This window comes from Anabrus simplex, chromosome 4, assembly GCF_040414725.1.
Source record: "Anabrus simplex isolate iqAnaSimp1 chromosome 4, ASM4041472v1, whole genome shotgun sequence".
Lineage (NCBI taxonomy): Eukaryota > Metazoa > Arthropoda > Insecta > Orthoptera > Tettigoniidae > Anabrus > Anabrus simplex.
In genome coordinates this window covers 97951271-98239628 of record NC_090268.1, presented here as the reverse complement: position 1 = coordinate 98239628, position 288358 = coordinate 97951271, and the positions used below count along the sequence as shown (strand labels likewise).

The window sequence follows — 288358 nt, the reverse complement described above, 5'->3', positions numbered from 1 at the left end:
TTACTGTTTGGATGGTTCGCTTACTGTTATTAACAAAATTATTATAATGATCGCGTTAGGTCACTGCTTGTAATGAAATTGGTGATAGTGATTGGTTAGGTCCTATTCGCCTGGGAGCACTGTATGCGACGATAATCACGTTCATCACCGCAGTATCGATCGATCGATTTGATCTTCTTTGCCACTAACAGACTTACTACTACTAAGCGTACGGTGAGGGTGTTTATGGGTAATATTTACTTCTGTATGGGATAGCTTACTTATTATTGAATTTGTCTCTCCTTGTCTGCTGATTGGCTAGATTTTGTGACATATGCGGTTAATTTTGGTGGTTTGATTTGCCAACAATCGTTATCCTATGGGACTATGAGTTGCAGCATGTTAATTTCGATGTGATATTTTTCCATATTTTTGGGGTGCTTGTAAAAGTAGTGGTGGTGGTGGTGGTGGTGGTGGTGGTGGTGGTGGTGGTGGTGGTGGTGGTGGTGGTGGTGGTAGTGGTGGTGATTGTTTTAAGAGGAAGTACAACTAGGCAACCATTCTATATATAACACTAATCAGAGGGAAAAAATGGAAGGGATCCAACACTTCGAAAAATGAAGATATCGGCCAAAGGAAGACAAGGGCCACTAAGGACGTGAAAATGAAAGACTCCCTGACTCTTCCAAACCTAATAGCGTCGGGGTAGAAAAAGAACAAGAGTTGACCAAGAAAGGTCGGATAGGATAGTTGAAATTGAGGAGCATGGTACAATTAAGTGGAAGCAATGCCAGGAATCAGCTACGGCCCCTGTGGTCGCCAACCCACGCTCCCAAGTCGAGAGCCACTGGGGCCCCTGTTAGTCGCCTCTTACGACAGGTAGGGGACAACGTGGGTGTTACTCTAACGCCCCCACCCACAGGGGGAGAGGGGGAGTATAAAAGAAACAGAATGGTAGAAGTTATAGGAATAAATTCCAGACTTCGGTGGGAGCCATGCTTGTTTCGTACGTCTAGTACATCTACGTAAGCAGATGGATCAAAGAGGAAGATGATAATGTGTAAAACTGCTAGAGATTCTGGATATATACTAAAATCTATGTTATTGGTAAAACATACTTTTTAGTGTCGATAACTAGTGGAAACTGGATTAGGAACACCAAATAACAGCTTCTAGTATTTTTAATGTTAATTGGCTACTGATAATACTATTAGATAAATATAGTATTGCTTTTTACCTTGCTTTTTACGCGAGAGACTTTAATGCTAATGTTATCTGTTAAAAGTGAGATTTCCTAATGGCTTTATGATGGCTTTGCGAGAGTTAAATAGCATCATGGAATATAAATTTGCATATGGCAGAAACCTACCAAGAGAAAGCAAGAAGTGGACGAATTTGCACACAAATGCACAGTCAATCTAATAAACTATTGCTTAATTATCACTAAATCATCCATTTCGAGTAAAACTGGATATAACTGTAAGCTACATTTGTGAGCAGAAAACTTGATGTAGAGAAAGTGTCCAGTTAGATACAACCCTGCTACCACCTCCAAGATACATGAGGACTATTTTTTGTTGCATTGATTCTAACAAAATATGGCTTTCGCATATAATAGTTTCAGTTGCCTATTATGAGTGTGGAACAGTGGAAATTAAAAGATAATAATAACAGAAGGAGAAGAACGCGAGAGCCGAGTGATATCTTTGTGGGATTTTCACCAAGCTAACGTAGCTACAATCCTAGCCAATGCACGTGGAACTTGTGAAATTAAAGCCATGTCCTCGTGGTTCGAATTCCACGTAAAAGAGGATCATGATATCTACAGTCCAGTGCTCCCGGATGCGAGCTCACAGCTGCGCGCTCCTAACCTCACGGCCAACTCGCCCGGTTTGCTTGATTGCAAGGGGATGTTAATTGATATAAGTTATCACTCTTTTATTATTGAAGTATCTTTCGTTTGGCAAAAATGCAAAATGGTATCTCGCTATTTTAGTTGGATATGTGGTTTTCTTCCATGCCCCCATTTTTAACATATTGTAACAATGATTCATACTTGAACTTGTCTGTGATGTGTACCAATATAATGATTATTAAATTGAAGTTATTAGTAGTAATATTTCGAGGATTTAGTACCTGCTGTGTAGTGCTCTTATAAACACATAGAGCATATTTTTGTCAAGTCGAACTTGAAGTGTGTCTTAACACTGTGCGAGTGTCAATCAAGATACCGGTTACTCTCTTATCTGGACGAGTTCATGATGGAATAGCCGCTTTCACGTAAATCGCGCCCACGACTACCTGGTCCCCATGAGACATGGCTCGTTTTCACCCTTATCAGTGACCGCTGGACTTTCAACCCGATAAGTAACCATTGGAATTCCCAATGCATTGTAATTCCCTTCTAGTTAAGCCTTCCATCTTTTATTTACCACCTTTAGTACTGTTCTAACTATCCTAGTGTTCAGTTCGGGCGCTTTGTGTCTTCACGCTGTCATTTGTTAGATATGGAAGTTACAACGACCAGCCACGGTAAAGCATATGCTCTTTTTGAAGGATCAATGTGGAGCTCCGGATGACGCTCGTTTGGAAATGTGCTAGTCCCTGAATCAGACGAAAAGGAGAGCCCGAGAGGAAGATACTTTGATTTCTAAAATATATTCTGAAGATTTAGGTAGCCTGCATAATCGAGGGTATGATTTTGTCATGGAAATGCCAGGACAGCAAATAGTGAAGAGGCTGTTATACAACTAACGGGCTAAACTACAAGGAAATCAAAATGAACTACACTCATCTCAAGAAGTTGAGCTTCAAGAAGAAATATTAAATATGAAGAACGGTAGCAGTTTTCTTTTAAACGATGTTGAGATATTAAGTTACAGTAGCAATGATTTAACAACAATATATTTTATACCATAAACCTATATGTAGACACACTCATAATCATACTGCAGAATATTGCGTCTGTACTAGAGAATAATTGACTTTAACGTGAAGGATTATTACAGAGATGTGGAATGATGCATTTGGAACAGAGATACTAATACAAACAGTGAATCCAACTTAACTAATGGCTTCATACTGAACTAATATGTAGTGAACAGATATAAGTTTGATATCACTTTCGACAAGGCAATTAGGTTTTCTCCACTTCCTCGTGAAATAACTTTGATCTTTCAAGTATTTAATGATGAAGTATAGTACCGCAACCGGTTAAAAATATATCTGTTTTAAACGTTCATACACGGGAAACATTGATTTTGCAGTTTAGAGTGACATCAATCCGTCGCAACAGCTTCGGCAAGACAGGAGAACAACGAGGGCTGACAGCGAGAAAGAGCTCTTTGCTATAACATCCTAGTCTGTGCTACGTGACTTCATCAGCCGTTACGACTGAGTTATATGTCGCGACTCTGAACACAATTAATGCCAGCATCAATACAGATGGCGCAATGGTAATTGAAATGACGTATCCAGGAACTCCAGGATGTCGTTCCTCTCTTTAAGAGCGTAATTAATGTACGATATTGGATTTCCGAAATATGTAGCTTGTAAAACACTTTCATGGACTTGAAAGACTTCAGTGTCTCTAAAATTAATATTCATTAGTATCATTGGTGATGATGTAAGGTGATGTTGATGGTGTAGGCACACTCAAAAACATAGCCTTGTATTTGTAAAACAAATATAACGGAATAACATAATAAATAATTATGTACAATTTGGCCTATTACTTCAAGTGGTTGGGGGTGGGGGAGGGTGTAGGATTCATCCACGGACCCCCCCCCCACCCACTGTCGTGAGAGGTAACTAAAAGGGGGACCAGGGACTCTCAACTTGGGATCGTGAATTGGCGCTCACGTTTCCTTCAGATGAGTCCGGCATTACTTCCAATTCCTATGTCCGGCTCCATGGCTAAATGGTTAGCGTGTTGGCCACTGATCACAGGGGCCCCTGGTTCGATTCACGGCAGAGTCGGAAATTTTAACCACCATTGGTTAATTTCTCCGGCACGGGGGCTGGGTGTATGTGTCGTCTTAACCATCATTTCGTCCTCATCATGACGCGCAGGTCGCCTACAGGAGTCAAATCGAAAGACCTGCACCTGGCGAGTAGAACATGTACTCGTACACTCGCGGCACTAAAAGCCATACGCTATTTCATTTATTTTTATTTCCAAATCCTATCCGACCTCCCTTGGCTAGCTTCTGTTTTCTTCTGACCCCGACGGTATTAGGTGTGCGAGGCCTGGGTAATCTTTCATTTTCACGCCCTTCATGGCCCTTCCCTTTTTTGCCGAAAACTTAATTCTTCGAAGTGTCGGACCTCCTCCAATTTCCTTCTGATTAGTGTTGATAGAGAAAGGTTGCCTATTTGTATTTACTCTTAAAACAATAATTACCACTACCGCCACTCTTCCATGTTCTTTATTATTTGTGTTTAAAGAGGAAGGTTTTAAAGTTGTAGTTGTTCTTAAAGTGGTGGTGGTTATTTTTTTAAGAGGAAGTACAACTAGGCAACCATACTCTATTAACACTAATCAGAGAGAAAAAATGGAAGGAATCTGACATTTCAAAAAAATGACGATATCGGCCTCTTATGACAGGCAGGGGATACCGTGGGTGTTATTCTACCTACCCACTCACAGGAGGATTAAAGAGAGAATATTTGTTTTCTTGGTGCTGCATTTGATAGCTTAACTGGAAGGAACAAAATAACGAATATATTAGTTATATTATGTCATTGTAGATTTTCGCGACATAATGTAATTGTGCATTATAATGAATCGGTGTACATTTGCAGCTTTTTATTGTAGCTTGAGGACACGGAACACAACTACATCTTTCATTTATCGCCTTCACAATTCAATTACACAATATATACAAACTTTCTGTACAAGAACGTACATGTAAGTTCAGTTTAATTACATTCGACCTCCTCTAAAGCTTTCTGTTGAGGGTCAAAGATCAATTCAGAATAATTTAGTAGAATGCAGGGAACATAATTATTTGTCTTATAATGTCACTGTGTGTTTTCAATTACATTTACATAAAACAAACAAATCCCATGGTACTACAACCCTTGAAGGGCCTTGGCCTACCAACTGACCGCTGCTCAGCCCGAAGGCCTGCAGATTACAAGGTGTCGGGTGGTGAGCACGACGAATCCTCTCGGCAGTTATTCTTGGTTTTCTAGACCGGTTACATTTGCATACATTATTATTTTATTGTCTGCAGACGGATTAATGAAGTAAATGTCCAGTGCGAGAAACTTAGAAGTGTGTACACCAAACTGCACAAAAATTGGTTGTCTCAGAAGATTACCTTCTTTCAAAATCCCCTTGTATGAAATAGGATGAACAATATATTGTGCAGGTGGTGGGATTCCAAGTATCATCTCTTCGACCACCGGCTATCCACAGTTTACAAATATCCTCGCCTTTCGAGAACGTATAAAATTAAATATTTCTTTGCCGGCGAGTTCTAACGTGGACATACGTTTCTCGACAACGGATACGTGGAATGAAAAATGTCAAGACGCTTTTAGCGTTTGGTTTCAATGCGTATATCATCGAGAGTATTTAACTTACGAGTATATTTAATGTCTCAATTGATAGATGAAAGAGGAGGCTTCGTGTTGCAAAAAGAAATGAAAATCTGAAACTTACTTATCATGAAATAGCGCTTCAATGCGATGTCACACACATACTCTGTTACAAGATGGTGCTATGTTGACTCGCATATTCAATTGAAGGTTGATTTTCTCAAACATCAGTTTAATTTGAATGTCGTGCCGAGCAAATTTCCGACCATTTATGTTTTATTCAGTTTTACAGTACCGACTATGATAAGGGTGGTATTTCAGAGTCGGAAGGACACTAAATGTGAAGGCCTACAATACTGAAAGCTCATAACATTGATCAACAATAACATTACATTGACCATTGCTGGTTGTGATGTTCTTTGTCTCTTATGTTGCCGCTCAACTCGGATGGGACTTATGCTGCGTACCGAGTATAACAGCCTGACTGAATATTTACGGAAAATAGCTGGGGAGTTAGAAAACTTTCTTCTCCAGCATGCCATTCCTCTGGTTCATACATTTTCTGATGCTGCCGGTACTCTGACGCGCTGTTTTGAATGAGCAGTGTAAACACTTAAGGCAGAGGCTCACTTAGTAGTAGTAGTAGTAGTAGTAGTAGTAGTAGTAGTAGTAGTAGTAGTAGTATGACCTGGTCTAGAATTACAATTTAGGCCTATTCTAAATTACAGCACCACAATTCACTAAATAACTTGAAATTCAACCATGAAAAGAGCCGTTTCTTAAGAAAAGCTTCTTCCTCATCACTTTTATTGAATTCTACATTAATTTTATTCCAAATTAGCAGTGAAGAGGGGTTTCTCCTCCGGCTTGGAGGAAAAATTTGCCTCCAAGTCAGATATATTTTTCCGCCACCTTTGTAATGAACTGAGATTTTCAGACACATCGGGTACTCCTTTATTGATTTTACTTTTACTCGTAATATTATCCCCTAACTATTAAATTATGTCTCTTATTTCTCATATCACAGACCCATTCTACACCGAGTTATTACCCGCATTCGAAGTGTACCACGTACTATTGAATAACATTTTGTCGTTATCAGGACAAAACCTGCTAGTTGATAATATTTTTTGGAGATATACTGACCCGCAGCACATACCTTATGAATAGCGAGAATGCCTTGACAATATTCACACAATATTGCACCTTAGATGACAGATCCTTACCGGCCAAAGTTCTAAGCTAAATTATTTGACATAGGAGGTTTTGTCCTGGCAGCGACGGTTTATTATCCACTCACATTCTCCATTTTTTTCAATATTGAGTTCTGTGTGAAGGCATGTTCTCTACCTTAATGGGCATCATTTGCAATGAAACATCTGTAGCGAAACTAACATTTCACTTGTATAAAATCATTCTGAAATTAAGAATTAGTTGCTAAACTCGCATTATCCACTTCCCAGCACGAAGCAAAAGTCACACTCTCCGGTTACATCAATCATGTTGCTACACTTGTTTCCGAGTGCATTGTGGGTATCGCATGTTTACACTAGATTACAGGTTATGTCATATTATTAAGTGAAGGCTTCAGCAGTACATCAGTTGTTGATTTAAGAAAAATAGTTCCCCAAAATAAGGGTTATAAATGGAAGAAAGTGTGAAATCATGTTGTCCGGAGGAAGGAGGTCGGTAGAGAAGCAGAGATCAATCTAACTGGAAAACAAACAAGGCTAAACAAATGAGGTGAGTTGGATGTGCACTTTCTTGCTCTAGAGATGGAGTATTAAGAGAAGGTTTCACTATTCCAAGTTTTTGTATTTACATGTTTTGAATTTGTTTTCTTCCAGATATTCTTCAAAGAGGTTACTAAAGTTTCCGGAATGAAATCACAGTGAGGGAGCCTTCTTATGTCGTATAGTTGGAGCTCAAGACCTTCGCAGGTGTCATGAGTGATTCTATTTTCATTAGGACAAATTATGCATTAATGTTTAATAAACTGTATTTTTATCATTATTCTCCTCTAAGTGTCCGTTTTTCTTTTATTTATTTGCTTCTGTTCACTGTTTGAATCCAATTTCTTAGCTTCATATAGCCTACTAAACATAAGAATGTTTGTACCAAAACTTACATTATCCACAGCCTTGTGATGCATAACTCTCATTATCCAAAAACGTGGAGCAAAACTCACATTCTCCAAACTTAAAATGTAATTTGTCGTCTTCACGTTTACTTTCCACAAGAAAAGATGCTCTCCGGCATTTATTATCACATTCAAGATGTAAATAAAAAAGTATATATCAAGATTCGTCCAGGTGTGCAATGTGAGTTTTGCTTCTACACCCCTCATTTGTGCTAAACGTGATGTCACACACATATACTGTCACAAGATGGTGCTATGTTGACTCGCACGTTCAATTGAAGGTTGATTTTCTCAAACATCAGTTTAATTTGAATGTCGTGCCGAGCACACTGGGCAATTCATTTATTGATTTTACTTTTACTCGTAATATTATTCCCTAACTATTAAATTATGTTTCTTATTTCTCATATCACAGACCCATTCTACACCGAGTTACTACCCGCATTCCAATTGTACCACGTACTATTGAATAACATTTTGTCGTTATCGGGACAAAACCTACTAGGTGATAATATTTTTGGAGATATACTGACCCGCAGCACACACATTATGAATAGCGAGAATGCCTTGACAATATTCACACAATATTGCACCTTAGATGACAGATCCTTACCGACCAAAGTTCTAAGCTAAATTATTTGACATAGGAGGTTTTGTCCCGGCAGCGACGGTTTATTATCCACATATTTGTCTTTTATTTCTGATAAGTAAGTCTACGAAACCCACGAAACCCTGCGGCAAGTTACAATAGTGATAGCCTACCGCTGTGCGTTTGGGAGTTCGAAAACACTATCTCCCGCATCAAACGGGTAGCTACATGACTCAAACCGCGCAGCCACTTGTTCGGTAAAGTCATGTTTTGGTGGAATGATGAAGTCAAGATAGTTTGTAAACGTAAAAGGGGGTTCGAATCCCACCTTGGGCAGCCCTGAAGAATGTTTTCTGTGTTTCCCACTTTCACACCAGGCAAATGATGGGGATGTTCCTTAATTAAGGCTACGGCCGCTTTCTTCCAGCTCCTACGCCTTACCTATCCCATTGTGGCCATAAGATCTGCGTCGGTGCGACGTAAAGAAAAAAACGTAAAAAGAAGGCGAACCAAAATGGTTTCAAACAAGAATTAATTAGAGTGGATACGGAAATTTGCACAGAGGAAAGAAGTAGATCAAAGCATGAATTGCGGAGTCCAAAGTGTAATCATGGGAAAATGTTGGAAATAACCTGAAAGGTCTAGGTTAGGCACTGTGGAAACCTCCCTGGATTGAAAAAAAGAATCTTAGAAAGGAAAGCGAATAGCATTTTGGGTAAATCAGGTAAACACATTATAGATCGTAGGATATCGTTGGACACATGAAAGAAATATTTTTGAAAATGTTCTAAATAAGAAATAAAATCTTTTAGTACGACTCACGAACAGCAGCGATCATTGGCAGGACAACAATGATGTTGGTGAAATTACGCTCGAGTAAGTCGAGAGGATGGTAAATAAATTAGAGTGCCGTAAAGCACAAATATCAATCTGGAATTAGACCTGAAATTGTAAAATCGTTTATTCAGAAGGCTAGGATGAAATGGCTTAATGGAATAATAGGACTGGCATGGAAATTGAATATTGTACCTCCTGACTGGACGAATGCAGTAAGAAATGCATCTATCTCTAAGCACGGAAACAAGCGGGATTGCAACAGCTAACGAGATATTTCTTTGATCAATGTGCCAGGCAAGGTATTTACGGGCATTTTAGAAGAGCTCGAGTTTACACTGGATGAAAATATACATTTTCAAACCACAGAGTATCTGTCAGGACTACATTTTCAGTATGCATCACCTACAGTAAAGTGGGTTCGAACCCACTGTCGTCAGCCCTGAAGATGGTTTTCCGTTGTTTCCAATTTTCACACTAGACAAATGCTGGAGGCTGTGTCTTAATTAAGGCCTCGGTCACTTCCTTCCCGCTCCTAGCCCTTTCCTATCCCATCGTCCTTGTCAGTGCGACATAAATTAAATTTTAAATTTAAAAAAGCGCTCATTCAGCAATTTAACTATGCTTTCATTTAAGACATTTCAGCATCTTTTAAACATATTAGGCTTATAAAATTTGTTAAATCATAGCAGTGTACAGTACGCGCATACCTACGTGACTGTCTGCCATAGTACATCCAATTCATTCTTCAACGGCTGTATTTTTTCACGCCACAACACAATCTCTTATTCATTAAAGTGATATTTTGAGGGGGGGAAATAGATTATATCATTAAACTATAATATCAATGCCCGGCTGTTATTTTACACTTACAAAAATGTATAACTGCTTACTGAAATGAAGAAAGCCACCAAACTGTCTAAAAACGGCATCCGCTATTTTAAGCAACAAGTAATACGAAAACTTGCATTTTGCCCGCGTGTAGAGTGGGTTGGAGGCAATGTGGACGATCATGACCATGGGAATCTGGAAATGACATTTTTCACCGGGTTGGACAGTTAACCCGATGACCTGATAACCTGAGGGTGGTTAAGGTGGTTGGGTGGTGGTTGGTGGTGATTAGTGTTTTATGAACCATCCTCTATTAAGACTAATCAGAGGTGTTGTTGACGCGATCTGAGACTGATACATGTTCCTTGGATTGTTATTCATTTTAATTTCATCTTGTTATTCTTATGTTGTTATGTGAAAATAAACACAGCTCTGCACAAAACATTTGTTGGTCCTCGAAAGGGCGGATTTTTCCGGAATTTGGTTAGAACTTGGAGTTCGGAGATCATTTTTCTTTTCGTTATGTGGATAGTGCTGTTTGATTTAGATTGTAAGCATCAAGATTTGCGAGTGCTTATTGTTAAACCACTAATTCTTTCATTATGCGTGTGTGCAATGTTTCTTCTAGAGACTGAATCATTGTGTGACGTCAGCCTGTGATACAATCATTGATCTCAATATCTATCAATAGGGTTCTCTGGATACAATCAACGACCTCTAGTGCGGATTGGACCCAGTAGCCAAAGAGTACTACAGAACTATAAGAGAAAACGTTTGAACGAGCCTACGCAGAGCCATCTACGTCGAACATCCGGAGCAGTTGTATTAGCACTAAATACCTACGTGAGTTAATCTGGTTTATTCCTTGTTTTTCAGTACTTTTTCTTTTCTACAATGGAAGAAGCTCAGAAGAGAGCTCTTATCAAAAGACGAGCTACCATCACTAGAATAGCTACATTTGTTAATAATTTATCTATGGGCTCTATACTTAACGATATAAAAGTAAGACAGAAACACTTGCAGACTAGTATAGAGGAATACAACGAGATTCAGGGCACAATTAGAAGTTAATGACCCCAATGAACCTCATGATGTAGATCGAGATGGATTTGAAGAATTCTATTTCGAGTTGCAGTCAAAGATGGAAACATTATTAGAGGTTAAACCGTTTTCATCTATTAGTGAAAGTAGTGACATAAGCCATAACAATAATAGTGATCTGATATTTGCCTGCCATTTCTCTTCCTAAATTTAATGGGCAAATGTCAGAGTTCATGCATTTTCATGATACGTTTAAAAGTTTAGTAATTGATAACGATGCTCTGACAGATATTCAGAGGTACCACTATTCACTGTCGTGCTTATCAGATAAACCACATAAGTTGATAGAGAATTTGCCAGTTACACAGAATAATTATAAATTAGCATGGGAATTGATCTGTAACCGATACAACAATCCTAGGTTGATTCTGGATATGCATGTTAGACAGTTGTCATCGTTACCCTCTGCCAAGGGTGATCATCCTAAGGAGCTGAGGGCATTAATAAACCAAACGTGCAGTAATTTAAGTGCCATTGAAGTAATGAAGATTCAAACCCCTTTACATGAAATTATAATGTCGCATTACATTTTAGAACGAATCAGTGTTAGTCTCAGAAAACAATGGGAGGTAAAAACCTCAGGCCAACCGTATCCTAGGTTGAAAGAACTAATATCAGTCAAACATGAGAGCTAATCAGTACTAATAAACTAATAAAAGAAAGACAATCCCAAGGAACCAGATACACCAGTAGTAAGAAGGAAAGTGTAGGGCAAGCCTTTGTGACCACATCATCAACGTGTGACCTTTGTCAAGCTCCTCATGTCTTATTCCAGTGCTTAAAATTTAGGGATATGGGCATTAATGATAAATTAGGGTATGTAAAACGGCATAAGTTTTGTTACAATTGATTGAAGAGTGGTCATCAAACCAGCCACTGGTCCTGTCGAAAGTACAAACTGTGTAACAAAAAGCATCATCCACAAGGATACCGGTAACATTTCCCAACATCAATAATATTGTTCTTTAAAGGCGAATTACCACACCTGTGAAGTGTTGCTATCAACTGCAGTCATTAGGTTTACTGACAGCCAAGGTCGCACTCATGACTGTCGCACTCTCCTGGATAGTGCCACACAGATAAACTTCATGTCACCGAGCTCGATAGCTGCAGTCGCTTAAGTGCGGCCAGTATCCAGTAATCGGGAGATAGTGGGTTCGAACCCCACTGTTGGCAGCCCTGAAGATGGTTTTCAGTGGTTCCTCAGGCAAATGCTGGGGCCGTACCTTAATTAAGGCCACGGCCGCTTCCTTCCCATTCCTAGGCCTTTACCATCCCATCGTCGCCATAAGACATATCTGTGTCGGTGCGACATAAAACAAATAGCAAAAAAAAATCATGTCGAAAAAGCTTGCTGATAGATTAGGATTAGCTCTCAGTCCACTCTACTATTCAAGGAATTAGCAACTCCAGAGCTATAAAGTCATCACACATTTGCCAAATTCACATTTCATTTAGGATGCATGATTACAGCCGCCATATTGTTGTTCACCTTTGCCTACAATAACTGGACAGCTTCCTTCTTCTCACATCGACTGTACAGATTGGCATTTACCCTCTGATATTAGCTTGGCAGATCCAAGATTCAACGAACCAGGAGAAATTGACTTAATGCTAGGAGCGAGTGTATTTCTTGAAGTTTTGCGTCCAGACCAGTTCACCCAAGAAGGACATCCTACCATCCAGAATACAGTATTTGGTTGGGTGCTGGCAGGTTGCATACCTGCTACAAACGTGAGTCAGAAAAAGTCTGCTATCATAAGATGTGTAGCAGCACATGACTCTCTTCATACTAAGGTGGAACGGTTTTGGCAGCAAGAGGAGTTTCAAGGTCCTCCACTCCCTCAGGAGGGGAAACTTTGTGAAGAACAGTTTATGAAACACACAACTCGAGACGAAACGGAAGATATACGGTGAAATTGCCTTTTCGAACCCAGCCAGAGCAACTTGGAGATTCCCTCAACAATGCCATGCATTGTTTCAAAATTATGAAAAGTAGACTAAAGCCCCAATCATCCATGAGTATATCCTATGTTGAGTTCATGGATGAATATGCTGCATTAGGTCACATGGAACAGTTTGAAGAAATTTGACCGAGTTAATCAGCGTACTACATGCCACATCACGCTGTTATCAACAAAGATAGTACCACCACAAAACTTCGTGTGGTATTCAGTGCGTCAGCTAAATCTACTAATTCCCTGTCATTAAATGGCATTCTGATGGTGGGCCCAACAGTACAAGAAGACCTATTTTCCAATATTTTAACATTCAGAATGCATTGATATGCTCTCACTGCAGACATTGAAAAATGTACAGAGGAATAAAAGTGCATCCAGAAGATTTAGATCTGCAAAAAATAATTTGGAGAAGCTCATATCAATAACCTATCAAAATCTGTAAATTGAACACCGTTACATACGGCAGTGCATTAGCTCCTTTTCTGGCAACCAGGTGTCTTGTGCATCTGGCTCATGACGAGCAAGAAGTATATCCTCGGACTGCAGAAATCCTGAACAGGGTCTTTTACGGGAACGACCTACTTACGGGAGCGGTCACAATTTAAAACGCAGTTGAGCTGCAAAAGGAGTTGGTGAGATTGCTTCACAGCGGGGGTTTCACACTTAGAGAATGGCATGCCAACCACCCCAAGATCATTGAAACCATTCCTAAGGAATTTCAAGAAACTAGACTTCCATGGAGTCTTGACAGTAAAGAAGAACCCATAAAAATCCTTGGTTTGTTATGGCACCCATCGACTGATCGAATCCAATTTGTCTCCTCTAAGCATACACAGAAAACAACAACTTGGACAAAACAGAAAATACTGGCCAGTGTAGCCGCAATATATGACCCACTTGGCAAAATAGGTCCTGTCATAGTAAGATGCAAAATGATTCTTCAACATTTGTGGGAATTACAAGTAAATTGGGATGAAACATAATGTGATGAGCTCCAAGAACAGTGGCAGCAAATACACTTTCATCTCTTGATATTATACATATTCCTCGTTATGTTCTCGGAAGCACAGTAGTAATAGCACCCGTACAGAGCTTCGTGGACTGTCAGATGCTTCAGAGCAAGCCTATGGTGCTTGCATTTACTTGCGATGTGTACACACCAAAAGAAACGCAATTGTTTCATTGTTAACTGAAAAATCTCGAGTAGCACCATTGAGAAAAGTATCCGTGCCACGTCTTGAGCTGTGTGGTGCCTTACTCCTAGCTAGGCTAATGAAGAAAGTGAGGACTGGTATCAGAGACAGAGCAGAACGTGAATTCTATTGGACTGGTTCTAATATAGTGTAAGCTTGAATAGCTGGACCACCTAACTCATGGAAGACATATGTGAGAAATCGTGTTTCTGAAATATAAGAGCTGTCTGATACAAAGAATTGGAGACATGTTCCTACTCAAGATAACCCTGCCGACATAATTTCAAGAGTTGTTGATCCTCAAAATTTGAAGGTAACGCGGCTGTGGTGGGCTGGACCTTCATGGCTTAAGGAACCTCAAACCACTTGGCCAGAATTACAAGAAAATGAAGCGAAGGAAGTACCAGAAATAAAACATGCTAGTATCAGTCTACTTCCGTGCATATGCCATGGGAACACCTTGTGAATTATTTCTCCTTATGGTCAAGGTTATTGTGAAACTTGGCATATGTTCTAAGATATATACAATCTCAAATGCAGTGATACGAGACAACGTCTGACTGGAAGTCTGACAACCAAAGAGCTAAATAAATCTATGAACGTCATTGTCCATAATGTTCAGCTAAGTACTTATCATAAAGAAATCAAAACGCTGAAACAAGGTCGGTCAGTTCCCGTTGATAGCAAGTTAAAATCTCTGCATCTTTTCCTGGATGCCAATTATGTGTTCAGGGTGGGCGGTAGGTTAGTTAGAGAACTCATCAGCGCCGTATGATCAAAAACATCCACTGATAATGCCTCCAAAGCACCATGTAATAAAACTGTTGATGATAACAAAGGTTATTACATGGCAGCCCTCAACTGCTTCTTGCATCTCTAAGACAAAGCTTTTGGATACCAAACTGGCGATCTGTCATCCGAAAAATGACAAATGTCTTCGTTGTTTCAGACTGAAGGCTACTACAACAGAATAGCTCATGGGTCAGTTGCCTCCTGCAAGAGCTGAACCAAGTAAGCCATTTTTTAATTGTGGTATAGACTATGGTGGACCATTGTACATCAGACAAGGCACGGAGCCCAGCAAGGTGAAGATAAAATGTTATATTGCCTGATTTGTATGCTTGGCTATTAAAGCGATTCAGGTGGTGGTGGTGATTATTGTTTTAAGAGGAAGTACAACTGGGCAACCATCCTCTATATAACACTAATCAGAGGGAAAAAATTGAAGGGATCCGACACTTCGAAAAATGAAGATATCGGCCAAAGGAAGACAAGGGCCACGAAGGGCGTGAAAATGAAAGACTCCCTAGCCCTCGCAAACCTAATAGCGTCGGGGTCAGAAAAGAACAAGAGTTGACCAAGTGAGGTCGGATAGGATAGATGAAAGTGAGGAGCCTGGCACAAGTAAGTGAAAGCAATGTCAGGACTCAGCTGAGGGCCCCGTGTTCGCCAACCCACGCTCCAAAGTTCAGAGCACCTGGGCCCCTTTTAGTCGCCTCTTACGACAGGCAGGGGATACCGTGGGTGTTATTCTACCGCCCCCACCCACAAGTGGTGAGTAGTGGGGAACACAGTTCTGACATTTGAAGAATTGTACATACTCCTCACACAGATTGAAGCTTGCCTCAATTCCAGACCCCTGACTCCTTTACCTAACAGCACTGATGAATTCTTCTTAACACCTGACCACTTCTCAGTAGGTGAACCTCTTATTTCCATGCCGGAGCGAGATTTGCTTCCAGGTCCAATGTCACGTTTGTCAGGATGGGAACTCATTCATCGATGCAGACAACAGGTGTGGAAAAGATGGTCTAGCGACTATCTGTCCCAACTTCAGCAACGCAGTAAATGGTCTACAAGACAAACCAGTGTACAAGCTGGTACATTGGTAATCGTGAAGAAGGACAATTTACCCCCCTCTTGTGTGGCAGACTGGGGTAACTGAGGCGGTTCATCTTGGGGCTGATAGGCAAGTCCGTGTCGTACATTGCGCACTCCAAAGGGCGTGTACAAACGCCCTATTACAAAACTCTGTGTGTGTGTCTTCAAGTAAAATTTGTTCAATAACATTTAAAATATTGTTCTTTTAACTTTTCAAATATCCTGAACCATTTTATTACATTTGTATGTTCCTTCGTTGTTATTTATTTGAAGTTTTATTGATTCTGGTTACGTAATTTGTTCCTCAAATTAGGTGGGCAGTAAATGGTCTACAAGACAACCCAGTCTACAATCTGGTACATTGGTAATCGTGAAGAAGGACATTTTACCCCCTCTTGTGTGGCAAACTGGGGTAATTGAGGCGGTTGGTGACGCGATCCGAGACTGAAACATTTTTTTGGACTGTTATTTACTTTAATTGCATCTTATTATTCTCATGTTTTATGTGAAAATAGAAGCGGCTCTGCACAAAACAAGAGGGAAAAAGTGGTAGGGATCCGATACTTCGAAAAATGAATATATCGGATAAAGAAAGACAAGGGCCACGAAGGGTGGTGGTGGTGGTGGTGGTAGTAGTGATTATTATTTGAAGGGGAAGTACAACTAGGCACCCATCCTCAATATAACACTAATCGAGAAAATAATGGGAGGGATCAGACACTTCGACAAAAAAGGTATCGGCGAAAGGAAGACAAGGGCCACGAAGGGAGTGAAAATGAAAGACTCTCTAAGCCTCGAGTGTTCTAATACCGTAAGGGTCGGAATAGAACAAGAGTTGACCAAGGGAGGCCGGATAGCATAGATGAAATCCGTTTGATATAAACATACTAAACTGACTAATACACCCCCAACCAAACTAATAGCAACCCAAACGTAATTATACCTTAATCCCAAAGAAACCATTATTGAATAAACACGTAACAATCCATATCCTCCCAACTTTAATAATACACCTGCCAAAATTATGGATCCAGATACTGGAGCTTCCACATGTGCTTTTGGTAATCATAAATGAACAAGAAATATCGGAATTTTTACTAAAAAGGCCAAGATTAAAACCAAGTAAAACATAACATTAAACAAACTTACATTTCTCAACAAGTTTAAATCCAAATTACCATAAATTCCATACACATTAAACAACCCGACTAATAAAGGTAAAGAAGCCAATAAAGTATAAAACAACAAATATGCCCCGGCTTGCAACCGCTCAGGTTGATATCCTCAACCTAAAATCAAAAACAAAGTAGGAATTAGTCTACTTTCAAAAAACAAATAAAAAAAATATGCTTATTCTTCTAAAGGTACAGTATAATATCAATAATAAAAACAAAACATTAATTTGAAATAATTGATTATAAAATTTAACTCGATAAACCGTCTCTCTCGCTGTAATTATTAATGCACAAATTCAAAATCTTAATAAAATAAGTCCATAAGATAAAATATCTCCCCCAAAACAATAGCTTAAATTACCAAAATCGCCTGATAAGATGCAACCCATAAAAAATATAAAAGTTATAAAATATATCAAAGACTGAACCACCCATCAATAATCAACTAAAAAACATAGGGGATTAAAAATACAATCATAAATATAAACTTTAACATTGTAAAACTCTAAATGTTTGAAAAAAATCATTATCATGAGTTCGAATTATAAAAACCAACACAGATAATCCTAAAGCCCCTTCACAAAGAGAAAATGTTAAAAAACTATACTAAAATACAATTCATAATCAAAAAAATTAAATATAAATAAAGCAACCCAAATAAACTCAACACAATAAATTCCAAGCTCAACAATATAGACAATAAATACTTACGTTTGGAACAAAAAGTTCACACTCCTATTAAAAATACTAGAATCAAGACAACTCAACTTATATTTATTACCATTGTTTTAGTAGTTTAATAAAAACACTGGTCTTGTAAACCAATATTAAGATTTTTCTTCTAAAACTCAGAGGAAAGAAAAATTCTTTTCACTAATCCCCAAAATTAATATTTTACACTTAAACTACCCTCTGAATCTTAAATTTAAGAATTCTTGTCTTCAATCTTCTTAATAGTATAATTTTTATACAAGTTAATCATCCTCTTGCTATAACCCTTATTATTATTGTACAAACATGCATTATCTCTATAACTGTCGGATTAATATCCTCCTCCTTTTGATTTTCCTACATCCTATTCTTGATTTTCCTAGGAGGTATATTAGTTCTCTTTATCTACATCACCAGTTTAGCCTCTAATTAACTATTTTATACTTCTACAAAAACCTTTGTCATTACTTTATTATTAATAACTCTAATTTTAATAATTTCGTCGATAAGAGATCCATATTTTACCAACATACTTACCAAAAATATGGACCTTACATCAATTGATCTAATATATAATTCTTTAAATACAGAGGCCACTCCCCATTTAATTAAACTCTATAATAAACCCAACCATCTTATTACCTTAATATTGGTAAACTACTTATTCCTCACCTTAATCGTAATTGTAAAAATTACATACATCTTTCAAGGTCCTTTGCGACAAAAATTTTAATGGCCAAACCTATACGAGTATCACACCCCCTTTTTAAAATTGCTAATAATGCCTTAGTAGATCTGCCTGCCCCCTCCAATATTTCCGCTTGGTGAAACTTTGAATCACTCCTCGGCCTTTGTTTAATAATCCAAATTGCCACAGGTCTTTTCTTAGCTATACACTATACTGCTAATGTAGACCTAGCTTTCTCTAGTGTAGCTCACATCTGTCGTGATGTCTACTACGGTTGACTCTTACGCACTTTACATGCCAATGGTGCTTCTTTCTTCTTCATTTGCCTTTACCTTCATGTAGGTCGTGGTGTATACTACGCTTCATATAACTATATGCACACTTGATCTACAGGTGTCGTAATCTTGTTTTTAGTTATAGGAACAGCTTTTATAGGATATGTTCTCCCTTGAGGTCAAATATCTTTTTGAGGAGCAACTGTAAGTACAAATCTTTTGTCAGCTGTTCCTTATTTAGGTATTGATTTAGTTCAATGAGTTTGAGGAGGCACAATTAAGTGAAAGCAATGCCAGGACTCAGCTAAGGGCCCCGTGACGCCAACCCACGCCCCTTTTAATAACCTCTTACGACAAGCAGAGAATACCGTGGATGTTATTCTACCGCCCCCATCTACAGGGGGTAGGCCACGAAGGGCTGGAAAATGAAAAACTCCCTAGCTCTCGGAACCTAATAGCGTCGGGGCGGAAAAAACAAGAGATGACCAAGGGAGGTCGATAGGATAGGTGAAAGTGAGGAGCGTGGCATAAGTAAGTCAAAGCAATGTCGGAACTCAGGTAAGGGACCCATGGTCGCTAACCTACGCTCCCAAGTTAAGAGCACCTGGAGCCCCTTATAGTCGCCTCTTAAGACAGGCAGGGGATACCGTGGATTTTATTCTACCGCCCCGATTAAGAGGGTGTCCATTGTAGTTTATTTGAAGGGAAAATTTCCTCTTTAATTCCATGCTTAATCACTTTATCGTTCAAGGAATAAATTGTGTTTCCGACCGTTGACCTTGTATTTTTATCAGCCGGGTTAGGAAATCCAAAATAGTAGCCAGATGAAAATGAGCGAGGTCTTCAAACAGGTGAGTTAAGGCAAGGTGTTGGTAAGTCAATAACGTGGTAGAGACCTTCCTTCGTGTTAACTGCCACTTCCTTTGAAATGGACCAGGAAATTAATATCACCTTTGGGTCAGCTGACCGTCACGAGTTTAGTTTCTCCCGGTGGGGATCCTCAAATTTATGACCAGATCGATGACGGCGCCCGGAGCGTCTTTATTCAGCAATAACACATATTCACTAGCGATGAATAATGCTAGTGGGATAATAACATTCAGCCTAGATAGTCCAAGATATTAGAACTGGCAACGAACGATCGAGGTTTCTCTATAACGCTGAATCAACAGTGTTACTTCAAAGTGTTATTATGGCACTTAACAAATTAATTAGTTGATAAAAATAGCGTATTATTCATATTCTTCTCCTCCTATTAACTATGATTCCTCCAAGAATGGTGATAATGTCGCTTTGTTGACACCACTGTGGGCGAAGATGTAGACTGCATCAGCGATACCTCCTGCCTGTCGTAAGAGGCGATTAAAAGGGGCTGTCAAATTGTGAACGTAGATTGGCGCCCACTGGTCCCCTAGCTGAGTCTGGCATTACTTCAGATTACTTGTGCCAATCTCTCACTGGCATCTCTGTTATCCGACCTCCATTGCTCAACTTTTATTCTCTTCAACCTCAATGGTTTACGAGGCCATCATTTTCACGGCCCTCAAGATCCTTTCTTTTCTTTTGCAATACCTTGCCCGCGTGCGATCACGACCGTCGGCTGGTTAATCCAACGACCGGTTAACCTAAGGTCGGTTAAGAAGGTGTCCATTGTACATTATTTGCAGAGAAAATTTCCTCTTTAATTCCACGCTTCTTCACTTTTCTTGTTAATAAAATAAACAATGTTTTGAACCGATGGTATTTTATTGTTATCAGCTGGTATAAGAAGATGCTCTTCTTTTTTCTCTTCTAATTGCCATTAAGACAGACTGGTAATCTGCCTCTACTTCCTATTAAAACAATAACTACCACCACCTTCTTCTTCCTGGCCTTTTTCCCGATTTACTGGGGTGCCACTTGATGTAGATTTCTCCTAGTTTTACGGCCAGATGCCCTTCCTCACACCAATCCTATATGGAAGGATTTACTATCGCTTATAGTTTGCGGTGGTTGGTAGTGTGAAGTGTTGTGTTTAGATGAAGAAAATTGTATTAAAATGATCGCAAACCACAAACACCCTATCCCCAAGTCAGGGGATTGGACCACACGCAGTTAAAATCACCGGCCCGGCTGGGAAACAAACCCGGAGCCCTCCGAACCGAAGACCACTACGCTGACCATTCAGTCAAGGAGCTGGAATCACTATCACCACCACTACCACCAATTCCAAGTGGCATTATTATCGAGATATATAGCTATCTTAATGATATTACCTGAAGGTTGTATTGGTGGTGGTGGTGGTGGTGGTGGTGGTGGTGGTGGTGAGTATTTTAAGAGGAAGTACAACTAGGCAACCATCCTCTATAAAACCCTAATTAGGGAGACAAATGGAAGAGATCCGACACTTCGATAAACGAAGATATCGGCCAAAGAAAGGCAAGGGCCATGAGGGGCGTGAAAATGTAAGACTCCCTAGGCCTCGACTGCTCTAATATCGTCGGGGTCGGAAAAGAACAAGAGTTGACCAAGGAGGGGTCGGATAGGATAGATGAAAATGAGGAGCCTGGCATAAGTAAGTGAAAACAATGCCAGGACTCAGCTATACCCCGTGGTCGCCAAACCCTTCCTCCCCCCCCCCCCCCAGTTTAGTGCCCTTGGGGCCCCATTTAGTCGCCTCTTACGACAGGGGGTAATGATGTCAGTCCCAATACTCGAGAGATGTTTGTATCCTTCCTCTCGCACCTTCAGTTATTGTTGCGGATAATCTCGTGGTTTGCTCTTTAAAGTGAGACTCTTAACCAGCATTGTATCATTGACACAAAAATCATTCACACATATCGTGCCAACGTGACCCTATATTCAATTATCATAAGGTTTTAAGATTTTTTATTCAGGACACTTAACTCTTATGTCCGTGGATCTACATAAATTATCACTAGCACTTGTTTCAGACAAAGCTATCCAACAGGTACCTGCTAGACATGTTATCAGTTCTACGAAGTCTAAAAGGTGGTGGATCGAGCTCGATAGCTGCAGTCGCCTAAGTGCGGCCAGTGGGTGGTGGGTGGTGGTTTTAAGAGGAAGTACAACTAGGCAACCATCCTCTATATAACACTAATCAGAGGAGGAAAATGGAAGGGATCCGACACTTCGAAAAATGAAGATATCGGCCGAAGGAAGACAAGGGCCACGAAGGACGTGAAAATGAAGGACACCCTAGCCCTCGCAAACCTAATAGCGTCGGGGTCGGAAAAGAACAAGAGTTAACCAAGGGAGGTTGGATAGGATAGACGAAAGTGAGGAGCCTGGCACAAGTAAGTGAAAGCAATACCAGGACTGAGCTAAGGGCCCCCTGGTCACCAACCAACGGTCCCAACTTCGAAGCCCCTTTTAGTCACCTCTTACGACAGGCAGGGGTTACCGTGGGTGTTATTCTACCGCCCCCACCCAAGGGGGGATTAAGTGCGGCCAGTATCCAGTATTCGGGAGATAGTAGGTTCGAACCCCACTGTCGGTAGCCGTGAAGATGGTTTTCCGTGGCTTCCTATTTTCAAACCAGGCATATGCTGGGGCTGTACCTTAATTAAGGCCACGGCCACTTCCTTCCCACTCCTAGCCCCTTCCGGTCCCATCGTCGCCACAAGACCTATTTGTGTCGGTGTGACGTAAAGCAACTAGAGAAGAAAAGGTGGTTGTGTCTTTAGACACGGCTTTTCGTTATGTTCAAAGGTTCAATAAGGAATCACTTATTTTTTATTACTTTCCTAACGGTAAAATCAGGGATGGTATTGGTGGTTATTTGCATGTCTTTGCTGAGAGCAGGGCCTCGCAGGGTGCAATATGGTTTGAGCAGACAATTTATCTTCTCTAGCTCTTCTTTTCCTTTTTCTTTGCAATTATACCAGTAATATCTGGAACAAGGGATCGGCTGACAGCAATTCTGAGAGCGTTCTTCAAATTACGATCAGAAATACTCGCACGGCAACCTAGTTTTCGTAAACTCAAAACAGGAAAACAAAACCTTTGACATATGCATGTGGAACCAAACATAGAAATAAGCTGATTCTCGAAGCAGCTTAGGAAAATTTTCCTTCGACAAATTTTCGTAGAATTCGAGCAAAGCCTTTGTATTGAAAAATAGTTTTTGATGATCACGTAATTATTGTCCCACAGATTACGCATTTGGCTTTATCGTCACGAATGAGAAAAAAAACGAAAGTTCCCAGTTCGATTGAAATAGACTTTCAGAAGTGTTTGTTTCCTTCGAAACAGGTTGCTCCATGATTATATTGTTGACTTCCGCTTATCTATTTCACTCATAAACAAGCCGTCTACCACCAAACGCTACGTCGCCCTCAGCGCACTACACCATCCGAGTCACGCCGAGTTGAGTCGAGTCGGACCGATGCACAGTGCACGGAGCCCTTGTGCCTCGGTTTGCACGCATGAGATTTTGGGAGTTCTTGAGAGGCCCTGGCTTAGAGCATAAGAGAGCTTTAGCCAGCCGAGCCGGATGGTTCTTTCTGCTGAATAAATCAGCATAAGCTGGGCGGGGTACAATATTGTTGAGAGATATAGGAAAATCGTCCTTAGAAAACACCAGTGAAAGTTGTGGCACCTGCACTTCCCTTCTCTCTCGTAATACGATTCTTGTCACTCACACTATCCTTTTTCATTCTCACACTAATTTCCTCCCTTCAAACCTGCCTGGGACCATTGGAACAAAAGCAGAGTTCGCCTCTGTTTTGTTAACGCTTAAAAGAAGTTAGGAAGGATTTGTAAATGCATTTCTAAGAAAATTGTTCTCGTTAGTGCATATAAATTTATTTTTCTGTGGTGCAAATATTTGTTCACTCAAGAAAACTGGTGTTATTGCGAATAACTTTTACATATGTTTGTTACATCAACAACCTAAAACACTAATCATGGAGAAAAATGGAAGGGGCCGACACTTCGAAAAATGAAGGTATCAGCCAAAGAAAGACAAGGGACAGGAAGTGAGTGAAAATGAAAAACTCCCTACTCTTCGAGAACCCAATACTGTCGGGGTCGGATAAGAACAAGAGTTGACCAAGGGAGGTCGGATATGATTGGCGAAAGTGAGGTGGTGGTCGTAGTGGTGGTGTTGGTGGTGATTATTGTTTTAAGACGAACTATCCTCCATATAACGTTAGTCAGAGAGAAAAATGGAAGTGATCCGACACTTCGAAAAATGAAGATATCGGCCAAAGAAATACGAGGGCCACGAAGGACGTGAAAATGAAAGACTCTCTAGGCTTTGGGAACCTAATACCGTCGGGGTCGGAAAAGAACAAGAGTTGAAGAAAGGAGGTCGGATAGTATAGATGAAAGTGAGGAGCCTGGCACAAGCAAGTGGAAACAATGCCAGGACTCAGTTAAGGGCTCCGTGATCACCAGCCAACTCGCCCAAGTTGAGAGCCTCTGGGGCCCTTTGTAGTCGCCTCTTACGACAGGCAACGGATACGGTGGTTGTTATTCTACCGCACCCATCCACAGGGGGTATTCTCTGATAAGGTTCCCCAGGAAGCTTTTCAAGCCTTCGATTAGAAAAAAAAGTGATATCAAGCTTTCAAAAGGCTACTTCCGCTTCTCAATATTTCTCAGGACCGATCTTGTAAAGGTAAATCGTATTGTCGAATATTCAAAATTGAAATTTATTTTCGTTAGCTACACCAGAGACTTCCTCCTTTCCAGTTTAAGTGAGAGTGTGTTTTATCATTATGGTCGGATTTTATATTTATTTTTTCTCAAAACGAGGCAATATCAATAGGACAATATACTGATGTTATAAATGTTTAAAATTAAATATGTGAACCTCATCGCCAAACTTCACGAGGCGCTAACGGTTGTCTTCCTTATCAATTCACATTATACGAGTAATTATGGTGATTGATACATCTTCTAGATAATTATCCCTTTTGGTAGGATGCATCTACAGTATTCTCTGCTTGTCAATGAGGGATGAATCCCAGGATATCTCAAGTTGCGAGCATGGATTGGTGACCACGGGGCCCCTAGCAAATTCTCGCATTGCTTCCGCTTGTGTCAGTTCCCTGGCATTAATCTTCCCGACAACCTCCCTTTTTTTGTCTACTGTCATTCTCTTCCGACCCCAAACAGTATAAAGCAGACCCTACACGGTCAGTAATACTGATCAGTAATACTGAGTCAATAATACTGACAGTACGCATCAATATTGTAGCGACCTTACACGATCATTATTACTGTCAATATTTTGGTCAGTACCAGTGCACTAGCTTACCATTGCGGTATTCTCACTTTACAAATAAAGTCAATAACCGTCACTACGGAATGAGATTTATAACAGGCAATTGTGGTATTCTATCAAAATGGATCGTAAAAGACGGGCATTTTGTAGTTATCATATTAGTACTGCACGAAACGCAGTTTAAACGTAAACGATGGGTTAAAGATTGGCTTAGGAAAAGAGAAGAGTATTCTCATATGAAGTGTTGAGGGAAACACAATATACCGAAGCAGAAGATTATCAGAACTATCTCCGAATGCGTGAGGGTACTTTTGCGAAATTACTACGAATGGTAGAGCGTTTTGTAATAAGGTAAAATACAAACATGCGGTGCTGTTTATCGGTGGCAGAGAGATTAGCGGTGACAGTGAGGTATCTTGCAACTGGTATAAATGTTGAAGATTTAAAGTTTTCCTCTATAATGTCACCAGTTTCCATCAGTACAGCAGTTGTGGAAACGTTGTAAAGTATTGTGTTACGTTTATTCTGACAGCGTTTCATATAGCTCGATAAACTTTTGCAATAGGCCTACTTGACGGTTCCACAAGCACCTGTACTTGGCCTTGCTGAGAAACGCATTTGTCGTCCACCGCTGCTCCGTTGATACTGACAGAAATAATGACAAGCGCACTCACACGGTCAGTATAACTGTCAGTATCCCCACCACTCTACAGTACTGACGCTCGCAGATCAGGAAATCCGGATCTGCTTCAGTACTGGCCTTCATTCCATCATTCCAGTCCACACGCGATCAGTATTACTGCCAGTATTTTTCGGTACTGACAGTTTTATTGACCGTGTAGGGTCTGCTTTAGGGTTGTGCTGGGGCTAGGGGGTGGTGGTGGTGGTGTTTATTGTTTTAAGAGGAAGTACAACTAGGCAACCATCCTCTATATAACACTAATCAGAGGTAAAAATGGAAGGGATCCGACCTTTCGAAAAATGAAGGTATCGGCGAAAGGAAGACAAGGGCCACGAAGGGCGTGAAAATGAAAGACTCCCTAGCCCTCGGAAACTTAACAGCGTCGGGGTCGGAAAATAGCAAGAATTGACCAAGGGAGGTCGGATAGAATAGATGAAAGTGAGGAGCTCGGTAAAAGTAAGTGGAAGCAATGCCAGGACTCAGCTAAGTGCCCCGTGGTCGTCGGCCCACGCTCCAAAATTCAGAGCCCCTGGGCCCCTTTTAGTCGCCTCTTACGACAAGCAGGGGATACCGTGGGTCTTTGATATTCACTCCCTTTGTGATCCTTCCCTTTCTCTCACTTTTTGGAATGTCGAAATTACTCCATTCTTTTACTTGGTGTTAAGAGGAGATGGTTGCCTAGTTTTACTTCTCCTTAAAATAATAATCACCACCACAAAATCTTGGCGATGTTTTACGAATATTAATTATTTCCCATTATATTGGTTTCTATACGAGGCACATCCGGAAGCTTATTAATTCCGAACTGCATTTTAAAGGGGAGATTTTTCTTTCCTGTTACATGCAATAATGTATTCCTCTTGCCGCTGTTGTGAAGATGATATAAGGTGCATGTTCGCTGCGAAGCAAGTAAACAATCCAGCCTCCCAGACACCTGTAGTAACACAATGCCATTAAAGTCAACTTCCCGACTACAAATTCTGGAACTTAGGAAGAGGAAACATCTCTCTGCCTGCAGCCTGTCTCCAGGGTCCCCACAACCTGTCCGCCGCAATAATTCTCCCTCGCTGACACACCCACCATGCCAAAATATTTTAACCAAGATCTTGTATTGTACGCCACAGTTAATATCCTTCTGCAGATGGCGACATTTAAAGGCATGTACAGGCATTTACATCCCTATAAACATTTCTAGTTACAAAATACGCACTGTGCTACATGTAACGTAAGACAATCAAGCAAAACATAAAATCTTGCATGGAGCTGTGTAACCAATGTATGCTGAGAGCAGCATTTTCAAAAGAGTCACTAGTGAAATTCTCCCTCCACTAATATATTTATTCTTTGAAGTAATTCTTTTTGATTAGAAAGGGAAATTACAGTAATTTTTATTTTAAAAGAAACCATACATTTTTAAACAGAGGAATAATGGCTTTTGTCCAAATATAAAGAAGCATTCTTGAAATTTTAATGTGAAGTTACATGCCGCAAGGTCTACAATTTAACATACAAGCTAACTTAAAATTCCAAACTCTATTCACATTGATCGGTATTCAAATAACTGACACCTTGATAATAAGCCAGTGGCTAAGTCAGTGCGTTATTGCACTCATTCCAGCGATGGAGTTCGATTTCCGAACCTCTAAGAGGTACAGCTGTAACTGTATCCTTCTGAGTTTCGACGCGAGGACAAGATGTATCTCTTAGCTAATTCTAAAGGAAGTTGCTGTCGTCAAGTATTTGCATTGCGTTGAAATAGAAAACCATGGAAAAGCATACTGAGAGCGCTCAACGCAGGAATTTGAGACTATTTGTCTTGTTAATCTACATACAGTAACTACCGTGACTAGAACTTAAAGCATTACTTTTGTTACTTTTGTATTGTATTTAAATGATTATTAGAAATAATTTACCGGACGAGTTGGCCGTGCGCGTAGAGGCGCGTGGCTGTGAGCTTGCATCCGGGAGATAGTAGGTTCGAATCCCACTATCGGCTGCCCTGAAGATGGTTTTCCGTGGTTTCCCATTTTCACACCAGGCAAATGCTGGGGCTGTACCTTAATTAAGGCCACGGCCGCTTCCTTCCAACTCCTAGGCCTTTCCTATCCCATCGTCGCCATAAGACCTATCTGTGTCGGTGCGACGTAAAGACCCTAGCAAAAAAAAAAAAAAAAACAAGAGAAATAATGAAGAGCCCCCGTGGCTCAGATGGCAGCGCGCCGGCCTCTCACCACTGAATTCCGTGGTTCAAATCCCGGGCACTCCATGTGGGATTTGTGCCGGACAAAACGGAGGTGGGATAGGATTTTCTTCGGGTTCTCCGGTTTTCCCTGTCACCTTTCATTCCAGCAACACTCTCCAGTATCATTTCTATTCATCTGTCAGTCATGAATCTTTGTCCCAGATGAGTGCGACAGGTTTCGGCAGCAGGCACAATTCCTATCCTCGCCGCTAGATGGGACTTCATTCATTCCATTCCTAACCCAGTCGAATGACTGGAAACAGGCTGGGGATTTTCATTAGAAATAATTAACATAATATTATTTTCAAAGAAAGATATTGATATACTATCGTATCGTATTGAGTGTCTGTAAAATTGGAGCTCAGTTAAAACAATGTTTGATACCAGGTATGTAGAACGCAAGTTATACCTTTGGCGACTAATCGATTTCAAGCATAAGAAAGACAGTCTTTTGTTCTATGTTGTTATGTAGTTTCCTTGCATATAGTTTTGAAGATGGTGTTGAATTGTATGAATAAATTGTGTTAAAGTAAATTATTTGTTATTGTGAAGAATATTTGGCGACCGTGACAGGACAACAGGCAATTTCAACATCAATATAAATGAGAAGAACGATGACCGAACGACGAGTATTACGCGGGGTGTTTACTCGCGAAGTGAATAAGCTTGAAGAACTACTGAATCTTGCCGATTGTAACCACATAGAAATTCGTAGCAGGTATGCTTCACTTGTGGAAAGATACGAGAAGTTAAAACGTATTGATGATGAAGTCTACAATGAACTGCTGCAAAGAGAAAATCTAGAAGACATTGTGCTTGAAACAGAGATCGACAATTGGAGTGAGTACGAACTGAAATTTTTTAAGGTTAGAGAGAAGGTACAGGCCTTACAAGTTGCAGATCAAGATGTTTCGGAAGTCAATAGTAACTGTTCACGTTCTTCCAAACAGAGATTATTAAGACTACCAAAACTAGAGCTCAAAAGGTTTGGTGGGAATGTGAAAGGTTGGATTGGGTTTTGGGCGCAATTTACTAAAATACATGAAGATGGCAGCCTTAAAGATGAAGACAACTTTGTTTATTTGTAGTGTATTTGTTTATTTGTAGTGTATTTAAATGATTATTATAAATAACGAAGAGCCCCCATGGCTCACCTGCTCAGAAACTTGTAGAAAATTTTCCTCCTTCCAAGGAAAACTATAAAAAGGCTATAGATTTGTTGAAGTCTAGGTATGGGAAGGATGAGTTACTTATTGAATACTATGTTAGGGAACTTTTATCCTTGGTGTTAAAGAAAGACAGCTTAAGATCCATAGCACAACTGTATGACAGTCTGGAAGGACAGTTAAGGGCGCTTGACTCATTAGGAGTGACAAAGGAGAAATACGCAGCAGTGTTATTTCCCCTTGTGGAGAGTGCCTTACCAGAGGTTATGTTTAAAACCTGGGACAGGTACCGTGTATCGAAAGAAACGTCTACCAAGGAACCTGACTGTTGCTTGACAGAACTGTTAGCCTTCTTAAAGACTGAGGTTGAAGGGGATGAACGACTTAAGCTAAGGCAAGGTTCTTTTGAAGCTAATAAGAGGGTATATCGTGTTAAGCAAGATGATAAAATCACGATTAAGAAGAAGGAAATGCCTTCAGCAGCTGCTTTAGTTTCAGTAGAGGATGTTTCCGTTAGTAAGGGAAGTAAGAACAACAAAGAACTAGCATGTGTTTTTTGTAACAGAACCACACATCCCTCCCAAGACTGTGCTGTAGCTATCGATTGTTCTCTAGAAGAACGCCAAGGGACGTTAAAGAAAATGGGAGCTTGTTTTAGGTGTCTACGACAGGGACATGCCAGTGCTAAATGTAAGATGTTCGTGAAGTGCCCGTTTTGCAGAGGGAAACATTACGCTTTGATGTGTGCGAAGACAGCCTCAGATGAACCTAAAGATGATTCAGTTTCAAATACAGTTAGCATGATAGCAGGTAGTAACGAAAGACAAGTGACCTATCTGCAGACTTTAGTTGCTAAGGTAGTTGTTGGTGGGTCCACTCACAGAGTGAGAGTTCTTTGCGACAGTGGATCGCAGAAAAGCTACATCAGGAAGTCTTGTGCTAAGAAATTAGAGTTGAAACAAACCGGAAAGGTAACCCTAAGTCAAGAATTATTTGGAGGTAGGAAAACAGCACATGTCAGCTTCGAGTCCTATCCTGTTGGGTATGAACGAGGAAAGGAGATGTGAGGCTACTGTGTTAGGTTCTGATTGTATTTGTGGTAGTGCTCCCCTAGTTGACGCTGACTTGTTTAATTTACTGAAGGATAAGGGAGTTGAACTTACTGATGTTGGACAGTGTGATGATAACAATGCTAGTGAAATACAGGTATTGTTAGGAGCTGATGTCTGGGCTCAGATAATCACGCCAGACTTTGTGCACGTATACAAGAATCTGGTGGCTGTGAGAACTTGTTTGGGGTGGACACTTATAGGCCCTTCTGAGACCACCTCACCAACTGCCTCGTCTTACACTTTACTTACATTGACTCAATCAACAAGACTAGCGGATTTGTGGGAAATTGAAGCTATGGGTATAAAAGATCCTGGCGAGCAGATCAAAAAGGAAGAGAGGGAACAACAGGTCAAGATGTTCTTCGATAAGACTGTGAAGAGAGAAGAAGCATCTGGACGCTACATTGTTAAACTGCCTTGGATTGACGGTTGTGCTTCTCTGGAATCAAATCGTGAAGTTACTGAGAAACGATTGTTGAACACTTCAAGAAAGTTACGAGGAATGCAGAAATTTCAGGATTATGATGAAGTGCTTCAAGAATGGGAAAGTAAGGGGATCATTGAAGGCGTTGCAAATGAGGTTTCGGATGGACCTAAGCATTATCTGCCTCACCGAGCTGTGCTGAAAGACAGTGGTACTACAAAGATTAGGCTAGTGTTTGATGCTTCCAACAAGGACAGGAATGGTAATTCTTTAAATAAGTGCCTCGAACCTGGACCAAACCTCATTGACCTTGTTCCATCCGTACTCACCAATTTCCGATCCTACCCTATAGGTCTAATTGCTGATATAGAGAAGGCCTTCCTGCAGATTATAATTGATCCTGAAGATAAGAGATATGCTTCGTTTTCTTTGGTGCGATAAGGGGAAGGTCGCCACTTTTAGACATTGTAGGGTGGTTTTTGGGGTCTGTTCCAGTCCCTTTTTATTGGTTTCAGCACTGAACCACCTTCTGGATGGTGCCCCAACTCATTTGAAGGAAGTAGCTAATAAATTAAAACATGCATTTTATGTGGGCAACTGTCTTACTGGAGTTGGTTCAAAAGAAGAGATTGGGCCATTTATTTTAAAGGCACAAGAGTTGATGTCCTCTGCAGGTTTCAGTTTGAGGGGATGGGTGAATTCCTCAGATTGTAATGTTGACACAACTGAAAATGTCTTAGGACTTCGATGGTATTGTGACGTAGATGAACTTGGATGCAACTTCCACCCAACTACAGGTTTGGTAACCCGAAGAGTGGTACTCTCCAGTGTGCAGAAAATATTTGATTCGGTTGGATTTTCGGCCCCAGTAACCCTTATTCCCAAACTCATTCTACAGAAGACGTGGCAAAAGAAGATAGGATGGGATGAGGTTTTACCAGAAGATATTTGTGAAGAATTCCATCAATGGAACCAGCAGTTACAATATCTACATAACTGCCGGATACCTAGAAGGATTTTCCTGCATGACAACAGCTCTTTGCATGTATTTGTTGACGCCAGCAAACGGGCGATTGGTTGTTGTATATTTCTGAGGACAGAAGATGAAGATGAAATCAAACTGAGCCTTCTGATGGCTAAATCGAGAGTGGCACCTCTCAAGGAACTAACACTACCTCGTCTCAAACTGATGGGTGCGCTCCTTGGAGTTAAGATGTCTCGGTTGAGCCTGCGATGCCTACATAGGTATAGTATACACACAGTGTTTTGATCCGATTCAACAGTAGTCTTATCCTGGATAGAAAACAAAGGACATTGGTCTGTGTTTGTAGAGAATCGGGTAAAGGAGATTCACGAGTACAGTAAGGCTGATTCATGGAGGCACGTTCCGGGCGGTCTCAACCCAGCAGACCTGCTGTCTAGAGGATGTTCACCTGCACAACTTTGGAGATCCCGATGGTGGGAGGGCCCCTCTTGGCTTAAAAGTAAAGAGGAAGAATGGGTCCCTAACCGTCCTGAACCAGTATGGGAGGAAGTCAACAGGGAAAGAAGAAAAACAGTTGTAACTGCGAAGATCACTGTTGTGAGAACGATCTTACTGCAACTAAGCTCACGATTCTCTGGATACACTAAAATCGTTAAAACTATTGCTTGGATTTTGAGATTCAGGCAGTGTAATCATAGGGATCATGTATCTAAAGAAATTGGTAGTGAAGAATTTCTCTATGCTGAGAATAAGCTTTTCTTCCTTATCCAGAGTGAAACTCTTTATGAAGAAGAAAGAAAGGAGCAATTGAAGAATCTGCAGGTGTTCACAGATAACGAAGGAATTCTTCGCATGAAATCTAGAGTTGTTGATTCTGACGACACTCCAGAATATACCTATCCAATTGTACTTCCATCAAGACATGTAATGGTTGAAAGGATGATTGAACAGTTTCATTATTTTCATAATCATGCTGGGACACATACGCTACTTGTTTTGTTGCGCCAAAGGTTTTGGATACTTAGAGGAAGAAGAATGGTGGCAGCAGTTGTTCGGAGATGTGTAATCTGTCGTCGTACCGCTGCTAAAGCCTTGGAAGTACCTTTCCCTCCATTACCAGAGGATCGAATTAAAGCATCGAGTACTTTCCAGATCACTGGTACAGACCTAGCAGGCCCTGTATTTCTACGAGGTGCAGAAAAGGGATGGATTGTTATTTTCACTTGTGCGGTTTATCGGGCTGTGCATCTAGAGTTGATCACTTAGTACAGTAGCTTATGTCCAAGCTCTACGCAGATTTTTGGCAAGAAGAGGAAGAGTGAATACCGTTTATTCTAACAATGGGACGAATTTCACAGGACTGCGTAAGGTGCTGGAACAATTGGACTGGACTGAAATAGAGAAGACATGTGGTCTTCTGAAAATTACCTGGAAGCTGAACCCTCCCACGGCAGCCTGGTGGGGAGGATTCTGGGAAAGACTAATTCGGATTTTAAAGGATTTGCTACGACGTAATTTGGGCAAGGCTTGTCTAAATTATAAAGAAATGTGCACTCTTTTGTGCGATTGTGAAAATTTGATGAACAACCGACCTCTAACTTATGTTTCTGAAGAAGATGAACTGAAGCCACTACGCCCTTCCATGTTCCTACAGAATCTACAAGGTAATGATGTAACCGACTTGGACCAAGTTCAATCTTGCAGTTTGAATGACAGATGGCGTTTTCTACAAGCTGTTCGAGAGAGCCTTAGAAAGCGCTTCAAAAAAGAATACTTGGGATTTCTTCAATCACGGAGCCAAAAGCAACGGGTATCCCTCCAAGTTGGAGACATCGTGTTGGTGGAGAGCAACGACAAGAAGCGAATCAACTGGTCCTTAGGAAGAGTGGTGGAGCTGTTACCTGGAAGAGACAATGTGACTCGTCTGGGCAGGATTAAGACAGCAACTGGTGTCTTGCTTCGTCCAGTACAAAGACTTTATCCTCTAGAGATAAACTGTCTTGAGAAGAAAGATTTTACCAATGCTTCACAATACCGAACAGGAGAAACAGTAAACAACGAAGATGTTGTCAGTAGTGACTCCAGGAGTGAAAACAGGAGTGAATTCAAGACTCGCTGTGGTAGAGCTGTTCGACCACTCAAGAAACTAGACTTATAGTGGTTCACATCTATGAGTGAAGTGTGTGAAGTGTAAGAGTATAATTTTCAGTTGTCGATGTGTTGCAAAACTGCTTTTGCAAGGTGGGAGAATATGGAGAACGCAAGTTATACCTTTGGCGACTAATCGATTTCAAGCATAAGAAAGACAGTCTTTTGTTCTATGTTGTTATGTAGTTTCCTTGCATATAGTTTTGAAGATGGTGTTGAATTGTATGAATAAATTGTGTTAAAGTAAATTATTTGTTATTGTGAAGAATACGAGGCATATTTTCTGAAATACAACTTCAGTTTTTATTTTCAGTTGAAATGTTGAGATAATTCTTAGTTAACGTTTCAAGAGAATACTCCATATAAAAATAATTATGATTAAAGCAACTAGGATTCACTTCGATATAATGGCAATCAATGTCTGCTTGCCACAACTAGGGACATTATCTCGGTTAAATTATCGTTGAATCTAAACTTTCTTATTATACATATTATGAACAAATCTATTTAATCTTGTATGTCATCTTATTAAACTGGAAATGTGAGATGGTGTGATAATTATTGTTTTAAGAGGAAGTTCAACTAGGCAACCATCCTCTATTGCCACTAATCAATTGTAAAAAATGGAAGGGATCCGAATCCGATCCGAATCTTCGAAAAATCATTGGGAAGGGATCCGAATCTTCGAAAAATGATTGTGTCGGCGAAAGAAAGACAAGGGCCACGAAGGGCTAAAGTGAAGGATTCCATAGGCCATCATACGTAAGACCGTCGGGGTAGGAAAAGAACATGAATTGACCAAGGAAGGTCGCATAGGAGGACTAAGTTGAATCAGCTGAGGGCTCCGTAATCACCAACCCACGCTCCCAAATCAACAGCTCCTTTTTGTGGCCTCTTACGACAAGCAGAAGATACCCTGTGTGTTATTATATCGCCCCAACCACAGCGGGTTATTTTATGGTAAAGCCAGGTTAGAAATTATCAGTCACACTTACGAAGTTATAACATAAGCTTTTCAGTCTGTCGGACACGAATATAAACCTCAGAACACTATAAAATGCTCGTAAAATTTAAAATTAAAGTTCATTTTCTACAATGTTACGAATTTGTACATATAAGACAGCTATTATGGCTTCTCAGAACCTATTACGATTATGTTCGGGTCGTTGGCCGAATGGACAACGTTGGGGCCTTCGGCTCAGAGTTCGGTTCCCGACCGGGCGGGGGATATTATCCGTGTTTGGTTAATTCCTCTAGCTCGGGGACTGGCTATTTTGTGATCGTCTTAATACACATCTTCAGTTACATAAAACAACTTCACACTACAAACCACCACAGAAACAAGTAAAGCGAGCAAGTGGCTGCGCGGTTTGGGTCACGGAGCTTGAATTCGGGACATAGTGGGTTCAAACCCCACTGTCGGTAGCCCTGAAGATGGTTTTTCGTGATCTCCCGTTTTCACACCAGGCGAATACTGGGGTTGTACCTTAATTACGGCCACAGACACTTCCTTCCCACTCTTAGACCTTTCCTGCCACAACGTCGCCGTAGGACCTATCTGTTTGGGTGCGACGTAAATCAGATTGTAAAGAAAAGTAATAGTGAATCAATCCCTTCAAGTAGAATTGGCGTCAGGAAAGGCATCCGACCAAAAATCTGGGCTTAATCCACATTTTGCCGACCCCAGATATTTGCAACAAAGGCCAGGAACAGAAGAAAAATAATACCAATCCGTTTCTATTATGTATATCTTTCAAAATATTCTAAAGTGTTAAAACTGAGTCTAACATTATGGCTAGAAAAATTTACACTCCAGTAATAATTTAAAAGGTTGAATCCTAGTAATGCCTGTACTAGTGTGTGTCATTTCAACTTTCTGGGTCTCGAACAATTGCAAGTGTTGTCGAACTTCCAGCCATTCTCAGAGACTAGTGTTGACACACTTGGGAATGCCATACTCTGGATGAGCGCCGAAGGAAACAGTGTAACCCCCAGATCTGTGGTGGAGGGTCACTGTGTCATAGGAGTTTATCAGCTCTGTGTTTGGAATTCTTGGGAGTAAGTCAAGAGGAAGCGGTGAGGAAAATGGCATATGTGATGCAATCATCGAAGTAATTTCAAGTCCGAGTGATTTTGACTGGTGATCTGGGAAAATCAATGCACCAATGTATTGAAAATAACTTCGTTTGGTAGGAATATCATAAAACACAAAATCAAACTCTTCGACGAAAACATGTTTATTTGTTCTGCATGTTTTCTCATTCCAACTCCAGACAATCACGAGATGATACGATGCTGAAGACTACTGCCATTTTCCTCGCAATCCTAACGACTTTCCGGGTTGATAAGGCACTTGCCTTCTCACTCAAGTTCCCCTATAAATGGGGGAAGATATTAGATGCGCGGCATTTATCTGTCGTTAGAGGAGCCGAAAACAGATAACCCCAGGGACTATTAACTTTGGAACGTGGGTTGGTAAACACGAGGTTCCTAGCTGAGTTAGGTATTGCTTACATTTGCTTGTACAAAGTTCTTTTCTTTCATTTGCCGCGTTAGTTAACTCAGACGGAAAAGCGTTGGCCTTCTGATTCCAGGCTGTTCGATCTTAGCTCATACCGGTGGTACTTGAAGGTGCTGAAATACGTCAGATTCGTGTCGGTAGATTTACTGGCACGTTAAAGAAATCCGGCGGAACAAAATTCCGGCATATCAGCGCTTCCGAAAACCGCAAAAATAATTAGTGGGACGTAAAATTATTTATTATTATTATTATTATTATTATTATTATTATTATTATTATTATTATTATTATTATTATTATTATTATACCAGGGGTACACCTTCCCCGGATAGCTACACTGCGCGTCTTCTCTAAGGCTATATATGTAAACAAACTTGAACTTGTGACTTCAAGAAACTTTGGTCTTCAACTGTTAGATGTCTCTACCATCGGTTTTTTGCTCCCTCTAGCGGGCTAAACTCTAATAATTTCATAAATAAATGATTATTTTTGATGTTTTTAAACCTGGTTCTGAGGATTTTTTTCTTTTTTTAATGCACAGAAGTTGTCAACAATTCAGCTGGTTCCTCCTCCATTGTAATCAACCTATCAAAAGATTGGAAATATTTTCTCTAGCCAATTAAAATCAGGATGTATAGGAATCCAGCCTATCAATAAAGATTTCTGGAATCTTCCCCCTTATGGTACTATAAATGCAGGTCACTTTAGGGCCGTACTGTCTGAATTGCCCCAGTACTTGGGAGTGCGTCGTATCTGAAGGGAGGCAGGGGTGAGCCCGGCGTGAGGCAGATCCAGCGGCACAAGGTAATGGCAGAATTTACTTAGAGATTTGATAGCCCATGCGGACAGTTTAAGGGGAATATTTCAATCCCTTTTTTTAAAAAAACTGCTGGCTTAAATGTAGAATTTCGGCCAGTCTGTGGACTCTGTTCTATTCCCTACTGGGAAATATGTAACGTAAGGGACGTGGTGGTGGTGGTGGTGGTGGTGGTGGTGGTGGTGGGGGTGGTGATTATTAAGAGGAAGTACAACTAGGCAACCATCCTCTATATAACACTAATCAAAGGGAAAAATGGAAGGGATCCGACACTTCGAAAAATGAAGATATCGGTCAAAGAAAGACAAGAGCCACGAAGGGCGTGAAAATGAAAGACTCCCTAGCCCTCGCATACCTAATAGCGTCGGGGTCGGAAAAGAACAAGAGTTGACCAAGTGAGGCCAGACAGGATAAATGAAAGTGAGGAGCCTGGCACAAGTAAGTGGGAGGAATGCCAAGACTCAGTTGAGGGCCCCGTGTTCGCCAATCCACGCTCCAAATTCTAGAGCCCCTGGGGCCTCTTTAGTCGCCCCTTACGATAGGCAGGGGATACCGTGGGTGTTATTCTACCGCCCCCACCCACAGGGGGAAAAACGTAAGGGAACGACGATTGTTGACCCTCTACAGTATCCCATTCAACCTTGCATGGGGTGACTAAAGTTCTCTAACCTCTGAATTTCGTAAATCCTTTTGGCATTAATGTTGCTCATTTAGTCACCCCGGTGCAGTACAGGATTAACCTCTGTATCATTGGGCCATAAGCTCATTTAGGATTGTAACTATTTCTTGAAGGAGTACAAGAGCTTCGCCTCCTTGCCTTTTGTTTATGGCCGGTCATGTGCAACCTTTTCTTTTACCATTAACGCCACGTAGTATGGGCTAGTATGCCCCAGTATATTAATTTCTGGGTGTAAAATTTCCCTTGTGAGAACAGTTTTGTGCAATGGATAAGCCCACTTTGATCCAGCTGCGCATGAATACTTGAATGTGAGGTGTAAATTTAATGCGCAAATGAAACTGATTGCCTCTGCGAGGCTAGACTATGATATAGTTGGAGCGCAGACTCTTACAAAGTGTACCTTCCTGGATCATTTCTTGCTCTTATAAAATATTGTACCTGGCAAGAGCAATTTGGCTCTTTTCTCTGTAAATTAACAATTTGTAATTCTTTCAAGTGTTGTGCCTGAAGTTCGAACTTCTAAGTCCCCTATATTGTTAGGGCAGACGAGCTGATTAATATGGTTGCTGTTCATTCAGAGTTTCCATTTCTCTAATTTTAAACTAGAAAAAAAGGAAATAAATAAAATTTCAAAGTGTGTTGTGTTATGTTCTGCTCTAGTTAATTCCTTGTCTAGCCATTCAACCTACACACTTATTATTATTATTATTATTATTATTATTATTATTATTATTATTATTATTATTATTATTATTATTATTATTATTATTATTACGTATTATTACCTTTCAGCCGGCCCCGTGGTGTAGGGGTAGCATGCTTGCCTCTTACCCGGAGGCCCCGGGTTCGATTCGCGGCCAGGTCAGGGATTTTTACCTGGATCTGAGGGCTGGTTCGAGGTCCACTCAGCCTACGTGATTAGAATTGAGGAGCTATCTGACGGTGAGATAGTACCCCGGTCTAGAAAGCCAAGATTAACGGCCGAGAGGATTCGTCGTGCTGACCACACGACACCTCGTAATCTGCAGGCCTTCGGGCTGAGCAGCGGTCGCTTGGCAGGCCAAGGCCCTTCAAGGGCTATAGTGTCATGGGGTTTGGTTTGGTTTGTTTTTATTATTACCTTTCGTATCCGGCCTCCTTTGGTCAATTCTCTTTCCCCGGTCCCGATAACATTGTTTGCGACGCCTACGGATTCTTTCATTTTCACGTCCTTCGTTGCCCTTTTCTTTCCCTTGTCGATACCTTCATTTTTCGAATTGTCGGATGATCTAATTCTTCTTCTTCTTCTTAAAGAAGTACTACACTACGGCCATCGTATTTTCGGTGTAGTCGACTGACTTTTATGAGTTCTAAAATGTGTGAGATTCATGTCAATAGATTTACTGGAACACTGAAGATTCACTTTCGAGGTTTTAATTTCAGAGTTCTGGCGTCTCTGAATAGCTAATACTCGTAGTTGGTAATCCATTATTACATTATTATTATTATTATTATTATTATTATTATTATTATTATTATTATTATTATTATTATTATTATTTCTAAAAATACGTGAACGTAGCGAGAATGATTCCTGGTACAAGCAAGTGAGTACAATGGCGGGAAGATAGTCAGAATTGGGAGATAAAGGCTAAATTAGGAATAAACTCGATGCATGAACCCATACATATAGCCTCAATCGGCTTTGATAGTGCGGCCATATCAGACAAATGGAGGAGGATAGTTCACCTAAGAGGTTAATGGACTCAGTCATGGAGGGTAAGAGAAGTAGAGGGAGACCAAGCCGGTGAAGGTTAGACCTTGATTTTAATGATAAAGGATGTGGAAATAAACAGGGCCACAGAGCTAGTTACGTATTACAGATTTGGAGGCGCGTTGTTAATTCACAGAGACTTGCAGACTGGAATGAGTAACAGCCTGCGTGTATAATGAAGATTTATGTTTTATTACTTCTATCTTCTTCTAACTCCATTTTAAACAAACACACATTTGATCACAGTAATACGATTTATCAGATTGTTCCTCCACTAACAAGTGCACATGTCTTATGACGCAATATCGTTAACAACAACAACAACAACAGTTGGTGGCGTCTCTGAGGCTAATACTAAATACACTTTAAGTCATCTCTTTCGTGACTGTATTATGCTCTACGATGGGACTGAGACATACCATCTTTTCGATATCCACATCCTTGAATCCACCCAAAATTAATAAAACGTATCACAATAAATCATTATAGTCTGCATGGGAAGTGTTTTGGCATCGAGAATCTACTCAGAATTTTGACCAACCAATCGGTTGATATCCGTTATTCATAATCCTACCCGTTTAGTGTGTTAAATATCACTTCTTCCTGGTCAAAATATTTTTACTTCATAAAATCGATTGCAACGAAAACAGCTCTGCATATGAAAAGATTATATAATGACAAACTAAATCAGTGTGTGGCAATATATTCACAAACACAAAAATCTTGAAATCTCACGTAGAAGTGTGAAACGTACAGTATATACAGTATCTATTTTTGCAGAAGTTTTCAGTACAAGATAAAGAAACCCAAATCCTGATTAGTGGGGATATAATCGTAAGAGGTGACTGAAGGAAGTTACTTACACGAACATTGTCGTGGTGGGGTTGTGGCCACGGGGCCCTTAGTTACGTCTGGCATCCCTTCCACTTACTTCTGCCAGGCTTCTCACTTTCCCCGACGGTATTAAATTTGCAAAACCTGAGAATTCTTATATTTCCACGCATTTTGTGATCCTTTCCTTTCTTTTCCCTGTGACTTTGTTCTTCAAAGGATTGGATCTCTTCTTTTCCTTCTTATGAAAAGCGTGGAAAAGGAATAGTTGCCTTACTCTATTCCCTCTTAATGGAATAATCATCACCACCATAAAATAACCTAGCATAAGTTACAATGTTTAATTTCCTGAAGTAATTTAGTAATGTATCAGTATTCAAGCCTCCGTAGGCTTTTTTCAATAGTGTAAATTACATCCAATGAGCCGGCTTTAACACTGGAGTGAAACGCCGGTTATTTTACGATTGAAAACTAGGCTTTTTCAATTGTGAAATAGCCAGCGTCTTGAATATTGAGTAGGTATTCAAAATTAATATGATATTCTCAGTTGGTTAAATTATTTTTTTCCCTCCTATACACTTAATTTTTAATAATTTTTGATAAAAATACATTCCGACTAAGGATCGGGATTCGTTGTCACAAGTTAAATTTTGTATTTGTTTCAACCCTATAGTGCATATGATCGGAAAATGAAGAATGTAAAACCCAAATAAAAGTAATACCTTAAACAAACCAGAGCTTTTGCAATTGAAGCCATGACTTCCATAAGCACGCAAGTCCAGTTGAGAATATTTTGAAAAAATCAATAAAACTTAATTACTCTTGCAAATAACAAATTCGTAAGATTTTTTCCCACAGTAAAACTTTGCCTAATCACAAATTTCGCTGTATTATAAAATCTGAATTGTCACAGGAATCTTGCTTACAATGAATTACTGAATATGCTGGACTTGTATTGTTATGGAACTCGTTAATCTAGAACACATACTTCAGTCATTACATTCCAAGAGGGAAGAATATGCTAATTTACGGTTCAAGAATGTTCGAAGGTATAAAAATAATACCTTATATGCATATTTATATTCAATACTTGATTATTATAATTACACAAATTACTCAACCCATTACTTCACTCAGAATCCCACACTTCCTTTCCTGAATGGTGGTGGTGGTGATTACTGTTTTAAGAGGAAGTACAACTAGGCAACCATCCTCTATATAACACTAATCAGAGAGAAAAAATAGAAGGGATCCGACACTTCGAAAAATGAAGGTACCGGCCAAAGAAAGACAAGGGCCACGAAGGGCGTGAAAATGAAAGAAGCCCTAGGCCTCCATACGTAATACCGTTGGGGTCAGAAACGAACAAGAGTTGACCAAGCGAGGTCCGATAGGATAGATGAAAGTGAGGAGCCTGGCGCCAAGTAAGTGGAAGCAATATCAGGACTCAGCTAAGGGCCCCGTGGTCACAATCCACACTCCAAAGTACAGAGCCAGGGGGAGAGGTGATACTCCCACGTGGCGCGTCCCAGGTGGCGGATAGGGGGTCCTAACCGGCTTGCCGGCGGACTTGAAGGAAATAAAATACCTCTCGCGGACCAAACACACACCCCTTGTGGGTGGGGGAGGCAGACGAATAATACACCCACGGTATCCCCTGCCTGTCGTTACTGAATAGTTTTGTGGATCGTAGCACTCAAGCGGGGTTCAGTGTGGGTTTCCAGTACCCGTGCGTCGTACCCATGTGAGCAACACCACGGTTCTGGGCGTTGCCTGTGAGTTGTACCACTATATGAGCGACACCGTGGGTCTGCGTTGCCAGTGATTAGTACCCACTATGTGAGGAACACCACGGGACTGCCGGCGCCCGTGATTAGTACACCTAGGTAAGGAACCTTATCGGTTTGCGTTGGCTATGAGTGGCGCCATTGTGTGAGAAACACCATAGGTATGCGTTACCTTTACGACGTACAATACTTGCGAGTAGTACCTTAATGTTTGGAACACCGTGAGTTTACGCCACCTTTGATTAGTACTGCAGCTTTGAGAAATACCATGGTTTCTCCTTTACTAACGATAAATGCCATTATGCGGGATCGTTGACGTAGATATTGACCCATTCACACAAGCATCATCGATTCAGGATTGGGCTTTGGAAGTAGTCCCTTGGTCAGTAATATTGTTTCTGGGAATGTTAGGCATTGCGTGCCTTATCCACTGATTGTTTTAAATTCATATTGATCAATTCATTCCTCATCATCACGTTTTGAATTCGGGTCAGTGGATGAATTTTGTACTTTTAAATTGTAATTCCATTTCGTCTCATTTCGTACCATAGGGGCCAATGACCTAGATGTTAGGCCCCTCTAAACAACAAGCATCATCATCATCAAAGTACAGAGCCCCTGGGGCCCCTTTTAGCCGCCCATTATGACAGGCAGGCGATACCGTGGGTGTTATTCTACCGCCCCCACCCACAGGGAGCTTCCTTTCCTGAATTATCTGCCCATTTGTTGAGTACAATTAGCGACTGTGATCAAATTTTCCTTGATCAGTAAGATAACTGAAGTATTAATACTGTTTTTTTCTGTGCATGCATCAATAAATATCTAAAGTTGCCTTACATTTGGATTAGTAGTGTTGACGAAGTGGTGTAAAAAAAAAAGAAATGACTTCTCTGGGACATTTTTTCCTAACCAGCTCAATGTAAGTATACATAAAACTCTGCCCATTCGAAAATCTGTGGATGCCAAAATTTTAAAGCCAGAGTTGTCTGGCATAAAACATTTCTGTTATTGGAATGTGGGTATAGGGGATATTTTACATATAATCTAATACCAGTTACACTTATGTGCTGTTTTGATTGTCAACCATGCCAAGATTAGTACTGCCTGCATTATTTCCAGAACAACACAGGTGAGATACTGAAAGACCTAATATTGCTGAAAACTTGTGCTGCTTTGAATGTCATCTGATAAGAGCCCAATTCGACGATTACGGTGGTATATATAACTCACATAGTGCCAAACAGTAAATTTGTGCTGTTATTGAGGTGGTGGAGATTATTGTTTTAATAGGAAGTACAACTAGGCAACCATCCTCTACAAACACTAATATGAGATAAAAAATTGAAAAAAATGAAAAATGAATATATCGGACAAAGAAAGACAAGGGCCACGAAGGGTGTGAAAATGAAAGACTCCCTAGCCCTCGGAAACCTAATAGCGTCGGGGTCGAAAAAGAACAAAGGTTGACCAAGAGAGGCCGGATAGGATGGATGAAAGTGAGGAGCCTGGCGCAAGTAAGTGGAAGCAATGCCAGGACTCAGCTGAGGGTCCTGTGGTCGCCAATCCATGCTCACAAGTCGAGAGCACCTGGGTCCCCCTGTAGTCGCCTCTTACGACAAGCAGGGGATACCGTGGGTGTTATTCTACCGCCCTCACCCACAGGGGGATGCTGTTATGGAACTAATGGCTTCACTTATGCGATGTAATATTCAGGTTAATTTTTACTATGCTTTTTTTTTTCTCAGAAGATATTTTAAAGAAAGACGGCTGCATTTTCTTGCGAAAACACACTGGTGCTGTGGCGCACTTATGAAGATATACTGAATGCTAGGCCTACTCGACCGCTCTCTTCATACAACATTAAGCGTGTTTTCTATATTTTCTGAAACTTAACATGCACCTCACAGTTGTTGATTCGTGTGATTTATGCTCAGTGAGTTCCAATGCCTCGTCCGAGCAGTCGCCTATATCTGTGATCAACGTTGCGCGCAGTGCTTTCTCGACGACCAAGTATGTTCCGACACAAATTATTCTTGTTATCGAGCCAAACTCCGGACTGTGCTCAACACGAAGTTAGTAACAAGGACCACACTGTATATTGAGAACCGCAGCGGGACAATGAATCACACTTCAGCACTAGTTGCTCTTCTAACTTCTCCAAATCGAGTGTTATCAAGTCCCAACGTTCCATAATAGCATTTCAGTATTCTGCACCAAAGAGAAACCAGCACATTCCTAATCCCATTCGTTGCAAATAATATAGGAAAATCTACACTTCGTCTTCGTATTCATTCCTGCAAGTGGAGTGACACGAGCATATTATTATTATTACTATTATTATTATTATTATTATTATTATTATTATTATTCCCGCGGTGTAGGGGTAGCGTGCCAGCTTCTTACCCGGAGGCCCCGGGTTCGATTACCGGCCAGGTCAGGGATTTTTATTTTTACCTGGGTCTGAGGGCCGGTTCGAGGTCCACTCAGCCTACGTGATTACACTTGAAGAGCCATCTGAGGTGAGATAGCGGCCCCGGTCTAGGAAGCCAAGAATAACGGCCGAGAGGATTCGTCGTGATGACCACACGACACCTCATAGTCTGCAGGCCTACGGGCTGAGCAGCGGTCGCTTGGTAGGCCATGGCCCTTCTGGGCTGTTGCGCCATGGGGTTTGGTTTTTGGTTTTATAATCATAATAATTATATTATATTATATTATATTATATTATATTATATTATATTATATTATATTATATTATATTATATTATATTATATTTGGTTACTATGTTCATCGATTCAGAATTAATCGTCCTGATGGCTACGTGTGTGTTTGCGGATCCTCACAAACGGTGGATCACCTACTGTTTGAATGTACTGCATTTGAAAGAAGAAGGCATGACTTGAACTCTCAATTGAATTATTGCAACACTGCATTATCAAAACCCCTGTATCATTTGTTTAAGCAGCCGTGCTGTTACAAATATTTTATTAACTTCATCCACTTCATTTTCCGTCAATTAGATACATGAATTCTTTTTCATTGTAAAACTGAATATGCATTTTAACTACAATCCTAGTATAGGCCTACTATGTAAAATAGGGTTCGCCGGGCTGAGTGGCTCAGACGGTTGAGGCGCTGGCCTTCTGACCCCAACTTGGCAGGTTCGATCCTGGCTCAGTCCGGTGGTATTTGAAGGTGTTCAAATACGTCAGCCTCGTGTCGATAGATCTACTGGCACGTAAAAGAACTCCTGCGGGACTAAATTCCGGCACCCCGGAGTCTCCGAAAAACGTAAAAGAGTAGTTAGTGGGACGTAAAACAAATAATATTATTTATTATTATTATTAAAATAGGGTTCCAAACTGCTTTGGATATTCAATAATAATAATAATAATATATTATATTATTGCTTTTATATATAAAATCCTTTGTCTGGAGTGTACTATTTTACGGTTGTGAGAGCTGGACGATTGGAAGAAAGGAAAGAGATTCATTGGAAGCAACTGAAATGTGGATTTGGAGGAAAATGACGAGGACCTGCTGGACGGAGAAAAAAGACGTATCAAGATGTTCTAAAGGAAATGAATGAACAATGGAGACTGATAGAGGATATGGAAAGAAGCAAGATAAAACTTGTGGATCATATCCTGAGACATATAAACTTCCTAGTAAATGTTTTGAAGGAAAAATACTAGGAAAAAAAGGAAGAGAAAGACCAAGGAAGACATACTTCGAGGGTGTGAAAAACTTGATGGACCAATCACCCTCTATATAACACTAATCACAGAAAAAGTGGAAGAGATTCGACACTTCGAAAAAGGTATCGGCCAAAAGAAGACAAAGGCCGCGAAGAGCGTGCAAATGAAAGACTCCCTAGGCCCTGAATGCTCTAATAACGTCAGAGTCGGAAAAGAACAAGAGTTGACCAAGGGATGTCGGATAGGATAGATGAAATTGAGGAGCCTGGCAAAAGTATGTGGAAGCAATACCAGGACTCAGCTAAGGGCCCCGTGGTCGCCAACCAACGTTCCCAACTTAAGAGCCCCAGCGGCACCTGTAGTCGCCCTTTTGTCACAGGCAGAGCATACCGTGGGTGTTATTCTACATACTGGTACAGGACTGTCACATTTACAAAAGTATATACACCAATCGACTGTGCTGGTATTCGATCCCCCAACTTATTAGAAAGGTTGAGTACTGAATCTTCTGTGCAACTCAGCTGGTGATTGGTGGTGGTGGTGGTGGTGATTATTCTTTAAGAGAAAGTACAACTAGGCAACCATCCTCTATATAACACTAATCAGAGAGAAAAAATGGAAGGGGTCCGACACTTCGAAAAATGAAGATATCGGCCAAAGGAAGACAAGGGCCACGAAGGGCGTGAAAATGAAAGACTCCCTAGCCCTCGCAAACCTAATAGCGTCGGGGTCAGAAAAAAACAAGAGTTGACCAAGGGAGGTCGGATAGGGTAGGTGAAAGTGAGGAGCCTGGCAAAAGTATGTGGAAGCAATGCCAGGACTCAGCTGAGGGCCCCGTGGTCACCAACCCACGCTCAAAAGTTCAGAGCCCCTGAGGCCCAACTCAGCTGGCCCTCACAATCTGTGAGTGGGGGCATAGGCTATATCGACAATAACTTCTGCCTGTCGTAAGAGGAAGGCAAATACAAGTTCCGAAATTTGTCTTGTTCTGAAGTCGAAAGCAACGGAAGAAGATTTGCTGGATTACATAGACTGGAATTTCATCCCAGTACATATGTACTGCCGTTCCAGTTCCTCAAACCAGTTTATAATAACGGAGAATCGAATCTAGGCCAGCCAGCGAGAATAAATAGTAGCCCACCAATCAGGTAGTAGACGTTAGCGTTAACTATTCGAATATTCGGTAGGAGAGGAATTAATGGTCTGAACTTGAAGAACATGAGTTTGCTAGGATGGAATGGGGATAAGAGGTGGTGGTGTTTATTGTTTTAAGAGGAAGTAAAACTAGGCAACCATCCTCTATATAACACTAATCGGAGAGAAAAGATGGAAAGGACCCGACAGTTCGAAAAATGAAGGTATCAGCCAAAAAAGACAAGGGCCACAAAGAGCGTGAAAATAAAAATCTCCCTAGCCCTCGGAAACCTAATAGCGTCGGGGTTGGAAAAGAACAATAGTTGGCCAAGGGAGATCGGATAGGATAGATGAAATGAGGAGCTTGACACAAGTAAGTGGAAGCAATGCCAGGACTCAGCTAAGGGCCCCGTGGTCGCTAACACACGCTCCAAATTTCAGAGCCCATGGGGCCCCTTTTAGTCGCCTCTTATGACAGGTAGGGGATACCGTGGGTGTTATTCTACTGTCCCCATCCGTAGGGGGAACGGGGATAAGAAATGAGGAAAAAATGTAATCAGGAAAGTCTATAAAAACCTCAACAGTTCGGATGAGAAAAGGCTTTGGCTTCTTGTTCCTATTGCAGTGCATGGGTTACCGTATAGGTCTAAAAAGGCAGTTCAAATGCGCTTGAATGAAGGAGCTGAGAAACAGAAGAGTGAAACCTCTAACAGAACAGTCGCTGAAAGTTAACCAGGCCCTAATCGAATCACTTTACATTAACATTCCTACTCTTCTCAGTTCGCGCTGCTACATGTTGAACCAACATTGTTATGCTAGCCCAGAACCGACCGGGCCAGATCAGCGCGATGTTGTTCTACTAATGCTGGCGGTGGTTGTGGTGATGGTGATTATTGTTTTAAGAGAAAGTACAACTAGGCAACCATTCTCTATTAACACTATTCATATTAAAAATGGAAGGGATCCTGCGCTTCAAAATATGAAGGTATCGGCCAAAGAAAGACAGGGGCCACGAAGGGCGTGAAAATGAAAGACTCCCTAGGCCTCGAGTACTCTAATACCCTCGGGGTAGGAAAAGGACAAGAATTGACCAAGGGAGGTCTGATAGGATAAATTAAAGTGAGGAGTCTAGCACAATTAAGTGGAAACAATTCCAGGACTCAATTAGGGCCCCGTGGTCTCGTACTCACGCTCCCAATTGGAGAAAACATGGGACCTCTTTTAGTCGCCTCTCATTTAGGAAAAGGTTAGGAAAGCAACAGATAGGGAATCTGCCACCTAGGCGACTGCCCTAAATGCAGATCAGTATTGATTGATTTTGATTGATTTGATTGACGACAAGCAGGGGATATCGTGGATGGTGGGTGTTATTCTATCACCCCCATTTAAGAGGAAGGAGGTGGTGGTGGTTATTATTGTTTTAACAGGAAGTATAACAAAGCAACCATCCTGTACATAACACTGATTAGAGAAAAATGGAAGATATCCGACACTTCGAAAAATGAAGATATCGGCCAAAGAAAGACAAGGGCCAAGAAGGGCGTGAAAATGAAAGACTCTCTAGGTCTGGAGTGCTCTAATACCGTCGGGGTCGGAAAATAACAAGAGTAGACCAAGGGAGGTCGGATAGGAGAGGTAAAAGTGAGGAGCCTGGTACATGTAAGTGGAAGCAATGTTAGGACTCAGCTCAGGACCCCGCGGTCGCCAACCCACGCTGCCAAATTAAGAGCTCCTTGGGGCCTCTTTTCTTTGCCTCTTACGATAGGTATGGGATACCGTGTGTGTTATTCTACCACCCCCATCCACAGGGGCATAGAACCCATGACCCTATGGATGAACCTTTACCACCTTGGCTAGACAATCTTCATATTATGTAAATACCAGTAATTAAATAAAGTATTACTATCGATGGATTCCTATACGAAAAAAGACGATGCTACAAACACTGGAAGGACAGAGGTACGATTCTTCGCCAAGAAGATTCGGAAATGTATAAGAGTTCCGGAAATGGATCGGCATATAGCCTTGCGGTTTACTTAGTCTACAACAAAAATTAGTACACATTCTGAGGGCGCATAATTAACGAATCTCATCACACGTAGTGCTGGGGATATGAAGTTAAAGTCTGTACTTTCTCCTTTAGGACCCTTCTACAGCATTAGAAATTCCTAAATTCCGTCAGAATTTTCATCGTGAAGTTCCACATGTTTGTGGGATCGGCATTGCACCCAGGCTCATTTTAGGACTTAGCTGTGTATTTATAATTGCATGCAGTACCTGCTGCCACCTGCTGATCCCAGTTAAAATTCCACCCGAAGTTGTTCGGATTCGAACCATGGAAACTAATGGCTTAGCTGCTGCGACTCTCAAAACCTGCAGGGGCTGGGCGTATGTGTCGTCTTCATCATCATTTCATCCGCATCATGAAACGAAAATGAAACACGAAGTTTGTTAAATAATGTCGGTTCCATGGCTAAATGGTTAGCGTGCTGGCCTATGGTCACAGGGATACCGGGTTCGATTCCCGGAAGGGTCGGGAATTTAAACCATCATTGGTTGATTCTGCTGGCATGGGGGCTGGGTGCATGTGTCGTCTTCATCGTCATTTCATACTCATCATAACGCGCAGGTCGCCTTTTTGACATTCATCCACACAATTCTTCTATTTCGTTATATCCATTTTATGTTATGTAAGTGCTTTCTATGTATTCATGTAGTAATTCTTCCAGTTCTCTTATTACCCTATCATCCTCGGCCACAGGGTTCCACGCTGAGGATGGAATTCTTTTCGTTTGCTGATGCTAGGCTTCGCACTTCTGTTCTTCTCTCTTTCGTTGATCAAATCATTTTATCGAACCTCTTCCTTTTTTCTATTCGGATTAGAGTTATGAGCGGACGGTTCGCCTTAAAACAATAATCACCACATCCACCCTTTATTAACATAAATTTATTTAGACTTCCAGCCCGGTGCACTGAGAATTTTTTTAAATATTCTTTATCAGACTTAATTGTAGACCAGAATCACCCAAATATATAAAACTAAAGAGTAAAGATAAGACTACAAACGGAAATTCTAAGCTTGGAGTTAAATAAACAGGGAAGTGATCGCACGTTAGCTGTCGAATGCTCCCATTTACAGTAGACGTTGGTTATGAATTTGGCTTAATTGTATGAAGTATCAAAATGTCCTTTCTTGTATTATGCTGTTTGCCTGGCCTCTGTAATTTCCTTTCACTTTAAAATTTTTCATGTAATTTATTCGCATTGCACAACTGTAGGTATATTAACAGCGCTTCAAACTTACAAGATATAACCTTTTATTTTTTCGCTTATACTGAGCCATAAAGAATTCTTAAATGAACTACATTACGGCAAGCATTTTAATTTCACCACTTGTAAACGCTTTCGTCGTTATTCTCATATTATCCTCTTTCACCTCGTTACACCATGCGAGTCTAATAGAAGCTCCCTTTCTCTTTAACCCTCACTTAACCCCACTTTCTGCCCTTTGAGAAGAGAATGTGCACTACGAAGTAACGGTAATGCATGAAAAAGTTATTTTTAATATCACAAGCTGACCAGGAAAGAACCGAATAATAATAATAATAATAATAATAATAATAATAATAATAATAATAATAATAATAATAATAATACCGGAACATAGAAAATATAACAGATACAATGCGGAAGAGGCGAGTGATATTTTTTGGACATTTATACGAAATGGATGACAACAGGTTAACGAAACAGATCTTCAAATATCTTTGGAACAAGAAGTCAACAAGAACCTGGATTCACGAAGTCAAGAAAGATTTGTTAAGAAACAACATAAGGGAAAAAGAAGCAAAGAAGCAACAGAGAGAAAGGAAAGGATTCCAAGGTCGCGAGGGAAAGAAAACAGGCTCAAAATGGTCTGAGGAGAGGAAAAGGAGGCATAGTGAGCAGATGAAAGAGTGTTGGAGGAGGAAGAAGGAACAACAAACGATGAAGCGTTGAAATTGTCTCGTGGTTCCTAGAAGACCCTAACGGAGGAAGACAGAATAATAATAATGAAAAATGAAATGGCGTTTGGTTTTTAGTACCAGGAGTGACCGAGGACAAGTTCGGCTCGCCAGATGCAGGTCTTTTGATTTGACTCCCATAGGCGAACTGCGCGTCTTGATGAGGATGGAATGATGATGAAGAAGACACTTACACCCAGCCCCCGTGCCAGTGAAGTTAACCAATTGAGGTTAAAATTCCCGACACTGCCAAGAATGGAACCCGGCGTGGTGGTGGTGATTATTGTTTTAAGAGGAAGTACAACTAGGAAACCATCCTCTATATAACACTAATAAGAGGGAAAAAATGGAAGGGATCCGACAATTCGAAAAATGAAAACATCGGCCAAAGGAAGAAAAACGACACGAAGGGCGTGAAAATGAAAGACTCCCTAGCCCTCGCAAACCTAATAGCGTCGGGGTCGGAAAAGAACAAGAGTTGACCAAGAGAGGTCGGATAGGATATATGAAAGTGAGGAGCCTAGCATAATAATTGGAAGCAATGCCAGGACTCAACTAAGGGCCCCGTGGTCGCCAATCCACGCTCCAAAGTTCGGATGGTGGTGGTGATTATTGTTTTAAGAAGAAGTACAACTAGGCAACCATCCTGTATATAACACTAATAAGAGGGAAAAAAATTGAAGGGATCCGACACTTCGAAAAATTAAAATATCGGCCAAAGGAAGACAAGGGATACGAAGGGCGTGAAAATGAAAGACTCCCTAGCCCTCGCAAACCTAATAGCGTCGGGGTAGGAGAAGAAGAAGAAGAGTTGGCCAAGAGAGGTCGGATAGGATATATGAAAGTGAGGAGCCTAGCACAAGCAAGTGGAAGCAATGTCAGGACTCAGCTAAGGGCCCCGTGGTCGCCAACCCACGCTCCAAAGTTCAGAGCCCCTGGGGCCCCTTTTAGTCGCCTCTTACGACAGGCAGGGGATACCGTGGGTGTTATTCTACTGCCCCCACCCACAGGAGGCCACGCTCGAAAGTTCAGAGCCCCTGGGGCCCCTTTTAGTCGCCTCTTACGACAGGCAGGGGATATCGTTGGTGTTATTCTACCGCCCCAGCCACAGGGGAAAGCTCCAGGGGCCCCTTTTAGTCGCCCCTTACGACAGGTAGGGGATACCGTGGGTGTTAATCTACCGCCCCGCCCACAGAGGGCCATGTTGATGAGGTGCACGCTTTTAGAAGTGGTGGTGTAATATTTAGGGCTGGGATTATGCATGGCCGTCGTACACCTTTGCTTCCAATTCGAGGGGCGTTAACTCCCCAGTGGTATACCGATGAAATTCTTCGACTATTTGTACAATCCTTTGGGGATTAATATGGTGATGAATTCACCTTCATCGACGACAATGCTCGCCCTCATCAACGTGCATCAGTGAGGAACTTCACGAGAGAAGCCGGTATTAACCATATGAATTGAACAGCTAATTCACCAGACATAAACTGCATTGAGAACGCATGGGACAGTTTGAAAACAGCTGTTTTTAATCGTCTACAACCTCCACAGACACTTCCGAACAGATGGAATGAGAACTCTGCTGCAAGATGACGTCAGTGTGTTGGTCGCGAGCATGACATAGCGCGTCAGAGACTTGAAGAAAGGCAGGAACAACCTTCACAAAAAAAAAAAAAAAAAAAAAAAAAAATACAAACTGTAACATTTTCATTATTGCTGTTTATTTGCGTTAGATAGGGGCTACCTGGCCGAGGCGGTAAAGGCGTGCTCGGTTCGCCCGGAAGGACGTGGGTTCGAATCCCCCTCAGGAAGTCGTAAAATTTAAGAAACGAGATTTCCACTTTCGGAAGTGCATATGGCCCTGAGGTTCACTCAGACTACACCAAAAATGAGTACCAGGTTAATTCCTGGGGGCAAAGGCGGCCGGGCGTAGAGCTAACCACTCTACCCCATCACGTGCCGCGGTTAACAGTGGTGGAAGCCTTTATCTTCCACTCCTCCAAGGTCCTGCATGGCCTGTACGGAGGTGTCTTTGTCTTTTATTTGCGTTAGATATCGTTAGAAACATTCGAGTTTGTAAAAGTTTACACTTCCAGGTTGTGTATCTCCGTGAAACAAATAAAAAAATATTATGTACCGGTAACTTTATTATGTCATTGCATCCTTGACATTCCAAACATTTTTTTTCTCGGTGTGTAGTTTATGAAGAGCTTTATTGGATATGAAACCTGGACACTTTACCGCCGTGATATAAACGGGAACGCTTCCATCAGCAGAAACTTACGTCCATCATGAACATCAAGTGGGATGACTACATAAGCAAAGTGGCAGTTCTTGACAAGGCGCATACGAACAGCATAGAAGCCTGGATCATCACTCATCGGCTTAGACGGGTTGGTCACATCCAGCGTATGATAGCAGACTGCCTAAACAACTTCTCTACGGTGAGACTGGTCATGGCCAAAGGCCTCAAGGGGCTCCTTTGAAATGTTATAAATAGAGCCCTGCGCGGATACACAAAATAATATCCGCATCCGCTCCACATCCGCACTTTATCCGCAGCCGCAAAATGGTTATCCGCTGATAATTTAAATAGTTAACTACATTATATTATACCCAAAGTATTGAAACGAATAGATCTCATAACATAATACAATAGGCCTGACACCCGGCACCAGAACCCCTACAGTCGCAGGTTTATGAGGTGGTGGTGGTGGTGATTATTGTTTTAAGAGGAAGTACAACTAGGCAATCATCCTCTATATAACACTAATCAGAGGGAAAAATGTAAGGGATCCGACACTTCGAAAAATGAAGATATCGGTCAAAGGAAGACAAGGGCCACGAAGGGCGTGAAAATGAAAGACTCCCTAGCCCTCGCAAACCTAATAGCGTCGGGGTCGGAAAAGAACAAGAGTTGACCAAGGTAGGTCGGATAGGATAGATGAAAGTGAGGAGAGTGGCACAAGTAAGTGGAAGCAATGCCAGCACTCAGCTGAGGGCCCCGTGGTCGCCAACCCACACTCCAAAGTTCAGAGCCCCTGGGGCAGGTTTATGAGGGATTTTCTCTTGCGACAATTACCGACGCATTGACCTTTGTTCCTTCCGTCCGTTAATTGCGGGCAGGAGCCAGTTAGACTTAGGTCAGATTACGGCTTTATGGTTTCAAGGCTCTTTATATATCACTATTCTCCCATACTAATGTCAAGCGTCACCTAACCACAAGCAAAAACAAGAGTATACCTGAGTAAAAATCAATAAACGTCATTATTTAGAAATTATCAGCAAAATTATCCGCACTGCCATACAGTTTTTATCCGCCAAGACACTAACTTCGCGGATATCTGCGGATAAATCCGCGGATATCCTCATCCGTGCAGGGCTCTAGTTTTAAGGACCAGCTTAAGAAGACTATGAATAGCACCAACATAAATGCTAACCCCTGAGCAACAACTGCACCAAACTGTGTTCTTTGGCGCAAAGCTACTGCAGAAGGATTGAGCAGGCAAGGAATTGAAGCCCATGAAAAGCGGAAAAACTACGTCAGATCCAACCGCGTCCTCCACCCACCTTTAGATGTGACCCTTGTGGCCGCATGTTTCATGCAATAATTGGCTTGATCAGTCATCAGCGACCTCTCCCCAGAACCATCAGTACCGGGCGAGTTGGCCGTGCGCGTAGAGGCGCGCGGCTGTGAGCTTGCATCCGGGAGATAGTAGGTTCGAATCCCACTATCGGCAGCCCTGAAGATGGTTTTCCGTGGTTTCCCATTTTCACACCAGGCAAATGCTGGGGCTGTACCTTAATTAAGGCCACGGGCGCTTCCTTCCAACTCCTAGGCCTTTCCTATCCCATCGTCGCCATAAGACCTATCTGTGTCGGTGCGACGTAAAGCCCCTAGCAAAAAAAAAAAAAAAAAGAACCATCAGTCTTTAAGAAGAATTGCACGAGAAAAACGTATTCTCGGTAACGAGTAGCGGCCGACGACGACGACGACCATTGTTTTAAAACAATAGCTTTAGAAATATAAATAATTCTGATCGCGTGTCTCTTCTTTTGCTATTGAAATGTTTTGTATAACTAACAACGCGTACCTTGTAAACCAGTACTCTAAATGTGACTCTCTCGGCAGAGGTAACAGTTGTAAACTGAGGCATTTCTGTGAAAAGAAAGAAAGAAAGAAAGAATGAACAGTTCAGTTTCACGATACGAAATGTGACAGGACAAGAAAGCCTATAATCCGAGTTATGATGACAAATGTTCCACGCTTGACCAGAGTAAATGCCCATCTTTCATGGAGAAACTCTCGGGTCTCGAAAGGATTTTACCAGCTACGACGTACTTAATAACGAACTTAATAACACACTGCATTTTTCAGATAAGAACATCCGAACAAAGTAATATTCCGATTGAGAAGACGAGAATGGTGGTGGTGATTATTGTTTTAAGAGGAAGTACAACTAGGCAACCATCTTCTATATAACACTAATCAGAGAGAAAAAATGAAAGGAATCCGACACTAAGAGAAATGAAGGTATCGGCCAAAGGAAGACAAGGGTCACGAAAGGCGTGAAAATTAAAGACACCCTAGGCCTCGAGTGCTCTAATACCTTCGGGGTAGGAAGAGAACAAGAGTTAGGTCAGATAGGTTAGAAGTGAGGAGCCTAGCACCAAGAGCCCCTGGGCCACCTTTTAGTCGCCTCTTACGCCAGGCAGGGGTTACCGTGGGTGTTATTCTACCGACCCCACCCACAGGGGGGATCAATAACACACACAAGGTGAAACCATAGAAATAACTACCAGGAAGAAGTCAAATAATAATGGGTCAGGGATAGTAGCAAATATGTAGACCTAAGAGGTCACTTTATTGTCAAGATCGGAGCCGCAGCAACATACGATATTTGCTGACATGAGAATGTAAGGAGATAATAAGCATTATAGACTGTGGCATTTAACTTAGTATGACACTAGCTCCTATTTTGAAGATTTATCCTGCCTTTGGATTGTTTGTTTCATTAATATACAAAAAATGCTTTCTTTTAATATTATTATCTTGCGGTTAATAAATAGCGTATCAGTTATTATCAGTACTAAGTGGCTTGCATTTATATCATCATTCCCTCTGTTTCATGGTAAGTTTTATTTCTACCTGACAGTTTAGTTCTTTTCTTCTTTTTGTAATAATATAAACATATTCAATTATGTACATCTTCATAAGTTCAATTGTGCTACATGCATTCTGTGATAAGCTGATTTCCTGTCATTAAAGCTGAAACTGCTGAGGACAGCGATCCTGCTAACAATGTCCCTCGCATTTTCCTGATTTTTTAAATTCAACATATGAGTCCACATGTATTATGTTTATTGACTTTGACTGGTTTGTATTGTCTTGCTTACCAATAATGGTTGTTTATCAGGTCATCTGTGATGGTGCTGGTGCAGTGATCATTTCCAGCGAAGAGGCTTGTAAGCAACATGGACTAACCGTTGCCCAGGCTTGTGGGGTACAGCGTAGTGGGTGTAGCGCCCAGTATCATGGGTATTGGACCATCACCTGCCATTAAGAGATTGCTTCAGATCTCTGGGAAACAGCTTGCAGATATTGATCTAGTCGAGGTGAGTTTACAATCTTATAAGTATTTTGAAAACAACTCAGAGCGATAGAAAAAAGGAAGTCTTGTTCACCATGTATGTTGTCTGATCATCAGCCCAGAGGCTGGTTGGATCCTCCAAAGGCACCCCTAAAGGTTATGTGGTTATAGGGAAAACGCAAAAGCAAATGGCGGCGCCAGTATGAGGCGTGCGAGGCAAGATGAGGAATGAAGTCGTTTGCAGTTGTGTTCAACCACATTGATGAATTAAAAATAAAAGTTCATATTCTTACAGCATGTCAGTATTGTTTAGTAGGCCTATATGTTTAAAATATACATCTAAACTTACAGCTTTTTCCTTGTTCAACTATCATCATTATCCACTGCAGCAGACCTGGTGTGAAAATTAAACAAGCCCCTTTTAGTCACCTCTTATGACAGGCAGGGGATACCATGGGTGTTATTCTACCACTCCCGCCCACAGGGGGAGTACATGAGCAGCCTCATCATGGACTGACGAAGCCGATCGAAGGTACCTGCGTCCTGTCGGTGGTGGTGGTGGTGATTATTGTTTTAAGAGGAAGTACAACTAGGCAACAATCCTCTATATAACAATAATCAACCTACGCTCCTAAGTTCAGAGCCCCTCGGCCCCTTTTAGTCGCCTTTTACGACATTCAGGGGATATCGTGAGTATTATTCTACCGCCCCACCCACAGGGGGATGGTTCCTATCGAACAGCCGGTGTTATTGATATCGTTAACCAGAGTAGCGTACACCTCGCTTTTTGTTGTCCCACAGATAAAATTCCAATGGATTAAGGTCAGGAGACCGTGCAAACCAACGCATTGGACCCCAGCCCTGTCTTCCATCGTGAGAAGGTGGTGCCCAAAAATCGTAGTACGTACAACCTGAAGTGCGCTTGAGCGTCATCATAAATAAACCGCATGGCGCGGCGAACTCTACAGGCACATGTTTCAATAGTACAGGCAGCACGTCCCTCGAGGTCAGATTCGCTGGTCCATTCAGTCGTCGGGTAGCATGTGTGGACCGATCGGTTCATCATGGATAAAACCCCGCCACATATTGCGTCCAATGCGCTGTTGGTGGTTAGTGACAACCCTATCATGAGGATTTTCAATGCCCGCATGCGTGTATTATGCAAGTTTTTGACGCCATCTTTTCCAAATGTGACCACGTTGGTGAACAAACTGGACAACGGACGACAAAAACATCAGTACAGGAGTGGCCTTGTGCCTGTACCTCAGTACTAACGCACTGCAGGACATGTTCATTGGGACATTTTTTGTTGTTTTGATCCCATGAATAAATCCGGACGTTTGTTACAAATGTTTAGATACATCCTGAAGATAACTAAAATAACATTGGAAGAGGTGATGGTGATGGCTATTTTTAAGGAGCCAAACATCGAGGTCATCGGTCTTGTTCCTAAGAGACCGAGAAGGAAAGCTAAGTGGGAATATAAATGACAGTGGTGAGGGGGAAGTTTCGCAGAAGTATAATTTGTAGTGCAGTAGTACAGAACTCATATAGGTATCCTAAAATTGCACCAAAAATGACAGCAAGTTTAGCCACTATCAGTGCCGAGATTGTAACTTTTGTCTTCAGAGGAATTTCAGTTATATGGTTACCAACGCAGGCCAGTTTTACACGAGTTGATATCGTGATCAAACCCACGGGATTTCCATTTTTACAGGAATCCGAAAGGGAGGGATGTGACTTTTCATTTCAGAAATACCGCATACATTGGCGGGACTACCCAGTTACCATTTTCAACTATTAATAGCGTTGTGTATGTAATTTGGATAAAAACATCAAATTTTCATCTCTTCTATGTAAGATGGAAATCTCCAGCTACGGTATATTACTCAAGTTGAGCTCAAATAGGGTTTGAAACTTAAGGAGACTTCCCCAATTTTAATAAGTAGCTAGAAGGAGAGAGAGAGAGAGAGAGAAGCAAAACGGAAGTTAAGTAGTGAGTAGCGTCGTTAATCCATTACTGAGTAGCTCATAGGGGGCCTAAGAAATGGCGCGGGTTCGAGAAGCTTCCGATAGCCTGGCATTAATCCACGTGATTAACTGGACCGTGATGTAGCTCTCTGATATTCATGAGACGATGTCTCCATTATTCAAACCGCTCCACAAGGGCTGTTCTCGCCGTCAACCCGATAACACCGGATACACTTAACACCCCGGTGCTTTTCGCAGCACACAACGTTACTGCCGCCCTCCTATAAATTCATTACGCTGATTCTAATTGTCAAGTAGAATAGATTCCAACGGTGTTCTGTTGCAGCAGCTCACTCATGCTGGATTATCTGAGCGGGAAATCGTTTTTCGTAATGCATATTGCAATAAGGAGAATTTCGATAAAGTCATACATTACGATCGAAATGTTACTTCCTTTACTTTAAAGCATGTTTGTAGCTTTACATCACCGCTGATATCGTGATCATAGCTACAGGATCTCCAATATTTCAAACAACAGGGATGTAACTTTTCGTTTCGAAAATACCACATGCACTGACAGGAATTCAAACCCCGCTCGGCTTGATGACCAAACCAGTCAATTATCACGCCCTCCTTCTTTTATGTTATTCGTAAGAATCGTCCAGTATTTCACCTATTACTGAATATTATTCAGTCACACAATCATTAGGGACGTAATTAATGCAGTAGCCAAGTTACTAGCTTCCTATCCAGACAGCTGGGGTTCGAACCTTAGTGGGTGGAATTTTCACCTGAAGTTGCGTGGTATCAGGAAGAGGTGGTGGTGGTGGCCACGAAGGGCGCGAAAATGAAAGACGCACTAAGCCTCGAGCGCCCTAATACCGTCGGGGTCGGAAAAGAACAAGAGTTGACCAAGAGAGGTCGGACAGGATAGATGAAAGTGAGGAGCCTGTCACTAGTAAGCTGAGGGCCCCGTAGTCGCCAACCCACGCTCCAAAGCTCAGAGACCCTGGGGCCCTTATTAGTCGCCTCTTACGACAGGCAGGGGATACCATGGGTGTTATTCTATCACCCCCACCCACAGGGGGAAGGTGTGGTGGTGGTGGTGGTGGTGGTGGTGGTGGTGGTGGTGGTGGTGGTGGTGGTGGTGGTGAAAGTGATTATTTTAAGTGGATGTGCAACTAGGCAACCATCGTCTATATAAAACACTAATCAGAGAGAAAAAATTGAAGGGATCTGACACTTCGAAGAATGAAGGTACTGCCAAAAAAGGAGAAGGGCCACGAAGAGCATTTTTGTCACAGCACAAACATACCGCAGACGTTTTGTCACACATTACATCAATGTCGCACGGACCTAATGTCACGAAATCCAAATTGTCACCGAACTCTACGTCATACCAGTACGTAACGCAGACTTCTTAATGAATCTCACATGAACGCAATAAAATTACGATTTTCCTGGTTATTACGTGTTGATTACTGATGAATGGTGGTGGTTGTGATTATTGTTTTAAGAGGAAACACAACGGGGCAACCATACTCTATATAACACTACTCAGAGAGAAAAAATTGAAGGGGTTCAACACTTCGAAAAATGAAGGTATCGGCCAAAGAAAGACAAGGGCCACGAAGGGCGTGAAAATGAAAGACTTCCTAGGCCTCCATACGTAATATCGTCGGCGTCGCGAAAGAACAAGAGTTGACCAAGGGAGGTCGGATAGGATAGTTGAAAGTGAGAAGCCTGGCACAAGTAAGTGGAAGGAATGCCAGGACTCAGCTAAGGGCCCCATGGTCGCCAACCCACTCTCCAAAGTACAGAGCCCTTGGGGCCCTTTCAATCGCCTATTACAATATGCAGGGGGATACCGTGGGTGTTATCTACCACCTACAGGGAGGATTATTGATGAATCCATGGTAATCAGTAACATTTTCGAGCAAGTGAAATTTACAAGTATAATAAACGCAGAAATGGACCATCATACTAAATTTATTACAAATGGCAGGGGAGGGAAGAAACTGACTTATAAAGGTTGTACGTATTTGAAACACAGACCAATGAAAAAGGGAATAAGATGAAGGTGTGTATTTAGGGAGACCTGTGGTGTCATGATTGTTACTGCAGTGATGTAATGGAACACAAGTGTTATCTGAAGAAGAAAATACAAATGCTCCTGACTGGGACTCTTGTAAAGCCTCCGAAGAAGAAATTAAAAATTCACCTGAGAGATCTAGGGAACCACCTTCTGCCATAGTACAAAACGCATTGCCTTCTACGTCAAGTAAAACTAACGTGAAACTTCCAAAAAATCAAACGCTGCGGAGGACTGTTACATGCATAAGAACCGAAAATTTACCTCCCGAACCAACATCACTAGACGGTTTAGAAGATATGCCTCAAAAATTTAAATAAACTACAGGTGGAGAACGATGGCTACTTCACCTGGACACAGCTCAGACCGTAACTTACGAATAATCAAGGCAGAGAAATATTGGATATATGACGGTTCGTTCAGAGTAGATCCCAAAATTACTGCACAGCTATATAGTATCCATTGCCGAGTGCACGATGTCTTCTTACTTGTAGTATTTGCCCTCACACAGAGACGCAATAAAGTAACGTACGATGAAATTTTTCGTGTCCTGAAATACAACGTTTCTGAAAAATATAATGAAGACCTTCAACCAGATTATGTCTCTACTGATAACGAAGTTGTATGCATGGCAGCTGTTAGAGAAGTATTACCAAATTGTAATATCGCTGGGTGTTTCCTTCATATTGCACAAAGTCTCTGGAGAAGGATACAAAAGGAAGGATTAGTGGGCCTGAAGCATTTGAAATCCTGAAAGCTGAAGTTGATGACGATCTACAGGTGATCTGTGATTACCTAGAAGTAAATTATGTTTTAGGAAGACGGCATGGCAGAGGAAGAAGAGCACCTCTGTTCCCTCCCGCAACATAGAATTGCTTCGAGAGAGTACTCTCCAGTTTACGTCGAAAAAATAGTACGTGTGAGGCGTGGCACAACCGCATAAATGAAATTATCGGTCAGGATCATCCATCAATTTATAAACTCTTGCATCACTTACAGATTGGGAATGCAGAGATATCTCGGGATATTGAAAGACTGAAAACCGGCCATTCGCCCAGGAAGAAGAAGGTGATTTACGTAGATTTCGATTGACGAGTTGAAAGAGTTATTGGAAGGCACCAGGAATACGAGGCCGAAGGCAGACTTCTACAATAACTGAGAACCCTTGGACATCATTTTGCTGGGTTTTTTTAAATTTCTAAAATAATCTTTCGAATTTAATCCATCTTTTAAAATAAGACTGAATAAACTGAAAATGTTCATGTGACGGAAATAATAATGACATTCTAGCAGAATGACATTACATAGTTGTGACATTAAAGCTTCTGTGACGAAATGTCCGTGTGACTAGGATGTGACGAAAAATCCGTGGTATATTTTTGTTGTGACGAAATGTACGGATATGAAATGAAAGACTCCAATGCCCTAATACCGTCGGGGTCGGAACAGAACACGAGTTGACCAAGAAAGGTCGAAGCCGATAGATGGAAGTGAGGAGCCTGGCACAAGTAAGTAGAAGCAATGCCAGGACTGAGCTAAGGGCCCCGTAGTCGCAACCCACGCTCCAAAGTTCAGAGCCTCTGGGGCCCCTATTAGTCGCCTCTTACGACAGGGACATAGCCAGGGGATATCGTGGTAGTTATTCAAACACCCCCACCCACAGGGTGTGCAATAAGGAGAATTTCCACAAAACCATATATTTACATATTATTTCCTTTACTTTAAAGCAGGGCCTCTCAAACGCCCACACTCTCACGCGTGCAGAGCGAGGTGCATAGGCTCTGTGCACTGTGCATCGGTACGCTTCGCCTCAACTCGGCTTGACTCGGATGGTGTAGTGTGCTGAGAGCGACGAAGCGTTTGGTGGTAGACGACGTGTTTATCAGTGAAATAGATAAGCGCACGACAACAACATAATAATGGAGCAACCTGTTTCGAAGAAAGCAAAGACTTCCAAAAGTCCATTTCAATCGAACTGGGAACTTTCGTATTTTTTTTTTGTTTGTTTGTCGTGACGATAACGCCAAATGCTTAATCTGTGGGACGATAATTACGTGCGTAAGAAAATCGTCTATTGAAAGACACTACAACAGACTACATTCGGAAAATTATTGTGAAATCATAGGAGACGTCAGAGAGAAAGAATTAAGGAGGTTGAAACAGCTTGAAGAAGAGCATTCTATATCCACAAATGAGGTTTGTTCCAGTACTGTAGCATTTTCATTTTGTTTACGGATTCTGCATTTTTTAAAATTATGTTTACATTCCTCTCAAACATGTATGTGTATTTCTAATTCACTTTTTAAATTTTTTTAATAACACTGGTAACCTTGTCCCATACAACTGTGCGTCTCCGCTCACCACACGTAAACATTTCGCAGTGGGGGAGAAACAGCAGTGAAGGTGAGGAACGCGGAGACAGGCCGAACGGGGAGACAGGTGTAGGGAGAGAGGAGTGGGGGGTCTGCACTCTGGTCAACCAAGCGAAGTCGTCTTTTGCACCGTGCACAGTGCATGCACCACGCGCATGCACCCTGAGAGGCCCTGCTTTAAAGCATGTCTGTAGTTTTACATGACGATTGATACCACGATCATATCCACGGAATCTCCAATTTTTCACGGGATGTAAACAACAGGGATGTAACGTTTCGTTTCGAATATAACACTGGGAAGAATCAGTTGCACATGCACATTCATAGCAAATTGAAATTATAATATGATTAATCGCAAACGTAATACCGTCGGGGTTGAAAATAAAGGGGGTGGTGGTGATTATTGTTTTAGAGGAAGTACAACTAGGCAGCCATTCACTCTAATAGTAATCAGAGAGAAAAAATGGAAGGGATCCGACACTTCTAAAAATGAAGGTATCGGTCAAAGTAAGGCAAAGGCCACGTAGGGCGTGAAAAAGAAAGATTCCCTAAGCGTTATGTGCTCCAATACCTTCGGGGTCGGAAAAGAGCAAGAGTTGACCAAGGGAGGTCGGATCGGATAGGATAGATGAAATTGAGGAGTCTGGCACAAGTGGAAACAATGCCAGGACTCATCTAAAGTCCCCGTGGTCGCCAACCCACGTTCCGAATTTGAGAGCCCCTGGGGTACCTTTTAGTCACCTCTTACGACAGGCAGGGGATACTGTGTATGTTATTCTACTGCCCCAACCCAGAGGGGGTTAATTTCATTACAGACGTCCAAAGTGTCGTGACGAAGTTAAACATCAGCGAAGAGGTTCTCTATGACGTTCGTGACAAGTAACCGAAGCGAACACGCATTCGGCAAGCGTTGAACCGAATAAATCATAAGAATCTCTTCTGCATGATAAGCAGGGGTCAAAAAGAAAGGCGGTGGTGGTGATTTTTGTTTTAAGAGGAAGTACAATGAGGTAATCATCCTGAGCCACGTTAAGGCATTTCCAACCGGAACAAAGTCTTTCCAATCTTTTGCAGTATCGTTACTTTGGTTTGGCATGTACTATCATACCCCAAAAGTGATGGTGTAACCGATGCATGTTGTTTAAAGGGCCTTTCATTTAGGTAATTGGCCCCTAATGGTACGAGTTGAAGCGAAATGCAATAATAATTAAAATCTTAAAATGTATCCGTGGTGGTGATAATTACTGCTTCAAGAGGAAGTACAACTAGGCAACCATCCTCTATATAACACTACTCAGAGAGAGAAAATGAAAGGGGTCCGACGCTTCGAAAAATGAAAATGTCGGCCTAAGTAAGACAACGGCCACGAAGGGTGTGAAAATGAAAGACTCCCTAGGTCTCGAATGCTCTCATACCGTCGGGGTGGAAAAAGAACACGAGTTGAGCAAGCGAGGTCGGATAGAACAGATGAAAGTTAGGAGCCTGGTAGAAGTAGAAGCAGTGCCAGGACTGATGTAAGGATCCCGTGGTCACCAACCCACGCTCCGAATCTGAGAGCCCCCGGAGCCTCTTTTAGTCTCTTCTTACGACAGGCAGTAGATGCCATGTGTGTTATACTGTCGTCCCACCCACAGTGAGATCCTAAGTTAAGAGCTCCTGGCCCCCCATTTTGGTCACCTCTGGGGTACCCTGTATGTATTCCACCACCCTCACCTACAGGGGTGGGGGTGGGTGGAGTTTGACTATCGTTTTAAGATGAAGTACAACTGGACAACTAAGCTCTATTAACTGTAATCAGATGGGAAACAGGAAGGGTGGTGATGGTGGTGGTGGTGCTTGTGTGATGGTGGAGATTATTGCTTTAGGAGGAAGTACAGCCTTCTTCTATGAACTCTAGTCAGAAGGGGAAAAATAAGAGTGGTGGTGGTGGTGGTGGTGGTGGTGGTGGTGGTGGTGGAAGTGGTGGTACTGATATTTTTAAGAGGAAGTGTGACTGGGCAAACGTCCTTTATTAACACTTACCAGAAGGAAAGAAGGAAGAGGTTTGACCCTTCGAAGAATGAAGATATCAGCAAATGAAAGGTAAGGCTCACCAGGCATGAAAATAAAAGGCACTTTAGGCCTTGAAAAACCGAGCTCGATAGCTGCAGTCGCTTAAGTGCGGCCAGTATCCAGTATTCGGGAGATAGTAGGTTCGAACCCCACTGTCGGCAGCCCTGAAAGTGGTTTTCCGTGGTTTCCCATTTTCACACCAGGCAAATGCTGAGGCTGTACCTTAATTAAGGCCACGGCCGCTTCCTTACCAGTCCTAGCCCTTTCCTGTCCCATCGTCGCCATAAGACCTATCTGTGAAGGTGCGACGTAAAACAACTAGCAAAAAAAGGCCTTGAAAACCTAACACTGTCGGGGTCGGAGGATAACATGAGTTGACCTAAGGAGATCACATAGGAAAGGTAAAATGTGACGAGCCTATCGAATGTAAGTGGAAGGAATGCCAACGCCAGCTAGACGACCCAGGGTCGCCCACACACGTCCTAGTATAAAAGCCTCTGGATCCCTTTTAGTCACCTTTTACTACAGGAAGACTCTACCGTGGGTGTATTCTACCACTTACACCCACAGGGTGTAGAGTCCCTTGGGAGCGGATTACCTAGTTTCTAGGTAATAAATCCAACCCACGATCGACCAGTATTCTAACCACAGTAGTCCAAGTGGACAGTCAGCAGCTAAGCTTTTGTTAATCACGCTGTTTTGACTGCACCAGTCACTAATTGGCTATATTATTATTATTATTATTATTATTATTATTATTATTATTATTATTATTATTATTATTATTATTATTCATGAGCCAGTAATAAACAGTTTGACGTTGCGTCTATCAAGAATTGTACATTATTTAGTCGTATGTAGAATTTCGTCAGTTTTCCAGATACGCGAAACTAATCTGTGTAATAACCATTGCAATTGAGAGAAATCCTAGTACTGTTTCATTGTATATATTCCGTGGGACAGAGAGAAGATATCATAATTACCCAGGGACCCTTGACCGACGCAACACATCCTAGAGCATCTCCAGTAAGCTTTGCGCGTGCGAGGAAAGTTAATGGGTACACACTTAGGGGAATTAAGTCCCAACCAATTCACACGCCACCACCTGGAAATTGTATCTTATCTTGTCTTCTCTAGAGAATGTAATACAGTACTTACCTTTAGAGCTCAACTATTTAAAAGGCTCCGTGCCTGTAGTATAAAGAAATGAACTTCAAGGGCTCGTAATATCGTTACTAGAATCAAAGGAAGGCCAGCCTGCAAATAATGGACAAATTTAAACATAAAATACATTTATTTTACTTGCAGTGCACATCTGGCGTAAGTCGGCTGTCCAAATTCTAGCAGAGAGCGTTTCACAATAAGATTTCATTGGTGCAGAATAGTAAATAGCAAGAGGTAGCCTAAATATGGCCACACGTTAATTACTTAGATAACCAGTCAACCGTAAAGTAAATAATGACATGATAGGGGCAGTTAGGGGTAGATAAACAGTCAACATCGAACGCTCGATTTAGGAGAGGCAATTCTCAATGCATATACGTATTACGCATTGCACTCCTGGGAATGGATAGCAAATACGATGTGCGTAATCTGAATCAAACTAAAAATTTTGATAACAATTCGAATTGTTGTATTCTCTATGCTATATAAACATTTTTTTTAAATGTTGATTATTACGATTAATTTGATTATATACTATTTAAAGAAACCTTGCGAACTGATAATTACTTAAGAAGTGGTTTCACACAGTAACACTTTATCATTCCAACCATCGATAATTTAGAAAAATAACAACGAACCAAAAGAATGATAGTTTACTGTCTTACTTACCATCTTCAACATGACAGATACACGTTCTTGTTTATTCCGTTGCTTACGGGTAAATTATGAGGTCCTTGATAAGTTCATTTACGAGTAATATCTCATCACTAAGGTTAAGGTAATAAGTAACGGGCCCTTTAATAAGAGGGAGTTATTGATGGAATCATTCAACTACTTGTATTCCCAAAATTTCTTATAAGTTTAGTTTTCCTTATTGCCCCAATTCATCTAATAAAAGATCAGGGACTCGAGTTAACTATCTGATAAGGAGTGGTGGTGTTGGTGGTAGTGATTATTGTTTTAAGAGGAAGTACAACTAGGCAACCATCCTCTATATAACACTAATCAGAGAGAAAAAATGGAAGTTGGTGGTGGTGGTGGTGGTGGTGGTGGTGGTGGTGGTGGTGGTGGTGGTGGTGGTGATTATTGTTTTAAGAGGAAGTACAACTAGGCAACCATCCTCAATATAACGCTAATCAGAGGGGAAAAAATGGAAGGGGTCCGACACTTCGAAAAATGAAGGTATCGGCCAAAGGAAGACAAGGGCCACGGAGGGCATGAAAATGAAAGACCCCCTAGGCCTCCTTACGTAATACCGTCGGGGTCTGAAAAGAACAAGAGTTGACCAAGTGAGGCCGGATAGGATAGATTAAAGTGAGGATCCTGGCACAAGTAAGTGGAAGCAATGCCAGGACTCAGCTAAGGGCACCGTGGTCGCCAATCCACGCTCCAAAGTTCAGAACCCCTGGGCCCCTTTTAGTCGCCTCTTACGACAGGCAGGGGATACCGTGGGTGTTATTCTACCGCCCCCACCCACAGGGGGGTTTCACCGAACAGTATTAGTTTTTGTTTCATACAAGCAACTCTATTATCGAGTGGAATGTCTACACGTGTATAAATTAATAAGTTATTAAATTTACTTTTCTGCATCTTTGGCGTGTTTACAAACAGTAGCGGTGAATACGGGGTGGGGCGAGCAGGGACAGTGGCACCTCCCCCAACTTTTTGGAGTAAATATTACATTTTTTCCACTTTAGCCAGCTGGAACTAGCAATTATTTTAAAAAAAAGCTATTTGTACAAGCCTTATTGTCTTATCTGCTAATTCTTCGCTTTATTTTTTAATTATTAACATAATTATTGGCGGAAATACGCACAAAATGCCGTTCGTCGCGGCTAGCCGATTTGTATTGCGCTGCGGCAAGTAGTGGAGACTTTGCATGTGCTGTGAGGAAGGGTAGTAGGGGTACATATTTTTTTGACAAGGTCGTGCACACTGAGTTATAATTCACCCGCTTGCCGCGCGCATCCGTCAGTCTGACAGTCTCGTTTAGTGTATGTTAGTTTCTTAGTGTGTATTCAAATACCGTACTAAATTATTTTAATTGCATAATCATGCCGTACTTCTATTTAATTGTACCGGGCGAGCTGGCCGTGTGGTTAGGGGCGCGCAAAATGTGAGCTTGCACGCGGGAATCCTACTGTCGGCAGGCCTGAAGATGGTTTTCCGTGGTTTCCCATTTTCACACCAGACAAATGCTAGGGCTGTACCTTAAATAAGGCCACGGCCTCTTCCTTTCCACGCGTAGCCCTTTCCTGTCTCATCGTCGCCATAAACCGTATCTGTGTCGGTGCGACGTAAAGCCAATTCTTCTTCTTCTTAGTCTGCTTACCCTTCAGGGTTGATTTTTCCTCGGAGTCAGCGAGGGATCCCACCTCTACTGCCTCAAGGTCAGTGTCCTGGAGGGTGAGACATTGGGTCGGTATACAACTGAGGTGGATGACCATTACCTCGCCCAGGCGGCCTCACCTGCTATGATGAACAGGGACCTTGGTAGGGGAATGGGAAGTTTGGAAGGGTTAGACAACTAAGAGGGAAGGAAGCGGCCGTGGCCTGAATTTAGGGACCATCCCGACGTTTGCCTGGATGAGAAGTGGGAAACCACAGAAAACCACTTCGAGGAGGGCTGAAGTAGCAATCGAACCCACCTCTACCCAGTCGACCTCCCGAGGCTGAGTAGACTCGGTTCCAGCCCTCGTACCACTTTTCAAAACATCGTGGCAGAGCCGGGAATCGAACCCGGGCCTCCGGAGGTGGCAGCTAATCACACTAACCACTACACCACAGAGGTGGACGTAAAGCCAATTGTAAAATACATTCAATTGTATTTGTAATTTCAACGGGAGATAATACCTACGCTCCTTTCACTGGGCTAGAGTATTTTATTTTGTGTTATGTTATTTATTAAGTAAATCTATTTAACCTACCCCGTGGTTTGTTTGTGAGACCTGGTGAAAATTTTATTATAAAGCATTTAATCGCAATCTCAAAAAAGTATTATTGCAAATAAACCACGGGGCAGGTTAATTACATTTACATAACACAAACGAAAGAATTTAGTCCGGTGAAAGTAAAGTTGAAATTACGATTAAATATTTTTTTTATAATTGACTTTACGTCGCCGTGACACAGATACGACTTATGGCAACGACGAAACAGGAAAAGGCTACGCGTGGAAAGGAAGAGGAAATCCATCTTCCGAGCTGTCGACAGTGGGATTCGAAACCACTATCTCCCGGGTGCAACCTCACATTTGCGCGCTCCTAACCCACGGCCAGCTCGCCCGGTACAATTAAATAGAAGTACGGCATGATTATGCAATTAAAAATCATTTTATTTTTTATTTATTTATTTATTTCAAAAGAGGCACCTGAGCCAAGACTCATAATGGTGCAGTACAATTAATTACATTTGGCAACAAATGGAGACTTGAGAACATCAGCTTCTAGGACAAAAATATAATATACTGTACAATGAATAATAATAATAATAATAATAATAATAATAATAATAGTAATATTAATTACATTTGGCAACAAAGATGAGATTTGAGAACATCAGCTTCTAGGACAAAAATATACTATACTGTACAATGAATAATAATAATAATAATAATAATAATAATAATAATAATAATAATAATAATAATAATAATAATAATAATAATAAGGTATCATAGTGATATAAATCAAATATGAACAGCAGTGATATAGTATACTAAATCAGTACTCTATAGGCTTGGCATTTTTTCTTTTAGAAAATTAACAAGCTTGGTTTTAAAGATGGGTAATTTAGCGGCTTCTCGAATATGCTCAGGAAGGCTATTGAAAAACTTTACAGAGAAATGCCGTAAAGAATTAGTGCCATACTTAGTAGACTTCAGTATTTGAATACACACTAAGAAACTAATTGGCACTAAAAGAGTGCGCCAGACTGATGGATGCGAGCGGCAAGCGGGTGTCTACGACTTTGTCAAGAAAATAAATACCCCTACTACCCTTCCCCACAGCACATGCAAAGTCTCCACTACTTGCCGTAGCGCTATACAAATCGTTTAGTCGCGACGAACGGCATTTTGTGCGTATTTCCGCCAATAATTATGTTAATAATTAAAAAATAAAGGAAAGAATTAGCAGATAAGACAACAAGGCTTGTACAAATAGCTTTGTTTTAATAATTCCTAGTTCCAGCTTGCTAAAGTGGAAAAAATGTAATATTTACTCCAAAAAAGTTGGGGGAGGGTGCCACTGTCGCTCCTTGCCCCATCCCCTAATCACCGCTACTGTTTGTAAACGCGCCAAAGATGCAGAAAAGGAAATTTAATAACTTAATAAGTTATAAACGTGTAGAAATTCCACTCTATAATAGAGTTGCTTGTATGAAACAAAAATTAATACTGTTCGGTGAAATACGTGCGTAGAAGGCATTGGCCTACTTCTGTTTGGAGCTTCAGCTGCATTCTGACCAGGTTGTCCAGATTAAAATAATGTCTGTGTATTTGTCGCTACTGAACACACTATCCATTGCCGATATGCTGACAGCAAATATAGTGCGGCTGTACCATACACCAGCCTAGAAACATGCGGTGGAAAACGATGTTTGCTATTGTAAGGGGTGCATTAGACCTGTAGCGCTGAGTAACATGCTGCGAGCGACAGGCTGGTTTTTAGCTCTTCATATTCTGACGTAACCTACCTGCTGGCAGTAGTGCGCCTGTGAAAATCAGTTGGTAGATATCCCATTCATCATTTGTGCATGCGGGACATTTGTAAGTAGAATGTACGGCGTTCTTGAGCCACCTGGTATAAGAAGGACTGAAGAAAGGTTGGAAAACTCGAGAATGGGTATGGATGTATCACAAGAATGACTTAGCATCAGGGCTGCAATAGTAAAAACCTTAGAAGAAGAAGTAAGTAAAGTCGGAAGGAAAAGAAATAAAAGGAATGTATAACGAAGGAGGTGTTAGATGAAATAGATGAACGCAGAAAATGGAGAAATGACTCCACAGATGAAGGAAAAATACAATACAGAAAACTAAACAATGTGCTGAGACGGAAAACTTGATAAGGCCAGGGAAGAATGGATGAAAAACCAATGTGAAGACATAGAACAGTTGGAATAGGAGGGAAAAATAGAAAGGATGTATCGAACAGCAAAGGGCTTGATGAGGAGAAATAAAAGGAAGATAAGCAAGCAAAGAATAATGAACAAACAAGGAAAGATGACATGAAGTTTAGAAGAAAGTAATGAGGTGTGGACGGAATATGTAAAAGATCTATATGATCGTGGAACAATGATACTGGAGAATGAGCAGGATTGTGAGGAAGAATCTAGAGGACCAAGGATAGAAAAACGGGAGGTGGAGAAGGCAATCCAGGACTTAAAGGAAAGGAAAGCGATGGGCTGTGACCAGATACCATCTGAAGCATTAAAGGCTTTAGGGAATGAAGGAATAGTTAGACTGACCAATTTGATGAACACAATATACGACACAGGCATTTGGCCAGAAGATCTTCTTACGACCATTATGGTTCCCTTACCGAAGAAATATAATGCTAAACAATGTAAAGGCTATAGGACAGTTAGTTTTATATGTCATGTTACTAAGGCAGTGACCAAGATAGTGCTGAGAAGAATAGAAAAGGAAATAGAGGAGAATATGAGAGATGACCAGTTTGGTTTTAGAAAGGGAAGAGGTGGTGGTGGTGATTATTGTTTTAAGAGGAAGTACAACTAGGTAACCATCCTCTATATAACACTAATCAGAGAGAAAAATGGAAGGGATCCGACACTTCGAAAAATGAAGGTATCGGCCAAAGAAAGAGAAGGGCCACGAAGGGCGTGAAAATCAAAGACTCCCTAGCCCTCGCAAACCTAATAGCGTCGGGGTCGGAAAAGAACAAGAGTTGACCAAGAGAGGTCGGATAGGATAGATGAAAGTGAGGAGCCTGGCACAAGTAAGTGGAAGCAATGCCAGGACTCAGCTTAGGGCCTCGTGGTCGCCAACCCACTCTCCACCAAAGTTCAGAGCCCCTGAGGCCTTAGAAAGGGAAGAGGAGCCAGAGATGCAATTGGATGCCTAATTTATGATTGCAGAAAGGATGTTAGAAGTGAATAGGGAAATGTATATAAGTTTCATTGATTGGGGAAAAAGCGTTTGACAGAGTGAACTGGTGTATTCTGATGTGAGGATTCTGAAATATATTGGTGTAGACTGGAAAGACAGAAGGGTGATAAAGAGCTGTATAAGAAGCAGAAAGTGATGGTTAGAGCAGACGAATATGAAAGAGAAGAAGTGGGTATCAGAAGAGGAGTGAGACAGGAATGTTGCATGTCACCTTCAATATATACAGAGCAATTCGAAATGGTGGACCCGATTTCATAAATTTATTCTGTGAAATTAATAAACATATCGTAATGTGAGATATGTGCTAAGAAGTGTAAACTCTCAAAGTTTGTTTCAGTCATATCACAAATGTTCTATGTGAGCACCTCACGTAACACGACATACATCAAGCTGATAGTCTATCTCCTGCCAAACTTTGTGTAGTGTGTCACGGCCTATATCTGCGATGGCTCCTGTGATGCGGGCACGAAGGTCATCCAATGTTAGTTGAAGAGGTGGTACGTAAACATGATCTTTTACGAAACCCCACAAGAAGAAATCACATGGGGTTAAGTCGGGGGAACTCGCTGGCCAACGAATGAGAGTTCGATCCTTCTGAGATGCACGACTTATCCAGCGTTGTGGCAATGTCTCATTGAGATGGCTCCGAACGTTGCCATGGTAATGCGGAGGGGCACCATCCAGTAGAAGGATGAAATCTGCACTATCCTCTTCGAGCTGTGGCAGGAGCCATTGTTGCAGCATATCAAGAAAAAACATTTCCTGTCACATTAGGTTCAATGAAGAAAAAGGGTCCATAAACCTTCTCAGCTTCCTGTCACATTAGGTTCAATGAAGAAAAAGGGTCCATAAACCTTCTCAGCGGAAATGGCACAAAACACCTTCACCTTGGGAGAATCGCGTTGGTGTTCCACAACTTGATGGGGATTAGAAGTTCCCCAGATCCTTACGTTGTGTCTATTCACAGTCCCCAGATCCTTACGTTGTGTCTATTCACAGTCCCGGAAAGGTGAAAAGTCGCTTCATCACTGAAAATTACCCTTTCGGAGAACCCATCCTCTTCCATTAATGCGAGAGAAAATCAACACAGAAGGACGCTCAAGCAGCATAATCAGTGTCTTTTAAGGCCTGCACCAGTTGCAAGCGGTAGGATTTCATTCGTAAACGTTTCCGCTGATTGCACCAAACAGTTGCCTGTGGAAGTTCAAGTTGTCTGGCTGCCCGGTAGCTGGACTTCTGCGGACTCCGCACGAAACTGGCACGAACACGTTCCACTGTCTCTTCCCCGGTCAAGGACGCCCAGTCGACTTTCGCTTACAGCCCGTGTCTCTGAATTTTGCATACCACGCACGAATGGCTTTTCCAGTAGGTGGGTCTCTTCCATACCTGGTATGGAAATGCCGTTGAACACTAATCACAGACTTGTTTACATGGTAATCAAGCACACAGAACGACTTGTGCTCTCCAGCCGCAGCCATTTTCTTTACCCGCTTCCTGCATGCTCTTAACGGCTGAAAATAAAACCACGTGGGATGAAATCTAAACTCAACTAAACTTTGAGAGTTTGCCAGTGGAGTATAGGCTACTGAGGGCTACCAAGGCTATCAGTGAAGCCCAAACCTCAAATGTGAACGATGGAAATCTAAAGCACACTGTAATGTAAGCATCTGACACATTGTTCCATTTACAAACCTTGAAAGCAGTGAGGAAAAAAAAAACGCCGCACGTATTTCTGAGAACAAGGCTTCGGAGACTGATATTGCAGCCCAGACTCTCGTCCTTCCCCTCGACTCAGGTGGTGGTGGTGGTGATTAATGTTTTAAGAGGAAGTACAACTAGGCAACCATCCTCTATATAACACTAATTAGAGGGGAAAAAAGGAAGGGATCCGACACTTCAAAAAATGAAGATATCGGCCAAAGAAAGACAAGGGCCACGAAGGGCGTGAAAATGAAAGACTCCCTAGCCCCTCGACTCAACGCACGCGGCTTGCTGCTGTATATCTGTTCGGAGCGGGGACCGGGGAGGATACGTGTGCTAGGCTTCGGTCCGTCAGACACTGCTAACTATCAACCATGTGTTACTCATCGTATATCCTTCCTCACCTCATACTTCTGACTTAATTATATAGATAAGAGTGCTGGTATTTCAGCCCCGTTTACTTCTACTTCCTTGTTACAGGAGTAATATAATCTTATTTTTATAGGCAGATCTGCTAAAATGAGATGCAGTCTTTCAGGTTTAGTGCTCTCTTTTGTTGGTTGGAATCGAACCCTTGATCACTGGTCGGACACCACCACTGATCTCCTGAGGAAGCCAATTAACCAGTGAACGATGGGTACGACCGCTGTAAAAAATAATAATAATAAATAATAATAATAATAATAATAATAATAATAATAATAATAATAATAATAATAATAATGGTGCATAGCATCTGTATAGGCTTGGTGGTGACCTAATGAGGATAAAATGAACGGCGAAGACGTCATAAACACCCAGTCCCCAAGCCAGGAGAATTAATAGTATGAGGGATTGATTCTGAAAACTGAACCGGGGCCATCGGACCAAAGGCAAGCATTTAGCCATAAAGCCGGATTTCAATTTGCTGAACCTTACGCTACCATCTCCACTGATCAGGGGTTGAGCATTGGCAGTAGCAGAGGCCAGGGCAGTAGGTTGTGAAGCAACCTTGACAGCACATCAGGCTTCTCAGTTGGCTATTGGCTGCAGCTCAAAACGCTTAAGGCTCGACGTTCGCTAAACCAACTATCGAAAAGGGGTAATCTAAGTCTAGTGGTAGACCACGTCTTGATCCTAGCATACGCCACTGGAGTTTACCTTTCTTTGCGCACATCTCACGGTGTGATATGTTCATTAATTTCATAGAATACAATTATGAAATCGGGTCCATCGTTTTGAATTGCCCTGTATATGCCGAAAAACTCCTACAGCCAGCCCTGGAAAAAACGAGAGGCATTGTAGTGGGAAGAAAACCAATAAACACCACAAAATACGCAGATGGTGTGGCGGTATTAGCGGAATCAGAAAAAGGTCTCCAGGTCGTTGGAAAATATTGAGAGAGTGGGCAAAGAGTTCAGAATGAAGATAAACATAAGATAAAAGGTTATGGGAATAGGAACGGAGGAGATTGCTGTTAATATAACACTAGAGGGAAAGAAATTGGAACAAGTAGGCCTAAAGTCATTCAGATATTTGCGAAGTATATTGACATGGCATGGAAGCTCAACAGAAGAATAAGAAGCAGAATATCTATGGTAAAAGAAGTTTTTGGAAATGTGAGAGGGCTTTTGACATCTAAGCAATCCCAATTGATTTAATAAAGAGGTTCGCACAGTGTTTCTTGTGGAGTGTAGTGCCATATGGAGCTGAAACATGGACATTAAGAAAGAATGAAACGAAGTATTTGGGAAAGTTTGAAATATGGTTGTGGAGAAGAATGGAAAAAAGTGGACAGATAAAGTGCAAAGAAAATTAGGAGAGAAGAGACACCTGATGAAAACGACAAGGACCGGGCGAGATGGCCGTGCGGTTAGGAGCGCGCAGCAGTGAGCTCACATCCGGGAGATAGTGGGTTTGAACCCCACTGTCGGCAGCCCTGAAGATGGTTTTCCGTGGTTTCCCATTTTCACACCAGGCAAATGCTGGGGGTGTACCTTAATTAAGGGCAAGGCCGCTTCCTTCTCATTCCTAGGCCTTTCCTAACCCATCGTCGCCATAAGACCTATCTGTGTCAGTGCGACGTAAAGCAAATAGCAAAAAAAAAAAAAAAAAAAAAAAAACCGGTAAGGTAGAGGAAAATATCCTGGTTGGGTCATATACTACGTAGAAATTGTCTTCAACAGAGGGTGATGCAGGGAAAAATACATGGAAGGAAACGAAGAGGAAGAATAAGTTTTGGAATGTTAACAGATGTCAAACAAGGGAGAAGCTATGAACAACTGAAGCAAGATGCTCAGGACAGAATCATGGAGGCTGTCCAGTTGATACCTGTCTCAAGACAGATTCACAAAAGAAGAAAAAGACAAGTAGGCATGTGCAGATGATGGTGATTATTGTTTTACGAGGAAGTAAAACTAGGCAACCATCCTCTATATAACACTAATCAGAGAGAGAGAGAGAGAGAGACAATGGAAGGGATCGACACTTCGAAAAGTGAAGGTATTGGTCAAAGACACACAAGGGCCACGAAGGGCATGAAAATGAAGACTTCCTAGGCCTCGGGTGCTCTATTACCGTCGGGGTCGGAAAAGAACAGGTGGTGGTAGTGGTGAGTACTGTTTTATGAGGAAGTACAACTAGGCAGCCATCCTCTATATAACACTAATCAGAGAGAAAATATAGAAGAGATCCGACACTTCGAAATATAAAGATATCGGCCAAAGCGACACAAGGTCCACGAAGGGCGTGAAAATGAAAGAATTCCTAGGCCTCGGAAACCTAATACCGTCGGGGTCGGAAAAGAACAAGAGATGACCAAGGGAGGTCTAATAGAATAGATAAAAGTGAGGAGCCTCCCATAAGTGGAAGTAACACCAGGACTCAGCTCAGTGTCCCGTGGTCGCCAACCCATGCTCTCAAGTTGAGAGCCCCTAGAGCTTCTATAAGTCGCATCTTACGACAGGCAGGGGAAACCGGGGGTGTTATTCTACCGCCCCCACACACAGGGGCATTTTAAGAGGAAGTACAACTAGGCAACCATTCTGTACATAAAACTAATCAGAGAGAAAAATAGAAGGGATCCGAGTGTTGGTCCCCCTGTGGGTGGAGGCGATGGATAACACCGACCCCGACAGTATTCGAGCACTCGAGGCCTAGGGAGTCTTTCATTTTACACGCACTTCGTGGCCCTTGCATTCCTTTGCCGATATCTTCATTTTTCGAAGTGTTATATTCCCTCCATTTTTCCCTCTCACTCCGAGTGGTGGTGGTGATCATTGTTTTAAGAGGAAGTACAATTAGGCAACCATTCCCTATATAATACTAAAAAGAGGAAAAATGGTAGTGATTCGACACTTCGAAAAATGAAGGCATCGGCCAAAGTAAGACAAGGGCCACGAAGGGCTTGAAAATGAAAGACTCCCTAGGCCTTGAATGCTCTAATACTGTCGGGGTCGGAAAAAACAAGAGTTGACCAAGGTAGGTCAGATAGGATAGATGAAAATGAGGAGCACAAATAAATGGAAGCAATACCAGGACTCAGCTGAAGACCCCGTGGTCGCCAACCACGCTCCGAAGCCCAGAGCCCTTGGGGCCCCTTTTAGTTGCCTGTTACGACAGGCAGTGGATACCGTGGATGTTATTCTACCACCCCCACTCACCGGGGGAGGAAGACAAGGGCCACGGAGCGTGAAAATGAGACTCCCTAGCCCTCGAAAACCTAATAGCGTCGGTTATTCTACCACCCCCACCCACAGGGGGAAAGTGGATGCAATGCCAGGGTTGTGGTGGTGGTGATTATTGTTTTAAGAGAAAATACACCTAGGTTACCATCCTCTCTATACGAAGTAACACTCATTAGAGAGAGAAAATGGAACGGATCCGACACTTCGGTAAATGAAGGTATCGGACAAAGAAATGCAAGGAGCACATAGGGCATGAAAATGAAAGATTCCCTAGGTCTCGGAAACCTGATACCGCGGGGGCCGGAAAAGAACTAGAGTTGACCAATGGAGGTGGTAATGGTGGTGGTGGTGATAATTGTTTTAAGAGGATTTACAACTAGGCTACCATCCCCTATATAACACTAATCAGAGAAAAAATGGCAGGGATCCGACACTTTAAAAATTAAGCTACCGGCCAAAGAAAGACAAGGGCCACGAAGGGCGTGAAAATGAAAGCAGTGGTGGTGGTGATTATTGTTTTAAAAGGAAGTACAACCTAGCAAACATCCTCTATATAACACTAAACAGAGAGTGGGAGGGATCCGACGCTACGAAAAATGAAGGTATCAGCCAAAGAAAGGCATGGGCCACAGAGGGCGTGAAAAGGAAAAACTCCCTAGGTCTCAAGTGCTCTAATACCGTCGGGGTCGGAAAATAACAAGAGTTGACCAAGAGAGGTCGAATAGTATAGATGAAAGTGAGGAGCCTGGCACGATTAAGTGGAAGCAATGCCAGGACCCAGCTAAGGGCCGATTGTCGCCAACCCACGTTCCAAAGTTCTGAGCCTTTGGCGTCCCTTTTAGTCGCCTCTTATGACAGGCAGGGAATACCGTGTGTGTTATTCTACCACCTCCACCTACAGGGGGAGAGACCAAGGGAGGTCGGGTAGGATAGATGGAAGAAGGAGCCTTGTCCAGGTCTCAAACGAGACTCCTGTAGACAGACTATGGATGCCGCAGAAACAGTTATCAATTATGTGTGCAATCATTAGACAATAGAAGTTGCATAGTTACACTATAGAAGTTACATTAATGAGTTTGATTACTATTCAAAAGATTATATGATTAAATCCCAGAGGTAAATAGGTTAGCATTCAAACATTCGTGATTAGTGTTTTAACGAGAAGAACATTTAGATAACCGTAGGCCCTACCCTCTTAACACTAATCAGAAGAGAAAACTGGAGAGGTCCGATACTTCGAAAATAACGGTACCGTATCGGTAAAATAAAGAGAACGGCCGAGAAGGGCTTGAAAATGAAATATTTACGTTCCACAAGTACCGAAGGCTGCCATAATTCACCCACTCGACTTACCTACAGCAAGTAGGGCAATATACGCCGCATGCACTTTACTCTCGTCAAATTATAATTAGTTTGGTACCTTATTGCAAACGTTATTTTCCCTCATTAGAAGATAACGTTTATGGATTAAGCGTACCTCTCGTAAAAAGTGCATTTTCACATTGTGGCTAGGCTACCTCAACAGTTCAAAAAGCCGGGAAAACAAGGTCCATGGAATACTAAACAGTATCGCGAGGAAAGAACTCATATTTACAATGAAGACAATTTATATAATACAGAATCCGAGGTTTTTGGTTTGTACACTCCTTGAACTAGTTGACCGGAAGTTGTGCTTTTTGCGCTATGTGTCTTGCAAGCTAGTAAAGAAACCTTGGTACAGTTAACCTATGACATTATGTTAAGAATTTGATTAATTGGTTATTTGTTATATGTATAGTAGTAAATGATGCTTTTGTTGTATGACCGTATTAGGAGAATACTGTCTTTTTCTCCTTTTTATAATCACCCTCTCGTTTAAATCCGAAGACATCCTTTCTTCTTGTTCCTTAAAATAGCAAACTATGTTTTACAATCTGAGGAAAATACTTCACTTTACAAAGAAACTTTCAGTAAACTTGCTACAGATTTAACAGCTCTGTGTAGTATACCGTATAACTACAGAAGTAAGCTTTCGTGCATTGTAAGTTCTTTACGAATATAGCCTGCTTTTTCTTGGTTGTAACTAGCCAAGGGGTTCACAAATGAAAAAATGCGGATGATGACAAAGATGGCTTGATGTCTAGTAAGCCTATTTTTTTTTAACTGTTTCAATAGTTGAACTTTCCTTGACCACATGCAAATTCTTAACACTAGTGTTAGGAACCTAGGCCTACTCAGTATAGGTATAAGCAGTTGATCACATAATAAACATTCACAGCTTCTGTAAAAAGGAACACTATATTACGGAAAATAAAATTTCACACATTACAGTCAGTCATACTTGTGTTTTCAAAGGTGGCCATGACAACAAACAAACACTCATAGAGTAAACATGCCATACTCCCACCTTTTGTTACCAATCAAAACACAGTGTTTATAAACAGAGGCGAGAAGGCGAGAAGGTATTTTAACTCTTCTTCCACTCCTGGTGAAGTTGCAGCTGCCGAGACTTACTGTCTCAGCAACCGTATCACTGGGTAAGGCCATCTCCTCACTCCCACCTTCAACCTCCAATGGATAAAGGTGCCTCGTAGGATGGATGAGATCTCCTGAGGATGTCTTCACCCGAACTACCCTGATTACTTTGTCTTTACCTGTAAATATAGCTGTCACTCTCCCCAGCGGCCAGTCGATTCTTCTCTTGTCGTCACTGCCAATGATGATCTCAGTTCCTACCTTCCACTGCCGATCAGGCACCTTGCACGATGAACAGAGCAGAAGGCTATCCAGATATTCGAGTCGGAATCTTCTCCTCAGTTCATACCTCAGCTGTTGAAGGTCCTGAAACCATCTTGAGAGACTGACCTGGTCTAGTTTGTCTAAATCTGGAATACCAACCACGGGAATGTCCTGAAGAAACATTGACAGAGTTAGAGGTACCAGTTCATCACAACTTTCTGATATGTAGGTGAGAGGTCTGGAGTTAATTACGGATTCACAATCAGCAATTACAGTCATCAGTTCCTCATATGTCAAGATAGCCTTGCCTAAAACACACCTTAATAGTTTCTTGACCATTTGCACAATGTAATCCCAGAATCCACCCCACCAAAGAGCTGAAGGCGGACTAAACTTCCACTTGATTCTAGTAACCGATGTTTCCTCACCTATTTCTTTCCAATCAATGTTGCCAAACAATTTGTTAGCCCCAGCAAAGTTTGTCCCATTTTCACTATAAATCACACGATGCCTGCCTTGTCGGGCTATGAAACGTCTAAAAGCTAGTAAAATCCCTGTAGTCGACAAAGTCACTACTAGTTCAAAATGGACTGCTCTAACAACAGCACATGTAAAAGTTACAATCCAAGCCTTGTCTTTGGATTTTAGAAATAGTGGTCCAGCAAGATCCACTCCTACCACTTTCAAATATACCTGCATTTCTCACACGATCTTCTGGAAGGGCTGGCGTTCCAGGAACTGATTTTTTTATTTTGAATCTTCTACATTGTGTACGTTTCATGATGACTTTGCGAATTGTTCTTGTTCCCTTGGGTATCCAGTAGTACTCCCACAGTATGGTGAGTATAATCTGAACACCAACATGAGAAGCTCTCAAATGATGTCCTCTGATTATCACCTTAGTCAGAGGGTGATTTGATGGCAATAAAACAGGTGTATACAAATTGTATTCATCCTTTCTGTTGGTAATTTTTGTCTTAACCCTGACGAGGCACAGCTGGTCTTTGAAAAGGCACAATGTTTATTGGTTCTCCCTTTCAGTAAATTTATCTTCTTGAACAATTTTCAAACTGGCGTAGCAGGGGGAGAGGTGATACTTCCACATGGCGGATAGGGGGGTCCTAACCAGCCTGCCGGCGGACTTGAGGGAAATAAAATAGCTCTTCCGGACCAAACACAACCCCCTGTGTTGTACCACCACAAGACAAAAAGGGACATGGTAAGGAATGAAAGAATAAGGGAGGAAGGTGGTGTGTACCCATCCCTGAATGAAAAATTGACAAGGGCCCGTTTGAAATGGTTTGGCCATGTCAAACGAATGGATGATAGAAGGACAGCAAAACAATGGCTACACACAGTTGTGGCCGGAAAACGACCGGTAGGAAGAGATGGCTGGACCAAGTGAAAGAGGACATAGGAACAAGAGGAGTCAGCTGGGATGTCGTCTTGAGAGAAGAGTGGTACATGGACAGACAGAAGTGGAGGGAGCTTGTGAACCACACCCACGCAACTGGAGTCGAAAACTGATGATGATGATGATGATGACCATGGTTATACTTTCCTAGCGATAAGTACCATTATGAGGGGCAGATGACTTGGATTTCAGACCCCTTTAGACTACAAGCATCATCGATTCAGTATTGTGCTTTAGAAGCAGTCCCTTGGTCAGTAATACTATTGTTTTACGTCAGTTTCTGTGAATGTGAGGCACTGCGGGTCTTATCCACTGATTGTTTTAAATTAATATCCATCCATTCATTCTTCGTCCTCACATTTTGAATTCTGATAAGTGGAGGATTTTGGACTTTTAATTTGTCATTACATTTCATCTCATTTTGTACCATTAGGGGCCTATGACCGAGGCCCCTTTAAACAATGAGCATCATCATTATCATCATCAACAATTTTCAACAGTCGTCTCTCCACCATTGAAATTTCCAGACAATCCAATTCAGAAGCAACATTCTGCTCTATGTCCTTTCTCGCATTGTTGATGAACTGCAGCATCCAGGCCACCATTCTGACGATTCTTGAATACTGGGAAAAGAATCTCAAATACCACTGCTTTTCCTGGGAGACAAGCATAGTAGTGGTTACAAGGCCTATTCTTCTTTCTTCATCGACCTCCTCTTCATTAATTTCTGCAATGCGCGATGGCCAACTGTTCTCTTCCAACTTTAACCAAGCGGGTCCCTCCCACCAACGAGAAGAAATCAGTTGCGAAGCAGAGCAACCTCTTGAAGGTGGGTCTGCTATGTTTTCTGTGCCTGGTAGGTGAAACCAACACTTAGGTTTAGATAATAATATAATTTCCTTCACTCTGTTAGTGATGAACACACTCCAAGCTTGCTCTCGTGTTATCCAACATAGCACAGAAGATTTTTTTTTTTGCTATTGGCTTTATGTCGCATCGATCAGATAGTTTTTAATACTAAATCGATCAGATAGGTCTTACGGTGACAATGGGACAGGAAAGGGCTAGGCCTGGGAAGGAAGTGGCCATGGCGTTAATTAAGGTACAGCCCCAGCATTTGCCTGGTGTGAAAATGGGAAAACCATCTTCAGGCCTGCCGACAGTGGAGTTCAAACCCACTATCTTCCGAATACTAGCACAGAAGAGGAGTCACTCCAATAGTACTTCGGGATGTCTGTCAGATTCAAACTTTTTTCACAGAAAAAGCGAGACGTGAGCCTATAATGCAGGCAAATAACTCCAGTTTCTGTATCGTTATTTTCTTTAGGGGGCTACCCTTGATTTTGCTGCTCTCAGTCACACTTCAAACTCTTTTCCATTGAAAGATCCCGAGAAAGTAATGGCTTCATAAGCCACTTGACTGGCATCACAAAATATATGCATATTCCATGATGATTTGTCCTCACAATTAGAAAATCTTCTAGACACTTTAATTTCAGCAACAGAGGACAACTCATTCAACCACTTACTGAATTTGATTTGGGGGTCTTCACTTAACAGACTATCCCAACTTACTTTCTCTCTCCAACTTCCCTGTTGTAAAACCTTAGGTATAATGGAAACAGGACAAGTAAAACCAATTGGGTCAAAAATACTTTGAGTCATTGACAAAACTGTCCTCCTTGTGAGAACATCAGAGTCATTTAGCTTCACAACTTTATGTGACATTAGCTACAGGGTCCCACAACAAACCCAAAACAGGTGTCACTTTAGGTACTTCATCCTCCAGACTCAACCTGGTGTGCTCCAACCCTCTTGGGTCAAATTTTCCTTGCAACGATAGCACCTTCGACTCAACCACAGATTTTTAAAGTTCTTCTTCTCTGTCCTCGGAAGTGACGCAGTTGTCCACATACAGAGATGTTCTCAGTTTATCTGCTGTTTCACGAAAGCCTGAATTGTTTTTAAAATGAATATCTAGTACAGCTCCAAGTAAAAACGGATTGAAGTTAATTCCAAAAATTTCATTTAAGAGTTCCCTCAGCAAAATTCTCCCACCACAAGAATTTTAAAAAGTTTCGATCCCTTTCCGAGACTGCTATTTGAAGAAAGGCCTTCTTTATGTCTGAGATCACGCCAATCCTGTTTAAACGGAACTGGTTCAAAATAGTTGAAATTACTTCTAATAGTTAGGTCCCTTCTCCAGATAGTCGTTGAGAGAAAGTCCTTCTTTCAATTTACATGAAGCATCAAACACTGGCCTCACTGCTATAGTCATTAACTTCACCATTTTCAACACAATCTACAAGTTGTATGAATTAATATGTATCCTGGCAGGTTCGCCACAATTTGTTAGGGATCTATGCCTACCCATTATAGATATAACCAGTTGATCACATAATAAACACTCACAACTTCTGTAAAAAGAAACACTATATTACGGAAATAAAATTTCACACATTACAGTCAGTCATACTTGTTTTCTCAAAGACCACCATGGCAACAGCCAAAGACTCATAGAGTAAACATGACAACTAGCATCATTTTGCTATTCTGCATTCCTTCAGGCTTGAGCCCTTAAATTACCATAAATTAGCTACTAATAAATTGACTTTTAAGGTTAGGCTTAAGATGGTTGGAATCATATCTTTCTCTTTCCCTATTCATATGGAGTCATTGCTCCCATTTACCTCCGCCATTCCCTGTTAACTGCTTCTCCCTTAGATCTTAGATCTGCGTGTAGAGGCGCGCGGCTGTGAGCTTGCATCCGGGAGATAGTAGGTTCGAATCCCACTATCGGCGGCCCTGAAAATGGTTTTCCGTGGTTTCCCATTTTCACACCAGGCAAATGCTGGGGCTGTACCTTAATTAAAGCCACGGCCGCTTCCTTCCAATTCCTAGGCCTTTCCTATCCCATCGTCGCCATAAGACCTATCGGTGTCGGTGTGACATAAAGCCCTAGGAAAAAAAAAAAAAAAAAATCTTAGATCTTCACGCATGCTGTTTGTCAATCTTCTCTCTCTTCCTGAGCACTCTTCTACTTTCTACAGGATGGTTGCCTAGTTATACTTCTTAAAACAATACTCACCACCACCACCAGGCCACTCACTATTTCCCCCACGGTAACCCCTGCCTGTAATAAGAGGTGACTAAAAGGGAGCCTCAGGGGCCATAGATATTCAGTTTTATTCGGGTTAATCTTGAGACCCCTGTTGTTTAGGGCTTTTCTCCAGCATTTCAGTTTGTGTTCAAGCAGTTCTCTACTGGTGCTACATAGAATCATGTCATCTGCCGGGCTGAGTGGCTCCTGATCCCAACTTGGCAGGTTTGATCCTGGCTAAGTCTGGTGGTATTTAAATTTGCTCAAATATGTTAGCTTCATGTCGGTAGACTTACTAGCATGTAAAGGAACTCCAGCAGGACAAAATTCTGGCACCTCTGCATCTCTGAAAACAGTCAAAACAGTTAGTTGGATGTGAAAACAATAACATTTATGATGTTTACAAAGGAAAATTTCTAATATCTTGTAGTAGTTTATGATGTCATCTACAATTAACAGGCACTAAGGAACTGCTTCTCATAAGCTTTCAGAGAGGATGTCAATGATCATGATCAAACATAAGGGTCTCGGTGTGGATCCTTGATGTGGATTTTCTCGAACTAGTATTGTTGCTGCCAGCCCTACACTGCTTCTTATCCATGTTTTAGCTCCTTTATTCAGACCATACATACATACATACATACATACATACATACATACATACATCTTTATATAGACTGTTATGCCTTTAAGAATTCAGTCTGGAAGCCTCTGTGAATTTACTAAACTCCGCCACAATCCTCTACTTGTAACTAGCTCTGTGGCCTCATTTAGTTCCATACAGTACCTCTTACCTTTAAATCATTAGAGACTGAGTCTAGCCATCGTTGTCTTGGTCTCCCTCTACTTCTCTTACCCCTTACAACGGAGTCCATTATTTTCCTGGGTAAGCTATCCTCCTCCATTTGCCTCACATGACCCCACCACCGAAGCCGATTTATGTGTAGAGCTTTATCAGTCTAGTTCATTCGTAACTTAACCTTTATCTTCTCATTCTGAGTACCCTCCTGCCACTGTTCCCACCTGTTTGTACCAGTGAACATTCTCACTACTTTAATTTCTGTTACTTGTAAATTACTGCTATGCATAAGTTATCCTGTTTCCAACATACTGATTTTCATCCATCTTACTCTCAACCACTGATTGCACCCTGTCTTCCAAATTATCAGTGAACATCTTGCCTGGTATACTGATAAATGAAATACCTTGATAGTTATTGCAGTCCTTCCTCTTCCCTTGTTTATTTATTTACAATTTGCTTTACATCACACCGACACAGATAGGTCTTATGGCGATGATGGGATAGTAAAGGGCTAGGAGTTGGAAGAAAATGGCCTTGACCTTAATTAAGGTATAGCGCCAGCATTTACTTGGTGTGAAAATGGAAAAACCACAGAAAATCATCTTCAGGGCTGGCAACACTATCTCCTGAATGCAAGCTCACAGCTGTACAACCCTGACTGCACGGTCAACTTACTTGGTGTTCTTGTTTGTAGATAAGTGCAATTACTGCTCTTGCCCAATCAGAAGGTACCGTTAACTTACTAATATTCCGTATTTCGTGATAATCTATGAAGCCATTTTGTCCCTGCATTCCCATTATATTTCACCATTTCAGGTCAAAGTCATCTATTTCTTATGCTTTAAGACAATGGAGTTTAGGCCTATTTACTATCCTTTCCACTTCCTCAAGCTGATGATGATGATGATGATGCTTGTTGTTTAAAGGGGCCTAACATCGAGGTCATCGGCCCCTAATGGTACGAAATGAAATTACAACAAAAAGTACAAAATCATCCACTGACCAAAGGAAAAACAAGTCATGAAGAATGAATGGATGGATGGATGGACATGAAACCAAAAAACAAAAAACAAAAACAAAACAAAACAAAAACCAGTGGATTCAACTCAAGAAAGGTCATATATAGTAGTATTACTGACCAAGGGACCACTTATAAAGCACTTTCCTGAATCGGGTATGCTTGATGTCTAAAGGGGTTCAAAATCCAGGTCTAATGTCCCTCAAAATGGTGCTTATGGCTAGTAAAGGAGAACCATGATATTTCTTAAGCTGCGGTATTAATCAAAGGTAGCGTAAACTCACAGTGTTCCAAACATTAAGGTACTACTCACAAGTATTGTACGTCGTAAAGGTAACGCAAACCTATGGTGTTTCTCACACAATGGCGCCACTCACAGCCAACGCAAATCGATGAGGTTCCTCACCTAGGTGTACTAATCACGGGCGCCGGTATTCCCGTGGTGTTCCTCACATAGTGGGTACTAATCACTGGCAACGCAGACCTACAGTGTCGCTCATATAGTGGTACAACTCACAGGCAACGCCCAGACCCGTGGTGTTGCACACATGGGTACGACTCACGGGTACTGGAAACCCACACTGAACCCCGACTGAGGGCTACGAATCACAAAACTATTGAGTACCTAACAGAGTAGTACTACTCGCAAGTAAAAGCGATGCATGGTGTTCTGCGCGTGATGGTACTAATCAAAAGTAGTTTCATGGTTCTAACACAATCATCCCTTGGTCGCCCCTTTTAGTCACCTCTCATGACAGGCAGGGGATACCATGGGTGTATTATTCGTCTGCTTCCCCCACCCACAGGGGGTGTGTGTTTGGTCCGCGAGAGATATTTTATTTCCCTCAAGTTCGCCGGCAAGCTGGTTAGGACCCCCCCTATCTACCACCTTGGACGCGCCACGTGGGAGTATCACCTCTCATGAGCTTGGTTGTTCATGATATCACCAGAAAGATTTCCTTTTATATTGAGGAGATTTTCAGTATAGGCCTATTCGTTGCTCCTGTCCAGTGATTCCCTGGGATCTATTACGTTCACTTGATTTACCCAAAACACTATTCATTTCCTTTTTCCCTCCGTTTCTAAGATTTTTTATTACTGTCCAGAAAGGAAAGTTCCAAACAATAGAAAGTAAAGGTTTCCATAATAGGGAAGGTTTTCTTGCCACTTGACCTAGCCTTTCCAGGTTATTACCAAAACCTTCCCACGACTTCTTGGATTCAACAATTATTTGTTTTGCTCTGTTTCTTTCACCTACGTACAATTCCCTGTCTTCATCAGTCCTTGTTTGGAGCCATTTTTGATGTGCCTTCCTTTTATGCTTACTAGTTGCCCTCATTTCATAATTCCATCTAGATATTTGCATTTTTCCATCTTTATACACAGTTGTTCCCAAGCATTCCATTGCTCTTTCTATTACAGCATCCCTGTTGCCACCCATTCTCTTTCTATATCCTGAACCTGCTTACTGTCTGCTGTTTGGGACTTTTCACTAAGTAATCATATCCATGTATATCTTTCTAATTTCTTCATACTGGAGATTTTCATCTGCAGGCAGATTTCACTTTCTCTATCCTATGCCTAGCAGACCTCTAGCAGCTGACCGGTTGAAAGCATGGGAACGGAAGCAGAGGGAGTGGTAGGCGTAATGTTGTGGTAGGTGGCACTTCTTCTTTGTAGGGAGTTTGTATCTCTTTTGGTGTCTTTTCTAGTTATATTTTTCTTTGGATCTACCAGTATTTTTAGGGTTTCTTCTAAAAGTACGATATGTTCCTGTTTTCTTTGATTTTGTTTTTGGTCCATTTCTGTGTAGATTGACTCTGAATTGTTCACTAAGTTACCCTTTTTTTTTTTTTTTTTGCTATTTGTTAATCTTGTTCTATTGTAATGAAGCTGTGTTTAAAGTCTTTCATGTGGTGTGATTTAACAATTTTACGTATGGCTTCTAGACCAGTCTCTACTCTACCAGGCTATTTTATGGTTCTCCTTTTCGAAACAAGAGTTTCCATTCAAGAAATCCAGCAACTTCTCACCTTCCTCATTTTGACTCCCCTCTACCACTTCTCACCTGTATTTTAACTCCCTCAACTGTCCATTTAAAGGACTTTTTTTTCACATCCTTGCGTTTGTTTGCAATGTGTGCACTCAAATCCTCCATCACTATCGTGTTTTCTCTTCCTCATACCTGCTTCTCTATTCCTTCTTCAAGGTCTTCTTTTTCCTTGTGATGTGTAGCCTGCTTATGGGCATGCACTTGCACTCTCTTTTAAGTTCTTTCCCTTTAGTGCTATTTTAATTTTAATTATTCTATCACTTATTCCCTATTTCCTCTTCTAAACCATCTTTCATCACTATTCCCACTCACTCCTTCCTTCCTTCCTTCCTTCCTTCCTTCCTTCCTTCCTTCCTTCCTTATTCCAAAGCAGTATAATTTACATATTTTTGTATCGATGCATCATTGTTTTCCATTTTCTCTTGCTGCAGGTAATAATAATAATAATAATAATAATAATAATAATAATAATAATAATAATAATTGTTACGGAGTTATCCGGGGTAGTTAGAGGTGAAAGAAGGTGCTGGGATGAATAGGTCTCAATCTACGAAATTAAAGTTAATTTAAAATTTAACAAGGTTATATTTTCTTTTCAAGATCAAGAAATAACAAATATAACAGGTACTCAGTAGCCTAACAACAAATCGAGAAGGTACAATTACAGTGTTACAGGATTTGGGCTCCGAGAACCAGACACACAATTCTTGAGCAGTAAGCCCAACTTTACCCGTATACAAGATTCAAGCAAGGGGCAGAAGACCCCAATCATGCTCAAGAGCACTTGCTCCCAATTACATAGCAAAAGCCTCCTCGAGGCACACAGAAACAAATTATTTTTTGGGAAGAGCAATCTGCTCTCAAAGTTCCAGCCTATCAAAGGCCACACCAAACTCAACTTTCAAGCTGACCTCCAAACACATGGAAACAGGGGTAACAATACCCAACCTACTGAGGCCTACTCAATAAAGAAACAGGACAATTACCTGGCCTCCAAAATACCAATTTGAGAGGAGGCGTACTTGCACTCCTAATACACTTTATTGAAACCTACTTGGCACTAGGCCGCTAATGCAAGGGCTAATCCCATACTAAAGAGGTGACTTATATAAGGAAACGATTTACATTACATTAGAAGGGAAGATACGGTTGTGAAAATAAGTTCACCTCAAAGCAATATGAATGGGAGCTCGAGAGGGTTAAGCACTCTCTATCCCCATATGTAGTTACAGAGGCAGAATTTAAATCAAGAGTCTTTTACATTTTAGAGGACCGTTACATGGTAAAAGGTTTCGAACCCGCCCCGAGGGTTAAACTGCTGAGCTGGCAAGAAAATAAGTTATAAAACGGCCATTACCTGGTGGTTGAACTTTAGCCCGAAGAAAGAGGCGCTTCCCGCCCCCTGCTACATAATTTACACAATGATAGGTGTTACTGAAGTGGCCCAGAGACCCGAAAATCATCAGTTTATATACCCTCGCGGAACATTCGAGACCTTTCATGAATGATAACACCTGCCCACAAGCTTTTTATTGGACGACCAAAAGATTACATGTCAAAACTGAAGAAGAAAACCAGGATTGGTGGGAAATTAATTACAACATTTACTCATTGGTCGAATTCAAAACTGGCGGAAAGTGAAGGGTTATACAGCCAACCTAAACAATGACTGAAAGAAATTTAACAAAGAACAAACTTATGAACACAAAATTTCTCCAAAAACACAGTTCTTTCACTTCACACTAGGGTGTATAATTGTAGTCCTTCAGTAGTGCCATCTAGAAGAGAATGTTCACACTTCTTACTACAGGCAAAACAAAAATACATCGAAGACGACACACTTCAGAACACTTCCAAATTTACAAGTAGGGACATCTTCCGAGAAACTTGAGAATTAACACTGTAGTTAAAATTCAGGTTTCCTCCAGTAGAGGAGTTCCAACTGGCACAATGTTAGAATTAGCGGAGCGGAGGTGTACTGCCTGGTACAGACCTCCCCCCCCAAAAGTCCCTCCAAGGGGTAACACAGAAGAACATAAACTTTTGTTTTAAAATAAGGTCCAAGTTATGATGTTGATATAGAATTTAATTGCAGAAGTATTTACAACCCAATTTTCTTAAATGATTGGATCCAGTTTCAAAATTCTTTGTGGTTACTTTTGATGTAATGTCTTTATGCTTGTAGAAGTTGAATTCAGAAGGAAAAACTTTCAATACTAGAAATTGCAGTTGCATTCAAAAATGTAGTAATTGTTGATATTAAATGTCCATGTAACAGCTTAAGTACATTCAATGTTGATTAAGCTTGACGGCCAGACCAGCCGCCGCTGCTTGTGTCCAGAGGAGGTCGCTCGGACCCCTCAAGTACCCTGAGATACCGCTCGCCCGCACTATGAGAGGAGCCGTGGAGTTGAAGCACGCCGCGCACTTGGCGATCATGCAGGTCGCGGGCAAGTTGCAGGTTGTGCGCCGCACATCAGCCTTGGCCGGGAGGAGGGCTCTGGCTCGCTGTACACTGGTTGGCCTCACTGAAGAGGGGCAAGCCCATACCCCACCTCAGTGGCGGTACGGCGCCGCGCTGCTGCGGGGGCACTGAAACATTAAGATCACGGCGGCAGAATTTGTTGGACCATAATTCTTTTAGGGCACAGGCTTTGTGGTGAGGTTGAGAGGCCAGCGGCGTGGAGATATTTATTTCATTTAAATAGCCACTGTGTGTTGTTGAGCAGGAGACGGGAGCGTGGTAATGGCCATGGTAAGGACAGGATGGCAGTTTAACTGGTCGGGAAGGTTTTACAATAAATGTTTAAGTACAAAGAGCTTGATTTCCAGGGCAGAAGGCCTCGAAATGAAACCCCCCCCCCCCAAAAAAAATATAACCTTCCGAATTCTTTCAAAAATGTTAAAGCAAATATAAAATCGGCTACGTTAGCGCGGAAGCTACACAGGTTTCACCTGCGACAGGTGAACCCTAAATATCCTCTCGGTGGCTGGATTGCTTAGCAATAAGGTAACGGGTGTAAGGAAATCGAGAATAATACACGGCCCATGAAATCTGGGGGCAAGCTTGCCCGCGGGAACAAAATTTTTGACCATCACCTGGTCACCTACCTTCAAATTGGTGGGTCTCCGTCCACGATCGTATCTTTCCCTAACTTTTTCATGAGACACTTTAAGATTGGCTTTAGCCTTCTTCCAAAGATCTTTAATTTTATCTGGATCTATTGTCTCGGGTAGAATGTCACTCAGAGACCAGAGGTTAGAGAGCGGTGTGTTGGGAACAAACTTGAACATCAAAGCAGCTGGAGTAAACTTATGAGATTCATGAACCGCCGAATTCAAAGCAAAAGCTAACCAATGCAGGGACGTGTCCCACCTAGAATGATCTTCATGATTATAGGCAATCAACGCGGACCTCAGATTACGATTAACCCGTTCAGCCAGAGATGGTTGAGGATAATAAGCAGAAGTTGTCACATGAGAGATGGACAGGTCAGAACAGAATTTACGAAATAGATTAGATGTGAAAGCCTTAGCATTGTCAGACACAATATATTGACACGGACCAAAAGAAGCAAAGATAGAATTTAAACAAGTATTGGTGGACTGAGCGGTAGCCAGCTTAGTCGGGAATAACCAAGAAAATCTTGTAAAACCATCTACACATACAAGGATGAAATTGTTGGCATTCCCCTTTGACTGGGGGAAGGGTCCTACGTAATCGATGTAGAGACGTTTCATCAAGGGGCGCGACGCTTGATGAGAAGACAAAAGGCCTACCTTGGTGGACATGGTTGGTTTACTAAGCAAACAAGATTTACAAGCCTTTACTAGTTCACGGATTTCACCGTCCATGCCTTTCCAGATGAACATTTCACGAATCTTTTCACGGGTTTTAAAGATGCCTAAATGCCCCCCCCCCCCCCCCCTAGTGGGGTTTCATGATAGTACTTGAAGATCATTGGTACCAGAACAGCTGGAACTACAACTTTCATCATCTGATCATGCCTCGAAGGGTAACATAAAACACCATTCCTCAGTACATAAGGGGCAACATGTTCCCTAGACGAAAGGGTTTCCATGATCGGAGCCAGCGTTGGATCTTCCCGTTGATATTTCTCAATATCCCTAAAGAGCATGGGAGCATCTGTTAAGATGGCATTAACCTCAGATAGCATGGACTCGGGAGGTGATGAACTATCGACCGGTTCATGGGTCTCGACGTCGTTGGAAAACATACAGCTGAGTCCGTCTGCGACAACATTTTCAGTACCTCTGATATGCCTAACGTCAAATTGGAAGGCAGAAATTCGGATGGCCCAACGGGCTATACGACCAGTATGACGCGGCCTACCTAAGACATAGCTTAAGGCTTGATTATCAGTCTCCAGGTCGAATTTGACATGTTCCAGATAGAGACGGAACTTTTCTAAGGCAAATAATACTGCCAAACCTTCGAGCTCATAGATGGAATACTTGGCTTCTTGAGCCGATAGAGTCCTAGATGCATAGGTGATGGGTCGCCTCCCTAGTTCAGTCTCTTGAAGAAGGACTGCAGCTACCGCCGACGATGACGCGTCAGTTTGGACGATGAATTTCTTCGAGAAATCTGGCATAGCAAGGACAGGGGCATTAGAGAGAGCTAATTTCAGGTCTTCAAAAGCGGCTTGTTGCGAAGTCCCCTACTCGAATTTTATGCCTTTCCTACGAAGAAGGTTCAAGGGCGCCGCTCTATTAGCGAAGTTAGGAATAAATTTCCTGAAGAAATTCACCATACCAATGAACCTAGCAATACCTTTGATGTCCTTGGGAGGCTTGAAATCACGGATGGTCTGCATTCTAGAGTGATCGACTGCAACACCATCGGGTGACACAATATGCCCTAGGAATGACATGGACGGCTTAGCGTAAGCTACCTTGGACAACTTCACAGTTAGCCCCGTCTTACGAAGGCGATTGAGAACTTCCTTTAGATGATCTAGATGTTCTTCGAAAGTTTTCGAAAATACGACGACATCATCCAGATAGTGGTACAAGTACTCGAATTTGATGTCGGAGAAGACCCTATCTAGCAGTCTAGTGAGTACAGCTGCTCCCGTGGGGAGCCTGAAAGGCACGCGGTTGTATTCATACAAATTCCAATCCGTGGCAAACGCTGTAAGATGTTTGGACTCTTCAGCTAGGGGAATTTGATTATAGGCCTGATTTAGATCCAAGATGGTAAAGAACTTAGCTTTACGAAACCATGAAAAACAAGAATGAAGGTCAGGAAGGGGTACAGATTGTAACACCACCTTCCGATTGAGAGCCCTATAATCAATGACAGGCCTGAAGCCACCTTGGGGTTTCGGGACTAGAAAAATAGGTGAAGAATACGCCGACTTAGAGGGCATAATAATACCATCCTTTAATATTTGATCGATGATTTCTTTCAATGCCTTCATTTTAGGTGGAGATAGTCTATAAGGTGGAAAACGGACAGGAATCGAATCCGTGACCTCAATTTTGTATTCGATCAGGTCAGTAACACCAAGAGTATCAGAGAACACCTCTGGAAACGACTGACACAACTTACGAATACTGTCAGCCTGCTCCTCAGGTAGATGTCTAAGATCTAACAACATCTCATCCTGGGTAGGCGAAATAGATGAACATGATACAGAATTACATTTCAATAAGGGGATTTTACAATTAGAAGCAAATTTGAATGTGCATGACTTACTTTGAAGATCGAGCACTAGACCCGTATGGGACATGAAGTCGGCTCCCAATATAATGGGGCAAGATAAGTGCTTGGCCACAAACAATTTAACTTTCCAAGTAAATTTAGAAATACGAATTTTGGCTTTTAAGGAACCTAAAATTTCTAATGGAGAAGAATTAGCCGAAACATATTGAACAGAAGATGAGCAATAGTCAGGAAGTTTACAAACAGATTTCAATTTCGAATACCATTCAGCCAAAATAATAGAACAAACACTGCCAGAGTCTAACAGAGCTGTTACAGGTTCATTATTTAATTCAATTTTGAGAAAAGGCACAGGTGCGGGGGTATCCGCCGCAATCCTAAGACATTCTCTGGGGCATTCAAAAGATAGATTTGAAGACTGAGTTTTCCCTGAAATTTCGACATTTTTGCAAGGGGCTGAGCCTCGGGAAGATGAATTAGTCGACTCAGCCGAAGCCACTAGTCACTTATTATTATTGGTATTGGTGGAAGTTGCACCAGAAGTCGAGCAGGAGGGGGTGCTATTCAAATTTGGGCAATTCTTGACTATATGTGAGAAAGCCCCACATTTAAAACAGCCTTGTGATGAACCAGCTCCATTATTTGTCCTACTAGATTTGACCAATGGACATTTATTGCGAAGATGGTCAGGCGACCCGCAAGCATAACATTTACGGACTATGATGGTTCGGCGAGGTGTAGGCCGAAAGTTACTTGATGGCGGTGGGGGCTCCCTGGCAACACGTAATGTGTCCGCATACCTAACCCCTTCGGCTGACACAGCCAATGCTTCAAGTTCAGAGAAGGTTTGCGGGCACGCCGCGAAACACAAATATGACCTATAGGATGGTGAAATACCTTCCACAATAGCATGAATGATTTGGTCTTCGGGAAAATGAAGAGCAAATACCCTAGTATAGAACTTAATATCTTGGATGAAATCTGCCAAGTTTTCATCCAACCGCTGTACACGATAATAGTACTTCTGAATCAGGGATGACCTCGCACGAGCAGGAATGAAATTTGCAAGAAGGTGTGCATGAAAGTCTTCAATAGATGACTGTTCCGCTATTGCCCTAACAATTTTGTCTGAGAGAACACCAATTGCATAGGGATAAATGATTTGCAAAATTTGACACGGAGAAAGAGAAAAAACAAGGGCATGATCCTGAAATTCGACTAAAAACCTTAAGAATGAGATAACTTCACTAGTAGTGTTAACAGAAAACTTCGAAATACCTCTAAGCAGCATGGCTAATGGATGAGGCAAACTACTAAACCATGGTGACATAGTAGGTAGAGGTTTAAGTGACAAAGAAGCTAATTCAGAATGTACATTATTCAATGAGGTACGTCGTTCAGATTCATGGTCTAAAGGGGCAGAGGTTTGTTGAACTCCTATTGATTTAGTACTTTCTTCCCCGGTGGGAGAACGGTCCTCGCTGACTACGTTTACCGTAGCGGGTTGGTCGGTTTTGGGAGGAACCTCCCCAGTTAATAATTGGGTAACCTTACTGGACAACTCAGAAAGATTTTCAAGAACAACGCTAGCTTCTTTCCTCTGAACGTCATTCAACTTCAGAGACAACAGATCGTTAACTCTATTAGAAAAATGAAATAACCTGGCTTGCACACGTTTAATTTGATTAGGAGAAGGGTCATTTTCTTCAAAAAAGGTAATCACAGATGCCAGCTCAGTAGTATTATCAGTGATCGTGGAAAGAGAGTCGTCAATTTCTTTCTCTCCCAAAGTGGGGATGGAAATGGGCAAATCAAGGGACTCTGTAAGCTTATTTGTGTCTACCGCAACCGTGCCTCCAAATTGCACATTTCTAATTGTTAATTCATAGATCAACTCCTCCTTGCGCAAATAGTTGAGATGGAGGACATCGCGAGGGCCGGGCATGATGACAAAAATTTAACAATTTTGAAAAATGAAAAGGAAAAGTCCAGCGACAGAGAAAATGGTTAGAGTTAGAAAGCAAGCAATGTTTAGCTGTCAAAAGGGGCTAAATTGAGACCCATTCAACCACGCTCTGCTACCACTTGTTACGGAGTTATCCATGATAGTTAGAGGTGAAAGAAGGTGCTGGGATGAATAGGTCTCAATCTACGAAATTAAAGTTAATTTAAAATTTAACAAGGTTATATTTTCTTTTCAAGATCAAGAAATAACAAATATAACAGGTACTCAGTAGCTTAACAACAAATCGAGAAGGTACAATTACAGTGTTACAGGATTTGGGCTCCGAGAACCAGACACACAATTCTTGAGCAGTAAGCCCAACTTTACCCGTATACAAGATTCAAGCAAGGGGCAGAAGACCCCAATCATGCTCAAGAGCACTTGCTCCCAATTACATAGCAAAAGCCTCCTCGAGGCACACAGAAACAAATTATTTTTTGGGAAGAGCAATCCGCTCTCAAAGTTCCAGCCTATCAAAGGCCACACCAAACTCAACTTTCAAGCTGACCTCCAAACACATGGAAACAGGGGTAACAATACCCAACCTACTGAGGCCTACTCACTGATCTCTATACCTGGATGGCTGGTAGCTTGGGTAGCAGTAAGCCGAATAGAAGATGACTGGCGTACTAAGATGGCAGCGAGCGCATGGTGCAATAGACCATGAGGAGCGCGCTTGATTTGTTTATGCTTAGTCCAGTGACGCCAGGCCTCTTGATTGTAGTTCCATGAGTGTTCTGTGCTGTGTTATTGCAAAGTAAGTAGTAGTGTATTTTACGAATTTAGGTTCGTTGCCTTGTAGTATACTTGTGGATTACAAGATTCAATTTAAATATGTATGTGCTTATCTGAAATATGAATGAAGAAACATTCTACGGGGTATTAACATACCGCAGTGTTCAGCTTATGGATGTACAAACAGAACCGATCAGCAGAAGGAGAAATCATTTCATCGGGGAGTTTTATACTGTACATAAGAATCTTCCTAGGGTAGTGTTTTGAGTTTTAGGTTTATTGTATCTTATTTCGCATATTCCGGGAGCAAAATGGCAATTAATTTTTGTAGGTTTCCTTTCTCGAGACCCGAACATCTAAGATCATCGATTAGGAGTATCAGGCGGGAGAATTGGGAGCCTTCTAAAACAGCTGTTCTCTGCTCGGATCACTTAGAGGAAGACTGTTTTGATAGAAATGGACAAACTGTGCACCTTAGAAGTGATGTACAGCCAACTGCTTTCAGTTTTACTGAACATTAACTGCAGGTAAAGATTTATTTATATTTTTTTATTTCTCATAATTAAACTGACGGTTTCGATGAAATAATTGACGTGACCTTATAACAATCTTAGAAAATGAAGTCTGGAGGAATTCTAGACCTTATTTACATCAGTAATAATTATGGGTTTCAGACACTGGAGTGGTGGGTGAAGGGAAAGTGTGGTGGGTGTTTGGGACTATCCCATTACACTAATCGTGGTATTTGGGACTCTTTTAACTGGTGTTACATATTTCTGATGATGACTATCAATATCGCTTTGCTAGCTGAATTTAATTAAAGAGGTCTGTAATAGTAAATTAAGCTGCAGGTAATGTGATATATTGACAAGTTTTGAATATTTGCTGGTTTTATAAATGTGTACATTTGCTTCAATGATATCTGAATTTGATAATATGTGCGTTATTTCATGGAAACAGGAAACAGAAATTCATTATCAAGCACCGATTACGATATGTCGAATCTAGGCCTGTATAGTGAGCTACGTTTATAGGTACTCATTTTAAGAATGCATAATTTCGTGGCATACATGTATACAATTTACAGCAATGTTTCCAGAAACTGGTTTTCATTCGTATTGTGTTACCCGTCGCTAATTGCATGTATTCAGCTTCTAAGTTAATATTTGTCGGCCGTTATTATACACTCATGTTTATTGCTATCCCGGAGATTTACTGTCCTCGGAATGACGTGTCAGTGATCCCAATGTCCTTATGCTTTGAGTGAACATGTCTCTATATTTTTAATTATTCCAATGCGCCATTAATTGCGACTTAAAATTGACTATATTTTCATTGCTTCCTCATAAGGAGAGCTCTAGGTTGGGTACGCCAACATGGCGAACCGCGCGCTCAACTTGGCGTACTTTCTCCTGCAGCGGAGACCTGCCATCAGCGATCCATGTATAGAGATCAGTGGGCCTACTCAATAAAGAAACAGGACAATTACCTGGCCTCCAAAATACCAATTTGAGAGGAGGCGTACTTGCACTCTTAATACACTTTATTGAAACCTACTTGGCACTAGGCCGCTAATGCAAGGGCTAATCCCATACTAAAGAGGTGACTTATATAAGGAAACGATTTACGCTACATTAGAAGGGAAGAAACGGTTGTGAAAATAAGTTCACCTCAAAGCAATATGAATGGGAGCTCGAGAGGGTTAAGCACTCTCTATCCCATATGTAGTTACAGAGGCAGAATTTAAATCAAGAGTCTTTTACATTTTAGAGGACCGTTACATGGTAAAAGGTTTCGAACCCGCCCCGAGGGTTAAACTGCTGAGCTGGCAAGAAAATAAGTTATAAAACGGCCATTACCTGGTGGTTGAACTTTAGCCCGAAGAAAGAGGCGCTTCCCGCCCCTGCTACATAATTTACACAATGATAGGTGTTACTGAAGTGGCCCAGAGACCCGAAAATCAGCAGTTTATATACCCTCGCGGAACATTCGAGACCTTTCATGAATGATAACACCCGCCCACAAGCTTTTTATTGGACGACCAAAAGATTACATGTCAAAACTGAAGAAGAAAACCAGGGTTGGTGGGAAATTAATTACAAAATTTACACATTGGTCGAATTCAAAACTGGCGGAAAGTGAAAGGTTATACAGCCAACCTAAACAATGACTGAAGGAAATTTAACAAAGAACAAACTTATGAACACAAAATTTCTCCAAAAACACAGTTCTTTCACTTCGCACTAGGGTGCATAATTGTAGTCCTTCAGTAGTGCCATCTAGAAGAGAATGTTCACACTTCTTACTACAGGCAAAACAAAAATACATCGAAAACGACACAGTTCAGAACACTTCCAAATTTACAATTAGGGACATCTTCCGAGAAACTTGAGAATTAACACTGTAGTTAAAGTTCAGGTTTCCTCCAGTAGAGGAGTTCCAACTGGCACAATGTTAGAATTAGCGGAGCAGAGGTGTATCGCCTGGTACAATAATAATAATAATAATAATAATAATAATAATAATAATAATAATAATAATAATAATAATAATAATAATAATGGTGTATGATCTCCAAAGGAGCCTGCTGCAGGTCTCTTGAGTTTTCATTTGTGATCACTTCAGGCCACCTTATATTGATGATATGCCACAGACAGCGATTCACAAACACTTGGATTTGGTGTATGTGTTGTTTATTTGGTTTATCATCAGCAGCATTTCTTCACTCCAGCAAGCCGGATGCAGTTGTGTATGAGCCTCCTCCAGTTTGTCCTTAGCATCCACAGATGTTGTTCATATATTGAACGCTAGTTTACATCTCTAATTCCAAGGCCCTTTAAAATTTGCTCCTCCCAAACATCACAAGGTCTGCCTCTTGGTCTCTGCGGTCGAACTATGCTTGAGGAGTCCTGTGGGCATCTATTCTTTTCATGTGACCATACTATTGCAATCTCTTCAGTTCTAGGGTCTCCAGCAAGGTTTTTTCCAATCTAAGCTGCTGTCGAATATCCACATTCCTTATTTTATCCATTTCTGGTTTTTGTTGACAAGAACACAAGAACTTCATTTCTCTTGTCTCAAAGTGATTCTTCGTTGATCCAGTAAGTGTTGCTGCTTCCAGATCACACATCAATATAGGTACCAGATAGGGTAAACCACCAAATTATTGGCATTTTAAGACATGTTTGTAGGAAAGAATATATGTATACTTGACACCTCCCTTGCTTGAGGTATAATTCTAACACAAAATGTATTAGAATATTAAAGTAATGTTATACTACAACTACATAAGTTTAGACTTTATTTTCTATTTCAAAAAATTTGCTTAAAATGTAGTACAAATTTACCAGTTATTGGCACAATTTTCCAGTAGTTGGCATCCACATTACTAGTTATTGGCACCCCCAATTTATATCGACCTTCCTTATTATTATTCACTGCTAGCTATCACAAGCTGTTCTTAATACTTGGTAGTGAGAAGTTAAAAATTCAGAAGAAAATTCAGAAGCAGTTTATAAATTCAGTATACAGTATACATTGTATACAAATGTAGCCATTAATTACAGAAACACCAGATGGAGTTTGATCTCAGTCCTTTTCTTTCCGAGTCCAAATCCTGAAAAACTGCCGTACATAGGCATTCTTTGTGTGATGTAAGCAGTTTGAAAGGAATTATTCCACTGATTCAGAGAAATCATCACCTTTATTATCATTGTCACTATCATGTAAAACATAACATTGATGGTATACAAAAAGAGCATCATCTGAATCATCTGGGATATGTATTTGATGTCCACTGAGGATACAATTAGGGTGGAAAACTATTTTGCAGCTATTACATTTATATCCCTTCTTGGAAGAAACACTTCTTGTACATTTCAAGCACATTCCATGAAACTCTTTTTCTTTCTTCTCCCTGCAACCATTCTTAGAAGCTGGAGAGTTCTCAACCTATGAATGCTTGGCTTGGGATGTCAGCTCTGTCGAAGTGCTTATATCTCTATTAATGTTCTTCTTTTTCTTAATTTGTTCAGTAGCTTGCTTTTGAATTCTCTTTTCTTTCCTACTTTCATTTTTCTTTCTCTTTCAAGATGTCCTCCTTCATTTTTTACCTTTTCCTCATGCAGGTCATTCCACTTTCTTGAGGTTAAAACAAATGGGACTCGTTCCACTTGACGCTTTTCTTTCCTTTTGGGGATTCTGGCCACAGAAGCACTTTGTTTATACTTGTGGTTGGAGTTTTATTTATGTCTTCTGTGTCGCGTCTTCCTGTTAAACTTTGGTCAGCTTCTTCACTCGCAACATATTGAGAATTTGAAATGTTCAGATTTTCATCAGATAAGGATGTGTTGGCATCAGGTGTGATTTCAGGAACTTCCTGTTCCTCTTGGTGGTTTTCATTTTGATAATATTGCCATAGCTGACACAGAACAAAGAAATCTTCTCCATGAACATTTTCTGTCACATTCTGTATAGTCTCAAACATTTATTCTCTCTTTTCCAACAACTCAAACAAAAGTGCTGTATGGAAGAGGCTTGGTATCTGACTTTCTGCTATTGCTGCAGTTGCTGCTAATATTATTGTGCTTAGAAACATTCCTGCCCAAGCACTATGAGAAAGCAATATTATTGGGGTTCCAGAGGAACAAACTGGTAGCTCTGAAACAACTTTTTATTGGTTTTTTCAAGGTCAATTTTTCCAAGCATTTCATTCAAGATTGGTGCAGAGTCCTCCATAGTTATAGCTTTTCCACCATTGTTCATTTGCCATGTGAATGCAGCATTCTTCCACTCACTTTTGAGAGGTTTGAAGGCAGCAATATCAGCAGGCTGTAATATTCATGTAGAATACGGATGCAAAGATGTCAGAATAACTCTTACTTCTTTACACAGCTCACTCAAGTAGTAGCCTACATTAAATGGGTTTTATGCCCATCAACAAACAAAATTACTAGGAGTTGGATGTTATTTTCTTGGAGGTATGGATGTAAAACGTTGGCTATGAATTCCAAGAAAACAGATTTCATCCATCCATTGTTGCTTCTTCTGATGCCCCATTTTGCAGGAACCTTGCTAATAACATTGGTAAGAATTCTCTGTAAAGTGTAGATTATCATTAGAAGGCACATCTTTCCATCTGCTGAGAATGTGCACATGACAGTCAGTGTAGCTTTGGCTGGATCTTTCTCTACTTCGTAGATATTTTTACAGCCCGTAGGTGCAAGTACAATCTCTTCTTAGGGCATAGAACAAAATTAGTTTCATCAGCATTGAAAACACGGCTGGGACATTACAGTACATCAGATAAATTTTCCTTATTAACGAGGTTTTCTGTAGTGTAAACCATCCTGTCACGTTTTGTTCTCTTACACAATCACTCGCAGCAGTTATACCGTTAGGTGTTCTTTCAGAAACTTCTGGATGTCTGTTTAGAAAGGCAGAATACTATTTGTTACCAGGGGTGTCATCTTTAAAAGGATTAGGGCATTTACTCAACTGAATAAATTTCTCTCACAACAGTTTGAATATCTTGTTTATGCTGTGGGAATCCCTTATGAGCACATTCAAAGATCCACCTGAAATGGCGTATGGCTTTTAGTGCCGGGAGTGTCTGAGGACAAGTTTGGCTCGCCAGATGCAGGTCTTTTGATTTGACTCCCGTGGGTGACCTGCGCGTCGTAATGGAGATGAAATGATGATGAAGACGACATATACACCCAGCTCCCGTGCCAGCGAAATTAACCAATGATGGTTAAAATTCCCGGCGCTGCCGGAAATCGAACCCAAGACCCCCTTTGTGCAAACTGTGATTTATTTGCCAAAATTTCAAATGTGAGCTTGTCACTGAAGCAGACCTGAAACAGAATATTTATTAAGATATTTATTTATTAAGAATATTATTTATTAAGAATATTTATTAAGATTTGATTTAGGAATGGATTTGAAATCAGAAAATACATTTATCACTACTGTATGTAGTCAAATACTGCACACCTAAATGATACTCACCGATTTCCAGAAGTCCAAATCTCGATGCTTGTACTCCTTTGCCCATGCAAGACATTTTGACATCATAGCAGTAGTTAATTTTGGCTTTCTGGCAGGCCTGTGAGCCTTGAAGTTCATCAGTGAAAGTTTGTGCCTTACAGTTCTAGCAAACCGGTTCTCAAGGCATATCATCTTCAAGGAGTATTTGGACCTTGGTGAAAATATTGGTCTTCTGCCACACATGTTCTTTCTTTGTTACGAACCAATCACTACTGATCTGCATTTAGGGCAGTCGCCCAGGTGGCAGATTCCCTATCTGTTGTTTTCCTAGCCTTTTCTTAAATGATTGCAAAGAAATTGGAAAATTATTGAACACCTCCCTTGGTAAATTATTCCAATCCTTAACTCCCCTTCCTATAAATGAATATTTGCCCCAGTTTGTCCTCTTGAATTCCAACTTTATCTTCATATTGTAATCTTTCCTACTTTTAAAGACACCACTCAAACTTATTCATCTACTGATGTCCTCCCACGCCATCTCTCCACTGAGAGCTTGGAACATACCACTTAATCGAGCAGCTCGTCTCCTTTCTCCCGAGTCTTCCCAGGCCAAACTTTGCAACATTTTTTGTAACGCTACTCTTTTGTCGGAAATTACCCAGAACAAATCAAGCTGCTTTTCTTTGATTTTTTCCAGTTCTTGAATCAAGTAATCCTGGTGAGGTTCCCATACACTGGAACCATACTCTAGTTGGGGTCTTACCAGAGACTTATATGCCCTCTCCTTTACATCCTTACTACAACCCCTAAATACCCTCATAACCATGTGCAGAGATCCGTACCCTTTATTAACAATCATATTTATGTCATTACCCCAATGAAGATCTTTTATTATGTTAACACCTACGTACTTACAGTGATCCCCAAAAGGAACATTCACCCCATCAACACAGTAATTAAAACTGAGAGGACTTTTCCTATTTGTGAAACTCACAACCTGACTTTTAACCCCAGTTATCATCATACCATTGCCCACCATCCATCTCACAACACTATCGAGGTCACCCTGCAGCCGCTCACAATCTTGTAATTTATTTATTACTCTGTACAGAATAACATCATCTGCAAACAGCCTTATCTCTGATTCCTCTTCTTTACACATATCATTGATATATATATATATATATAAGAAAACATAAAGGTCCAATAATACTGCCTTGAGGAATTCCCCTCTTAATTATTACAAGGTCAGATAAAGCTTCGCCTACTCTAATTCTCTGAGTTCTATTTTCTAGAAATATAGCCACCCATTCAGTCACTCTTTTTTCTAGTCCAGTAGCACTCATTTTTGCCACTAATCTTCCAAGATCTACCCTATCAAATGCCTTAGATAGGTCAATTGCAGTACAGTCCATTTGGCCTCCTGAATCCAGGATATCTGCTATATCTTGCTGGAATCCTACAAGCTGAGCTTCAGTGGAATAACCTTTCATAAACCCAAACTGCCTTCTGTCAAACCAGTTATTAATTTCGCAAACATGTCTAATATAATCAGAAAGAATGCTTTCCCAAGCGTACATGCAATAACACCCACGGTATCCTCTGCCTGTCGTAAGAGGCGACTAAAAGAGGCCCCAGGGGCTCTGAACATTGGAGCGTGGATTGGCGACCACGGGGCCCTCAGCTGAGTCTTGGCATTGCTTCCACTTACTTGTGCCAGACTCCTCACTTTCATCTATCCTATCTGACCTCTCTTGGTCAACTCTTGTTCTTTTCCAACCCCGACGCTATTAGGTTTGCGAGGGCTAGGGTGTCTTTCATTTTCACGCCCTTCATGGCCCTTGTCTTCCTTTGGCGATACCTTCCATGTTTTCTCTCTGATTAGTGTTATATAGAGGATGGTTGCCTAGTTGTACTTCCTCTTAAAACAATAATCACCACCACAACCTCAAACTGACTGGCCTGTAATTTTCAGCTTTATGTCTATCACCCTTTCCTTTATACACAGGGGCTACTATAGCAACTCTCCATTCACTTGGTATAGCTCCTTCAAACAAACAATAATCAAATAAGTATTTCAGATATGGTACTATATCCCAACCCATTGCCTTTAGTATATCCCCAGAAATCTTATCAATTCCAGCTGCTTTTCTAGTTTTCAACTTTTGTATCTTTCTGTAAATGTCATTGTTATCATAGGTAAATTTTAATACTTCTTTAGTATTACTCATCTCCCCTATCTGGACATTATCCTTGTAACCAACAATGTTTACATACTGATGACTGAATACTTCTGCCTTTTGAAGATCCTCGCATACACACCCCCCTTGTTCATTAATGATTCCTGGAATGTCCTTCTTTGAACCTGTTTCTGCCTTAAAGTACCTATACATACCCTTTCATTTTTCACTAAAATTTGTGTGACTGCCAATTATGCTTGCCATCATGTTATCCTTAGCTGACTTCTTTGCTAGATTCAATTTCCTAGTAAGTTCCTTCAATTTCTCCTTACTTCCATAACCATTTCTAACTCTATTTCATTCCAACCTGCACCTCCTTCTTAGTCTCTTTACTTCTCTGTTAAAATATAGTGGATCTTTACCATACCTCACCACCTTTAAAGGTACAAACCTATTTTCACATTCCTCAACAATTGCTTTAAACCCATCCCAGACTCTTTACATTTTTATTTACCTTTTTCCACTGAATATAGTTACTTTTAAAAAACTCCCTCATGCCTGTTTTATCAGCCATATGGTACTGCCTAATAGTCCTAATTTTAATACCTTCCTTTCTTTCACATTTATTTTTAACTATGACAAAAACAGCATCGTGATCACTAATACCATCTATTACTTCGGTTTCTGTATAGAGCTCATCTGGTTTTATCAGCACCACATCCAAAATATTCTTCCCTCTAGTTGGTTCCATCACTTTCTGAATCAGCTGCCCTTCCCATATTAACTTATTTGCCATTTGTTGTTCATGCTTCCTGTCATTTGCATTACCTTCCCAATTGACATTTGGTACCCTTTCCCAGTCTGTACACTCTAAAGATATCAAGTTGCCTATTATCTTTAGAGTTAAGTCTTACACCCAGAATTTCATGTATTTCATCCTTAACTTTTTCGTAGCTTACAAATTCTTCTTTCACCAGAATGAATACTCCCCCTCCTACCTTTCCTATCCTATCTCTACGATACATACTCCAGTTCTATGAGAATATTTCTGCATCCATTATATCATTTCTCAGCCATGGTTCAACTCCTATTACAATATCTGGTAAGTATATATCTATTTAATTAATTTGATTCCTTTGTTTACAATCCTTCTACAGTTGAGCACTAACATTTTTATTGATTTCCAGTTCCCTGTTCCCTTAACACCGTTCCCTAGACCACCCCGTTTCCCTGAATGTACCTGCCTATAACCCTTCTAAACAAATTTCCTAACTTACATGTACCACTGCAGTTTAAGTGAAGGCCATCTGAGTGCAGATCTCTGTCTCCTACCCACCCATTAGGATCTAGAAATCTCACTCCCAGTTTCCCACATACCCACTCCACAGTCTCATTTAAATTCCCAATCACCTTCCAGTCAGTATCCCCTCCTACACAGCATTCCACTGGTAACAATCTCCGCTTCCTTAAACTTCATCCGTGCTGAATTTACAGATCCCACACATCCCCAACTACGTTTGTACTTGTACCTGCTTGCCTTACGTTGTTAGTACCAACATGAAACACTACCACCTTCTCCTTTCCCTCTTCCTTCTCTTCTACTTTCCTCAACACCTGCCTCAACCTCATTCCTGGATAACACTCTACCCTGGTTCCCTTTCCTCCACACACTTTCCCCACATGTCTAATAATGGAATCCCCATGACCAGAGCCTCAACCCTACCCACCTCATTTGATCCCCTCCCCTCCTGCTCAGCCCTATCTTCTCTCACTGCTGCAGAAGCCACTTCCTCCTCCCTTTTCTCCCTCCCATGATCCTGTTCCACCTGTCTTTTCCTTTCCACTACACTACATTTTCCTTTCCTACCTTTTCCCTTCCTCCTATTTCCATACATCTCAGCAGCAGTTCCCTGTTCCTCATCTTCCCTCAGTCGTTCTACCTGCAGTGACTCGTACTGATTTCTCACAGACACCTGTCCTGAATTCTGATCCTGAACAGAGCCCTTAGCCTGCAGTCTCCTTCCCCTTAAAACATTAGACCACCTGTCTTCTACAATTCCCCCATTTCCTTCCCATCCCTCCTTTATACCTATTGTATCCTGTACATTATTTGAGGGAGGCCTACTTTCCTTCCTGTTCTCTGAGAGAATCCTAATTATCTCCCTCAAACTCTCCAACTCCTCCCTCATACTCCTTAATGCCTGACCACACCCACAGTTCCTACACTTGCACTACTTAGCCATTATTTCCGGAATAATGGGGGAAAAAAAGGAAAAATAAAATAACTTATTCTGTGCAAAATAAAAATGAAAGGAAAGAAATATTGGCTATAAAAATGAAAGGAAAGAAATATTGTCTAAGATAGTTCACAAAGATCACACAACAACAAGGTAATTAATATAAGCTACTACTACACTACAATACTACTTAGTTGTATGAACTTTGTTTTCCTACAACACCCTAACAGAATGAAAATTGCTGTTAATTACTGACAACCAAAAGTAATACACAAGAATTAGGTCTACACAATTCTAAACTGCAGTTAAGTCTACCCTAATTACTGCAACAGAATTCTAGTAAGAGAGCTAATACAGATACTATAGATACTACAGATACTATACTACACAAATATTTCACAGTAATAGAATAAACACATTAATTTATAATAAGATACCTACTATAATACACTACAATGATTTTAAACTACGTTCAGATGTATCCTAATTATAATACAACAGGTTATTACTAAGCACAAACTGAAATGGAAATAACAATTAAAGTTAGAAATTCGCAAGACTACTCAAAACAATAGAATAAGCACTCTAATTTCTAATAAGTCACTACAGTGCACTACAACAGTTTTTAAACTACGTTCAGACATATCCTAATTACAATAGGTTATTATTAAGCACAAATAGTAATGAAAATTGCAATTAGGTCTAAAGTTTGAAATTTGCAAGAACTACCATATTTAAAGATATGAACTTATATCGTTGATATCTTATCGTAGAACATCGTACTCAAGGGTTGCCAACAAAGTTAAACACATAGACAGAAGATTATTTATTTAGTATCACTTTATCCTACTATGCTCTAATAGAAATGAAACCTTTCGTTTGGTTAAATGCTTAAGTATCGAAAGGATTGCCGTACACAAAGAAAAACATGAATACAACATGCAAGATACTATCTAATATACCTTATCTTCACTACAATTCTCAACGGAAATGTGGTTATGTGATTATTACAGCTGGTGGATTACTATTATTTTCCCTACTCCACGGGACGGAGAATAAAAGTGTCCTTAATTACTGAAAAATACGAGGTTGTCTACTATAATTTCTCAAAAATATTTGTCAAAACTACTCCTACTACTCTACGGACTTGAATTGCAATTACTGGGATATATGAACTTTATTATTATTAGCTAACCACTCATAAATACTGAAAGATCGAGGGAGCTAAATATAAATTACGGATACTTTAACTACCTACTCAGAATTACAAATGAACGGAATACAAGATCAGCTGATTTTTATTTATATTTACTTGACTACACTACACCCTTTGTTCACAACTGTAGCCACCAATGCAATATTTGAACATGAAGAGCGACAATAATCAATAACAATACCGTACAACAACTGTTAACTATTTTGCCACTGAAATACTGTATATTCTGTTGAAATCCCTTCTTTAAACAAAATTTACAACAGTATCGCGTTATTTGAAGAAGTTGTTACCGGTACCTTCGGGATAGGTGGGACAGTTGAACTGCTATTTGAACTACCCTGTCAATTACCTGCACTAATATAACCACTGCCGAAGTTACTATTCTTTTTAATATCCTGTCTTTGTAAGTATTTTATCAACAAACCTACAGATATTTTAATAATAATATTTAAAAAATTCTTCTCTCACGCAGTTCTAAATTACAGCTTGAAATCTAGCGAACGCCTACGGAACTTCCCAGTGTAAAAATTGTAAATAAATACCCTAATCTCAATTACTACAAACAAACACTAAACACCAATATTTGTGGAACTAAATGTAAGTTATCACACACACAAAATTTGCTAAATTTCTACAACTATTAACTACTTTATCACTAAGATAATACAGATTTCTTGTAACAGCCAACCACTCGCTAAGACTAATTCCTCACCAAAATATATTTTCTTCTTTACGCACCTCACAGATGATTCAGGTATACTCAATCTTAAAATATCTCCCGATTTGAATACATATTAGTGCCAATCAGTGATTTTACTTGAGGTGTCAAATCATTTACTTTACCAATTGTTTTTCATATCATATTATATCTAAAATCTCTCAGTAATCAGAAAACTTTATCACTAGAGGCTGCAGATTGTAAATAACCAGTAGTTTTCTTCTATTGAGGTACCGTACCTAATTATATATTTTTTAAATTGTCTCTTCATTTTTCTAATAGTTTGGGTGAATTTTTCTTAATATTTCTGAAGTTGATGGCATTTTTTTCTCTTTTGTGAGTTTGAAATTTTAGCATTGCCCTGGGGGAAGTGTCTTTCTTCATGACATTTGTCACAGTCTGTCCACTAGGCATGTCTTTTCCATGGATTTAAGGGGGCTAAATTTTCAGCCTGTTGTTTGAGAATTGGTATAAGTTCTTATAAATCACCTGTTAATTTTATGGCCAGTGTGACTCCATGATATTTGTCATTTCTGATTAATTGGTCTGGATCGTAATTCCGTTTTCCTTTATTGTTTTTTGATTTCTTCTTCTTTAATGGTGTGAATTTAATTTTGATTTTCACTATGTAGTGGTCTGAACCAGTGTCTATTCCTCTCAGCACTTTAACATTGTAAATTTCTCTGTGAAAGGATTTGTTCATACACACATGATACAGCTGCCATTCCCCTTTTCTCCAGTCAGAGTGCTTCCAAGTTTTAAGTTTGTTTGAACTCCTTTTGAAGTATGTGGATTTAGAAATGAGGTTGTGTTCTCTGTATAATTCAACAAGTCTTTGACCATTCTTATTTGTAAATTTGTGTGGAGCCCATTTTCCAATTATATCTCAGTATTTTTCCTTTCCCTGTTGGGCATTGAAATCCTTTAATAGAATCTTAATATTGTATTTATTTGATGTTTTGTCTGTTACTAGGAGATCCAAAAAAAATTCCACTTTTTTTCTGGACTTTATTAGAAAATTTTTCTCATTTGTTGGGGCATGGGCATTTATGACATAGTATAAATTTTGTTTGTTGGTTTTAAAGTTAAAGTTCCAATTCTTGATGAGATGGCTTGAAAGTCCATGATAGAGTCTATAATGTTAATATTTACTATAAACCCTGATCCAAATTGCAGTCATTGTTTCACAATCTTTTGTCCAGGCTTCCCGCTGTAAATTCTGTATCCTTCATATTCAAATGGTTCTTCCACTGTATTTCTCATCCCTTGGAACCCACTATCAAAATTTTATTTTTATTCAATTCATGAATAAAACTTTTAAGTTTTCCTGTTTTCAATAGAGAATTAAGATTGTGTGTGTGTGGCAGTGTAGTTGATTTGGTTATGCTTGATACTGTTCTTGTCTTCTGATGTATGTTTGGGTGATTGCAAACACTCTGACTCATTGCTGTCTTTTAGGTGGCTACCCACCAAATATAATGTAGCATTCTTCTGCTTTCTTGCTGGGGAGAGTGGTGGAATTCTTTTTCTAAAAGACCTTTCCCTAATTGACTTTTGAAGGTAGTCAGCCTTGAGTTGAGCAAGCTCTGATTTACAACTACGGTTGTTAACTGCAGAGGAATTCCAATCTAGTTCACCTTCTGAAAATCTCCATTTTCCCAGAGGCTATCCAGCCAAACCACAGGGAGGCGCGAACCGAAAATTATGTGAAGATGTTGAGTTTGGAGAATTTTATTTTTGGTTCTGAAATTAATTACAGACATACTGTACAATATTGTTCCTTTTTATTTTGTTTTAAAAAGGGACATGTTTCATCTCATCCTTGTGAGACATCTTCAGCCTAAAGATAATTATAGTAGGAAATACATGATATTCTTGGTATTCCTATTTTAATAAAGATGGCAGACAGATGCTAAAAACAACTACCAAGAATATTATGTGTTTCCTATTACTGATATAATTATTTTTAGGCTCAAGATGTCTCACATGGGCCGATGACCTTAGATGTTGGGCCCCTTAAAACAACAAGCATCATCATCATCAAGCTGTCTCACAACGAAGAGACAAAACAGTCCCTTTCTAAAATAAAATGAAAATGAATAATATTGTACAGTATTGTAAAGGTGGTGTTACTCAATAATTACTAAGACATTCTACCTTACATGTAGTCAAATGGTAAGCGCTTACTGTCACTGTTCTTGTCCCTAGGGCTAAAACTAGTGGAGATACAGAACGAGTTGAATGAAGACAAGGAACATGAACAGGTGGAGAAAGAAAATGCTCAGGAAGGAACTCTTGAAGGTAATCTTCAAACTTATACATGGTCAGAATGTGATATTCTCTAAATAAATGTGCCATTCTCTATACTGGATGTGAGTTGTTTAAAAAAAATCATGTATTGCAATTTGTGAAACTCTATCTTACCAGTGAAGTGATCTCGCTTCTTGTTACCATGTGCTTTGTTAAAAAAAAAAATTGCTTGATCATAACATGATATATGAGGAAATGAAATGGTAATTTTTTTGTGTGTATATTGATTATTCCTGGGTATAACAAACTTCCTGGAAAGAAGTGTTATTGGGATTCTGTGGAAGATATGTAAAACCATATGGTGTGCACAGCAGTGTACGAGATAGGTTTATTCAAATTATGCTTTGTTTACATTGCATGGATAACACTTCACGCTATGGACTGAATAAAATGGGGAAACTGAGACCAGTTATAAGTTTGTTGAAGACTACTTACTCATTTCAAACCAGAACAGAATTTGAATTACATATTTGCGCGAATAATCCCTGCATATTTTTTTTTAAGTTTTAGGCACGAAATTCGGGTGCGGGTTTTATTTGCGTCAAGGTTGGCAACACGCTCCTGGTTCATATAGTTTTCGATGCTGGGTGTACAGTTATGGTTTGTGTAACTGCAGACGGAAGAAAACTGCCCCCATATGTCATATTCAAACAGAAAACAATTCAAAACTGCCTTTGCATTAAAAGAAATTAGTTTTTATAGAGCACCTAATTTAATTTTGAATTTTCTAGGCATGATGATAGAACATGTCTTCCAGAACGTGCAGGGGTAGCTTTCCGCACTTTCACTTGCTTTGGTATGTCTACAGTGTGTTTCATAGTTGCTAAGTTTGAGTGAAATTGTAATTTGTTAGTATTCAGTGTTTTAAGGAATGCCACAATATCATATAGCAGGCAGTGTGCTGAGAAACAGAGTCCATGAACTCTGGCTATTCCAGCAGTTGGCAAAAGTGCATGGCTCATAGTTATAATCAATTAGTATGCATCAAACATTATTGTCAAATCAAATCAATTAAAAATCTCTTTATTTGCAAATGAGGTGTCTACCTCAGTGGCAAATGGTACACTAAAATACATTATTGTCAAGCACTAAATTTTAAATTAACAAGAGAAGAAGAAAATTTTCCTAGAATACAATATTATACAATTTATGCTGACAATTTTTTCTATTAAACACACAGTTCATCCTTAATAAATTTATATTGTTTACAAAATTCTACTTATAATCTCTGCTGTACTTACAAACATAGTCAACTCATATACAGTATCTGAAATTACTTCAAATAATACTATACAACTGGTATAAGATTAAAATTTACATTGCATTTATTTACTTATTTATTTTTTACCCATTTTGGAACCTAAGTAGCATAATGACCTGCTGCGTCTTAACCAGAGCCCCATTTGGCACTACTTTTCAGAGTTCCTGAAGGGCCTTCATGGCTACCATAGCAGTCCCAGAGCCCTCGAAGTCCTCACTGTACTTCACCCCTACAGGCAGTCCCCTACTTCGGCTGTCCAAACTCCATAGACCAGGGGATGGAATTAATTTATTCACACAATTTTTTATTTACAATAACTTGCTCTGGTCAAATGCCCTCTAACATTTCATTTATTTTCTCTGTTGCTGTTTATTCTCTTCTTGAATATCTCTACAGATTTTGGAAAAGGATCAAACACTACCCCTGGTAAACTGTTCCACTCTTTCACGCCCTTCCCAATGAATGAAAATTTACCCCAATCGCTTCTGCTAAAATTCCTTCTAATTTTATACTTGTGGTCAGTTCTGCCAATATAATTATTTTCCAACTGAAGCCTCTCACGGATTTCTCCCCTTGCTTCTTCTCCTGTACAGGCTCTATATAATCCTATAAGTCTAGTTCTCTCTCTTCTCTTACTTAAAAAGTTTCCCATCCAAGTTCCTCTAACATTTCTGATAGGCCTACACTACTTTTTCTCCTCAAATCCCCTGTTACAAATCTTGCTGCTTTCCTCTGCACACTATCTATTTCTTTCATTAGGTATTCTTGGTGAGGATCCCAAACACTGTTTGCATATTCCAATAATGGACGAACCATACTTAAGTAACTTTTTTTCTTTTAATTCTTTGTTGCATCCTTTAAGTAGCCTCATTATGACATGTAACGATCTGTATGCTTTCCCAACGATGTCATCAATATGACCCTTCCAGTGCAAATTACTTTCAAATCTCACACCTAAGTATTTGCACTTGCCATCTTTTGGGATATCTACCTCATCCAAAGTATATTCAAATTCAGTTTTAAATCTCCTGTTAGTAAAATGTTGTAAGAGTTGATTTGCCTCCATTAACCTTCATATTATTTTCTTCAAGCCATTGTTGGATACTCTCAAGGTCCCTTTGTACTTCTGAATAACCCTCAGTGTTATTTATTTCCCTATAAATGGTACACTGAGAAACAGAGTCCATGAACTCTGGCTATTCCAGCAGTTGGCAAAAGTGCATGGCTCATAGTTATAATCAATTAGTATGCATCAAACATTATTGTCAAATCAATCTTATCAATCTGCATACAATCTTATTTTTGATGTTATATTGTTCCCTAAATCATTTGTGTATATTAAGAAAAGTAACGGACCGATTATATTACCCTGTGCAATTCCCTTCCAAACTTTCTCTTCCTGTGATACATTATTTCCTACTTTGACTTTCTGAACCCTTGAATTTAGAAATATTCTTATCCAACGTATAACCCTTCTGTCCAATCCTATTCCCTCCAATTTCTTTAATAATATTCCATGTCCCACTCTATCAAAGGCTTTGGAAAGATGTATGGCTATGCAGTCTAACTGGCCTCCCGAATCTAACTGATCTGATATGTCCTGCTGAAATCCCACCAGTTGTGCCTCACAAGAAAATTTCTTTCTAAATCCATACTGGCTCCTTATGAACCAGTTTTTATCATCACATATCCCTCTGATGTACTTTGCTATTAAACTCTCCAGTATTTTACAAACTATACTGGTCAGGCTGATTGGTCTGTAGTTCTCTGGTTTCCTTTTATCACCCTTTCCTTTATAAATTGGTATTATTATAGATTCCTTCCATTCCTTTGGTATTGTCAATGCCGATGAAACTGCATCTTCTTTCTTAATGCCGAGATCAAACAGACTTATGGTTTTAAAGGAAATGGGACCACTCTACTGTGTTGCAATGCAGACGGAAGTGAAAGACTTCCTCCCCACATCATAGGAAAGTTCAATAAGCCACGATGTTTCTGTGCAAGTACAAGGCATCTAAAAATGCAAACAGTACAGTAATCCAAAAAATAAGGCACTTCCATAGGAAAGCTAGCATAATTTCTCCTCATCTTTGAATAATTTATTTTTCTTTCATTGCCTGAGGTTATGTTTGCCAGTGATTTAACCAAGTGCTTTATTTGAATAATGTAAATCAGGGCCTCTCAGGGTGCGTGCGCCTGGTGCATGCACTGTGCACGGTGCAAAAGACGACTTTGTTTGGTTGACCAGAGTGCAGACCCCCACTCCTTGATTTGGAGCAATAGAGCTGTTTCTCTCTTTCCCCACGCCTGTCTCGCTCGCTCCCCTGTCTCCCTCTTCCTCACTTCCTCCGTAGCGCTCCAAATCCAAGCCGAGCTCAGCCGAGTAGTCCAGAGACGAAGCGTTGGTCCGAGCCAAGCGGGACCGATGCACAGTGCATGGAGCTCTTGCGCCTCGATTTGCATGCGTGAGTATTTGGGCGTTTGAGAGGCCCTGATGTAAATGCACCTTGTTGGATATATTTCAGAAATAGTTTTTTCCACAGCATTTGGAAGATTTAAACTGTGAATTAAGGTGATTGCATGCATTAATGGGTCTTAGAATACTTTGTGATGCAACAAGGGTTGACATTTCTGAATTATGAGTTGGTGGTTAACTCGAAATCAAGTAATTCGAAGTTACATTTCTGTGTCCCAATGACTTCAAATTAATGAGGTTTTACTGTATCATAAAACTAACAAACGAGTTTACAGGTGTGTCTGTTTCAAGTGTTTACATTGCATGAAAAGAATTATCTACCACTGATCATGTTACTCTCTGAGCAAAAGGGGATTGCATATGAGAAATGTTTTACACATGGAGTCTGACGAATTTGTAAATAATTTAGGAGAGGATTCTAGTGATGCAAGAGACAAAGAATCTTCTGATCTACGGTGAATCAGACCTATTGCAAGTTCAGATTAATGAAATACCTGTCACGTAAGAAGTCCTGTTTGCTAATTTTCATGGCAAATATGTTTTATAGGAGTGATAATGCATTTTTATTATCTTAGGTATGTTCAAGCAAAGTACTGTAGCTGTATCCTTCACACTTGCGTAAAGACCACGTGGAACTCGAGGAGTGATATGAAACGTTTGTTTATGCCTGTTACTCTTTCACTGGAAGGAATTTTAGTTGAATTCATTTTTTTCAAAACTATCCTTCCTAAAATTAGGATGCGGGGATTATTAGCGTAAATACGGCATGACAAATTTATGATTAAGTAGTTTGGACGTCATGTGTGCGAGCAGTGCATCAGAAACAAATCCATTCAATTTGGCTATAAAGTATGGTGTCTGAATTTATAAAATGGATTTCTTATAAATTTCAAAATTTATCAGGGTGAAATTCCAAATTCCAATATAGATGATGAGGGAAAGTTTAGAAAGTCAGTCACTTCCATGTTATAGATCGTAAATAACCTTCCCCCACAAGTTAATTGTCTGAAATTACAGTTTTACTTTGACAATGTTTTTTATTGGATTGCCTCTTCTAGCACACTTGAAGGAATTGGGCTGCAGTGGTAAAGGCTCAATCAAGCAAAACAGTTTTTCTAAAGATTGTCCTTTAAAAAATTCAGAGGCTTTTATAAAAGTTAAAAGGGGATCATATGATTTCAGTTTGAACAACAACAGGTGAGTGTTGGTAGCTAGTTGGATGGACAATGCTATTATGAAAGTTGAGGAAAACAACGGGAAACTACCTCACTCCTCATTTCCCTAGTATGCCTCTTCAGTGATGCTTAGGCTATCTATGACAGCTGATGGCAGAGCTGTTGAGGATCCAACCAGCCTTAGGGCTGAAGACTGAACATACATATATTATGAAAGTAGCCTCATTGGTGCATGGCATGAAACAAGTAACATTAGCCAACCGCTATTGTTGATATGAGAAAAAAAGCAATATTGTCTACCACCTTCTTCTTGTCACAAAGTATAACAGATACATTGGGAATAACAACCAGATGAATGCTAATTTGGAATATAGCATGTTGGAATTAGGGGCAAGAAGTGGTGGTGGCCAATATTCATCTGGTTGATAGACACAGCAGTAGAGAATGCTTTAATTTCCATGAGAACTACTGGATCTGACATTCCACAGCTGGACTTCCGAAGGGAGTTTGCTCAAATGTACCTTCTGAAGTACCAGAGTATCCTGAAAGGTCTGGAACGCCCTTCTGCTTCAAAACGTTCTTGCTGCATTGTTCACTGGAGAGTTGGCAATATTTGACTCTACTTCGGCAATCTGCTTCTGCTGAAATTCTTCTTGCTTTTGTTGGAATTCCTCCTGCTTCTGCTATCCAGATAGTGTACCTCGAGTCGTCTTTGAGGGCCTTGGTGTTCTTGAATTGCTCAATTGAAAAGACAAAACACATTGATGAAATCAGCTGTAACATATTGACGTTTTCAAAGCGTTCTAACTTAATGTAGTTATTAGATTCTGCTTAATATTGCTTTTTGTAATTTCAATTGCTGTTAGATCTCCAATATGTCTGCAATTATTTCACTTTTTATCTCATACAAAATAGCTTTATCAATTATTAAAAGTTGATGTTGCGTTATACTGAATATCTTCTTCTCTAGTCAAGGCTTTGTCCTTGCAGTTTTTAATGCCATCGCTAATCAGTTCTACAGTTGTGTATGTTAATATATAATGTGCATTTAATTAATCTTCTTAGATATTCTTGCATTATATTGTTATTTAAACATTGTAAATAACCTTTCCTTCTTAAATTCTCTTCTTTCTCAATAGCTTTATGCGACTTAATCAGCTCCTAGATCACAGTACGTCCATTCCCTTAGATTGCTTTTTCATTTTTGTGTCTTATTACAGTGTTGGTCTTAACAATTCGAATTCTTATTTTGTCTTTACCACTGCCATTATGATCTTATACATTTAAACTTCATGTTATTCTGAACTTCCGTGATATTTTATATAATTTATTCATTATGTTTAACTTCGTTGTCAGTAATCGCGTTCATCTCGACTCGATTGAGTTTTATTTCTGGAATAGTGGAATGGCACAGTATATATCAATTAAATTACTTAATTCTTTTCCTTTCTTTACAATACTTCTTCTTCTTCTTCTTCTTTTATGACCACATAGGATCACTTTAGTCAGTCCGTCGTTCAGGTCTCTTTGAAGGGATTGTTCGGGCTTTGCGGTCCTCCCAGTACTTCTTCAGACGCTCCGATCTTCGTGCCCTTTCCTCAGTTGAAAATGTGCGTGTTGTTGGTTTGTTTTGTGTAAGGGTAAAGCGGAGGTTTGTATTCTTGAGTTTTGTATTCAATTTTATCTTATTCTTGGTGTCTTCTGTTGTAAGGCCTATTTCCTTCAGATCCTCTCTTACTTCTCTGATCCATTTACATCCTGTTGTGGTATTTTTTGAGACGAGATTGTGTTGTACTAGTTGTTTCAGAAGTCTCGAGTCCTGCATCCTCATGATATGTCCAAAGAATCCCAGTCTCCTCTTACGCATAGTATCTGTAATGGGTTCTAGCTCTTTGTACACGACTTTGTTAGATATTAACCGCCACTGTCCATCTTTCTGATATTTTTTGTTGATACAGGTTCTTCCAATCCTCCTTTCAATTTTCTGAAGTCTGTCAGTCTTTGATTGTTTATTCAGGTAAAAGAGTGTTTCTGCTGCATATGTAGCTTCCGGTTTTATAACTGTGTTGTAGTGTTTTATTTTTGTATTTATTGATAGACATTTCTTTTTGTAGATATCCCATGTTAATTTTTGTGCTTTAGCTAATCTATTTGTTCTTACTTGGATTGAGATTTTTTCATTTAAATTATGTGTTATTACTTCTCCAAGATATTTAAACTGAGTTACTATTTTGATTTTATTACCATTTATGGTGACTTCTTTTAGCTGTGTTGGTTTTTGGGGCATAATTTCTGTTTTTTCAAATGATATTTTGAGGCCAATTTTATTTGCAATGTTTTGAAGTTCTGATATCTGGGTTTTTGCTTCTTTTATGTCCACTGCTAGTAATGCTAAATCGTCAGCAAAACCCAGGCAATTTGTTTTGATTTTTCGGCCAATATTTATTTTGGGGGGAGATTTTCTAAACCATTCCCTCATTACCATTTCTAGAGCACAGTTAAATAATAGTGGTGAGAGCCCATCTCCCTGCCGTAGTCCAGTTTTAATTTCAAATGTCTCTGATGTTTCCCCCCTAAACTTCACTTTTGACTTGGTATTGGTGAGAGTCAATTTTATCATGTTTATTAATTTGGGGTGTAGTCCAAGGTGTCTTAAAATTTTAAACAGAGATTCTCTATGGATGCAATCATAAGCTTTCTTGAAATCTACAAATGTTATCACCATATCTCTGTTTCTTCTCCTGTTATAGTCCATTATCAACTTAAGACTCATGATCTGATCAGGACAGCTCCTCCAGGGTCTGAAACCTCCTTGATATTCTCCTAGTTCTTTCTCAAGTTGTAAACTTATCCTATTAAGGATGATTATTGAAAATATTTTGTATGTTATGTCTAGGAGAGAGATTCCCCTGTAGTTATTAGGGTCGGTTTTGTCCCCTTTTTTGTGCATAGGATGAATGAGGGCTGTTGTCCAGTGTTCTGGTAGTTCTTCTTTAATCCAGATAGAGACAAGTTGTTGATGGAGGGCAACTTTTGCTGAGGTTCCTGCATATTTCCAGATTTCCGCAAAGGTCTGATCTTCTCCTGGCGCTTTGTAGTTTTTTAATTTATTCAGAGCTTGGTAGACTTCCTTTATTGTGGGGGGATTGATGTTTTCTGGTGATGTTTTTATCGGGGTGTTGGTGTCCAAATGAAGGAGTTCTGTAGGTTCCTCACAATTTAAAAGCTTGTTGAAATGTTTAGCCAGAATTTCTGCATTGTCTTTATTGTTATGGGCCAGCTTACCATCTTCATCCTTCATCAGTAGGGTCGGGGGTTCATATTTTTGGAGCTGCTTTCTGAAGGTTTTGTAGTAGTCCCTTGATTTAGTTTTACTGAACTGTTCTTCAATTAACTGCAGGGTGTCCTTATGATGTTGTCTTCTATAGTTCAAAATTAACATTTTTATGTCATCCGTACTTGACTTCCAGATCCCTGTACTCTTGTTACCGTTCCCCAGACCATCCGGTTTCCCTGAATGTACATCCCTACAACTCTTCTAAACAAATTTCCTAACTTACACGTAGCACTTCGGTTTAAGTGAAGGCCATCTGAGTGCACATCCCTATCTCCTACCCACCCATTAGAATCAAGAAATCTCACTCCCAGTTTCCCACATACCCACTCCATAGTTTCATTAAAATCCCCAATCACCTTCCATTTAGTATCCCTCTTACATAGTATTCCACTGACAACATTCTCCGCCTCCGTAAACTTCACCCGTGCTGAATTTACCAGACCCCACACATCCCCAGCTATGATGGTACTTATACCTGCTTGCCTTATGTTGTTAGTACCAATGTGAAACACTACCACTTCCTTTCCCTCCTCCTCTTCTACTTTCCTCAACATCTGCCGTAATCCATTTCCTAGATAACACTCTCCCCTGGTTCCCTTTCAATCAGTCAATCAGTCACTACTGATCTGCATTTAGGGCAGTTGCCCAGGTGTCAGATTCCCTACCTATTGTTTTCCTAGCCTTTTCTTAAATGATTGCAAAGAAATTGGAAATTTATTGAACATCTCCCTTGGTAAGTTATTCCAATCCCTAACTCCCCTTCCTAAATGAATATTTGGCCCAATTTGTCCTCTTGAATTCCAACTTTATCTCCATATTGTGATCTTTCCTATCTTTCCTATTTTTAAAGACACCACTCAAACTTATCCGTCTACTGATGTCATTCCACACCATCTCTCCACTGACAGCTTGGAACATACCACGTATGATACAGATATTGATTCCCATAGGGAACGTGAAATATTTGTCCCGAATGAGTAAATTTATAATACCAAAATAAATGGTCCATTATTGGACATTATAAATTTTCCAGCTAACTCATTCCTGGTTGCCAGCATTTCGCCCCAGTGTGCTAAGTTGGGCTTATCAGTTGGTACGTAGCACACCCACAAAGACGCATGGCTAGTGCATACCATGGAGGCCACTGCGTAGGCTACTTGGAGCTACTGGCAGTGCCAATGCACTATGAGAGACTTTGTCTCATTACCGAAAATTGATGTCTGCCTGACCATCAGATGATATAGATATTGATTTCCATAGGGAACCTGAAATATTTGTCCCAAATGAGTAAATTTATAATACCAATATAAATGGTCCATTATTAGACATTATATAGCTTTTTTGTACATCGGAGAACATCTTGGACATCAGAGAAGGTCTTAACTTCTGAAGGTCTTAACTTAGTTCACTTCGCATCTGAGTAGAGCACTACTCAAAATTACTCTCATTGAGACCTGGTTATCTCAATGACGAGAGATAAAGTCAACGAGAGACCGGTTTTGATTTGTCTAGAACAGGAGATATCTTTGTCATGTATTTAGTTATGCTACAGTTCTCTAATACGGAAGAATATAAGTGTTTTCTTGCCATGAACGTAACCCAAGGTGGTTTTGATATTGAAATTAGGGCTCATTACAATATTATGTAAGGAGTATCATAGGAAGTGTTAAAGTCAGCAAAGTCGTTGTCCAATTAGTGGGCTATGCACGAATCAGAAATAGGACTGGTACCTACAACGAGAGATGATGATGCCGGTATGAGAGGTCCATCAAACATCAGCTGATACTTCGAATGTGTCCAGATAACAGAATCTACAAATGGTGAGCTAATGGCATAAATTACTGCAAGTCTCGGCGTAACAGTTCATTTTCTTCAATTTTATTTCATTCAGTTTTTTTTTCCGTGAGTTCAGAGTTTGTAAATACCCTGTCACGTTTATCATCCTAATAAATGGTTATTTTAATTGGTACTTTCATAAATTCTCATTAATGATCCTTAATTTCCAAGTTAGTGTGTACTTAATAGTTAGTGTTCTGTTACCCCACCTCTGGGAGTATTTAGAATCTCATTACGTATTATTATTATTATTATTATTATTATTATTATTATTATTATTCCGAGGTATCTGTGGAACAGCAGAGGTGAAAGAAGGTGCCGGGGTGAATGGGTCTACCTACAAGGCCGAGATATGAATTAAAATTGCATTAAAGGTTATATTTTCGAAAATAGCAAAACTTAACAATTTTCACTTAGAATTTCAAAATTTAACAAATAACAACAAGTCAACAAATAACCGACAATCACGTACAAGACCAGGAAAGCCAAGATTTAGAGACAAATTAACAATCTGGGCTTCAAGCTCCACTTTTTACAATTTCTGAGCTCTCAGCTCACAACCACATATTTACCAAAGGGCAGAAAACCCTTAATAACATGGAGCACTTGCTTCCACCTAGCAATGTCAGGCCTCCTAGAGGCACATATCCAAATACTTAAAAGAGCTGACCTGCTCTCAGTTTTCCAAGCCTATTAAAGGCAATACCAGGCTTTACACTGAATTGCCATGAAGGCACAACTTACACAAAAAGAAACGGTGGTATCTTGTACCCAACCTACTGGGCCTTAGCAAAAAAAGAACAGGTTACGTAAATGGCCCGCAACACCAAGTAGAATGGAGGCATGTACTTGCACTCCTACATGAAACCTTTTAAAACCTAAGAGGCACTAGGCCGATGATGAAACAGGGGCTATTCCCAACCTATGGAGGTGACTCGTATAAGAAAATGTTAAGACATTACAGAAAGGAAGAAAACCAGTTACAAAACATAGTCACCTCAAACCAATATGAAGGTGAGCTCGAGAGGGTAAAGCACTCTCTATCCCCGAATTGCTGTTACAGATTTAACACATTGGAGACGCCGCTCGTAGAAACTACGGGCACGCTAATTCATTGCTGCTGACGGAGCTCGGAGAATCTACGGGCATGATTGCACTGTAGCTAGAAAATTGTATTTGCCGTCTCAGCGAGCTGTGACTTCAATAAGATACTGCTGAATGCTTCTATAAGCATAAAATATACTAGTTATGAGCATAAGTCGAGAGCTCTTCTTTCAAGGCATTGTTAACACAGCCACGTTCCTACATAACCTAAGGCTGCGTCATCATTGACTCTCAGCTGTGAAATGGGCGGGATAGTATGTACAGTACATGTGGTCAGGAAGAGTTTGTGTTCGAGAGACAGGCTTGTTTGCGTAATTCTTGTGAATATTTAGCATGTCTAATTCAAGTGTACGAAATTTCGACAACGAATCCATAATGGATGTTCTTATGGAAGACACGATTTCTGAAAATGAGGTTGAGGATAACAATTACACACTAAGTAAACATGATGATTCTGGCGCTTCAGGTTAGCAAATGTAGAAAATGAGCTCATTTCAAATTGGTGTGAAGTGTAACGTAGTTTTACATCGCTTCCTTGAAGTGGGTTCTGTAATACTATTTTATACCGCTTCCTAAAAATGTGGGTGTTTCCCGTGTACCCGCAGCAACTCGATGCAACACCGTTGTCAAACAAAGAACAGTGGGAATGCAAATTCCTTGTTGTAAACCAGAATACCAGTGTCAATTGACTAATTAGGTTAGAATCTGCATTAGTGTGTTTCAATAGATGTGCCCACAAAGTCGTATTTCGAAATATTAACTGAACTGGCATTCATAGCTGCGTCAGATTTTTTTTGGTTTGTAAAACATGTTATTTTCATAAAGTTATATTTTAAAATTGCTGCACTATTATGATAATTAAAACTCATTTTTGTGTAGAAGAAAGTGTGATCTTTCTATGCATTCCAAAAGTTGTTATAATCATGCCTTACCCTAGCATTGAAAAAATTTCACAAACCATTAAAAATACCGCGATTTTTGGAGGATAGCACATTCAAATATGGCCCTCTCCAACGTGTTAGTGAAGTTGTTACATCAAACGGCAAAAAGAATTACATGTCGGAAAGATAGTTTACATTGTAAGGTGATTGGGACCTTTCCCGAGTGTGGTTAAACTGCTGAACTAGCAAGAAATAAAGATGTTAAACGGCCATTACCTTATTGAAGAGTTGCTGCCTGATGAAAGAGGCACTTCCCGCCTCCTGCTACATGTCCATACACTAGGTTAGAAGTTGATGAAGTGGCCGAGAGACAAGGACCAAGGACCAAGGACCAAGGGGGATGTTTTCATTCCCCTTCCTGAAGGGAAGGGGCGGGCCACCTAGAAGGTAACGCCTTCTCTCTGGCCAGGAGATTTGGCGGGGTTCGGGGATTTGGAGTGGTTTGTAGTTAGAATAAAGGAGCTTTGGATTTGGAGGAGTTAAGGTGTTTGGCCTCTTGGCTAAAGGTGTAGATCTGTTCCTTTTGCTTTTTATTGAGTTCAAGGTACAGAGATTACATATATGCATGGGTTTTACAATTATGGTTTACAGAGCTTTATGATTTACAATTGGTATAAGACAGTGATACATGTTATTGTTGGTGGTTAGGTAGAAGGAATTGGGTTACTTGTTGGTATAGAGTAGAGAAGTTGAGTAAAGATGTGAGAAGGACTTGGAGTAGGTAGGTTCGGGTCTGGGAGTTTAGTTGATGGGATTGTGGGTTGGGGAGTCGGGTGCGGTTGTGTGAGGTGGATGGGCGGGGGGAGGGTTGCGGGGGAGATCGGGATGGCTCCACACGATGTTGGCGGCCGAATAGTCTGATCCCCTGCTCGATCAATCTTTGGGCTTCTTGGGGACTTTGCAGTTGTAGCCTCAGCATATAGGTGGGTCCGGTGGCGTTGAATATCCTGGAAGCCCGTAGGAGATGGATTCCGGCCTGTCGAATTTCATGATTGATGAGGTGCTGAGGTATGCCTGGGTTGACTCCTCTCACGACGCAGCTGGGGTTGCCCTCGGGCGGTGGTGGTGGCGGTGATGGTTCATTGCAGTCGGGCGGTGGCGGTGATGGTCGTCTGGTGGTTTCCATTGGTTCCTCGTCGGGTGGCCGAACCGAAGTATTGGGTGGGGTAGTTGGGAGGGGAGATATCATTATAGGTGAGTTGTGGGTCGAGACTATGGTGGTTATGGGGGTCTTAGGTGAGGTGGGGGTAGGATATGTGGCGGTAGTGGTTGTGATGGTAGTGGTCGGAGTTGTATAGGTGTAGGACGAGGGCTGTTGAGGTGGGATGTACGGAGGTGGCTGGGTGCAGGGTTTCGGTGTCGGTGGGGGAGGGGGAGGGATATACTCAGGTGGCCGAGACCCCGGTTTCGGTTCAAATTCATTTACCATGTGCGGTGGGCATGGATCTACGTAGAACTGGCGGCCGTGGATGAAAATTCCGAATTTCAGGGCTTGCTGGACGTCGTGAGATGTGGCCAGTTGGATTAAAAAGTTCTCTGTGGGAATGCAGTTCTCTAGAATTCGAGAAGCATTTGTAGCTGGTACACCGCTGTTTTGTAGAGAACGGAGGAGACCTCCGTCCGTCACTGGGTAATCAACGCCTTTTAGTACACAATTAGGCATGATTGGGGAGGCCGACTTCCTTATTGGTGTCTGGCCTAATTATGCTGTTTGGCACGGCAGGGAACAAAATTAGAGATGAGGTGTTACCCTGCCGTAATAAAAATACAGGCGTGATCGATTTCCGAGTTTGGAGAAGCGAGAGACAAGAAAATCAGCAGTTTTTATACCCTCGGGGAAAATTCAAGACTTTTCATGAATAAAACAGCCACACCCACTCAATTTTATTGGTCAGTGTAGACAGTACACTCAAAATCGAAGAAGAAAGACATGATTGGTCAAAAATTAATTACAGAAATTCTGGATTGGCTCAATTCAAAACTGGCGGAAAGAAAAGATTAATATTGCCAACCCACAAATGAATGAACGAAATTTAGTAAGGAGAAAACTTATGAATACAAAATTTCTTCAATAAAGTTCCTTCACTTCGCACCAGGGTGCATGATCATAGTTTTTTAGTAGAGACATCTATAAGAGAATGTCCACACTTCTTGATCAGTGGACAACAAAACAAGTTGAAATCCACACAGTATTGACAACTTCGTAATCGCAAAATTTACGGTAGCATACCTGCCAACCCTTCCGATTTACCCGGAAACTTTCCGGTTTTTAACTCGTCTTCCGATTTACCGATTTATTTTTACTTCTTCCGATTTTTGACTAATATAATCTCTAGTACGGCCAATACTCTTCCCCTAGAATAAAGGATAAATTCTTATGTGCTTGTGTAATTTACGAAACCTAATTTTCAAGCGTATTTGATGCTTTATTTCGTGAGTGTTTCGTCCGTCGCCTTCGTGTATCGTGTTTCCCGCTCACCATAGCAGCGTGTGCGCTTTATACAGCTGGGGATTCGGGGCGGCAATCGTCCTGCAAGCAAGAGGCTAGCGCGCGCTAACGACTCAGTTAATCGGGACGAAAGAATGAGTTTGTTATTGTGTTGTTCGCGCGCTCCTAACATCGTTTCTGTGCGTAGTTTTGTCGGAGTTGTAGGCCACGTGTTTTTCCTTGCATTTCTATGACAGTTTCTGGTATTTTCGTTTCTCGTTATGGCCAAAAAATATGACAAACGTTATCTCCAAGTGCTCAGAGATGCGTATAAATTTCTGTACATTTTACCGGCTATTGAAGGAAACTACCGTATTTTCCCGCGAACCGTAATCGACGCCCTTGAATAATTTACACATCCCAATATTTTTGGGTCCAAAGTGGAATTTGACGCACCCACAACTTCACTCAGCTCCGGATGCGTTTCGAAATAAAGATGCCAACTACTCAGGTACCGGTAGCAGGCTTCCTATTGCGAAAACTGGCATTCCAAATACAGGGCAACATATTGGCCGGCAGGAAATCCCACTGCACTAGTTTTACGAGTGTTTCGCGTACGGGACATAATGAGATCTCAAAATTGTTTGTCAGTCCACAGTACTCGATTAATACTGCATCATACGCACTTGCGGTGATCAGTTACGCCGAAACATAGTGAATAGAGCAGCGGGCAGCAAGTTTTCAGTGTGCAAATGAAACATGCGCTACCGCGTTAACAGAAGTGCACTTCAAGCGGCCAACAAGTCTCGCAAAGCATTTCGCGGACCAAAAAGCGGCAAGTTTCCGCAAGTAGAGGATTATCTGCTTAACTATATGATTTTGTTACGCAATGTTGGATAAGCCGTTTCTCACAAAATGTTGCATTTTAAAGAATGAGAAATAGCCGCGGCACGTGGAATCATTGTCTCGTATTTGAAGGTTAGCCGAGGCTGAATTAATTTTATGAAGAGAAATGGACTTTCTCTTCGACGAAGAACAATATTATGCCAAAAAGTGACGAATGATTTCAACCATTTTCAGCGCTTTGTGATTGAGAAGCGTAAAGTGAAGGAATATTTTATCTCCCTTATAGGAACCGCAGGTCAGACGCCAATCAGTTTCCATATACCATAAAGTTGAACAATCGATAAGAAAGGAACATACAGTGTTATCGCACGCGCTACCGGAAGCAAAAAACAACGATGTACTGCAATGCTTGCTGTAACAGCTGATGGCAGAAAGCTTGCAGCTTACATTGTTCTAAAACGAAAAACAATGCCTAAAGTAAAACTTTCCGCGAGTGATCCACGTTCGTTTTCAAGAAAAAGGGTGGATGGACACGTCATTCGTACAAGATTGGATACGAACGGTTTGGGGTAATGTAGCAGGGTCCCTCCTTCGATGCCCGGCCCTTCTCGTGTTGGACAGTTTTTTTTTTTTTTTTTTTTTTTTTTTTTTTTTTTTTTTTTTTTTTTTTTTTGCCGGTATGTCATTCAGGTCGTATTGTCAGCTCGTAATGGGAAGAATATTTTCCAGTGTCGGTACTTCAAACCCACGTGTCTAACTTATCTGATGTACCCTATTTGACTTTTCAGAAAAAATCTCACGCCGGAATTTTACGCCAAATGACGATAACTGCAAATGGGTTGAACCAATTATGTTTGGATTATATTTGATGTACCGGTATCTTTTAAATGTAAATGAATTGTAAATAATTTGTAAATATCCGATTTCCTTGAATCGCATCCGAAGTTTTCGCCTGTATTTTTCGTCAAAAAAGTGCGTTAATTACGCGAGAATATACGGTATTATGCATTTTGTTGCGCGTGTCGGTGTGACAAATATTATTCGTATGTAAATGTCATAAATAAGAGTGATTAGGTACATTTTCTTGTAACCATTTTTATGTTTTCTTAGTTTAAGATTTTAAATTTAATGGTCAATTCGCGTTGTAACTGTAGACAAGTATGCCTTTTATCCTAACCTTTTTTCACGTAGACCTTGGTGGAATATATGTGATGAAATCCAAGAATTAAAAAATCTTCCTATTTTTGGTTTCTGAAAGTTGGCAGGTATGCGGTAGTGACATCTTCTGAGAAACTTATGAGTTGATCCAGTTTTTAAAGTTCAGAGTTTCTCCTGTAGAGGGGATTTATTGGCACAAGATTTAAAACCGCGGCATAGGGGTGTACCGCCCGGTACAATTATTATTATTATTATTATTATTATTATTATTATTATTATTATTATTATTATTATTATTATTATTATTATTAATGATCAAATATCATCTTCAAGCCATAACTTTGAAGGCTGTCACCCATGGGATATTGTTTATGGAGAAGTAAATGAGCGAGTATTTATTTATATTAAAATTAAGGTGATCCAGCACATCACATATTGTATCACATCCGTGGTGCGAGAGTGGATAGTCACAACTTTACACCAGTGCAGCTTCTCAAACAGTGCACGTGCTCAGGTTAAGCGACACCGCAGGGAAAACGGAAGTTCTGTGCTAAGAGTTATACCACGGTTGTTTGATTTGGTTATCATGCCGTGTTTTACTCAAAGCACTTTAGAATGGTTCTGACATTGTTATACTTCTATTTTCCCCATCTCGAACAGCCTGACATGGCGGGAACCGTCAAATGTTGCAAATGTAAATTTGAAGGTTTTAGTACATTGTGAGCATAGAAAACCTGAGGGGATCAACAAAAATCATTGTAAGAGATGGGAAAACATTGAATACATGAATGTAAAAATGGGGTAATACCATATGTCATTGGAACCTATGCATGTTATCACTATATTCATAAGGTAATACAGTAGAACCTTGATAATTCAAAATCGGTTAATTCAAAATCGCGTCTAATTCGATGATGCTCTCGTTCCCGGAAATATGAGATACAGTTTTGCACATTATTTAAATTGTTTAATTCGAAATACGGATAATTCGTAATTCGAAGAACAATGTCGGTCCCATTACCGAAATTCGGACTTTTAATTGAAAACTGCCTTTAAGTTTTAAAAGAAAGTAGTATTTTACAGAGTAATTTAAATTCAAAATTGATCCGCCTCGTGATAGAATGCGTCTTCCAAAACGTACAGGGGTAGGTAACCGCACTTTCACTCACTTCGGTGTGTCTACAGTGTGCTTCATATTTGCTAAGTTCAAGTGAAATCGTAAGTCTTTTGTATTCAGCGTTTTAAGGAACGCCTTAATATCACGTAGCAGACGGTGTGTGTAGAAGCAGAATCCGCGAACACTGGCGATGCCGACAGTTGGCGAAAAGGAGTGGCTCATACAATCAATTCATACGCACTGAACAATATTGTCATTGTCGATGAAACTGCAGCCTTTTTTTTTAATGCCGAGCCCAAACGGACTTAAGGTTTTAAAAGAGAGAAGCGCCAGCCGGAAAATTGTACAAGGGTGGGTGGCATTGTACTGTGTTGAAACCTGAAACGCTCACAGAAGCGTGAGACTTCCTCCCCTTGTCATAGGAAAGTTCGATAAGCCACGATGTTTTGAGGGTGTCGGGCACTTTCTGTCCAAGTACAAGACATCTAAAAAATGCAAACAGTGAAGTAATAAAAAAAAAAAGCATTTGCACCGGAGAGCCAGCAATATTTGTCTGTGTCTTTGAATCTTGTGGATTTTTTTCTTTGCGTTGAGGTTATGTTTGCCAGTGATATATCCAAGTGCATTATTTGAATAGGACTAACGTCACTTTGTTGGATGCATTTCGGAAATAGTTTTCTCCATGGCACTTGAAAGGTTTAAACTGTGAATCAGCTGCCTCTGTGGATCCGTGGAAGAGTGTCGGCCTCCGGATCCCAAGATAGCGGGTTCAAACCCGGCAGAGGTAGTCGGATTTTTGAAGGGTGGAGAAAAGTCCACTCGACACTCCATGTCGTACGATGTCGGCATGTAAAAGATCTCTGGTGATACATTTGGTATTTACCCGACAAAATTAATTAAATCTCAGCCATAGACGCCCATGAGAGATCCGGTTTACTCTGTCTGCCATCTACTGGGCCTAGAGTAAAACGGAACGTCGAAATTGACGAGCAGACAGCCAGATGGCGTCAAATCGAAATGTCTGCACACGGTAGCTGAGGCCATACGATTATTATTATTATTATTATTATTATTATTGTTCCGAGGTATCTGTAGAACAGCAGAGGTGAAAGAAGGTGCGGGGGTGAACGGGCCTCAAAATACGAAATTAAAGTTAAGATAAAATTTAACAAGGTTATATTTTCTTTTCAAAATCAAGAAATAACAAGCATGGCAGGTACAGAGTAGCAAGGCAACAAAAGTACAATTACAGTATTTACAGGATTTGGGCTTCGAGCCCCGAACTCCCAATTCTTGAGCAATTAGCCCAACTTTACGATATACACAATTCAACAAAGGGGCAGAAGACCCCTATCATGCCCAGGAGCACTTGCTCCCAATTACACAGTAAAACCTCCTCGAGGCGCACAGGAAACAAAATTTTTAGAAAGAGCAATCTGCTCTTAAGTACGAGCCTATCCAAGGCCACACCAAATTCCACTTTCAAGTTGTCCTCCAAGGACACGAAAACAGGGGTAAAATACCCAACCTACTGAGGCCTATTAAGTAAGGAAAGGTTAATTACGTGGCCTCTAAAATACCAACTTGAGAGGAGGCGTTCTTGCACTCCTAACACACTTTATATAAAACCTACTTGGCACTAGGCCGTTACTGCAAGGGCTAATCCCATACTAAAGAGGTGACTTTAGAATGAAACAATTTACATTACGTTAAGGAAGAAACGGTTGTGAAAAATAAGTTCACCTCAATGCAATATGAGTGGGAGCTCGAGAGGGTTAAGCACTCTCTATCCCAATATGCAGCTTAAAAGAGAATAGATACTAAGTGTCTTTACATTTTAGGGAAAAGTTACATGGTGGAAAAGCTTCGGACCTGCCCCGAGAATTAAACTGCTGAGCTAACAAGAAAAGAAGTTATTAAACGGCCATTACCTTGTGGATGAACTGCTGCCCGAAGAAAGAGGCGCTTCCCGCCCCCTGCTACGTACTTTACACACTGAAAGATGTTACTGAAGTGGCGCGGAGACCCGAAAATCAGCAGTTTATATACTCTCGCGGAAAGTTCGAGGCGTTTCAGGAATGAGAACACCCTCCCACAAAAATTTTATTGGTTAGGGTTAAGCAACGTTTCCCTGTTGAGGAAGATACACCTGATTGGTCATAAATTAATTAAAGAAATTCGGGATTGGCTAAATTCAAAACAAGGGGAAAGAAAGGGTTATACAGCCAACTTAAACAATAACAGAAAGAAATTTAACAAGGAACAAACTTTTGAAATAAAAATTTCTCAAAAAAAACAGTTCTTTCACTTCGCACTAGGGTGCACCATTGTAGTTCTTCAGTAGTGTCCTCTAGAAGAGAATGTTCACACTTCTTACTACAGGCAAAACAAAAATACATCGTAAACGACCCAGTTCAGAAACTTCAAAATTTCGAAGTAGTGACATCTTCTGAGAAACTTGAAAATTAACACATTAGATAAAGTTCAGACTTCCTCCAGTAGGGGAGTTTCAACTGGCGCAAAGTTTGAATTAGCGACGTGGAGGTGTACCGCCCGGTACAATTATTAACTGTGAATCAAGGTTAATTGCAATCAGTAATGGGTCTTAGAATATTTTGTGATGCGGCAAGGGATGGCATTTCTGAATTAGGAGTTGGCGGCTAATTCAAAATCACGTAATTCGAAGTCTGGTTTTTGCATCCCAGCGACTTCGAATTAACGAGGTTTTTCTATATTAAAATAATAGTTTCTTTGATTTTAATCTTAATATATTTGAAAGTAATTATAATATTTTTTCAGGAAAACTAAAAGAAGAAGATACAGTGCTTGTCAGGATGGTTGTGGACTAGGAAGAACCAGGAAACCTGAAGGTCTGAGAGTTCCAGGAATGATGAGAGGCATAACCTGTTCAACTGCAGAGAAGAAACTGGATAGAGGTACTAGATAACACGGACACCTTACCTTTCAAACATGTGAGTTTAAATTATATTTAATGATGGTACAGTTGATGTGTAGATGGAAGGTACAAAGAAGTGGACACAGGTTTAACTAATGGCTTCTAGTAAAACTTTTATTTGGGAAGGTTTCTTAAGTTTCAGGAGGGTGCTTGAGAATTTAATGTTAATCTAATAATGTTGAAAGTTATTCATTTCTCATATGAGAAAGTGATACATTACTTCTTGTTTATTGTGTAGATAGTTGTACACTTGACTTTTAATTTAATTTATAAATGTAGTCTTTGAGCTAGAAGACTACAATATTTCACCATCACAATTAAAGGTATGGATAAAATTCACTCCGTTTGATGTAACTGTTTAGTTATCATGTCAGCACATTGTACTGCAAAGAACTTGAATATACTTGTAACTTAGAATGAAAATATGAAGTAGGATTATAGGGTTTCTCAGTATCATTAACAAGTATCTTAGAGAATATAATTACCATGATAAAGGTTTGGTCATTCTCAAATGCTATAATAAATCTGTTATTAGGTAATCTTTGATACAAATTTTTTTCTTTTGTAATTTCCCAAATTTTCTCTCTTTTCAATGAACGTCTTGAAAAAAGGATGTCTGTGAATATTTTTTTGTTTAATACTTCTTGCATCAGTCATGTATGATCAACATATAGAAACACAATTCACACAAGAGAGTAATCTAAGTGGTTCAGGTCATGTGGCTGTGAGCTTGCATTCAGGAAATAGTAGATTTGATCCCCACCATCAGCAGCTCTGAAGATGGTTTATAGTTTTCCCATTTTCACACCAAGCAAATTCTAGTACTGAAACATAATTAAGGTCAAAGTCTCTTCCTTCTCAGATCTAACCATTTCCTGTCCCATTGTTGTAGAAAACCTGTCTGAGTCAGTGCAATGTTAAAATACCTTCAAGACAAAATAGGTCTAGGGAACACCCAAATTCTGGACTTTGATACAAACTATAAATTTAAACTGAAGCAACATATTATACAGGCCATAATTTTACTGAATTCATTAAACGTGCTCTCTTATCAGTTATCTGCTTACTTGATGCTAGTCTCTGACTTACATGTGATTGCTAAAATGGTCAGTCTATAGTTTATTTTCGCTCTCTCTGAGATACTCCATGTAGATATCTGTTTTAATTTTGCTATGTTGTGGGTGTATCCTGAAAAAATCTTTTGTTATTCTGTAAATATATATATTTAAACATATCCTGACTGACTGGCTACCTGGCCATCCGACTGACCGACCGACAGACTGACTGATCATCACCGAGCCAAAACTACTCGACATAAAGAAATGAAATTTTGGGGGTACATTTATATTACAGCGTAGGGGCTCACTAAGGGAGGAGTTTTGGATATTGCATAGCTAAGGGGGTGAAAAGGGGGGAGAATTATTTAAATAAGCATAACTATATCTCAAAGACTTAAGAGTTTACAGACATACAAATTGGTATTTGGAATCTCCTTTAAAAATAAAGGAAAACATTTTCTTATTTTTTGAAATATCCCCGTAAGGGTGGTGAAAAAAGGTGAAAGGGGGGTTGAATACTTTTTACGAGGATACTTATATCTCAAAAACCAAAGATGTTACAGACATGAAAATTGGTATTTGGAATCTCCTTTAAAAGTAAACATGCATTTTTTTGTTTTTTGGAAAATCCAATTAATGGGGGTGAACAGCAGTGAAAAAGGGGATGAATTTTAAAAATACTATATCTACAGTATATCTCGGAAACATAAATTGTTACAGACATGAATTTGGTATTTTTAACCTTTTAAAAATTAAGAAACATATATTTTTTTGTTTTCGAAAATCCACTTACTGGGGGATTAAAAGGACTGAAAAAGAAGGTTGAATTCTTTTTATTAGGGTAGTTATATCTCAAAAACTGAAGATGTTACAGAGGTAAAAATTGCTATTTGGAGTCTCCTTTAAAAATAAAGAAATATGTATTTCTTTGTTTTCAGAAAATCCACTTGGGGGGGGGGGGGGGGAGGGTGGCTGAAAGAATTGAAAAGTTGATTGAATTCTTTGTATGAGGATGCACTTATTTCAAAAACTAAAGATGTTGCAGATGTGAAAATTGGTATTAGGAATCTCCTTTAAAAATAGGAAAACACGTATGTTTTGTTTTTGGAAAAATCAGCAGGGGGGGTGGGTGTGTGTGTTTTTTTATACTTACATCTGAAAAACTGAAGATGTTACAGATGTGAAAACTGGTATTTGGAATCACCTTTAAAAATGAAGAAACACGTATTTTTTTTGTTTTCGTAAAATCCACTTAAGGGGGTGAAAAGAATTGAAGACTCGGGTGAAGTATTAAAATGGCTACTGGTATATCTACAGTATATGTCAAAAACTTAACATGTTACAGATGTGAAACTTGGTATTTCAAAAGTCCTTTAAACATACAGGAACATGTATTTTTTTGTTTTTGGAAAAGGTACTTAATGTGGGTGAAAAGAAGTGAAAAAAAAGTTGAATTATTTTTTATGATAATACTTATATCTCAAAAATTGAAGATGTTATGGATGTGAAAATTGATATTTGGGATCTCCTTTAAAAATAAAGAAATATGTATTTTTTGTTTTTGGAAAATCCACTTAAGGGATGGTGGAGTGAAGATAAGTAAAGAAGTTGAATTCTGTTTATGAAGATTCTTATATCTCAGAAACTGAAGATGTTACAGACATAAAAACAGGTATTTTGAACATACATACATACATACATACATACATACATTATCATTATAGACTGTTATGCCTTTCAGCGTTCAGTCTGCAAGCCTCTGAGAATTTACTAAACGTCGCCACAATCCTCGATTTGCAACTAGTGTTGTGGCCTCATGTAGTTCTATGCCTCTTATCTTTAAATCGTTAGAAACCAAGTCTAACCATCGTCGTCTTGGTCTCCCTCTACTTCTCTTACCCTCCATAACAGAGTCCATTATTCTCCTAGGTAACCTATCCTCCTCCATTCGCCTCACATGACCCCACCACCGAAGCCGGTTTATGCGTACAGCTTCATCCATCAAGTTCATTCCTAAATTAGCCTTTATCTCCTCATTCTGAGTACCCTCCTGCCATTGTTCCCACCTGTTTGTACCAACAATCATTCTTGCTACTTTCATGTCTGTTACTTCTAACTTATGAATAAGATATCCTGAGTCCACCCAGCTTTCGCTCCCGTAAAGCAAAGTTGGTCTGAAAACAGACCGATGTAAAGATAGTTTCATCTGGGAGCTCACTTCCTTCTTACAGAATACTGCTGATCGCAACTGCGAGCTCACTGCATTAGCTTTACTACACCTTGATTCAATCTCACTTACTATATTACCATCCTGGGAGAACACACAACCTAAATACTTGAAATTATCGACCTGTTCTAGCTTTGTATCACCAATCTGACATTCAATTCTGTTGAATTTCTTACCTACTGACATCAATTTAGTCTTCGAGAGGCTAATTTTCATACCATACTCATTGCACCTATTTTCAAGTTCCAAGATATTAGACTGCAGGCTTTCGGCACAGTCTGCCATTAAGACCAAGTCATCAGCATAGGCCAAACTGCTTACTACATTTCCACCTAACTGAATCCCTCCCTGCCATTTTATACCTTTCAGCAGATGATCCATGTAAACTACGAACAGCAAAGGTGAAAGATTACAGCCTTGTCTAACTCCTGTAAGTACCCTGAACCAAGAACTCATTCTACCATCAATTCTCACTGAAGCCCAATTGTCAACATAAATGCCTTTGATTGATTTTAATAATCTACCTTTAATTCCGTAGTCCCCCAGTATGACGAACATCTTTTCCCTTGGTACCCTGTCATATGCTTTCTCTAGATCTACGAAACATAAACACAACTGCCTATTCCTCTCGTAGCATTTTTCAATTACCTGGCGCATACTGAAAATCTGATCCTGACAACCTCTTTGTGGTCTGAAACCACACTGGTTTTCATCCAACTTCCTCTCAACCACTGATCGCACCCTCCCTTCCAAGATGCCAGTGAATACTTTGCCTGGTATACTAATCAATCCCATTTTCACACCAGGCAAATGCTGGGGCTGTACCTTAATTAAGGCCACGGCCACTTCCTTCCAACTCCTAGGCCTTTCCTATCCCATCGTCGCCATAAGACCTATCTGTGTCGGTGCGACGTAAAGCCCCTAGCAAAAAAAAAAAAATACTAATCAATGAGATACCTCGATAGTTGCAATCCTTCCTGTTCCCTTGCTTATAGATAGGTGCAATTACTGCTTTTGTCCAATCTGAAGGTACCTTACCAACACTCCACGCTAATTTTACTACTCTATGAAGCCATTGCATACCTGCCTTCCCACTATACTCGGTGTCCATCTTGCATCAGTGTCACACTTTGAATGCAGTCATTAGCAGAAACAGATACTCTTACCTTGTATACCTCAGTCCTGCACTTGTCATCTATACACCACTGACCTTACATGTGATATTAACCTGGCTGATACAACAAATGCCTCCTTTCGGACAAAAATCAAATGTGATCTGGGTGTAGTGTCACTGTGCGTCTCAGACATTGGACTTTTTTTTTGCTATTTGTTTTATGTCGCACTGACACAGATAGGTCTTATGGTGACGATGGGACAGGAAAGGCCTAGGAATGGGAAGGAAGCGGCCGCAGCCTTAATTAAGGTTCAGCCCCAGCATTTGCCTGGTGTGAAAATGGGAAACCATGGAAAACCATCTTCAGGGTTCCCAACAGTGGGGTTCGAACCCACTATCTCCCGGATGCAAGCTCACAGCTGCACACTGCTAACTGCACGGCCAACTCGCCCGGTAGAGACATTGGTCTACAGTGCATACTGTAAACATGTTTGAGGTATCATGTCATACCATGTGAAATCGTAATGTGAAAATCTATTTAGTGGTTTCAATAAACATTACTGTACAATGATGAATTAACTGATTGGAGAGGTTTCTCTGAGAGGACTGTTTCTAGGTCTCACAGTCATAAATATAAACCCAACTCTCATTACCTGTGAAAATCTTGCACAATGAGTTTCCATCCTCAGAGGCAATATGATGAAACTCATTTCAGGCATCTACAGGGTCTCTCATATAAACTAAGACCGAACGCATGGTGTTTGTACTCTGTGCTACGGTAGCTGCCTCATACGAACTTACATCACGTGTGGCCGCCCTGCTTTAAGCGTTTTTACAATCTTATATGAGATCTTACCTGATAAAAGATGCTGGAAGTGTTGTCCTTCCGAGGTTATACAGACATTGTATCTGGTAACCACATTCTGGCTGACGCAAGTGAGTTCAGCCACTGTTATGTTTCTGATTTTATTCGTAATGTTTTCTTTCAGTTCCTCCAATGTGTGTGGGGATTTGCTTGATACACTTTTTCTTTCAATTTACGTCACAAGTAAAAATCTCACACTGTTAGATCTGGAGAACAAGGGGGAAATAGAGCAGCACTGATCACTCTGTCTGCAAATACTTCTGAGATTGTAATAAGGGAGTTTTCTCCTGGATGAGCAGGGGCTGAATCTTGTCTAAACCACCCACGCGATTTTTTTTTTTCCATTAGCTGATGGAAGTCCGGCTCCATGGCTAAATGGTTAGTGTGCTGGCCTTTGGTCACAGGGTTATCGGGTTCGATTCCCGGCAGGGTCGAAAATTATTAACCACAATTGGTTAATTCCGTTGGCACGGGGACTGGTTGTATGTGTCATCTTCATCACCATTTCATCCTCATCACGATGCACGGGTTGCCTACGGGCATCAGATCAGAAGACCTGCATCTGGTGAGCCAAACGTGTCCTTGTACACTCCCAGCACTAAAAGCCATATGCCATTTCATTTCAGCTGATTGTTCCTCTCTACATTTACTGTTGTCTCAAAAAAAAAAAAAAGGCCTAATTATTCATCTTGTACTACTTGTACTAACAGCACACCAAACACCAACCTTCCAATCATAATGAGGGACTTCATAAACCCCATTAGGATTTTCAGCGCACCAACAGTGAGAGATATGACTGTTAACAAGACCATTAAGATGAAACCAGAACTTTTACATATGAAAATACGGTGTTGCAACGATAACTCTCACCATGTTAACAGTTGAGATTCAGACTGGCGCTGAAGCTTGAGAGGTCGAACACGTGCAGGCTGCTTGCAAGGTCAAAAACTATGCGCACGCCTCCGATACGTGTCAGAGAGTAGAAACGCTGTTTCAATGGTCTTAGTTTATATGAGAACCCTGTAAGTGTTGCTGCTTCTCGTCAATTGTTTTCATATTTGGAGGTGAATGGCTCATGCCCAACTCACTAGTTGGAATCTATTGACAAATTACCACTTTCTCAATTATTTCATTGTTGATTCTGAAGGATTCTTCTCTTTTGAGGGTTTTTTTTTTTTAATTTTTTTTTTTCAGTTTGGATGTTATGCTCTTACAGGGCCTCCTTAGCATCTACTTACTAACAAATTTCCAATAGAAACCATCATAGTGACCTCCCCTCAAAACTGTTAGCTAGCAGTCTCATGCTGAGATGTAGCTAACCAATACACACTCTTCACATTGACCCAGACCAGATTCAAACAAGCATGGACTGCTGATCCCTGCATTTGTCACTGCAACCATACACCACTGACTTTGTATGTGATGTTAACTTGACCGACATGGCAAATACCTTCTATCATTGTTCACAGCCATTTCTTTTGTTGTCAGATTCACAAAATGGGTGTCTTCGCACATTTTCAAACCTGGTGGCAATATCATGAAGTCCTCCAAACAACCATCTTTCTTCTTCACCCATCCCCTCTATCCCACTTCGACTACAGCCTCTATGATCTTATGCCAAACTGATTGTATTCCAAATTTTAATTAGCAGGCAAGCACTGGGATCTATAGTTCATAACATTCCAAATTTACATTAGCATTCGGGTACTGGGATCATCAGTTTATGCCATTTTCTTTTATAAATATGACCTAACCTATTGAAAATTTAAAAAATAATAAATAATTATTTGCAGTTATTTTATTACCTCCTTTTGATGTGATGATTTTCACTGATCTTTGAAATCAGAATTTTATGTTGAGGTGGCTTCATCAACATTAATTTTGTTCCCAACTTGTGAAGCCTGGATTTATGCCAGATACATCTAGGCTATAAGAGGTTTTTTTACTGTAAATTTTTAAAAAAATCATATTTGATTAGGCCTACAATAAATGTAGAAGTGGATAAAATTCACAAAATATGTCACTGAAACCTGTTGCATATTATATTGTATGCATAAGTAAATATTAAAATAATTACTGTAGTTCCTTTGCTTGATATTAATATATTTTTACAGCAAATCTGAAGAATGAAGATATAGTGCCTGTCAGGTTGGTTGCAGATAAGGAGGAACCAAGATACCTGGAAGTCTGAGAGTTCCAGCAATGAGAAGCATACGCTGTTCACCTGCAGACGGGAAATTGGATACCAGATTGTGGCGACAGCTTTCCTTAAAACAGGTGAGTTTCAATTATTAACGACAGATAAAAGGTACAGCATATGTACTGACTGAAGGAAATAAGTTTATTATGGACACAGGTTTAACTAATGGTATGTAACAAGGGTATATTTATTTGGGAAAGATTCTAAAGTTTCAGGAGGATGCTTGATAATTTTAATTTTTACTCAACAATATCCCCCCTCAATGGCACTACAGCCCTGACAGGCCTTGGCCTACCAGGCGATTGCTGCTCAGTCTGAAGGCCTGCAGATTATGAGGTGACACATGGTCAGTGCGATGAATCCTCTCGGCCATTGTTCTTTCACCCATGAATGCTGAATATTATTCATTTGTCATATGATACAGTTAAAGTATTATTTGTTCATTGTGTAGAGAATTGTACACTAGAATTTAAATTTCAAGTACAAATGTAGTCTTTGAGGAAGTTACACCAGTCTGTTTTCAGATCAACTCTGCTTTATGGAAGTGAAAACTGGGTGGACACAGCATATCTTACTTTACAATAGAAAAGCTTTTATTACTTCACCCTATTCAATACGTATATCCATCTTTTGATGGAATGATTTTTAGCCAAACATGTTTCAGATCATCTTCAAGACATCTTTAGTGAAATATATTAAAAAGTTACATAAATTAATGTTGGATAAGTAACACTAAAAACAATTTGAAGGAGCATGTAAAATCAGAGTAGAACATGATTAATATATCTAAAACAGGCAGGGTTATTGCAAGGTTGGAAACCTCTAAATCTAAATTTCTTTATATCACTCTAAAATGAGGGTAAAATCTTTATTATAAAATTGGAACTGTCCATTTTCAGTATATCACACAAGCGTACGATCTAGAGGGAAACAGAAGCCAGTGACCATAGAATATGTGAAAACAAGGCCTGGTACAGTGTTGTATAACTCTGTTAGTGGAAACCATCAATATGTTGATCTTGTAAAGTACAGACGTGCTCTGTAATGTAAAGAAGGTCGAATGAATGTGTGTAGAAATCTGAAGCTAAGAGACATGAAGCAATAGTGAAATAAACATGTGACTTACTTATTGAGTGGTTTGCCCTCTCGAATGGCCTTACCTTGTTGGTCTGGAGGTCTTGTTTCCACTAGACGTGTGTCTGGCCACTCAGCAGCAGCGATGGACCATGGCACATTGGTTGCCAACCACTACTGCCAAAGGACAAACTTTGGTAGGGTAGAATGTCTGTTGAAAACCAATGTTGTGGAATGGTGCACCAAGTTCAGTGCGGATAGTGTTTCAACACAAGATGCTGGTCAATCTGGGGGGCCAGCCTCATCTTACAGACAACAACAAGTGGGCAGTCCCGATAGTCCTGATCTCTCCCCATATGATTATCATGCCTTTGGTCCCCTCAAAAAGGCCTTGAAGGGTCAACGCTTCCAATCAGACAAGGATGTACAGCAGGCAGTTAGGGACTTCTTCACGCAGCAGGACACGGTGTTTTATCACATGGGAATCTTCAACCTGGTGCATCAGCGGGATGAGTGCCTCGATGCTCATGGCGATTTTACCTGATTGGCATCCTGATTTAGGACTGTACGGCCATCAAACGGAAACTTTTTGATCGCCCCTTATACATTTCTGTTGTTTCAGTTACTTGACTTGACTTACTTAATTCCTATTACTCCTGGGTGGAGCATAGGACACATACAAGAGCTCTCCATATGACTCGATTTGCTACCACAGTTTTGATATTTTTCATTCCAAAAGTTGTCATCGAGATATACGTCTGGTTTACTTTTGTATGTGTTTCTGTAATATTTGATTCTTGGGTGTGCAAGTTATTAGCCCACAGTAGCCAAAGCCCAGTGGAGGGGCTGTCTCCTGTAGCATCTAGGCGTGCTGATTTTCTGTCAGGGTTTCTTCCCTTAGCCTTTAGAGAACCAACTCCCTATAATACAAGGCAGTAGCTTCACCAGAGCCCCGTTAGCTGCTATTTTCAGAGTTCCTGTAAGGCCTTCACATCTATCGTAGCGGTCCCGGGGCACACGAGGTCCCCGCTGTACTTCACAATTACAGGCGTTCCCCTACTTCTAGTGTTGCCCATCTCCCATGACGTGGACGAGAGGTTAGACTTATGGGAGACGTTGTTTCAGTTAACCTATTGTAATTCTAATTAGAACATGTCTAAATGCAGTTTAGAATTATTGTATTATAGCTGTTTTATTAGAAATTAGCATGCCTATTTTATTAATGCAGAATATTTGTGTAGCAGGAGAAAACTCTCTCCAGAAATTTAGCTATTACCAGAATCCTATTCTTGTAATTTGCATAGGCTTAATTGCAGTTTAGAATTGTAGCACAACTATATTCTTATTAGACAGTATCTTGCTTGCTTTTTCTGTTTGCATATAATAATAATAATAATAATAACAACAACAACCATCATTGCCTGTCGTAAGCCCGGGGCCTCATTTTGCAAGTGATGAGGAAGGAGGAGTGGGAGGAGTATCAACCTCGTAAAAATCCAGGATCCATCTGGCTCCAGATGGTAGCACCCTGTTATAGTGCCCCTACCTAGGTTTACTAGGTGAAACTGGTCAACGGTCTCAGCGGCAGAAGAGGAATCTGTCTATTTCCCAATGGCACAGAGAGCAGAAGAACCTAAGGGAGCACACCCCGAAAAGGAAAACGACTTAAAACCCAAGCGCGACTGCTCCTGAATTGGGCGGCTTCCTGGTCAGCGTTGGATCACATGTTAGGGACAGCTGTTCTATAACTCCAGGTCTCACCAGCTTGGTTTTACCTTTGGTTGGGGTTCTACCCTATCCCCCAAACCTGAAACCACGCAACTAACGTGATGACAAAACGTACGGAATCTAGCACCCCAGCCGGTTTAATCTGGGGCCAGAGTTCTGGTTCGAGTAGGGCAAAGGATTCTGAGGGCCCTACACCATCATGTTTGGATCAGTTGGAGGATCCATCACCCCGCAAACTTAGAATGAAAGAGAAGCATTTCCTTGGCATACTCAATATGAACACCCTTTTGAAAGTTGGTAAAGAAAAGGAACTGATCAAAATACTCGATGAATATAAGATCAAAGTTCTAGCGGTCCAAGAAACAAGATTTATTTCAGATGAAGTGTCAGCTATTGGAAACTACAGAATACCTAAAGGACAGCCAGCTATCAAAGTTAAGAAGTCAGAGAAAACCAAGAATCCAGTGTTAATACTTGGGACAGCCTTCTTTATTCACAACTCTATAACAGAATCTATAGTAGACTTCAGATCTCCATCTCCCAGACTGTCTGTACTAACTCTCAAAAGTGCAAACAAATTGTACTCCATCTTCAATGCTCATGCTCCAATTAATGAAGATAACAGAAAGAATCCAGAGCAAGAAGAATTTTGATCACAACTTGAAGAAGAACTGTTCAGAACCCCAGAAAAACATGTCAAGATCTTGATGGGAGATTTTAATGCTCATATTGGAAAAGTGAGAAAATTTCAAAACATCGTTGGAACATACACGGCTCACAAACGGACAAACAGAAATGGTGAAAGACTGATAAATGTTTGTGAATCATTTGGCATGCAAATAATGTCCACTCAATTCAAGAGAGCTCCCAAGCAGATGATGACATGGCGATCACCTACTTCCATTTTAGGAAAACTCCAAATTGACCCTGTAGCGACCACCAGCCCGAAGGAAATAATGAATGTCAGAGTGCAGAAAGGTGCTAATTTTGATTCCGACCACTATCTAACAAGGATAAAAGTGAAGCCCACACCTTGTAACTGTAGAAAGAAACCCCTCAGAATACAGAAGTACAGAATTGAAAAACTCAAAGTCAGTAAAGAAATAGTAGTGAAGTATCAGAAAGAACTCGACATGTTGGAGTCCTATGAGTGGGACAAAATGGCTCGAAAGATTCAGGAAGCAGCAAAACAAACAATTTTTCTTGCTAAAAAGAAGAAACATCCATGGTGGAATGGTGAGTGTGAATATGCTCTATGAAGACGATCAGAAGCTTGGAACGAGTGGAACTCCAACAAACAGAACTTCGAAGAATTTAAGATCCAAAGGAAAAGTACAGCAAAGGTGTTCAAGAATGCCGAAAGAAGGTTCGAAAGAGACCAGCTGAGAGAGATAGAAGAAAATTTCAAGAAAAACAACACCAGGAACTTCTATCAGACGTTTAGGACAAAACTTTGAGGTTACTCGTCACCCAACATTTGTTTCAAAAATGATCAAGGTAAGCTGATTATGAGCAACAAACAGAACTGTGAACACTTGGCTAAATATTTCAAAGAACTGCTCAACTGTGATCCACCTCAAGAAAAACTGACGTTCCAGAAACCAGAAAGCACACTGCATGAATCAACCCTGCCAGATAAAAACGAAATAAAGGAAATCATCAAGAGCTTGAAAAATTACAAAGCATCTGGCAAGGACTCAATTGTTGCGGAACTTCTGAAATATGCAGGCGATAACTTCCTGGAACAACTTGAAACACTCTTTCAACAGATCTGGTCCACAGGAAAGATCCCAGAAGAATGGAGGGAGGCTATCATCCATCCTCTGCGCAAGAAAGGAGACAAAACGAATGTCAGTAACTATAGAGGGATATCACTTTAGCCAGTAGCCTACAGGATACTCTCTATAGCACTCAGGTGTAGGATAGAAGGACATAAGATAAACAATTAGGAGAATATCGAGATGGATTTTGAAAGGGGCGGTCATGTGTAGAACATACTTTTACCATCAAGACCTTAATCAAAACTAAGACATTAGTAGCAGATAAGAAAGTGATAATGACATCCGTGGATTTCAAAAAAGCTTACAACTCTATAGACCAGGACACACTAATGGAAGTGCTTAAGGAATTTGGAACAGACAATAAGACAACAACCCTGATTCATCAAAAACTAAAAAACACATGATTACAGGTAAAATTTTAAGGAGAACTGTCAGAGCCCCTTGAAATCAAAACAGGTTTGAGACAAGGAGATGGCCTCTCTCCACTTTTGTTCAACTGTGTTTTAGAGAAAGTTATCAGGGAATGGCAAAAAGAAATGAGCAAGTTCAACTTTCCAAATGGAATTAGATTAGGTCACAAGAGAACTGGGCTTAAATTTGAATGCCTCGCATTTGCAGATGATATAGTCTTTTTGCAGAGAATATGCAAATTGCAACTAAGCAGATTGAAGTCCTCAAAGAAACAGCAGACAAAACAGGATTGCAAATATATTTTGAGAAGACGGAGTACATGAATATAAATACCATTGACCCAACCTGAACAATGAGGACGAAGTACGGTGACATCAAAAGAGCTACAAAATTTAAGTACCTAGGAGAGATTTTGATTCCGAACATGAATGAGAAAGCAGCAATTCAAGAACGTGCAAGAAAGATGGAAACTGCATTTAGATTATGTCAGAAAACCTACAAATCTAAGTCACTCTCCTACCAGGCCAAATTCAAGCACTACAGCATGATAGTCAAACCTGAATGTTTATACGCAGCTGAGACAATAGCCACGAAGGGACTCTCAGATTTGGAAAAGAAAGAAAGGAGGTTCCTTAAAAAGATTCTTGGACCCAGAAAATCATCAGACAAGTTTACGTTTCGCATGAGACCAAACCAAGAACTATACCAACAATTTGAAAACATCACCACCACAATGAAAAAGAGGAGACTGATGTTCTATGGACATATTAAAAGGATGGGATCAGAGAGACTCGCCAACAGGATCCTTACCTTCCAGGAGAACAGGAAGACACAAGTCCCCTGGGTAAAGGAAGTCCACCGAGATTTAGAAAAATGTGGGATCACGGCAGAAGATATAACAAACAGAAAAATCTTCAGGCAGAGAGTTGCGGAGGTGAAGGACCTAGCTGATGAGAAAACAAGGAAGAATAGAGTATTCTCGGCAGAAGAACGAGCACGAGCAAGCCAACGGATGAAGGAATATTGGCGAAAGAGGAAGGAGAAAGAACTAGAGAAAGCAATAGAAGTTGCATAATCGCAGCCAATAGATGGCTGAAATGAAAATGATAATAATGATAAATAATATTATTTATTTTATTTACATAGTTTACGCCCACATTGGAGCACTTAAATCAAACCCAAATACATTTATGTTAACAAAGAATTAACTGAAGATTTAGCTTGCATCATCTTCTTCCTTTCCCAAAACATCTTCATTCTGGCTGACCTGGCTGCCCTTTCTTCATCAGATATGACATATTGTTTGTGTTCTACAGTTTTTAATGACAATCTTATTTGTTTGTTCTTGAGAATCCTTTTTTCTTCTCTGTTTTCAATTTGCTTCATTGTAATATTCAGCTCTTCTAAATCATTCTGAACTTCTTTAAACCAATTATTTTTTTGTTTTACTTTTCCAAAAGTAATTAAATAGTTGTTTTATTATCCTATTATCATTTAATCTAGAAAGATGACAGAAAAAGGCAATTCTTCTTTTTTCTCATTGTATCTATTATAGATTCACTTTCCCTATAAACCACTGCATTAGGCAATAATCTCCATTGTCCATCCACCTGATGTTTTTTATTAATGATTGTTCTGAGTATCCTTCTGTCAACCTTTTGCAGTGTATCAATTATTGCTTTGGTGTTCAATATAAATAGTGTTTCACAAGCATAAGTCGCTTCAGGTTTAATGACGGAACAGTAATGTTGAAGTTTAGCATTTATTGAAAGAGATTTTTTCTTGTACGTTGGCCATGTAATTCATTGTGCTTTTTTTTAAACTTAAATGTTCTGCTTTCTATTGATGATTTTTCATTGGTGTTCCAAGTTATAATTTCACCAAGATATTTAAACTTATTCACAGTTTGAATTTGTTTGGTATTGGCTAAGGTAATGGTTGGTGCTGTAACAGGGAAGGTTGGCATTATTTCTGTTTTTTCATATGAAATTTGCAATCCAACTTTTCTTGCTATGTTATCAAGTTCTTCTATATGCAATTTAGCTTCTTCCATATCATTAGCAAGTAGTGCAAGATCATCAGCGAATGCTAAACAATTGAGTCTTATTTTTCTGCCAATCTTGATGTTAGGTTGACACATCTTATTCCATTCCCGCATGATTTTTTCCAACACACAATTAAACAATCATGGTGAGAGTCCATCTCCCTGCCTAAGTCCAGTATTAATGTCAAATGGCTTTGAGAGTTCATTTCTAAATCTGACTTTAGATTTAGTGTTCTCAAGGGTAATTCCAATAAGGCGAATAAGTTTTGGATGTAAACCAAATTCTTTTAGGATATTCAATAATGACTCACGATGGATACTATCATATGCCTTTTTAAAATCAACAAAAGTGATAACTAACTTTTTGTTTCTAACCCTATGATGCTTCATAATCCACTTTAAACTGATAATTTGATCTGGACAACTTCTCCCTGGACGAAAGCCTCCTTGGTATTCTCCAAGTTTACAGTCAAGTTGTTCTTGAATTCTCATGTATAATAACTTTGAAAAAAATTTGTAAGTGATATCCAGCAATGATATCCCCCGATAATTGTTGGGATCTGATCTATCACCTTTTTTATGTAAAGGGTGTATTATCACCATATTCCACTCTTCGGGCATTTTTTCAGTATTCCAAATGTCTATGAGGTATTTATGTAAATTCTGAATGGTTTGTGTATTAGCATTCTTCCATATTTTTGCATTAGTTGATTCTCCCCTGAAGCTTTGTAATTTTTAAGTGAATCGATGGCTTTCAACACTTCATTGTAATCTGGTGGTATAACCTTTTCTGTTGGTGTTTTATTTTTTGAATGAAGGTCATACTCTAGGTATTGTGTTGGTTTTTCGCAATTAAGTAATTCTTGAAAGTATTGAGCTAAAATTTCTGCATTCTCTTGGTTACTATGTGCCAGTTTTCCATTTGTATTTCTCATCATAAGTGTTGGTGGAGTATAGTTTGATTGGTATTGTCGAAACATTTTATAAAAATCCCTCGTCTTATGTTGTATGAATGCTTCATCTATGGCGTTTAATGATTCTTTGTGATAATTTCTCCTAACCCTTCTGATTTCTTTGGCTGTTTGTTTTCTAGCATTATTTAGTTCTTCACGGGACTTTTCTGTTCTCTTTTGTTGATCATTCAACCATACTTTGTGCCTGTTTTGAATCGCTGTGTCACACTCCACATTCCACCAAGCATGTTTCTTTCGTTTTTTAACAGGAGCAATTTCTTCAGCTATGGTTTTTAATTTTTCAATTACCGTCCTCAAATTGTCGCTTAGAGGAGTTTTAGACCTTTCAAAATACAGTTTATTATTAATTAAATAACTAGAGTCAGACTTCTTCCTCCTATTGGATTTGGATATTTTGTTCTTCTTTTTTGGCATTAATTTTATTTTAATCTTGGAAATATAGTGGTCTGAATCTATGTCTGCCCCATGGAGTACTTTCACATTATAAATTTCTTTGTGATAATTCTTGTCCATGACCACATGGTCAATCTGGAACTCCCCCAATTTAATATTAGGGCATTTCCAAGTCATTAGTTTGTGTGGTCTTCTTTTAAACCTTGTAGATTCCAAAATTAATCCATGATCTATACAAAGATCAATTAATCTTTGACCATTTTTATTTGTAAATTTATGCGCTGGCCATTTACCCACTACTGTATGAAATCGTTTTTGTTTTCCTATTTTAGCATTAAAGTCACCAAGTAAAATTTTAATATGTGTATCAGAGATACTTGCAATCAACTGGTCCAATTCTTCCCAAAATTTTTCTGTTTCTTCCGTTTCTTTGTTATTTTTGTCATTCGTTGGGGCATGGACATTTATCAATGTGTATGTTTTATTCTCTACTTTAACTGTTAGGAGTGCCATTCTTGGGGAGGTCGAAGAAAAAGCTTCAATTGAATCTAATATGCTGTTATGGACCAAGAATCCTACTCCAAATTGAGGAACATTCTTCATCACTCTTTTCCCTGGAGGACTTTTGTAAAGGCGATATCCTCCTGATTCTAATGGGTCCTGATCTGTATTGCGCAATTCTTGAAGAGCTGTTATTACTATCTTATGCTGGTCCAATACATCTGTTAAATGTTTTAACTTGCCAACTTTCATAATTAAATTGATATTTAATGTTGCAAGAAATGAAAACTGTCCTGGTTTATTGAATTTCAGTCTTTTCTTAACCGGATGTGTCTGCATGTCATCTGTTGGGCTTCCAGGCGCTCCGACTCGCCTTGATCTTCTACGTGACACCCCACCGTATCCGAGTGGTGTCTTTGTTTGGACCTGCTGATTTCGTATGTCCAAACCGGTGGATTTATTCGTGAGAAGCCTAATCATATTTGGCTGATTATCTGATCAATGATCAACATTTCTGACCGTAGTCAGGGTTTACCATTCTAGATGTGATCTGGAAGGATGATTAATGAAATATGGATTGATGAATGATGAATTTGTGGAGTGGAAAAAAATGGAAGGGATCCGACACTTCGAAAAATGAAGATATCGGCCATAGGAAGACAAGGGCCACGAAGGGCGTGAAAATGAAAGACTCCCTAGCCCTCGCAAACCTAATAGCGTAGGGGTAGGAAAAGAACAAGAGTTGACCAAGAGAGGTCAGATAGGATAGATGAAAGTGAGGAGCCCGGCACAAGTAAGTGGAAGCAATACCAGGACTCAGCTAAGGGCCCCATGGTCGCCAACCCACACTCCAAAGTTCAGAGCCCGTGGGGCCCCTTTTAGTTGCCTCTTACGACAGGCAGGGGATACCGTGGGTGTTATTCTACTGCCCCCACCCACAGGGGGTTAATAAATAATAATTATAATAATTTTTCTATAACTATATGTATTTAGTATAGGTACTCATTTCTATGGTTAACCTCTTATCCCTGGTATTTTATAATTAGGATACATCGAAGTAGAAAATAGTAGTGTATGAGTTGTTTTCATGCTTGCATTATTGTCATTAATCTTTGTATAGTATACATTATTTCCTTCCTCTGACATATTCATACATCAGCAGGGGAAAGATGGAGATCAGGGAAGTGCTATGGATGAGGTGCAAGGCAAGAGGAATGAGAATGGTAGGAAAGGGAAACATAGAGCAGAGGATGGGAAAAGGGAGATGGAACAGGGTAGTGAGAGGGAGTGACGGGAGTAGAAAGTAGGTTCTCTAGGAGCCACGGAAGTTAGGGAAGACCAGGAGTGGAGGGATCAGGGTGGGGTTGAGGCTCTGGTCATGGGTGATTCAATTGTAGGATATGTGGAGAAAGTGTGTGCAGGTAACAGAACCAGGGTGGATTGTTATCTAGGAATTATGTTGAGGAAAATAGAAGGGAAGTAGGAGAGTAACGAGAAGATGGTACTTTCCTACATTAGTATCAACAACGTAAGGAAAGCAGGAATAGGTACTAACATAATTGGGGATGTGTGGGACTTGGTTACAATGACACTGAACAAGTTTAAGGAAGCAGAGATTGTTATCAGTGGAATACTGTGTAGGAGTGTTACTGACTGGAGGGTGATTGAGAATTTAAACAAGACTATGGAATGGGTTTGTGGGAAATTTGGAGTGAGATTTGTAGATGTTTGAATCAGGGCCGACAATCAAGTTCCATGTTCCACAAACACACAGTAATAATTCTAAATTAGATCCAAGATCATTCTTAAATACTAAGCATCTCAAGCCAATGTATAATTTCAGTTGATTACCAAACCTTTCATGTGATTGTGTGGTTATAATAGTCAACAAGTTTTGTTTTTTATAAAAGGTTCACATCTTCCAGTTGACTGTGGCAAGACCGCTTGACAAGTCTATGTCGAGTTGTACAAACATACAACAGCGTTTTTACTGATTAAAATGTCATGTGTTTCATATCATTGTATAAACTTTCAATCAATATGTATATTCTCAACTACGATAGTGCATTTGTTTACAATAGATTGAAACAAGACCAACAGTTCTATTCTGTGTTCCATGAACACATGACAATTTTTTGAAACCAAAACCAAGAACTTTTAAATGTCAAGTGGTTTGTCTTTGTACATTCAATGTATATGTTTCATCTAGTCTAGTCAGATGGAGGCAGGACTGTAAAGCCCAGGAACATTCTTGAAACGCCAATTGTTTCATATTGTTTTTAAGTGTTTCATATCTTATGCGTGTGTTTTCAACCAGTGCATGTGTTTCCAGTGTTCCGTGTCCATGAACGCGTGATAGTATAGGCCAGAACTATGTCTTTGTACATTTTGTTTCAATGTGTGTGTATTTCATCCAGGTTTTTTTTTTTTCAGATAGAAACAGGACTGTCAAGTCCAAGAACGTTCTTAGAGAGCCAAGGTTCATATCATTATAAGTGTTTGTGCCGTGTTTGTATATATTTTCAACCAGTGCATGTGTTTCCAGTGTTCCGTGTTCCATGAACACAAGGCAATTTAAGCCAGAACTAAGAACTTTTTAAGTTCCAAGTGCTGCTTGCCATGTGTACGTTACATTTCAAGGTAATGTCTTGCAACCCATTGATGTGTTTCCGTGCAATCACCTTTAGGTACATACTTTTTTATTATGATAATTGTTATCAGATTCCCCTTGATTTGATTTTCAACAAGAGCTGATGATGACTCCAGGGGAGTCGAAACCAGTCTTCTTATATTTTAATATATTTTACAATGTTTTGAATGGTGAAATATCCCTCAAACTCTATCTTATTAGTTAAACGTCAACACGGAAATGAAGACCACAACCTACAATGTTCATGTAGTTCTGTAAGAGTTGTGGGTTGATGAGTTGCACGAGTCTCTTGTCGTACCATCATGCCCCACACATGCTCGATTTGAAACAAATCTGGAGATCATGCTGGCCAGGGAAGTTTTTGCACATCTTGCAGAGCACATTGAGTTTTCAGGGGCAGTGTGTGGATGAGCATTATCCTATCGGAACAGCACGTCACCTTCCTGTTGCAAGAATGGAAAAAGAACGGGTCTAGCAACATTCTTTACCTACCAAGCACTGATCAGCATTGCCTCCACAAACACCAAAGGTGAATGAGAGTTGTAGCTTATCGCAACCCAGACTATAGGGCCTGGCATGAGACCAGTGTGTCTTGGACGAATGTATTCTATGAGACAGCACTCACCAGGTCTACGTCGTACCTGCAAACCACCATCACTTGCATGTAGGCAGAATCTGCTTTCATTGCTAAAGACCACAGTGCGCCGTTCAATCCTTCAGATGATCCTCTGAAGGCACCAGCTAAGCCGTGCATGTCGATGCAATGGTGTGAGTGGAAGACGGGCTAGAGGTATGCATGTCTATAGTTCCATTGCTAGTAACCAGTGTGCAATAGTTCTGGGCTCACATTCGCTGTTATCTGTGCTGTGGTAGCTGTACGATATGCCACTGCTGCCCTTAAAATATGCCAGTTTTGGCGGGCGTCTGTGCTGCGTGGATGTCCACTCTCACCAGCATCATTGCACAGCTGATGTGGCACGTCCAACTTGTGTGGCAGTTCTCCGAAAGGACCATCCTGCCATTAGGAAAGCCACAATTTGATCCCCTTCAAACTCACTCATTTGGCTGTAGGGAGCACGAGTGCATCTCCATGGCATGGTGCCTGCTTATTTTACACGTTTGCCCCACACTGAGACTTATGGCTGCGAGTATTCCCTATTAAAGGGTAGACACAGATGGCATGCAGATAGGCATAGCTATGCCACTATGCTGTTTGCTAGCGGACGACATTGAAACCATTATCAGTACTTGCACTATCCCCCAGGCATCGGATCAAAATTGGCATCGTCTTTCCAAGTGTTCTGAATTTTTTTCCAGCAGTGTATTTACAAGATAATATTGTAATAGGAACTGAATCATGGCTGAAAAGTGGTATTATGGATTCAGAAATTTACTCACGGAACTGGAGATAGGTTAGAAATGATAGATGGAGGAGTATTCATAATGGGAAAAGAATAATTTGTGAACTACAAAAAGTTAAGGATGAGAAACATGAAATTCTAGGTTTAAGACTTATCTCTATAGATAATAGGCAACTTGATGTTTTTGGTGTGTACAGTGAAACCTTGATTCTCCGTTTTTGGAGGGACCTGGGGAAAAAAACTACGATACGGGAAATAGGAAAATCCGGGAACGAATTAAAACCATCAACAGTTTGACTGTACTTCACAGTAATGAAATATATATCATTTTATTTGTACAAAAACACCTGCATTAAATACATTAGTTTAAAAACTTTATATTTTGAATTCAGTTTTACCGAGAAACTTCGTCACTTTCCCGTGAAAACGTCTTTCAGGCCAGCAAATTTCATCAGTCAAGCTCATCGAAAAATATTCTACTAAATAAGTTATCCGAATTATATTGATATCTAAGAAATTTAAAACCACGTCTGAGACTCCAGTTTCACTATTGCTGCAAGGAGAGTGTATCGGAGTTATTATGCCGATCGGGAAAACAACATTATAATCCAGTCACTTAAAACATCTATGGTAGCTACCTCAGTTTTTTTACCTTCAATAAATCTAACTGGAACAGGTACAGTTATTTACATTAATCATTATCTGACGACAGTCTCATGTAAATTAGAAGACTTTGTTTTAATAACCTAGAAAAGAACAATGTAACTTATTTATCAGTAAAGGTTTTTGTGCTGTATTACGAACTTACAGCGCAAAATTTAACTTCGAGTTCACCCATGTTTTAGGCCTCGGTACTTTCCATTAATGATTTTTTTTTGACCGATAAACAGGCGAGAAATGTGGCTTGCATGATAGGCATAATTACTGGTGCAGTTCACGTGAACCTACCTGTGGTATTATAGTTAGGAAAGATCGCTGAAAACATGTAAATAAGCATAGGTTGTAACAGGTTCAGTCACATAATCAAGTAAGCTAAATACAACGCACAAATACAAAAATGATACCAAAATGCATTAAATCCCGGAAGATGTAATGAAACACTCTTGCACTCACAAAAATAAAGTGTCACATCGCACACATATAAGTTACGTACTGCACACACAACACACACACAAAACACTTAAATTGTCATTTCTTTAGTCACATAATACAGTAGTCACTTTGTAGTGAAAAAGTCTGTAATCGTCAGTTGTTTTTTATTTTGTTGTGCCTTAACACGGTACAGTGCTCCCTCAATATTTAAAACGTTCTGTAGTTCGCTGCTGTCTGTGTCATACCCAGTAATATAGTCGCAAATTTTGTCAAAGGCGACTAATGCTTCTGCAAACGTTGCAAGGGTTCAACTTCATCTTCGTCTTCCCCCTCGCTTGCGATCTCATGCACGGCACTTGCACTGGCTGTGGCAGTAGCATCATCACACAGCTGTTCTATGCTCTTTACACCACAAGTGGCAAGCTCACTATCGACTGTAGCGTACGTCTCGAAGTTAACATCTCTCGGCGCGAGCTTCTCCCAGTCCTCACTGAAAAGTTGTTCTTTGCTCCCGGTGTTGGTGTCGTTCATGTCTCTGCTTTCGCCAAAGCCACATTTATGAAAACAATTTTGAATGGTGGAGGGCGAAATGTGGAACCATGCTGACACAACAAATTGGATTGCCTATAGAATACTGAACTTCGTCTTCACTTCTTACCCGGCGTCCAATATACACACAGCCCTTTGCACCAGCTGCTTGCGGTAGTACCCTTTAAAGCACTTTATCACCCCCGCATCCAGAGGCTGAAGGACACTGGTACAGTTCGGGGGATAGAAAATAACTTTTACATTTCGTAAGAAAGAAAGTTCCTGTGGGTGGGCGGCACAGTTATCTACAAACAAAACTATTTTTCTCGCTTGAGCACCCATAGAAGCATCCAGTCCGTGAAGAAAATAAAAAAAAATGTCTGTGGTCATCCAAGCTTTACCGTTCGCGTAGTATCGCACTGGTAACTTCTTCACATTCTTAAAGCATCTCAGTTTCGCTGCTTTGCCTATAACGATAGGGATACGTTTGTCTGACCCGTCACTGTTACAGCACAACAAAACAGTTATGCGGTCCTTCGCATTTTTGCCTCCATGACAAGATTCTCCTTTAAGAGCCAGCGTGCGATCCGGTAAACAGTTGAAAAATAGGCCGGTTTCATCCGCGTTATAGATGTTCTTCGGTTCGTATCCTTCAAGCAGCTCTGGGAGATTTTTCCCCCAATCTTCCACAGCCGAACCGTCAACTGCAGCACTTTCGCCGGCGAGCTTTTTATACACCAGCCCGTGACGGTCCTTAAACCGGGAAATCCATCCATTCGAAGCGGAAACATTTTTGATACCCATTCTTGCAGCGATGCTTCGAGCTTTTACGCGCAAAATGTTACCATCCACAGGAATTCTCGACGCCCGAACTTGCTGATACCAAAAAAAGAGAACTGCTTCCATTTTAGAATATCTCGATTCCTTCCCCGTTTTTCTATTCTTTGCGGAGGATCCACATTTTTTTACTTGTTCACGTATCTCTTGTTTTTTCACTATTATTGTATTCAGTGTCGAAGCAGGTAAGCCTAAACGTTTCGCGATGTCAACTTTTTTTTCTGTTGGATTTCTTTCAACTTCCTCTATAATCTGAAGTTTTTCTTGCAGGGTTTTCACATGCTTTACAGGTCGCGCCATTTCAATACTGTACTGTATAAGGAAACCAAAACTCGACTGCGTAAATTGTTGGTTTTCACCAGCTAGTAACACAGCCAACTGAACGAAACATTCAACAGAAAGCTCTTAACAAAGCGCAAGTTGGCGGAGGCCTTCATTGTTAGCCTGGTACAGAATGTTCTGTAAGTATGATCGCGCAAGATATCCGACGAAATTAAAATACGCTAGACTCGCAGATTCGATTCCTGCCATACATTCTCGAAATCTTGAAAAACGCTTGATCGAGGATTTAACGTTGATGGGACTGAAATTTCTGGACGGTTGATGCGGGAAATCATTTCTTTGAGGAACGGATAATGCAGGATTTTTAATACAGGTTTTAAATGGGATGCTCGCGGGACCACGTAATTTGAACGAATATTACAGGAAAACGTAGTTTCGGGGAACGGATAATCATGGTTTCACTGTACAGACCTGGCAAGGCTGGCGCAGACACTGATGCAGAACTATTGATAGGATAATCAGCTATGTGAGGAATGACACAGAAAAGAACGTTATTGTAGTGGGTGATCTGAACTTACCAATGTTAACTGGGAAGGAAATGTGGTGGACAGAAATTGTGACCAACAAAGTGTGAAGTTAATATGAGAAGGACAGTTGAATCAGAAAGTGACAGAACCAACTAGAGGGGAAAATATTCTAGACGTGGTGCTGATAAAACCAGATGACCGCCATAGAGAAACTGAAGTGACAGATTGTATAAGTGATCACGAAAGTGTCTTTGTCGTAGTAGTTAAAAATAAATGTGATAGAAAGTAATGTTGTAAATGTAGGACTATTAGGCAATACCATATGGCTGATAAGAGAGGCATGGAGAAATTTTTAAAAAACAATTATGTTCAATGGAAAATGGTAAATGAAAATGTAAACAGCCTATGAGACGGGTGTACAGCAATTGTTGAGGAGTGTGAAAAGAAGTATGTACCTTTAAAGGTGGTAAGGAATGGCAAGGATCCATTATATTATGAAAGGAAAATAAAGAGATAAAGAAAGAGGTGTAGATTAGAAAGAAATAGAATTAGAAATGGTTACAGGAGTAAAGAGAGATTAAAAGAGCTTACTAGGAAATTGAATTTAGCAACAACAAAAAAGAAGGAATTCAGCTAATGATAACATAATGGCAAACATAATTGGCAGCCATATGAATTTTAGGAGGAATCGTAGGATGTGTATAGATACTTTAAGGTAGAAACAGGTTCTAGGAAGGATATCCAAGGGATCATTAATCAACAAGGGGAGTGTACATGTGAGGATTTAAAGAAGTCAGAACTATTCATTTAGCAGCATGTAAAGGTAGTTGGATATCAGGATAAAGTCCAGATAGAGGAGTCAACCAATACTGGTGAATTAATCATATTTACCTATAATAATAGAGACAGTTACAAAAAGATACAAAAGTTGAAAGCAAGAAAAGTAGCTGGGATTGATAAGATTTCTGGGGATATATTAAAGATGGTTGGGATATAGTGTCATCTGTTTGTATGAAGGAGTGGTACCTAATGAATGGAGAATTGCTACAGTAGCTGTAGGGTAAAACGAAAAGGGTGATAAACATCATCATCATCATCAATGTCCCACTCCAGTCACCCAGGTGTGGTTGGTGATAAACATAAAGCAGATAATTACAGGCCAGTCAGCTTGACATATGTGGTTTGTAAGCTCTGGAAAAGCATTCTTTGTGATTATAAAAGGAACTAAAGAAGGGTGAAGCCATCACTGCAGAAAGCAATGCAGTTATGGTATTTAAATGGAAAGATAATAGGAATATCTCTTCATTTCAACATTTCATAGCAGTGAAATGGGCGGCAAAACAATTAGATAGATGTATTAGAAATATTTGTGAAAGTACTAACTAGTTTGATAGAAGACGGTTAGGGTTTTGGTAAGGTTATTCCAGTGAGGCTCATCTTGTAGGATCCAGCAAGATATAGCAGATATTTTAGATTCTGGAGGTCAACTGGACAGTATCACTATTGACATATCATGGGAGATTATTCAGGAAAATGAGGGCTATATTCAACTAGACAAAAGAGTGGAATCGGGAGATAGTGGGTTCCAACCCCACTGTCAGCAGCCCATGGTTTCCCATTTTCATACCAGGCAAATGCTGGGGCTGTACCTTAATTAAGTTCACGGCCCCTTCCTTCTCATACCTCGCCTTTTCCTATCCCATCTCTGTGTAGGTGTGATGCAAAGCAACTTCTTAACAAAAAGAGTGGTTGAATGGGTGACTATATTTCTTTAAAACAGAACTCAGAGAATTAGAATAGGTGAAGTATTATCTGATTATGTGTACATTAAGATGTTGGGATCCCACAAGGGCAGTTTATGTTTTCTTATACAGTATATACAAATGATATGAGTAAAGAACTGGAATCACAAATAAGGCTATTTGCAGATGATCTTATACTGTATAGAGTAGTAAATAAGTTATGGGATTGTGAACAACTATAAAAAGACCTAGACAGTGTTGTAAGATGGACAGCAGACAATGGTATGATGGTAAACGCAATGAAGAGTAAAGTTGTAAGTTTCACCAAGAGGAAAAGTCCTCTCAGTTTTAATTATGTTGTTGGGTGATCGTGAGTCATGAGGATCACTATAAGAACCTAGGTATTAATATAAGGAATGATCTTCCTAGGGGTAATCATATTAACGAGGTTGTAAAGAAAGTTTACCGATCTCTTCATATGGTTATGAAGGTATATACACCAGGCGAGTTGGCCATTTGGTTAGGGGTGCGCAGCTTTAAGCTTGCATCCGGAAGATAGTTGGTTCGAACCCCACTGTTGGCAGCCTTGAAGATGGTGGTCCATGGTTTTCTATTTTCCATTTCCATTAAGGCCAGAGCTGCTTCCTTCCCACTCCTAGCTCTTTCCTGTCCCATTGTTGCCATAAGAGCTATCTGTGTCAGTGCTATGTGAAGCAAATTGTGCAATAAAAAAGGTATATAGGGGAGGAAGGATGTAAAGGAGAGGGCATATAAGTCTCTAGCAAGACCCCAACTAGAATATGGTTCTGGTATATAGGATCCACACCAGGACTGCTTGATACGAGAACTGGAAAAGATCCAAAGGGATAGCAGCACGATTTGTTCTGGGTGATTTCCAACAAAGGAGTAGTGTAATGAAAATGTTGCAAAGTTTGGGCTGGGAAGACTTGGGAGTGATGAGACTAGATGTTTGTCTAAGTGGTATGTTCTTAGCTGTCAGTGAAGAGATGGCATGGAATGACATTAGTACACAAATAAGATTGAGTGGAGCTTTTAAAAGTAGGAAAGATCATAATATGAATCAATCAATCAATACTGATCTGCATTTAGGGCAGTCGCCCAGGTGGCAGATTCCCTATCTGTTGCTTTCCTAGCCTTTTCCGAAATGATTTCAAAGAAATTGGAAATTTATTGAACATCTCCCTTGGTAAGTTATTCCAATCCCTAACTCCCCTTCCTATAAATGAATATTTGCCCCAGTTTGTCCTCTTGAATTCCAACTTTATCTTCATATTGTGATCTTTCCTACTTTTATAGACGCCATTCAAACCTATTCGTCTACTAATGTCATTCCACGCCATCTCTCCGCTGACAGCTCGGAACATACCACTTAGTCGAGCAGCTCTTCTTCTTTCTCTCAATTCTTCCCAACCCAAATATTGCAACATTTTTGTAACGCTACTCTTTTGTCGGAAATCATCCAGAACAAATCGAGCTGCTTTTCTTTGGATTTTTTCCAGTTCTTGAATCAGGTAATCCTGGTGAGGGTCCCATACACTGGAACCATACTCTAGTTGGGGTCTTACCAGAGACTTATATGCACTCTCCTTTACATCCTTACTACAACCCCTAAACACCCTCATAACCATGTGCAGAGATCGGTACCCTTTATTTACAATCCCATTTATGTGATTACCCCAGTGAAGATCTTTCCTTATATTAACACCTAGATACTTACAATGATCCCCAAAAGGAACTTTCACCCCATCAACGCAGTAATTAAAACTGAGAGGACTTTTCCTATTTGTAAAACTCACAACCTGACTTTTAACCCCGTTTATCAACATACCATTGCCTGCTGTCCATCTCACAATATTTTCGAGGTCACGTTGCAGTTGCTCACAATCTTGTAACTTATTTATCACTCTATAGAGAATAACATCATCCGCAAAAAGCCTTACCTCCGATTCCACTCCTTTACTCATATCATTGATATATATAAGAAAACATAAAGGTCCGATAACACTGCCCTGAGGAACTCCCCTCTCAACTATTACAGGGTCAGACAAAGCTTCACCTACTCTAACTCTCTGAGATCTATTTTCTAGAAATATAGCAACCCATTCAGTCACTCTTTTGTCTAGTCCAATTGCACTCATTTTTGCCAGTAGTCTCCCATGATCCACCCTATCAAATGCTTTAGACATGTCAATCGCGATACAGTCCATTTGACCTCCAGAATCCAAGATATCTGCTATATCTTGCTGGAATCCTACAAGTTGAGCTTCAGTGGAATAACCTTTCCTAAAACCGAATTGCCTTCTATCGAACCAGTTATTAATTTCACAAACTTGTCTAATATAATCAGAAAGAATGCCTTCCCAAAGCTTACATACAATGCATGTCAAACTTACTGGCCTGTAATTTTCAGCTTTATGTCTATCACCCTTTCCTTTATACACAGGGGCTACTATAGCAACTCTCCATTCATCTGGTATAGCTCCTTCGGCCAAACAATAATCAAATAAGTACTTCAGATATGGTACTATATCCCAACCCATTGTCTTTAGTATATCCCCAGAAATCTGATCAATTCCAGCCGCTTTTCTAGTTTTCAACTTTTGTATCTTATTGTAAATGTCATTGTTATCATACGTAAATTTTATTACTTCTTTGGCCTTAGTCTCTTCCTCTATCTCGACATTATCCTTGTAACCAACAATCTTGACATACTGCTGACTGAATACTTCTGCCTTTTGAAGATCCTCACACACTCCCCTTGTTCATTAATTATTCCTGGAATGTCCTTCTTGGAACCTGTTTCTGCCTTAAAATACCTATACATAACCTTCCATTTTTCACTAAAATTTGTATGACTGCCAATTATGCTTGCCATCATGTTATCCTTAGCTGCCTTCTTTGCTAGATTCAATTTTCTAGCAAGTTCCTTCAATTTCTCCTTACTTCCACAGCCATTTCTAACTCTATTTCTTTCCAGTCTGCACCTCCTTCTTAGTCTCTTTATTTCTCTATTATAATAAGGTGGGTCTTTACCATTCCTTTACCATTGGGGACAAATTAGAGTCAATATTCGTATATAGAATGAGGAGTAAGGGATTGGGATAATTTTTAATGGGAAATGTTTGATAAATTTCCAAGTTCTTTGAAAATAACTAAGAAAAAGCTAAGTAAACAATTGATAGCGTTCTCCCACCTAGGTAACAGCCCTAAATGCAGATCATCGATGATTAATTGAATGATCTGGATTCAGTTGGACAAAGAACTAAAGAAGGGTGAAGCCATCACTGCAGAAAGCAATGCAGTTATGGTATTTAAATGGAAAGATAATAGGAATATCTCTTCATTTCAACATTTCATAGCAGTGAAATGGGCGGCAAAACAATTAGGGGAAAGGAAACTGAGAAACCTAAATATAGTTTTGAATACAATTCCTGTATGGGAGGAGAAGACAAGAAGGACCAAATGGCACAACCAAATCCCATGGGAATAAGAAGGTCACAAAAGTGGTATTTTATACTGTTTAAGCATAATTTGAGTGTCTAAGACAAAATTCTAAAAATAATTCAATTATATTAGGTCCACCTATTCAATACACTTAGCCATTCATTAAATGGTCTGTTTAAAAGTTACATAGTTGTTTAATATACCTTGGACATGTTTCATCCTAGCTTAGAGGTCATTATTAGCAAAATAACAAAGAAGAAAGACATACAACAAAAACAGTGATACATAAAAATCTGAGATAAAATACAGTCAAAAAATCCAATGTGAGTTTATGTTTAGATGTACATAGCTTCACTATTAAAAATATATTCAACAAGTACAGTGGAAGCAGTTAAAAATGTACGTGGATTCAAATTTGGACAAAATAAGTTGTGAGTATTAAGTACAATATTAGTTGACTGGAGGAAATACTTAAAGAATAGTGAAGACAGTTAGATGTTGTTCTAATCTCTCATGTTTCTGGAAAACGGAGTGAAGTTTTCAAAAGATCCGTCATATTGCATCACAGAGAACACAAGTATAGCCAGGATCTGAAAGTGGAAATAAAAAGCAGAGTATGAGAACGAGAAATGAGGTAGAGGTTAAAGATAGTATGAGGAGTCACAGAATATTAGTCACGTCACATTTCCTCCAGTCTTATGCTTGCATAGATCAGGTTGGGTCGGTGTTGACCTCCACACTGACTGGCAACCGTTCCGATGTTTGTTGCGTCGGGTGGGAGAAACGGCGAGTGAGGGGAGGGAAAGTGAGTGGAAGGACAGATCAGTAATGTGTGTTGTGACAAATTTAATTGAGCTTTGCTTAAAATCTTTCTCTATTATTGTGTCAATGAGAATGTTTATTTTTCTTGATTTTCATTAAGATTATAGGTGGGATTTGATTTTTGATCGAAGTTTTTATAAATATATTCCAAAATGTGTAATAGAGTTCCCTTTTTAGTTATGTGTAGGATATTTAGAACTTTATCTTTGGTGAAGAATGAGTGATTGTGATCTTTCATGTGTTCACTCATAGTGGAAAATCTTTTGTATTTAGCTGCATTAACGTGCTCTTTATAGCGGATATGAAAGTTTCTAGCAGTTTGTCCAATATACAGTAGCTGCCGTTGCACTGGTTACATATCAATTTGTAGACCCCTGATTGCAAATGTTTGTCAGATTTATTAAGTGTGTTTGTGTTATAGAAAAGTTTAGAGGAGTCACAAAATATTAGTCACGCCCCCTTTCCTCCAGTCTTATGCTTGCATAGATCAGGTTGGGTCAGTTTTGACCTCCACACTGAGTGGCAACCATTCCGATATTTGTTGCGTCGGGTCGGAGAAACGGTGGGTGAGGGGAGGGAAAGTGAGTGGAAGGACGGATCAGTAATGTGTGTTGTGACAAATTTAATTGAGCTTTGCTTAAAATCTTTCTAAAGGCCACATTGAGGTTCTGTTTTTTTTTTTTAAATGTTTAAGATTTGGTATACGTTATTGCTGTTAAAAGTGAAGGTGACAAAATCCGTCTTCTTCACAGTACCGTATCAGGTCCCCCTGATGTTGGCGATCACTGTGGCGAATGCAGTACGATCTCTTGCTAGGTGGAAAAGTCTTTCAACACTGTGAATTCCAGTCCATTCTTTGATGTTTCCAAGCCATGATGTTCGCCTCCTCCCGACACCTGATCGACCTTGTATTTTGCCTTGTACAATCCGCTGTAAGATGAGGTAATGGTCATTTCTAAGGATGTGGCCAAGGTAAGAGAACTTCTAGAGTTTTATTGTATGAACGAATTCCCGACTTGCTCTTTCCCTTCTGAATACTTCTTGGTATTCTCTTTCTTTTGACTTTTAAGTGTGGTGGTGGGTTTATTTTAAATCTTATTGAGATTTCTGTCAATGGAATGGCTGTTAAACCCATTAAGGTGTGCTAGAGTGTGGATGGTGTTTATTTCTTTCTTATAAGCTTGGATATGGGAATGTTCCAGGCTCTATATTTTCATGCTATAAAAAGAGGCCTTTTTGTGGGAGTCAGGGTGCAGTGAGTCTTGATGATGATGATGATGCTTGTTGTTTAAAGGGGTCTAACATCGAGGTCATCGGCCCCTAATGGTACGAAATGAAATAACAAAAAGTTCAAATTAATCCACTGACCAAAATAAAATAAAATATGTCATGAAGAATGAATGGATGGACATGAACCCAACAAAAACCAAAAACAAACAAACAAAACAATGGATCAGACTCGAAAAAAGATTGTAAATAAAGGTATTACTGACCAAGGGACCACTCATAAAGCACAATGATGCTTGATGCCTAAAGGGGTGCAAAATCCATGTCTAAGGCCCCACAGAATGGTACATGTCGCGAGTAAAGTAGAACCATGGTATTTGTCATGTTGGGGTACTAATCAAAAGTAGCAAAGACTCACGATGTTCCACACAAGATGGTACTACTCACAAGTATTATACTTTGTACAGGTAACGCAGACCTATGGTGTTTCTCACACAGTGGCACCACTCATAGCCAACGCAAACCGATGAGGTTCCTCACCTAGGTGTACTAGTCACGGGTGCCGGTCCCACGGGCCCCGTGGTGTTCCTCAGATAGTGGGTACTAATCACAGGCAACGCAGACCCACGGTGTCGCTCATATAGTGGTACAACTCACAGGCAATGCCCAGACCCAGGGTGTTGCTCACATGGGTACGACGCGCAGGTACTGGAAACCCCCCGGCCAGGCTGCTACTAATCACAAACCCATTTCGTACCTAATATAGTGCTACTACTCGCAAGTACAGGCAACCTATGGTGTTCCCCGCATGATGGTATGAATCAAAAGTAGTTTCATGGTTCTAATTCAATCAACCCTTGCTCGCCCCTTTTGGTCGCCTCTCACAACAGGCAGGGGATACCGCGGGTGTATTGTACATGTGCGTCGCCCACCCACAGGGGGTAGTGTGTTTGGTCCGCGAGAGGTATTTTATTTCCCTCAAGTCCGCCGGCAAGCCGGTTAGGACCCCCCTATCCGTCACCTGGGACGCGCCACGTGGGAGTATCACCTCTCTCCGTGCTACGCCAGCGTAGTAGGTTCGTGGCAGTGAGTCTTGTCTGATCATGTTGGCTATCTGGGTGGGTATTCTGAACATTTCAAATTTTAGATGGTTGTCGCTTCTCCTAATTTTAAGATCTAGAAAATTTAAGGATCTATCTGTTTCAAATTCAACTGTGAATTTTATGTAGGTGTTTCAAATATTTAGCTTAATGAGGAGGGTTGTACCGTCAGTGATACGTTGCCCCTTCGAGGGACACTATGACCTTGACGTTGGTGTGGGGGCTTGTGTGCTTGTTGATCCCGAGGGCTGTGCCAGCTCAGGGATTCCCATGCTGGATTGGCCTCGGTGTAGGGCCAAACTAACTAGGTGTCCCCCGAGTTGCCTGAGAGGTGCCTATGCTCTTTATTCTTCATCACTATTTCTACCCTTCTATTCTCATCGTTTTAAATTTCATTCCTCTTTCTGTCTGGCCATCCTCTCTGCCTCGGGTAGAATAGGTTAGTATGGAGGTTTTATCCTCCCCCAGTCGCAAGTTTCGGGTCGTGGTGAGGTGATGCCTGGCTTCTAGGTGAGTAGTTCCTAGTGACCCCCCCCCAGATACCGGGCGCCCTCTGGAGTATATAGCCTTGCCTTCGGTACATCTCCTTGGATCTGCCGAAGGTTGACTTCATATTTCCGGAGTACTCGTTGGACCAAAAAAACAGAACCTCTCTCTTCTCTTTCAACACTTTCAAAGGGTGGCACCCTTCAAAAAATGGCATCAAAAATAGGTAAGGAACGCAAGCGGTATACTCCAGTTCCAGTGGATTATGTAAGTTACGAACGTCTTCCTCGATTCCTGGTTGCTTCCAGGGTCGATGGTAAGAGTTTTCTTTATGAATGTCCTTTCATGATCAGCAATTCCATCAAATAAATTGTTGCTGGTGAAGTCGACAAGATGCGCAAGCTCCGCGATGGATCCGTACTTACCAAGATATCTACGGCTGAACAGTCCAGACGGCTACTTAAAGCCAAGTTATTCGGAAAGGTAAAGGTGAAAATCGAGAAGCACCAAACCCTTAACTCCTGCAAGGGAGTTATATTCCACAGGGATTTGGTTAAGTCTTCCGATGATACGATGATCTGGTACTTAGCACATCGGGGTGTAACCGACGTGAAGAGGTTGAACAGGCGTGTGGGTGAAAAGCTACGTGATACAGGTGCTTTCATCCTTCCTTTCGACACCGAGACTATACCTGAATAGATAAAAGTGGCAACGTATCGTCTGACTGTTTGTCCATATATTCCGGCACCAGTGCGGTGCTATAACTGTCAAAAGTTTGGCCACACCTCATTGCGATGTACAGGTTCGACGACCTGCAAACTGTGTGGGAAGTGCGAGCATGCTGGGGTTGACTGCACACCACGACCTGTGTGCATCAACTGCCCGGGTACACATGCTCCAATCTCCAAGGAGTGCCCCACATTCAAGCAGGAGAAGAAGATCCAAGAGATAAAAGCACTGGATAAGCTATCTTATCCAGACGCCCGGAGGAAGTTCAAGTCCATGGCTGTTCCGGAGTTCTCCATCTCCTTCACTGAAAAGGTCGCAAACGTGCGAATCACTCCACAGAGTTTCGTACAGAACACCAGTACTGAAAATACATTCGGCTGGGAAGTCCTCCCCCAGCAGGGCGGGGGGAAAGACTTCCCCAAATAGGGCTGGAAAGTCCAGCCCTCCTTCCAATGCCCAGATCATAAAGAAGGAGAAGGTGAAGCCACAGAGCTCCCTTAAGAAATTGGAGAAGAAGCCTTCTCCAACTTAATCGGGATTCACAGGATCCCCGAAGAAATCTGCCAAGCCATCTGCCGGCACTCCTCCAAAAAAGACAGAAACGGTGGGCAAGAACGAGAGGCCCCGACGCCCTCTTGTTTGAACACTTTCTGTAGAACCTAGTTCTCCCAGGAAGAAGGCCCACTGTTCCTGATCAATGAGATCACCATCCGTGGAGTGTCCAGTCACCAAGCCTCCTTCTTCTGAGGAGACAATGGAGACTGAACCACACGTTGTCAAGGGTGGTGATTGTGACAAAAATGATACCGACAAAGATGGCGGAACCTGGCAGGCAAAGGACCGAATGAAGGGCAAGAAATTGCTTCAAATTCGAAGCTTTACCTATCCACACAAAGGCACTATTGCAGTGGAACTGCAGTAGTTGCCACTGTCGCATAGCTGAGTTACATCAATTGATATCTGTGTATGCGGCCCCCATAGACTGTCTACAGGAATCTCGTTTGAGACCTGGACATTACATGACTATGAGAGGATATCGTCTTTATTCCAAAGACAGAGTAGCTGTGGATGGTGCGGCAGCTGGGGGGCGCTTGGACCCTACTTCGCTCCAACGTCTTCAGCGAAGAAATATTGCTCTGTACTCAGCTAGATGCAGTTGCAGTTCGCACTCCTTTGCCAGTAATGACAACGGTTTGCAACATGTACATTCCACTGGATTATAACCTTGAAATGCATGCACTACAAAATTTGATCACTCAGTTGCCTCCTCCTTTCCTTATGCTGGGAGACATGAATGCCCGTAACGTACTATGTGGTTCTCCATCTTTCTTTGCTAGGGGTAGGATGCTTGAGCAAATGATCAACATGTTTGATCTTTATGTGCTTAATACAGGGGAACCGACACATTTAAGCAGCGCACATGGCACATTCTCACGCCTGGATGTCACTTTGTGCAGCCGTGCATTAGTTCCCCTGCTACGGTTTCAAGTACACGACCTCTGTGATAGTGACCACTTCCCGATAATTCTATCTCTCTTGAATCAAAGTCAGTCTGAAGCACCCAAGCGCTGGTTACTTCGGCGGGCAAATTGGCCAGAATTTACAAAACGCGCAGTGATGGCTGATGATATGCTGGAGTCTGTTGATGACCACATTTTTTCCATTACTACTGGAATTTTGGCTGCTGCAGAGGAAATAATTCCTTCCTCGTCCGGTAATTGTCACCGGAAACAGGTCCCATGGTGGACGGATGAAATTGCAGCAGCCATACGTGATCACCGATGGGCTTTTAAGCATTATCGTCGGAATCCTATGATGGCCAATCATATCACATTTAAGCGTCTGCGCGCGAAGGCCCGGTTTTTTTTTTATTTGAGAAAGTAAGAAAGCAACATGGGAAAAGTATGTGTCATACATCATGGCACATACTCCATCATCACAAGTGTGGACAAAACTCCACCGTATTGTCGAAGTACAGAATGTGCCCTCAGTACTTGGAATCTCCATTAATGGAGGTATAGTTATGATTCCTTCAGTCATTGCCAACAACATCACGTCACATATCGCAGATACGTCCTGCTCTACGAGATACGACTCTGCATTTCTTCCAATTAAGCGTGAGGCAGAGGCACACCATCTCTCTTTTGCCTCTAGTGCTTCACATCCGTACAACATGCCCTTCACGGAGTGGGAGTTGAGGAGTGCATTGGCACTATGCAGAGATACGGCTCCTGGACTGGACAAAATCCATAATCAAATGATTCAGCATTTGAGTGACAGATGTCTCAAGGATATTCTCACCCTGTTCAACAGAATATGGAGTAAGGGTGTGTTTGCATCTCAATGGCGTGAGGGAATTGTGATACCAATTCCCAAGCCAGGTAAAGATCCAGAACTTCTGACTAGTTATAGGCCAATATGCCTTAAAAATGGCCTCTGTAAGCTATTTGAACAGATGGTTAACCAGCATCTTGTGTGGGTCATGGAAAAGGAGGGTCTCTTGTCTAACTATCAGTGTGGTTTTCACTCTCATCGGTCTGCCACTGATCATCTGGTCAGAGCGGAGAGCGCCATTCAGGAGGCCTTTCTCCGGAAGAAACACCTAGTCGCCATGTTTTTGACCTGGAGAAAGCTCACGATACTACCTGGCGATATGGGATTCTCTCCACAGTTCACCAGTGGAGATTTCGGGGAAATTTGCCAACATTTATTGAGAACTTCATGTCCCTCTGGCTCTTTTGAGTCCGAGTAGGGAATGCATTTTCTCAATATTACATTCAGGAAAATGGAGTACATCAGGGATCGGTACTGAGTGTCACGCTCTTCGCTATCGCCATCGAAGGCATAGTTGCCGCTGCTGGGCCTGCAGTCGTTCCATCGCTGTATGTAGACGACTTAGCTCTACATTACAGCTCCAGAAGGGTGGCGTTTGCTGAGAGACAGCTACAGCAAGCTATTAACCAAGTCGACAGATGGGCCCTGCAACATGGTTTACGATTTTCAGCGGCGAGAACCTCAGTTGTACACTTCTGTCGACGTCGGCTTGTGCATCCTGAACCAGAGCTCTGCTTGCAAAACTGTCTTACCAGTGGTTGACACCTGCAAATTCCTGGGTCGCATTTTGATAAGAGACTAACGTGGCAGCACCACATCCGTCAGTTGAAGGTTGCCTGCATGAAGAGACTTAATATGCTTAAGTTTCTCAGCGGCACTTCGTGGGGGGCTGACCTTGCGGTGCTGTTACGATTTTACACGGCCATGGTCCTCTCCTGAATTGACTATGGAAGTGCGGCTTATGGCTCAGCATAAAAATCTATGCTGAGCCTTTTAGACAGTATTCACCATAGTGGAGTTAGGCTGGCAACGGGAGCTTTCCGTACTAGCCCAATTCCCAGCCTACCCGCTGAAGCGGGAATTCCACCTTTATGGATAAGGAAGCAGCAGTTACTCCTCATGTACGCTGCCAAAATTCGTGAAATGCTGCTACATCCAAGCTATCAATGCATTTTTAGTACCCAATACCACCAAAGGTACCAAGACCGGCCGAATGCCACACGGCCGGTTGGGTTTCGAATTGATAGCTTGTGTCATGATTTGAATATCGATATCGGTGGTTGTCTTGAACAAACTTTTAGCGAGGTACCTCCGTGGTTGGTTCCGCAACCGGATATATGTTTAGTTATACTCTGTGGACCCAAGGTGAACGCGGATTCCTCCGTTTATCAGAGGTATTTCCAAGACTTCATTTACCAATATCCAGCCGCGAAGCATATCTTTATGGATGGTTCTAAAATCGGAGATAATGTTGGTTGCTCTTTCGTCACCGATGATATGAGCATGATGATCTCGCTTCCTAGTGTATGTAGCATGTATACTGCAGAGCTTTACGCCATCTTAGAGGCTCTGCAGTTTGTACTGGGTGACGAAAGAAGCCACTTTCTTATATGCACCGATTTGTTCAGCTCTCTGCAGTCTGTTGAAACTTGTTTCTCACAACACCCGCTGGTGCAGCAGATTCATGACCTTCTAGCCAGGTTAAGTGATGCTGGCACCAGAATCACTTTCGCGTGGCTTCCAAGTCACGTTGGGATTGCTTGAAACGAACTTGCGGATGAAGCTGCAAAGGAAGCAGTACTTTTACCTCCAAGACCAGTCAATGTACCTGCTAAGGATATTTGTTCTCAGCTACGTCGAACCATCTTGGCGTCCTGGGAATCGGAGTGGCTAGCTATCCAAACTCCCAACAAGCTGAGAGCAATTAAGAAGACAACTATCATGTGGCAGTCCTCTTTCCGACCTTCACAGAGAGACGCCATAGTATTGTGCAGGCTGAGGATAGGTCATTTACGATCCACGCACTCTTATCTCCTAAATAGGGAAGACCCCCAGTGTGTTCTTGTGGTGCCAACTTCACCATGGCCCAAATTCTCACAGAGTGTGCTGATCTCTCCGGTCTAAGACGGAGCCTTGACTTGCAGGAAACATTGCAAGTGATAAAAATCATTGTTATCCGTATTGAAGATACTGAATGTAGGATGCTAAAAGGTTTGTTTTGTCACCTATTCAATACATGTAAATGTTATAATTTAGGAATTTATTATTGATTCCACTTGAGACATGTTTCGCCCTTCATTGAGGGCATCATCAGTCAAATTATCTCCTCAAGGCAAAAATCAGGTACCTGGTTAGTAGTTGACATGCACAAATGAATACACATTATTAATACACATTACAAAAATTAAGTATGAGAAACAGTTGTACAATAGTGATGGTTGAACATATAAGTTTGTAGAATAAGAAGTCGGCACCAATGCGTAAAATTAAAATAGTAGAGTTCGGCAGTGGTGCTCTGGAGAATAATTGACGCACTCATAGGAAAATATAAAGTTTTAAAAATATTTACATTATAGCAATCAGGGGAGAAAGGGTGTAGTGCTCGGCGTCAATGTTTGTGACCAAAAATTAATGTCAATGGTTACCAAGTGCGTCCTGTTGTTTTAAAGGTTGGAAGAAAAATGTAGCATAGACATTTCAGAAATGCAGAGTGGTTTATTTTAGTTTAAAATCACCGGGGGCAGGGAAATATTCCATAGCCAAATGAGGTTCTATAGGCATCAAGCTGAAAGTTGTCTGATTGCAGCACCGAGATCGGTACGGAGACTGGTCAGTGTGGATGGAGACTCAATGGGTATTCAGTGCGTTTGAATGGCAACAATGATGACAGTTATTTGTAGGTAATTGCTTATTAGGAATATGTTGCGGGTTGAATCTTTTGCTTTTTCTTGTTTATTTGACTTCTGTAGCTTCGAATGTTATGTGAAGACATCGGTGTGAGATGCCGGTGAGACTAAATTGATATTATGCCGTGGAAAAAAGTATGATGGAGTCGGGATGAAGTTATTGTTATTTGTTGCTGGTCTGGTGAAATAGAATAGAGTTGCTTGTGCTGTGGACTGCAGTGGAGAGATTAGAATGTATACGGTAACTGCAGAGTCAGAGCGTTGTAACTGGGATGAGGCATCTTCTCATTCTGACTGCGAAGAGGAGCCGTAGTGGCATGCCATATTCGTGCCGATGTGCGCTGGGTTCTAGCGTGTTGTTGAAAGTTTTTTTGTATGAAGTGGAAGTTATCTGATGTGTCGCGGAGAGGCAATTGTTGATGAGTAATGGTGGACTATGAAGGAGGCTCAGTCGGTAATACGCACATGCATCCCAGTTACAACGCTGACGCCGAGCACTACACCCTTTCTCCCCTGATTGTTATAATGTAAATATTTTTAAAACTTTATATTTTCCTATGAGGGCGTCAATTATTCTCCAAAGCACCACTGCCGAACTCTACTATTTTAATTTTACGCATTGGAGCCGACTTCTTATTCTATAAACTTATATGTTCAACCATCACTATTGTACAACTGTTTCTCATACTTAATTTTTGTAATGTGTATTAATAATGTGTATTCATTTGTGCATGTCAACTACTAACCAGGTACCTGATTTTTGCCTTGAGGAGATAATTTGACTGATGATGCCCTCAATGAAGGGCGAAACATGTCTCAAGTGGAATCAATAATAAATTCCTAAATTATAAAATTTACATGTATTGAATAGGTGACAAAACAAACCTTTTAGCATCCTACATTGCAGGAAACACTTGAACGCATACTAGCCGATGACGCGACTACTGCTGATCTCGTCATCTGCTTTATGTGCGACAGTGGACTTATCAAGGGTTTATAAATTACAAGTGAACTCTTACTCAGGAAACGCTCGTTCCCTTTTGATTCGTTAGTAATTTTTTCGGCCTAATTCTATAATTTTTTTGTTTTATTTTGTTCTGCATTTCCAAAATTCCTTTGTTGAATAAATAATTTTGTTTTTTATTTTAAATTTCTTTTCCACTAATTTGTTCAGAGAAGATGATTACCTCGTTGTACTTCCTCTTAAAACAAAAGATCACCACCACCACCCAGTGATACGTTGATTAATAATGGTGAAAATGTCGCCTACGTACCAATGGAATATACCTGATAAATTACGGAGTGTCTTGTTTTTTTCCAGATTTTCTATATACATTTCTGCCAGAATTCTAGAAACAAGGGATCCCATAGGGAGTCCTTTCTGCAGATAAATTTTGTTATTAATGTAAAATAATAATTATTATTAAGAACAAACTTCAGAATATGTAAAAATTCTTCTATTTCAAGTTTATTAAAGGGTTATGTTGGTTTAGGTTGTCTTTAACTAGATTAATGGTTTCAGTCATGGAAACGTTGGTGTACATATTCGTAATAATGAATGAGAGCATAGTATGATTAGGATTTAATTTGAGTTTATTTGTGATGTTACTAAATTCTACAGAATTTTTGACAGAGATCCTGCTGGAAAAAGTATAATATTTGCCCAAGAATTATTGTATGAATTGAGAAACATTGTAAGTCGGACTACTTTTGAAATTAATGATTGGCCTGATTGCCAACGTTGGTCTTGGCAGGGTCGGGAATTTTAACCTTAATTGGTTAATTTCACTGGCACGGGGGCTGGGTGTATGTGTCGTCTTCATCATAATTTCATCCTCATCGTGACACGCAGGTCGCCTACGGACGTCATATCAAAAGACCTGCATCTGGCGAGCCAAACTTATCCTCGAACACTCGCGGCACTAAAAGCCATATGCCATTCCATTCCATTTGGCATAGATCTAACAGTGGGGAGTTCTGGATCCATTGAAATAAGTTTGGAAACTTGTTGTTCATTGAAAAGGGTTACAGTATTATTTAAAATTCCTTTAGGTCATTTTTGAATTTAATTGGTGGGATCTTTAGTTAAGACGGAGAAATTCTTATCGGAAAAGGAAAGTTCTGTTTTACTGATATAATTATTCTTATTCATTAGAACCATGGTGTTTCCCTTATCTGCCTTTGTAAACTCCTTTTTCGTTCTCATACTAGGCTTTTTATTTCCACTTTCTGATCCTATCTATACTTGTGTTTCTCTGTGATGCACTGCAATGGTTCTTTTAAAAACTTCACTCTGTTTTCAGAAACATGACAGATTAGAACAAAATCTAACTGTCTTCACTATTCTTTATTTCCTCCAGCCAACTAATATTGTACTAAATATGGTTGGGCTCACACTCACAACTTATTTTGTCCAAGTTTGAATCCATGTACATTTTTAACAGTTTCCATTGTACTTTTTGAATATCTTTTTAATATTGAAGCTATGTAGATTTTAACATAAACTCCCGTTGTATTTGTTCACTGTATTTTATCTCGGATTTTTATGTATCATTGTTTTTGTTGTATGTCTTTCTTCTTTGTTATTTTGCTGATGATGACCTCTAAGCTAGGTTGAAACATGTCCGAGGTATTTTAAGCAACTATGTAATTTATAAACAGACCATTTAATAAATGGCAGAAGTGTACTGAATAGGTGGACCTAATATAATTGAATTCTTTTAGAATTTCGTCGTAGATATTTAAAGTCAATATGGAACTGGAATGAAGTTTATTACTTGTAATAATAATGCTAACCAGGCATATAAAAATGCAAATTTGTTTTTAAATATTAAAATCACTGTTGCTAAAATTGGTAAATGCACATTCTTTTTAAAACAGTGTCTCAGAGATAAATTAACCCCAAAATTCTTACGTGCCAATCTCAACAAACGCAAAAGCACAAGTTGAGGATGAAAAACGCAATCCAAAGTCAGCACATTATGTGTAAGAAGAGAAATTTTCTTTATTGAGACCTGTGGAATATGTCTCTTTCAAAGAAATATGGCGTAAAATATTATTGTAGTAAACTTATATTTTATTTGTATTCTTTCCACCTATCTAAATTTGGAGATGTAACTACTAAATTGTAAATTATTGTTATTATTATTATTATTATTATTATTAATAATAATATTATTGTTATTGTTGTTGTTGAGTGATAATTTGTAATGTTCTGGAAAGTTTCGTGACGCAGACTTTCGGAACAGGGTGTGTCTGCCCCTGTCAATTCTAGAAGCATGTTTTTACTAAGTTTGGAAGATAGAAAGTTCATGATTAGGGTTAGGTAATGTTCTGAAATATTGTGAAAACATCGCGACTTGGTAAGGGGTTTTGATTGGTGGATCTGGGTGGCGAGAGGGAAACTTATGTTGTCTGATGGTTACTCGCTGATCGCACCAGGGCCAGCCTTGACTTCTTAAGAGAGCAAAGCAAGATTTTGTGGTTTTTTGTTTTGTTTCTCGTCAGTCCAGCGATCAGGCACACATCAGCTATCCTTCCTCCCAAGATGGGCTTCCTTGGAGAAAGCGCTGTTGGTTTCATTACCACCTTAATTTATATTTAATGTTTGCTTGTGCTTCCACATAGGAGTTTACCCTTACTCGCCCAGATTCACCACTCTGTTACTCAAGTGCCTTAACTTTTCACCTGAGCCTGCCTGTTTGATTTTGGAGGCACTGTTTTTGTTATATGTATAGTTAAATAGGCAGATAAGGGAAACACCACAGTTCTAATGAATAAGAATGATTATGTCAGTACAACAGAACTTTTCCTTTCCAATAAAACTTTCTCCGTCGTAACTAAAGATCCCACCAATTAAATTCAAAAACGCCTTAAAGGGGAATCCCTTTTTCTTTTGAATTGGTAAACCTTGTAATTAGTAGATTATTTCCCTCTGGGTTTGCCTCCAGTAACTCTGCATCAAGTTTAAGTATTTCTGCTTTCCCCTTGTTTCCGTTATGTGGCGCGATGTCTGAAAGTGCCATTAGCTTTCACTTAATGTTGTATTACTAATATCATGTGTTTCTTATTACCTTTAATCGTTGTATTATGGAAGTTGCATTACATTGAAGTATCTCTGTTTCTGAGCCTCTTGACTCAAAGGAATTGTCGTTGGTAAGTTACATTTAGTCTCGTTGGTGTTGAATGTTATTTTGTAACATTTTATTTTGGAATATAATATCGCAGAACAAGGGATTACCGTTGATTATTCTAGAAACCCGCAACCTATGTATCCCAAATGCCCCTGGTAGGGTTTCCATGCTCGCTCCACATCCTTTATTATAGTCGTCACGTTGCCCAACCTATGTTCATTTGTTTAGACTTGATGCAGTTTATCTGAGGTTGGGTTTGGTGCTATGGATGTTAAAGTGCCGTGTAAATTAATTTTTCCTTTTTCCTTGCTGTGTATTGTGTAACCACTGAAAACCAGTTACATTTATAAAAAGAAATCTTGTCTCAATGTAAAACTATATGATGCTCATTTAGCTGCTCCTCTTTCCGTAGCCCCATTGGATTGGGATTCTTTTCAAAAACATGTTAACTTGAGACTGTTTCAAATTATTTCAAATAAACACAACACTTTGAATAAAAAGGTAATAAATTTGCAAACCAACTATTCGGCTCCTTTTTCAAAAAAACATCCACAATCCCCAACATAAACAACAAATCAACCATGATTTTCATTCACCAGTTATGAATCTCATAAATTTAAATTTGAAAGAGATTGACTTCGAGATCCTCATCAAGGGACCTATACATAACTGGGTTAACTTCCTTAATAAAAGTAACATAATCAACACCGTAGGGGAATCAGAATTGGCCATCAGCAAATTACCCAATGAAAAACGAGATGAAATTAGATATGAAATAACCGGGCGAGTTGGCCATGCGGTTAGGAGCACACGGCTGTGAGCTTGCTTCCGGGAGATAGTGGGTTCGAATCCCACTGTCGGCAGCCGTGAAGATGGTTTTCTGTGGTTTCCCTTTTTACACCAGGCAAATGCTGGGGCTGTACCTTAATTAAGGCCACGGCTGCTTCCTTCCAACTCCTAGGCCTTTCCTATCCCATCATCGCCGTAAGACCTATCTGTGTTGGTGCGACATAAAGCCACTAGTAAAAAAAGTATATGAAATAAAGAAAAAACTGCAGAATTCGCTCACAGAAAAACATGCAATAAAACCCTACATTCCAACTAAACACATTTTAAAATTGAAAGAAAAAATCAAAAATATTGATGTTAAATAGGCAGATAAGGGAAAAACCACTGTGCTAATGAATAAGAATGATTATATCAGTACAACAGAACTTTTCTTTTCCGATAAGAGTTACTCCGTCATAATTAAAGATCCCACCAATTAAATTCAAAAAAGCCATAAGGGAATTTTTAGAAATATTGTAACCCTTTTCAATGCACAAGTTTCCAAACTTATTTTAATGAATCCAAAACTCCCCACTGCTAGATCTTTACCAAAGATTCATAAAACCCATGTTCCAATCAGGCCAATCATTAATTCCGAAAGTAGTCTCACTTACAATGTTTCTCAGTTCATGCAAAATCCTTGGCCAAATATTATACATTTTCCAGTAGAACCTCTGTCAAAAATTTCGATGAATTTAGTAACATCACAAATAAACTCAAATTAAATGCTCTCATTCGATATTATGAATATGTATACCAACATTCCCATGGCTGAAACCATTAACCTAGTTAAGACAACCTAAACAAACATAACCTTTTAAGTATACTGTACTTGAAATAAAAGAATTTTTACATATACTGAAGTTTGTTCCTAATAATAATTATTTTACATTTAATAACACAATTTATCTGCAGAAAGGACTCACAATGGGATCCCCCGTTTCTGGAATTTTGGCAGAAATTTATGTAGACAATCTGGAAAAAACCAAGATACTCAATAATTTACAAGGTATACTCCATTGGTCAAGATACGTAAATGACATTTTCACCATTATGGATCAACATATCTCTGACAGTACAACCCTCCTCATTAAGCTAAATATTTGCGACCCCTACATAAAATTCACAGTTGAATCTGAAACAGATTGATCCTTAAATTTTCTAGATCTTAAAATTAAGAGAAGCGACAACCATCTAAAATTTGAAATCTTCAGAAAACCTACCCAGGCACCCAACATGATCAGAAAAGATTCACTGCACCCTGGCTCCCACAAAAAGGCCTCTTTTTATAGCATGAAATATAGAGCCTGGAACATTCCCATGTCTAAGCTCGTAAGAAAGAAATTAACACCATCCATACTTCAGCACATCTTAATGGGTTTAACAGCAATTTTGTTGACAGATTTCTCAATAAGATTACAAATAAACCCACCACCACACTTAAAATCAAAAGAAAGAGAATATGGATTTTGTCACCTTCACTTCTGACAGCAATAACGTATACCAAATCTTAAACATTTTTAAAAAACAGAACTTCAATGTTGCCTTTAGAACCAACAGCACCACTTCTAAACTTTTCTATATCACAAACACACTTAAGAAATCCGACAAACATTTGCGGTCAGGGGCTACAAATTGACAAGTAACCAGTGTAACGCCAGCTATATTGGACAAACTGGGAGAAACTTTCATATCCGCTACAAAGAGCATGTTAATGCAGCTAAATACAAAAAGATTTTCCACTATGAGTGAACACATGAAAGATCACAGTCACTCATTCTCCACCATAGATAAAGATCCTACATATAACTAAAAAGGGAACTATATTAAACATTTTGCAAAACATTTATATAAATTCAAGAAAAAGCTAACATCCTGGTTGACACAGTAATAGAGAAATATTTTAAGCAAAGGTCAATTAAATCTGTCACAATACACATTACTGGTCCATCCTCCCATACTTCCACTCACTTTCCCTCCCCTCACCCGCCATTTCTCCCACTCGACGCAACAAACATCGGAATGGTTGCCAGTCAGTGTGGAGGTCAACACCGACCCAACCTGATCTATGCAAGCATAAGACTGGAGGAAAGGGGACGTGACTAATATTCTGTGACTCCTCATACTATCTTTAACCTCTACCTCATTTCTCGTTCTCATACTCTGCTTTTTATTTCCACTTTCAGATCCTGGCTATACTTGTGTTCTCTGTAATAATAATAATAATAATAATAATAATAATCGTATGGCCTCAGCTACCGTTTGCAGACATTTCGAATTGACGCCATCTGGCTGTCTGCTCGTCAATTTTGACGTTCCGGTTTACTCTGTCTGCCATCTAGCGGACCTAGAGTAAACCGGATCTCTCTTGGGCGTCTATGGCTGAGATTTAATTAATTTTGTCGGGTAAATAACAAATGTATCACCAGAGATCTTTTACATGCCGACATCGTACGACATGGAGTGTCGAATGGACTTTTTTCCGCCCTTCAAAAATCCGACTACCTCTGCCGGGTTTGAACCCGCTATCTTGGGATCCGGAGGCCGACACTCTACCACGGATCCACAGAGGCAGCTTGTGTTCTCTGTGATGCAATATGATGGATCTTTTGAAAACTTCACTCCATTTTCCAGAAACATGAGAGATAAGAACAACATCTAACTGTCTTCACTATTCTTTATGTATTTCCTCCAGCCAACTAATATTGTACTAAATACAGTTGGACCCACACTCAACTTATTTTGTCCAAGTTTGGATCCATGTACATTTTTAACAGTTTCCATTGCACTTGTTGAATATATTTTTAATACTGAAGCTATGTACATTTCAACATAAACTCCAGTTATATTTGTTGACTGTATTTTATCTTGGATATGTATGTATCACTGTTTCTGTTGTATGTCTTTCTTCTTTGTTATTTTGCTGATGATGACCTCTAAGCTAGGTTGAAACATGTCCGAGGTATTTTAAACAACTATGCAACTTTTAAACAGACTATTTAATAAATGGCAGAAATGTATTGAATAGATGGACGTAATATAATTGAATTCTTTTAGAATTTTGTCTTAGATATTTGAAGTTAATATGGAACCAGAATGATGTTTATTTTTGAACCAATTTTGGAAGAAGAGCAGTATGGTTTCAGACCAGGAAGGTCAACTACAGACCTTACATTTGCAATTAGGATGGTAATGGAAAAATACTGGGAGAAGAACAAGCCTTTATTTCTAATTTTTTGGACATTGAGAAAGCATACGACAGTGTACCAAGGGAAAGAATTTGGCAATGCATGAAAGAACTTCAAGTGCGAGACAGCCTCATGGACAAAGTGAAAATGTTGTATAGTGGGAACAGAAGCTGTATTCAAGTAGGATGTGGTTTGTCGGACTGGTTTGATACAAAGAGAGGAGTGCATCAGGGCAGCTCATTGTCACCACTTCTATTTATTATTGTAATGGATGTATTAATGAAATCTATTAAAAGGAAAGAACATGGAGATATCAAAGCCTTCACATTTGCAGATGATGTTGCGATCTGGAGTGACTCAGAAGAGGAATTGGGAGAGAGAATGCAAAGCTGGAATGAGGAGTTTAAGAAATATGGTTTAAACATCAGCAAGACCAAGTTGGTGGTGATGAAAGTGTATGGGGAAGGAGCAGAACCAATAGTCATGTTAAATGAAGCTCAACTGGACAGCGTTCCAGTTTTCAAATACTTGGGTAGCGTTATATCAAATGACAACCTAGCAAAACATGAGGTGACCAATCGAATCAATAAGGCAACACAATTTTACTACCAGGTAATACACCTGCTGTGGGATGAGCAAATACCCATGAAAATAAAAATGACATTGTACAAGTCCTATTATACACCAATTCGTACATACAGTCTCGAAACCACAACACTGACCAATAGAGATAATTCCAAACTCCAGGCAGCTGAAATGAAATTCCTACGCACTATGATCCAGAAAACCAAGAAAGACAAGATTAGGAATGAGAAAATTAGAGAAGAAGTAGGAATAGATGATTCTCTTCTCAATAAGATTCAGATATCAAGACTGAAGTAGTTTGGTCACATGAAGAGGATGCCAGTAAACAGAACTGCAAGGAAGAAATTTGACAGAAAAGTAAAGGAAGACGACCCGTGGGAAGGCCACGAAGGAAATGGATAGATTTAGTGAAGAGCGATGTACTGCTGAGAGGTCATGATTGGGACAAGTTGGTGGAGGAAGAATGGTACAAGGACAGGATGAGATGGAGGAGGTTCATATACCACACCCGGGAAACTGGAGATGATTTAGGATGATGGTGATGATTAATGATATTTATTACTTGTAATTTGGGTGTGTCAATACACAAGGCATACAATTTATTTTCAACCAGTCCACTTATAATCTGGCATACAGATTGGATTTGGTAAAACCAATTATATTGACGGATAGGCCACAAATAACTGCCCGTAATTCTAGATGCTTTACAATAAACCCCCACCAGCAAGATAGTGGAAAGGCATTTTATTCAGAACATTCAGCCAACTGGATCAAAAGCCAGGCCTCAAAGTATATGCTGTGCTTAAGGCACAAAGGAACAAATGGAAGGACACAGTATACTGGTGTTCGGAATGTGTAGTTGGGCTGTGTCTCAAATTTTTTTCGTGGTATTTCATGCAGAAATAATCCTCTAAAATGCAAAAGGAAAACTTTTTAGTACCTGTGTATATATATAGACTGCAAAGTTTGTTTTGTAAATATACCTGAAACAAATACCAAATGTGGAACTCATCCAAATGATATATTTTTGCTAATATTGCAGGTGGTTATGGACAACCCTGAACTGCAGTCACCACATATATTACTGTGCTGATGAACATTGGACATTATCTTGGTAAGTAGTCCTAACATTTTCAGTACATTATGTTTTGTAGTTTTAACATGATGAATTCTTTAACTTGATGGTGTCTAAATATCTGTTGAGTTTCAATTTAAATACCACCTTGGAAGTGAGCAGCTTGGGATTTAATATGTCAGCTTGAGGGGTTAGCATACCTGTCTCAGTTTCTCTGCATTTTCTGATAACATTCTTATGGTAGATGTAGAGTTCTGCTAATGCAGAGTCATTACTCTCTTTTTCCCGTGACTTAATTTTACTCATTTCATCTTTCTCCAAACATATCATTTAGACTTGCTTGTCTCCATAACTGCATATTTTATTATTGCTACTTTTGCCTTTGTTTACTCTTTTTGTCTTCCTCGTGGAGTTTTAGTATGTTGGACCGTCGACTCATTTAAAATTTGCTGATTTAACACAGGAAATACATACAATCTTTGTTGATCAAAGATACTTTTCTAGTGAGACCTCATTCCTTCATGGATGTAATGTTCTCCCGATGGTTTTCTGGTGAAGATGAGAGAGGTAGCGGGGCCGATGACCTTCGATGTTAGGCCCCTTTAAACAACAAGCATCATCATCATCATCATCATCATCATCATCATCGAGAGATGTGGCAAAAATGGCATAAAGTCCACACAGCTAGTAATCTACATGGTGATAAACTTTGAGACAGGAGTCGGGAACAGCCTAAATATAAAATCCATCTGTCCTGAGAACAAAGTATTAGTGTTTAAATTGCCATAGATATTAATGTTGAAGCCATCATGATAAACACATACAGTGCGTGACATAATCAACATTTCTGATATTTCCTCTTATCTATATTTATGGACATACAGGTGGTTAAACTAAGTCCAGGACTTCAAGCTTCAATGCAAAGAAAGAGCCTTTTGTAGCCTAAAATTTGTTTCAGTGGAGACAATATCCTCTGGATAACGCTCCATTGGACGAAGTCTTTTATCTTACATCTTAGACTTTCAAGCTGGAGCGAAGCACCAAGGTCAGCAGCATGAAACCGTGTTAGAATTATTTGTTAAAAGATTAACAACAACACTAGATTCAAAAGGTAAATAAACTGTACGATTCTGTATGTACTCTAATTAAAATTATCTCCCAATAAATAATCACAAAATTATGTCAGGTCAGGGTCAGGTACATTGTGCTACCGTATGTGATAGTAGACGGTACTACCTGCGACTGTCCTGCCGAGGGTTGGGCAGCTGTTACCAAACCTGACAAACTAAGGGAGAACCAATGGCTATGGGCATAGGAGTTCACCCTTAGGGGGCTTGTTGAAGCCATTGTGTAGGAAATGACACATAAATTCAACTGGAAGCTGCTGCCTTGCGGATGTGGCAGGGGACTGCTAAAGGCTAAGGGAGATAACCCTGACAGAAAATCTTCTCAAACATTAGCCAACAAGTCAGTTGGAGAGTAACTGCAATTGCTTTCAACACTTACACAAGCCTCGGATGCAAACAAAGAACTCAGAGTAGACAACAGCACCCGCAGACCTACGCCAGGTGTGATGGCTTACAGCCTGATGATAGGCCAAGCCTTGCGATTGTGCAACAACCCCGGAGAAGACAACACACTTGAATAGGAACAATCATTGTACTGAGTTTGACTGGGAAATGTGAAAAGTTAGTGGCTATCATGGAGATAAGGAAAATATCAATCTTAGGACTGAGTGGAACTAAATGGAAAGGTAAAGGGAAGAAAGAGTTGAGGAAAAACCATACCCTCTACTGGAATGATAACAACAGAGAGATGAGAAATGGAGTACGATTGATATTGTCTAAAGAGGTAGATGGTATTACAGAGATCCAGTACATCAATGACAGGATAATAAAGGCAACAGTTCAACTTGGGAAAGAGAAGCTGACACTGGTGCAAGTGTATGCCCCTCAGATGGGTTGCAATGAAGATGAAAAGAACAAGTTTCTCGAAGATCTAGAAGAGATCATCAGTGAAGAGAGGGCAATGATCATCGGGGACCTCAAAGCACAGCTCGGGACAGACAGGAATGGCTATGAGAAGGTGATGGGACCACATGGCTATGGGAGAAGAAATTCGGAAGGCGAACATCTGCTAGACTTCTGCAAAAGAAACTGTTTGGTAGTAAAAAATAGTTGGTTCAATGAAAGAGTCAGTCACAAGATTACCCATTACAGCTGGAATGGATAGAGCAAGAAGGTCATTGACTATTTATTTATTTATCGTATGATGTGCACAGATAGATTATATAAATAAGCATACAATATATACACAATATATACAAGTAGAAGCCTATAGTTCCAAATCAAGTCCATTGATCCATTTTAAGGCCTCCTCAGTTACGTTATGAATGTCCTCCAAAGGACCTTGAAATGCTCTCTGTGGACACTTGGCAATTACATGGTGGATGGTCTGTGAGGTAGCTCCACAATCACACCCAGAAGACTTCTGCCAGCCCCATTTATAAAGAGTATAGCCGCATCTTCCTTGATTGACTCTTATCCTGTTTAGAGTCCTCCATTGACGTCTGGGTAGATGGAATCCGGGAGGTTGAACATGAGGTAGAGTCACAAGATGTTTATTGGGAACAGAAGACTGCTGCCATTGGTGTAACCAGGTGTTCGTGATGGAGAACCCAGATTCTTCCAGTGTAAGTGCAGTGCGCCAGGGTGGAGATCTAGACTTAAGTCGTGGAGGGGCAGGTCGAGTAATATCCTGGTGAACGGGGAGGTTGGAGTCCTGGCTGGTCTTCTTCCACAGTTTTAGAAGAGCTTCAGACCTTCTTAAGCAAGGCGGTGGAATATTACTGAGTGTAGACAGCCAGGCCACGTTTGTAGAGCGAATACAACCAGTTATAATGCGCATTGCTTGATTTAGTTGAGCATCAATCTTTGCAGTATGAGCACTGTTCAGCCAAGTTGAAGCGCAGTATTCGGCAACTGAATAGCAAAGAGCTAGAGCAGTAGATCTCAACACTTAGTTGTTTGCGCCCCAAGATGTGCCGGCTAATTTTTGAAGAATATTATTCCGACTTTTAATCTTCGCGGCTGTATTGTTAATATGATGTTTATATGTTAGGGATCTGTCTAATGTGACACCTAAATATTTTGGGAAGGGACAGTGTTGTAAGGATTGATTTCTGAATGTTATTGAAGGCTTGTAATTGGCAAATTTATTTCTGAGATGAAACACAGAAACAACAGTCTTTTGGAGATTTGGACGATGACACCACTTTTGGAAGTATGTATCTAGCTTTTTAGATCTGCTGTAAGAATTTGTTCAGCTTCTGGAAAACTTGGTGTTTGACTAACCAGTAGTATATCATCTGCGTAAATAAATTTCCTGGACTTAGTTGCTGGTAAGTCAGCAGTATAGAGGTTGAAAAGTAAGGGTGCCAGAACAGATCCTTGTGGAAGTCCATCATTCAGTTTGTAGGTTTTGCTTACTGCATCATCCGAGAAGATCTGAAAGTTTCTGTTGCTAATCATATTGCCAATGAGATTTGTAAGCTTGACACAGGGGATGGCAGAGATAAGTTTTAGCAGGAGCCCTTCTCACCAAACAGTATCATAGGCTGCTGATAAGTCTAAGAAGACAGCCATACTAATCTTCCGATTCTCAAATCCATTTTCAATATGAGAGGTCAATGCAAAAATTTGGTCAGCGCAATTTCTTCCAGGTCTGAAGCCAGCTTGTTCTGTGGGAAGGAGATTATTGATGGTTTCTGAGATCCTATTGTATATTAGTCTTTCCAGGAGCTTTAGAGTAACACTTAGCAGTGCAATGGGTCTGTAGCTTTCCACTCTCTGAGAGTCCTTGTTGGGTTTCAAGATTGATATTACTTTGGTCTTCTTGAATAGTGAAGGAAGGTTACCTGTCTCCAAAATATTGGAGAAGAATTTGGTGAGCCAAGTGATTGTTGCAGGTCCAAGATGTTGCAGGAATTCAGGATAGATGCCGTCTATACCTGCTGCTTTCCCGGATTTTATGTTCTTGATGCCTTCTAGGGTTTCCTCTCTTGTGAAAGGACAAGAGAATTGGGATGATTGTTGTTTTGCTAATTGCTTTTTATGTTTCAGTGCTGACCGGATTTCCCTTACAACTTGTTTATCTCTATTGATCTTTGAGATAGAGATCATGTGTTTGGCTAGATCATTAATGTTAACACTCAGCTTCTGTCTGCCAGCTGGCTTTGATGAGTCAAGCTTTCTAAGACCAGGCCTTTCTACTTGAGTGGGTAAAATCAAGAGATGGCACAGTGTCGTTCCAAATTTGTTTTCTATTGTCATTCAGTGATTGAATAAGTTTTGTGGCTGTTTCATTGTTGCCATTTTCCTCAAATTCCTTAAGAAGGCTCTCGCTCTCTGCAGTCCATCCAGGAATATATTCTTTACGGCATCCTCTTGGAATGCATCGCCGAACAGCACCTTTTATAACTCCAACAAATCTGTCATAGTTATTAAAGGTTGGCTTAATCCATCTTATATTTGCATCAGTTTGTTCTTTAAATTTTTTCCAATTAGCTTTTTTAAAGTTCCATCTAGGTTTCGGATAAGATCGAATGACAGGAATATACATGCCAATTTGGAGTATGACAGGCCGGTGTTGACTGTGAGGGAAACTGTTGAGAACTGAGTGAAATATCTGGTTTGGAGAGTTTGGGGATTGGGTTATGAAGGAAAGATCTGGAGTGTATTCCTTACTCCATCGGGTGGAGAAGAAGGTTCCTTTTTCTTTAGCATCATAGATTAGTTTAAGATTTTCCATATCCATCCAGTCAACAATTGCCCCCCCATTTAGATCATTTTGTTGATAGCCCCAACATGTGTGATGACTGTTGAAGTCCCCTATGATTACGGTTGGGTGTTGTAAGGATGGTAGAGGAGGAGTAGGCCACATTGTGTTTGGTGGCTTATATACGTTCATTATTGTTAGATTATTGATTTTAATTGTGACAGTGAAAATGTCATCACTTGAGCTACAGTCGACTACTGTGTAGTTAGTAATATTGTTTCTCACATAGATAGCTAAGCCATACATCTCGTGATTATTGTGAGCCACTAACTTGAAGCCTGGGATCTTGCCTCTTGTTCTTATTTGCATTTCATTGGCTGTATGAGTTTCTTGTAGTGCAATGACATCAATCTGTTGACCTTTCAGAATTTTAGCTAGACACTCGCATTTTGCTCTGCTGATCCCTTCGATGTTAAGATGGCATATTCGAATTGAAGGTCCGATTTTTTGGCTATAGGCTTCCGGGTCCTGATAAGGACCGATTTCTTCATTACTCTGTGCATTATGACCAAGAGGTCTTTTCAGACAGTTCGATCGCATCTCTTCGCCGTTGCTTTCTTAGCACCACCCGGGGGACACGTGTAGGGTAATTTAAGGTTTCACCTATGGACGTGAAGCAACACTATGTCAGTACAGATAAAGAAAGAAGTAGACTTGTGACTGATGTCAAGGTGATTCCAAGTGAGAACCTCAACAGTGACCACCGGCTATTAGTAGCAGATCTGAAAGACATTAATGTTCAAAAACAACCAGGAAATTACCTAAGATGTGGGAACTACAACAGATTGGAAAAAGGACCGACTATCAGGACCATATAAGAGAACAACTGCTAATGGAAGAAGAGGACAGTGGTGAGGTAGAGTGGACAAGATATAAAAACACCTTGATAAAAGAAGCAATAAAGGTTTGTGGGAAGCCAAGTGCGAGAGTAGGGGAAAAAGAGACACCCTGGTGGAATGAGAGAGTAAGATCCTCAATAAAGGAAAGGAACATGGCGGCACAAAAAGAACAAGATAGAGAGAAATCCAAGCAAGATCAGGTAAGGGACGAGGGGAAGATCAGCGACCTCGAGCAAGTTTATTGGGACAAGAAATTGAGAGTTAAAAGAGTAGTAGAGGAGGAGAAGATAAAGTGCTGGGAGAAATTTACTCAAAAACTGAAGGAAGACAGCAGAGGAAATATGAAACTATTGTCCAGAGTGATCAGAAACAAAAGGAGTTCAGTTGAAACCATCAAAGCAATTGAGGATCCTAATGGAAACCTGGCCAGGAAAGAAGAGGACATCAGAGAGGTTCTAAGGAATTATTTTTATCATCTATTGAACAGGACAAAAGCAGATCAGAGAACAAAAGAATGAAACCTGCACAGAGGTACCTCCCATTACATAGGCAGAAACAGAAGCAGCCCTTGAGAAGATGCTGCAAGGGAAATCCCTAGGAATCGATGAAGTCAGCACGGACATGATTAAAGCAGCAGGAGTCCAGGGTTTACAGTAGCTACACAGAGTGCTCAATGCTGGAAACATGGCAAGATACCTACTGACTGGAGCAAGGGTGTCATTATCCCCCTGTTTAAGAAAGGAAATTGCCAAAAATGGTCCACCTACCAGGGAATAACACTCCTTTCTCATGGGCTTAAGATTCTAGAGAAAATCTTAGAGAGCAGATTGCGAGTCATGTTAGAGCCACAGTTTGAAGAGGAACAGTATGGCTTCAGGCCTATCAGGTCCACAGCAGACCTAATCTTCAGTGTCCATATGTTAATGGAAAAATATTAGGGAAAAGGCAAAGATGTGTTTATTATTTTCCATGACATTGAGAAGGCATATGACAGTATTGCAAGAGAGAAGATAAGGGTATGCCTGAGAAAAAGGAATGTGCCAGAGGGACTGGTGAGGAAAGTTCAGATGCTGTAAGAGAACTGTACCAGCTTTATGTGATTGGGTAACGGACATTCATCCTGGTTGAAGACTGAAAGTGGAGTCCAGCAAGGCAACACACTATCCCCATTATTGTTTATCACCATCATGGATGACATAATGAAGAACATCAAGAAAACCTCTGGTGAACTAAATGCAATGAATGGCCTTTGCTGATGATGTTATGATCTGGGAAGAAACTGAGGAACAAGTACAGTCGAGACTCAATGAATGGAAGGTTAAGTTCCAGGAGTTCAATCTCAAGATAAGCAAACTCAAAACAGTAGTGATGGCAATAAACAGAGAGTGACGACCAGCCAACATCGTGCTAGGAAACCATCCACTAGAAAGTGTGGAAAGCTTTACATACCTCGGCAATGTAATATCTTGAGATATACTAGCCACATAGGAGGTGGCAAATAGAGTGCAGAAGAGCTCTCACTTTTACCAGCAAGTACAAACACTCCTCTGGGATCCCAAAGTACCAACAAAATCAAAGCTGGTGATGTTCGATAAGTACTTCATACCAATCTTAACCTATGGTATTGAAACCTGGACCCTCACTAAGAAAGACTCATCAAGGTTACAGGCATCTGAGATGAAGTTCCTTAGGTCCACAATTCAAGGAACCAGACTGGACAAGTTGAGGAATGATGTGGGTAGGAAGGAAGCTGGGATTGTTACATCATTGTTAGATCGGATCAGCATGTTCAGACTGAGGTGGTTTGGGCATGTAATGAGGATGGAGCCAACAAGGACAGCATATTTTAACTTGGAGCGACATGTGGCAGGGAAACGGATGGTGGGAAGGCCAAGAAACCACTGGATGGACATTGCAGATTGGGGAAGGACACTGGAGGACGTCATTAACAACAGAATGTATCTCAATAAGACAGAATGGAAGAGGCTTGCCAACAGTACCCAGGAAACTGGAACAGACACTTAAATGCACAAAACACAAAAAATTGAATAGTGAATTATTGTCATTTGCTAATGTCACTCTATGTAATGTGAACACATGAAAACAGGCAGCAGGATTTGGTTCAGTCTGATGCCAGTAGATGGTGTTGCTACTTGCTCCAAAATGACAACCTCGATGCACTGAATGAGAAGCATTAACGATTGTCTTTTGTAAGTTATGGCTTCCAGTACACAAAAACTTCAAAGCAGAGAGTAAGACGTGGTTCAGTCTTATTCCAATAGATGACATTAATGTTACTACTTGCAACAAAATGATAATCTCACCTGGTTGAGTGAGAGGCATTTTAGCGAGAAAGAACCTAGCATATGAAATTTCGTCTCACCTGAATCATATCTCTGCCACGGAAACACCTACAACGAAGCATCCATGATCATTATTTGTTAAATGTCATTCCTCAAACTCAGTAGAAGTTGTGCTTATTGATGGAGGTAAAAATATGCCAAAATTGAATAAAATGATTTGTTCACTTCTCTGAAAGATAGTATTTTTCACTGAGCAGTTCAAGTATGATAGTCATCATTGCATTGTTCTTGAAACCTATGTTTGGTACCAATCTCTCTCTCAAACGTTCCCATTTTCTCAATATATCTGTGGAAGGCAACAGAAATCAGGATGTACATAATTGAACTCATATTGATAGATATAGCTGTCCATTATCATGGTGAATATAAGACAATAACTTTGCTGAAAGAAACATATTTTTCTTTAAAATGTACACAAGTTGTGATCATGAGAGGTTCATAATATTTTTCTTGTAATGAAAGATAACAATCTATAACTGGTACTAATTTCAGTTGTTGAAACATTCTCGTTTTTTGAATATCGCTGTGAATGTCAGACAGAATAGGGATTTTATAGATTATGGAATTAAAATCAGCATGGAAAAGATGAAGACAACAATGTTGACTAGTGGAGAAAATGAGGGAAGGAAATTATGAATATAAAGGAACAAAACCATGAAGGTCATTACCATGAAGTTGTGGAGAGCTTCAAGTACTAAAGATTCAACAGGGAAATGCATTCTGCCAGAGTATGAGAACCTGGTATGAAGGAAGAGAGTACCAGTGAAGTGTAAAGAGGAGATGTATAAGATAAAATACTGGCTAATACTGACATGCAGCAGAGACCTGACAAAAAGACAGAAGAATAAAATCCAGGCAAGTGAAATGAAATTTTCAACAACAACAACAACAACAACAACAACAACAACAACAACAACAACAACAACAACAACAACAACAACAACAACAACAACAACAACAACAACAACAACAACAACAACAACAACAACAACAACAACAACAACAACAACAACAACAACAACAACAACAACAACAACAACAACAACAACAACAACAACAATAATAATAATAATAATAATGGCTCTGCATCCCACTAAATACTTTTGTAGTTTTCAGACACAGCAAGATGTTGGAATATAATCTCACAGGAGTTCCTTTATGTGCCAGTAAATCTATTGACACAAGGCTGATGTATTTGAGCACCTTCAAATACCACTGGAGTGAGCCAGGATCAAACCTGGCAAGTTGGGGTCAGAAGACCAGGGCCTCAACCGTCTGAGCCACTCAGCCTGGCCGCATGAAATTTTAAAGAAGTTTGATAGCAAGGAGAAGTCAGAGTAAAAAAATCAAAGTTGAAAAGCTTTACGACAGAAGTGAGAATGATATGTTAAGAGGATTGAAGAGGGAATGATGCCAAAGCAGATGATGGAAACCCAGATAGGAGAGGGCATTAATGGAGCCTGAGCCTAAGGTAAATCATAATTATCAAGAATAGTATAATTAGAAGAAACCTGGACTGGAACACAGTTAAGGAAGAACAAAGGTGGTTGGATAGAAGAAGAGGGAAATGTGCCATAAACATCCCAGCGTGGTGGGAGCTGGATGAGGGAATTGGATGATGGCAACAATGATGAAAACTTAATGCTGGTAAACTTACTTAACAAGTTCAAACCCACTATCTCCCAAGTGCAAACTCACGGCTGTACAACCCTAAAGGCGGGATTCCTCTGAGGCAACATGTGGGCATCATGGAGCATGCGACAGTGAAGCATGCTGCAGTCGACATTCAATTGAAGAAACATGGCACGACATGTAGCATGTGGCTGTGTGTCATGAAACGTGTTGCCATGTGTCGAACACTCTCTGATGCTGCATGCCTCAAAAATATGCTTGTCGAACAGTGTCGCCCGGGATCCGACAGTGTGTGGATCGGTGCTACAATTTCCATGTGACAAGATGAAGAGGGCTATTTGAAAACACTGCGAATTTAATTGAGGATTATCACAATGCTCCAGAATTGCGGAATGTAATTGAGCGAATATAAAAACAGTGGCAAAGAAAGCATATGTTAAAACGGCCCCCAGAAAAATATGACTGCAGTGTCCACGAACTGAAGAAACTTTAAAAAATGCGTTCAGCTTTCCACCGAGAGCATAAAATAATGTAGAAAATGAAAACTGGTGATGCTTCTCAATTGAGAGGAAACCTGTGGTTTGTGTGCAATGTACTTACCTTTCTTATTGACATCGATGCTCCAAATGTCAGGTGACAGTGAGGAACGTGAGGTGAATTGATTTTAAGCCACTGTTTTGCTCTAATATATGAAATAAGTTAACTGCTTATGAACTTTTGTAAATAAGATTTTGATTTATTGAATGCCTGCTGGGCTGAGTAGCTCAGACGGTTGAGGCACTGGTCTTCTGACCACAACTTGGCAGGTTTGATCCTTTTTTTTTTTTTTTTTTTTTTTGCTAGTGGCTTTATGTTGCACCGACACAGATAGATCTTATGGCAATGATGGAATAGGAAAGGCCTAGGAGTTGGAAGGATGCGGCCGTGGCCTTAATTAAGATACAGCCCCAACATTTGTCTGGTATGAAAATGGGAAACCACCGAAAACCATCTTCAGGGCTGCCGACAGTAGGATTCGAACCCACTATCTCCCGGATGCAAGCTCACAGTCGCTCGCCTTTAACTGCATGGCCAACACGCCCGGTAGGTTCAATCCTGGCTCAGTCCAGTGGTATTTAAAGGTGCTCAAATACGTTAGCCTCATGTCGGTGGCACGTAAAAGAATTCCTGTGGGCCTAATTTCCAGCACCTCAGCATCTCCGAAAAGCCATAAAAGTAGATAGTGGGACGTAAAGCCATTATTATTATTATTATTATTATTATTATTATTATTATTATTATTATTATTATTATTATTATTATTCAGTGCCTGGTTTTCTAGTTGTTAGTACGGGCAATAGTTTGCACTAGAAATAAATAAATTAGAGATAACTATTAAAATAGAATTTAATGACATCATAGTTTTAACTACTTCAACAATAATAAACTTGGCAGGTTCAATTCTAACTCAGTACGATGTTATTTGAAGGTGCTCAAGTAGACCTACATCAGCCTCGTGTCGGTATATTTACTGGCATGTAAAATAAAGCCTGCTGGACTAAATTCCTGCACCTCAGTGACTCTTCTTCTTCTTTCAGTGCCTATCCGTTTCGGATGTTGGCGATCATGATGGCTATTTTCGTCTTGTTTGTGGCAGAGCGGAACAGTTCAACTGATGACATATTGCACCAGCCTCTAAGATTGTGAAACCAAGATATTCTTCTTCTTCCAGGACCTCTTTTGCTGTTGATTTTCCCCTGGAGTATTTTTTGGAGTAGGTTGTATCTATCTGTGTTGCGCATTATATGTCCCAGATACTGCAGCTTTCGGCATTTCACTATCTTGATCAACTGAGGTGTTGTGTTCATCCTTCTCATTACTTCCACGTTTGTAATTCTCTGGGTCCAAGATATTCTCAGGATCCGCCTATAAAGCCATGTTTCAAAGGCCTCCAGCTTCTTCTCTGTGTTTTTATTTAAGGTCCATGTCTCTACACCATATAAAAGAACAGAAAATACATAACAGTGCAGAAGTCTGATTTTAGTCCCTAAAGTTAGATTGTGGCTTTTAAACACATTACTCATTTTCTGGAACACACTTCTTGCTTTTCCAATGTGTACCTTGACTTCTTGTGAGCAATCCCAGTCTTCATTTATTATGGTTCCAAGGTATGTATATCGTTTTACCCTTTCTATACTCTTTTGATTTATAACCAAATTTATTCCGGAAATATTTTCCTTATAACCATGAGTTTTGTCTTTGCGGTGTTTATTTCAAGCCCGTATTGGCTGCTGACTCTTACAATTCTATCCATTAGTGATTGTAGCACTTGGATAGTATCAGCAAATACAATTGTATCATCAGCATACCGGATGTTGTTTAATCTCACTCCATTTATCAAAATTCCTTCTTCTATATCTTCCAAGGCTTCTCTAAATATGTATTCTGAATACAAATTAAATAGTATAGGTGACAAGATACATCCTTGCCTCACTCCTCTCAGGATTTTGACTGCTTCGGTGTGTTCTCCTTCAACACGCAACACCGCTGTTTGATTCCAGTACAGCGTCTTGATGATTCGCTGATCTCTTTCCTCCATTCCAATATTTCTCAAAATATCCATCAATTTTTCATGTTTTACACAGTCAAAGGCTTTCTGGTAGTCTATTAAACAAGCAAATACATTCTTATTTACATCTCTACATCTCTGAAAGAGGACCTGCACACTGAACAAGGCTTCTCTCGTACCTACTGCTTTAATAAACCCAAATTGATTAGGGGCTATCTGATCTTCACACAGTCTGTATATTCTTCTGTGTATCACTCTCAAGAACACTTTCAAGAGATGACTCATCAAGCTTATTGTGTGGTAATCTCCACATTGGTTTGCGTTTTGCTTTTTTGGCAAGGTGATGAACTCTGATTTGAGCCATTCTGATGGAATATTCCCGGATACATAAATTCGATTGAAAATTTTGGTCAACCATTTTACATGATGTTCATCCATCAGTTTTAAGAACTCTGCTTCTACTTTATCTGGTCCCACTGCCTTTCCGTCCTTCATCTGATTGATGGCTGTTTGAACTTCTTCTTCTAATATATCTGTGCCACTTATTTCATTTGTATTTTCTGTAAAAGCACATCTAGTGTCATAAAATAAATCTTCTATATATTTTTTCCAGATCTTTTTCGTGTCTTCTAAATCCACCATCAAATTCCCGGCTTCATCTATTAACTTTCCACCAGTGCCATTCCTGTATTTCCCTGTTACTTCTCTTACTTTCCTGTGTACATTGAAGCTGTCATACCTACTTTGATATAACTCAATCTCCTCACATTGCTCCACTTTTTCTTTTTCTTTTGCCTCCCTGATCTTTCTTCTGATGTCTGCATTTATCTTTCTGTATTCTGCAGGTTTTCCTTTATTGACTCTTCTTTTCTCCATTAGGTTCAGTATTTCATCTGTCATCCATGACTTTCTCTTTTTCTCCTCTGGTTTCATGTACTATAAAAGTAGTAATGGGACGTAAAGCCAATAACATTATTGTACAATAATAATAATAATAGTAATAATAATAATAATAATAAAAAATTCTACATATCAGTATCTTAGGCATTTCCACGCCTTTGGATTTCTCATAAATACATCGTTTAATAGCATAACAACAAATGGTTCTCTTTTCTACACTGTTAACACACAACAATTAATCTACTTTTTATCTGGATATCCTTCGCCACTACTCTAATTAAGCAAAGTCTTCCAACACTGTTTCATCAAATTCTTTTTCTTCCTCACTATGTCTACTTATTGCCGGCCCCATGGTGTTGGAGTAGCATGCCTGCCTCTTACCCGGAGGCCCCGGGTTCGATTCCCGGCCAGGTCAGGGACTTTTACCTGGACCTGGGGGCTGATTCGAGGTCCACTCAGCCTACGTGATTAGAATTGAGGAGCTATCTGATTGTGAGTTAGCAGCCCTGGTCTAGAAAGCCAAGAATAACGACTGAGAGGATACGTCGTGCTGACCACATGACATCTCATAATCTGCAGACCTTCAGGCTGAGCAGCGGTCGCTTGGTAGGCCAAGGCCCTTCAAGGGCTGTAGTGCCATGTTTTTTTTTTTTTTTTCTACTTATTATCATAGTTGCAACGAGTTATCTTCATTCTCCTAGTACAACTGTATTAGAAATGTGAACTATAAGGGGGTAAAATACTCAGAATAGGGTTCTGACCACAACTTGGCAGGTTCGATCCTTTTTTTTTTTTTTTTTTTTTTTGCTAGTGGCTTAAAACTAATACATTTTAATTTTTAAAAATATCATTAAATTCCAGTGAACAAGAAGTTTCTAAATCTTCCCGTACCTCTAGGCATACCGATTCTGCCATGGTACACGACCTTCATCTGACAAAGTACTCTATAAACTCATCACTAATAGCTTTCACCTCTTGAGAATTCTGACGTGGTTTGTTTGCCAAAGGCTTCATGCCTTATCAGATTGGATCACTCTGCGCCAAGCACATTTCCAGGATAATTCATGAGATGCTAGGTTGAGAAACTCGAAACAAGTACTGGTAATCAAGGAAGTATAGCTGTCACCAGCCGGTCAAACTTGAGTGAGGAACTGTTGTCTTGGTTGCCTTGATGGAATAACTTTTGTACTTGGCGACAAGTCTCCACAAGTGACGCATGCTACACCCAGCAATACATGTAGTATACCACATCTTTTTAGCCCCACTGATAACAAGCCGCATGCTACAAAGAGCAACATTTGTTGCCAGCCGCATGCTCCATGCTGCCCAAATGTTGCCTCAGTGGAATCCCACCTTAACTGCATGGCCAACTCACTTAGTTATCAACAAACAAAATTGCGTGTTGATACCTATGTCGGTCTTACTCATGCTTTATATGTTAGTGCTTAAAATGAAAGATTCCCCTGGTTGTATTGTTATTTTGCCTTCCACTTTCATTAGTAGTCCCTGAAATATGTTAGCAAATTATCAGGATGCAATGGCATTTGTGAGAAAATTTGGTAAGCCAGACCTCTTCATTACTTTTACTTGCAGCCCATCATGGCCTGAAATTACTACTAGCCTTCACCCTTATAAAACTGCAAACAATAGACCTGTTGTTGTTTGTAAATTTTTTTCATGTCAAAGTAAATTACTTCTATGCTTAATTAATTACAAGCATATTATTGGTAAGGAGCAAATTTTCTTCTATATAGTCGAGTTTTAGAAGGACGGTTTACCTCATATACACTTATTGGTATGTCTTTCAGATAGTTGTAAATTACGAGAAATCTGTGATATTGATAAGACAGTTTCTGCAGAAATCCCAGATCCTTCCAGTGCCACATTGTACAACTTAGTAAGGGCACATGGTACATGAATCTTGCAGCCTTCTCAATCCTAATACAATTTGCATTAAAGATGGAAGGTGTAAGGAGGATTTTCAAAGAGAGTTTCATCCAGAAACTCAGATAGGAAAAACATATACCAAATTTGTAGAAGGCAACAGTGTAGAAAATGCTTTATTGTCCTTTACAGTCAATTACTGTTGATGTACTTTCCAGCTCATATTAACATGGGAATTTGTGCAAGTGTGCCCAGCAACTGATATATACATAAATATGTTTATAGGGGGGCATGGTTGTGCTAACTTGAAAATCACAGCAAATGATGGAACATTACATTAAGACAAAGTGTCTACCTATTTGAATGCTAATGTTGGTTAACGTGCTGCTGCATGCAAGATTTTTGGTTACAACATGCACAAACGGTCCCATATTGCTTCCTGGTTACCTGTCCATTTACCAGACCACCAATATGTATTTTTAAATTCTGATAATGCTTCACAAGCATTATTATGGGCACAGTAAAAAAAGTAAAAAAACTGACTGCATGGTTTCAACTGAACAAAAATCCAGTAACGAAAAGAGCTTACATTTATCTTGAAATACCAGTTCACTATGTATGGAGGGGGAATGCAAATTTGTTTGACTAAAACGACTTAGATTTGATAAGGTAATATGCCAGATGTACAAAGATACTACCTGCACATACTTTTACTTCATGTAGAAGGTGCCACAAGCTTTGAGGATCTCCAAACATATCATGGTATTACCTATCCAACATACGTGGCAGTGAAGCTTGAACTGCTTCTAGATGATTCTGAATGGCAATGCTGTTTGATGGAAGCATCAGGTTTTCAAATGCCCTTTCAATTGAGACAGTTATTCTCCTATATATTTGTCTCTTAGAGATGGTTTTTTTCTCCCAAATTCAACCTGCCAACTATTACTGACTTAAATGAGCAAACTCCTAATGTGCCAATTTATAATTTTGATTCAGCCGACATGGTGCTCGTAACAAATTATTAAGCAAATCATTGACATGCTCCAACAAAATAACACAAATGTCAAGAATACATTTTTTTATTGATGGTTCCAGGTTACTGAAAAAAACATTTGTTTACCGATGCTTAATACAAAAGTGCTTCACTTTAGGGCTTCGTGTTATATCAGTAGCATGGTAGAATAGCCAGTGTGTTGTTGCCCAATGAGCGAACAGTGTACAGTATATTTAAAATTCCCGTAAATTAAAATTTTGGGTGTCTGGATTAAAATTAAATTCCAAATCAGCTGATGATATTCGATTAGCTCAGCTCATAATACGAGATAAAGCCCCAATGACAAATAATCATTCATTAATGTATAGAATTTTCTTCTAAAAGATATGAGTAACAACATTCCTTTTGGTGAGGAAGTTACTGTTCCCATAGGGAGATTTCAGCTAGGTTTTGCCTGTTGTGCCACACGCTTCTTGCCAGACAATTATTCATAATTGTATTAAATACCCTCTTCTTTATTAATATGCCGCTTACATGAAAACATGCAGGCAAAACCACAATAAGTAGAATTTGCTGATTTTTTTACAAAAAATTGGTCACTGTGACTACTCCTCTGTGGATGGTGAGAGATTAATGTCAGAATTTTAGCACATTATTATATCATGACTGAAACTTATGGCAAAACATTCACTTGTATGAAAGATTCCATCAGTTTCTCCAAAGTTGCCATTCTTACACCCAGTCTTGGTACATAGCATACTTGTGTCAAATAACACCAAGGGGTGGTTTTAATAAAGTTGGACACCTGCCTTTTGCTCAAGTTTTTGGAGTTGTTTTGGAGCAAGTTCTTCAAATTTTATGAAAAAAATACTGAGGAGTATGTGCTTAGATGCGGAGCATTTCTACTTCCAAGAGCACCTCCTTATATTCATAGCACTTGCTCCAATTTTTGTATAAATAAAAATAAGATGCTCTGCAGAAGGAGTAGAAAAGCCCAGCTTCTCCTGCAAAAAATGGGTGAGAGCAAAACAACTTGAATTAACTCTGCAATATCTCCAAATAATATTGCACCCCATATTGTATCTACATCCAGAACATCACAGGATAGACAGCACACCACTCAAGTCAAGCAGGAACTTAGGTACTGAGAACTACCAGTGAAAAACAAAGTGAATAGTCAAGTCTATTCATGTTGATTAAATAATTACTGCACTGAAAGATGTGGAGGCAGGTAAATCACCAGGACCTGAATTTTTTCAACTGTGGCAAGTACTGCAAGAGTGGCTGGCAAATTTCTTCTCTGACATCATAAGAACAGACATAATTTCCCAAGAGATGAAGCACTTCAATGTTATTGCTATTCTCAAGCCAGGAAAACCAAGTGACAAAGCGAAGAGCTATCGTCCAGTTGCATTATTAAGCACTATTTACAAGCTGCTTGAAAGACTTCTTTATAACAGAATTAGCTCCTCAATACTCCAACAAATCCCCATGGAGCAAGCTGGATTTTGCCCTAAGCGTAACTGTATTGATCAGGTGATGTCACGGGCAACCTACATAGAAGCAGGTTTCCAAAGGAAGCTGAAGACATCAGTCACCTTTATAGACCTGTCTGCAGCATACGATGTGGTATGGAGACAAGGGCTCCTCTACAAATACATGAAAGTAATCCCTTGCAAAAGAACAGCTCGACTTATCAACAGTATGCTAGCTAGCAGGACCTTTAAGGTGATAAATGCATACTACATACCAATAAGTGTTTCTAAAACTCATAGTAACACTTTACCACAAGGCTGTGTGTTGGCTCCACTGCTGTTCAGTTTGTATATTGCCGACATGCCGGCCACCACCTTGAGAAAGTTTGGGTTTAGAGATGATTAGGCCTTAGCCACAAGACACCAGAACTTTTAGACAACTGAAGCTACTTTAACATCTGATCTATCAGACCTCGGTATATATTTTTGAAGGTGGAGATTGCAACTGAATTCTGTGAAGACAGAAACAGCATGCTTCCACCTCTGTAGGAGATTAGCAAACAGACAACTTTCTATCTACTTTGAAGGTCATCAACTCAAGCACAACACCCACCCCAAATACCTTGGGATTACTTTAGATAGAACGTTCTCTTATGTAAGGCATGGCTGGGCTGAGTGGCTCAGATGGTAGAGGCGCTGGCCTTCTGACCCCAATGTGGCAGGTTTGATCTTCGCTCAGCCCGGTGGTATTTGAAGGTGCTCACATACGTCGGCCTTGTGTCGGTAGATTTACGGGCACGTGAAAGAACTCCTGTGGGACTAAATTCTGACACCTCGGCATCTCTGAAAACCGTAAAAGTAGTTAGTTGGACGTAAAGCTTTCACGGCCCGTACTTAAAGACATGATACTGTATAGGCTTTTGGGTTCATGCTGTGTCAAGAAAATAAGGTGAAATTCTTTATGTTTTGCAGAGAACTGTGCTCTGCATCATCAGAAGAAATTCTCGACTGTTCATGAGAAAGGCTTCTTAAACAAAACATAAAGAATTTCAGCTTATTTTCTTGACACGGCATAAGCCCAAAAGCCTATATTGTATAATGTCTACAAGGATTGGGGCAAAAGTCATGGCAACTATTTTTTTTCTTGTAGATATGTGAACGGATCACAAACATATATGTTTCATGTGGCAGTTCTGCAGGCATAGTGTGTATGCAGAACAACAGATGGCTCTGTGATAGCTGGTAGTAGCGCAGCGAGGGCTGTGAAATCAGTCAGTCGGTAAGTGTCGTGCGAGATGGAAGTAACCCGTGTTGAGCAGCGCGCTCCGAGGGAGAAATGCGATGGAATGTCACAGTGAATTGATGGAAGCCCTTGGGAATAATGCCGTACCATAACGTACAGTAGCACGGTGGGTAGAAAAGTTTCAGCAAGGACGTGTGTCAACCAGTGATGAGCAACGTTCGGGACAATCTGTAAGTGTGCGGACCGACGTGGCATGTGCCGTCATCGAGCAGCTCCTGGATGAAAACAGACGATGGATGTACTGGAGTTAGATAGGGCAAGTGGCATCAAGAAATGCACTGTCCACAGGATGTTGTGTAATGAGCTGCAGCTGCGCAAAATCACATCGCAGTGGGTACCGCATGCACTGACGGAAGTTCAAAGGTGGGTGCGCTATGCAATATTCTCCGACTACCATGCATGCTGGCCACAGGGCGGCGATCAATTCTTGTCATCGATGAATTTTGGGCCAAGGCATATGAACCAGAACTGAAACGTCAGTCCCCGGAGTGGCGACATGCTGGATCACCAAGGAGGCAGAAGGTACGTCAGAATCCTTCACCAGTCTAATTGATGGTGATCGTCGCGTATGACGTCAGGTGTGTCATTGTTTGCCACTTTGTTCCACATGGCAGAACAATGACTGCACAGTACTACAGGAACTTCCTGGTGCGACAGGTACAACAGGTACTGCAGGTACGATGTGGCATTCGGGAGAAATGACAGGATCTTGCGGACAGTGCAATAATCCTGCACGACAATGCAAAACCACATAAAGCAGAGTGTGTAGGGCAGCTACTGCGACGTTGGTGATGGGAAGAATTGGAGCACCCACCATACTCTCCCGAAATTTTGCCCTGTGACTTTGATCTCATTCGAAAGATTAAGGAACCACTATGTGGTAGACGGTTTGCAACACAAGAGGACATTGCAAATGCTGTGCGCCAGCAGGTGACCCGATTCACATGTGGTGCAGCAAATGCTGAGGCAGATGGTATTCAGTGCCTCCCACATCATTGGCAGTGTGTGGTGTCAGTAGCAGGTGAATACTTTGAGGGTCTTTAGGCCGAGATTTGTCATGTCAACTTTATGTGTACTGTGTTGTCATTCTTTTGCATCGGGGGTCGATGACCTTCGATGTTAGGCCCCTTAAAACAAAAAGCTTTTGCACCGGGAAGGCCATATTGCCCTGTATACTACTGTAATAAATTAGTGTGTTACGATATTTCAGTGCTATTCATTGCCACACATGTAGTTAACACTTTATCCTTTCGTCTGTATATGTCACACTTTCCAACCGGACTGGTATCTTCAAGAAAAAAATAGCTGCCATGACTTTTGCCCGAACCCTTGTATTTTTTTCTTTTTTTTTTTTCTTTCTGGGAAGTACTGCAGCCAAACTAAGAATCAGGAACAATATCCTCTATAAGTTATGTGGCACTTCATAGGGTTCCTCTGCTGACACACTGTGCACCTCTGCACTTGTATTGATCTATTCAGTGGCAGAATATTGTTCTCCAGTGTGGCTTAATAGCACTCACACAAGAAAGTTGACACTCAGCTAAACGTCACAATGCCAATTATCAGTGGAACTATAAGAACAACACCCACCTTCTGGTTACCAATCTTGAGTCATATAACTCCTCCAGACCTTTGGCAGAAAATGCTCTTCTTCGGAAATACAAGAAAATTTTAGGCAACCCTCGTCTTGCAATACATAATGACATGGAGAATTTATAAAGACACCGGCTAGTATCTGGGTATCCACCAATGATCCACTGGTAGGTAGGGAATTAACTATGGCAAACTTCAAACTTGTTAGTTTCTGGAAGCAAAGCTGGCAAGAAAACTGCCCTCCAAGCTGTCACACTCTACTCTACATCACGAGGAAACCTCCTGTATTTGAACAGCCTCACAGAATTTGGTCTGCCTTAAATAGAATACAGACCAACGATGGCAGGTGTACAGATGCTTTCCATAAGTGGGATAAATTACAATCTCCAAAATGTGACTGTTGTGCTGACAGGCAGACTATCTGCCACATTAACAACTGATGATGTCATAAATTATGTCACCAGTTTAGATATCTTAGTGTAGTATTTATAATATAAAGAAAGTATTGTTAATTGTAGTAATAATTGTGCCAGATAAGAACAGCAATGGGAATTGATTGAAATTTCTTAATTTATTGTTTAAATTTTTTTTTTTTGTTGTTGTATAAGATTTTATTTTGTTTGGACTTTCGGACTTGGAAGAATTGTTTTGATTTCATAAACCAAGTTAAATCAAGTTTTAGAAAATGTTCTTTATGTGTTGTATCAAAATTATCATTTTTCTGTGAATTTAAATATTTTTTTGTTGTCAAAATTTGTGAAATGATGTGTACCTACACATGCAGGTCTGGAAGCGCGTTTCCTGTTGCATAAACAAAGACTTTTCTTGAACATTTGTCAGCATGATTGAAGAGACTTTTGATTGGAGAATATAAGATTAAATGTAATTGGTGAATGTGAAGGTCGAGGGGGAAGTTTGTTTACTGACTGGTTCTCTTTGGTGGTTGCACCATTTCCTGTTTCTCGATCTTACCCCGCTCCTTCGGTGGGAGCGAGGTAGGATCTGTGTCTTTGATCATCTGACTATCGTAGCGAGTGGTCGTGCTCCTCCTTCGGTCCCCTCGTGGGAAAACTGGTCTCATGGTAAGCACTGTTTCTATGTTTATTTCCGTTTTCAACGTTATGTGTAATCATTTCTTCTTCTTACGCAGGAATTAATCCTCGAGTTTCATGTTCACCACTAAATTTGTCTAAATGACTTAGGTTTCAAGCTAAGATCTTGTACCTTTGGTTTCGGTGGTAATACTTTTTTCTTTCTTAACTTTATAACTTGTAATTATCCCTCAGGTTTGCTTCCCCGTATTTTTGTGTCACCTTACATAAGTATTGAAAATCTATGCACATTACCCGAAGTGTTTTAGGTAGTGATGCAAGTTTTCTGTACTTCTGTGTTTGGCCTTATTCCTACTTTTGTGAAGATTGGGATTAGCATAATTAGCATCATGTATCACTGGATAATTTTCTTTTAATGATTCAATTTCTTAGGCATGCTTAACAACCTTATTATTTGCATTTTGCAAAGATCTTTCCATTTTGAGTTTTTTTTTGTCCTCTTTTATTTTGTATTTTAGATTTGTTTCCTTTTAAAATAAATGTGTGTAACTGAAAGGCAATTACTCTCTACATTTTCGTTCTTCACAAAAGGCTACGTTCCATTACCTCTCAGGGTTCTATGCTGCTTTCCACATCCATTCTCTAGTTGTCATGTTTCCTAACCTGTTTGTTTATGTTTTGTGCTGTGATGTTATGTTGAACCTTAAGTTTTCTTTTAGTGGTCAGATGATAAAAAAAAGCAGATCCTACCTCGCTCCCCCGAAGGAGCGGGGATAAGACCGAGAAACAGGAAATGGTGCAACCACCAGAGAGAACCAATCAGAAAACAGACTTCACCCTCGACTTTCACATTCACCAATTACATTTAATCTTATATTCTCCAATAAAAAGTATTTTCATTCTTGCTGACAAATGTTCAAGAAAAGTCTTCGTTTCCACAACAAGAAACACGCTTCCAGAACTGCACATGTAGGTACATGCCGTCTCACAAATTTTGACAATAAAAAAAATATTAAAATTCACAGGTCATTTTGATACAAAACATAAAAAAAGGATTTCTAAAACTTCATTTAAAATGATCTGTATAGGTCCCAGTTTATGAAATCAAAACAGTTCTTCCAAGTACAAAAGTCCAAACAAAATAAAATCTTATACAAGAAAAATGTAAACAATAAATTAAGAAATTTTAATCAATTCCCACTGCTGTCTTTATTTGCCACAATAATGTTATCGGTTTTACGTCCCACTAACTACTTTTATTGTTTTTGGAGTCACCAAGGTGCCATAATTTAGTCCCACAGGAGTTCTTTTATATGCTAGTAAATCTACTGACATGAGGCTGACCTATTTGAGCACCTTCAAATACCACTGGCCTGAGCCAGGATTGAACCTGCCATGTTGGGGTCAGATGGCCAGCACCTCAACCGTCTGAGCCACTCAGACTGGCTATTGTTAGTTTTGCATGCCTAATTGTAATGTCAATCAGTCAATCACTACTGATCTGCATTTAGAGCAGTCGCCCAGGTGGCAGATTTCCTATCTGTTGTTTACCTAGCCTTTTCTTAAATGATTGGAAATTGGAAATTGATTGAATATCTCCATTGATAAGTTATTCCAATTCCTAACTCCCCTTCCTATAAATGAATATTTGCTCCAATTTGTCCTCTTGAATTCCAACTTTATCTTCATATTGTGATCTTTCCTACTTTTGAAGACACCACTCAAACTTATTCGTCTGTTGATGTCATTCCACGCCATCTCAACTGACATCTCGGAACATACCACTTAAAATTAAGAAACAATGCTACGTTTTGGTCCACCCAATTAATACATATCATTTTACAAGTGAACTATTTAATTAAAAACATATTAAAAATATTTAGGACATGTTTCATCTCTATTTGAGACCATCAGCCATAAAGTCACGTGGTAGATTACAGAACTCAAATCAGAAACTGAAAAAAATATATATATTAAAAAAATGGAAGAACCCAATGTCTTTTTAAGGACTATTTTGGAAATGCAAAAGATATAAATATATGTATATGATTTACACAGATTGACCTCACTTCTTGCAAAAACTTTTGTCTTCAATGTTAAAAAATGAAAATAACTTGAAATTAACAAGCCTGCCACCACGTCTCCTATGGAATCAATGTCCATTGTTGCTGTCCATATTTGAAATGGAAGTTCCTTTTGAACTGTTTAAAAAACATAGAACAAATATACATATATTTAAAGAGATAGTTCAAACTTCTTGCAAACAATATTTCAGCCAAGTTAAATATGAACGACCTTACTTGAAAAACGTTGCAAGCATTGTTGGAATCTGATAGTTTCAGTGTGTTGACTGGGGAGATCGAAATTCTGGCCTCGGAAATGGATTGGTACTAAATCCATATCAGAACAATTAAAAGCATTAACTTGTAGAATATTCTTTCAAATTTAGGGCAGTCACCCAGGTGGCAGATTCCCTATCTGTTGTTTTCCTAGCCTTTTCTTAAATGATTGCAAAGAAATGGGAAATTTATTGACCATCTCCCTTGGTATGTTTTTCTAATCCCTAATTCCCCTTCCAACCAGGCTAAGAAAGTTTTCAATATGTTCATGAATCTCCAAATCAGATTAGCAAAAGTTTCAAAAGGCATAGCATTTTTAAAAGAATGTCTAGTAAGCAAAGTAATTCCCAAATTCTTAAAACCTTCTCAAAGGAAAAATATGTCATCTCTGTTTCACCTTTCAATTCAAAACAAGGTCAACATTGTTAAGAGAAGAGATTAAATTTATTTACAGAAAGAAATCCTTTTTAAATGAAAAGTTATATTTAGCTCATCTTGAGCCCCCTCTATGGCTGGGGTCCCTCTAGAATAGAATTCATTCCAATGTCATGTCGCAAATAAAATGGAATGCATCTTAAGTAAGAAACAGGCCACACTGGACAAGAAACTAGACAATTTAAGAAAGGCGAATTATGATATGGAGGTTCATAACAATAACATTAATAATAGAATATCCGGAGTAAATCATTTAATGGCACAAGACAAGTTAAGTTCAGTCAATTTGGTGAAAAACCTTTCTAGAATCCATTTCACAGACCAAGAATTAGATACTCTTAACAGAGGACCTAAATTAATTGGCCCTGTAGATTCTCAAGATGATGTTAGGTATGAAATAAAGAAAAGACTCCCTCAGTTTGTTAGTCACCTTAAAACCAATATTCTGTTTGACAATGTTAAATGTAACAGGGATCTTAGGAATAAAATAAAAGACAATGACCTAAGGCAGATAAAGGTAATTGTATGGTCATATTGTATTGAAAAGATTACATTGAAAAAAAAAAGTTTTTCTCTGATGAGTCATTTTCCAGAATCAATAAAGACCCCACAGGTAGGATACAAAAGAGTTTAAAATCTTTATTGAGAAGTTCCACATTCATCCTCAATGAAGACGAAATTCAGAAGATGATAAATATGAACCCCAGATTACAGAAAGAGCGTTGCCTAAAATCCATAAAGCGGGAATACGTGTTAGACCTGTCCTTAACTGCAAGAACATCCCACCATACAAAATCTCAAAATTTATACACAGGTTTCTTTCTAACAACTATAAGTTCCACAGTAAGTCAATAATAAGAAATTTGGTAGATTTATGCAAAAGTTTAGAAAGTTTCAAGCTTCAGCCCCATCATTACTTAAGTTTGTTTGACATAACTAATATGTATGCAAATATCCTGGTAAATAAAGCAATAGATATTATTAGAACAAATTTAACCAGTCAAGGTCATCTAGGGAAATTAGAGGGCGAAACTATAGTAAGTGGTACTCAGGGTTTAGTAACATGAGCCACTGCTAGGTGATGCACGCCAGTTCACTGTCGCACTAGTAGCGCTGAGAGGGAGCACCGAGAGGAATGACAATGCTGCCAACCGTTGGTTATTGGTTTGATATGGCTACACTTTTTTTCTTGCTGTGCGGACAGTATGCACTGCGGCCATAGAAAAGAGCCTCTCGAAGGGAGTGTGGCCCCAAAGAGGCCACTGTTCTCATGACAAAGATTGGCCTGGATGTGCAAAGGTAGGTTACAACTACTAAACTACATTTTTTCTTGCCGTGTGGACAGTATGCATCGCGGTGATATCTTCCAGAAAAGAACCTCTCGAAGGGGGCCACTGTTCTCATGACAGAGAATGGCCTCAAGGTGAAAAAATACGTTAAAGCTAATAAATGCCCTTTATTTCTCGCACCGTGACCCTTTTAAACTTCCCTGGCCGCTTCATAATTTTTTCTTCTGCAATGGTTGGTAACAAATTCTCGCCCTCATCCTAGGTGTCAGTGACGTCATCCTCTTCCTTACGTGAACCAATCATCATTATAAGTAGAGCCCGGATTTCCATGCACTATCAAATCTCAAAATATGCATGCATTCATGCACTATCATATAGCAAAACATGCACAATAAACTGGAAATATGCACAATCAAAATTCATCTCCTTTTGAAACATTTGTACAAAAATTGCCTTGATTGAAGCTCGTCCGTTTATCTGTCAGCACGTCCTTAAGCACAGAAGTTCTACGTCACAAGAAGTGACAGTGCATAATTAATTGAAGACATTTGGGGCAAAGTGAGGTCAAATTGTACGTCTTTCGCATTTTCACTACAATACGTCTTATATAAGCTTGACGAATCAAAATTAGGATTTGAACGGATCACTTTTTTCAACTTATATCTAGCTGCCGCAGCTATACCTCTCTGCGCAATGCTGGCAGACACATTTGAATCTCCACAAATGCCTACTGTGATAACAAAGTGACGACTGAGAGTTCCCGGTAGGAAAATTCAGGATAACAACGGAAGAGGGTTCAGTGCAAAACCAGCTGCTAGCTCAGTAACGCTGCGTCACAGAAATGCGATACAAGTTTTATTTTGTTCATCTAACACAGACGAAAGAATGAGCCGTCAATGAGTAATGCACAATTTATGGTTTGATCTGTAACGATGTATATTTGAGACAATTTAATCCCAAGAATTACACAGATCGACGTGGGGCCTTCCGGCTTATGTCAATGTTTACTCAAGCAGCAGATAAGAAAGTGTTTGGTTAACTGGATTATGTACTAATTTTGATTGTCATGTAGGATGCCAGGGAAAAATTCTCTCCGTTTCTCAGTAATAGACATTCTGTATAACGTGGAAGAAAGGCCCCAAATTCTGCAAACCAACATTCCTAAAAGGCACTATCATGTAAGTTAGCATTGTATATGCGCCAAAGACACAAGAAAAGTCATATTATGCAATACTAGCAAGATACCCGTGCTTCGCTACGGTATTATACTGAAATTTATAACTGAATGCTTTTTGTTTTAGATATATAATCCGCCGAAATTCGAGGTCTGATTCGTTTTCAGCGAGATTCCGCCAAAATTCGCAATCTGACTCATTTTCTAATAGATTACGGCAAGTTTCCTCCCATTTTTCAATCTTTATTTCCAGCAATCGATTTTGTACTTCCCGGGCTAGGTCCAGGTATTCCACCCGGTCAGTTGGGTCCCTAAATCTTTGCCATCTGTTCCTATAAGCATTTTTAATATGGATCAAATCCTTAAGGAGATCCGGCGTGATGTCGTCTTGGGTGCCTTGGCGGTACTGAACCCGCAAACGGACTGCATTCTTAATCATTACCTGTCCAGGACCCGTTTCCAGCGCAATCTGCAGATTTGACGACGGTCCAGAACATTATTATTATTATTATTATTATTATTATTATTATTATTATTATTATTATTATTATTATTATTATTATTATGATAGATATTCTGGACCCCACAGCAAGATGCAAGACCGCTACTTGGCGGTAAATTACATCTGCTACCATTGTCATTGTTCACAATGTGACCAGCACCGTTGTCACGCATGGGCAAGTGTGCAGGATTTGAGCAATACGAATGACATACTTCCGTGCATTATTGACCGTATTATAGAGGTGAACAATTTGATCGTCAGTCTCATTCCTATCGTTTATTTCAAATGTGTTTAAATTTTTATTTATATGCCGGAAGAATCTACTGTAATCTAAGAACGTTCTCCAAAGGAAAAGATGGCTGTTGAAAACGAACCCCGGAAAGATTAAAAAAATTTGGTATATGATCAGAATAAGTACATCGAAAATCTACAGCCTGTTTCCAGTCATTCGACAGGGTCAGGAATGGAATGAATAAAGCCCCACCTAGCGGCGACAATAGGAATTGTGCCGGCTGCCAAAGCACTCCTCTGGGGCAATGATCGATGAATGATAAATGAAATGAAATATTGGACAGTGTTGCTGGAATGAATGTTGACAGGGAAAACCAGAGTATCCAGAGAAAAACCTGTCCTGCCTCCGTTTTGTCCAGCACGAATGTCATATGGAGTGACCGGGATTTGAACGACGGAACCCAGCTGTGAGAGGCCGGCGCGCTGCCGCCTCAGCAACGGAGGCTCCTTATAAGTACATTATGAACAGTAAAATCAATTGGTCTCACCTCCTTTTACATCCCACCGCCGTTAAGTTTATTTACCCCCCCCACAAAAAATTAAAATAAGGCGTGTTTCTTTATGTTTAAAGGAGATTCCAAACACCAATGTTCACGTCTATTACCTTCAGTTATGAGATATAAGTATCCCCATAAAAAAAATCACTTTTTTTTCACTTCCATTCACAATTCCCCCCCCCCCCAAAGTGAATTTTCCGGCAAAAAAATACCTGTTTCTTTAATAGTAAAGGATCTTTTAAATACCAATTATCGCGACTCTAACTTCTTCAATTTTTTATTTATGTGTCCTTATGAAAGGAATTCAACTCCTTTTCACTCCCGCCCCCCAAGATGATTTCCCCCCCAAAACGCGTTTTTCTTTGTTTCAAAGGAGATCCAAATACCGATTATTTTCACGTCTGTAGCAACTTTAGTTTTTATTAATAATAATAATGTTATTTGCTTTACGTCCCACTAACTACTTTTTAAGGTCTTCGGAGATGCCGAGGTGCCGGAATTTAGTCCCGCAGGAGTTCTTTTACGTGCCAGTAAATCTACCGACACGGGGCTGTCGTATTTGAGCACCTTCAAATACCACCGGACTGAGCCAGGATCGAACCTGCCAAGTTGGGGTTAGAAGGCCAGCGCCTTAACCGTCTGAGCCACTCAGCCCGGCTTAGTTTTTATTAGATGTATGTATTCTCATGCAATTAAGTCAATGTTTCAATTCTTTCACCCTCCCCCCCCCCCCCACCCCCACTTCATTGTATTTTCCAAGAATACGTGTTTCTTTACTTTTAAAGATTCCAAATATCAAATTTCACGTCTGTAACATCTTCATTTTTGAGATATCAGTAGCCTAATTAAAAGAATTCACCATTTTTAGTCACTTTTACCCCCCCTCCACTCAAGTGGTATTTCCGAAAACTAAAAGTACATGTTTCTTTATTTTTAATAGAGATGAAAAAATACCATATTTCACTTCTGTAACATGTTAATTTTTTTTATATATACTGCAGAAATTCTCATTTTAAAATTTCACCTCCTTTTTAGTTCCCCTTAAGAGGAGTTTCCAAAAACAAATCACCTATGTTTCTTAACATTTACAGGAGATTCCAAATACCACTTTTTATGTCTGTAACATGCTACATTTCTCAGATATTCTGTAGATACAGTCTTTCAAAAAATGTTACACTCCTGTTTAACCGCCATTAATTGGATTTTCCAAAAACAAAATGCATGTTTTTTTATTTTTAAAGGAGATCCTATATACAAATTTCTGTAATATCTTCAGTTTCTGAGATATATGTATCCTCATTAAAGGCATTCAACCAATTTTTCACCCCTTTTACACCCCTCCTATTGGGATTTACAGAAAACAAAAAAATACGTGTTCCTTTATTTTTAAAGGAGATTCTAAATACCAATTTTTATATCTGTAAACTTTTAAAGTTTTAAGATGTAGACAAACTCATTTTTACAATTCACCCCCCTTTTCACCCCCCATTATTTGGATTTTCCGAAAACAAAAAATACCTGTTTCTTTATTTTTAAAGTGGATCCCAAATACCAATTTTCAGGTCTGTAATATCTTCAGGTTCTGAAATATAAGTAGCCTCATTAAAGGCATTCAACCCCTTTTTCAGCCTTTTCCACTCTTCCTATTGGGATTTCACGAAAACAAGAAAAAATATGTGTTCCTTTATTTTTAAAGGAGATTCTAAATACCAATTTTTACATCTATAAACTTTAAAAGTTTTGAGATATAGATACACTCATTTTAAAAATTCACCCCCTTTTCACCCCCCCCCCCCCATTAACTGATTTTTCCAAAAACAAACAAATATGTTTCTTTATTTTTAAAGAAGATCCCAAACACCAATTTTCATGTCTGTAATATCTTTAGTTTCTGAGATATCCTCATTAAAGGCATTCAACCAATTTTTCACCCCTTTTCACCCCTCCTATTGGGATTTTCTGAGAACAAAAAAATACATGTTTCTTTATTTTTAATGAAGATTCTAAATACCAATTTTTACATCTGTAAACTATAAAAGTTTTGAGATATAGATGCACTCATTTTAAAAATTCATCCCCCTTTTCACCCTCCCATTAATTGGATTTTCCAAAAACAAAAAAATTATGTTTCTTTATTCTTAAAAGAGATCAAAAGTACCAATTTTCAGGTCTGTAATATCATCAGTTTCTGAGATATAAGTACTGTTGTCCGGATTAAAGGCATTCATCCACTTTTTCACCCTTTTTCACCCCTCCTATTGGGATTTTCTGAAAACAAAAAATTATGTGTTTCGTTATTTTTAAAGAAGATTCTTAATACCAATTTTTACATGTGTAAACTTTTAACATTTTGAGATATAGAAACACTCATTTTAAAATTTCACCCCCCTTTTCACCCCTTTAGCGACGGAATATCCAAAAATCCTCTCTTAGCGAGCACCTACATCTTAATATGAATAAATCCACAAAATTTCATTTCTTTATGTCCAGTAGTTTTGGCTCGGCGATGATGAATCAGTCAGTCAGTCAGGACAAGTTATTTTATATATATAAACGGCCAAATATTCGCTATTAAATCCAAAATCTTCAAAATATGCATTATGCATGAATTTTGTCCTAAAAAGGCCAAAACATGCAAACATGCATGGAAAAAGAACGGTTATTTGGAATCGTTAAGCTATAAAACAAATATTTGCAAAGTTTGAGAATTGTAACCAGCTTATTTAAAAACATGCATTTGCATGGAAATCTGGGCTCTAATTATAAGCAATGTAGTACCGGTATGGCATCTAAAACAGTACTTTTGGTTATAAAAGTAAATGTACTTCTAGGGGCAGGCAGGATGGTCCGTGGCAAGCGTATTGAACACATTTCTCTTCCACAATCATTTTAAGGTAATCTTGGAAGCATTTAAAGTAACATTCTGTGTAATAATCCTTGAGCACCAGTTACTATATTTTTACCAATTAGGGATTGATCAGTTCATGAAGATTCTAGAGTTTGTCACACTATACTACTTTCAACACCACTATTTATTATAATAATAATAATAATAATAATAATAATAATAATAATAATAATAATAATAATAATAATAAAAAATAATTTATTCAATTAGTTTTCAAGTCCATGTTACATCCAATGATTGTACGCATTTATATACACACTTTTTGCACACCATTTACAGCACCAGGGCCCCCTCCATCTAGTCCATCATTCTTTGTAAGTCCTCCGTCCACAACTCGTTATCCAAGTTGCCTCGTCTGAAGTCGATTAGCACACTCTCACACGTTCTTTTTAGTACAACGGTGTGTAGGTAGGCCTGTAGCTGTTTGCTCACTTCCAATTTGTCCATGTGCTTCTTGAACAAATTGGTAACTAGCCCGTCCCATGTTATTACCACAGGGATCATCGTCACCTTGGCTCCATTGTACATAAGTGAGAGTTCGTTGGCTAGCATCTCGTACTTTCTTCCTTTAGTGGTTTCAGTCTGTTGTAGGATATTTTTGTTTGTGATTCCAACTTCAATTAACAGGATTTCATTCTTTAAAAGGTCATGTATCATCAGATCCGGTTTGTTGTGTTCAATGCGAAGCTCAGTTTGTACGATGACGTCTGACTTTATTCTAATCTGCTGATTGGATATGAAATTTTCCACTTTATAGTTCTTTATTTTCTTAGAATTATTCAGCCCATACTTTTTTGTGAGCATGAAATGCAAGCATCTGACAACGTCATTGTGGTGTTTCTTGTAATCCAAATTAAGCATTCGTCCACATTGTGTTGCCAGATGGTCTAGTGTCTTATTGCCCTGGTTGCAGTGTGGGCACCTCTGGAATATACTCCCATGACTAAAGAAGATGTTTCTGTCTTGTATCTTACAGAACATTCCTTCTTCCCGTGGAGATATAATAATAATAATAATAATAATAATAATAATAATAATAATAATAATAATATTTAATAATGTTGTTTAAATAAATAAACAATAAACTTATGGTATTGTAAAGGTGGAATATTGACTTAACCTTAAAGTATACCACTATTTATAGTTAAGAGGGTTTACCAATGGGAGCTCCTGTCTCAGGTATATTAGCCAATATTTATTTAAACCATCTAGAGCACTGCAAAATAATAGGACATATTCCTGGTTAGGATTTTTGGACACGATTTATGGACGATACATTTGTAATAATAGATAAGCGTTATAACAATAGCAACAATATCTTACAATTTTTAAATTCATTAGATGAAAGAATAAAATTCACACTTGAAAACGAGGACAATGCTTTGAATTTCTTAGATGTAACTGTTAAGAGGGAACCTGGCAAGTTCTCTTATAAAGTATACAGAAAGGATACATTTACTCCTGTGACCATTAAAAATGATTCTTTACATCCTGGGAGTCATAAGAGGGCTGCCTGATTCAATATGGTTTATCGAGCCTTCAATTTACCTTTATCTCATACAGAAAGAGAAAAAAATTACGATACATGCAGAAGATAGCTATTATGAATGGTTTCAGTGTGAATACCATGAATAAAATTAATAGTAAAAAGAAAGAAAAACATAAGATTAACACCAGAGAATCCCAAGAGTTCAAAATATGTGAATTTTACCTTCATTAACCCAAGGATTTTTCAAATCACAAAATCATTTAAGAAACACGACTGTCAAGTCTCATTTTTGACTGTAAACAGTAATGGTCATATATTTTATAACCATAATAGTGTTAATCATAATAAAGAGGATTTCTTAGATTCAGGAATCTATAAACTTAAGTGTGATCAATGCTTCGTGACGTATGTGGGGCAAACAGGTAGGCGTCTTTGAACCAGATATCTCAAACATGTTAATGCTAACAGACACAAGAAGTATTCTGCAATGAGAGTCCATATGGGGAATACTGGTCACCAATATACTGACATACATAAAGACTTGACTTATAAAAAGTAAGCAAAGGGAACCTGATTAGCAATTATGAAAATATTTATATAAGTTTGGACCAGAGTATTAACACAAACAAAAATTTAAATGGGGTACAAGAGAACAAAAATCCGTTACATGAACAAATACCATTGCTTCTATCCTCACGAAGAATTAATAACTGGAAGTCACCCTGTCTAATTCAAACTTCCCACCCTACCGCTCCTACTACAGGACGAGCTATTCCCCCTTACCCCACTAATAGCACTGTTCCCTCCCCTTACCACCACTAGCCATGTTCTGCAGGGTGAAAGAAAACACAACTACAACACACATAGTAGCATGGCAAGAAGCAAGTCAGAGTGAGGCTCATTCTAAACCAGCTATAGGAAGTGTCATTTATGGTAAGCTTTTACATCATACGTTCGTGACGGAATCTCTTTTCTTACTTATCTAAGGGTTTTAAACCCATTAATTTTTATATCTCTTTCTTTCCAGACCTTGTCTTCTTCAAAAAGGATTATTCTTAGGATTTTTTTTGTTTGTTTTTGCTATTTGCTTTACGTCGCATCGACACAGATGTGTCTTATGGCGACGATTCTTAGGATTTAAGCCACGAATTTGATGTTATGCATCATTGGTCTTTGCCATATGACAGGCGGTCTCATATGGCTTCAGATTTCTTCTAACAAATTAGCTAAATTTGAAAGAATATTCTACAAGTTAATTTCGATCTCCCCAGTCAACACACTGAAACTATCAGATTCCAACAAAGCTTGCAACGTTTTTCAAGTAAGGTCGTTCATATTTAACTTGGCTGAAAGATTGTTTGCGAGAAGTTTTGAACTACCTCTTTAAATATATGTATATTTGTTCTCCTATGTTTTCTCAAAAGTTCAAAAGGAACTTCCGTTTCAAATATGGACAGCAACATTGGACATTGATTTCGTACGAGACGTTGTGGCAGGCTTGTCAATTTCAAGTTAATTTCATTTTTTAACATTGAAGATGAAAGTTTTTGCAAGAAGTGAGGTCAATCTGTGTAAATAATGTATATATATATATATTTATATCTTTTGCATTTCCCAAATAGTCCTTAAAAAGACATTGGGTTCTTTCATTATTTTAACATTTTTTCAGTTTCGGATTTGAGTTTTATAATCTACCACGTGATTTTATGGCTGATGAAGTCTCAAACAGAGACAAAACATGTCCCTAAATATTTTTAATATGTTTTAATTAAATAGTTCACTTGTAAAGTGATGTGTATTGTTTGGGTGGACCAAACCTAGCATTGTTTCTTAGTTTTAACTGTATCAATACGGATCTACATGATAAAGTTCATAAATTGTACTACATACCACTTAGTCATTTGCCTGCTGCCATTTCTTAATGGATACAGTACTTTTGTATCCATCTCTTGGCACAGGCCAGAGTAAAGTGTAGCTTTCACCGAAGTCCCAGTGTCATCCATGGGTGTGACAATATGGAAGCTGCTGGGGTATGGGTGGTGCTGAGTAATGGCATTCAGAGCACAACTAGTGCATCTGAGTGTTATGAAAGGTGTTGCTCATAGAGTCAGTCCTGCTGCAATAGCACTTTCTGACCCAGTGAGGAAAGCAATGGCAAACTACCTCACTCCTCATCCTGCCTAGTACGCCTCATTTTGGTGCTGCCATTAGTTTTTGCGGTTTCCTTATAACCACATAACCTTTGGTGGTGCTGTTTGGGGATCCAACCAGCCTCTGGGCTGATGACCTAATAGACAGACAGACCACTTAGTCGAGCAGCTCGTCTCCTTTCTCCCAAGTCTTCTCAGCCCAAACTTTGCAAGTTGTTGTAATGCTACTCTTTTGTCGGAAATTATCCAGAAAAAATTGAGCTGCTTTTCTTTGGATTTTCTTTAGTTCTTGAATCAAGTAATCTGTGAGGGTCCCGTATGTTGGAACCATACTCTAGTTGGGGTCTTACCAGAGACCTATATGCCCTCTCCTTTACATCCTTACTGCAGCTCCTTATCACCCTCATAACCATGTGCAGAGACCTGTACCCTTTATTTACAATTATTTACAATCATATTTTTTATGTGATTACCCCAATGAAGATCTTTCCTTATATTAACACCTAGAGACTTACAATGATCCCCAAAAGGAACTTTCACCCCATCAACACAGTAATTAAAACTGAGAGGACTTTTCCTATTTGTGAACCTCATAACCTGACTTTTAACCCTGTTTATCATTATACCATTGCCTACTGTCCATCTCACAATATTATCGAGGTCAATTTACAGTTGCTAACAATCTTGTAACTTATTTATTACTCTGTACAGAACATCGTCTGCAAAATGCCTTATCTCTGATTCCACTTCTTTACACATATCATTGATACAGGAGTCTCATACACCTTGATAGTACGGTACCCTAAACAGAGTGACAATTTCAGTACCAGCAATGTAGGCTCTGCAATTAATTTGGAGGTCAACTATTCGAACCTCTTATATAATTTGACGCGTATTGTAAAGCTCAGATTGGGCTGTTAAAAGGTTTCTTAATAAATTGTGGAACCCACAACCATCACCATATATGAATTGTTTTCAGGCATTGACGCCTCACACTGCCCAAACCATGCACTTTTGGACAGCGGCCCCCTCGTGAAAAATTACCAATTTGCTGGCCTGCATGCCATGCTAAGTGTTTGCAAGAAATCAGCTTCATTTACCATTGTCGCATTAATTCTGAACCACTCTATGTATCTGTTTTTTTGCTAGTTGCTTTACGTTGCACCGACACAGATAGGTCTTATGGTGACATTGGGACAGGAAAGGCCTAGGAATGGGAAGGAAGCAGCCGTGGCCTTAATTTGCCTGGTGTAAAAATGGGAAACCACGAAAAACCATCTTCAGGGCTGCCGACAGTGGGGTTCGAACCCACTATCTCCTGGATGCGAGCTCACAGCTGCGCGCTCCTAACCGCATGGCCAATTTGCCCGGTCTGTGTATCTGTCAGTCAATTTCCATGTAAAATGAGTTTACAGATTTTCTAATTCACATCATTTTAATCTCGTAAGTAATTCTCTTAATTATCCATAGAAAGTAAATACGGTATCACACACACACACACAGAAAGAGAAAGAGAGAACCTGTTCCATTAGAACGTTTTGAGTAAGGCAGTTTATTTTAACTTTTCTTTTTGAAATGATTGTCTGTTTATTTGTTCGACTAAATTCAGTTGATAGATTTTTCTTTAGGGATCAGAATTGTACATCAGAAGGTTGCTCATTTCTAAGAGGCTTTTATTGTTGAGAGGGAATGTGATGCTGCATTAGACATTTCTTTTAAATCATTGGAATGCCTTGTTATTAAGCATAGAAATAGATTTATAAAACTGCAGCAGAATCACATTTTTAAAAACTAATACAGTGTTCAGAAAATGTTTGCATATTCTGGTTTAGTTCACCTTTATTTTGATATATGTATGTGTGTACAGTATATATTATGATGGGTATATACAAAGAAAAGCAATCTGCAGTCAGCTGTGCAAAAGCACAAAGTTGGTAATGTGTGATTTTGAGCACAAAATTATCATTCTTTGTGTGGCAGATGAATACCGTGTTTAGCCACCTTGGCCTGAAGCATACTTGAACACGACAAAGCATACTCAGCATCAAAGAATCCAACTTGTTTTTGAGCAGATTATCTCACTCTTGGATAAAATCTTCATTCAACTGCTGAATGATGGCAGGAGAACAACAATGAAGGGCAGTTGCTTTCTTCAGTTCATACCGTAAATGTTCAACACAATTCATATCCGCAGAACAAGCCGGCCACACCACTCACTGTATGTTGTGTCTCAAGAAACTGAGTGAATACTCTGGTTCACTGGGCACCTACTAGTGTAAAGCTCTCACCCACAGTGGCAACAAATCCAGTACCTTCAAGTTGGAGGATATTGGCCCTGTATGTCAGACTAGTCATATTACCCTGCATAGGAATTAGACCAAACATGATCCCACCCCAGAACATGATGGAACCCCCCTTGCTGCTGATGGCACTTCAGAATGAAAGGCTCATTCCATCTTCCTCTGTATTATATCCAGATTCTATTGCTCCTGTTATTTGGGTGCAAGCTTATGGTGAACTTTGCAATTAAGAGATGAAAGTTATGATTTTCCACCTGTTCAATACAAATTCAAATGTGATATATATTGAAATGTCACATTTTATTCATAAATATTAGGGACCGGTTTCGGCATACTTCAGACAGAAGTATTTTTAAAAGACGTATTTTGTTATTTTACACACAATTGTAACAAAAAACATCACAGATATCATAGAACTGTAAATAGATCAATTTTACCTTTATTGTAAATTTTATAAGAGGTATATATGAGAGTTTTTATACATTCAAAATTTTGTACAGATCAATGCTATTATGAATTGCCAATATGGTAGAAAGTTTATTTGTGTATTGACATGTATGTAATTTACTTGTGTCCTTGTTTATCTAACTTTAGGCTGATGATGGCATAAACATGCTGAAACTGGTCCCTAATATTTATGAATAAAATGTGACATTTCAATATATATCACATTTGAATTTGTATTGAACAGGTGGAAAATCATATACTTTCATCTCTTAATTGTAAATCTTTTTTCAATACGGACCAATTATGAAGTTTTTAACATTAAATTATGGTGAACTCATCGGAAAACAGTGTATGTATGCTTCCACTCTTCCTGTTACCATAGGCTATGACTTCGTGGCCACCTTGGCGTGATTCAAGAGAAGTGTTAGGCACAGGCTTCCTTGATATCAGTTCTCAATTGTGTAAGTGATTTTGAACTGTCTGATCTGACACATGCACTCGGGTGGCCCTGGTGGAATGAGGTGGCAGTGGCTGTACAACATGCTGAAAGCAACAAATATCAATCTTCCTTGTGAATTGATTTGCCTGGACATTCTGTCTGTTGTCAATCAACAACTGTTCGTGCCTCCCTGAACTTTCTTCAGACTCTCGAGACATCACTCTGTCTCGCTCCAATGTGAACAATGATATCCACCAATCGCCATCCATCTTGCAGCAGTGTCACAATTCTAATGTGTCAGTAGCAGAAATGGATACTCTTGACATGTTCACTTCAGTCCTGCTCGTATGGTACTCTCCATAAACTACCAATGTTACAAATAGTGATGTCAAACTGACCGACACGACACATGCCTCCTATCAGACAAATATTGAATCCGATCTGTGTTTAGTGCCACTGTATGTCTTGGACATTGGCATACGGAGGATACTCTAAACATATTTGGGGTACAGTGACATACCATCTGAAATCTTAATACTGTATGCAAAAGTTTTTTGAGCACTGTAGCTGTATAGTTTGTTTGTTGCTATTTTGTTATGTAATTTTTTATCAGAGTTTATTCTTATCCTGCTGTTAGTCTTCTGATGAGAAGTGCCAGAATAGTAGTTCAATATCATTGGGATAAATAGACAGAGGGATATCTCTAAGCATTGATTTAAATTAGTGTGCATATGAAAATTGTATGTGGGGATGATAGCAATTTATTGCACATTCTCACTCAGTGATTGAATCAACTTTACCAAATTTCTAATTCACAATATTTAATATTTCTCAGACTTGAGAATTTTTTTAATAGGCCTAAATGCTCTTGGAAAAAATTTAAAAATGCAGTGTGGCATTTCTAAATTACACACATTTATAATTTCTTTCTAAACCAGAGCTATCCATGTATTACAGTAATATCTTCAAAATTAACAAGTTTCAACATGTAGGAGAGATTAAATACAATTTTAGCTTGAGAAGAGAAATTTGCTGCTATTGGTTCTGTAACAATGCAAGTTAATGTTGCTTCAATAGAGGAACTTATGGAGTACCCATAATAGTAATGTTAGTGGGATATAAAATCAATAACATTAGCTACTTTTACAGTTTTTGGAGATGTCAGAAGTTTGTATAATTTGCAAATGCCTGCAGTATTCATTCACATTCCTCTAGTAAGGAATAATTTCTTTAAATTCGTGATCTCATCCCAAGGTAGTGCAGCTTTCTTCAGCGACACCCCCAATGTAAATAATAATATGAGAGAATTTATTGGACTCCAACGTATTCAATACATTACAGGATGTTAACATTTTTAGTTAAACATCGTTAAAATGGAGACATGTTTCGCCCTCCATGTGGGGCATCATCAGTCATATCAATAACCCCCAATGTAGGCGAGCCGAATGTACCTTTACGAACACGTACCAGCAGCCCTCCTGTCGCTCTTAAATTTCAGGCAGTACTGGAAATTGAACCTGGGCTGGGAAGGACGGCAGCTGATGGTACTAACCATTAAGCTATGGAGGTGGAAATATTAATAATATCCACTTTCATTTACAAGCAATGGAGAAAGTGAACACTGTATACTACTTTCAAAAGATTCAGAATAATTCAGTGATATTTGGCATGCAGCATGTGCAAGGCCAAACAGAAAACATAACAGCATAAAGATTGAACTGTGATCAAGATAAAAATTGATATATCTTAGTTTGCAGTTAAGTTTTATGGATATGTGAAGTAGCTATTTGAAGTTAAAGAACTGTAAATATTTTTCTGGAACCGATAGTAGTTTAGAGAAGTCTCTTCAGAGAAAATATACAAGAATAATTTATTGCAAAATATGGCTTTTACAGCTGGGCTGAGTGGCCCAGACAGTTGAGGCGCTGGCCTTCTCACCCGAACTTGGCGGGCTCAGTCCGGTGGTATCTGAAGGTGCTCTAATAAGTCAGCCTTGTCTGTAGATTTACTAGCATATATAAAAACTTCTTTGGGACAATTCTGGCACTTTGGCATCTCCAAAACAGTCAAAAAGTAGTTAGTAGGATGTAAAAACTATTATTATTGGCTCGTACAGCTTTGTGGGCATAGCCAACTTAGTCTTTCTCCAAGGCATAAATTGATTTACTACTAAGCAGGTTTCAGAACTATTAGCAGTGCTAGGATATTGTATGTTTCCACTGCCAGGTCTCTTCTCATCAGTGAAGGCTGAACACTTTTTGAAGTCTTCTCTATGCTTAATAGTAATATTATTAAGTGGTAATAATATGCAAAACTTTTGTGATGAGAGTCAATATTACTTGCACATAAAGGAAAGGACAGATTTAAAAGTCTACTTTCCTCTTATGTTCAAGTAATATTGAATCTCTGATTTGGCATGAACCTACAAGTTCTAATACTAGTTTTTTTCTTTTTTCTTGAACAGGACACTCTTTGATTCATGAAAATCTCGACGCTGGGGCTGGACACTGAAAATAAGGTGTTGGACTTAGGGTATATTTTTAGAGCATTTTTTTTGTGCAAAAACTGGATTTTTTTTGCTATTTTTGATAAATATTTTGTATTTTTTTTTGCTTTTGAAAAATATTTTAAACAAATATTTGTAATTTATATATTAGTTTTTAAAACTAAGTCAAATATGTCAACAAAAACCATGTTTTTTTTTGTAACAGAAAAATAAACTAAGTCCAAAATGTAAACAAATGGTTTCATTTATATTCATAGATCCTTTTTCCCAACAAATAAAATGTAATAGGTTTTCTTTTACAAATGTTTTGTACACATTCAAGGGATAGTGAATAGGAGACAGAAATACAATAAAAAAAAACCAATGAAGTTCTATTTGAGCTTTATTTTCCATAGGTTAATACCAATAAGAATATTATAACAATCTCATTACAAAGCTTATAAACTGTACAAGAAAGTCCATAAGAAAGTTTACAGCAAGCAGAAATGCTGTTACACAGAAATGTTACAATGAAGACTTATCAATTTAATCTTATTTTCAACTGCCAAACTACTACATATAATTTATGAAAATGCAACAAAACTTCACTGTGTGTTTGACAGACAGGAATTACAATATACATTATAACACTAAACATACATACCAATCTAGACTGCCAATGCAAAGTCCATTGTTACCAAACACTATTTCACTATTGTCCTGAAATAGTGTTTCGTGACAACAGACTACATCGGCAGCCTAGATAAGTATGTATGTTTATAGTGTTATTTATATTGTAATAGCTGTGAGTTTGACAAAATTTTGTTGCATTTAACCAAGTCAACACTGAAAAAATATGGCTTCATTCTTAAGTAATAATTTATGACATGCAGGGCTGATAAATATAATTAAAATATTAAACACTATTTGGTTTTAAACCATAGAAATTTCAATTTTAAAGAAGCATGTACAAAATTAACTCCTATATAAAGTACATCAGACATTTCCTCTAACATGATGTAATGAAATACACCTTTTAAGAAAGCTTTATGTTTTTAATAACTCTTGTTTACCAATAATATTGGATACATTCAATGCCAGCTTATAAAAGTAACTTAAAGAAAATTACCTCCAAGCATGTCTGGCAAAGTCTATTACAGAATATCACTGATCAAAATTGGTCTGAGGCCATTTGATGAAATCTTTCACTATGAACATCTGTAATAAATAACCTATTATTAATTGCACATACATTGATTTTCCTAAATTACTCTTATTTTGCTATTACTGGTCTGCCATAACATTAAAACAATTTTACAGTGCAAACATTAGCAACATGAAACAATCTGCTAAATTCAGTGCATGAGAGATTTGCATGAATCTGTACTAGCATTGAAATGAAAGGCAAGCTTATTAAGAAGCAAGTGCATATAAAAAAATAGACATATGCTATTCAGTTCTGCAAGTTAAATCACAAAGTACTGTATATGGCTCAGCACCAGTATTGGCTGACAGAGTTAAATGAATTGTAGATGTGCATGATGTGCAGCAGTAAACAAAGTCCAAACAAGCTTTCCAGAAAGATTTCCTGGTTTAAAAATCCATTTACAATAAATTTCAGCTTAAAAACAAGACAGTACATAATTCTCATTAAAAAAAATTGTACTAGATTAATCCACACCCCTAGAACAAAATATCCACCAGGAAAGTGACAAAATAATCAAACATGAACAGAAAGTAATGTGCAATTTCAAAAGGTGTCAAACAATGGAGGCAGGCAGTTTTATCATCTTTCTTATAACAAAATATTTTAAATAATTAACAGTACTATTGTACAGATGCATTCCCACCACTGAACCTTGCCTATACATAAAGTAGACACTGTAAACATGAGCAAATACCAAACAGGGAGAGTTTGAACTAAGCAATAAGAAAAAGCATGGACATTGCTGGATGTGAACAATTAAATTTTGTGCAACATAGGGCTAAAGAACAGCATAAATACTCCAAACTTAAGACAAGGTTCTTTTGCCATTGGCCCTTTGATATGTGCAGTTTGTGAGTAACATTGGTCATTGACTCCTCTTCTAACTGGGAGGCTTTCAAAAGTAAGACAGTGCTTTGCCAGTCCTTATACTAAGAAAACAAGTTCAGTCTTTTTTACAAGGCATTTGCAAGAACACTGGTTTTAAAGTAACTTCTAAGAACAGAACATCTCACTCCACCAGACAGCACATACAAAGCAAGCCCAATGGGACCAGCAGGGGGACTCCTAACTACACATTATCAAAAGATAACACTACTTTCCTACCAAACTTTAAGTACGGTTTAAAAGAATCCCCCCCACCATCCAAATAGAAACTAAAATCCACAAGACTGGGAGAGTTGGCCATGCAGTTAGGGGCACATGGCCATGAGCTTGCATCTGGGAAATAGTGGGTTCAAATCCCACTGTCAGCAGCCCTGAAGATGGTTTTCCATAGTTTCCCATTTTCACACCAGACAAATGCTGGGGCTGTACCTTAAGGCCACAGCCACTTCCTTTCAATTCCTAGGCCTATCCCATCATCACCATAAGACCAATCTGTGTCAGTGCAATGTAAAGCCACTAGCAATAGTGTCTACAAGAACCTAAGTAAACAGCACTAATTTCACATATATACATTAAACCATAAATATTCATCAAATTACAATGTAGTATTATTGACAATAACTTGCTCCTAGAAGAAGGAAACAAAACACCACTTAGCAAAATTTTTCATTGGTGCAAGTTATTTTTCATAGACTGGAATGTTTCTTTTTGAAAGTTGCTTTACATTGCAGCAATGCAGATAAGTCTTATGGTGATTAAAACTGGAATGTTACCATGCTGAAGGGTCATGAAACATTTTACCAGTGTTGAACATATTTTAAACAATTTTATATCACCAAATGTTTTATTGTCTATCAGTTTTTATTACAATCTTTAGCTGAAGACTTCCCAAAAATCAGGACAAAACATGTACTAATTAGACATTAAGCAAAGTCCAAAATGAACTATAAGCTAAGTTTATGTAATCATAGTTTAGCCATTAAAAAGGTATTGGAAGATGGAAATCATCTTTTAAAACCAAAGTTGAGAACAGCCTTTTGCTGAAAGTATGATAGTCGCTAGCCATCCTGCAAGGCAGCAGGTTTGTGATCCATTCCAGTCCTGCCATGAATGTACTAATCAAGGACCAGAGCAAGTCCAAGGAGCATCATCCAGTCATCTGCTGAAGATAAGAGCAGAAAGAATCTTATCACTGAGGTAATTTGTAAAAAATAACCAATTCTTCAGTCTGTCAAAACTAATTCAGTGTAACAAATTTATAAAATACCTGAGAAAGAAAACATTTATTAGCAGATATTACTGTAATTAAAATAAGATACATGGTAATATTTTATTTTTCAGGCATTTTCTAAATGTATGTTATATTGAATTAGTTTCAATATACTAAAGAACCTGTTTTAAATTAAGGAAAAACTCAAAAATGGCTTCCATTATAACAAAAAAAATGTATATAGTATACAACAGATGTCTGCCTTTGGTGTGGAAGTTAGCATGATTAGCTGCCACACCCAGAGGCCCAGATTTGATACCCAGCTCTGCCATAAAATTTGAAAAGTCATATACAAGCTCAAACAGGGTCCACTCAGCCTCAGGTCTAATGAGTAGAGTGGGACTATCCCCACCTCAGCTATCCTTGAAGTGGTTTTCCAAGGTTTCCCACCTCATCCAGGAAAATGCCAGGATGGTACCTAAATAAAGGCCACAGTCACTTCCTTCCCTCTTTGTCTATCCTTTCCAATCTTCCCTCCCCACCACCACTACACCCCTATTCAGCATAGCAGGTGAAGCCACATGGGCAGAGTACTGGTCCTCCTACCCAGTTGTATCTCTGACCAAAAGAGTCTCTCCACAACTACCCTTTAGACAGCAGAGGTGGGATGCCTCACTGAGTCCAAGAGAAAAGCCAATCCTGGAGGGTAAACAGATAAGATATAAATATTTTATTCAATACAGGGTGTAAAAAAATATACAGCACAAATTGCATGACATTTGTTACACATAGACAAAGAAATTATTTTATATGAACATGGGTTCAGAAACTCAGTTTCCATGTTACATGTCATCTTCTCCAACTCAATCATGGGAAACATGCACTCTTGGTTACATCTGGTAATGTCATTATCATAGGTGCACTGCCTGAGTTTTGTTTTGTTTTACATGTCCCTGTTGCCATGCAACTTAAGTCATTGCTTTTTTATAGGTAACAACTGTTCCATTGATTAGTATGACCTTGACTAGCATGTATCGAAGCTCAGAGGGCAAATTGAACATCTCTTGTGAGAAAGAGTTGCATGTGGTATGCTGGTACATTCTGTTCTCATGTGTTTCCCATGATTAATGGGTTGGAGACAATAAGGTGCAACATGGAAACAAAGCAAATGGCCCATATTCATGTAACAATTTCTTCATCTATGTATAAGGAATGTGTCCTGCAATTTGTGTCATACATTTTTGTTACACTATGTTAGGTCATCAGCCCAGAGGCTGGTTGGATCCTCAAATAGCACCACCAAAGGCTATGCAGTTATATGGAAACTGCAAAAGCCAATGGCAGAACCAAATGAGGCTGTATACTCTGTATAATCCTATTAAAATTGGAATTTACTAATATTCTTGATGCCAGATCATTCAACTTCCACACTCCAAAGTCCTCAACCTGTCCAATTCCATATGAGAATTATTTCTAAAATATATTATTTTACTTTTTACTCTGTTAAAGGATGACATCAGTTCTATACATTAGTGTTCTGAAATTCCACTCAGTAGGAATTTTAATGAAACATTCTAGATTTATCACATGTTCATTTGTATGACTTAATGAAATACCTAATGGATAAACTTTATAATCCTATCAGTAGAATCAGTTTTTTGTTGTTCAGATTGTCACATTTAAGATCCCAGTTGAAACAATTTCACCTCCATCCAATATGAATAATGAACAGCTAAGGTTTAATCACTATCTTCAAACAGGTCATCATTCATCCTCCAGTTCAACCAGCCTGTAGACACAAAATATATTTTCATTACAGAAATGATTTTACCATAGCAGCATTGAAGTACACAAGAGAAAATTTATAAAAATGAGAGTTTCAAATGCAAACTTAATTTCTGTCATTCTTACTTTTATACCTTGTTCCATTTCAACATTTTGTAATTTTTCTCCATGTCTGAACAAGGAAATACATTTTCTGCCAAAAATAACCGTTATGCTTAAACAGAACTAAATTTACTTCACCCAAAATAGAAGTTAAATTCATTGCTTCAAAGTTTGAACTGCAAGGCAAAGTTTCTAATATATTAAAATGATAAAACAATCTTGGATAAATATGTGATCAGTTTACAATAAGTTAATTCAAAATTATCTTTCACTTTTTATTAATGGATGAACCAATACTAAAAAACCTGGATAGAATTGTTGGTTTGGAACATATTCCTGCCAACTAAGTAATACAACCCCATGTCTGTCCACATTTAAAATTAGAAAGTGCCAGATACCATACTCCTTTCAAGGAAAAATTCCTGCACTTCAGCATTTCTTGTAGCCTCAGTAAATGAAAGTGTGTCAAGGAAGGTAAATATATTTACCTGTATGAGAAAGCAAAGAACTAATCTAGAATCAGCAACATGATACTACAGTTACCATGTGAATGCAGTGGTTAGGAAAAGCTAATCTCACTTTTAAAACATAAGTCAAATTATGCTTAAGACTACTTAAAATAAATTAGTAAGAGCAAGAAAATAAATAAAACTAGGAAGGTATCTGGCTTGCACTGGCATATTCTTTCCACCTCTTCTGACATTGAGCCATGTACAAGCTGCTAAGTAAATGAGTTGGTGACTACCAGAATACAGATGAAAATTATGTTTAATTACAATGTGAGCACTTAAAATTTAAAGTATTGTGTGACAATTTCAACAGAGGAACTCATTTTCATCTCATTTTTACCCCCCCCCCCCCTCCCCCTCACAAAACAAGACCTGGGAGATCATTACCTACATTTTTCCTACTTCAGGGCTAACATGATAGAAAATTATGACAAATTTCTATCTTATTAAATAACCCATTAGGTTTAAGTACTGTTTACCCATGGCAAAATGAATTCTTGGTCAAATGGGTATGTTAACTTCTACCTCTTTATATTTCCTTAATGGGCTCTCCCGAACAGGCATTATTGCTTGATATTTTACCATCGATCTGTGTTATTGGAACTGCTAACATGTTTGTGTGTTGATGCCAGTCTTGGGTAATTTCTACCCAATGCACATGTTGACACGAGTTAATTCTCTCAATTTTCATTACCAGTCAGACTAGTTTAGCTGCAAAGTGGCATTCTCACACAGCTATGGTGTAGTGTGGTGTAATGTAGTTTGATTGGTCACACCAATTGTTGTTTGATTGAGCTATTTAACTTCCGTGAAATGTAGCTGTCGCACATCTATGCAGATTTTAGGCCTATGTTGCTTAACTATAAACATATCAGATTACGAGTTATTAAAAGGAGTAAACCGTATCATCCTTAAGAGTCATTAAGCTCTGTGTATCCTGTGATGGAGCAGAGGATGTAAATTATAAGTGTAGTTTAGACAATCTGGTTAGTATAGTATAGTATAGTATAGTACAGTTACAGGTGGAGGAGAGATGCCTCAAAAACAAATAAATAGGAAATTAAAGCTTTGCTTGGACTTTTATACCATGCTGATATGATGTGAGATTGTACAATACCGAGCACACATCCTGATGGATTAAGTAGTATGTCAAGTTGTAGGTCAGTTACTGATTGAAAATTAAGTAGTCTTATGCTAGAAATATTTCCATGTCTCTTTTAGTAAAGATGGAAGACAGCATTTCAGTTCCTTATGCTGTTGCTAGATGGGACCACCACTGACATGGTGGAATAGAATACGAATGCTTGTTTCGAAGAGTAGAGATTACGTGTCCATGCAATTTGTTTTTGTGCTTGTTCCTAAAAATGGTGTAACAGTCTTGATTCTCCAAGTGATAGCGCACTAGAAACCCTGATAAACCAAGTCAGATCTCAAAATTCAACAACATAGTCATTGAACGAGACTAGAAAACAGTCCAGGAATTGGCTGTGATGCTACTGCCAAAGTTGCATTAAGTCTCTTTACTCAGGGCAGCATATGTGAAGCACACAACAGCCCACATCAGAACAGTGGAAGTGTATGCTCTCTTGTAAGGTTACACACATACAACAGGAGCATTACAGACTGAAGACTGTCTGGGGAGAAACTAAATGACTCCAACCTAGAAGCACCTCTCACCAGCAAGTGGGGTTCAACCATGTTTTGGGGTGGGCTAATTTTTGGTCAACATTCTCTTATTTCCTATCCAGGGTAATATGACTGGTCTGTTATATAGCTACAGGATTTTCTGCAACTATGAGCCAGGTCTTTATGATAGTGGATAATAATCAAAATGGAAAGCAAAATAGCAAAAAGACTTGCTGAGCAAGAAAACAATCTTAGAAAATATTGTAGAACAGTTCATAAGTGTTATAAGAGAACAAGAGGACTGATGCAATAAGTGTGAAAGAAAGAAATAAAGAAAGAAAGAAGGAAAGAAGGAAAGAAAGAAAAGTATGGGAGGAAATAACCAAATTGTTCAATGCAAATTGTCATTCATAATATTCCAGATGCTAAAAGCACCAAATGCATTTTTGATTTATACTCTTGCTCTGATATAGGCATCATTTTATCTCACTTCACCTTTAATATGTCACCAGGTAAAATGCCATCAAATTCTTGAGCTTCAAATCTAGCTCTGATATGGGAACTATTAAAAATTGTGCCATCATGAACAGAGGAAATCATTCCACAATATCACTAATCATAAATAAATAGTAACAGAGTACTTGAATGTTAATGGAAAAGAATCCCTTTCTGTTTCTATGAAGTCCACTCATTGTTATGATTGTTAGTGGACTGTGACTCAACAACACAGCCTAATACATTAGGTAATTCTTTCATTGAAAAAAACTTCTCTTAACCCTAAACGTTGTTTTCGTGATTCAGACATTTTTATGTAAGTAGGCCTCACTCTGGCAATCGTCTTAGTTACCTTTTTAATTACCGATACTCTACAAATTGTGCTTTTGTGGATGCAAATGCAGTCTCTGACAAGAATCCGGAGCATAAAAGCGTATCATTATTTACAGTTGATCAAGAGGGAACAATGGAATATTTCTATTTGTTCCATGATGCAAACTTGCCTGGTCCCATTCTGCAATAATGGGCTGTGATGAACATTTATGGCATGAACTGAATAAAGCAATTTCCTTACATTCTTATCCTTCTGTACGAGAGTGGTATAAACTGCACCAAAAACAAGATTTAGTGCTAAGTATGCCTAGTCATGTCCAAGCATGCCTGAAGGACAGTGGTGTCTACACACTGTATTAATCTGCCATTAACAACACAATCACATCAACCACTACAGGAAACAAATTCATCACCTGGGCAGATCTGAATAGCCTGAGGCTGAATGCACAAGAAAATAGTATAAACAATTAGAAGAGGAAGGAAACCTCTATTCACAGCATACATTAAGTGAAGCGTTCCATATCGAAAGTACTCTAATCCAATTTTTTTAAAACAAATTAGAGGTAGCTTCACCTTCTTGATTAGGTTTGTGGCATTTTGTCACAAAAGTAGGCAACAAAACTTGCCTTTCCCCATAGAAATTGCCACCAAATTTAGGCTATTGTTCTGTAACACCTTATCCATGGCATTTGTTCCAAAACTTGCCTTATACAATCAACAAACAAAGAATAGTGCAATAATTGATCCACCTTTTTCAATACAAAGTATGCTGCTAAGTCAAAATCACAAAATTATTTATTTGGTACTAGTTTTAATGTCCGACATTGTCATCAGCCAAAATTGGGCAAGTAAACAAATATATACACATGTTAAAATACAATCTATAGACCATTTATAGTAAAATACAATGGTTAGATAAAATACGAAGTGTGATGATGCTTAAGAAGAAAGGACTTGGATAATTGTAAAACAAAGGTGAAAAACTATTACAAATATTTAAATAGGTCTTGATCACTTTGTAGAGCTTAAAGTCTTAAGTGTGGCATTGTTAACCTTGAATAAGTTTTGAATGTTATTATCTAAAAAAACTTGTGACACACCCACTCTGCCCACAGATGTGGGACAAAATTATGTGTCAGGACACCTTAATGTTAATGTAAGTACCCTGAGTAACATTGTTTTTCCATGAACAATATCCTATGGGCACCAGCCTTCAAGCTTATGGCTTGAAAACGATAGTTGATGATGATAATAATAATAATAATAATAATAATACGTAATGAGACTAGGAAAAAACCTCTCAGGGTGGGGTGATGGAACACTATCCATAAAGTACACTAACTAGAAGTTAAGGATCATTAATAATACTTTCAGAAAATACAAATTAAAACAGCTATTTATTAAGATGAAAAACATGACGTAACTGCATATTAACGAAATCTGAACTTACGGAAGCAAAAGAAAAATTGAATGAAATTAACTCTAAGAAAATGAACTGTTGTGCGAAGACTTGCAGTAATTTATGCCATTAGCTCACCATTTGTAGACTGTTATATATAACCTGATGAATGATGGATCTCTCGTACAGTCAGCGTCATCTCTTGTGGATTCAAGTCCTACTTCTGCTTTGTGCATAGTACACTAGTAGTACTATGACTTTCCTGCCTTTAACACTTCCTACTGTACTCCTTACATAAAGTCATAATGAGTCCTAATTTTAAAAACAAAACCACTATGGGTTATGTTCATGGAGAGAATACACTTGTATTCTTCCGTATTACGGAAGAGTAGCGTAACTAAATTCATAACAAAAGCTCTCCTGCCCTATACTAGTCAAAACCGGTCTCCCGTTGACTTTACCTCTCGTCATTGAGATAACAGGTCCCAATGAGAGTAACGTTTGAGTAGTATACTACTCAGATGCGAAGTGAACCAAGTTAAAATCTTCTCCGATGTGCAGACGTAGAATCGTCGTGTCTCTTCCATGAGTACGAGTGTGAATCTGAATGTGAATACGAGTGTCCTCTCCAGCTCTTGTCGCAGAGTATATAGCCATCAAAATCTCTCGATCAACCATATCACATGGTCCAGTAAGATTTGAGGTCTCGTCCCTTCTATGTATTGCTGTGAATCCATCGTCTTGTTTCATTACGTCCATTCACATAGGCTGAACTTTCCCGCGGAAATGAAGAGTCAGGTAGCGAAAAGTAGGCGTTCACAGTGGCGGCTCGTGGCCAAATTTTCAGGGGGTTCACAACAAAATGTGTGTTCACGTCTCAAATATACCAAAGTAGAATGCAAGTACAAAATCACTTAAATCGTTTTGCTAAGAGTTCCTTGTACGGCTGCTTCTCTACTCATAATATGGTAGAACCCTTATAACCGAGGATGCATTTTTCTGAGACTAATCTGTAAAAAAAAAACTTAAATTGCGATTGCCGGGCTGAGTCGCTCAGGCTTTGGCTGAGGCTCTGACTTTCTGATCCCGTGATTACAAACTCCTGTTTAGAATTAGCTACTAGCAAAATCTTCTGGCGATGTAATGCAATAGTAACTTCTGGGAGCTTTTGCCAATAGTAACAGGGCAGGTGGTGGCCCCTTGGGGTCAAGTATCTCTGGTTTGAGGGTGGTTGTAGATGGAAAGGTACATTCCTTACCGTGCTCCTCGCTTATGGCAATATCTGTGCATGAAACTTGACATCTCCATGCGCATACGTATAGTCCTAAGGTTCATAGGAAAATCTGCAGTGTACTCCCTATCCCTGGCTTTGTCAGTCGAAACAAACAGCTGCCAGGGTAATGGATCTTTGAGGTAAGTCGAATGCTTTCGATCAATTGATGAAATCAGGTCGTAAAAAGGAAACAATTTTGAATTACCAGTATCCATGAATTCGTGAATATGCGTTAGAACTGGGTGTTCATGTGCTCGTGCTCCTGAGAGCCCACCGCCACTGGACGTTCACACGGTTTCAACTGTCTATTCAGAAGATGGAGAGGGTAAGGTCTCTCGTAAGCTTGATTACGTACATTTCCCGGAAATGGGCTGAAGTTACCCTGCTGACTCCAGTCACCTCACTACGGCTATTGCAAAAATTTACTCCAAGCTATTATTACGAATGATGTTGAAAGACTTTACACAAGGTGTTCGTTCAGAATTCGTTATAGCCGCAACACAAAGAAATAAAATGTGAAATGGATGATTAAAACCCTATATATACACATATACATTCATTTTAAAATACCTACCAGTGATTAAATATATACATCTTATCAATTAATTATGTAGTTCAATAATTTAATACATGCAGTGATGTCCCAAACATCACAAAATGACAAAATTTCGTTCCTCCGTAGAACATTGACAATAGGATTAAAATATGTAAACTTAGTAGTGACTTGTAACATCAGTTTTCATAAAGTGAAGTACTGAGTCATGGTGTAATTAAGCAAGTGGATCTTGTTACAGACATGGGTATTACGGTTGTTATAAATCCAGAAAGTTCGATCCAATGCGGGACCTGAAGTACAAAAAAGAAAAACTAAATTAGAATGATACTGGAAGAGTGGGGCAAGAAATTAAAACTTTAGCAAGGGACTCTCCTTGATCGGCCTCGTGTGTATTACAGAGTTTAGAGAGGAACTAAGGGCTGGGACTTGCTGGAAACATGGAACAAGGAGAGGGAAGGGGCGATGGATGGGGCGGAGTCAGGCGGACGTGGCAGGGAAGGATAATGCAACGTGTTGTGTATAATTTGAAAGAACAAACTATTTTTGGGAAGTTTAACACAATTGAAAACTGTAAGAAGGTCATGAAATAAGATTCTGGGCTTTTCAGAGATGTCATTCAAGTTCAAATTCAGTTAAAATATTGGTCTAAATGTATATAGCAGATTTCCATGGTATCGAGTAAAGGGCCTTTACTCAAAGTGTCCAGTATCGTGAACACTACGTTTACCACAGCGGTCAAAATTACCGTATTCAGTTTTAGTTTTTGTTTTCTCTATCACTCTCGTTATACGGTTAGAACCAAACCCTTTGGTGGCTTTTATTGATGTGTATTTTTCAGCATATAGCTTCAAAAACCTGTAACTCCTTTCTAGTTAGCACTATGAGGTCATATACCTACTTTTAACAGATGGTCATTGACCAGTATTGCAGTAGCTACCCGATCAGATTTTTGTGGCATTCATTAGAATGGGATATCATTCTAACAAGCTGTTACAGTGTACTTTATTATCTCAGTATCGAATAGAACTTATTGTTGTGCTGCAATGGGATGGCTGTTGGCTCTTTTCAGACAATAATACAAGTACACTGACAGGAAAGTATAGTAGGTATTTGTTCAGTAATGAAAAAGTGTGCAATCGTAATGAGCAGTCAATTGTGTTCACTCGTTGAAAACATTCAAACGAGATTTCCCGATTGCTTTTAATTACTCCGAAGAAACATTTTCGCACAGTCTGCAAATGGATGCCAAAATTCTGAAGCATAAGCATATAATTTCCCCATCAGAATCAAGCGATGAATCTGGGACTGATTTACACCTCGATAATTGCGAAGACGTGTATAACTTAACAGAAATAGTTCAGATAGTGATTCTAGTTGGATCGAGCCTGTAGAATTTCCATGTGAACATGAAATCACACAACAGCCTTCGACCTCGAAGGTTAGGGAACTACCCGCCAAATGGCGACGCATGCACACTAGCAAAGCAGCTGATAAAGGTAAGCCTATTTGAAGTTAGTCATTTTGTATTTACGTAATTCTGTGCGCAGTGTAAATAAGTTTGGTATTATATTTTGCAGGTGAAGGAAACACTTAGGAGGATAATGAATTTACTGGCAAGGAGCACGATATCAACTACAGAAGGCCGAGCATACGCTGTGGCAAGTCAACAAATGGGTGTGGTCAGCATATGACGGTTGGCAAGAAAGAAGTCGCTTTGGATGGAACAGTGTGGACTGTTGATCTACAAAGCCTGCCAGGCTGTCAAGGACAAATGTACTAAGGGAAGTCCAAGGTCCCACAGGACATGCAAAATGCCACATTGAAGGAACTTTGGCCACTACACCTTGTCCTTTTATTGACGAATCCAAGCTGCGCCACATCGAATGATATACTGAGGTTGGAGCCCGCAAAGTTGCGAACAATCCTGAACGGACCCTTTCTTTGGAAGAATTGGACCCTGTCATTGGTATTTTATACACATGCAGAACTTATGGAGCTGAAACGAACATTCTCAATCTGTGGTCACAGAAGTGAAGTCCTGGAATTTTCTCCCAAACTGTGGCATGAAACAGTTTCTTGGATATCATGAGGTTTCTTGTATTCGATGGAAAATCTACCAGCAGGGATCACCTGAAAATTGATAGAATGGCGCTCGTATCTGTTGTGCAGGACAAATTAATATCTGATTTTACTATTTGCTTCAGACCAAGTGAGAATATTACCGTGGATGAACAACTCTTTCCATCGAAAGCTACATGCCCATTTACGCAGTATATGGCCAATAAACTGCAAAAGTTTGGCATGAAATTTTGGTTGGCTCTCAACATGGAAGCCAAGTATGTTGTAAACGGTTTTCCCTATCTTGGAAAAAATGAAACGCGACCCACCGATCGGACATTAAGTGAACACGTATTATTGCATCTTGCTGAGTTTTTCATCAATCAGGGAAGACGTGTGCAATGCGAACAAGACAATTGAAAGGTGTGCAATCTGTAGAAAACTGGTTTGTGGTTAATTTCACTTCAAAGGTGACCAAGCAAAGTGTGTGTGTACAGTGCAACAAATAAGTTGAAAAGCAGAAAGCGACATTCATTCAGATGTGTATATAATGTAATCTAAAGTGTAAGAAGAAGATTCTGCCTTACTAGTATACTTATTTGTTTATTCATAACAGTGTTTACAAGTCATGCATGATAAATTATGGTCTATGATGTTTTTATACTCAATTTGAACCCTTTTCTGGGACCAATATCCTCAAGAAACGAATACATGCCACTATCGGTCAAAATGACCGCTTCGGTAAAAGTGGGTAAAAAGAGTGTTTGGTAATTGTAGTGTTAAGTCGTGATCTATTTCATTAAATTTCTGTTTCTAGTCATACCAGTTTTCAAGAAAGGAGACAGGAAGCAATGTGAAAATTACCAAGGATTGACCCTGATACCTCATACAGCTAAGATTCTTGAAAGAATCGTAGATAGACAAATAAGAGAGCAGAGGGAAAATTGGAAGAACACCAGTATGGATTCAGAAAAGGCAGGTCCACATTTGACCCAATATTTACATTGCATCAAATGATTGAAAGGTATTGGGAATATGGAAAGGACATGGTAGTAATGTTTCTAGATATTAAAGAGGCAGGGAATTTGGTATGGAAAGCATCAACCGAGGCATAGATTGGGAATGAAACAATGCAGATGGTACTAGCAATGTATCAAAATTGAAAAAGCTGTGATAGAACCAAAGTGGGTCAAACTGAATTATTCAGAGTTGAAACAGGCTTAAGACAGGGAAGTGTGTTGTCTCCCTTACTCTTCATTATCATCATGGATAGAATTCTACATAATATCAAGAAGATGGAGGAGCAAATAAAGTCTACGCTCTTTGCTGATAACATTTTAGTTTGGGGATATAATGAAGAGGAAGTACAGACAAGTTGATTTATGGAATGAGGAGATATATTTTGGAATGAAGATTAGTACTGCAAAAAGCAAGACTTTGGTCATGAGAGAGGTAACAAAATCCAGGGGAGTGATGAAAATAGGAAATGAACCTCTTGACGTACCAGCAGTGAAACATTTTAAATATTTAGGCAGCATGATATCACAAGATGGAAATTTGGGTGGAGAAATTGATTTGCAAGTTTCTACCAGTATGAGAGACATTGTATGGAACAAAGATGTGCCAATGAAGTGCAAGAAGGTTTTATGCTCATCTTATTGTAAATCTATACTGACCTATGCTTCAGCAGCCTGGACATTAACTAAGCAAAATGAAAGCAAGATACAAGCAGCTAAAATGAGGTTCTTGAGGAGCATTCAGGGAAAGACGAGACGAGAGAATACGAAATGAGGAAATAAGGAGAAGCTTAGGAGTGTGTAAACTTCAAGAAGAGATTGATATAGCAAAGCTAAAATGGTTTGGACACATGATGAGAATGCCAGGAGAGAGAATACCAAAGAGAACATTCATAAATACAGAGACTGGAAAGAGGCCTAGGGGACATCCTAGAATGAGATGGAGGAGCTCTGTTGTGGACTGTATTGCAAATAGAGGAGTCGATAGCAAAAAAAGTACTTTAAGGGGAATGGTGAAAGATAGAGTAAGGTGGAGGGCTTTGGTACACTATCCTACCCAGAGAATCTGGAAAAGGGAATGGGTAAAGAAAAAAGAGTCATGTATGTGCTGACCTGCAGAAAACCTGTTATACCTGATTGCATTAAGATGTTCTGCATACCTAATCTTAAAATTCCTACTAGTTTGCCCAATATACGAACTGTTGCAGTCAATGCAACTAAACATGTAAACACCTGACTTTGTAAAAGGGTTAGATTTGTTCATTAAGTTGGAATTGTGCAGAATATCCGTATTACTATTGCCAGTGCGGAAGGAGATGACGTGTTTCTTAAATATATTAGTGACACTATAAATGTTTCTGTTAAAAGTGAAAGTCGAAAATAACTTTGGTTTAGATTTATCTTTTATTAAATTTGATTTTGAATGATTTCTACTCTTCTTGATTATGCGTTTGATGAATGCTTCATTATAACCATTGAATCTAGCTATCTTACATATAATATCGAGTTCCTTGTTCAGGTCTGCTTTTGACATAAGGACTTTGAACGCGCGATCAACTAAGCTATTGCATGTAGCACATTTTTGAGAATGGGGATGTATTGCGTCTTGTTTTATTGTTGCCGTATGGGTGAGTTTCCTGTAAATTTTATGAGAATGATGAGAGCCTAGTAATTGTTAAATCTAAGAAGTTGATAGAGCCGTTAAACTCCAATTCTAATGTGAATTTGATATGAGGATCTATGTTGTTGATGTTTATAAGAGTGTTTGGTGCATCAATAAAGCACTTATTGATGATAAAAGTATCAACTACAAATCTGGCCCAGAACTTGATAATTAAAAGTTTTATTATTTTCAATAGAAGTATGCTCTAGAAAATCAAAGTATATTTCTGACAAAATGCCACAGGCTGGTGACCCCATAGCCAAGCCATTTTGCTTATGAATGACGTCAAATGTGAAATATAGTCAATTAACAATGTCAAAACAGACATAAAATCAGATTTTGAGTTTGCTTAAATGAATGTTGGTATTTAGATTATTTTCCATTATAGAAAAAACTTGCTTGTTTTTATACTCTGGTATGTGTTGACAACGTCATAAGAATGCAATGTGTAGTGCCCCTTTTTGGCTGATGACGTCCAAGTCAAAATTGGTACCAAATAATGTTGTGATTTTGAATTAAGAGCATACTTTGTATTGAAAAAGGTGGATCAATTGCACTCTTCTTTATTGTTTGTTAATCTCCATTCAATACAGACCAAAGATGAAGTTTTGAATATTAAATTATACAATCAGCCAATAAGGAAGGTTAATTTCAGCCCATAACTTCACGCTACAATTTACCTGTAGTTTGTCAGTTCTTTAACTATGTATTTTGAGCACAAAACTGCATGAAATACTGTCTATTAGGATGACAATATTACTCATTTTGCAGAAGGATTTATGTTAGGTATTCAGCCTGAAGGCTGTTTGGATCCTTGACAGGTCCACCATTAGCTGCCATAGATGGCCTAGGTGTCACTGAAGAGGTGTACTAGGGAAATGAAGAGCAAGGTAGTTTCCCGTTGCTTTCCTCACTGAGCCAGAAGTTGCTATTTCATATCAGTCTGCCAAGCCCACTGAAATGTATGCATCAACCGACCCTATGAGCAGCATTTTCACACCATTCATAGCAGGGACTGGCTGCATAAGGAATGGTGTTACTAGCATTACTCATACCTCAGCCACTTTCATATTGTCAAAGTCAACGATGAGAGACAGGTCAATGAAAGTAACAAATTTATTCTAGCCCATACCAGAAGACAGTGCACTGTAAACACTACATCTTGCCACAAAGGCATTTGCAGAAGGAAAAGGAAGAACTAAGAGTGGTCTGGATTCCTGGAGAAAAACTAGGGAGAAAAGGTGTCTATGAATGTTACATCCTAATATTTTTGTTGAGAGTTGCCACCTTTAAAATGCAGTGAAACTTCATTAATGCATATCTGTTTGAAATACTAACATTTTATCTTCATTAGTTAATTATGTGGGATTTATTTATTATTTACATAAAGAAAATAGATGTGAATGAAATAAAATATATAAAACTTTTTTATATCTCAAGTTTCTCATCAAAACAATACAAATATCCAAAGGCACAAAGGATTAGGGCCAAGTACTCAGGCACCAAAATACTGGCCTTCTGAGCTCAATCCTGACTCAGCCTGGTGGTATTTAAAGGCACTGAAATATATAAGCCTCATATCAGTAGATTTACCAGTATGTTAAAGACACCTGTGGAAAAAAAATTCTAGTCCCTCTGAGTCTTCAAAAACTGTAAAAGTAGTTGGTGGGATGTAGAACCAACAACATTATTATTATTATTACAAAGGGTTACAGTATACACTGATGGGCTTGAAGTCAAGCTACTTGTTACCTCAACTTTCAGCCATTCTGACAGTCTGAAATGACCTTGTTGAAGAAAACAGGAGTGTTGTGATGGATTTTAAGAGGTGATGGATTTTAAGAGGAGGGATCACACTTGAGATTATTTCACATTTATTAAAACAATGAAATGATGCTTTATTGTTGAATTTGGTTATATTGTGAGTAGTGCAGGCTATAAAGGAAGAGTTATACTGATAGGAAGTATTATTGCACTAATGTTTTACTATAAGATGTTCGATCTTTCTCTTGTTTAAGGAAGTTGTGCATGGTAAAATACTTTATATTCTCACTGGATGGTCCAAAACTAATGTTCTCCAAAATGCAAATTGAATTTATTGATCTAATATGCAGAGCCTCCGTGGCTCAGGCGGCAGCCTCTCACCAATGGGTTCTGTGGTTTAAATCATGGTCACTCCATGTGAGATTTGTGCTGGAGAAAGCAGAGGCGAGACAGGTTTTTCTCCGGGTACTCCAGTTTTCCCTGTCATATTGAATTCCAGCAACACTCTCTAATATCATTTCATTTCATCTGTCATTCATTGATCATTGCCCCAGGAGTGAGACAGGCTTAGGCAGCTAGTTGGGGGCTTCATACATTCCATTCCTGACCCAGTCGAATGACTAGAAACATGCTGTGGATTTTCATTTTTTCCAGTTATATTTGTATCAATCTGCATTTAGAGCTATTACCCAGGTAGCAGATTTCCTATCAGTTTTCTTCAAAGAACTTTGAAATTTAGTGAATATTTCCCTTGATATACAGTATTCCAGTCCCTCACTTCTCATCCTATAAATTGAACTTCCTCTTGAATTCCAGATTTATCTTCATATTACAATCTTACCCTATATGGAGAGATGTAATCACTATTGCATGTTTCTGTGATGCTTGGTAGTGTATTGCATTATCTGAACAAGTCTTCATACATGGACAAAACCAGCTGAATGGTTACCAACCAAACAACTTGGACTGGATCACATGGAGATCACTGAACATGTGTTGGAAAGTCTGACAACTTATTGAAATGGGGATATTTGGATGTGTCACCACATTGTGAATGCAGAGAGGTGCAGACTACCAAGCATCTGTGTCAGTGCTCATGTTGCCTTGATTCTTGCAGCGAGAAGGATTTGCTCGAGGCTCAAAGAAATGCAGTCTCAGTTGATCGCTTCTGGGCAAGGACTATTTAATAGCATTTTGGTATATATGTGTAAAAATTCCTTCTGTTTTATTGTTACTAAATTGCAATGTAAAAACCAAAACAAAACAGTTCTATTGTATGTATCTGACTTGAGTAAATCTTTCCTACTTGTAAAAGCTCCACTTAGACATTTCTCTATTAATGCCAATCAACACCTTCCCTCCACCAACAGCTCTTAACATACCACAGTCTAGCATCTCATCTACTTACTCGCAAGTCTTCCCAGCCCAAAGTTTCCAGCATTTTTGGAACACTACTCCTTTAGTACAATTTACGAACTTCATCGTTTAGATCCATATTGATAGAGGTAAAACTAAGAAACAATGTTAGGTTTTGGTCCACCCAATCAATACACATCCCTTTACAAGTGAATTATTTAATTAAAAAACATTAAATATATTTAGGGACATGTTTCGTCTGAGACTTCAGCCATAAAATCACGTGGTCAATTACAAAACTCAAAATTCAGAAAATAAGAATGGAAGAACCTAATGCCTTTTTAAGGACATTTTTGAGAAATGCAACAGATATGGCATCCACTGATCAGATGAATTTCATGGTTGGGTGAAACGAAGTGGATTTGGACATCAAAAGTGACTAATGAAACATAAGGTTTATGAACGTGATTCTAATGCTGAAACAGTGTCAGAAAGTTCTGAGGAAGAAGAGGCACCTAAGTTGATTGAAGGCTGTATTCCATTTGTTTTAGGAAAGGATAGAATTACAAAGTGGATCCCCCGTGCTCGAGCTGCAAATGTTTGAACCGGGAATAATGCTGAAACAGAAGTGATGACTAAAATGTTTCCTGTTATGCTGGATTATATGTTCACATTTACTTCATACTGAGCATATTCCTGTCCAAAATTTGTTTAAATTTAAGGATTCGTGTTCCTAAATAGCTTCTCTACCCCTTAGTCCCATTCATTAACATGGGGTCGGGGATGAGGTGAGATGAATTTTTATCGCATGTTTTATGACCAGATGCCCTTCCTGTTGGCAACCTTAGTTGAGAAGGTAATTGGGATTAAATGAATAATTGTGAATTAAGTTTGGTAAGGAGTTGGAAGGGATCAGCTGTGGCCTGTGAATAGGAACCGACTCTATCTTCCTGCAAGTATAAACCGAAAACCATAGAAAACCATTCTCAGGACAGCCAACGTTGGGGTTCAAAACCACACGTCTCCTGAATGCAGAGCTTGGCTCCATAGCTGTAGCATGTCAACATGCGCAGCCACTCCACTCTTGTTTCTACATAAATATCTCAAATTGACATATTAAAAATACCTCTATCTTTATATGGGCATATCATGGCCTTTAAACCAAGGTGAGCGCTGGGACCACTAGCGACCTAGTGGTTAATGCCATGTTCTACCCTATCAAATGCCTTAGATAAATCAATCACAATACACTCCAATTGACCTCCTGAATCAAAGATATCTGCTATATCTTTTTGGAATCCTACAAGTTTAGCTCCAGTGGAATGACTTTTCCTAAACCCAAACAGCCTTCTATCGAACCAGTTACTAATTTCACAAACATGTCATACAATCAGAAAGAATGTTTTCCCAAAGCTTACATGCTATGCATGTCAAGCTTACTGGCCTGTAATTTTTCAGCTTTATGTCTATCACCCTTTCCTTTGTACACGGTAGCTACTATAGCAACTCTCCATTCAGTGGTATAGCTCCTTCAAGCAAACAAATAAGTACTTCAGATATGGTAATATATCTCAATCCATTGTCTAGTATATCCCCAGAAATCTTATGAATTCCAGCTGCTTTTCTAGTTTTCAACTTTTGTATGTTATTGTAAATGTCTATCATAGGTGAATTTCAGTACTTCATTAACATTAATCACCTCCTCTATCTGGATGTTATCTTTGTAACCAACAATCTTTACATACTGCTGACTGAATACTTCTGCCTTTTGAAGATCCTTACAGACACACTCCTTTTGTTCATTAATGATTCCTGGAATGTCCTTGGAACCTGTTGCTGCCTTGAAGTACCTATACATTTCCATTTTTCACTAAAATTTGTATGGCCACCAATTATGTTTGCCATCATATTACCCTCAGCCGACTTCTTTGCTACATTCAATTTCCTAGTAAGTTCCTTCAATTTCTTTTATTTCCACAGCCATTTCTAAATATTTCTTTCCAATCTGCTCCTCCTGTTATAATATAGTGGATCTTTACCATTCCTTACCACCTTTAACCCATTTATGCCCAGCAGGTCGTTTGCGACCCACCCGAAAGAAAAAATTCTGCCAAGCGTATTTGTTCTTTCACGCTGGTAGCGCATTCATTGTGTGTAGTAAGATTGCCCGCACTGCCGTGTCTTGGTTGGAGCAGCTTTCCCGCCACAACACAGATGCTGCACGACAGCTAGTCGAGTCATGGTGGAACCTACAATGCGCTCTCGCCGTTAGTGGTAAGTAGAGTGGTTAAAAGTTTTAAAATGTAGTGTTCAGTGTGTTGATGTTCGGGGATATCTGACTCATCTTTAGATGCTTTTACTATTTCAATATGTCAATTCGTTCTGACAATACACCATGAATAACAGTGTGAGTCACAAACAACCCGCTAGGCACAAACCACAGAACAACAATACTAGCGTATTTTTGCATTTAGATGGTTATAACACAAGGGATTGGCGGAAAATGTTCTAAATTAGTGTTTTTAAAACAATATCAACAATTAGCACTTTCAAGTCGTCCATTCATTAACTAATTAGCAAATTACAGTTTTTAAATATTTATTTCGTGTTTTTCAGGTGAAAAAATTAACTACTGAAATTCTATCAGAGATTGAGGTATTGACTGCCAGCGATATTCCTGGAACATTAGTGGATGATTTTATCACTCCACCAGATAAGCCTATTCGGGCGACGAAGATGATTGCTACAATCCAGACAAAATGAGTGGGTCACAACTAGGGACTGAAGCACAAAAACTATTTATCAAGGTGCAAAAGCTAACGAAAACCGCTCTAAAGATGTTGGCTTAGGGGAAAGCGTTTTGAAATTCTGCGATGTTTTATCTAAGTTTTACCTCAGTGTACGCTTCTTTTACTGCAATAAATGTTTTACTTGCTCAAAGTTGTTGGAGTTAAAAAAGCGAGGAATGCAATGCACTGGCACAGTTCGGGCTAACCGGATGGAGGCTGCCCATTGCCAGACAAGAAGACGATGAATAAAAAAGAAAGGGGATACTTTGAAAGTGCAGTTGACAAAAAAGACCAAATAGTGACTGACATGGAAAGACAACGTTGTAAACATCCTGTCAGATGAGCATGGTGTAGAATCTGTTGAAGAAGCTGGGCAGTACTCATTCACACAGAAAAAACCTGTGAAGATACCTCAACCACATTTTGTTTCTAAGTACAACAAGAACATGGGAGGAGTAGATCAAATGGACAACAATGTATCTACTTTCCGCATCAGCATAAGAGGCAATATATGCCAATTCTGCTCTGGCTTCTAGACGTTGTCATGAGCAATGCTTGGATTTTGTCGAAATCTCACGGCATGAAGCTTGACGCCCTGGCATTCCAACGATTCATTGTGACCAGCTTGTTAGAGAAGTATGGAACCCCTCCTCGCAATGTTAACAGGAGTGCACCAGTGACTGAAGCCATGCAGGAAAGCCACGGTAGTCATCTTCTGGTGGACAATCAGCCCCGGCGACGTTGTCACGTCTGCAAAAGTATAAGTGTCCAAGCATGCCAAAGATGTGCTGTTGCCTTACACCATTATTGTTTTGGAGAATTCCACAAGAAGTAAAGTGCACTGTGTAAATTAGAACAATATTTTTAGCTCCGTAGCTTTAGTAATTTTGTCTGATTCAATTTTTTTTATGCAAGACAAAATGTTTTATAATAATGATGCCAAAGCCTGTTGTGCCATTTCAGTACTGTGTATTCAAAGGAATGTATAAAACTAACTAATGAAACTCGACTGATAGTCGATTTTATATTCTTAATGTTAAATGTTAATGTTAAATTTTGATACTCTTTACATTTTTAAGAGAGATTCCTTCTTATGGCATTTAGTGAAGAGCAACTTCTTATTAGCATTTTCTATGTGCTTTATAATATTTGCCTCGCAAGAAATTATACAGACAAATGGAGTGTTACAAGGAGACCCCCTTAGTCCCCTTCTGTTCAACGTAGCCACACATGATGTGGTCCAAGCAATAAGAACTTCCGCTCCATCCTACAAGATTTATATATATGCAGACGACATGGTGATGGGTTCTCACGATACTAACGAACTCAGAAAGGAATAAATGCTCTAGGAACATGGGCTGAATACAACGGACTGCAAATAAATGCAGAAAAGACAATACACATGGTCTTCAGGAAAGGAGGACGCCTATCCGCAAGGGACAAAATTTACCTCAAACATGAACCTCTACAAACTACGAACAGCTTCAAATATCTGGGCGTAACAGTCCAGACAACAGCACACTCATTCAGAATTCACACAACACAACAAGCAGCTGCCGTAACCAAAGCCATCTACGACATCATGCCATTAAGCAAACTTTCCCTGGAAACAGCTATAGCCCTCTTTGAAGCCAAAATCGTTCCTATTCTAACATACGGAATAGAGATAACATGGGAAAAGTTAAGCTATAAAGACCTAATCCGAATGGAAAAAGTGAAAGCCAGATTCTTGAAAGCAGCCCTCGGAATTTCAAAGTACACCAAGTCAAGACTAGCGTATGAACTCGCGAGAGAAACATTTCTAATAGAGGACCTGAGATGGAAATTCAATCTGCCCTGTACAGACAACTGGAAGAAACTGCAGTTAGAGAGGGAGAAGAAATAGAAGCAGATATGGCCAGAGTTCTACTCTTCAGAGACCATGATGAACAGACTATGGACCGGCACAAACCAGGAGCTGAGACATTTTGTAAATTCCATGGCAGTCCATGGCTACCATCACAAAATCTGTAGGTCGAAGACATACCACGACCCGGACTCGATGTGCATATGTGAACTTTGTGATAAACATTGTGACCGATATCACGTACTGTCGTGTAAAAATCGTGTGAAATCAATCATAGACCTCTGTACTGATTAATTATCCTAATACTGCACAACTTGTGCGCAATAAAGTTTATATATATAATATTTGCCTTTGTAGTAGGTATGTCATTTTCATTTTTCACTAATAATGCGTCATAAAATACACCAGTTCTTTTATCATTAAAAATATACCATGATGAGCCCAAACATAAAAATAGCCAAAGCCCATGTTGGAGGTATGCCCCTGGGGTCCATGACCAGTGGGTTGTTTACGACCCCATGCTATAATTTTTAAACAACAAATATTTTTAAAACAATTTTTGGGGTATTTTTTGACATAAATAAACTGATTCCAGTAGTCAAACCATAAAATTTGAAAAAAACTCTTGGGCATAAATGGGCTAAAGGTAAAAACCTACTTTCACATTGCTCAACAATATTGCTTTAAAGCCATCCCAGAGTCAGTTAACATTTTTAACTAAGATTTTCCACTGATCATAGTTACTTTTAAATATTCCCTCATGCCTGTTTTATCAGCCATATGGTACTGCCTGATAGTCCTTTTATGACCTTCCTTTCTATCACATTTATTTTTAACGACAAAAACAGCTTTGTGATCACTAATACCATCTATTACTTCAGTTCCTCTGTAGAGCTCATCTGGTTTTACCAGCATACAACCAGAATATTTGTCCCTCTAGTTGGTTCTATCACTTACTCATCTGTCCTTCTCTGATTAACTTATTCGCCAATTGTTGGTCATGCTCCTTGTCATTCTCATTACCTTCTATTTTCCATCTTCCTTCCCACTTTACCATCCCATTCAACCTTCCCCACCTATTTTATTTATTTTTATCTTTTGAAATTAGTTTTGTTTTAAGGACTACAAAGGTACTACATATTCTAAAACTGTTTTTTGACAAGATAATTTTATGTAATTTTACCTAAGCAATTTTAAGCAGCAGATGTTCCTAAGCAATGAAGCATTCTAATAATTTGCTTAAAGCAAATGTATAGTATCAACAAGGTGGATTTAATGTAAATAAGGCTTTGTATGGAAACTGAAGTCAATTTCTTGCAATAAGTGGTATGTTCCGAGCTGTCAGAGGAGAGGCTGTGTAGAATGACAGTAGGCGAATAAGTTTGAATGGTGTTTTTAAAAGTAGGAAATATCGAAATATGAAGATAAAGTTGGAATTCAAGAGAACAAATTGGGGCAAATATTTGTTTATAGGTAGATGAGTTTGGGATTGGAATAATTTACTAGGGGAGATGTTCAGTAAATTTCCAAATTCTTTGCAATTATTTAAGAAAAGACTAGGTAAACAACAGATAGCGTATCTGCCCTAAACGCAGATCAGTGGAAACTTATGTTGACTGATAAAGCACAAAACTAAATAAGTGTAAGAAATTGTATTAAGGGGTGATTTGAGTTAACTGTCTAGGCTGGCTTCATGCAGCAGCCAATTCCATTTAGATGTCAGTGAAAGGAAGCAATAAAAATTATATTTTTACAAATGCCTAGAGATTTGGAAGGTTTAGGAAGAATCAGAGAATTATGTAAATCTTTATAATTTAAACAAAATTGTTCATGCTCTGCAATTGTGAATAACTTCAACAAATTCTATAATCATTTATTAATCTCTTCATTCATATGGTACATTTCAATGTCTCATTACTGACTTGTTCCTATTCCCATCCTGTTACATAATTATATACATCTTCATTATAGACTTATGCCTTTCAGTATTCAGTCTGCTGGCCTCTGAATTTTTTAAATGCCACCAAAATTCTGTCTGAGACTAGTTCTGTGGCCAATTAGTTCGAATTCCACTATCATCAGCCCTGATGATGGTTTTCTGTGATTTCCCATTTTTACACAAGGCAAATGCTGGGGCTGTACCTTAATTCAAGCCATGACCGCTTCCTTCCCACCCGTAGGCTTTCACTATCCCATCGTCGCCGTAAGACTTCTGTGTCGGCGAGACATAAAACAAATTGAAAAAAAAGTTATGTATCATTAAATCTTTACGAACCAAGTCTAACCATCATTGCCTTGGTCTCCCTCTACTCCTCTTACCCTCTATAACAGAGTCCATTCTTCTCGTAGGTAATCTATCCTCCATACATCTTGCGTGACCCCCACCGCTGAAGCCAGTTTATGTGTATAACTTTATCCATCAGTGTCATCTCATTCTGAGTACCTTCCAGCCATTGTTCTCACCTGTTTGTACCAGCAATCATTCTCACTAGTTTCATGTCTTACTTTTAGCTTATGAACAAGATATCCTGAGTCCACCCAGCTTTTACTCCCATAAAGCAAAGTTGGTCTGAAAAAACACTGATGTAAAGAGTTTTGTCTGGGAGCTGACCTTACAGAATACTGCTGATAGCAACTGTAAGCTCATTACATTAGCTTCACTGCACCTTTATTCTCTCTTACTATTATACCATCTTGGAAGAAAAAAAAAATATTTGAAATTATCTATTGCAGCTTTATATCCCCAATCTGACAATTCTCTTGGATTTCTTACCTAATGACATAAATTTAGCCTTAAAAAAGTTATTTTTCACACCATACTCATTGCGACGTTTGCTTCAAGAGTTTATACAGTAGCCACAGAAAGTATTCGTACATCAACATTTTAATGTATACCTTTTATATTAAGCACCATGAAGTAATAAACACATCCAGTGAAGCATATGCATAAAGAAAGGACACCTCGCTGTACATTTGCTACGAGATTTACAGCGCTCAACGTATTAAACTAGTCTTAACACAACAAAAAGTATTTGTACACTGCTAGGTAATTCAACAACAATAAAGGTGTTTTAATTTAATCCACCTATTCAATACTTTTATTTTCACTTATAGTGGTTACATAAATAGACTCACAGTTAAATGGGACATGTTTCGCCCTCAATTAAGGGCATCTTCAGCCTAAAAACAATCATCCAGAGTACAACTAATATTAAAAGTAGAAGCTAAAATATTAGCCAGTTATTAAAATTCAGGACATAAAAATGTGAAAAATAATACAATATATAAAGATGCTAATGGAAACACTGTCAATGATTAAACTATAATCTTGTTGGAGACAAACTACTTCCATTAAAATTCCAATTTAAACAGTTCATTTAAGATGTTGGTGGAAAACCAAAGTAGTAATAATATAAAGCCAACGACATGAGGGCATGAACACAAGCATAAACATGATTGTCATAAATACAATATGTCCAAGGCCGCTGATGAAATTCGTCAGCATGAAGTGAGACAGAAGCATCAGTTGAAAAATTTTAAGTGGCCCTTAGCACCGGTAGGTAATACTAATGGCTGAAACCTTCCCAGGAAATGTCAGTAGATACTGAAATAATGTTTTCTGTAAGAGAAGGAAAAGATGTAATAAGTTGAACATAAGGAGAGAATTCGGATTACATAAATTGAAACAGACGAGTCCAAGCCATAATATAACCCAAAATAAGGTAAATGAATTATGGCTCAAAAATGAAATCAAGGCATATTACAGGAAGAAATCCAAATTGAATTTGCAATTGTGTAACGTTCACTTAGCGGGTACACAGGATTTAGCCCCATTAGAATGGCAGTCATTTTATTAACACATGGAACACTAACATACGCACTTAGTAAGAAACAAGATGCATTGAATGTCATTTGATAGAGACACAAATACGTCACAGTAAACAAACGAAACAAGAACAAATTAAAGGCCCATTGGACACTTACTCCCACAGTAGTTAACTTGACCAAGGTACGATTAACGGAAGGAGAGAATGACCTACTTAAAAGGGGTCCAAAATACAATTGGCCTAATAAAGATAGAGAAATAGACATCATTAACACAGTTGCAGAAGCGGAGGCGAACATATCAAAACTCCCACGCGATGTACAAGACGAAGTAAGATTGGAGTTAAAGAAGAGATTACCCAGATTAGCTAAGGAGATTATACCAATTTTGATCCTAAACAGAAAACGGTAAAAAACATGAAATCAAATATAATATTATAGTAACCAAGGCTGACAAGCGGGGGAGCAATCGTTTTGATGGATAAAGATACATGTATCAAGAAAACAAGATTTTTTTTGAAAACAAGTACATATTAGTGACTAAAGATCCATTAGCTAAAATTCAACGCAACTTGAAGGCGTTACTTAAAAGATCCACATCTCTCTTTACTGAACAAGAACAATTAAAACTTATCAATATGAATCCTAGGCTCCCAGAAACTAGAGCTTTGCCTAAAATACATAAAAAGATATTCTGATTATCAATTGTCAAAATTCTCCCACGTATAAGGTCTCCAAATACATTCATAATTTTTTGAAAAGACATTACACTTTTAATAATAAACAACCATTAAAAAATTCCATTGACTTGTGACATTTTGCTAAAATGTGGCGTGCATCCAAACCAGACGATGTGTTCGTATGACGTGGTGAATATATTCCGACAAAACTGTTAATATCATTCATGATAATATTTGTAAACACAGTAATCTTAGTAAAATGGAAGTAGAAGAATTCACTAGATTGTTAAATTTCGTATTAGACAATAATTACTCCTCATTTAACAATATTTATAAACAGAATGGATTAGCAATGGGTGACCCAATATCGGGCATCCTTACCGACATATTTATGGATTCAATCTAACACAATGAAATAATAGCAAAAATTAAAGGAATTGATTTATGGTTGAGATATGTAGATGATACGTTTGTAATAAACAAAGATGTCACTAATAGGCGAGAAATCTTAAATAAGTTAAATGAAATTGAACCTAATTTGAAATTCACGAAAGAGGACAAAGTAGATAACTCATTGAATTATCTAGATGTAACAGTTACACGTAGGGTTAATACTTCATTTCGAAGTATTTAGAAAACTGATACAATCATCTACAACTATAAACAATTTTTCTTTACACCTGAATTCACATAAACAGGCATCTTTTCACAGTGATTTATAGAGCACTTAGAATCCCTCTATCTCCCAAAAATTTGAAGAAAGAATTAAATTATATTAGATACCTCTCTAAACAAAATGGTTTTAAAATAGAAATGATCAAATTAATCAATAAAATTAAGAACAAGTTATCCACAAATCTGATACCAGAAAAAAAAAACAAAAAACTGAGTATGCTACATTCACTTTTAATAATCCAGCTATACACCAGATTACTAATTTATTCAAGAAAATTTTAATATAGCTTTTAGAACTACTAATACTAACCAGTTCATATTCTTTAATCATAAAAAACTTAATGATAAAAATCTTTATTTGGGATCAGGAGTATACAGACTCAAACGTACTCAGTGAAATTTTTCATATGTTAGACATAGTGGGAGAAGTTTTATGACAAGATACATGGAACATGTTAATGCAGAAAAACATAGGAAATACTCAGCAATGAGTTTGCATATGAGGGAGACTGTCACAGATTCAAATCCATAGAGAAAGACCTAGCGATAATTAAAAACATAGAAAAAGGGAGAATGTTGAACGAATTAGAAGGTTTATATACCTATTTAGATCAGACGTACAATAAGCAACAGAAACTTAAATGAAATCAAACAGTAAAAGTATGTTACATGAATTACTGCCGAAATTATTAAAGTCAGTCAGTTCAAATAAATTTAGGATACAGGTACCTAATATATTTAATTCTTCATACTCTAATACTCCTCCCATACCTACAGATATTAGGCCTACTTCCAACAATACGGTTGACTCCGCCCCATTGTCAGCCTCGTCACAATTGACTCCACCCATTCTCTCCTCCGTTTCACACTCCCCTATTCCTTCCCCTCAGAGTTCACTGCCGCCTCTGCAGCACATTTACAACACCAGACTCAGAGCCAACAGAAGGGCAGCAACCAACACAACAGTAGATAAATAACTTTCAACTAACATGTAAGTCCTCATTTGTTTTAATTTATGTAATCCGAATTCTCTCCTTACATTCAACTTCTTATTACATCTTTTCCTTTTGTTACAGAAAACATTATTTCAGTATCTACTGACATTTCCTGGCAAGGTTTCAACCATTAGTATTACCTACCAGTGCTAAGGGCCACTTACAATTTTTCAACTGATGCTACTGTCTCGCTTCATGCTGAGGAATTTCATCAGCGGCCTTGGACATATTGTATTTATGACAATTATGTTTATGCTTTTGTTCACGCCCTCATGTCGTTGGCTTTATATTATTACCACTTTGGTTTTCCACGAACATTTTAAATGAACCGTTTTAATTGGAATTTTAATGGAAGAAGTTTTAGTCTCCAACAAGATTATAGTTTATTCATTGACAGTGTTTCCATTAGCATCTTTATGTATTGTATTATTTTTCACATTTATATGTCCCAAATTTTAATAACTGGCTAATCTTTTAGCTTCTACTTTTAATATTAGTTGTACTCTGGATGATTGTTTTTAGGCTGAAGATGCCCTTAATTGAGGGTGAAACATGTCCTATTTAACTGTGAGTCTATGTAACCACTATAAGCGAAAATGAAAGTATTGAATAGGTGGATTAAATTAAAACACCTTTATTGTTGATGAACTGTAAATTTTCAATACTGACCAAAAATGAGATTTATAACATGTAACACTGCTAGATAATTCAAACACTTGCCGAAGTATTTGTTCAAACACAGCCTTAATACTTTGTATGCATGCCGTTAGCTTTGATGACCTGTTCCAGAAGTCTTGGCATTGAATTAAATAAATGTTTGGTGTACTCTTCAGATATGTTGGACTGTGCATCTGAGAGCATCTCTTTAATATGTTCTTTACTAGTAGGATGGTGTTTTTGTACTTCTTTGCCTAGATGGTCGCACAGGTTATCTTGGATTGAGAACTGGACTCTGAGGTGGAGTGAGAAGTATTCTTGAGTCATTGTACAACCATCACGGGTTATGGCACAGTGCTTAGGATCATTGTCCTGTTGGAATTGGAAGATTCCTTCTAGATTGAACTTGTGTGCACTGCTGCTTAAATTATGGAACAACACATCTATTTACTTCCTGGTATCCATAATACCATCAATAAATGCCAGGTTTCCCACTCCATTTACAGCCATGCAGCCCCAAACCATAACACTCGCTCCGTGTTTTACTGTGGGGATTACGTATAAAGGTCCACGTTCAGTGTTTGGCTTCTGCCATACATTACTGCTCCTACCAGTTGCAAACTGTGTAAAGTTTGCTTCATCAGAAAAATAATGGTGTTCCAAAAGTTCATAGTCTTTCCACAATACCCTTTCGCAAAATCTAGGCGAGTCTGCCGATTTCTTTCACCTTTAAGTGGCTTCTTTCATTGATATCTACTGTGCAGGTTTGCACTCTACAATACATTCCTTAGAGTCTGCACACTTACCGTTTTGTTGGGCCTTGAAGCGAGTTCTATAGCACTTTGGAACGGTTCCTTTCATGCCGAATGCACAATATTGCGTCGCTCCCGTATTGTCAGCACTTTTGGATGACCAGATCTAGGTTTGTTTACTGTTTGTCCACTGTGCTTGTATTTAATAACTATTGAACTCACCGTAGTAAAGCTAATGCCGAGCTGTTTTCCATATTGATGATAACTTACCTTGCTTACAAAGTATTTTCTAGTTGACTCAATGAAGGTTCTGTCTTCTTTCGCCCCATACTAAATAACCTTGCAGCAACAACAGCACAGTGAAGACTGAATAGATAACCCCTCCTGCAGACACAGCAGCGTAAACCTGTGCGACTACTGATTTAACCTATCACAAAGACCGTACATCCGCACTGTACGAATACTTTCTTGGCGGTACGATCGGCAGTTTGTATACAGTATCATGCCGATCATGTTACATTTTTAAACTATCTGTATGTTCTGCGTGTATATCTGACGTCTGTCATGCCGTTTATAAATCTGACTTCATCTCGTAAGTCGTAATGATGTTCCATCATTTTCCATAGGTGTACGAATACTTTATGTGGCCACTGTATATTTGGCCTTTTTAAGTAAATTTTGGAATACTTAAAATTGTATTAAATTTTACCATCAAAAATTGTGGGACACCCTGTACCACACGTGTTGATTTTTCTGGGGCTTGCACAAGATAAAAGTTTCGAGAAGTTTTCAAAGACAAGACCAGTGTGTAATAGAAAATGTAAATTTCATTGGTTTAAATTAATCGAAAGGTAACTTGTGTGCTCATTGGTCATAATTTTGCTGTGGCGTTTCCGGTTACAGAATCTAGCGCGAGCTCCCTTCAGGAAGCACGTTGCAGGGTGTTTGAATTCTGTCTTCATCATGTAGAGCTGATGTGTTGTCCGGGAGCTCTGGCTTTTCTTGGGTCCTAATGTAACTTTCTTTTATTTCACTTTTTAATTTGTCACAGGAGTTTACCCGTCTATTTTTCTATCAGAAATCAGTTGTAATTTTTGTAAAGAGGTTTCACATCCATGTTCATGTTGCCATGAGGCAAGCTTTTTTAACAGTTTTGTAACTTAATTTTTCATTAAGCTTGACCTTGGTAATTGTGATTTCTTTTAACATGTTTTCCAAGGACTCTGTTGTATTTTATTTCTTTAGTGAAGGTGGTCGCTTCACAGTTAAAGTGTTTTCCATGAAGGCTAGCATCAGTAAGATTGCAAGACTGGAATTTCAGGGTTTGTTATTCTATTTTGGGTTTTATGTTAACTGTAGTGTTCATTATTTCCTTTTTTAGATGTTTTTATAATAAACAAGTATTTATGATAAGTAGATATTATCTAAATTATTGTTTGAAGTTTTGGCCATAAAAGTTCTTCGATCCACAACCTCGTAGTGTTCCTTGCACTGTCCACTTCCTGCCATTAGTGTCCATGTATTTTACCTTGTTTAATTTTTATTTTATAATATGTTTTTAACTATTCTAAGTTGTACTTAGTGTCCAAATTGTAATTGCTATACTCATTGCACCAATTTCTATGTTCCAAGATATTAGACTGCAGGCTTTTGGCACAATCTGCCATAAGACCAAATTGTCAGCACAGGCCAGACTCCTTACTACATTTTTACCTAACTGAATCCCTCCCTGCCACTTAACACCTTTCAGCAAATCCATGTAAACTATGAACAGATGTGCAATATTACAGCCTTGTCTAACCCCTTGCAAGTAACCTGAACCAAGAACTCAATCTACGATGAATTTGCACTCCAGTCAAATGGTCAACATAAACGCCTTAGATTCATTTCAATTATCTATCTGTAATCCCATAGTCTCCCAGTAGGGCAAACATCTTTTCCTTCCAGGACTGTCACAAGCCTTCCCTAGATCTACGAAACAAACTTAACCCATATGCATCCACCCGCCCTTTGCTCTGACATTGCTAGGAATCCGCCAACTTTTTAGCATGCAACCTGGGTGTTGCAAGCTTTCGGTTAAAACAGTATAGTGGGTGATCGACTGCGCGTATTATCACGGGACCTGTTTTATATTATTGAGAAATTCCACACTATTGCTCATGACACCAAAAAAAACTTTACAGAAATAAAACACATAAAAATCCCTTTGAAATCTTAATTTTTTCATTACCTTATCTCACCTCTGAAGTTCTTCAGTGTGTGTTATGGCCTTAATTATAAGGTACGAGCCTAACATTTGCCTGATTTGAAATAAGGAAATAATAGGAAACCAATACGACATGAGCCTAACATTTTCCTGATTTGGAAATAAGGAATTAATGGGAAACAAATCACGAGTAAGTGAATGAAGGGATTCGAACCTATATTCCAAATACGAACTTACTGCCGTATGTCTGTCTCGGTGTATTATTATGATTATTATTATTATTAAGATTATTATTATGATTAAGATTCAGTCTGAGGATCAGTGGTAAAGTGTTCACATCCAGGTACCAAGATCGTAGGTTCAAATCCGGCAGTCGCAATCGGATCTTGAGGGGCGGGAGAAAGTTCATTCGGCATTCCATGTCGTACGATATTACTACGCGAAAGATCTCTGGTGATATATTTCGTTTTCATTCATGCACAGGATCACTAATAACTTCTTCCTCACTAACACTGCTGAAATCAGAGCCTAAAACATCAAATATGCTTTGAATTTCGCTATTACATACTGCGTATTTCGTGCGAGCAAGCAACTTCGTTCTCAGTCAGCCATCTTGCAGATTTCTCGATCGATATTTTAATCAATTCTCTTTGCCAAAGTTGCATACCAAAGCACTCTGGTGACACTTTGAGACATCAAGAACAGATTTCAATTAGAAATGTTTCCGGAAAATACCAACAGATGTCACAAATGTCTCCAATATGTGACCTTGCATCCCGGCGTACCAGTCCGCTTGTGGAGTCCTGGACCAGGCGCTCGAGCGCGTACCAGTCCACTTACGGGTGCATAGGGGTTAACTGCCTAATCCTCTCATAGCATTTTTTAATTACCTGGTGCATACTGAATATCTGAGCCTGACAGCCCCTCCATGGTCTAAAACCACACTGGTTTTCATTGAACTTACTCTCAACCATAGGTCACACCCCCACTGCCAAGTTGCCAGTGAACACCTTGCCTGGTATACTGGTCAACAAGATACCTCTAGTCGTTGCAATTCTTCCTGTTTTCTTGCTTAGGTATAATTTCTGCTTTTGTCCAGTCAGAAGGTACCTTACTAACACTCCATGTTAATCTTATTACTCTATGAAGCTATTTCATTCCTACCTTCCCTCTGTATTTCACCACTAACTTCACCTATTCCTACCGTTTTGTAACAAATCCCTCAAGTGTAATTTTACCAACATCATTGCACTCCTCCCCACAAGCTCAGTTGTCCATGACATCACCAGAAAGATTTCCTTCTTCGTTGAAAAGATTTTCCACCTCTCTAGCGATTTCCTGGGGTCTATGAATTTACCTGATTTACCAAAAACACCATTTCCTTTTCCCTGTCCTTAAGATTCTTTATTACTGACCAGAAAGGTTTCCCCTTTCTGTTTGACCTAGCGTTTCCAGCTTATCAAAATCTTCCTGAGACTTCTTGGATTCAAGAACTAGAAGTTTTGCTCTATTTCCATCTCCTACATAAAATTCCCTGTCTGCATCAGCCATTGTTTGGAGCCATTTCTGATACGCATTCTTTTTACCCTAGAATGTTCAACACTAATTCAAGAGAGGAATGAAGCTAGGAAAAGAATGCTTCAAAGGAGGACAAGGTAAGCAGCAGAAGAGTACAGAGAGAAGCAGAGAAGAGTTAAGATATGCAGACTCAAAAAGAGAGCTTTTTAGAAAAAGAGAATTGAAGAACTGGATGAAATGAAGGATAGAAATGAGGCATGAAAGTTTTAAGAGAGAACAAAGGATCTTAAGAGAGGATTTTAACCAAGAGCTGTTTTCTTTAAGGACATGGATGGAAACCTCATCGGTGACAAAAGCAAAGTGCTCAAAAGATGGCAGGAGTATTTTTCCAAGGTACTCAATGCAAATAATGAGGATGATAGAGAAGAGGAAAACATCAGTGATGATTGGGAAGGAGGATTGAAGGGTTAATAGAGCAGCCAGATTTAGGTCAGAATAGCAATTAAAGCATTAAAGAATAACAAGCCCCAGGTGAAGATGGGATGGAGACAGAACTGTTGAGATATGGGGGAGAAGGAGTAGAGAAGGCTGTTCATGAGTTGATAAAGGAGGTTTGGGTGAAGGAGGAAATGACCAAGGATTGGACACTGGGCATAATATGTCCAATACATAAAGCATGTGGAAATTACTGAGGGATTACTCTGCTGGATGGAACGTACAAAGTTTTCAGTAAGATATTAGCCTCAAGACTGGAACCATGGATGGAAAGGAACCTAGGAAATTACCAAGCAGGTTTTAGGAAAAAATCACTACACTGGATCAGATTTTTATATTGCAACAATTACTGGAGAAGTTTTATGAGTATGACAAGCAGTTGCACCAGCTGTATGTTGATTTTAAACAGGCATACGACAGTCTAGATCAGGGCCATCCAAACAGCGCTCCCCAAGCGCTAGCGCTCTGGCCGCGCTCCGAGCGCTTTGGGGAAGGTAGTGGTGGGAGAAGCTTGGCTGGCTGAGCGAGCGGTCTGCCCGCCGCGCCGAAGAGAGCAGTCGATCTATCAGTCGTAGTCTAGTCTACAGTGACTCTATACATATAGTGTAGTGTCACTGTAGTCTAGTCCAATGCGCTTTGTTAACAACGTGTAACTAAATAACTAAATCAGTTTCGCAGTTGTCAAGGCTGAACACCTTACAAAAAAAAAAAAAAGGAGTGGTGAAGCAGCAGCCTTCAAAGCAGAATGGGAAATTTCATTTTTCTGTACAGCTTATAAAGGGCATGTCAAATTTTTAGTGTGCCACCGAAATTTAATCTGTTTTAAAAAGCACAATTTGGAACGGCACTACAGTGCCAACCACAGGGATGATTACGGTGATCTGACAGACGCCAGTCGAAGTTGGAAGAATTGAAAGAAAATTTCAAGCAGCACTGTTCTGTAAATATTATTGTTTTAATTTTTAAATGCTTGTTTACAAACAGGAATGAAGAAATGATTGAATTATCTGAAGAACACTAAAGTTGTGACTTGCCGTATTTTTGTCTGACAGATGATTGAGGAGAGCGAGGTTGGTGGACCCATTTTACGAACAAGCTACAAATGTTCGCCGCGAATTGCCAAAGCTGGGAAACCCTTCACGGAAGGGAATGTAACCAAGGAGTGCCTAATGGATGCGGCGGCATGTATTTGTCCGATGGAGCTAGTTGAGTAATTTGATAAAATCTCTCTTCCTCCACAAACTGTGGCTCGCAGAATAGACGACATGGCCGTTGATATGGAACAGCAATTAATGGAGAAGGCAGCAAATTTTGTATCATTTTCCATCGCCCTCGACGAATCAACCGACATTGCGGACAAAGCTCAGCTCGTTATTTTCATTTGAGGGGTGGATGACGATCTTCGGATTACCGAGGATTTCCTAGACTTAGTAGCTCTCAAAGACACCACTATCGGTTTCGATATTTTCCAAGCAGTGGAGGGTGTTTGAGTCAATGGGATTAAAATGGGAGCGGTTGACGAGTGTAACAACGGATGGAGCTCCTGCTTTACGTGGTCTACGCACGGGGTTCCTCAGCTATGTAAAATTAAACATGGCTGAGAGCAGTAGTACCCTAATGGTGGCGATCCAGTGATTAATACACCAGGAGGCAATCTGTGCAAAAGTCGCCAAACTTAAAGACATAATGGGAACAGTTGTGCGAATGGTAAATTTTCTTCGCTCCCATGAACTCACGTACCGTCAATTCAAAGAGTACTGGGCGAGTTGGCCGTGCGGTTAGGGGCACACAGCTCTGAGCTTGCAATCTCGAGACAATGCGGTTCGAACCCCACTGTCGGCAGCCCTGAAGATGTTTTTTTGTGGTTTCCTGTTTTCACACCAGGCAAATGCTGGGGTTGTACCTTAATTATACCTTAATTAAGGCCACGGCCGCTTCCATCCCATTCCTGGGCCTTTCTTGTCCCATCGTCGCCATAAGACCTATCTGTGTCGGTGCGACGTAAAGCAAGTAACAAAAGAAAAAAAATCAGAGTTCTTGGGTGACATCGAAGCGGAGTATCCGGATATCCCGTACCATGCAGAAGTAAGATGGCTGAGCCACGCAAAGTGCTTAATCAAGCTTTTTGTTTGCGGAACGCAATAGATGCCTTTTATGACATGAAAGGGTGGCCCGAAGTTCTTTTGCGTGATCCTAAGTGGTGGCGGACTTGGCCCCTTTAAGTGACTTTACTGCCAATCTGAATACTTTGAACACTTCGCTTCAGGGCGACAAGCACATTATCTCCGATTTGGTGGAAAAAATTCAAGCGTTCGAAAGAAAATTGATTTTGTGGGAAAACCAGTTGCGTGCAAGGAACACAGGACATTTTCCATTGCTTGAAACAGTGAAATACACTGTCGACTTTGATGAGTATTTGCAGGTAATTTGCCAATTACAAAAAGAGTTTGAAAAGAGATTTTCAGAATACAGAACTCCAAGCGGTGTTAGATGTATTCCTTCGACCATTTTCTCTTAGTGCAGACAGTGCTCCACAGCTATTTCAATTAGAGTTGGTTAAACTGCAGTGCAATGTTCGTCTTAAAGACGGCTTTGTAATGTCACGAAGTTTAAAAGAATTTTGCAGCGGCTTTCCGCAAGAAGAATACCCCCTTTTGTATATTTTTTTTCTAGTTGTTTTACGTTGCACCGACACAGATAGGTCTTACGGCGACGATGGGACAGGAAAGGGCTAGGAGTGGGATGGAAGCGGCCGTGGCCTTAATTAAGGTATAGCCCCAGCATTTGCCTGGTGTGAAAATGGGAAACCACGGAAAACCATTTTCAGGGCTGCCGACAGTGGGGCTCGAACCTATTATGTCCCGAATACTGGATACTGGCCGCACTTAAGCGACTGCAGCTATCGAGCCCGGTCCCTTTTGTATAAACATGCATGTAAAGTTCTGTCAATGTTCGGCTCAACGTGCATTTTTGAGTGTCCCTTTCGGTTCTTAAGTTTACCAAAAGTAAACATTGTGCAACGATAAGCGATAGAAACTTGCGCAATTGTTTAAGAATAGCTGTGTCCAGATAATATATTGTAGGCCTACTCAGTTTGGAGATGATTGTTTGCTCCAAAAGTAAAAGCTTGTGAAAACGACTGATCAAAAGTCACTCAATGTCTGTACTATCTGTTCATATCGGTAAAACGTTGTTGAATTTTCCTCTCAGATGTGTTCAAATTTCAGTTTTGAATAAATCACATTACTGTATTCTTTACTTAGCACTTGATTTCGTTTCCTGCATATTCCATACGTCGGAGTACCTTTCGATTTGTAAATGCGGTATATTTTTACGGCAAAATAGCCCTATCAACATGTCAACAAATCCACAAAAGCCGTCGGACACAAGACTGTACGTACGTATCTAGTCAGCGCGGTCCGAACATCGTCTGTCTCAGGTCTCCTCACTGCCACACTGTAGTGGTGGTAGGGGAAGGAGCGCTAGTCTGACTGCCCAGTGCTCCCCGAGCGCGGGCGCGCTCTCGGAGCGCAATGGCTGGATGGCCCTGGTCTAGATAGAGGCAACATTTATAAAATTATGAGAGTTTGGAATCCCAAAGAAATTGGTTAGGTTGACAGAAATGACCTTGAAAACAACAGTAATGCAAGGTGAAAGTAGAACAATCAATACTGGGACCAATAAATACTGATCTGCATTTAGGGCAGTCACCCAGGTGGTAGATTCCCCATCTGTTTTCCTAGCCTTTTCCTAAATGATTTCAAAGAAATTGGAAATTTATTGAACATCTCCCTTGGTAAGTTATTCCAATCCCTAACTCCCCTTCCTATAAATGAATATTTGCCCCAGTTTGTCCTCTTGAATTCCAACTTCATCTTCATATTGTGATCTTTCCTACTTTTATAAATGCCACTCGAACTTATTTGTCTACTAATGTCATTCCACGCCATCTCTTCGCTGACAGCTCGGAACGTACCACTTAATACCAATATAAATGGTCCGTTATTGGAGATTATAAATTTTCCAGCTAACTCATTCTTGGTTGCCAGCGTTTCGCCTTTGTGTGCTAGGGTGGGCTCATCAGTTGGTACCTAACACACCTACCAATATGCTGGCTAGTGCATACCGTGGAGGCCACTGCATAGGCTAACTGGAGCCACCGGCAGTGCCAATGCACTAAGAGACTGTCTCATTACCAAAAATTGATGCCTGCTTGGCCATCAGATTCCCTATGGGAATCAACATCTATATCAACATACCACTTAGTCAAGCAGCTCTCCTTTCTCTCAATTCTTCCCAGCCCAAACTTTGCAACATTTTTGTAACGCTACTCTTTTGTCGGAAATCACCCAGAACAAATCGAGCTGCTTTTCTTAGGATTTTTTCCAGTTCTTGAATCAGGTAATCCTGGTGAGGGTCCCATACACTGGAACCATACTCTAGTTGGGGTCCTTACCAGAGACATATGGCCTCTCCTTTACATCCTTACTACAAACCCTAAACACCCTCATAACCATGTGCAGAGATCTGTACCCTTTATTTACAATCCCATTTATGTGATTACCCCAATCAAGATCTTTCCTTATATTAACACCTAGATACTTACAATGATCCCCAAAGGGAACTTTCACCCCATCAACGCAGTAATTAAAACAGAGGACTTTTCCTATTTGTTAAACTCACAACCTGACTTTTAACCCCATTTATCACCATACCATTGCCTGCTGTCCATCTCAACATTTGAGGTCACGTTGCAGTTGCTCACAATCTTTTAACTGATTTATTACTATATAGAGAATATCATCGGCAAAAAGGCTTACCTCTGATTCCATTCCTTTACTCATATTTATACATATAAGAAAACAAAGGTCCAAAAATACTGCCTTGAGGAATTCCTCTCTTAATTATTACAGGGTCAGATAAAGCTTCACCTACTCTAATTCTCTGAGATCTGTTTTCTAGAAATATAGCAACCCATTCAGTCACTCTTGTCTAGTCCAATTGCACTCATTTTTGTCAGTAGTCTCCCATGATCCACCCTATCAAATGTTGAGCTTCAGTGGAATAACCTTTCCTAAAACCAAACTGCCTTCTATCGAACCAGTCAATTTCACAAACATGTCTAATATAATCAGAAAGAACTAGAAATTTCCCGCTGGCTCCGCCCGCAATGTACAAAGTATGTACAGATGTATTTGCAAAGTTTCGAGTTAACCTGGATCTGCCCAGCGTGCCATATATGGCACGTCAAACTACACCGTTTTCTTGGTATCTTATTGGAACCGCGTGCTCTCATTGTTTACTGCGGTATTGTGTTCAGAGAAGTCCTGCCTAACATCTTATGTGGTTTGTTTTAGTATATCATTCTGTTTGGTACGTTATAGCTAAATAAAAAAGAAGTCTTGTTTTCACGATTGCCAGTAATGGCTGCATGTTTGAAGTAATTAATTCCTGCTTTACTTCTATAGTTATTTATATGGACCCTGCTGTGCTGTATTTTTCTCTAAGGTGCTTATATGTGTGGGGATTAGCTAAGATATGTCTTGGTGATGGTTGGTGTCCTTTCATTTGAAGTAGAAGTTTGGTGGAACTTATCTGGCACGCTGGGCGGTAATGCTGTCTTTCTGCCTGGCACAACTCAGCCTATAATTGTTGTAGTTCTGATGTTCCTTTCTGTTCATTTCATTCTTCTTTATCAACCTAGCAATGCATAATGGTGTAGGCTGTAAGTTATGTTTTTATTGAATAATTTTTAATCACGCAGAGTAAAATTTTCACAAAAATTGACACTACATTGCGGTTTTCTTGCTGAAATGTATCTTATGCAGTTATTCATCCTATCTCTTCACGTGCTTCACATTTATGGGTTCATGCGTTTTTCTAGGAGAATTTCATTACGAGTAGTATTCTCCTTGTTGGAAAACGATGAATTTTCCGCCATAGGAAAAGTATTCATCGGGCCTCTAGATGCTGTAGTTTTGTCGGATGAAGATGAAGGTGGCTTTGCCGACAATTTACCTGATAGCCAGCTTCGAGCGAACTCAGAAAAAGTGGTGGTGGGCAATATATGCCTGGCTCGTCGATGCATGGCAGCTGAAACACATGTCTTGAGAAGGTATTTCTCATCTTTATTTTCGGTGAGCATTTGTCCAGATTTATCTCACATGCTACAAAGCTGCTCCCTTTTTCAGTAGATCTCATTGTTTTGGACAAAATTCAGTGCAGTACGATGGAATGCATCACTGACCTACAATTCCAGGAGCGAAGGGAAAATTGCCTTGCTAGGCCTAGAACCCAGTGTACCATGTGCAATATAGGTTTATGTGTAGACTGTTTTACTGATTATCATACGCACAAAGGTAATAAGTATTGTGTACTCGCCTTTCAGAACATCACCGTTAATGCACTACTCACATTAACATATGACTTATCTCTGTACATACTGCTAGTATAATTCCTCATACAGACTGTCTGATTGCCTCAACATGTAATAAGTGATTAGGATAGCTTGCGAGATTTCAGCATTATTATTTAAAATATAAATTCATTTCCTCCTACTATTAACAACTCAAGTCATTTACAACCCCTATAAAATCATCTCTAGCACAATTAATCAAACATCTAGGTATTTTTAATAGTTATGGAACAACATTATTTTTGTAATATGTGCAAATATTGAAGAAAAACTTGTATACTGATGATTTACAAAAGAAAGTATTGGATAAAAGCATATCGGTAAGCCAAATGCAGAATAACATCCAAATTCCCGTATGTGAAACAAAAGACAGCACTACCGCCCAGCGTGCCATTTATGGCACGGGCCTTTTCTCGGAAATTACATGTCGAATAAATAAAATTAAAACTTTTTCAGGATCTTCATATGCACATTATCCAATGCTAAAAGTTACAAGTTGATTCTCAAAGAATAAAATTTTGGGCAGATCCAGGTTAATGAAATAAAGCACATGATCTGCTGTGGTAATAGAATGTAATATTATGTCAACAAAACACTTGAAAATACATCACACAAAGAAATTGAATTAAACATTCCTTGGAATAACACTATGCGCCGAACTGTCAAAAAGTCCTTCAAAGATCTTCGTCACGGAGACAAATGTACTTGTAACTTTTCTCAGAATATACCAATTTAAGTAGTTATTACCTCAAAAGAAAGCATTTGATCTACTGAGTGTTTTTAGACCAAACAAACTGTATCTCAATTACAACCAAAGATATGATTGCTCCAATGAAAAAAAAATGTTGAAGAAATGAGACGTCAAATTGAATGAGCACGCATAATTTCTCAGAATCGACCAATTTAAATAGTTAAGAGCTGAAATGAAAGAGCCTGATCCACTGAGTGGTCTTAAGCCAAAATGAACTCAGTACCTCAATGAGAACTGAAGATATGATTGCTCCAAAGAGACAAAAAATTGAAAAATCAAATAATTTGAGGAAGGCAGACGTTAAGTGATTTATAGTACCTGATGACAAATCTGTGCATGAATACCTTTCAGTTAAAAAAAGAATGAAGGAAATCAACCGGATATAATGGCTGGACTGACTGACTTCAGTTTTCATAAATTTTTTTAATATATAGATGCCTTTCCAAAGCTTGCATACAATGCATGTCAAACTTGCTGACCTATAATTTTCAGCTTTATATCTATCACCCTTTCCTTTATACACAGGGGCTACTATAGCAACTCTCCATTCATCTGGTATAGCTCCTCCGACCAAACAATAATCAAATAAGTACTTAAGATATGGTACTATATCCCAACCCATTGTCTTTAGTATATCCCCAGAAATCTTATCAATTCCAGCCGCTTTTCTAGTTTTCAATTTTTGTATCCTATTGTAAATGTCATTGTTATCATATGCAAATTTTAATACTTCTTTAGCCTTAGTCTCCTCCTCTATTTGGACATTAACCTCGTAACCAACAATCTTTACATACTGCTGACTGAATACTTCTGCCTTTTAAAGATCCTCACTTACACACTCCCCTTGTTCATTAATTATTCCTGGAATGTCCTTGGAACCTGTTTCTGCCATACATACCCTTCCATTTTTCACTAAAATTTGTATGACTGCCAATTATGCTTGCCTTCATGTTATTCTTAGCTGCCTTCTTTGCTAGATTCAATTTTCTGGCAAGTTCCAATTTCTCCTTACTTCCACAGCCATTTCTAACTATTTCTTTCCAGTCTGCACCTCCTTCTTAGTCTTTATTTCTCTATTGTAATAAGGTGGGTCTTCACCATTCCTTACCTCCCTTAACATTCCTTACCTCCCTTAAAGGTACAAACCTGTTTTTGCATTCCTCAATTTCTTTAAACCCATCCCAGAGTCTGTTTACATTTTTATTTACCATTTTCCACCGATCATAGTTACTTTTTAGAAACTGCCTCATGCCTGCTTTATCAGCCATATGGTACTGCCTAATAGTCCTACTTTTAAGACCTTCCTTTTTATCACATTTATTTTTAACTATGACAAAAACAGCTTCATGATCACTAATACCATCTATTACTTCAGTTTCTCTATAGATCTCATCTGGTTTTAGCAGCACCACATCCAGGATATTTTCCCCTCTGGCTGGTTCCATTACTTTCTGAATCAGCTGTCCTTCCCATATTAACTTATTTGCCATTTGTTGGTCATGCCTCCTGTCGTTCGCATTTCCTTCCCAATTGACAACTGGTAAATTCAGATCTCACGCTACAATCACATTTCTTTCCTTGTCGTTTCCTACATAGCTGATTATCTTATCAAATAATTCTGAATCCATGTCAGTGCTACCCTTTCCTGGTCTGTACACTCCAAATATATCAAATTGCCTATTATCTTTAGAAATGAGTCTTACACCTAGAATTTCATGCGTCTCATCTTTAACTTTTTCATAGCTTACAAATCCTTCTTTCACCAGAATGAATACTCCCCCTCCCACCATTCCTATCCTATCTCTACGATACTCCAGTTGCAAGTGATAAAAATCATTGTTATCCATATTGAAGATGCTGAATGTAGGATGCTAAATGGTTTTTGTCACCTATTCAATACATATAAATTGTACATTTAGGAATTTATTTTAATTCCGCTTGAGACATGTTTCGCCCTTCATTGAGGGCATCATCAGTCAAATTACCTTCTCAAGGCAAAAATCAGGTACCTGGTTAGCATTTAATGTGCACAAATTAATACACATTACAATGGGAAAATTAAGTAATGTAATGTGTATTAATTTGTGCATATTAAATACTAATCAGGTACCTGATTTTTGCCTTGAGAAGGTAATTTGACTGATGATGCCTTCAATGAAGGGTGAAACATGTCTCAAGCAGAATTAAAATAAATTCCTAAATTTACAATTTATATGTATTGAATATGTGACAAAATAAACCATTTAGCATCCTACACACTCCAGTTCCGTGAGAAAATTTCTGCATCCATTATATAATTTTTCAGCCATGATTCAACTCCTATTACAATATCTGGTAAATATATATCTATTAAATTACTTAATTCTATTCCTTTCTTTACAATACTTCTACAATTCAACATAAACAATTTTATGTCATCCCTACTTGATTTCCAGTTCTGTTACCTTATCACTGCTCCCTTGGCCACCCTGTTTCCCTGAATGTACCTCCCTATTACCCTTCTAAATAAATTTCCTAACTTATACGTACCACTGCGGTGTAAGTGAAGGCCATCTGAGTGCAGATCCCTGTCTCCTACTTACCCATTAGGATCTAGAAATTTCACTCCCAGTTTCCCCCACATACCCACTCCATAGTCTCATTTAAATCCCCAATCACCCTCCAGTCAGTATCCCTCCTACACAGTATTCCACTGATAATCTCCGCTTTCTTAAACTTCACCCATGCTGCATTTACCAGATCCCACACATCTCCAACTATGTTGGTACTTATATCAGCTTGCCTTACGTTGTTGGTACCAACGTGAAACACCACCACCTTCTCCTTCCCCTCCTCCCTCCTACTTTCCTCAACATCTGCCTCAACCTAATTCCTGGATAACATTCTATCCTGGTTCCCTTTCCTCCACACACTTTCCCCACATGTAACGATGGAATCCCCCATGACCAGAGCTTCAACCCTACCCACCTCATTTGATCCCCTCCCCTCCTGGTCAGCCCTATCTTTCCTGATAGCTGCAGAAGCTACTTCCTCCTTCCTTTTCTCCTTCCCATGACCATGTTCCACCTGTCTTTTCCTATCCTCTACATTTTCCTTTCCTACCTTTTCCCTTCCTCCTACTTCCACACATCTCAGCAACAGTTCCCCGTCCCTCATCTTCCCTCTGTTCTACCTGGAGTGACTCGTCCGATTTCGCACAGAAACCTGTCCTGAATTCTGATCCTGAATAGAGTCCTTAGCCTGCAATCTCCTTCTCCTTAGAACATAAGACCACCTGTCTTCTACAACTCCCTCCTTTCCGTCCCCTCCCTCTTGTACACCTACTGTAACCTGTAGGTTGTTTGAGGGAGTCCTATCTTCCTTCCTGTCTTCTGTGAGAAACAGGATCTGTCAGAGGCATTTTTAGTGTAAAAGGGGCTGAGACAGGGGGATGTTATCTCCACACTCCTATTCAATTTAGCACTGGAAAAAGCACTCATCAACCCAGAGGGAACCATCCTGAACAGATTAGTACAAGTGATAGCATATGCTGATGATGTGGCAATTATTGCACGAAATGAAACAGCTCTTGAAGAGAACTATGCTTTGTTAGAAGAGAAAGCACGGGACTTAAGGCTAGAAGAGAATGTAAATAAAACAAATATGAAGATGGGAGAGAGAGGGAGCAAGAGAAAGGTCCACAGTGAGAATAAAAGGGAAGGAATCAGAGTTACAACTTTCAAATATCTAGGCTCAATAATAACTGCAGACAATAAAACCTCTGTGGAAATACAGGAAAGGATAAGTGGGAACCGATGCTTTTATGCCTTGCAAAATATGTTTAAATCTAAGAATGTCAGTAGGAATACTAAAATAAAAATATACACAACAGTACTAAGACCTACAGTGATGTATAGCTCAGAATGCTAGGTGATGACTAAGAGAGAAGAACAGTGGTTGTTACGGTGGGAAAGGAAGATTTTGGGAAAGGTATTTGGAGCAGTTAGAGATCAGAATGGATGGAGAATGAGGACAAATGCAGAGCTGCAAGGATTGTTTGGCCAGCCAGATACTGTTAAAATTAAGCAGGGAAGAATTCAGTGTGCTGGTCATGTTCAGAGAATGGCAGAAACCAGTACTGTCAAAGTCTTTATAGGAAAACTGGAAGGAAGGAGAGGAAGGCCCAGGGAAATCTGTTCAGGATGGTTCCCCTGGGTTAATGGGTGGTTGGCATATTACTTTTTCCAGTGCTAAATTGAATAGGAGTGAGAGGGAACATCCCCCTGTCTCAGCCCCTTTTCAACTAAAAATGCTTCTGAAAGATCCTGTTCCACTCACCTTGCATACTCTATTGTTTTCAAGGTCATTTCTGTCAACTTAACCAATTTAGAAAGATGGGAGTTAAATGCTGGAGAAGGAAAGCCAGGGACCAGGACAAATGGAGGCAGGTGATTAAGGAGGCCAAGGACCTACATGGACTGTAGCACCAACCAGTAAGTAAGTATTCTTTTTATGCTTACAACCTGTTCTCACTTTATCATTCCACAAAGATGTTTGATTTACCTTATCTTTACATAGTTGTTCCTAGGAATTCCTTTGCTGTTTCTCAGATGGAATCCTTGTATGCCACCCATTCCCTTTCTTGAACCTGCTTACTGTCCATTGTTTGGAACTTTTCACTGATATCCATGTACATCTAATTTTCTCATCCTGGAGATTTTCTACCCATATTCATCTGCAGACTGATTTGACTTCATCCTAAGCCTAGAGATAGTTCACTACAAATGAGATAGTGGTCTGCATCATCAATAAGTCCCTGGAATAGCCACACATTCCTAACAGATTTCCTGAATTTAAAGTCTGTTATGATATTGTCTATCATGGATCTGGTACCCCTACCCTCCCATGTGTAGCAGTAAATAGCCTTATGCTTGAAGAATGTATTCATAACTGCTGATCCCATACTAGCACAGAAATCCAGCAATGATTCCCATCCCTATTAGCTTCCATATCCTCCCCACATTTTTCAACCACCCTTTCATAACCTTTCATTCTGCTCATATTTTGAACTCCCACACTGAAATCTCCCATTACTGCTATCTTATCCTTGCTGTTGACCCTGACTACAATGTCACTCAATGCTTCACAAAACTTGTCAACTTCATCCTCATCTGCACTTTCACCCGGCGAGTACATGGAGACAGTTCTTATCCTAATTCTTCCAACCATCAAATCAATTTTGTATTTAATAGTTTGTGCTTACTGTTCATGTATATTTAATCTTTTTATTGTTTTGTGTATATTACCATATGCTAATAATAATTTGCTCATTTACATGCCTACCAAACTATATTTCATGCAACAGTATTCCTGATGAATAGCCCTACTCCACACTCTGCCCTTCCCTTTTGAACACCTGTCAAGTACACTTCCACTCTTATCTCCCTGTAACTGAATATCCAACTCCTGAACACATCCAAATGCATCCTATTTTCTGACTCAACCAGTTCCTTCTTCAATAAGCCCATTCGTATTGATAGCTCCACTTCGTTTGCAAAATTGTTTCCAAGAAGTACTTCGCCTATGAAATGGGAGTGAGACTCCATTACTGATAATTCTTACCATCCTCTTCATTAATTAGACAAGTATAGTGTAGATTTCTCAAATTATGTCCAACTTGACAACTTTCTTACAGAATAATTTCTACCACCACATCTCAAACTTATCCTCCATTAGAAATCTTATTTGCCCACATTAACATCAACAATCTATAATACAGTATATTTTAAAATCTTTTTCCTTTTAGCATCATTTCCCACTTCATTTTTACTTCTTTGAAAGATCATGTTCTAAATTGGTAACATCAAACTACCAATTTCAAGATAAACAATTTGCTTACCATTCCTTTACACTTCCCAACAAAATGTGAGCAAACACGGGCATGGCAGAATGAGTAACTTTGTACCTTGTCCTATGCTATGATCTTTTTAATGAGATATGTTTTAACCTTGCAGTGCTCACATTCCTGTGAACAGTTCTTATATTTCATTCCCTCATTATGCTTGATTCAGTACAGAAGTGTTGAAACAAATAAGTGACGGGAGTATTCCTTGTTTCTAACGTAAGTATTTTAAGAGGGCTGTTGTAGCTAGGATGTAAATTTTAGGATTTTATGCCACTGTTTGAGCTTCTTGGTAATAGAGTTAATGCTATGTTGCAAGTTAAGGATCTTTCTTTTTAAAATGGATCCTTATGGGAAAGAGGCTGAAAAACTGCAGCAAGTGATGAAATGAAATGGCGTATGGCTTTTAGTGCCGGGAATGTCCAAGGACAAGTTCAGCTCGCCTGATGCAGGTCTTTTGACTCCTGTATGCGCCCTGTGCATCATGATTAACGGAGCTCGATAGCTGCAGTCGCTTAAGTGCGGCCAGTATCCAGTAATCGGGAGATAGTGGGTTCGAGCCCCACTGTCGGCAGCCCTGAAGATGGTTTTCCGTGGTTTCCCATTTTCACACCAGGCAAATGCCGGGGCTGTACCTTAATTAAGGCCACGGCCGCTTCCTTCCACTTCCTAGGCCTTTCCTCTCCCATCATCGCCATAAGACCTATCTGTGTCGATGCGACGTAAAGCAAAATAGCTAGCATCATGATTAGGATGAATTGATGAAGATGACAAATACCCAGCCTCCTTGTCAGCGAAATTAACCGATTATGGTTAAAATTCCTCACCCCGCCAGGAATCTAACTCGGGACTCGTGTGACCAAAGGCCAGCAAGCTAACCATTTAGCCATGGAGCTGGACACAACTGATAAATGATGTCTAGAAGAATCAAATTTATATAGGCCTAGTGATTGTGTTGATGAAAGTGAGGAAGATACCAATAATGTTGAAATTCAGAGCAAGAACTCAGACACCCAGCAAGTCATTTCTAACAGTAATTAGAGGGGTGATGGGAGCAATTGTTTTCCACATGGTTCTGTATATATTAAGTTCATATGAAGTCACACAATGGAACAAAAGCACACCATGTAAAACGTATGAACAGTGTCAGAAAATATAACAAAGAATCTAACATGGAGGCCATAGCAAGGGAATTTTAAAATCCTCTTGAAATTTTGAAGTACTTTTTCAGGTGAAATAATTAATACAATAGTAAATAACACTAACATTATTATTCAGCTTCAGATATAAACTTGATATGGACAGTAATTGCAAAGACACTAACACATCTGAAATTCGAGCTGTAATTGGCTTGCTGTAACTAGTGGGAATTTTGAAAGCTGAGCAATTTAATGTGTAAGATTTGTGAAGACATAGCAGCATAGAAGTAGAAATATTTAGACTTATGTCCTTTTTAAAATTCAGTTTTCTTCTCACATTGTGTTTTTAGAAGCGTGATTAATTAGCTCCAATAGGGAACAATCTTGAACTACTTGCTAGCAATTTCAAATCTGACTACACTTTAATCTGATAGATGGAAATTTGGAGGCAATTTGAGGAAATTGTCAGTTTAGGCAATATATCCAAAGAAAGCCGAACAAATCATCTTAAACCAGGCCCAGTTTTCTGCCTTCAGTGAATGAGTACTCACTTAATTCTGTCAATGTAGGTGTCTTCCATAACCTGCTGCAAAACCAGACCTTGCCCAGCTAGATCATATCTAATCTGATCGATCCATCTCTTCCTTGGCTGACCTCTTGATCTTCTGCCTATGAGTTCCTTCCCAAATCATACTCTAGCTATTCTTTGTGCGTCCATTCTTTTTAGATGATTTCTTATTTTGTCCCTCGTTCTCTGAATTATACTTAAGAACTTCATTTCCACTGTTTTTAGTTCGAGATTGCTATTGTTTTGATTGTAGGTTTGTAGACTGTGATAACTGGTACAAAGAAGCTTCTGCAGGGTATTAATTTTGATCTTAGAAAATTTATTTAGGATAAGAAAGTTCCATTAACAGGATTACAAAACTGGGCTCCATTCTGTACCAGTACTCTGAGAATAATTTCTGAAAATCATTGCTATCTCTTGTTACTACACTGCCAAAATAGCAGAACTGATGTACTTATTCTAACCTTGATCCACCTAGAGTGATGTTAGTACAGATGTTCTGCCAACTAATAGGCAACACCACCATTTTGTACTTTCTTACTGAGAGACCAAATTGCTTGAATATAGCATTCCAGTCATTCAGCTTCTGTTGTACTTCAGCCTCATCACCCCTCTCACGTCTGCAAAGGCAAGACCTTGAACAAAACTCAGTTGAGTCTTAACTCGTTTAGTTATTTCGTCTGTTAGAGTGATTAATAAAGTGGCAATAGTGCACTGCCTTGTTGTACACCCTGCCTAGTCTCAAAGCACTCTGAATATCCATCACCTGTTTGGACAATGTCGCAATGTTCATACAGCATTTTGACTATATAGAATACAAAATATTTACTTTATGTGTTGCCACGATATATTACACTTTGGATATGGATGTCTAAATTAGAACATAACCTGATGGATCACCATATTCTACAAGTAACACAAAGACTGTAGACTTCAGTCAAAGACATCAAATATCACCATAGACAACTGGAATGTGACTTAGGTCTATAATAGGAACTAGGCAATTTCCAGGGATCACACAACTAGAATGTCTAGATGGGTCAAACATGTTTGCTTTCAAGGAGTTTTTTTTTATTTTTTTTTTTTACATCAATCATATTCCCAAGGAGGGTAAGAATGTGTTATATCCCAGCTCAGTCATGATTATGCCATTGACCAAAGAATTGGCAAGATTTGCTCTGTATACAGTGTAACTATGACAAAAAACAGATTGCCTAATATAATTTTTTACTCCATGCTGGAAGTTAGGGAACTAATTGTTTGGTAATAGTCACAGCAAGTAAGCCTGACAACACTACAGGAGTCCTTTGTCGTTTGTCATATGAACTTGTTGCAAAAGATGTGGGAAACTAATCTGCCTGAATTAATCTGCATTGCAACATTCAACTGAAGATCTGTGAACTCCATTTTATCACTTTTTCCAATATTACTGCCATCTTGTGACTAAGAATCTAGTTTCAGTCTTTTGTCCAATAAAGGGAAGGAACCTGTTAAGTTTCTAGATATGAAAAACCAAACCCGATGGCTCTTAATGCCCTTGAAAGGGCTTTGGCCTGCCCAGTGACTGCTGCTCAGCTCGAAGGCCTGCAGATTAAGAGGGGCCGTGTTGTCAGCATGACTCATCCTCTCCATCGTTATTCTGGGCTTTCGAGACCGGGGCCGCCATCTCACCGCCAGATAGCTCCTCAATTCTAATCACGTAGGCTGAGTGGACTTCGAACCAGCCCTCAGGTTGAGAGAAATATCCATGACCTGACCGGGAATAGAACCCGGGGCCTCCAGGCGAGAGGCAGGAAGCGCTACCCCTACACCAGGCGGCCGGTTACTACATATGAGCGATTGTAAAAACCATACACAGGATAAGAACATGGTGTTATAAAGTTTTAATAATGCTCTCCTGTAAAATTATTAAAATGTGGCTTCACATGTTCTTCCTTTGGACCCTTCATTTACAATGGATAGGTATCAGACATATCAGACATGCTTACTGTTTCTTGTGCCATTTTTCATGCCGATATCAAATCCAAAAATCATTTTGCTCTATCAGTCAGGTTTTGAAGATGTTGACAAACTTTTTCATGAACAACGTCCATCGAGAACTGTTTTCATAGTTTTTCCTTTATTTTTCATACAAAGCCAAACAATCTTGTTTGCTTCTTTTTTTATTGTCCATGAAATTGGACAATGTGGTGTCCAGAGGTTGCACGAATTCACCAAATCTGTTTTGCTATGTGTGAGGCTATGTAACAAATCCAGTATGTGTCATGAGGTATATTTGCACTAATCTTAGCTAAAGCCATATTCATTAGTACTCTATGTAACAATCATTACTCTAGTGAAACATGAGTTGTTTTCCTTGTTAGAATGTTAAAAATATGTAAATGGTTGATGTTATAGAACTCAAGAATAGTGGGTGATAAGAGACAAATGGTTTGTATTGAAACTGGAATGCCCTGTCGACATTCGTCGCCAAAGTATTTCTTATGCAACTCGCCCTAACTCCCATTTGCTATGGTTTGGAAAGACCTCCGAGTGCTCCGGCAGCGGATGTGGCAGCGAAGCAGGTGATCGTTCGCTGCGGGGAACCAGCCAAGGCCAAGTGACGTCACGATCGAACATTCTTTTGCTTCTATTGTTATCTTCAGAGTGGAATGTCCGATCAAAATTTGAACCACATCATGTAGATCCTTACACAGATAATGTACCAAATTTCAAGAAAATTGGCAGAAGAATAGCTGAGTTATTGAAGAATCTTGTATTTGAAACCTCACAGTCCGACCCACGCGTATAAAAGAAGCGTGCTGGCTCAGTAGAATTCAGTGTGTGTCTTGTCCCAGCTGCCACGTCATGCAGGTTAGCTGTGGATGTTGATACTCTGTCCGGCTGAGTACCGATGATAGGACGTGAGTGATACAGTTACATTTTGTAAGTGTTAGAATTGCAATCTTAGGACTTGAACTTCGTGTGAAATTGAAGACAAATTATCACAAGTTACTGATAGTGACTAACTTGTACAAACAGTAATACAAGAGTGATAGAATTGGTTTCATAAAGTGTCTAACTGGAAGGGTTTAGGTGATTGATATTTTAAACAGTCACGAAGTACTTATGAATTTCATTTCGTAAAGACTGTACCTTAATTTAGTTTATGGGACTGTTCCACATGAACTTTTCTCAAAAGGCTGTGCCTCAGTAAAACTTGGGTTTCTTTTTGTAAGACTGTGCACTTCAATTCATAAAGACTGTGCCTCAGTAAAAACTTAATCTCTTTCCTTAAGATGGTGTATCTCATTTGATAAGACTGTGCCTTTGTGAAAACTTAGTTTCTTTCCATAAGCCTGCCTTCATGAAAGAACGTAATTTCTTTTCATAAGATTGCGTGTGCTCTTAACTTGAAGTCATAGAACTTTACATTTATTTTTTCTTGTTCAAGCATTACATAATGCTGTGCCCAATTTCTATAAAATAATTTTCCGCCTTGTCAATACTTTATACACTATTCTATTTAATTACCGTACATGTTTAGTTTGGAGGGCCAAGCGGCTGTTAAAAGGAACTGTCCTACTGACAATCCCTGACAGGTATCAGAAAAACTATTCTAAACAGGGCACGTGATCACTTCGGACTCCGACGGGTGTGGACACAGGACGGCCGCATTGTTGTTTTGAAAGACAATGGACAGAAAATGTTTGTTAGCAGCATGGCACAATTAATAAGCCTTATGTGAGCGACGAGATTGACTAGGAAAAACAATGAGTGATAATAGCGTATAATGTTTGTGAATTTGAATGTGGTTGTGTGTGCGAGAGTGATTGTGTAAATATTTCTGGAGGTGCTTATGAAACAACTAGGGTGAGTAGTTTGAATTTTTCTGTTGACAATGGCGAACGTAAATGAGTCAATTATTTATACCGAACAGCATCTCCGTGATGTCATTGACCCTATCCCTCTTCATTGTCGTCCCCCTTCACCCTTACCTTCCCCTTCACCAGCCGTGGCAGGAGACATTCTTAAGGAAAGGTTAGCTCCCCACCAACAATATTTTCAGTGTTGTCATATCAATGCACAATCGCTTCTTTGTCACTTCGACGAAATACAGGCTCTGTTTAGTAACAGCAACTTGCATTGTATTTGTGTAACAGAGACATGGTTACAGCAGTCACTCAAATCTGATCTCGTAAAGCTGAATAACACGACGTTACATCGCCTAGATCGTGTAAATCGTGTAGGGGGTGGTTGCGCTATATATTGCCGTAGCGACTTAAAAAGTAAAATAATTATGACCTCAGATCCTAAGACTCCATTTCGACCTGAATTTATGTTTGTTGAACTCTTGGTTAATAATCAAAAACTACTGATCGGAGTGGTATACAAGGTGCCGGACATACGACACATATCTGACCTAGAAGTGGCATTATCGAAGTTAACTCTGCTGTACAAAAACATAATCATTCTTGGTGACTTCAATACTAATCTCCTAGTTACAAGTAACGAATAAACATACTTACAAAACTTATTCCATGGCATGGATTACAATATACTGACACTAGACGCGACTAACCATGTTCACAGAATAAACCACACGTCTCACACACTGATTGACCTTATTATAACAAAATCCGCAGAAAGTGGTAAAACATGGACAGCTTGCTGTACCAGGTATTTCGACCCACGATCTCATATACTTATGTTACTCTCTCAAGGCACCAAAGTACAAAACCAGGTACATAATGTGAAGGGACTTCAAGCATTTTAATACTGAGATAATACGAAATTAAGCATATCAATTGCCGTGGAATGACATTCTACTGACTAATGACATTGATAAGGTTGACAGACTGAACTCTTAATATTAGGACTGTATGACAAACACGCTCCGAAGAAGCAAATTCGAGTTTCTCACCCTTCGTCTCCTTGGCTAACAAATGAAATCAAGTCAGTCATGGCAAATCGTGATTCTTGGTATAGGCGATTTAGGCGAACTGAAAGCACTAGTGATTTCGAAAATTACTGTATTCTTCGAAATCAAGTTAAGAAATTAATTCATAACAGCAAGTATAAATATATCCAAGAGATAACAAACAGACGAAATTCAGCACTAATATGGAAACATTTGCATCAGATGGGTATAGGTTGCAGCCTGACCATGCAGACACCCAGTATACCACTTGATCTAAATTCTCATTTTACGAAAGCAGCATACACTAATGATATTACTGACAATGACTATGATGCTAACTATACTAATAATAATAGTAATAATAATCATCATCGACCAGTTGATGACCTAACTGATGACGATATTAACGCCATAAATGGTCATTTCCGAGTAAATCAAGTAAAATTCACTTTCAAAAAAGTTGGTGCGAACGATGTGAAGCATGTAATTTACTCCCTCAAGTCAGATGCTCCAGGTAATGACATACCATTAACTTTCATAAAAAATATTATTGGTGCCATATTACCTATTCTGATGCATATATTTAATCATTGCCTCGTACAGGGAGTATTCCCAACTGTGTGGAAGCACGGTATCATCATTCCTACTCCTAAGAAGAATTCTCCTAGTTTACCATCAGATTATCGCCCTATACCCATTCTCCCACCCCTTTCCAAAGTACTAGAACGCTTGGTACACGAACAAGTCCTCACTTGACTAACTTCTCATTGCTTGACCCTTACCAATCTGGTTTCAAGAAAGGACACAGCACAACGACTGCCCTACTGAAAGTAACCGATGATATCCGACAGGCAATGGACACTCGACAAGTGACTGTACTGGTTCTACTTGATTTTTCTAGTGCTTTTGATACTGTTGTTCCTCAACTGCTACTTTCAAAATTGGATTCATTAAATTTCAGCAAGACGGCAATAAACTTTTTCAGTTCGTACCTCAAAAATTGCCATCAGTGTGTCAAAGTAAATAATAGCAGATCTGAGTGGCTTAACAAACCCCTCGGTGTCCCCCAAGGGTCTGTACTTTGACCATTGCTGTTTGCAATTTACTTACATGATGTTGCCAAATCGATTACACATTGCAAGTATCATCTTTATGCTGATCTGCAGATCTACTACCACTCAAGAACTGATAAAATTCAGAGTGCTGTAGAAAAAGTTAATGCTGATTGAAGTCTCATAAGTAATTTTGCTTTGAGTAACAATCTCAAAATTAATCCTCTTAAAACGCAAGCAATAATCATGGGTACTTCGAAAAACTTACATGTCTTAAAACAATACGAAATTCCTCCTGTAGCACTAAACAAGACCATTATTCCATTTTGTGAAACAGTTATGAATCTTGGTGTGGCTATAAGCGAAATATTGAACTGGTCGCAACATGTGACGAAAGTGTGCCAAAAGGTATATCAAAGCCTGCATCCTCTGAAGCGGTTTAAAAATATATTTCCTTGGTCCTTGAAAATAAAGCTTATTCAATCACTCTTGTTTCCAATTCTCGAATACTGTGATACAGTTTTTATTGATATCAATAACGAGCAAAGCATGAGACTGCAACGTGCCCAAAATGCATGCATCAGGTATGCATTCGACATACAACCATACGCCCATGTATCCCCATTCTATACACAATTATCTTGGTTATGACTGAATGGCAGACGTAGACTCCATGCAACTACTTTGGTGTATCAAGTGCTTTCTGAAAACACTCCTTACCTATCCACCAGACTTTGCTACCTTAGTTCCCTACACCTGTTCAATACCCGGTCGGGCTGTACGCTAGAAATTCCTGTGCATCGAACCGCAACCTACAACAGATCATTCACGATCACCGCCACGAGCTGGTGGAATGAACTCCCCAATGACATCAGAGAAGCTAAATCTAAGACAAAATTTAAAATCCTTTGCCAGCGTCATCTTTTAAGCACTTCCAGTCTTTCTTGAGTGTGAATGGGATGCATGAATGAGAGTGAATATGGTTGTTTATTGCTATGTGTTCCTGTATATAATTTAGTTATACTTCACTCACCTTAGTTTAGTTAGTGGTACTTTAGTTGCTTTAGTTATACTTTAGGTTGTAAAAATTTAATATGTTTAAATTTTATGTAAAAATTACATTGTATATACATGAAGTGGTTAAGTGTAAGAAAGGGCCGGGAGCCCTAACTTCGCCACAATAAAGACGCTTTAATAATAATAATAATAATAATAATAATAATAATAATAATAATAATAATAATAATAATAATAATAATAATAATAATAATAATAATACATGTACATGTTTCGAGAGCCTCTGCTCTCTTCCTCAGCGGTGCCAAATACTAATTATCTTAGGACTATGGTTCATTGGTATAATATTTCAATTATGTATTAAAATATATGAATTTTAAATTAGTTACAATATTACTCCAAGTTTTTCTTTTGCCCATTTACATTGTCTAAAATATGTGACAAATGACAATGTAAATGGGAAAAAGAAACTTGGAGTAATATTGTAACTAATTTAAAATTCATATATTTTAATACATAATTGAAATATTATACCAATGAACCATAGTCCTAAGATAATTAGTATTTGGCACCGCTGAGGAAGAGAGCAGAGGCTCTCGAAACATGTACATGTACGGTAATTAGAATGAAGTGTATAAAGTATTGACAAGGCGGAAAATTTTTATAGAAATTTGTATATAAGTCAATAAGGAAATGGTGAAAATAGTCAATGCTGTGCCAAAGTAATGGTGTTCATTTCATTTTTTAAGACTGAACCTTAAAGTCATAGAAGGTTCCAGATTATTGTATTACCCCATTAACTTCAAGTTCATCGATGAGTGTATCGGACTATAATCACTTTCATATTTTGAACTGTGCTAATTTTCATCACCGTCAAACTGAGATACTGAATTTATTTTAATTTCTCTCAAGTGTTTGTACCTAACCCTATTAACTGTGGAACTTGTGAATTTTCGAACAGTGTCGTGTAACAATCTTTAGTGCAGTGCAGTAGAAAAGTGTTGTATCAGATTCCTTTGACATTCTGTGCAGAGTCCACACATCTCTCTACTCCCTTCATGGGATTTTGGTGGAATAAAAATTAATTAAATATTCCCCGCTGCACGCAGAAATCAACAGACGTCAGACTCCCAGGTTCGAGTCTCATCCGAATTGTACCGGGCGGTACACCTCCACGCCGATAATTCAAACATTGCGCCAGTTGAAACTCCTCTACTGGAGGAAGCCTGAACTTTAACCACCATGTTAATTCTAAAGTTTCTCAGAAGATGTCGCTATTGTAAATTTTGAAGAGTTCTCAACTGTGTCTTTCGATTTATATTTGTTTTCTCTGTAGTGAGAAGTGTGAACATTCTCTTCTAGATGGCACTACTGAAGAACTACAATTGTGCACCCTGGTGCGAAGTGAAGGAACTTTTTTGAGAAATTTTGTGTTCATAAGTTTGTTCTTTGTTAAATTTATTTCAGTGGTTTTTTTGGGTTGGTAGTATAACCCTTCTCTTTCCGCTTGTTTTGAATTTAGCCAATCCCAAATTTCTTTAATTTTTGACCAATAATGTGTGTCTTCTCCGATATGGATATGTTGCTTGATCCTAGCCAATGAAGTTGAGGGGGGTGTGGGTTCTCATTCATGAAAAGTCTAATTTTCCGCGAGGATATATAAACTGCTGATTTTCTTGTCTCCTGGCCACTTCAGTAACATCTTTCTTAGTGTGATTATGTAGCAGGGGGTGGGAAGAGCCTCTTTCTTCTGGCGGCAGTTCATCCATCAGGTAACGGCCTTTTAATAACTTCTTTGCTTGCTAGCTCAGCAGTTTAACCCTCGGGGCAGGTTCAAAACTTTTATCATGTAACCTTCCTTTAAAATGTAAAAGACACTTGGTATAAAATTCCGTCTAACTACAAATTGGGATAGAGAGTGCCTAACCCTCTCGAGCTCCCTCTCATATTGTTTTTGAGGTGACTACGTTTTCACAACAGTTTTTCTTCGTTTCATAATGTAATAAAGTTTTCCTATCATGTCACCTCCGTAGTATGGGATTAGCCCTTGCATAAGCGGCCTAGAGCCAAATAGGTTTTTAAAAAAGGTGTATTAGGAGTGCAAGTTATGCCTCCACTCAAGTTGGGATTTTGGGGCCATGTAATTGACCTGTTTCTTTACTTAATAGGCCTCAGTAGATTGGGTATTATTACCCCTGTTCTTATGTGCCTGGAGGGCAGCTTAAAGGTGGAGTTTGGTGTGGCCTTTGGATAGGCTTGAACTTTAAGAGCGGGTTGCTCTTTCTTAAATTTGGTTTCTGTGTGCCTCGAGCAGGCTTAACTGGTAATTGGGAGCTAGTGCTCCTTGGCATGATTGGCGTTTTCTGCCCCTTTGTTGAACCATGTTCATAAGTAAAGTTGAGCTCATTGCTCAGGGATTGTGAATCTGGGGCTCGAAGCCCAAAATCATTAATAAACTGTAATTGTACATTCTTAACTTGTGGATATACAACTGTGTTCCTGTAATACTTGTTATTTCTTGATCTCGAAAAGAAAATATAACCTTTGTTAAATTTTAATTTCGTAAGTTGAGACCTATTCATCCCAGCACCTTCTTTCACCTCTAACTACCACGGATAACTCCGTAACACGAACTTAGAAGGTAGTCAACCGCCGTGGGATAACGCAGTGCCATGGTGTTGAGGAGTTCTATGGTGAGGGGGGGAAGGAGTTTGACAATGTGGGACATCACTGACGCCGAGGTACGACGTCTCTCCCTACCTCTACCTGGAAATTCAAAATCTCAACTGTTCACCTGTAAAAGGTGATATAATTTGTCGATTTTTAAATAAACACAAGTTTAAACTAAATAAGAAATTATACTACCCATCTCTCTCTGACTCTCTGAGTATGGCCCGTACATGCCCTGGCATCAATCCAAGCTCTCCACTGAACTGAAGTATGGTCATTCCTGTTGCAGAATATTTTCAATCAACATGTTTCAGTTTAGTATCTCACACCTGCAAAATTCTAACATTGTTTACAGAAGAATGGAAAGAAATTGAAACCGAGTTGGGAGAAGATCAAATTAGCTTCAGAAGCAATGAAAGAACACTTGAAGCAATCCTGACTATGTCTGATCTTAGAGGATCGAATTAAGAAGGGCAAGCCCACATACATGGCGTTCATAGATCTACAAAAGGCATTTGATGATGTTGATTGGACCAAGCTATTTGAGATTCTGAAGGTGATCAGGATCAGGTACCGAGAAAGAATTATCAGCAATCTATATAAAAATCAGTCTGCAGTGATAAGAATCGAAGGCTGTAAAAAAGCAGCAGCAATCCAGAAAGGAGTGAGGCAAGGCTGCAGTTTGCCCCCCCCCCCCACCTCAATGTTTATATAGAACAGGCAGTAAAGGAAATCAAAGGGGAATTTGGAAAGGGAATCAATCCAAGGAGAGGAAATCAAAACCGTGAGATTTGCTGCTGATATTTTATCCGAGACTGCAGAAGATCTGGAGAAGTTGCTGAATGGTATGGCCGGAGTCTTGGGTGAGGAGTACAAGATGAAAATAAACAAGTCCGAGACAAATGTAATGGAGTGCAGTCGTATGAAGTCAGGTGATGCAGAAAATATTACATTAGGAAATGAAGTCAAAGGAAGTAGATGAATATTTGTACTTGGGCAGTAAAATAACTAAGGACATAAAATAAGTAAGGAGATAAAATGCCAGGTAACAAGGAAGGAAGGCCTTAAAGAAAAATTTGCTCACTTTGATATCGATATAAGAATTAGAAAAATGTTCTTAAAGACTTTTGTTTGGAGCGTGGCAATGTATGGAAGTGAAACATGGACAATAACTCTCTTAGGTGTTACAGAAGAATGCTGAAGTTGAGGTGGATAGATCGAATCGTGAATGAAGAGATTCTGAATTGAATTGGTGAGACGATATTGTTGTGGATAAATTTGACGAGAGGAGATAAAATGATATGACACATCGTAAGACACCCAGGACTTGTGCAGTTTGTTTTTGAGGGGAGTGTAGGGGGGTAAGAAAGGTAGACGTACACCAAGGTATGAATTAGACAAGCAGATTAGAGCAGATGTAAGATGCATCAGTTATGTAGAAATGAAAAGGTTAGCACAGGACAGGGTGACATGGACAGCTGCATCGAACTAGTATATGGGACTGATGACACATGTTTCAGTTGTCTTAGAACATGCCTTGGATACCAAGATATCCACAGCAAGTCATTTTTTGTTGATCAATAATTATTCTGTGGCTGTCTCCTGGATCATTAAAGTGAGTATTATTTTAACATTGTTCTGTAGCAATTCAACAATGATTGTTGTATTAGAATGATTCAAGAACTTTAAAATTAATTGTTCTACCATGCCTCAAAAATGCATTATCTGTGTTAGTTTCATGACAAATCTAAATCTACATGTACATGCCAACACAGTCTGGCATGACTACTCTGCACGAAAGATAGTCTGAATACTGCAGGGTTAATATGAAATTTCCCAACACATTTTGTCAGTAAACTTGCTTAGTTCTACTGTGTTATGTTACGAAAGCAACAGGCAGTTTTGATGTAGAATACATCTATAATTTTGCAACTGTGCTTCTGATGATGATGATGCTTGTTGTTTAAAGGGGCCTAACATCGAGGTCATCGGCCCCTAATGGTACGAAATGAAATAACAAAAGAAATCAAATTCATCCACTGACCAAAATAAAATAAAAATGTCGTGAAGAAAGAATTGATGGACATGAACCAAAAAAACAAAAAACGAGCAAACAAAAAAACAGTGGATCCTATTCAAAAAAGGACATAATTAATGTATGACTGACCAAGGGACCACTCATAAAGCACAATCCTGAATCGAGAATGCTTGATGTCGATAGGGGTCCAAAATCCAGATCTAAGGCCCCTCAGAATGGTACCAACTGTGCTTCTAAATTTACTGATCATCTCCAATAATTCTCTTTCTGTACCAAGCTGTGTAGCCTCATTTAGTTCAATATCTCTTATCTTTTGATCTACAAAAGAAATAAAATTGTCTATTCCTCTCAATATTTTTTAATTACATGTTCCGAGTATGCCCCCCTCCCCTGCCATTGTTCCCACATTTTGGAAACGGCAACCACTCTCATTGCTTTCGGTTATGTTATTTCTAACTTACAAGTTATCCTGTATACCACCAGTTTTCACTTCCATACAGCAAAGTTGATCTGAAAACAGACTGATGTATCAGTCACCAGTGATCTGCATTTAGGGCAGTCACCCAGATGGCAGATTCCCTATTTCTTATGTACCTAGTTTTTCTTAAATAATCACAAAGAATTTGGAAATTTATTGAATGTCTTGCTTGGTAAATTATTCCAATCCCTAACTCTCCTCCTATAAATGAGTATTTGCCCAAATTTGTCCTCTTGAATTCCAACTTTTTCATATTGTGATCTTCCCCACTTTTAAAAAACACCGTTCAAACTTATTTGTCTACTAAAGTCATTCCATGTCTCTCCACCAACAGCTTGGAACATACCACTTAGTCAAGCAGCTCGTCTCCTTCCTCCCAAGTCTTCCCACAAGACTCCTACAGCTATTCTTGATATGTGTAGAGGTGGTTTTGAGGATTTTGTGTTGAAAAACATAGGTCTGGGTTGTATTCTCTGTTCTATCTGAACGTATGTTTTTTGCATTGAAAAAATAAAATATCAGGCTCAAGTTGCTCTTCTCTGCCCATTCTGCAAGTGCATTACAATTCTGATTGCTGGTATTATATTTCTATATCACATGGTGGCTGTTAATCTTCCACATAGATAGCCAGGTAAGGGAGTGGAGGCAAGACTTCAGGCAGCAATTGGACCAGTGGTGGTTTGTACATATTCACTACTATCTCTTCAGTTTTTATGGTGATCTAGATGTTCTTAGTGTTAACACTTTCTAGGCAGGCATTTTCTACATTGCTACGTTGTACAGCCATATATAGGATGGTATGTAGCACCGAGTACTTATCTTGATATTCTGCCTCTTCATCTAAGGCGATATGTACTGTCACTACGAGTTTCTTGGATAACAGCAATGTCAATATTTTCTCTGAAGATCATGGACAGTGTCACGTTGTGATCTGCTTGATCCTTCTATGTTGAGCTGTCATATTCTAGGCTAGGTCCAACATTCCTTATTTTGTGGCTCTGAAAAGAGCCATTTAGTTGCAAGTTTGCTTCCATGTTTATTGTAGCTAGAACAATTTACTAAAAAGATAAGTCTGGCTGCCTGATCACTGCTCGCTTAGCACCACCCAGGTGTCGTGGTTAAACTACCTGAGCACTACCTTCATTACAACCCCTAAATACTCCCATAACCATGTGCAGAGATAATCCTCTATGTTATTACTCCAGTGAAGATCTTTCCTTGTACTGTATTAAAACCTAGGTACTTACAGTGATCCCAGAAAGGAAGTTCCTTCCCACCAACATAGTAATTAAAACAGAACTTTCCCTATTAGTGAAACTCAACCTGACAACCATGTATCATATTGTCTGCTGTCCATCTCAACATTGTCAAGGTCTTTTTGCAGTTACTCACAATCCTGTAACATTACCCTATACAATATAACATCTGCAAAAAGCCTCATCTCTGATTACAGTTCTTTACTCATATTTATACCGTTGAACTTGCCCTGACAGACACCTCCCTCTATGGACATTTTTTCCATGGAACCGATTTTATTTTACATAAGACGCATCTTAATCATTTAAGTGGATACCTCAAATATGTCCCAGGCTAATTTTTGTGCTTTAGCTAGCTTGGTTCATATTTTTATGGAGAGGTTTTCATTAGGTTATTCTTGTGGGTATTCGAATTGAGTTAAAAATTTTTGACTTTATTACTATCTATGCTTATTTCTTGTAATGATTATGCTTTTAGGAACAATTTCTGTCTTTATGAATGATTTCATGGCCAATTTTTGATGCAATATCGTGAAGTTCAGATATCTGTTTTAGCTTTGTCTTCATAAGCCAGTTAGTAATAATCAGTTCTGAAAACAAGGCAGTTTGTTTTGATATTCCTGACTGTTTTTAATTTGGCAGGTATTTCCTAAATCATTTCCTCATTTACCTTTTCTAGACCACAGCTGAACAGAGACAAGTCCTGTTTCAATCTTGAATGGTTCAAATAATTCATCCCTCAACTTCACTTATGACTGTTTGCAAGGGTCAATTTTATCATTTATTAGTCTGAGATGTAGTCCAAGGTGTCAATTTTTAGTGCAATTCCCCGTGGGTGAAATTGTACGCTTTTTTTGAGCTCTTAAATGTTATCACCATAATCACCTTAATGCTTGGGTGATTTATATTCCAAACCTTAGTTTTTGAGTAAGACAAGATAAAGTCACTAAAACTTTTGGAATTAAATATTTGAAAGAGGTATAATCTCATTACTCTGTTTTCTTTGGAGAGCAAGATTACAGAACCCATTTCTTTCGAGAAAATTGAGTTACCTCTTGGAGTAGCCATCGAAGAAGATTAATGATTTTAACTGCTGACTTCATTACAGGGAAGAGTGGGGAAACAATGAACTAATGTACTGCAAGAAGCCCGTGAATGCAGAAAATGTGACAGTAGGTGACATGGCAGACATCATTTGTGAACCCCGGGAGAACGATGACTACCTGAGAATCCAATACATGTGACTTACTGCTTCTTGGGTTTTATTATGTTACTGCAAACTATTTTCCATCCAATTTCCTAGAAACTACATTCACTGTAAATTGTGTCTTTATTAAATTTGGGCTGTATCATGTTATGTGACTAAAATAATCCTCGTTAAGCAAATTCCTGTGTTTTGTTCCAAAAAGTGACAAAGTTCATTCCAAAATAAGATTTTTCATTAACTTACTTCCAAAACTGACAACTGCAATTTTAAACTATCTCCTAAACGCATTGCTGAATCCACTCACACATGTTTGTTAGAGATTGTAACAAAATTTCCTGAATTTTGTTATGAAGAATTTGAAGTAGTTTTGGTTAATTTATAACTGTTTTGGTCTTCACAATGCTGAAACTAATTTTGTATGATTGCATTTTAATCCATCCCCCACCCCCCACCCCACTAAAAAAAAATTCCTACTGAGCTTGGTAGCTTCAGTCGCTTAAATTCGGCCAGTATCTAGTGTTTGGGAGATACTAGGTTCGAGCCCTACTGTCATCAGCCCTGAAGATGGTTTTCTGTTGTTTCCTATTTTCTCACCTGGCAAATGCTGGGGCTGTACCTTAAGGCCACGGTTGCTTTCTTCCCCACTCCTAGCCATTTCCTGTCCTATCATCTCCATAAGACCTTACTATGTCACTATGTCGGAGTGACGTAAAGCAACTTATAAAAAATGATTCCTAAAATGAAAATGTTTTTTTCAAGTTGTTTATAAATTTATTTCTTCAAAATTAGTTTTAGCAGACAAAAAAAATCTAACAGTTAAAAGAATGTCCATGATTTTTGTTCACTGTAAGTTTGTTACAACTGAGTTCACCTAAAATAGAGTTTACCGTTTACAACATTTTATGTCAAAGAAAATTCTCTTCCTAAGTTACCTTATATTATGAAATGAGAAGATGAGTTACAACTATAATAAGCACATCCATGCACAAAATGTAACTTACCAGTACAAGGAATCAGCCAGATGGCTCCAGGAGGTACTGTATTCTGAACACCTCACGACTGACTGGTTGTGGTGCAATAGGTTACCAGGTAAGTTTGATGAAAGCAGTTAGCCACTCTATGCTCTTCACAGCTAAGATGAGATGGGCAGATATTTTTCTTGGTGAAGTAGCTCAGAAGAGGAAGCTTGAAAGAATTAAAATAATCAGGATATTAAGAACTTCCATATTGTGTCCACTATTTAAATCTATTCCTAAGATACAGATACATTTATATACAGTCTAATTACTACAAATTTTTTTTAAAGTCTAGACAGTTTTAGTTGACCTATCAAAGAGTGTGTTTGACATATTTTTAAAGTTGCATTTCATTATAAGTGCTGACTGAGGAATACAGGATCTGCTGTTTGACAGTATTTTGGGAGATGGCATAACCACAGGCATGAGCAAGTACGGCAAGCACAAAAAGTAACAGTGAACAGTTCACAAAGCAGGTAACTTTATTGGTACTTGCAATGATGTAGGCAGTACCACTTGCCGTAAGGGGTATAGACATGAATCTTTGCCCAAGACCAATCGGATAAATTGACTGTGGAGAGAAATTCAAGGAAATAGAGATGCTTGTTAGGCTGGACACACTAGAAAATTTATCAGTATAATGAAAGGGAAATAAAAGTATGTTGAATTGAGAAACAGTTGTACAGAATGCTGGTGAAGAAATACTGAAGTTCAAAGTGAAGAGATTGGATGAGAGTTGAGACAAGTAAAGGAGCGGGAGAATCTTGTCAACTAGGAAGCCAGGAGGAGGAAAAAATAGACAGTTACACCTTTTGACGTTCAGTCTGAAAGAGTGAATTAGCTGAACACCTTTGCAATTCTCTGTAACTAGTTTTATGGTCTCATTATGTCTGCACCTTAATCATTAAAGACTGTCTAGCCATAGTCATCTTAGTCTCCATCTTTCTCCCATCCTTGGCAGAGTGCATTATTCTTACATGATCGAATCTCCATTCGCCTCGCATGACCCCACCAAAGACAGTTTATACACAGCTTCATCCATCGAGTATTTCCTAATTTAACCTTAACCTCCTCATTCTAATTCCCTCCTGCTATTGTTCCCACCTGTTTGTACTAGCAGTCCTCAATTTTCATATTTGTTCCTTCTAACCTACTTATAAGATATCCTGAACCTACCTAGCTTTCACTCCTGT

The 288358-nt window shown here is 39.4% G+C and overlaps 2 long non-coding RNA genes and 1 pseudogene across 3 annotated transcripts; 1 reads left to right on the top strand and 2 right to left on the bottom strand.

Annotated features, from left to right (window-relative positions):
- The first annotated feature begins 56550 nt into the window (after positions 1–56550).
- On the top strand, positions 56551–221163 carry LOC136872445 (uncharacterized). 2 transcript variants are annotated; one of them, XR_010859900.2, is made up of 6 exons: positions 56551–56734; positions 111935–112027; positions 132515–132687; positions 140050–140212; positions 180906–180977; positions 221082–221163. It is a non-coding gene; the product is annotated as an uncharacterized lncRNA (long non-coding RNA). The 2 variants fall into 2 exon arrangements; XR_010859899.2 differs by lacking the exon at positions 56551–56734 and adding an exon at positions 79525–79567.
- On the bottom strand, positions 102014–103567 carry LOC136872085 (uncharacterized; annotated as a pseudogene).
- Positions 221164–223648: 2485 nt separating the features above from the next.
- LOC136872443 (uncharacterized) lies at positions 223649–287329 on the bottom strand. The gene is made up of 3 exons (XR_011018070.1): positions 287151–287329; positions 226021–226193; positions 223649–224356 (listed from the first exon to the last, which is right to left on the bottom strand). It is a non-coding gene; the product is annotated as an uncharacterized lncRNA (long non-coding RNA).
- Positions 287330–288358: the final 1029 nt, after the last annotated feature.